General features: G+C 47.4%; 9 protein-coding genes and 1 long non-coding RNA gene across 29 annotated transcripts; 4 read left to right on the top strand and 6 right to left on the bottom strand.

The window, feature by feature from the left end:
• Positions 1–18142: 18142 nt before the first annotated feature.
• Positions 18143–32101, bottom strand: smg7 (SMG7 nonsense mediated mRNA decay factor). The gene is given in 24 exon segments (XM_026313695.2): positions 18143–19757; positions 19848–20008; positions 20183–20291; positions 20293–20354; positions 20444–20594; positions 21075–21161; positions 22379–22528; positions 23426–23782; positions 24265–24689; positions 24946–25087; positions 25174–25594; positions 26199–26318; positions 26403–26463; positions 27310–27380; positions 27462–27621; positions 28175–28337; positions 28443–28578; positions 28724–28874; positions 29008–29079; positions 29224–29395; positions 30014–30146; positions 30313–30430; positions 30994–31025; positions 31871–32101. Coding segments are annotated over 24 exon segments (3594 nt in total). The 5' UTR covers positions 31897–32101; the 3' UTR covers positions 18143–19643.
• On the top strand, positions 30908–42053 carry nmnat2 (nicotinamide nucleotide adenylyltransferase 2). 2 transcript variants are annotated; one of them, XM_026313782.1, is made up of 12 exons: positions 30908–30958; positions 33954–34201; positions 36959–37047; positions 38097–38164; positions 38460–38538; positions 38769–38895; positions 39296–39376; positions 39719–39763; positions 39901–39977; positions 41512–41613; positions 41699–41766; positions 41883–42053. In XM_026313782.1, exons 2-12 carry the CDS (start codon positions 34117–34119, stop codon positions 41983–41985), a joined length of 924 nt encoding a protein of 307 aa, XP_026169567.1. In that variant the 5' UTR covers positions 30908–30958; positions 33954–34116; the 3' UTR covers positions 41986–42053. The 2 variants fall into 2 exon arrangements, with proteins under 2 accessions (XP_026169567.1, XP_026169568.1); XM_026313783.2 differs by lacking the exon at positions 30908–30958 and adding an exon at positions 31874–32016 and having other exon boundaries at positions 34022–34201.
• A 1802-nt stretch (positions 42054–43855) lies between these two features.
• On the bottom strand, positions 43856–54514 carry lamc2 (laminin, gamma 2). Its single transcript, XM_026313699.2, has 21 exons — positions 54343–54514; positions 51762–51938; positions 51533–51650; positions 51234–51355; positions 50988–51119; positions 50403–50592; positions 49880–49992; positions 49202–49594; positions 48571–48804; positions 48276–48412; positions 47970–48126; positions 47681–47886; positions 47337–47416; positions 47109–47246; positions 46466–46610; positions 46186–46335; positions 45689–45803; positions 45411–45607; positions 45058–45216; positions 44869–44968; positions 43856–44740 (listed from the first exon to the last, which is right to left on the bottom strand). Exons 1-21 carry the CDS (start codon positions 54419–54421, stop codon positions 44487–44489), a joined length of 3396 nt encoding a protein of 1131 aa, XP_026169484.1. The 5' UTR covers positions 54422–54514; the 3' UTR covers positions 43856–44486.
• Positions 54515–56477: 1963 nt separating this feature from the next.
• dhx9 (DEAH (Asp-Glu-Ala-His) box helicase 9) lies at positions 56478–66196 on the top strand. Of its 5 annotated transcripts, none has more exons than XM_026313693.1 (28): positions 56478–56569; positions 57264–57412; positions 57489–57629; positions 57832–57940; positions 58065–58192; positions 58388–58536; positions 59949–59995; positions 60117–60253; positions 60354–60443; positions 60537–60698; positions 60959–61036; positions 61128–61319; positions 61696–61837; positions 62064–62146; positions 62229–62385; positions 62523–62620; positions 62826–63039; positions 63186–63280; positions 63498–63571; positions 63646–63798; positions 63881–64041; positions 64266–64377; positions 64466–64627; positions 64784–64911; positions 64992–65221; positions 65421–65536; positions 65636–65830; positions 65905–66196. In XM_026313693.1, exons 2-28 carry the CDS (start codon positions 57302–57304, stop codon positions 66194–66196), a joined length of 3756 nt encoding a protein of 1251 aa, XP_026169478.1. In that variant the 5' UTR covers positions 56478–56569; positions 57264–57301. The 5 variants fall into 5 exon arrangements, with proteins under 5 accessions (XP_026169478.1, XP_026169476.1, XP_026169479.1 ...); XM_026313691.2 differs by having other exon boundaries at positions 56493–56666; XM_026313694.1 differs by lacking the exon at positions 56478–56569 and adding an exon at positions 56765–56995.
• A 3574-nt stretch (positions 66197–69770) lies between these two features.
• lamc1 (laminin, gamma 1) lies at positions 69771–102638 on the top strand. 2 transcript variants are annotated; one of them, XM_026313682.1, is made up of 28 exons: positions 69771–70152; positions 84483–84787; positions 89350–89480; positions 90548–90714; positions 91328–91513; positions 91989–92106; positions 92513–92611; positions 92839–92975; positions 93121–93243; positions 93907–94096; positions 94704–94816; positions 94921–95142; positions 95289–95477; positions 95982–96227; positions 96689–96842; positions 97049–97191; positions 97338–97516; positions 97597–97753; positions 97910–98115; positions 98339–98418; positions 98664–98801; positions 99032–99176; positions 99258–99407; positions 99608–99722; positions 99879–100078; positions 100164–100322; positions 100421–100520; positions 100963–102638. In XM_026313682.1, exons 1-28 carry the CDS (start codon positions 69771–69773, stop codon positions 101217–101219), a joined length of 4791 nt encoding a protein of 1596 aa, XP_026169467.1. In that variant the 3' UTR covers positions 101220–102638. The 2 variants fall into 2 exon arrangements, with proteins under 2 accessions (XP_026169467.1, XP_026169468.1); XM_026313683.2 differs by lacking the exon at positions 69771–70152 and adding an exon at positions 76034–76253.
• Positions 102639–113270: 10632 nt separating this feature from the next.
• On the top strand, positions 113271–156147 carry rasal2 (RAS protein activator like 2). Its single transcript, XM_026313684.2, is given in 19 exon segments — positions 113271–113834; positions 113836–113968; positions 125570–125697; positions 126129–126252; positions 137933–138039; positions 140965–141077; positions 145542–145695; positions 146158–146256; positions 146723–147277; positions 147606–147750; positions 149136–149280; positions 149491–149730; positions 150245–150446; positions 151126–151304; positions 151469–152432; positions 152539–152676; positions 153181–153383; positions 153491–153578; positions 155576–156147. Coding segments are annotated over 19 exon segments (4233 nt in total). The 5' UTR covers positions 113271–113486; the 3' UTR covers positions 155744–156147.
• Positions 156148–160049: 3902 nt separating this feature from the next.
• Positions 160050–224997, bottom strand: dlg1b (discs large MAGUK scaffold protein 1b). Of its 11 annotated transcripts, none has more exons than XM_026313701.1 (27): positions 224312–224997; positions 223043–223174; positions 215737–215900; positions 212995–213066; positions 187938–188102; positions 184157–184306; positions 173794–173889; positions 173101–173154; positions 172448–172498; positions 171535–171659; positions 170876–171045; positions 169916–170052; positions 169427–169571; positions 168885–169014; positions 168344–168500; positions 168023–168125; positions 167776–167890; positions 167390–167566; positions 167222–167288; positions 165172–165271; positions 163411–163452; positions 162502–162552; positions 162285–162386; positions 162006–162178; positions 161506–161615; positions 161292–161383; positions 160050–161203 (listed from the first exon to the last, which is right to left on the bottom strand). In XM_026313701.1, exons 1-27 carry the CDS (start codon positions 224328–224330, stop codon positions 161097–161099), a joined length of 3006 nt encoding a protein of 1001 aa, XP_026169486.1. In that variant the 5' UTR covers positions 224331–224997; the 3' UTR covers positions 160050–161096. The 11 variants fall into 11 exon arrangements, with proteins under 11 accessions (XP_026169486.1, XP_033181541.1, XP_026169487.1 ...); XM_033325650.1 differs by having other exon boundaries at positions 165172–165268; XM_026313702.1 differs by lacking the exon at positions 165172–165271 and adding an exon at positions 164580–164613 and having other exon boundaries at positions 224312–224996.
• A 6477-nt stretch (positions 224998–231474) lies between these two features.
• Positions 231475–235569, bottom strand: LOC113134365 (stonustoxin subunit alpha-like). 3 transcript variants are annotated; one of them, XM_026313722.1, is made up of 3 exons: positions 235154–235569; positions 234306–234412; positions 231475–234065 (listed from the first exon to the last, which is right to left on the bottom strand). In XM_026313722.1, exons 2-3 carry the CDS (start codon positions 234397–234399, stop codon positions 232324–232326), a joined length of 1836 nt encoding a protein of 611 aa, XP_026169507.1. In that variant the 5' UTR covers positions 234400–234412; positions 235154–235569; the 3' UTR covers positions 231475–232323. The 3 variants fall into 3 exon arrangements, with proteins under 3 accessions (XP_026169507.1, XP_026169505.1, XP_026169506.1); XM_026313720.1 differs by having other exon boundaries at positions 234306–234513; positions 235154–235568; XM_026313721.1 differs by having other exon boundaries at positions 234306–234537; positions 235154–235161.
• A 3026-nt stretch (positions 235570–238595) lies between these two features.
• On the bottom strand, positions 238596–240675 carry LOC113134448 (uncharacterized). 2 transcript variants are annotated; one of them, XR_004463281.1, is made up of 4 exons: positions 240539–240675; positions 239908–240038; positions 239541–239721; positions 238596–238700 (listed from the first exon to the last, which is right to left on the bottom strand). It is a non-coding gene; the product is annotated as an uncharacterized LOC113134448 (long non-coding RNA). The 2 variants fall into 2 exon arrangements; XR_003296068.1 differs by having other exon boundaries at positions 239541–240038.
• A 1452-nt stretch (positions 240676–242127) lies between these two features.
• ptmab (prothymosin alpha b) lies at positions 242128–245810 on the bottom strand. The gene is made up of 5 exons (XM_026313811.2): positions 245648–245810; positions 243305–243370; positions 243113–243197; positions 242951–243033; positions 242128–242862 (listed from the first exon to the last, which is right to left on the bottom strand). Exons 1-5 carry the CDS (start codon positions 245690–245692, stop codon positions 242824–242826), a joined length of 318 nt encoding a protein of 105 aa, XP_026169596.1. The 5' UTR covers positions 245693–245810; the 3' UTR covers positions 242128–242823.
• Between the last annotated feature and the right edge of the window lie 8542 nt (positions 245811–254352).

The following is a 254352-nucleotide window of genomic DNA, read 5'->3' as shown; positions in this document are numbered from 1 at the left end:
TTCCACACTTTCTGGGATTTTGACGCAAATCGATCAATTGATCCTAAACATCTGGATTAATCAGACAGAATAATGTTTAGACCTTAATGAAAGCAAGAGCCTGAAAACAGTCCAATATTTAGTCTAATCCTCACCCACTTTATGGCCCAGAGTTTACTTTTAATATAGAAATGTCATTATAATACCAACTAGTACAGGACTTACTGGGTTCAATGGTTAATCTGGTTCCACTTCCAAAGATGAACCTGTTTCCAGTATTCACACAACATGAAGCTCCATGACACAAACTCAACACTGTGACAAACTGAACCAAAGTCCATTTGGAAAATCAGCATTTTTAAATCTGACTGACTGAATTATATTATATTATATTATATTATATTATATTATATTATATTATATTATATTATATTATATTATATTATATTATATTATATTATATTATATTATATTATATTATAGTTACATAAGCTGCTGTTTGGAGATTGTACTTGACATCATAATTAATTGTAATTGTCATTGTCATTGCATGTGTTTAGTTTTGGGGTTTTTGGAATCTCGTTAAATTAAATTAGCGTATTAACTTTGTCTTCCCTCTTCACCTCAGTATGAAAAGAATTTTACCTACTGTCGACAACATGTAGTTTAGTGCCGCTTCCAAAGACCATCTTGTATCCACTTCCAGTCTTCACACAACATGAAGCTTCATAACACAAACCCAGTCTCAGCCTGAACCAAACTCCATGTGGAAAACAGCCTTTTTAAAACCTGCCTGAATGATTATTAGCATGAATTCAAACTTACTGTCCTGAACATGTAGTTTGGTGCCACTTCCAAAGATGAGCTTGTTAACACCGGCGCCGTATGTCACACAGTCTGAGGCCTCAGTACACAAACCTGACTGCCTGCAGCGAGACTGCACAAGGTCCAGATTCCACAGGTTAAGGTTTTTTGTCACCAGTTCTCAAAAGCTTAGAGATAAACGAGGTTTCAGGAGCCTGACAAGCTCGGCCTCAGCAGGTTTTATGTCAGAAATGAAGCAGATGAGTCTTGAACCAGTAACAAAGACGGCGCTGAACAGAAACAACCTCAGACTCAACCTTAAACATGTCCAGAATTAGAGGAACAACTGAGGTTCTATTTTAGTTAAACTGGATTAAATAAACCTGGATTAAACCCGTCAGGTTTACTAATGTTTCCCGAGTCTTTCCAAAAACAGCACTCTGTCGGTCCTGCAGCCAAAACTCAATTTGCTCAGGTTCACACTCACTTTACTTTGAAATGATGTTATTTCCTCTATAAATGATCTGTTAGAACTTACTGGGTTCCACGAGTAACCTGGTTCCATGTCCAAAGATAATCCTGCCATCAGAGCTGTAGGTCACACAGTCTGAGGCGTCAGTGCACAAACACACAGACTCTTACTGTTTCTGCAAAGTCTGGACTTTTCTGTCTGACAGTTTTATGCAGGAACAAAATTGTTCAGTAGAACCAAAACTAGATTTCACCTCAAACACTCTACAGACACATAAGAGTCTGGGACTTTGTTAAAATGCAGCACACATCACATTTAGGTTCTGGATCAGGACTTACTGGGCTCAATGGTTAATCTGGTTCCACTCCCAAAGATCATCTTATCCAAACCTCCAGTCTTCACACAACACGAAGCTCCATCACATAAACTCAGCAGTCACAGCCTGAACCAAACTCCATTTGGAAAACGGCGTTTTTAAAATCTGCCTGAATGATTTTAACATGTAAACCAGTTTGTCAGATTCTCACCACAGAATGAAAAGAATTTAAACTTACTGCCATGAACAAGTAGTTTGGCTTAGTACACAAACCGGACTGGAACAAAAACCAACACCCAGTTTTTGTCTGCAGTGAAGAAAGACAAGTCTTTTAACACGTTTTAACTGGTAAAGAAAACGAGACTTACTGGACTGAACCACTAACACAGACCCAGAACCAAAGACGAGTTTCTCACGTCCACCAGTCACACAACATGAGAGCGATAAACAAAAACTAAACACAAACTCAGCAGCTCACGAACGGAGCATCGAGATGAGCAGAGACTGTAGGTTCACATTAAACTGGACTAAAGAAGACAAGTCAGGTTTTTAATGCACAACCTGTATCAGGACTTACTGGGCTCAATGGTTAATCTGGTTCCACTCCCAAAGAGGAACCTGTTGAATCCAGTCTCCACACAACATGAAGCTCCATCACACAAACTCAGCAGTCACAGCCTGAACCAAACTCCATTTATTGAGCTGCTGCTTAAGTATAATAGTAATAATATATTTGGTTTGGTTGAGTTTTCATGACTCTGGATTTTTTTGTTTAAAATCCAGTGAATTAAAGGAGAAAACGGCTCCTTCCTGACATGGAACCTGTTTGAACCTGGACCTGATTCTTCTGGACATTTAATACACAAACTTTGTCTGGACTGGGTCAGTCTTAGCGAATAGTTCGAACAATAAAAATAATTTAAGTTAAGGCCCAGAAACTAAAGGAACTCACTGGACTCGAGGGTCAGCTTGGTTCCAGAGCCAAACAGGATTTTGCCATAGCCTCCGGTGTTCACACTGTGTCGCGTCTCAGCTCAGAAACTCAGACTTCAGCACTTTCACCACATCAGCTGAAGCAAAACGCAAAATCCTCCGTGTGGTTTTTCCAGAAAACTGGAAACATTCAGGACATGGAGACCAAACCAGACCCTTCAGCCAGAAAGGCTGCATCTTTTAGTTACTGGGTCCACTGGGTTACTGGGTGTGGACTTCATCCACAGCCAAGCCACTCACACCGGATCAACTGACCAGAACCAAACCGGTCACAGCAACAGCTGCTTCCACAAGTTAAAGGTCCCAATCATCCAGAATGAGTTTTTGACAATAAAGTCAGAAACACCTATAGACCAGTCTCTGCAGCAAGAATCCTCCATCATCATCATCATCATTCTTTTAATTTTTACTGTCATTATGTTTGGGTCAGACAGCAAAGTCTTACTTGGTTCAACGATCAGCCGAGTTCCTCGACCAAACAGCAGCTTCCCTCCTGCTCCAGTTTTCACACAGCATGAAACGCTTCAGCAAAAACCACGAGGCCGATGAAAGGACTGACCGGACGCTGCCTCACACTAAAACTAATCTGTTTGTGTCTAACAGCTTCAGATACATTGAACTTTCAATGTGAACTCACGGCTCTGGATGTCCAGTCTGCTGCCGGATCCAAACACCAGTTTACCGTAACCAGCCCCAGTGTTCACACTGTGACACAGCACAGGACGAAAACCAGTTCCACCACATCCAGTCTGCCTGAAGCTGAGTTATTTCTTTTCACAGCACAAATGTGGAGACCAAACACGAACATGGCCGAGTCTGCATGAGACGCATAAAAACACATTTTATCTGGATGGAATCATTGGTCCGATAAACTCACGGCTCTGAACGTTCAGTCTGCTGCCGGATCCAAACACCAGTTTACTGTTGGAACCAGTCTTCACACCGTGACACAGCACAGGACGAAAACAGACCCCGCAGCAGGTCTGTTTAAAAGAGCTGGATCTGTTCGCAGAATAAAGTGACTGCAGACCAGTAAGACGACTGGTGACCATTAAACCAACCAGTGAGCGTCTCTGTGCAGCTCTCAACATTTAAACCTGGACTCAGTTCAGATCTACCTGAATGAATACCTGAACGCAGGAGTCAGACCACTTAAACTGGGGGAAATAAGATTTCAGTTCTTACCTGCTTCAACAGTCACTTTGGTTCCTGAGCCGAAGTAAAGTTTTCCTGCCTGACCCGTCACACTGTGACACACACCAGGACAAAAACTGCTGCTGTTCTTTTGACTGTGGCTTTTGACTCAGTCTTCATTAAGTTTGATGCTGTGGTCTGGATTTTTAAATGAAGATTTTATATCAACCCTCATGTGTCACAGCCAGCGAATGTCAATCAAACAACAACAACAAAAAGGAACAAAATGACCCAAAAAACTCATTTTAAATGTGAAATCTCACCTGCTTCAACAGTCACTTTGGTTCCTGAGCCGAAATAAAGTCTGTCTGCCTGACCCGTCACACTGTGACACACACTGGGACAAAAACTGAAGGACTCACTCTGGAGTGGAACGTTTCTCTTTTCTTTTCTCTGTGGCCTTTGGCTTTTATTGTTTTTGGTTTTTTCATGCCCCGTTTGATTTTTACCTGCACACGTTTGTTGTGATGGTTGATGGGAACATTATTGTTGTCGTCAGTTCTATCTTCACATTTACAAAGTGGTTTTGATCAAGCAACAAAAACCAAAATTGAGATTTTATGTCCAGAACTCTCCAGCTCTTTCACAAAGTGAAGCTTTTTGTCCACAGTTGGATCAGGAGTGTGAACAGAAACTCACCGAGTCCAAATCAGGTCCCGCTTCCGTCACACTTTATCACATCCAGTCCAAACACTGGACATCCAGAGCATCCTCAGTATCCCATAATCCATTTCAGCCTGCTTCCCCATGCCTCCATCACACCACTGTGGGCTGGCAGCTACCAGACAGAAACATAAACACTGGATGTTATTACTCTGCATCAAAGAATGAAAGAATGATTGACAGCTGTCCGTCATTTATGCATCAGGTCAGACTCTTCATGGTCATGGTCTGAATCCCTCCAAAATGGCCTGGGATGCTTGTGATGCTGAGTGGGGCTGCAGTACCTTGGTTGCTGTTCTTGCTGGTTATGGAGTTGATCAGCTTCGTGACTCCTCTCCAGCTTCTCATCCTGTGAGTCAAACCCCAACCAGGAGTCTGTTTATAGTTTGTGTAACGGGCAGGAAAGAGCAGAACTGACGTGACCTGTTTCTGAGCCAAACTTCACCTGTGGCCTAAAAAACAAATCAGTCTGAGAGGAAGCTCCAAGTTTGGCTTTTCTTCATCAAACTGGAAGTGGAACAGCATGGCTGGTCCTTTCATGAGGTTTATTAACAAGAAAAACTTTAAGCTGTACCTGTAAATAAGGAAGTGACTGTATGTGGACCACATGTGGTTTGTGCTGCCAGGCAGCAGGCTAGAGCTACATGGCTGTGTGCAGTTTAAACCCCAGCTCCTTGATTGGGAGTGTCAAAGCTTTAAGCTGCAGAACCAGATCAGTCCATTTCCAGTCCTTTTGTGTAGTTTAGTCTCATTGCAGTTTAGTGTGTTTTGCTCTTCTCATGTAGCACTTCCTGGTCTGGTAATAGGACCCAAGCAGATGGGAAGGTGGTCTAGACATGTGCCTGAATAGGGGCAGGTAAATTTAAAAACACTAATGAGCCTCATCTCTCAGAACTATTTTAGAGCAAAGTAAAGAGGAATGTGTGGACAGCTGCGTGTCTGACAGTCGACCTGCAGCTGAGACTGAACCAGTGGGAAGCTGAACCAGCTAACAGCAGTCCAGTCCTAAATGCTCGGGTCACATGTTCACATGTGCAGATGATGATGTTTCCTTCCTGTGAGTCGACTTCTGCTGTGTCTCCACTGGATGGCAGCCTCTCTCTGATGGTTCCTGAGCACTGGCTTTAAATAAAACTCATTAGTTTAAAGGCAACGTGCAGCTGAAATATTAAAGACCTTAACCCATATTTATTTTCCTCCATGTTTCAGTTTTATACATTTATTTTTCTCTTGTTTATTCTCCTGCTCACACTTTTATTGTCAGGCATTTGGAAACCTTTATTTTGAAAAGTGTGGACATGAACCTTTACTTCCTGGGACTCGTGGCTTTGGGTCCGGGTGCAAACAGCTTTCCTGTTGGTTTGTTGCTTTGTGGTTTCATCACTGAATGAAACATGAGAGTAAAACTAGATGGAGTTTTGTTTTGAGTGAACATCACATAGCAAATCACAGACATGATGTATTTACTGTTTCAGAGAACATGGAGTCCAGAAAAGTCTGATTTTAGAGCTTCCACCCTGAGCTCCGCTTTTGAAAGCTGCTGATACTTTCGACTTTTACTGCAGTAGCATTTGAATAGAGGATTTTTACACTGTGGCTTTTCTTCTGTCACTGTAGGAAACAGGCGTTTCTGCTGCTGCGAAACTGAGCTGCAGTTTGTTTCTCTCTGATCTTTATCAGCAGCTTCAGGTTTAACTGTTCAACTGTGGTTTCAGCTGATCAAACTGCTGCTCGACAGCCAACAGACGAGACACTGCAGCTCCACCCTGAAGCTTCTACTCTGAACAACGTGAACATAGAGCTGCAGAGTCTGTACCTGCAGTAACTCCAGCAAAACTACTGTCGGCACGTTGGCTGAGGAACCTTCACGGTTTTGTGAACTCAGTTTAACCTTCAACAGTTTGGTCACTGGAAAAGTTGTTGTGACCTTAACACTTTTATTTAGGTTTGAATCAACTGAATTAACTGGGCAAATCATTTAAGTGACCAAACGCACATATTAAACGTGGGTCGTACACAGAGTCAGTAGTGACTCAGTAGTGACTCAGTAGTGACTCAGTACTGGCCTCTGACAGATAACAGCTCTCATAAAGTAAAAGCTCTTTTTCAAACCAAGGAAAAATAAATGATGCATCACAAAACAAATTATTATGCAGTTTATTTGTTCAACAGTAAGAAAAGACAAAACGATAAACACTTGATAAATGATAAACACAAAGAGCTCGACTCATAACGGTGAGATGAAGCAGATCAATGAAGACATTTATGTATAACAAACATTTAATAGAAGCACTGACACTCTCACTTTACAGCAAATATTTTCAAACATTCGATTATTGGACTGATGTGAAGCTGCTTCACTGGTAGACACATTTAGCGGCTCAGGGCTGCGATCAATCGGCCGATCGATCGGTGAGCCCGACCTGATGGCGGCGGCCGACGGCCTGCAGGAGTCGTCAGAAGAGCAGGGCTCTGATGGTGAGCACGGTGTTAAAGGCCAGAGCTTTGGTGAACAACACTCTGACTCCGTTCATCAGCACCAGGAAGAAGTTCAGCTTCGCTTTTTCTGGACAGGACAGAAAATCCCACATGTTGAGTCTGTCTGAGTTATCGATCAGTGACTGACTGATTGATCACTGATCACTGATACACAGGCTGCTGACACCCAGGGCCAGTCCTACAGAGGCCCAGTATTCATGTTTAAAAGCAGCAGCAGCTGATTGTGTGTGTGTGTGTGTGTGTGTGTGTGTGTGTGTGTGTGTGTGTGTGTGTGTGTGTGTCCAGATCCCATCTGAGGACTGATGGCACCAATGAATGTGGTGTTGTCAGCGTAATGTGTGTGAATCCAGAACCTGGTTCAGCTTATGGGTCTGTGCCGTAGACCTCCATTGTTGTCCAAAAACTATTAAAAACACAGCAGGGAGCCACACCGCTGACCTGGCTCACATGGTTCTTCCTCACCAACAGTGGGAGGCCCGTCTTTTCCCACAAACCAGCTCCAGACGCTGCTGAGAGCAGAGAGAAGCTGGAGGAGCAGTGGAACCAGAGCAGAGACCAGTCGACTGGTTCTCAGCTACTGGAGCTGGTTTTTGGACAACAAAGGAGGTTTCCTTGTCTTTGCTGACTGAATTTAATGCTTGTGTACCTTGTTCACTGAGGTAGATAAAATGCCCACACCATCAGTCTGTACTTCAGAACTTAGTCCCTCTCTAAGACCTTCCCCACAAACCACCACAGTTTGTTCTGCAGGTGTTCAGGAGTTTGGTGACTCACCTGGATAAATGTCATCACAGATTTCAACCACTGGTCAGAGACAAAAACAAAGGAAACAGTCTGGAGTCAGATGAAAATGCAATGATACAATAAAAAGACTGGAAACTATATATATATATTTCTCATCTCTTCTGTTTCATTACTGGAAACCATTAGCATTTGAAGTAATAGTTCTTAAGGGAAAGTCAGACCTGCCATGTGCACCAGCCTGTATATACACTGAAAATAAAACAAATGACCTTTAAAACTCACTAAATGCACTTTAAAATTCTCATTATTACCCTCAGGAAGACTCGAGTGGGTGGTTTTTTTCTTTTCACATTGGGCTTCAGAATCTTCCTTCTTGGAAAACGTGTTGCCCAGCTCACAGGACCGGATGTTCTTGTCGGAGAATGCAGCATAAAAGAAGGTTTTCTTCTGAAAGGACAGGACGGCGTCCGTGGTCTCCTTTTCAACCAAACCGTCTGTCACGTTCAGAACCATCTGACCACCTTTCGGACGGAAATCAGTGGCCAGACAGACGTCCGGACCTGGTTTGTCCGTCGACCCTTCCACAGAGCCTTTAGGCTGCAGGGGACTCAGGATGAACAGGTTTGGCTCCAACGGGGTCGTATCTACACAATCAATGACATTCACAGACTATTAGACACACAACACTAACACACAACATGGGTCAGTACATTTTCACACGGTTGGAGAGCTACTGACACAACAACACGACACAACACAACAGACCGACACAACACAACACAACAGACCGACACAACAACACGACACAACACAACAGACGACACAACAACACGACACAACACAACCGACACAACAACACGACACAACACAACAGACCAACACAACAACACGACACAACAGACTGACACAACAACACGACACAACAGACCGACACAACAACACGGAACAACAGACCAACTGTCAACAACACGGCACAACAGACTGACACAACACGACACAACAGACCGACACAACACGACACAACACATGGAACAACAGACTGACACAACAACACGACACAACACGACACAACAGACCGACACAACAACACGACACAACAGACCGACACAACAACACGACACAACAGACCGACACAACAACACGACACAACACAACAGACCAACACAACACAACACAACAGACCGACACAACAACACGACACAACAGACCGACACAACAACACGACACAACAGACCGACACAACAACATGGAACAACAGACTGTCTCAACACGGCACAACAGACTGACACAACACGACACAACAACATGGAACAACAGACTGTCTCAACACGCCACAACAGACTGACACAACACGACACAACACGACACAACAGACCGACACAACAGACCGACACAACACGACACAACAACACGACACAACAGACCGACACAACAACACGACACAACACAACAGACCGACTACAACCGACACAACAACATGACACAACAGACCGACAACTTAGCAACAAAACAAACCAACACAATCTTCTGCAGGCCAGGATGAGTTTACCTTCCTCCAGCAACAAAGACGAGGTCCGACATGATGAGTCCACATAAGTTTATGAGCAAAGATCAGCCCAAGATTTTTACATGTTCGACCTGTTCAGTTACTGCCCCATTTATCATCACAAAATCAGCTTCATCTGTTCTGCAATCACCGAGGATCTCGTGGGATATTTACCTCAGAATAATGTTTGTCATTCTTTGTCCAGTCATGGCAAAGCCATCAGCTAATTCAGCTGCAGCAAGATACGTGATCGGTGTAGACCGTCAAAAGAAACTGTGGTGTACCTGTATTAGCAAAACCACCCTCTGACATGACCTCTTACTTTACACTTAAAAACACTCTACACCAATATATCTGGAACTTATCTAACAACTTTTGGTCATGATGTGTGACTGGACTGTATTAATAGCAGAACTGAAGTCACAACACATCCACACTGCCTGGTCCTGCCTAACTCTGCTCAGGTGAGAATAATCCTGGTCCAGTTCGAGCATTACGGCACTGTCCGAGCTCTTTCATATGCAAACTGCCAGACATCCAGATGCCGCTCCATATAGGGCATTAAATATTTTATTTATTTATTTGAAATTAATTGATTGAATATCTTTCATTGTTTTCAAACTTATTTTTTGGATTTTAAAACTCAATGTACTTCATTTGTTTTTAATTATATACATAATTAGCTTAATATCTATCTAAAGACTTTAATACAGTCAATGATCTTTTCATTGTACGAAGACTTTATCAAAGAAGGGGATTTTTCTTCTACCTGCCTAAAGTTCGTTATTATGCAGATGACACTGTTTAATACTGTGCTGCTGATTCAGCCCAGTTAGCCACTGAAAAACAATAAATCTTCTCTATTCTCCTGTTTTTTTGTTTTACGCTGCACAGAAGCTGCATTTTTTTGTGTGTAATATTTTTGGTATTTTTAATATGAAGTATTTTCAGGTGCATTTATTGTGCAATAGGTGCTAAACAAACTTTGTAGTTCTGTCATTTTTCTTACTATTAGTAGTAGAAGTATTACTTTGTGTCTATATAGACAAACAATTGAAGAACAAATATCAACGTTCAGACTCTTTTCAGGACTGATGTGGTTCCTCATTTGGCTTCAATAACTCACTCTTTAAACATTTAAATGTTTTCTCTTTCCTGCTTAATGTCTTTTACCTCCATCGCTCATTGTTCTACATATGAAGGACTTACAACATGTTTTAAGACAGTGGAGACAGAGGTAGCACCTGCTGAATAAACCCTGAGAATTTACAACAATCTTTATTCATAAGTTCAGTTTTAACCGTGATCATTTTAGCTTGTTTTATATTTCTATAAGCCTGAACTGGAGCAGCGTTATCACTGTTTGCTCTATCTGCAGCATTACAACACTAAGAAACTAAATGTAGAAGCTAAAACTTTTCAACTGATTTTATTTTGGACAATTTAAAACTTTTTGAAATTCTCATGTTGGACATTTTCAAACATTTGCTACACTTTTTTTCTTTTATTAAGCTGCTTCACAGCAGCTCATCACCTGCTCACTGATCAACCAATGCATCAAGTTTAAGCTTTAAAACACAAAAACCTTGTCCCAAATGAAACAGAATAAAGACTAAAGTCATGACTTCTCATAATTTCAACAGGTAGAAAGTGTGTTTTCTTACCGCTGGGAGTGACGGTCAGACGGATGGCTTTTCCAAAAGTTAGAGGATCACAGTGTTTCAGCCTCATACAAAAACCTCTGAGCTGCCAATCTTCCCCAGAGCAGCTGAAAAATGTGAAAAATCCACATCCATGGACTCAGATGGAGCTGCAGAGCACAGAGGAGCAAACCCACATAGTCCAGCTGGAGTTTTTATCTGATACATGTAGAAATAAGAAGATTCCAGCAGCACATGCACGGAGACATGAGGCTCAGCAAAGGGCACAAATGTGAGTTTCATGGAGAACAGCAGCAGCTGAGGACTCACCTGAAACACATCCAGTCCCTTCTTGGTGTTTCTGTTGGTTCTGGATGTTTCCTGCTTTAAACAGACACTTCAGAGCAGACTGGAGGTTTTTGTGCAGCTCCATGTGGAGGGTCCCTCACTGTGGTACCCCCAGCCCACCACTGTGAGAAACCCTCATACAAAAACTGCTCATGTCTGTAGGAGGGAACAGGATCACTCTGCTGCAACAAAACTAAAACTAATCTGACAGATTTTCTGTCACAGTAAAAAACATCCTTCATTATTTATACCAAGACACAGTAATTGGGTTTTTACACAGTAACAGTTATTACATCACACAAAGAAAACTACAAAATACACTGTTTGTTCATGTCAATAGAAAAACACATATTAGCTTTGCAGCTCATAAAGTTCTGGAGAAATTCAAATGTTGTGTTTATTTTTCTTTATTGTCAAAACCACAAGAAATGAAGAGACTGAAACAGGTCTACACAGCACAACTGTAAAGATCTAAATAAACGAGGACATTGACCTGATGTTAATTATACGGACTCATCCAATGAGTGTCAGAACTACATTTCATCTGAATCCATCCAACACTCATGGAGCCCTGTCAGTCCGGACCAAAGTGCTGGACGGTGGCGAGCTGAACCATCGTTAGACTAAATAACTAACAACAGCTGTCCAACTGTGGTAAGACCAGTTTGTGCTCAAACCCAGACCAACAGTTTGTGCAGGGGTTTTCTCCAAAAAAGCAGCTCGATCCTTTGAAGATCATGATTGCACAGACCAAACGTCACGGCCGTCCGTCTGACAGGGCCTCAGCTTCAGATACAGCCTGTCTGCTCAATGGGAGCAGGTTTGAATCCTGGCTGTGCAAAGCTCTAGACCATTACCTCTAAATCTTGTCCCTTTCTGACAGTTCTTCTGAAAAGTGACACAAACGTAACTATTTTTATTTATAAATTAATCTTGACCTTTAGAAATGCAGCAAAACTCAAATGTACATAAAAATAAAAGAAAGAAAACACAAAGGCCAGAATCGCTGCTCATCGGTTCAACCTTCACACGATCAATCGGCCGATCGATCGGTGAGCCCGACCTGATGGCGGCGGCCAACGGCCTGCAGGGGGCGTCAGAAGAGCAGAGCTCTGATGGTGAGCACGGCGTTAAAGGCCAGAGCTTTGGTGAACACCACTCTGACTCCGTTCATCAGCACCAGGAAGAAGTTCAGCTTCGCTTTTTCTAGATGGGAGAGAGAATCCCACATGTTGAGTCTGAGTTATCAATCAGTAACTGACTAATTGATCACTGATACACAGGCTGCTGATACCCAGGGCCAGTCTGGTACAGTTGGAGGATTTTTGTTTTTGACTCACCTGGATAAAGGTCCTGGCAGAGGTCAACTGTCGGAGACAGAAACACATCAGTCAGACACAGAGACTCAGTCCATGACGATCAGACTTAGTATTAAATCAATATTAATCATTCAGGGTCACCTCACTATTTATCACATGGTCTTCACACTTTTCTTTGATGTTTGACACGTGTCAAAGTCTAAAATTTCACATGTGACATTAATTTCATTTTAGCTTTTTCCTGACCAGGACACATCTAAGTGTCATCACTGTTGCTTTGAGGAGTTGGGTCGTTTGTTTTCACAGCTCAGTTTTCTGAGTCTAAACACATTTTCCCTGAGAAATCATATTCTCCATCGACCATCGTGTCAAAGGTGCAGACAGAGACAGTAATGACTTAAATCAGTGGAAGCAGCAGAAACTGCCAGATGAAGAGTGTGGATCCGTACGGTTCTCGTTGTTGGCCGAGGAGTTGTGCAGCTCACAGGAGTGGATGGTCCTGTTGGTGAATCCAGGGAAGAAGTAGGATTTTCTCTTCTGGGACAGGACGGCGCTGCTGGTGTCCAGCGTGAGAGGCCCCTTCTTCACGTTCAGAACCATCTCCCCATCCTTTGGACGGAAACCGGTGGCCAGACAGACCTCTGGACCCAGATCGTCCACTGACTCCTCCTGCCAGTCCTTAGGCTGCAGGGGACTCAGGATGAACAGGTCTGGCTCCAGCGGGGATGAGTCTGCACCGCAAGAATCATCCACAGTTAATTAAAGGAACTCAAATAGCAACAGGCCGAGACTCAGTTTGTCTCATGTCGACATGCAGAGTCCAGACCCAGAGCACAGACTCTGGAACAGCCTGACACGCTGTTACTTTCACCTGCATTAACACGCCACTAGAACACAGACTGTGCTCCAATATGGTTTTCACTGCATTTATCCAACAGTGTTAATTACTTTGCAAATTCAAATCTTTCTCTACAAACATGCAAACTACTTTTGTTCTAAATGCCTGAAACTATTTTTTACCAGTTAGGACAAACATTTCACAGTTTCAGCTTCGTAAACGCAACAATTTGCTGCTTTTCCTCTTTATGCCTTTGATGAATTGAATTTATTGTTAAGAATATCTCAGTTTGGGCTCTGGGTCAGAGCAACTCTATTTCCTACATTTCTACAAACCATGACCTCAAACAATCAACAGAATAATCAGCAGATGAATTTGTGGCAAACGTGCTGCATCTCAAATACGCTGACGACTCTATAACGGCGTCTGATTTCATCTTATTACTTTAAGGACATTTTCTGATTAAACTCATACTTTCACTTTAGTAATATTTTCATGCAGCAGTTTTTAACAGAGTATTTTCTAAATGTAGTATTAATAGTTTTTTCTAAAGCACAGTAGTATTTCTATGAATTGTGATCAGACTGGACCAATAAAACAAACAGCCAATATAAAATTCAATCAGAAATATGAACACAGGTAAAAAGGAGCTTAAAGATTATATCACAAACAGCCCATATGTCGTAGTAACGTAGTACTGATGAATAATGTGTTTTATAGTTTTATCCTGGAACTGCTGCCCAGTCCAGTTTTAGAACAAAGGCCAATCATTTATCGTACCTTATTATTTATGAACATGCTTTGATACAGCCTCTGATTTAAAAATATAGTTTTCCTTTATGCAGATGACACAGTTTTCTACTATCACCGCAGCAAAATCATCAGTTCACCACACTTTATTTTTTACTTTTCTTGTGCAGTAACTAAAATTTATTTTTCTAACTGCTGGTTCTAAGGTTTATTTCTAGCAGTTTAATCATTTATAGTATTTTATTTTATTATAAATCAAAAACAATCTAATTCTAATTTTATCAGCCTGTCTTCAGTTGAAAAGCTCTAATCCTGTTTTTTCAGCTTCACATTAAAAACATTCAGTGATTCAGATTTTCTGCTTTTTCTTCCCTGTTTTCATTTTCATTCAGGGGCATTTTGATCAGTATTGGACTCTACTCTTCGTTTATTTCTCACCAGAACCAAACTTTACAGAACTAAAACATTACTGACATAATTTGACTGTGGTTTAAAACTTGTTTTTAATGTCGGCCTGTTAAACTCTTCCTCAGGTTAACCTCATCATCATTCAATGATCTATGATTTAAATGGATTTTCATCAGATTTGCAGCAGAGGAAACACCAAAGGCCAAAGACTCAAACCGAGGTTCAGATCTTTTCATTAAAATTTCATTTCATTTCATTAAAACCACTTTAGCTGTTGCATCCAGGATTTTTCAGGACTTCCAGACTCTTTCCAGCTTCAGTATCTGCATTTCAAGTGTTTCATTGGGTTTTCTGTCTTAACATTAACATTAAATGTGCATAGTTTTTAGTCATGAACTGATCTTCTCTGATCAGACCTTTGAACTGAATTTTGAACCACTTAAATCTGGAAATTCAGAGTTTCCTCTGGACTTAAGTTCTGATCGATAAATCACATTTCTCTGCTCTTTTTAACAATCCCCTTAAAAACATATGAACTGTATGATGGTGAATTACTGTTAATAATGGGCAGTAACTAACTAGTGTAAAACATTGCAGTGGACTATTTTGGACGGTTTGGTCCAGGACCTGTCTGTCAAAGCCCAAAGTAAACACACTCTGCTTTAAAACACAAAAACTTCTTCCCAAATGAAACAGAATAAAGACTAAAGTCATGACTTCTCATAATTTCAACAGGAAGAAAGTGTGTTTTCTTACCGCTGGGAGTGACGGTCAGACGGATGGCTTTTCCAAATATCCAAACACAGTGTTTCAGCCTCATACAAAAACCTCTGAGCTGCCAATCTTCCCCAGAGCAGCTGAAAAATGTGAAAAATCCACATCCATGGACTCAGATGGAGCTGCAGAGCACAGAGGAGCAAACCCATATAGTCCAGCTGGAGTTTGTATCTGTTACATGTAGAAATAAGAAGATTCCAGCAGCACATGCACGGAGACATGAGGCTCAGCAAAGGACACAAATGTGAGTTTCATGGAGAAGAGCAGCAGCTGAGGACTCACCTGAAACACATCCAGTCCCTTCTTGGTGTTTCTGTTGGTTCTGGAAGTTTCCTGCTTTAAACAGACACTTCAGAGCATACTGGAGGTTTTTGTGCAGCTCCATGTGGAGGGTCCCTCACTGTGGTATCCCCAGCCCATCACAGTGAGAAACCCTCATACAAAAACTGCTCAGGTCTGCAGGAGGGAACAGGATCACTCTGCTGCAACAAAACTAAAACTATTCTGACTTTTTGCATCACAGCTTGTCCCAGAGTCCGGTCGGCTGGTTCCTGCTTCCAGTCCAGTTGCAAATTCCACTTGAAACTGAACTTGAGAATGGTATCAGTCCCGTCTTAGCTCCCAGAAGGAAAAACTCCTATTCCCAAAGTATCAAACTGTCCCGTTAAAGCTAAAAGATGTAAGAAATGTAAAGGACAAAGATCCTCATGGAGACCTCCAGTGTGGACGCTACTGAAGCTCTGTGGGATTTGGGAAGATTCTCCCAAAACACGGCCATGTGTTCCAAACATCCTGAGTCGTCTCCGTTCTGACAGCACTCACACACTCACAGATTGACTAGGAACCAGATCTAGGACCAGAGATCTGATCTGAGCATCTGTTTGGTGTGTTCACATCAGGTCTGGGTCAGTGGAGGGAAATCATCAGCTGTGGCATGGACACAGGACTATTTCTCAAAACATACAAAGTGGAAACTAATAAAAGTGGAACCCTGGTGGACTGGTAGACCTGCTGGACTTAGTGCAGAGTTGGGCCGTCCTACCTGAGGGGTCAGGACCCTGGTTGCTCTCTGCGAGGACCTTTCAGTCCTAGAAAGCTGTCTCAGAGGTTTTTGTTGAGGCGTCAGACTGGCAGCTCTCACTGTGGTACGTATCCACGGTGAAAAACATCCGTACAAAAACTGTTCAACTGTTTCTCTATGGCAGACTCTGAGCAGCAGCTGAATGTGGCTTGGGGTTTTTTCCCATCAACCCCCCATGGTTTCTTTGAAGACAGGAGGCGTCTTATCTGATGGGATTCAACACGTCTATAAAAAAAACAAAAAACCCTGAGACAAATCTGACGAGGGTCACATGACCTGCTGTGTTTGAATGAAGACTCAAAGCTGCCACATGAGCCTTCGTGCAAACTCTGAGACCCGACAGCTGCTGGAGTCTCAAATGAGCAGTTCTGTCACTGTAGCAGCTGATTCAGTGTGTGTGTCAGTGAGTCCAGATCCCATCCAGAGACTGGCAGCACCAATGAACGTGTGAATCCAGAACCTGGTTCAGTTTATGGGTCTGAGCCGTAGACCTCTATTGTTGTCCACAAACTATTAAAAACCCAGCAGGGAGCCACACCGCTGACCTGGCTCACATGGTTCTTCCTCACCAACAATGGGAGGCCCGTCTGTTTCCAAAAACCAGCTCCAGAACCTGAGAACGGCCGTCACTGTTTACAGTCTTTGAAGAAACCAAGAGTCCACTGGTCTCTGCCCTGGGTATAGGGGCAGACCTGGAGCAGAGAAGTCTCATTAAGAGCTAGTGACTGTACCAATATCTTTATTTCCTCTGTTCTGAAGAAATGTCAGTTTATAAGACAAAGATCAGCATGTTCCCAAACAGTCAGCAGCTTCTTACCGACTGTTTCTCCAGGGGAAGGTGTGTGTGCTGTGGACAGCTGCTCTACAAACAGACCTCACACTCACACTGACACAGGAAAGACACAGACACAGTGTGAAGGGAGAACATAGTTTACATTTATTTAAAGGCTGATTCCACCACTTCTGAACGTCCACAGACACAGAAACACAAAGCTCAGATCTGAAACTACCGTCAGCTCCGACCACCGAGGCCCCGCCGCCCCCCCAACATCTCACAGAGTGGAATGTCAGACAGACACGAGTCCATTCAGTACAGGACCAGTGCAGCTCGGATCCCGGTGCTGAGCTGCAAACACAAAAACCAACTTTTCCCACTTTTCTGTCGTCCCTGCTTCAGTACTATTTATTAGAATTCAAATAGTTTGTAAATGCAACATGAAAAGCACAAGCACACAGAAACTGAACACATCTCTTCAAAATCTACCTAAAATGTCCTCGTCAGGAAATTAAAACCAGTCTTTGATTTGTTAGGAGACACAGGTCATCACACAGAGCGTCCTGATTGGTCAGCTGCCACGACCAGGACCGACGAGGGTGAAGGAGCACAGAAAGGCTCAGCCGGAGTCGGGACGTGTTGGAAACACAAAGGACTGAAGGGAGTTTTCTGTCCCACTTTGCCTCCTGCCTGTCTCCTTTCAAAGTCCAGTCGATCAATCGATCGATCAACAGAAATCAATCTACAGCTTTTCTGGAAATAATCAATGAATTTACAGTTACTGGCCCATGTTGAGCCGTTTTCTGATCTTCTCAGTCCGACGTCACCGTCTCTTCCATCTGATCGACGGGGTCAAAGGTGATTTATTTCCAATAAAACATTGAACATAATTTAGAGCTGCACGATTTTCATTAAGAGCTTCAGCTTTTCTCTCGTCTGTTTTTCATGGTGGAAAACAACTATTTTAAGATCTTTAAAAGTTTTTTCTGATATTCCATAGACAAACCTCTTAGAGCCGGGACTCCAGCAATAAATAATAAAATTAATCAGCAACACTTTTGGCTGTTAAATGTCTTTTTCAGGCAAAAATTCACAGGCTCCTGCTCCTCACAGGTAAATATTCGTTTCTCGCCTTGACACTTTTTAATCAACCAAACAATGGACTGACTAATGGAGGAACTAATGAGGACATTAATAATTAAAAAGAACTATTACTTGCAGCCACAGCCCAACACGAGGACTCTGTGTTGTTGTTGTTTGGTCTCACCCAGGGGTGGGGGTTAACTAAAAGCTGCAGTGCCTGCAGACACTGTAACTACACCTGATCACCGGTCGGCCTGTGCCCGGCGCCGACAGAGCTGCAGAAAACTAGTAAAAGGCAGAACACGAAGCAAAACAACAGTAAATACAGCTTCAGTTAGCAGGCAGGGTTACACCTTTTGTTTTCTTCATGAAGTCAACAAAGAGGAGGAAGAAGAAACCAGAGAGGAAGAGAAAATATTCAAGCAGGCAGAGACATACCTGTGTTCGCCTCAGAGACGGCGTGAAGCTAAACGGCTACAAACAAATCACAAGATACACTTTTTCATTAATATGTGCAAGCTGTGGAAGCTAAAGGTCAACTAACCCTACGTCTGACAGGCCGTCCTGCTCTCAGCCCCTCCCCTCCCTTCCTCCGGGTGATGTCGCTCCAGGTGTCGTCACCCTCGGCAAACAAACGGCACCCAGGCCTGATCCCCACACCACGGCTAAGAGACAAGGCCTGTTTAAAGTCCAACTATGGCAATATATATTTATTTATATATTTATATAGCTGCAAGTCAAACCGTCCTCCTTTCCCTCCTTCGTTCAGCCAATCAGCTGCAGGCAGCCCTCCTCCTCCACAGTAATGAAAATGAACGGAGAAATCAGAAAATCCAGTCTGATGTTATGACCCCTGGTGCTTCACCTGACCCCCCCTGACCCTGACCACCACACTGTCCTCACTCTGTCACACCAGCCCCGCTTCGGACTGCGGCGGCGGAGACGCTAAAAACAGGCGCTCCGACAGGACCGAGCAGCCGTGCGGGGGTGGAGCCACGTCATGTTTTGAGTTTTTGTTCCAAACAAAGAAGATTTTCCAGATGAGAGGGAGATGTGGCGTCTGTCCGAGCCCAGGGGGCAGGGGTGGTGAGGGGGGGTGTGTTCCTCAAAGTTCAGATTTCCACGGGGTGAAAGAAAGCCAGCGGTGGCGTGACGCGTGGCACCGCGGTTTGAAGAGATCCCGCACCCTCCGATCCAGGAGGGGCATCACCGCTCCTCGACAGCCGAGGGGGGTGGGGTGGTGTTTCAGCCTTGTCGGGAGGTCGTGTCGCCTCCCCAGCCTCCACCGTTTCTCGCCGGTTTAATTTTCCATTTTAGTTGGAGCTGGTTTTCGTCAAACTTCTATTGTTTTTCCTCCCATTTCTCCTGGTGGTTGTTTTGACATCCGCACACAAAGCGCCGCCGCGGTTGCCCTTCAGTGAGGCGGGTTCATGGCGCCGTGACCTCGCTGCTGCTTCTGCTTCTGCTGCAGGAGCAGCTGCTCCAGCGCCGACGGGCCCGGCTGCATCATGGAGCTCGACCAGATCGACTGCAGAGGAAAGAAACCGGTCAGTGTGGGGCTGCGAGCACACGTTTACTACATTTTCATTCATTAAAACAAATCAGAAGCTGTGTGCACCTTGAGGCTGTCGAGCAGCACGGTGGAGGACGACTCCTCCATAGGAGACTCCTGATTGGTCCAGGAGCTGCCGGTCGGCCCGGTCTGGTGCCAGCTGTTGTCTGATGCCGCAGAAGAGGCTCCAGTCGGCAGGTAGTCCAGACCGACCCCGCTCACTGTTCCTACAGACAACATGACAGCACATCAACATGTGGAGGTTGGACAGTTGTGGTTGTTCTGCTGTGGTTCTGTCCAATTTCAGAGTCTCCTGCATCATCACAACATGTTTTCAGGTCCCATTAATCTGAAGTTCTGACTAAAATCTTGTAAAGCATCTGTCTGAACCCAAGCCTCACCTGTCTTGTCGGTCTTCCGGCGGTCCATCAGCCTGCAGTCCCGGCTGTCCGGAGTCCCGATGGGCCCGAAGTTGGAGAAGGGCATGGCTCCATGGTTGTGTGTGGGGGGGGGAGGACGGCAGGCTGCTGGGGTTGGAGGAATGAGGGGACTGGCTGGCTGGGGTGGAGTGGTCTGCCAATCAGAACACAGCTTCCATCAGCCACATGCTAAAGTGCTCGAAGTGATGATGTTTCATATCTGTCTCTACAGGTGTGACCTACCTGAGCTGGCGGGCAGGGACGGGGACCACGGAGTCCTTTCAAACAGGGAGTAGAAAGACAGCTCCTGGTTCACCATGGGCACGTCGGGCTTGGAACTGGGCGGCAGGTTCTTGCCGTAGGCCTGACGGAAGATGCTGTTGGGGTTGTACTCCTGAACACAAACACAAACATCCTGATTACAGCTCTGACTGAGCAGGTAAAGAGTGACAGGTGAGAGAATCAAGTCCGTTATGGTGTCAGGTTTCAGCCAAATCTTTAGGTCAAACTACCTCCTTTAACCTGGTGTCCGAGTCCTCGCGGCTGCTCTACCGTGAGTTTTTAGGGTTTGATGAAAACAGATGTGAAGCATCTGGCTCATGCTTTAAAAGGCTGAAAACATCTTTACATGTTTGTTCTGCCCCCTGCTGGATGAATCACATCACAGCAGTCTAAAGGCAGGACTACCCCATTCACTTTCAAATACAAACAGGTGTATTCGTACACCTATGACCTCGTTCAGGCATCATCATTCTTCCATTACCACACAATGTGCTCAGGTTCTGCGTGGAACGAGAACCAGAATCTCCCGGGCCGGGTCAGCTTGGATTTCTGACCCAGTGTGAGTGTTTGTGGAGACGGGATTCTCTCTGACCTGCGTGGGGAAGCCAGATATGGGCAGCAGAGAAGATGGTTGGCTGACGACCTCAGGGCCGCTCTCCATCCTCGGCTGGTTCGGCATCTGCAGAGACGAAACACACGACTAAAATCTGATTCTCTCCCACGTTTTCACAAACTAATGATCATTTTAAGCGTTTCATGGCTGCCACGGAATAAACTCCCAAATAAAGATACAGGCCTGGGGTTTGTTTCAGTCCCAGCTGCTCCACATGCAGGAACATCTATTTAGATTTATCGGGCTACACACAGACAAACCCAAATCATGAGCATGTGGCATGAACCTGCAGCTCTTTCACAATAAAAGCCTTCCAGCTGGAGGGAATGTGATGGCAGTCATGAAGCTTAAAGTGAGGCAGCTGCACAACACAAGAGGGTCATGAGAATGTCAATTTTAACCCTAACTCCATTAACTCGGTTTTTAGGCTGCACACTGACTCTTTGGTTTCCAAACCTGGGCCTGAGGACCAAAATGGATCCCTGCAGTAACATTAAGGATGATTTTTTTCCTAACAGGAGGATGTCTGACTGATTTCATCTTTCTCCTCTGTTTCTTCCCTTTCTTACTTTCCTGTGTTTCAGACGTTTATTTAAAGCCACAATTTGAATAATCTCTGTCACTCACACTAAACTGAAACACAAACTGTCAGACATTTTGTCTTTCAGGTGCAATAAACCAAAAACTGCCACAATCAAATTTTCCAACTTAAACTTTAAATATCAGAACTCCAATGATCAACAGCCGTGACACAGTCTGAACACAACCTGAACGTTATCACCCCTTCATGAAGGAGGATTCACTGCAGGATGGTTGGTTAGTCCGACACAGGGGTTCCTAATAAACCAACTGGGTCCGACACAAGGGTTGCTAATAAAGTGAGCACTGGGCCCGACACAGGTGTTCCCAATAAACCGACTGGGTCTGACACAGGGGTTCCCAATAAACCAACTGGGTCCGGCACAAGGGTTCCTAATAAACCAACTCAGCCTGACACCCCCTGTGTCTCCCTGTTCCTAATAAATTGAGCACTTCAGATGGCTGTTGGCCTGGTGACATAAACCTGCCTGGGGTCCAGCAGCTGAATAGGTAACAGATACCAAACCCACATCAGTTCGACTCTACAGACCAACTACTGGCACAAGGCAGCAAGTCTACAATGTGATGAGATGGAAACTGATGGGCGGAGTGTGGCTTTACATCTGGATGGTACTAGATGCAGGGGTTTCATGGGTGGAGGCTTTAGGATGGGGGTGGTGGATGAAGAAGACCAGGCTACATACAAATATGTTTGGTCCAGGAGCAGTGCTAAGAGGGCCAGTCAAGGCCTGGAAGAAATCACAAGGCTTAGTAAAGATGAGCTCCTCCTCCTCCTCAAAATCTGCTAGAGTTTTTAACAGGTCTGGAGGTAGAAGAGGCGAGCTCTTGTTGTCCTAGTGAGAGATGAAGCAAGAAGAACAGGGAGGAGGAGAACAGAGGGGGGAAAGAGGAGAAAAAGAAAGAAGTCAAGCCAGTCAGACTGAGGTGAAAGACTTTATGCTGAAAGCTACACACAGGCCTGTGAACTGGAACAGCTCAACATAACACAGCAAAGACACAGCAGTGAGCCACAGGGACCACCAATGACAGGTGGACTTGGTTCTTTCAGAGCCTGGAAACAGTGACGGCATTTCTCAGCATCTGGAGCTGGTTTTTGGAAACAGACGGGCCTCCCATTGTTGGTGAGGAAGAACCATGTGAGCCAGGTCAGCGGTGTGGCTCCCTGCTGTGTTTTTAATAGTTTGTGGACAACAATGGAGGTCTATGGCACAGACCCATAAGCTGAACCAGGTTCTGGATTCACACATATTGCTGCTGTCAAGCTCTGGATGGGGTTTGGACTCAGGAACACACACAGAGTCTGCAGTTGTGTCCTTAAATGATGTGGCAAAACTTCTGCCACCAGAGTGAGACTGTTTCTTTAGGATTCCTAGTCCATAGTTACAAGTCCGTGTACCTCCGTGCAGTCTGTGTGCTCCAGGAGGAACTACAGTTTACCTTCCTCTAACATCAGCAGCTTCTCTTAAACCAGTTCAACTTAGAGCAGGAAGAGTGAGCTGTGATAACATGGACACAATTACGAACAATTATCTTTTGGATGAACCATCTGAAAATAAGCTGCAGCTTAAGTCCAGCAGTGTTGATGGTGACCTGAACATCTGTAACTGCTGACAGCAACTTTTACTTCATGAAAGAGACTATAAGGAACTAAACAGGCCAGGCAGCACGGAGACCACAAGCAGCAGGACAGGACCACCTCCTCCCCCTCATGCACACTGAGAGAAGCTCACCTCAAACGGGGGTCTCCGGGGCCCACTGGGGGCATTCTGGTCTGAGCAATTAGCACTCGGTGAAGGCCTCTTCATCCTGTCTGCCATCACAGCCGGACCGTCCCCCATCCTGTACGAGGACTCCCAGTAGAAGTCCTGCATCTTGACGTCAGGGTACTTGATCTTCTTGTCCATGTTGGAGAGCTGTGACTGGGGGGGCGGCTGCAGCTGGGGCTCGTACAGTTTTAGAGGATCCTGGGCCGGCATGTAGAAGGCCGGCTGCTGCTGCTTCATGGGCATCTGCATGGGAGCCATCTTCTGCAGGGCTGCCTGGGCCTGGTTCCATATCTGGGCCGGCTGATCCTGGACCTGCATATACTGTTGAGACCAGACACACAGGAACAACATTAGCTACTGGAGGCTCACGCACCATGCACACCACTAGAGGGCAGCAGGCGAGGCACTGGAAACATTCATATGCCATCGAACTGGTCATACGGCAAAAACACTTCAGATTAGGTTTTAAAACTACATGTCCACCCAGCGGTCTGGCCCCAATATGTGACAGTCCGGTTCCTGTGCCGAGTCTGAGCCGATCAAACATGTTTTATTAAACCTGCCCCCACTTTACCTGTTTCTGTTCTCTAATGACATGAGTTGTGCTGTGATCAGCTACAGTTCCTGTGGAATAGCTGCTCAGGGAGAAGGCTGAGGTGGGACTGGACTGTGTTCACACTCTGAAATACCAGGTCTGGGTTTGAAGGGACTCCCAAAAGCTTTGAACTCTAACAATATTTGAACCTGGAGGCACTACAGAGACTAAAAATCAGGCAAAAGAGATGAGGAGTATGTGCCCTGACCTGCTGCAGTCCTGGGTGGTGAGGTGGACTTTTCCCCACCCCAACCTGCTGGACCGGTTTGGTGGGAGACTGCTGCTGCTGACTCATCGCCTGCACCTGAAGTTGGACCGACTGCTGCAAGGCCTGCTGGGAAGGCGGCTGGGCCTGGGGCTGCTGTCCCTGTGAGGGACCCTGGGTCATAGTTCCCGGGGCCTGGCCCGAGGACCCTGGTCCCTGACCTGGACAAGGACCAGAGGGTCTCTGCTGACTGTAGGGAATGTGGGACTGCTTTCCGGCCTGGACCTGCGTGCCAGCCTGGGTGTGGACAGCTGACTGGAGGAAAGGTCCGGGGACGGACACTCCGGTGGAGAAAGTGAAGCCCGGATTCACCGGGAGCCCCGGAAATGCCACAGGAGGCGGGATCACATAGGCTGAGGGAGGGAAACCTGCAGAGGGACCAGTCAGGAGCAGAACTTAATCATGTGACCAGATAACATGAACTGGAGCTTTTGTAGTAACCCAATAATTCTGATATGAAGATTGGCCATGGTCCGCTTCAACTCAACATAACTTTACTGGAAACATTTCCTAAGAGTGAGGGTCAAACTAAAGCAATGAACCATGTAACACTGAAACCCACACAGAGATTAAGAGGTGTCTGTGTGTGTGTGTGTGTGTGTGTGTGTGTGTGTGTGTGTGTACCAGGTCTGCTGGGCAGTGGGGGGAAGGCTCCAGGATGATGGATGGGGATGAACTGGGAGGAGCAGGTGGTTTGAGTTTGAGTGACAGGAGTCTTCTTCGCCTCAGACACCGGAGTCTTCCTCAGCTCCACCTGTGACTTCACCTGAGCGAGAGAAAACAAGTCAGACCATCAGCAGCTGCTCCTCATCCCTCCAGCGCTACTCCTCCGAGTCTCAATAAACCCTGCACCTGTTTTCCAGCGTCTGGAGTTTTCTCAGGACCACTTTTCTTCAGCTCACTCTTCCTCTTGCCATCCCTCTTCAGCTCTCCTTTCCCAGCAGCCCCGTTGCCTTTGCTGAAGTCTCTGCGCTCCTTGGCGTCCTTCTGATGTTGATTCCGAGTCGGTTCGCGGCTCTGCTCCCGGGGTTTGATGTTCTCCTTGAAGGTCACGATGGGCCGGTCGCCGCCGTCGGGCCACGAGCTCTGCGACTTCCCCACCGACAGCACTGACTTCAGGCCAGAGTTTCCTCCTTCGCTGGGCGTCTGCTCGCCATTGGATGACTCCTGCAGCACCGGCGCCTCCTTCTCCTGCGGCTCCTCGATGGCCTGCTCCGGAATGTCAGTGATGAAGACGAGCAGGCCGTCCTCACTCACTGTGTACTGGATGAGCCTGCAGAGAGGAGACAGATCAGGTCGTTTCTGACCGCCGACCCTTCCCTCGGCCATGTCGTTCTGTTTTCGTTGGTGAAAGGTCGAGAAAACCCATAAACTGACTCGAAACAGACGAGGTTGTGATGACAAACTATCAGATCAACGGTACAAAAACCCTGGTCACCTTACAGAGACCCAGTGGAAAGGTCAGATGTCATATGTCAGACTTCCAGCGTTAAGTGGTTACACAACATTTTATGACAGAGCAGGGAAATGAAGACGTGAGAGTTTGCGAAGAGAGTTTTTGAATGCACACGCTGCAGAGGTGCATTAACTGCATTAACAAACCTCAGTATGTCTGTGATGCATTAGTTCTGTCAACTGCTTCTCCACCTGCCGGACTGCCTGCTCTGTTCTCACCACGTTTACAGCAAAAACCACATTCAGACATTCAGTAGTGCATCCGCAAAGTTGTGGGGGATTCAACATATTTGGGTTTTAGAGCATCAGCGAGCAGCTGACTGTCAGTCAGGAGCTGTACAGACGCCAACTGCAGCTGCTCATTTCACAAAAACACTAAAACGGAGTTTCAAGGAGGTTTTAGATGAATGACCAACACTCACCCCGGCTGGTTGTCAGCCACCCATTTCCCCAGAATGATGAGTCTCTGGTGTCGAGCGTGGACCGGCAGACCGTCCCTGTCTACCAGGATCCCCTGGTGACCTTTAGTGAAGTCCAGAGACCTGAAACACCAACAGACATGATGAATAACCAACTGGCAGACACAGAGTTTGTCCCAGTGTTGAATGAAGGAGGGGAGTCGGTACCTCAGAGCGGGCCGGAGCGCCAAGAAACCCTGCAGCTCAAACTCCTCAGGCAGGGGTGTCACTGAGGGGAAAACAAACACACCTTCAGCTTTAACAGCCTGAAAACATCTGGCAAACAGCAGTACAGGACTGTACCTCCTATACTCACTGCTGTCACATACACATAGATTGAAAAGCAGTGGCATCTTCAGGGTAGCACTGATTAGAAACAGACTTAAGACTAAACTTCATTGATCCACAAGGGAAATTGCTCAGTCACAGTAGCTCAGTTGGACACAAAACCCTCTCGACAGCAAAATAAGATAAAATAAATAGATAAAAATAAAATAAGAGATATAAGATTTGCATATGTACAAATCTACAAGGGAAACAGAAGTATACATACACTATATACATACATAACATAAATACTGCTCTCAGTTACATTCGTTCTTTTGAGAACCAGAACGTCCTGATATTAAAGCTGAAGCCACAGAATCTGAATTCGCAGCTACAGTAAATACTGTCACTGTATCAGTGTTAAATGATTCTTGTTTTATTTTGCCATATGGTTCTCGTTTGATTTGAAGGATGCCTCATATGTTTGTGAAACGTTCATGTTCTGCTGCTCTGTCAGAAAAGGCCACTGCACCACCATGTTTTCCATCTCAGTGAAAAGATGGTGCTGAGGGTCTAAGCAGACGTGTGCAGACATGAAAATGAGGACATAAACCACCTGAGACACTGACCAGCCAAACACCACACAACCCACAGTGACGTCATTCACACATCATGATGCCCTAAAAATAAACAGCCCCATCGTTTGTCTGAAGTTACTCTTCCATGCGTGTCTGACAGTAACACGAGGAGCTCAAAGTGACCACTGAACCTGAACGTATCTGGGCGTTAACGCCAGCAGACGTCGTACCTGAGGAACAGGACACGTCGTCTTCTTTGGGCTGGAAGCTGTTGAGGATGGAGACCAGCCAGGGCCAAATGCTGAAGAGAGGAAGACGAGTTAAAGCTTCAGTACAGAACAAACCAAACACCGACATGCCCGCCAACACAGCCCAGACTTACTACTGCCTCTGGTCGACGGCGGCATCGTGGAACAGCCTGGGTCTCAGTCTGAGCCAGTCTAGAGACACTTTGATGGCCGGCAGAGGACACTCGCCCATGACCTCGTCCCCCTTGTTCTTGTTGAGCAGAACGCGGCTGCACATGATGCCCAGGAACGACACTACGCAGACAGGAAGTCACATCAGAGCAAACAAACAATCCATCAGTCAGTAGGTTCATGTCTGTGAGCAGCAGTGTGAGAGTAATGTGAAGCACAGCACAGGAACCAGTGTAACCCTGAACCTGCTGCTGGACTCACTCATCAAACATGTGGCCTCTTAACGCACCTAACAACATATGTTCTCCATCACATCACAGGTTCTTCTGAAGTGAACAGAACATTACTGTCCAAGCTCAGATTGACACGGTGATCGGGAAGCCAGACTGAAAACAGTCACCTGGGTCCCGATAACTGCTCTAGAGCCTACAAAGGTCTGTTTGATGGGGGATGCTATTTCAGGTACAGGTGAAAAGATGAAATATGACCCACACAGTCTGAGAAGAACCGTGAGTTTGAGGGTTTGTCAGACTCAGAAGGATTCAGAGGCAGGTGCACTTTTGATGCAGTGCTGCTGTGAGTCTGAACCAAACCTTAGAAGTATCAGCCACAGTATCATATCAACAGCATTATTCATATGAGAGTGAGCAGCGTTATCAGGATCTTTGGTTCTTACTGAAGAGCCCGAGCAGCTGGAACCAGCTGATCTGCTGCTCGCTGCTGTAGCTCTGCTCGCTGCTGTCGGCCGTCAGGTCTCTGAGGTGGTGCAGCTCAAACAGGTTGATGACGGTGATGTGGACCAGCTGCTGGGAGCTGAAGGCTTTCTGCAGGATCAGCCTCTGCACACGCACAACAAACACACACACACGCACATCGGGTCATCACACAGTTACTTGAAAACCCCTTCCATGAAAACCCAGGCAGACCTGACCATGTTGTTGTACCTGAAACTGCTCCTCCAGCTTCTCTCTCAGACCATCCAGTTTGTCCAGACTCTTACTCAGATAGACATGACCATGAAACTTGATGAAGGCCTTAATAAAATCGGACACGCTCCACTTGGTTTTCACCTCATCGCGGCTACAGAAACAAAAGGGTTTTCCACAGAGAAATGAGAAAACAGAGGAACATTAAAATTCTCTGTGTCCTTGATTTCTTCACTGATGGACAGATGTTGGATGATTACCAAGCAACGCCTTTTTCTGTGTATGTGCTGCGTGGTTACCTCTCCAGAGCCTTGGACAGGGCCTTCTGCAGGTTGGTGGAGGCTGCTGGGAAGGGGAACTTGACTGCGATGCTGCGACAGTAGTAGAAGATGGTGGTGAGGTGGTCTCCTTTAGACGAGGCCAGGATGGCCAGCTGGTTGTATGGCTGACCTGCAGAAGACACAGAGGAGGGTCAGGGCAAGTGAACATAATCACTAATCCTAAAGTAAGTGGAACTAGTTCAGATGCAGCTTCATCAAAGGGCACGACGCAGTTTAAGAAAAGTGGTCAGCCTGTCACTCACCGTTTGATGGGACCAGCTGAGCTGCATGTCGGTAGTAAGACTCAGCCTGGCTGGTCTGGTTACGGTAGCGTGCTGAAAGACACAAACATGGAGAAAAATAGGATTCAGCATTTGATTTCCCAAAGGTTTAACGTGATCGATTCACATGATATTAATGATAACTGGAAAAACCTAAACTGTCTTTAAGGAAAATATAGATCTAAGAGACGTGAGGACCTATGTCTCCGAGGTGGACGAGGCAGTGCTGGCAGATGTAGGAGCAGGAGCTGGGCTGTGGGGTGACGATGGCGCTGCTGCTGCTCTGTTTATTGCTGATGATGCCGAGCTGAGACGATTTGACGCGACAGGGCAGGTCCACGTTGAACACGGTGCACAGTTCCTGCAGTAACTGAGACACAGCAGAAAACAACTTTATTGTTCTGATCCACAACCAGTAGTGTCCCCCCTACCATTCACTGGACACACTGTGTGAGTGGTTAGCTATCTGAAGGGCAAGGCCAGGGAATTGTGGGTAGTCCAGTAGCTGTATCTTTTTTGAGTTAGCGAATCAGGTGATCAGGCTAATGTGTGATTGGAGGCTCAGAGTCACCATGAGCCAGAGGAAGTGAAGAGCCAGCCCCGGTTGTCGCTGAGATACCACCTGGTTCCCCTTTGGCCTCCTCCACTTCAACCTGTAACTTCACATGTTTATTTCCACTGCTCTCCCCACTTTAAAGGAAATCCACATGGATGTTGATTAAATCTGTACCGGAAACTGAAATAACATCTGGAGATATCTGTCTCAAAAAACTGGCTTTCTCACAAGACTGATCCAAACAGTGAAGGTCCTGATCGAAAACTATAAAGTTTATCAGTTTAAATTATTGATCTGAACAAAATTAATTGGAGAATGTGAAGCTGACAACCTACAACTAAGCCTTACGAGTCCTTCAAAGTTCTGTTATGGTGAGCCCCAAGGTCCAGGTCATTTTGCTCCTGTAGCAGTAAAAGGCCACCTGAATCTCACCTGTGTGTAGAAGCCACTAGCTGCCTCCAGAAACAGCGACAAGTTGGCCTGGACCTCACTGCGGTTGGGGTTGGCTCGGTTCTTGGCCTGGCTCTGCAGGGTGGTGATCTGGTTCTTAAAAGCATGATTCCACCTGCAGGGAGACAGATAAAGTGCAGGATGAAGATCAGCAGGTGACAGAGAGGCCTGGAGGTCAGAGAGGATCCTTCTCTGCCGTCTGAGGATAAACATCACTGACGAGTTGTGACAGATCTAAGTGATGTATGTTGTGTTGCAGGTCTCCAGGTGGAGCAGCTTACAGGTCTTGCTCCACTTTCTTGTCCAGAGCGTACTCCAGGTCTGTCACCAGCATCTTCTGGTAGAGGTCCTGCAGGGCCTGGCGAGACGTCCACACCTCTGCCGCCCCCAGCTTGGAATCTGCAGGACAGAGTGAAAAGGCCACAGACTCAGCCGGACTGTGGACTAATGTGGATTTTTATAAAACTGTTGATCAACTATTGTCAACAGACAAATATTCTTTTGCATGGGTTTCATCCTCTTTCACAGCACAAAGAAACTGCACCTATAGAATTTGTACTTTTAATTATTTACCTTCTGTAAAGACTAGAGCTGCAACAATTAGTTTAGTCATGCAACTAATTAAAAACGATGTTGCTAATCACTTTTAGTGACTTACAGTCAAATACTGTGGTTTCTAGTTTCTGAAATATGAGGATTTGCTGCTTCACATGACTGTAAATAGAATTTGTTTTTAGCTCTGGACTCAAATTATTTAGGGCAAACAAACTGTGTGCAGGAAAAGAACAAATCAGCCAGGTCTCTATGTGTTTTGGTTCTATTCTGGGCTGATGAAGACAACAGCTCTGCAGCCATGACACAACGTTTGTGTGCATGTGGGTGACAGAGCAGCCTGATGTAATGGCAGGTGTCTGCTGCAGAGCACAGGTAAGTCACAGGTGTGGGGTGCTGTTCAAACCTACCTGTCATGTCAGCCTTCAGGGCCTCTGCCTGCCTGCACGGATGGAGACAGAGAGGAGGGGATTAGACATGACCACCAGACACACACACCTGGGTTTACACAAACACACATACCTGGGCTGATACACAACAGCACATCACTTCCTCATTACTGACAATCCACAGATTAACAAGGCTAACAGCTAACAGAGCTAACAGTGACAGTGATACCGCCATCACCTGCGTGGCCAGGCACCGTGTGAAGTGACTGAAATGTATAACAGCTCATATCAAATGTGGGCCCATGGTGATGCCGGGTTCGGACTACATCCTGGACCCTCATTGTGCCGAACCGTGTCCTAGCTAGCATCAGCATTCACCGCCCATTGACTCCACACGATCATTTAACCCGCGGTGACAAACACCTAAACACGCAGCTCACAATCAAAGTGAACCAGAGGTAGTGTCAGGTGACCCACAGGTGAAGCTAACGTGTAACAGTGACCCACAGGTGAAGGTAGCATGTAACAGCACCTGTTGGCTAATGCTAACCGCACATACGCAGAAAGACGCTAGCAGGCTACGGCTAACTAGCACCGACGCTGTAACGTGTAAACACACGTTTAGCTCGACACTCACACCGACGGCACACCCCGCATGTCGAACCTGTGTGTAGTCACACCTGCCCGAACCACACACTACACACACTGGACCGAATCCGAGCCAGGAGCCGACTCACGGCGGGATCGACTGTTTGTTGATGTGTGACGCTAGCTAGCTTTAGCATTAGCAACCGAACAAAACAATTCACCTGTTGGACTAAAATGCCCGTTTCCGAGCCCACCTGGAGCCCACCTGGAGCCCACGGCGGACGGACAGAGGACACCACACCGAGCTTACCGGAGATACTGGGCGCAGACGTTCATCCTGACGGATCGCCGGTGTCTCAGACAGCGACTAGTCCAGAGGCTAACGCTGCTCCCGGCGCCATATTGTTCCTGTGTGACCCGAGGCCGGAGCGGGGGAGCAATCGGAACCACCCGGAGGTACCGGGGGACGTTTCACGAACCGCAACAAAAAGGCTGTGCTGCATCTAAATAATTTCAGTGATGATTCATCATCATGCGCGAATACGATTAAGTTTCAGGTCCGAACATAACAAACTGGCGACAGGGTCAAATCTGGGCTCATGACCCGATCAGGGTCCCAGGGCAGAACTTTGCTATTGGGCCCCACTAGTTGTGTTATTTCAGCAGAAACTAGCCAGCACTCTGCAGCTGAAATTATTGTGTTGAATAATCGATTAATGGATTGACAGGAAACGACTCTGATAACTGATTAGACATCATTGATTATCAGCCTGGAATCAGGACCAGCAGCTTCATCAATACCAACAACTCAGCTTTTAAGAATTTCTACCAGACCAGGGCCAGACCTGTAGCTGACGTGATTATGCAACCAGCACATCTGTAGGGGCCCCTGGCACCATTCAGCACACAGGAGGAGTTCCTTAGAGCTGGGTGTATTTAAATTCAACATATCAGGGCTGAAAACATTCATTGCCTGATCAATAACATCAGTATTGATGTATCGATCAATACATATATTGTATTGATTCTTTATTCAACTTCAAGTCCCCTTTTCTGGCCTATTTGTTGTTTTTTCTTCATCGATAAGTGATTATCAATCAAACTTCCCCATTAACAAAACAACTTGTACCCAGAAAATAAAACAAAGAAAAACCTTATTCTGCTCACACAGCCCAGTGTCATCATCGTATCCTTTGATAAACGGATTAAAAATAAATAAACATGGATTCATGAAACACAAAACTGTTCAACATCAGCCTCCATCATTTCAACTACGAGATTTAAACTGCAAAAATGGGATGCACATCGGTGTGTTTTCTGGATTGTGTTTTAATCTGCATTTTAACATAGTCTGATTATTAATATGATGTTATTAATCTGATGTGATTAATCCGATGTTATTAATCCGATGTTATTAGTCTGATGTTATTAATCTGATATTATTAGATATTAGTCTGATATTATTAATCTGATGTTATTAGTCTGATGTTATTAGTCCGATGTTATTAATCTGATGTTATTCGTCTGATGTTATTAATCCGATGTTATTAATCTGAAGTTATTAATCCGATGTTATTAATCCGATGTTATAAATCTGATGTTATTAGTCCGATGTTATTAATCCGATATTATTAGTCTGGTGTTATTAATCCGATGTTATTAGTCTGGTGTTATTAATCTCATGTTATTAGTCTGATGTTATTAATCCGATGTTATAAATCTGATGTTATTAATCCGATGTTATTAATCTGATGTTATTAATCTGATGTTATTAGTCTGATGTTATTAATCTGGTGTTATTAATCTGATGTTATTAGTCTGGAGTTATTAATCTGATGTTATTAATCTGATGTTATTAATCTGATGTTATTAGTCTGATGTTATTAATCTGATGTTATTAATCTGATGTTATTAATCTGATGTTATTAATCTGATGTTATTAATCTGATGTTATTAGTCTGATGTTATTAATCTGATGTTATTAATCTGATGTTATTAGTCTGATGTTATTAGTCTGATGTTATTAGTCTGATGTTATTAATCTGATGTTATTAGTCTGATGTTATTAATCTGATGTTATTAGTCTGATGTTATTAATCTGATGTTATTAATCTGATGTTATTAGTCTGATGTTATTAATCTGATGTTATTAGTCTGATGTTATTAATCTGATGTTATTAGTCTGATGTTATTAATCTGATGTTATTAATCTGATGTTATTAGTCTGATGTTATTAATCTGATGTTATTAGTCTGATGTTATTAATCTGGTGTTATTAGTCTGATGTTATTAATCTGATGTTATTAATCTGATGTTATTAGTCTGATGTTATTAATCTGATGTTAAATTATCGTTTCATGGGCTCATTCATGTGGGCACGGTCTCTTTAACAGGCTGACGCTGCTTCCTCCAGCCTCCTGCCGCAGACTCACCCTCTCCTCCCTCTCTTCTGTCTGCGGAGGCTGCCTGCTATAAACACCCGGTACACAGAGGCATTCAGGACCGGCATCGGACCGGACCGGGACACAAGAAACAGCCGGAGACCAGAGACGAACCATGACAGAAACCACCAAAACCCATGTGATCCTGCTGTCCTGCGGCAGCTTCAACCCCATCACCAAGGGACACATCCATATGTTCGGTGAGCATCAGCGCCGAGAGGGGGTGGGGGGGGGCTGGCCTTGTGTTCTTCGGAGATAAACACCACATGAACGCCTCAAACATCATGATAAAGCGGATTGAAGCCAGGGATAAAAATGATAAAAATGTGAATGAGGTTTGGTGGGGCTGTGTCAGGTCGCTGTCCAGGTGGGTGGTGCTGAATTTAGGAACAGACAATACTCACAAAAACAGACTAGGGACACAATAAACACAGCGTGCAACCCGCTCAGCACCGTCTGGACGAGTTCGGACGAACTAAAGACCGAAAGGTTCCGTGTCAAAGCGCCGCAGGCCTCACTTAGCGTGTGGCGCAGCCCAGAAACCTCCCGACACGGATCCTCCGGGATCCGGAACGAAACAGAAACCGCCAGAGACCCGCAGCTGACGGTGCGCACGGTGGCTGTTCCTGCGTCACTAGAGAGCAGGTCACAGGCCTCAGGAGTTCTGATGGTGCGACCAGAACCGAGCTGAAACCTTTATCAGCTGCTTCTCCGTCTAGTCACCACAATCCACTGGTTTCTGATCTCAAAACTAAATCTACTGAGCCATAATTACACTATTGATGACGGGATAAATAATAGATCAGTCCAGGTAGCTGATTGTGTTAAGTTGAGTTTTCCTCTAAGTGTTGGGGCTTTTCAAAAAAGAAAAAAAAACTTTAAAATAAATAATATTTTAATAATAAAATATCATTAATATCTTACTGGACGAAACTGGGACATAACCTTCCATCTGTTTTGTCTTTAAGTTATGGAGCTGAACCAATATCAACACATTAAACCAACTTTAGGGCGTTGTAAAGGTATAATTCTAACATTATAATAAATACTGGTTCAAATGACGAACTCCTGCCCACAGCGCCCACTAGTGGTCAGAGCGGTGGACTTGTTGATCGATGGTCAAACCATCTGAGACAGAAAAATTCTAAACAGTTTAGGTGAGAAGACAAAAACCAGCATGTTTGCAGCGCATCATGTGAGAGACTGTAGATAGGAAACTGGGAGGAGTGGACGTCACAGACGGAACCAAACCTCCATCTGTTCTCACACTTTATCTCTGGTCCTTTCCACGTCTCTACTCTGAGTTAGCGTGTGTATGATCCTGCTATGTTCCATGATGCCGATGGGGAAACTCTGAGCTGCGGCACAGCGGCCATGTTCCCACCGTGACCTATTTTCACCACCAGCTGCTCTGCATCTGTGGGCGATGCCATGTGGGACAGCTCTTCTTTCCGCTGCTGCAGGATCATCGTGCACACACTGACCATCTATGGAAAACTGCTATTCTGTTATATTCAGGAAAATGAAGCTACATTTTCAAATAGTTTGATGCAGCTTTACAGTTGAAGGGAAATACTTTACATTTATCTTGGAACATGGAGCTTTTACATATCAAACATAGAAAAGAGACTTTTGTACTGAAGTGAAAGGGAAAGTGAATATAACCCTCTGAGAGGACACGGACTGCTGTGTAGTAATCACCTTTACTTTTGATTCTACATTCAAATGTTGTTGACACATCTCTCCTGAAGCTAAATGCAGAATTTTACACAGTGGCATTAGTTATACTCCTGAGTAGGGCCGGACCATGGCTGACTAGTGGCCTGGTTAACTGGGGGCCTCAGGGGGCCTCTACACAAAGTGATGGTTAATGTGTCTTCTTGTAAATTCAATGAAACAACTACAATGAGAAGAAAAGAAACAGACACACAGCGACTTGTGTCTGGTCTTATAAAGGAGAGGTGGAGGCCTTTTACATGTGTGTGTCCGAGGGCCCATTGTCTCATAATGTGTCCACAGTCCAGAGTCTGCATCCAGCCTGGACTGAGCTTCTGTGAAGAACTGTCACCAGAGCCTTTAGGCCTCCTTCAGCTCTTTAGGGTTTTGCAGCATGTCTCCTGTCTGGTTCAGTTAGAGACCAAAACCAGAACCAAAGAGTCAGCGGGTGGAAACAAACACCTCTTTAATGAGCATGAGGATGTAGAAAACTAGAAAACAGATGCTTTGCCAGTAAATCCAATTCTCTAATCCTTTTGCTGCATTAAAGTCTCAATGGTCATAATCTTCTTTAAAAACCATCTCAGATTTGACTGTTCCTGTGTTTCTGTCTGAGTCAGAGTCAGAGTCGTGTTGCTCCTTCTGGTATTATTAGCGTCTGACCAGTGACACCAGCACCAGCACTGATGCTCGGTGACCGAGGGCCCGGCAGCAGCCGAGTCTGTCATGTTTTCTCCATCGATCCGTCCACGTTGTTCACCCAGTCGGTGAGTCACCGCCTCAGGCTGAGCTCACTGCAGCAGCACAGCTGGCAGATACACGAGAACCTCAGGTCCAGCGTGGGGTTAAAAACATCAAACAGTCTCTGTCTTCCTTCAGGCAAAGGTCACCTCAATCCAAAGCCTGTCCTTTATTTTCATACCAGGCACCAAAGGCTAAACCTGGTGCTGGTATAAAACCCTGCACAGAACCAGTGGCTCATCGCAGTGACTCAGATATTTGTCCACTTCACGTTACGACGACACATTTTCTGTCAGTGAAGTTCTCTCAGCTGGTCCTTAGGCAGCAGGGAGGCGGATGTTTCTAAGGTCAAGCAGCTTCTCATGATTTGATCCTGTCTCTGTGCTCAGAATGATTTCAGTGACCTGCAGCAGGACCTGCTATGTGAGAGTTCCATCAGCTCTACTTTCATTCTGCATTTGACTCACTCTCCTTTTTTCTGTTTCCCTGTGTGTTTGCAGAGAAAGCCAGAGAACATCTGCACAAAACAGGGCGCTTCATAGTGATTGGAGGGATCATCTCACCGGTGCACGACTCCTATGGAAAACCAGTAAGTACTGAAACAAAAACCTGCTTCAGTCAGTATGAAGCTCCAGATGTCTGTTTACTGAAGCAGCATCACATCATCCAGTCTCTTGTAGGCTGCTGTGTTTTATATTCTACTTCCTGCGGGAGTTAACGAAGGCCTTGTCCTACTTTAGCTCTGCCTCTGTAGAAACACACAACGTGAATAATAGATGCTGCAGAAATTCACTTTCAGCCTCATCAGGAACCTTTGCTGCTCGTTCACGTGTGAATTTCTTCCAGCTGGCGGTGACTGATGGTGGAGATTATTGGGTCGGATGTTGTTGATATCCAAACTGATAACTCATAAGCTGCCAGTCCTCATAAACCACCTACTCAAACTGTGTTCACAGTTCGTGTAATGGATATCCTAATAATGAAGCTGAGTGATCTGCAGCTGCTCGTCACCAGGCTAGCTGTTTCCCTTTGTTTACAGTCATTATGCTAAGCTAAGCTAGCCACCAGAGACACCACCATCCAGCCATCACCACAGTGATGATGCAGCATCATGAAACCGTCCTGCACACACTCCGACACCACTGACGTACAGAGACCCAGACCACGTCTCACCGCCTCAGCAGTGACAACCATATTACCGTGACAACGTCTTTACACCAGTGTGTCCGAGCTGCAATGACAGATCTGCAGGAAACAGCGTTAATGGCTTGAGATCACTGTGTTTGGTTTCCTCTCTCTGGTTTCAAGGTTCAGGCTGGTGATGTTTTAGGCTTTTGTTCTTTGACAACTAGTCAACTGGTCTCTGGTTCCACTGCAGCTTCTCTCTGCTCACAGCAGAGTCTGGAGCTGGTTTTTGGAAAAAGTGGGGCCTCCCATTGTTCATGAGGAAGAACCATGTGAGCCAGTGCAGCGGTGTGGTTTCCTGCTGTGTTTTTAATAGTTTTTATGCTAAGGACACCACCTTCATTGCTGCTGTCGGTCTCCAGATGCGGTTCGGACTCATTAACACACACACTGAATCAGCAGATGCTGCCGTGCTCACTGTGTATGTGACTGTGCTCCTGTGTGTGTCTGCAGGGGCTGGTGTCCAGCAGACATCGTCTCACCATGTGTCAGCTGGCTGTTCAGTCCTCTGACTGGATCAGGTGAGACAGTTTTTGTCCTTACAGGACGTTTATTCTGCATTGACCTCACTTTGACTCGAGTCAGGCATTAATTACAGCCAGCCCATAATTTCCTGCACAGTCTTTATTTCTCAGCCATCTTCTTCTTCATGAGCAGTCAGAGCAGTTTTCTCGTTTAATAGCAACTGAAAAACAAAAGCAGTAAAAAGTCGAAGTGAATGGAATTAAGTAGCAAGTCAGAGCAGTTTGTGTGTCCTTGAATGTTCACCCCTGGGTGCTACCATCTTATTTTGGATGTTTGGTTGGGGTGGGGCAGGGTGGACCCCTGGGAGTGTTACCAGGACACCTGGCAGACGACCTGCAGCGTGCTAGAGCATCATCGCGACCTGATGAAGGTGAGTCTAAACACACCTGGAGAACTCTGACCTGTCATCCTGTCTCACTGTAACAGGAAGCTGTGAGCTAGAAAAAAAACCCCTGATCGAATTACAACATTACAAAAGTTGTTTCAAAGCAAAATAAGCCTTTAATTTCTTTAAAGTTTGGAGGTTTTGACATAACAACATCACTACCTGGTTGTCCTGTATGTGTGTCCATGGTAACCTCACCTGTATTTTCCCCTCAGAGAGTCACTGGCTGCATCCTGTCCAACGTCAACACGCCATCCACCACTCCTGTGATTGGTCAGCCACAGAACCAGACTCCACCCATTTACCAGAACCATAACAACGTGAATCACAAGCCCAACGCCAGTGAGTCGCATGTTCAGTCTGTTTGTCTGACCCTGATTTTACACCCAACACAGAGAAGTGGAACTGTGTTTTTGTTGAGAGCAGACCTTTAATACTGCAATGAAAAAGAAATCGTTGATCAAATGCTCATCAATAACATAATTAACAGAGTAAACATGTTCCTGACACTTTTAGTTCAGTTTTTATTCATATCCAACTGCAGAACATCTGATCAGAGTAAATAGTTTTTCGTTCCAATTATCAGGTTTAGTCTCCATTGATTGATGTTTGGTTTATAAAACAGATTTGTTCTTGCTTGATTTTTTTTTTTGCAGAACTATTCTGTTGCACTGTTGCTGTAATGTTTTATTTTATTTTGAAAAGCTTCTAAATGTTCTCCCTTCTTTCCCATCCTGCTCAGTCAAACTGTGGGGGAAGATCAGTGAGAGTCTGGGGAAAATCTGCTGCGTCCGTCCGCACATCGAGCGCTTCACCTTCGTCGGTACGTAGACACGACCACAACATCTGGAGCGTTTGGCTGTTTGACTGTGTGAGAATCTAGGTGTGATTTACTGACGCTGTTCACACCTGTCCCTGTTCTGTTCTCAAAGTGACGCTTCAGATTCGAAAGGTTTTAAAGTTTGTATTCACTCTCACAGCTTTGCAGTTTGTGTTTCAGGTAAATGTAAAGTTTAAACCACTGGCCAGTGACATGAGCTCTGATTGGCCAGACCACCTGTGTGATTTTCATTAGTTAAATAACATGTAAAGTCTTTTAAAATTGATCCATGAGCATGTCTAACCTGTACACGCTGAACATGTATGAATCTGTGTGTTACTCCAGATGAAAACGCGAACCTGGGCACCGCAATGAGATACGAGGAGATCGGTGAGTCTGTCTCTGATCCTGATCACACTCAGGGTTGTGTCCTCTGGTTTCCTCCCTCTGTTGGTTTGTTTGTTTCCAGTAAACATGTTGTTTACTGAGGACGTGTCTCTTTCCTCCTGCCTGTGTGTCGCCTGTAGAGTTACGCATCTTGCTCCTGTGTGGCAGTGATCTCCTGGAGTCCTTCTGCATCCCTGGCCTGTGGAAGGACAGTGATGTAAGCACACCGTAGCCCCACCCACCATGTAACCCCACCCGCTTATCGTGTAGCCCCACCCCATTCATCATGTAGCCCCGCCCCTCAGTTCTGTCCTTGCCATACTGAGTGATGAGTCGTTTTATGCAGAGAGAGACAAAGTACAGTATCCAGCAGTCGGTCAGTGTGATGGCATTTCGAAGGAGGTGTAGGTGAGAGGAGGCTTAGGCTGGGCCACCCTGGACTGACGCAAACACTTTATCTAATGGGTAAAGAGTAGTGCTGAACAGATCCAAACTTCCATCTGGAAGCTTTTTATAATGAAGCGTCGTTCGCTGTTACTTAGCTTCATCACACAATGATAAATATCCATCCATGCTGCCATGACGGCAAGACGGTGGGGTCAAACCTCATCAAATGATTCATTTGCGATAAAATATTAACGTGTTAAAGTGTTTAGATTAATCACATGCGTTAACGCGTTAACGCTGACAGACCTGATAAAGAGACAAATGTGAGGTGTCACAGAGAGTGTACAGCACATTTTAACAGAATACAGGAAATACTGTGCTAGTGGATAAAATATGCAAGTTAGGCAGAGGTTGGAATCTACAAGGAATACTAGGAAAGGGTGACAACACTAAGGAGTGTAGCAAGGCCATTATGAGGCACCTTAAGGACACAGGGTTAATACGTAGAGTGTAGCTCCCATATTACTGTGTTATCATACATAGACTGTAACCTGAAGTACTCACTTTAAAAGATACACACTCCGTTACAGTAGATGGCGCTATGCACCTTCAAAAAGAAGGAGAAGAAGAACATGGGTCATTTTGATGTTTAGAAAGGAAAATATCTACAGAAACATCTACAGCTTTCAGCGTTATTCTCGGCCACACTGCTGGTGTTCTGCTGCCAGTGCTGGAGGAAGTACTGTTACTTCAGTAAAACTAACTGTAGTACAAGTACTGGCAGCATTGGACTCGGCCGGTATCACCTGATACTGGACCATAGTTCAGGCCCAGAGGTGATTACTGTAGGTGCTCATCAGTCAGTCAGTCAGTCAGACAGACAGACAGACAGTCAGACAGACAGACAGACAGACAGTCAGTCAGACAGTCAAGTCAGACAGACAGACAGTCAGTAAGTCAGAGAGTCATCAATCTGTCAGATGATCAGTAAGTCAGACGGTCAGTAAGTCAGACAGTCTTTCAGACAGTCACTCAATCTGTCAGACTGTAAGTCAGTCAGACAGTCAGTCAGACAATTGTTCGGTCAGTGCTATGTTAGCTAACTGCTAGCATGCTGGTTCATGTTTGTTCAGCAGCAGCTAGCTTACCACCAGTTAGCTAGTTAGCGCTGGTTGCTAGTAAACTGAAATCAATTTGTAATTGAGGTAAACAGGTAGACAGGTAAACAGGTACAACGCAGCACAGTTAGGTGGAGGGTCCCCGACATGAGCCGATGCTGGTGTGATTAGTGCAGTTTGAGAGGACTGTAGCAGACTGTAGCGCCCCCCTGAGGTGACAATGACGTTGTGTTTCCATGGTTTCAGATGGAAGTCATCGTGGGGGACTTTGGGATCGTCGTAGTTCCTCGTGACGGGGCCGACACGGAGAGGATCATGAATCATTCCTCCATTCTCCGCAAGTACAAGGTGAGAGCTCGTGTTACCTGTTCACCTGTTGGACTGTGACTGGACTGTGACTGAACTGTGACCCGGTGCCTGTGCTCTTCCTCAGGACAACATCATCGTGGTGAAGGACGACATGAACCACCCGATGTCCATCGTCAGCTCCACCAAGAGCAGGTGGGGCTTTACCTTTGCTTCTGATGCTGTTGCTATATTTGGCATTTACAGCCAAACCCAACAGTTTTTGTTCAGAAGGTTTAAAAATGAGCAGTACCTGATCTTTGCCCCCCCAGACTGGCCCTGCAGCACGGTGACAGCCATGTTGTGGACTACCTGAGCCAGCCCGTCATCGACTACATCCTGCAGAGTCAGCTGTACATCAACGCCTCGGGATAGAGACCTGGCTGCATGAGAAGGGGTTGGGGGGGACCAACCAATGGCCACCATCATGTATATTATTACACCCCCCCACCCAAAAAAAACAAAAACGTCCTTGTCTGTCTTCTGTGTCAAACATATACTCTTCTTTGAGCTGTTGCTTTCCAACAGGAGCACTAGTGTCCCTCCTGTCCGTGTCATGTGACTTTACCATCAGGTGGGGATTGGGGTTGGGAATGGATATGGGGGGTGGGGGGTGCAGCAGAGGTTTGGGGCTGCTGAGGTGTCGTTGATGTATTTTCCTCTGCGGCAGTCTTTCCTCACGCTCTTTGTTTCTGTCTTTAACGAAGTTCAGGGATGCATAACACGCAGCCGGGCGTGCTCAGTGTGACCACGGCAGATGGCATCATGGGAAAAACAAACTCCTCCTTTGTGTGAGAGTCAATGGGCTTCATGCAAGATGAGGTCAAACATACATTTTGTCAAATTTGTCAGAGAGTTCCCTAAGGAGGTGGTGGAGACCAAACCCAGAGCTCAAACTGAGGGAACACTGGGGTGAGGTTCAGCTGGTGGACTCAGACACTGGTCCACGTGGACCAGCAGGTTGGTCTGGAGCTGATCATAAAAACTTAAAACCAGCTGTTCTTACAGCTTTTGTCAAGTTCCCTCAGACGCACAGAGCACCTGATGATTTAACCCTTAGGAGTCTACCGTTAGGTCGGCATGATCAAATCACAGTTCAATGGCTCAGACTTCTAAGGGTTAAGAGAAAAGGTCTGAAACAGTCCAAGTCTAAGTGAAGGGGAGTCCACTCTAGGGGGAAACAAAAATGTTCTTGCATGAGGCCCATTGGTGGCCCAGAACTGTGCCATCAGCCCCGGTCAGCTGTGGCTGAGCTGTGCTGGGCTGCAGTTTGGTGCACTGTGGTAAAAGCTGCCTCTGTCAGCAGCTGACATTAAACAGGGACGGACTCCACTCGTTTGTTATTGTCTGATTTCCCAGTGAATGGACGATGAAGATGATGATGATGATGATGATCTTTTCTAAAATCCAGTCCTCAGTAGCAGTGTTGCTGTCGTCCTGTTTTCTTTGGCTCCTGTTCGCTCTTCTTAGACTGCATGCGTAGACACTTTGGTTCTGGCATGAACGTTTGTCACTTGGTCGGTTATGATCTGTTGTGAACGTGTTTGCAAAAATCGGTCAATATGTTCTAAATATAAATCGAACTCAGTGGGGATTGATTTTCTATTCTGAAGCTTCGTCCATGAACAAAGTCGCTCCTGTTCTCTGGGAGCGTCTCTGCAGTGACCCGCCTGCTGTGGCTTCAGTCCTTTTACTCTTGAAACCACGTGTCTGATGCTTCAGCTGTATTTATACTGAATGTCCATTTAGCCTGACCCCTGTTGTGTTTCTGAAGCTTTTTGTGTAATTATATTTAAAGTCATTCTACGCATGATTTCTGCTGCTAATGCAACACTTGACTTTTCAGATTTCTGCTCCCGTTCATGTCAAAGCCCTGGCTCTGTGTTGAGATTCTAAAATTAGTTTTGTTATAATGATGACAATAAACTCAAACGTCACAGCTGGATGTGATTTTGTTTCTTGAAATCAAAAGAAAACGATTTATTGGTGTAAAAAACTAAAGTGTCACGTAATAAAACAACAATCATGACCTAGTTTAGGTTACAAAATATGAATTAGAAGGTTTGAGACACTTATTCTTCATTAGCTCATTAATCACATATAACTAACTAGTAGATAAATGGATAAAGAGGTTTTCTGACCTGATTCCACAACAACAGATTTGCTTTGTTCACATTAATACGTATAGTTTTTGTTTGGCAGGAGATTTGGCTTCAACACACAAACAAAGAGAAGCCACAGATCAGATCAGACACATTGGAAAAATATGACGATGATCAATAAACAATCAGGGAAAGGTGCAGCAGCTTTATTTCAAAAAGTTCAGATACATTTCTGTTGTTCTGCAGAAGAACCAGTAACAAAGACATAAAAGTGAAAGTGTATGTACAGTTATAAATAGAATACTTTACATCATTATCAGAAACACTAAATGTACACAGGTAAACAACAGAGAATATTAGTGTGTGTTTTCTACTAAACAACCTGCAGTGCTCATTGTGGGGAGAAGAGGAAAGTCGTCAGTGGCTGTGATGTGCAATAATCAAAACGTTTCAGCTCCTGTTTTTTCTGCAACATACGTTTTTTCTGTTTCAAGACACTAAATCATTTTTCATTGAATACGTCTGCAGATCAATCTTTTCCATTTTCAGGAGACAAAATCAAAGTGTTACTTCAGTTTTTCCTGTAATTACCTTTGGTTTCTTACTCATCAGATCTGTTCTTGAATAAATCCCTTGAAGGAAACAGTTCTGACTCTGAGTTGTTGGCTCCTGACGATGAAACACAGTTGTTTTGCAGCAGCTGTACTTTGATGGGACGGGGGGAGGTGTTGTCTTCTCGTGGTCCTGGACTTTGTTGGCAGCAGGCGACCGTCCTCAGGCCTCCTCAATAGGGGCGTTGTTGTAGCAGCCGCTGGGGATGGACTCCCAGATGTCCTCCAGGTTAGCGATGTCTCCCAGGATGGTGTCGATGTCTCGGTTGATGCCGGTGAGCCGGCGGCGCATGGCGGACTCCTGCAGCTCCATGTCCCTGAGCCGAGGCCCCAGTTGGCCCTGCACCTCCCTCTGAGCGCCGGCCAGAGAGTCCTCCAGCTGCCTCAGGCGGGTTTCATCCACAGCACCTGGCTGGTCTAAGGAGGAGAAGGGACAGGTAAGAAAGTCACCAACACACCTGTCCAGCAGAGCTAAAGCTAAAGGTGCTAAAGGCTAACACACTCCTGTGACCAGTGAACCAGTCGGAGGAAAACCCTGTACTCACTCATGTTGGCCAGCAGACCGTTGATGTCCCGAAGCGTTTTGCCCACAGCGTCTCTGGCCTGTTTGGCATTGTTAAAAGCTGCAGCCGCTCCAACAGCAGCCTGAGGAGAAAACATTTACATCATTTTCCTTTTGTCCACCGGTTTGTCCCTCAGATCCCTGACGGCTTATCTCAGTGGGGACAGTTTACCTGCTCGGCCTCGGACTCCAGCTTTCTGGCCTTGTCCAGTTCGAAGGTCAGGTTAGTAGCTGTATCGGCTGCATTCGACCGCAGAAGCTTCGCCTCCTTGTTCAGTTTGGTGGCATCTTTCACGAGACCAGTGTAAGAAGGCAAAGATCCAATCGTGCCCTGAAGAATGAAGAAACCATCCAGTCAGCACTGAACCAAGGTTCAAGACTCAAATATCGGCCAGACTGGAACAAGTTTAACCTACTTCCTTCTTAGTGAAACAGGAAACTCCATCAATTGTTGAGATGCACCTGACACCCGCTACAGCAGGGTCCAGTCTTAGTGCTAAACCAGGCTAAGCATGTGGTTTTTACCTCCAGTTTGTTGACGGCGTCCTCCAGCAGGGAGACGGTTGCCTGAGTGCTGGTGAAATCTTCGGTCACATCTCCGAGCAGGGACATCGTCTCAGCGTTGTTGCTAACAGCCTGCTGGATGGTGGCACTGATGCCGGGAAGACGCTTGATGGAGGTGTCAGCCAGAGCTCTGCTGCCGTCGATCTGCTGGTCGAACCCTGAGGAGGAGAGCGGGTCATGTTTCCGTCTTTTAATGGCTCCTAGTGATGCCTGGTACACCGACGTGACAGACGGCTTACCTCTCAGGGCGCCCAGGGCGTCGTCCAGCTCTTTGGTGTTGCTGTTGATGCGTTGCAGAGCGCCCTCGGTGTCGGCCTTGGCCACGTTGACTCTGTCCAGCAGCTGGTTGAAACCCTGCAGAGGACAGACATCCTGAAACATCAACAATATGACCTTCCTCCTGGGGATGGGTGCTTCAATAATGCAACAGAACCATGATCAGACCAGTGACGCCTGTTCTCAGCTTTTATTAAACATGTTTGTCTTGACTCCTGGGCTCTGTGTGATGTGATCAGGTAGTTTTTATTTTATTATTTCATCTTTTTGTCTTTGCTTCCATGTTTTTGTCTGATTTAGCTGCTTTGCAGTGAACGGCTGCTGCTCTGACACAGAAAACACTGTTTCAGACACTAAAATCTTTAATTCAAGGGAAGACATCTGAAACATGAAGTCCTGTTTCTGCTCCTGCAGGGTCACATTAGAACACGGCTGTTGCGTTCCCATAATCCTTTGTTACCTGCTGGGCAGCCTTGCCCTTGGCCAGCAGGTCCTCGGTGGAGGCCTTGTTCTGCTGTACGCCGCCCTGTAACGCCTCAAAGCCTGAGACGCTCTGGTCCACTATCCCCTTCAGACCATCCAGCCTGGAAACCATAGCATCCATGGGCCCCTGAGCATCATGGGAGAACACAGGGTTAAAATTGCTCTACAGACAGTTAGCCCCAGAGAGAAAACTGATCAGGTTTCTGAAGCTGCTCTCTGGAGAACGCTGAGTTTTGACCTCTGGCTGCAGCTGTTACCTTCAGGGACCACGGGATGCTTCGCTCCATGTTGCCGATGTTTTTCAACATGCCGTCCGCCATTTTGCTCTCTGCTCTGGCCTCACCGCTCAGCTGGATCGCCTGGTTCTCCAGCCCCTTCACCCGGGCCGAGGTCTGGTCATACCTGAACACACACAAACATCAGCACATGGGTAGAGGGAGGCTGTGCCAGGGGCCATGACCACAGACTAGTGGGTCAAGGCCCCTGAGTTGGCTAATTATATCGATCTAGAAATGAATTTAAGCTAAAATATTCTGTTTTTATTTTCAGATCAGGTTTGTTTACCTGTTTAACAGAAACAAAATGATGTTTTTATAGGAGAAGAAACTAGCAGATTTCCCAGCATGCACTGTCCAGAGATTCTTTAGTAGTTTTTTGTAGTACGAGGCCATTCACAGCAGAAACCTGTTGTGTCTTTAATGCATCATGACTGTTTCTTCATGTTTGTTACGACAGCTGACAAATATCAAATCACCAAGATCCACATTTAGCTTCATCTCCACCTGGAGCTGCTGACTGCAGGTCCTCTTGACCTCTGACCTCTGTCTGTTTTTGGTTAAATGTGACTTTTTCATTAGAGCAGAATGAAAAATGAATCTAAGGACCTCAGCAGTTACTCACATGGTTTTCAGGTCTCCGATCAGCTCTTTGACTTTGTTCTCCTTGTTCATGAGAGTTCGGGCCAGACCCAGACTTTTCTCAGAGTCGCCCAGAGCCTCGTTGGCAGTTTGCTCCACAGTGTTGGCCTTCATATTGTGTCTGCAGGACAAACAAAACCTTAGGACCTTAGTACGACACAAACATCTGAAACAAAGACTCATCGGTTCATCATCCCTGTGACGAACGTACTTATCAGCCAGACTCAACGCCGTCTGCAGCAAAGAAGACATGCGGTTCGGACTCAGTGGGGCATCTCCGAGAGGAATCTCCTGAGGGGCAGAGACACGATCATCACAATCATTTCAGTTTTTAACAAACTGGAAACTCAGATTTAGGCTCCTCATTCATTCTGATCACTCTGCTGATCATTTATCGGCTTTGAACACTTGAGCTCCGACACTGAGACATTTGAGGAGGCCTGAGTGTTTATGGCCACACGTCTCAGTCAGTCCACATTTGTTAATGAAAGGATGCACGGTGAGAACATGACAGGAATCCACTGTAAACGGGTTGGTCTCAGTGTTAGGTCTTACAGCTGATCTGAGGTCAGCCTTGGCCTTGTTCAGTTTGAGTTTCATCTCCTCCACCAGCGCCTGGATCCCCGCCACCTTTGACCGGTATGTTTTCTGCTGTTGTTTGATGTCGTCAGCTTTGTTGGCGATGTCCTGGATGTCCTGTCCCTCCTCCAGCTGTGAACTGCTGATGGACGACAGACGCCTCTGCAGGTTCTTCTCCACTTCTATTGGGCAGAGGAGACGTGACATCATCAGCGTCTGGCTTTATTTTCTCAGTACCACTGATATAAAGGAAGCGGCGTCCTACCTGCGAGCTCCTCGGTGTCGTCCTGCAGGTCGTTCACCTGCTCCTCAATGGCTCTCAGGACGACCTCCATGTCAGCGCTGCTGGCCGGTCTCAGGCCTCCGTCTGGGCCTGAGAACAGGATCTCCAGCTCCTTCAGTTTGGAAGCGTAGGCCTCCACCTGAAAAACGTCGACACATGTTCACTGTGCTCAGTGACAGGCAGGAAATATCTGACTTTGGATTTTTCTCAGCCCTGAAGGACCCAGATTATCGATATAAACCTAATCCTAACTGACTGCAAACACACAGCAGAGTTTCTCAGCTGTACCTTTGTCTTGATGGGGATGAAGCAGGCGGGACAGTTGGACCGTTGACACCTTTGACCCTCGAAGCCCGGTCGGCACCGGCAGCGACCAAAGTCATCACACTGCACAGACTCAGAGCCCTGAACGTCGCAGTTACAAGCTGCTCCACAAAACACAGGGGAAACGACTTTTAGTTCCCAGAACTTCAGGTCTTACAGGTTACTGTATTTCCTGTTTGGCCCTCAGCACAGCTACAGGCAGCTTCAGAGTTTTGACTGATTATTGCTATGATTAACTGGATCCAGCCTGGGGTCTTACGTTTGCAGGCGTCGGTGGCCCGGCTGTGGTAGAAACCCCTCACACAGACCTCGCAGCTCCGTCCCATCGTGTTGTTCACACACTTCACACATTCACCGCTGCTGCGATCGCAGCTTCCTGCCACACTGACATCGATGTGACCGTTACACTGGCAGGGCCGGCAGGGCCTCTGCACACCGGCGCCCCCTGCTGGGTCTCCATAGAAACCCTCCTGACAGACGTCACAGCGAGGACCTGCAGATAGAAGCAACGTGGTTTTATTTGTTCACACAGTATCAATGAGCAGGTCTGACGGACGATTATTGATCCATTACTAAAACCTTGATGCTGAAACAGTTGAAGGGAAAGATATGGTTTATATTTCTGCAGGTTTTTACCAACATCTTCAGTCCAAAGGTTCCAACTTTTAAATTGAAAACAGGTTATTAATTATTTATTTTTCTAACAATAACTGAGAACATATAAATCTTCTCCCACTGTGTTGTCTCGGACTCACAGGAGAAATTAAAGTCTCTGAATGGTCCGGGGTATTTTCGATAAGACCAGGCCCTGCACTGACACAAAGACTCACAGGAAGTTCTGCAAAACAGCTGCAAAACAAACTTGTGACTTTAGTTGAAATCAGACCTACCGGTGGTTCCCAGTGGGCAGCGGTCACATCGGGGCACCAGTGAACCAGCAGCCAGTGAGCAGGACACGCCCTCAGGACAAGGGCACTTCACACAGGTCTGAGGCCGCCAGGGGTCTCGGTAAAACCCCTGAGAGCATATCAGCTCTCCAGGAGTCTCATCAGCAGAGTAGCAGTCCCCGGTCAGCGGGTCACAGCTGCCTCCCCTGCAGTTGCAGGGCTCGCAGGTGCTGAAGGCTCCTTCTGCGGGGGTCCTGCGTCTGAAACCCTCTGAGCACATCTCGCAGAACTGGCCCTCATATCCCTGAGGACAGCTGCAGGTCTGGACCCAGCGGGCCGGGACACCGTCACCACGCTTCGCTGACACCAGCTGCACGTTGTCAAGGTAACCACGTCCTGAGGGCAGATAAAAGGTACTGAGCACAAGACGCCAGATGAGGCCCCACATATCCAGCAGCAAACGGAGGCCTCTGTAAGCTGTCTGCAGCCGGTTTTAAGGAAACTGTGTGCTGAGGGGGAGTGCGGGAGTATGTGAGTAAATATCACTGGAGCTGAGGGCTGAATGGTGCAGTACCATTACCGAGAGTCCTGTAAGGTACGGCCCAGGACTGTCGGGGATCATTGCTATATTACTTCATGGGGTGACAGGAAGGAAAATATAAAAATAAGCTCATTGCTCACCGTTATCACCAAACGTAGCCCGGATCTTGATGGCGGTGAGGTTCTGCAGGAGCGTCTGGAACTGGAAGGCGGAGAGCTGAGGCCTCCACCTGCTGCCGGGCTGCTCGTCCAGTCTGTGCATCATAGAAAACACGGTTTCAGAAAACTGACGGACACACCCGGCTGCTCAGGCAGATGTGAACTGAGCAGATGTGCTAAAGCTGTAGCTGCTCGCAGGCCTGCATGTTTATCTATGTCTGTTTATTTGACTGACAGTAAGTGAGCAGTCAAACGTTACTGTCTGCAGACGCCAGTCAGAGTTTAACGGGTCCAACACATGCAGATTCTTTCTGAATGAGGACTTGGTTTCTACTTGCTCTGATTACAGCAGGATTCCACAGGTGTGGCTGCAGGAATATTCACACTTGAATGAAGTTTTCAAAGTAGGAGTAAGGATGAGACCAAACCCAGGATCCATGACTGACGCCTCAGAAAGACCCATGAGTCATTTCATTTCAGCAGGTGGGTGGTCTGAGTTTCTGACCTGAAGCTGTAGTTGATTTTCTGACCACACGGGACAATGGATCGCAGGTCACCCAGCGAGGCAGAGACCCGCAGACCGGCGCCTTCCAGGATCACATCGTTGGTGGACGGGTGTCGGACACCGCGGTCCAGGCGGAGTGAGAAGGAGAGGTTCTGACCATAACTCAGCAACTGGTTCCCCAGGTAGGGAGCTGTAGGAGAGGAGAGGAAACACCTGGTCAGGAAAGGAAAGGAAGAAAAGAAGATCTACTGAGGACAGGAAGAAAGGATGAGTGGAGAGGAGACAAGGAAAGGAAAGGGGAAGGAGAGAGGATGGGAGGAAACAATAAAGGAAAGGAAGCTGTGGTAAAGCAGGGAGAAGGATAAACAAGGAAGAGAAATGTATGAAGGTGAGCAGGAGGAAAAGAGAAGGAAGGAGGACAGGCAAGAAAAGGAGGTGGGGGAAGGAAATAAGGAAGGAGAGTAAGGAGTGAGGAGGTGAGAGGAGGAGGAAAGGAAGTAATAAGCAAAGCAGATGATGACAACAAAGCTGACATACATTAAAAAGAAGGAAGGAGCAGATAAAGGAGGTGGGGCTTGTTCTCACCTGGGGCGTACAGGTAAATGGGCAGGCTGTTTTTAGAGATCACCTCCAGGTCCTGGTGTGTAGGTGACCAGCGAAAGTGAACGTTGTCAGGGGCAACGCCCTGAGCTGTTGCTACCGTCCAACCGTCCGAACCTGCAGACACCACAACCTCAGGTCACTACACACATCCCTAAAGCTTTTATTCTGAAATGAATGTCAGAGTCACTCAGGGGTCTTTTATTGTGAAGGGGGTAGGTGCATGGGTACCGTCAGTGAAGGTGGAGGTGATGTTGTGGACGGAGTAGCCGGACTGGGCAGAACACCGGCTGCTGTGGCCGTAACAGAAACATGGCAGAGTCAAACTCCCAGAATCCTCTCTGACCTGACGGCTGGAGAGACACAGGGGCGACAGGAAGTTAGACCCAAAACAGACAAAACACCACAGAAGAAGAATATTTTTGGCTAAAGCCTGTGAAAGAGCCAAACAGAGACAAACTAGTGCTAAGGGTTTAGCAAAGGGGACGTGTCGAAAGCGTCTGGGTCAATGTGTCAATGTGCCGCTTCACCTTTGGGCGCAGCCGTTGGCTCCGATTGGTCCGTCGGGGCAGCGGTCGCACTTTTCTCCTGTGACACCTTCTTTACAGCTGCAGCGCCCCCTGTGGTCACACGTGGCACTGACAGCACCTGGAAGGACAGCACAAGGTTGAGACACCACCACCTGCATAGAAACTCGGCCGTTTCCGGTTTTTCGAACCCCGGGTACATCTTAGATAGAGGTGGGCGATGGTTTCTCACCTGTGGGGTTACAGCGGCAGGGCGTGCAGCTCAGCCCCGCCCCCTCCAGGTAGAAGCCGGCCTTGCAGTGTTCGCAGTGGCGTCCCTCGGTGTTTCCCTGACAGTCGACGCAGTACAGACCCCAGGCGTCCGGAAGGCAGTACTGAGATCTCCCATTGCACTCACAACGTGCACTGGCTGCATCAGGAGTAAAAGGTTGTTTATTTAGTAAGACAGTTCCTGCTGCTGCCCCCTAGAGGCTGCACGTTTCATTACAGCCTCAACATCAACATGTTTTTATTGCTCGGTGTTAGTTTGAACCTCCCCTGAACACATGGAGGCAGGGTTCATCCTCTGAATCAGCATGATTCAGGTCAGTATCTGTCTGATGTTGGTGCACATTGATTTTTGCTTTCTCTGCTCTACGGGTTGATTTAAAGTCATGGAAACAGTTTCATCCTGTGGATTTAGCTGCTGGAGGAGTCTCAGCCTGGAGCTGAGTGTTCAACAGGCCCTGAGGCCAGGTCACAGGTGAGCAGCGGGGGTATTAGAGCTGTTGACAGAGCGTGAAGCGCCACGCTTGTTCTGCGGTTTGTTCAGAAATCCCAGAGAGCGCTGAAGGCCTGCAGACAAATCCTCCTCATGCTCGTCCCACCCCAAGCAGCCAACACCTCTTCTGAGGAGACACCACGGGCGTCTGCGCTGAAGCTGCGCTCACTCAGATGTTTTGTGGCGGCGTCCGACAGGCTGCAGCTTGTTCCTGCTCTTAGCGAAGACGGGGATTTCACACCCAGATAGTACCAACAGACCGTGGTGGGACACATGTGTGCTGACAGGCTGCTTCACACTTGACTTGTTGGGTTTTTGTGGCACAGGGGAGCAGATTTCCTGGTTTACGGAGTCAGCTCATGAGCCCTCAGATTATTACTGAAGTAAAAGTATCAGTGCCAAAGTACAGGAGTACTACAGTTTGTCTAAATACTAGTACACACGTTTTAGCATCAGAATGTGTGAGTCAAATAAACAGATATATCATCATTTATTCGTTGATTATATTTTGTATTATCAGCGATGACAAAGTGTTTTTCTCCTGGAAATAATCAAATAACGTGGTTTTCATCAAAGACAAACTTCTAGACACTGACGCTTTGGAGCCGAGCAGCAAAATGTGAAATGACTGCAACGTCTTCTACTCTCCAGTCCCAAATAAAGAGCAAATATTTAGTTTAGCTTTAAAGGTCTGTGTTCGCGACGCTCAGACTCTGACTCAGGGTCCACGCTCTGACTCATTGACAGGAGATAATGTTCACCTGAACGCCGCCGGCAGCGATGAGCTCAGGTGTTGCTGCTCTGACGAGACAGTTTCTGAGGCGTGAGGAGGATTCCTCCCTGAGCACACGACGACCCCGGAGGGAACAGAACTATAACGCCGCGCCCAGAGTCATGTTTTACACCACAAACGCTGAGAAATGACCAAGTTTGACCCGAATGTAACCCTGGAGACCGTCAGAGAACACGTGGTACACAAGGTACACAACCAATCCCTCACCTCTACCTGGTTTTGTGAGAACAAAAGGCTGAACGGCTGCTCACAGCAACATCTGGAGCTTTGGAGAACAGCTGTAATTATGATTTAGTATCTCAAACCTTTGACTTAGTCCTGAAATTGTGCAAATGTTCTGTTACCTGTTAGAACATATGCCATGTTCTGCTGCGGATCATTTTTCCTTTTAAATTAGACTTTTCCTTTGATCAGGCAGCTTCAGTCCTCAGCTTGTTTCTCTGAGGCCTGAGACTTGTTTCCCCGGGGGTTCATGGCACAGTTGTTATCACCGTTAGCCTGATTTATGCTTCATGCTTTCCTGGGCTTGTTTATGATTGAACTGTTGCTGCTAAATTTCCCTCCTGTGGTTTGAAAGAGGTTTTATCTTTTCTTCTCTTATCATAGTGTCAGAAAACAGACTTGAGATCAGTCCAAACCTCAGCCTGTGCTGCAGAGAGATAATGTGACATGTTTATAAGCAGAGATTTCATTCTCTCAACAGGCTTCATGTCTCTACAAGTTCATCATGAGAGAAGCTGCAGCAGGTTCTTCTGCTCTTATCCTCTGGATATTCATCCACTGTGTAAACTGTACTAAACTGTGTTTTACTGGCCTGGGACTCACGTGTGAGGCCTTTTCATCTGGAATATTTTTTATTTTAGAGAATATTTTTACATCAAATATTCATTTCAGCTGAATCTCACATAAAAATGTCTCTTTTTTTTTCAAAAGAAATCAGATGCTTAGAAAACCTACAGTCTGGAGGTTCCCCCCGAAATCAAACCCTTAACTGTTACACTGAGAGGAATCAACTCATTTAATGTGACTGAGATCACTCCTCTCTGCCCCACATGTTCCTGATGAGATAAGTATCGATTAGAGATGCTGCTCCCTGCTCACATCTGAGACTGACACTAAAATGTTCATTTCATTTTTATACACAAACTCAAAGTTCAGTCAAACTGTACATTTCAAAGTAAAACCTGAAGGCGACAGCAGCTGTAAGAATAAAGTGCCAGAGAGGATCCAAAGAGTCAAAGAATAAGCTGAGAGACTTACAATAGTGTGTGAAAGTCGCCTGGACGGCACAGGCTGCAGCCAAAATCCCGCAGAGTGAAATCCAGCTGCTGCTCCTCATGTTGTGTGAAAACCAGATTAGTGTCAAATCTCCTCAGAGCTGGAAGGAGCAGCTTTATACTGTCACCTGCTGCACGTCTGGACAGGCCGCACATGCTGCTGCAACTTACTCACATGTGATTCACAACACACACACACTCAGTCAGAGGATGTGACGCTGCCGTCTGTGTGTGTGTGCGTGTGTGTGTGTGTGTGCCGGGACAGACCAGCCTGTTGTTCCCGACCTTTACTGGCTCATTTACATTTTTATGGCACAAAGACGTTTTACAGGCGATTAAAAATAAAACCCTGTTTCTGTGGAGCTGCTCTGTCCCACAGATGGAAAATATTCAGGACTCAGTGACATAAATTAAAAAGAAGGAAGAGCGTTAATGAAACATCATAACACGTTAACTACAGCAGAACCTCGAAAAGACTCCTGGGTCAGGTAATCTGGACTAACCCCACCCAGGCTCAAAAGTCAGGATCCAAATGATCGGGTGGACTCACAGTAAAGAGCCTCATTAGCAGGAGGCTCAGGCATGAGCTGCTGTATTTGGACCTTTGGTTCTGCCCGGGCCCTGAGCATGTGTTTGCTCATGTGTCCATAAATCCCGGCCCGGGGCTGCGTTCTGCGGCTTGTTTCCGAGTGGAAACTGTGCCCTGAGGCTGCAGGTGTGACGGAGCAGCCAGACACACCCTGCGCCGCAGACACACACTTACTCACACGTACACACATTATGATCCATAACACACACCCTGCCAGCACACAGGAACACTTTCCCCGGTGCTGATGTGCAGAAATACACCGCTGCAGGCTGTAACACACAAAGAGCCGCACCCGCTCTGTTGCCTTATCAACACCACACCCTCAACACACACACACACACACACCTGCTACGTTTCCCAACTCGGTTCACCTTTTCTGCACTCGGTGTCTGCCTCATGTTTACTCACGGCACACACACATATGTGAATGATCAAAACATACCAGAGTGCAGCCATGATCACCTGACCCCACCCTGAGACGCCTGTTTCCAACACCAAACATCAGCTGCTTCTCTAGGAACAAATCTGGTTTGATCTGCAGTGTCTGACTGTCCCTGGCCTGAGATTTTCACTGGTGAGTCAGAAATAAATAAGACCCGAACATGATGCATTAACACTATAGCTTTTATTTTGAAACCGTCATGTAAAATTCAATCTTGTACAACATGTTTAAAATCCCCAGAATCTGGTCCACACATTTTAATTGATTTTATGGTCAGAATAAACCAAACCGTCACAGCCACTAGTAGGAAGTTCAGGGGCCCTGCCAAATTAAAAGACATTTTACTGCATTAAGTGGGTTTATATATAATTTTGACCCTGTGTTATTATTTACAGATGATAATTTTTTGTAATAATTATTGTTTTTTTTCTGTTGTTGTGTTCTGTGTTGTTTTGTTTTCAGTTTTTCATTTCAAACTCGATGCTACACCACAATAATTTTATTCTGATAAAACATATTTGCTTGACGACCCCTCAAATGTATCTGGTGACCCTCTGGAGGGGTTAGAGCCTTAGGCTGGGAACCAGTAAACCTTTAAACAAGTGTTTATAAAGCAGCTGGGATGAAATGAATTATATGAACATATATGAACATCCTTCCTTTGCCCCAAAGAGAACAGATTGAAGCAGCAGGCAAAGATCTCCAGTAAGATTATCAGTGACCATGTGGTAAAACTGACCCCCTGTGCACAGACCCACAAATGGACTTCAGACCTGGGACACTGATGTCAGTAATTTGTATATTATCATATTTCTATTTTTTCATGTGGAAATCACCTGTTTGAGTTTAACTATGTGCTAATGGATGAAAATGCACCGTCTATTTGGACAGACCATCATCTGTACCCCCTTAGTCCTAACCAGGGTCATGGGGGTCTGCTGGAGCCTATCCCAGCTCTCTCTGGGTGAAAGGCAGGGGTCCACCCTGGACAGGTTATCTGGAAGGTCGATAAAGGAAATGACCTTTGCAGCAGCTTCAACCTGGCGGGGCGCAGTTCACCCCCCGGGGCACCAGGCGGCGCTGACACCCCGGTTTGTGAACCGGCAGCAGACAAACACAACACGGAGTCAACCACAGCATCACTGGAGGCTGGAGACTAAATATCTGTCATCGTTTCTGGTCTGTTAGTGGATTTAAAATCTCCACCAGCACTTTCACTCGTGTACCTCTTGGTGTTTTGGGTTGTTGTTGTTCGGTGTCGGCGGCAGAGCTAACGGTAATTAGCGGAAGGCTAAAGTTAGCCTAGCAAAGCTGCAGTCATTGATTCGGCTCACGGTAACTTTTCTCAGCGCAGCTAAAACCGGGTGCAATAAAGGGGGCACCTCAGGCCAGCGGTGGGTCTAAATAAGGTGGCGGCGCTAAGTGTCCATGTTTTGGTCGGGGGCTAACGCTAGCTGCTAAGGATAAGCCGCTATGTATGCTAATGCTAATGCTACAGTGGAAACAAACGGACCAGGAAGTTCAGTTCGAGCCTCTTGTTCGTGTCTCATGCGTCAACACTTGTTCTGGTCAGCGGTGTCAAATAAGGCCGAACATCAGCCGCAGGTACCGAGACATGCGGGCTGTGAGACCAGGGCTCGTTGTTGGAATAACCCGGGCTCCTCGGTCCGTCTTTGTGTGACACATTTTATTTACTGCTGAAATATTTGATCAGCAAAGAAGAGAATGTGCGTGTTTTGCGTGGACTTCAGTTGTTTGTTTGTTTTCTCTCAGGTTTCGTCTGTTGACACAGGCTGGGCAGTGACCCCTGACCTGTCAGGTCAAAGCCTGTAAACTGAGCAGTGACACGAACTGACAGGACTTTGTTTCTCAGGGTCCACAGAGGAGGAGACCCCCGACCGTCCGTCCACCATGGCAGACATCAAGAACTTTCTGTACGCCTGGTGTGGGAAAAAGAAACTGACTCCCAACTACGACATCCGAGCTGCGGGCAACAAGAACAGGCAGAAGTTCATGTGTGAGGTGAGTTTTCTCGTGGACTCTTCGGGTTGAGGTCGTTTGACACGTACTGTGTCTGACTGCCAACCTCTGTGTGCAGGTTCGTGTTGAAAGCTTCAACTACACTGGGATGGGAAACTCCACCAACAAGAAGGACGCCCAGAGCAACGCTGCCAGGGACTTTGTCAACTACCTGGTTCGAGTTGGGGAAATAAACGCAGCGGAGGTCCCGGCTCAAGGGGTCAGCACACCGTCCCTGTTGTTCTGTAAAAACTGATCTGACGATTTTCATATTACCACATGTGAGAATCACCAACAAATGACGTATGCAGGAGTTCAGAGCTTTGACGGGCTCAGAGCTGTTACGGTGCAGCTGGTCTCAGTGGAGGGCACTGAGTAAAGGTCAAGTTCATCAAAGTCTGATCTGACTCTCGTGTCACCAGGTGAGTGCTCCAGCAGATGACCAGCCTGACGGAGGAGAAGGCGGTGGCTTCGGAAACCTGCCGTCCAGCGGCCCCCTGCCCCCCCACCTCGTCGTGAAAATAGAGCAAGGTAGGGTGAGACTCATGCGTCTAATCGGATCCATCATGTTTGTGTCCCTACCAGTCACGTGACGCTTCAGTCAGATCAAACACGTGCAGCCATTTTGTCCATGCATGTTTTTCTTCGTTGTTAGAAGCGGGCAGCAGCAGTGGGCCGGTGCCAGGGGTGACTGGCGTGGGATACTCAGGAGGAGCCCAGTGGGACCGAGGAGCCAACCTGAAGGAGTACTACGCCAAGAGAGACGAACAGGAAGCACAGGCGGTAACGCTTCCTGTAGATTTTACAGTTGATTTTAAAAAAAACAAAAAAAAGAACAGAAAATCTTTTCGGGAGGCGTCTGTGTTGTTGCTGCTCCAGTAACATCTGCAGAAGATGAAATAAAGAAATCCACAGTTGTGTCTGATTAGAATATTATTCAATTTTGTTCTTCTTCTCCCTGTTTGGTGTTTGTCGTAGACTCTGGAGTCAGAGGAGGTGGATCTGAATGCTAATCTCCATGGTAACTGGACGCTGGAGAACGCCAAGGCCCGTCTGAACCAGTTCTTCCAGAAGGAGAAGACCACTGCGGAGTATAAATACAGCCAAGTGGGACCGGACCACAACAGGTCTGAATCAGACGGCGACAGCAGCAAACCTGAAGCTGAGCTGCTCTGTGTGTTGTCATGTTGCTTTAGTCAGTGATCCATTTATAAATAGTTTGATTAGTCTGCTGATCATTTAGTTTACACAAACTCACAGTGAGTTTACACTGACATGGCCTGTCAGAACGTTTAGTCCACACAGGCTGGAATCTGAATCATTTGGACCCAAATGATTAAATATTTACATTTTTATTGATGAACTTCCTGCCAACTAATCAAATGTTATTTAGGCTGGAATCAGGAAGTTCCTTAGGCTGCTTGTTTGTTCATTTCTAGGTCAGAATGAGAGTTAAGTCTTATAAATTCACGGCCGTTGTCAGTACATCGTTAGAGTCCAGGCTTCTTATGTCCTGGAGTGTCACAGTCCTGAAGAGACAGTTGTCTGGTCCGTCTGGATTTGATGTACAGATCAATTGTTTTCAGACCGACTGCTCTTTTTCTGATCAATAGCTGTAGAACAATGAGGAAACATGCAGGGTCAGTGTGTTTTAACTGCTCCTGTTAATGAAGAGTTTTCAACATTAGCTTCAGACAGTAAGAGCAGAGACGGACTTTACAGAGCTCTCTTTAGTTCGGACTTCTCTTAAAGAGCCGCGGAACGTTCCAGTGTTCAGGGTGTTCCTGTATGTTTTTCTGCTGGACTGCTGTAAACCCAGAGACCTCCCGAGTGTGTTGGCTACACCAGAGAGATCTCACAGTTTGAATATTCGACCCAGTTCAGACCAGAGAGAAACCAGGACAGGATGAGAGGTGGACCCAGGCACCAGCTGAATCCTGCTTTACAAAACATTTTAAATGACTCATTGATAAAAGGTTCGTCTGTAATTGTGTGTATGAACTAATTAAGAACTTAATTTTGATTTAGCAGAACCATGAACCAGTCCAAACCGATCAAGGTCTCAATTAAACAGTCACGCTTCCCAGGTGGTCGTGGCACTGTAGTATAAACTGACCTTAGAGAGAAGATGATGCTGGAAGGTAAATAGATGAAGAGTGATGCATGATGGGATGAGGACAGCAGGCTTCAGACGGCGTTTAGCTGGTGGGACACGGAGTTGACACCAGAACTCACAACCTCACTAAAGGAAGACATGGGACAGCGTTTAGGTGCACTAAAGCTGTCCCATGGGTGCAGCCCAGGGCTCTGGTTGTGATTTCTGGTGTCACTGTTCACCGCAGGGCAGAGAGCAGCCGGGAGATACCAGAGTCAGAGCTGGTGATTGGTGTTTTTTAATCCTAAGTCTGGCAGAAAAACATACAGGCTTCCTCCTGAGAGCACCACAGGGTGAGTTCATCACTTCACTTTGAGCTTTGTTCAAGGCTTTAACTTTGAAAAGCACAGGAAGTGAAGCTGTGTTGTTTGTCTGTTTCTGCAGGAGTTTTATAGCAGAGATGCAGCTGTTTGTGAAGCAGCTCGGCAGAAGTAAGAAGCTCAGATATTTCTTCCTAAATGTGGTGGTGGATAAATGTCGTTAGAAATCTCCTCGGTATGAAGCTTTTTAGTGTTTGTCAGCTCAGACCACTTTCTGCTCTTCGTCCTGCAGGGATCACAGCTCGAGAGCACGGCTCCAACAAGAAGCTGGCAGCTCAGTCGTGCGCTCTGTCTCTGGTGCGGCAGCTTTACCACCTGGGGGTCATCGAGGCGTACACCGGAGTCACGAAGAAGAAAGAAGGAGAAACTGTAGGCCAGCGGGGAATCCTCCTTTTACTGGCAGATCTGCAGCATCAAACCGGCTCAGGTTTCAGCTGATGTTTGCGTGTGTCTCTGTTTCTGTGTCCAGTTGGAGGTCTTCGAGGTCCAGGTGTCTCCAGACTTGCAGCAGCAGCTGGCCAGTGTCGTCCAGGAGCTCGCAGTCCACATCCCCCCACCTGTGAGTGACCTGAGCCCCTGACACTGATCTGTCTAATGCTAACCCGGCTCTTTTCCGGGCTCACTTGGTTTAACCTGGTTTTATTTGGTCCAGCCTGCAGACCCCAGCAGCTCGGTGTCTCTGGTTCAGGGAAAGTTGGCCACGTTTGAGCCGTCCCAGCGTCAAAGCGGAGCGGGGGTGGTGCCCTGGTCACCGCCACAGGTCAACTGGAACCCCTGGACCAGCAGCAACATCGACGAGGGACCACTGGCCTTTGTGAGTCGGCTTTGGAACTGGGTTTATTTCATCCACTAACTGCTGGCAGGCGTTCAGCTCACGTGAAGCAAACCTGACAAATACTGACAAACCTGCATGAACGAGGCTGAGTGTGTGTTTGTGCGTGGTTGTGTGTGTGTGATCCAGCTAAGAAACTCATTTTAAAATGGGGTTTCTCCACAGACAGAGAGTCCAGGCTGAGATGGTCGTTCCTGAAGGGAACTGCTGCTATAACTGACTTTTTTTTTTTTTTCCTGCAGTGCACTCCGGAGCAGATCAGTGGTGACCTGCATGATGAGCTGATGTACCAGCTGGAACATGACGACAACCTGCAGAAGGTCAGGCTGGTTTCTTCTCTACAGTGTTTCAGACAGAACAGAAACGAGTTGTATTGGACTTCCTGGCTGTTGATGTGTGTTTGCGGGTCAGGTCCTGGTGGAGCGCGAACAGCTGCCCGTCAAACAGTTTGAGGAGGAGATCATGGCGGCCATCGATAACAGCCCCGTGGTGATCATCAGAGGAGCGACGGGCTGCGGTAAAACCACTCAGGTCCCTCAGTACATCCTGGAACGCTTCATCAAAGGAGGCCGAGCGTCCGACTGCAACATCGTGGTGACGCAGGTAACAGAGGGCCAGAGGAGAGCAGAGCTGAGCTTCCTGTTTGCTTTGAACAGGACTGGCTGCAGACTGATCAGATATAGTTTGACAATTTGGTTTTATTGAAGATGATTTGAAGAATTTTGACAAATTTAAAAACTTTCAGATTTTCTGAGACTCTGTGGACCAGTTTGTCATTAAGACTGGAATTATTCAGGGGAGGATTTGACACGGTGTCTGTGGAGATTCTCAGTCGTCCTGGTGACGTTATCTAGAGGTTGAGTCGTTGCCATGACAACAGTGTGGAAATATGACTGTCATCATTGAGAATGACCGTGCACAGTCTAATAACAGTCTTCCAGGTCCAGTCACTGTTTTCTGGTTCTCTTCCTCTCTGCAGCCCCGCCGGATCAGCGCCGTGTCCGTGGCTGAGAGAGTCGCCTACGAGAGAGGAGAGGATCTTGGGAAAAGCTGCGGCTACAGCGTCCGCTTCGAGTCCGTCCTCCCCCGACCGCACGCCAGCATCCTCTTCTGCACCGTCGGTACGTACGCAGACCGCCTGGGCGTCGCAGCCACCGCGTCGTCTTCTTCACGTCATCACATGACGGTCTGCCACTGCTGACGAGAAGCTTCTGTTTGTGTGCAGCTCTTAGCTTTGTGAAAAGCAGAGGGGAGCAGTTCACTGTCATGGTTTAGTGTTTTGCCTTTGATAGACTGACTGACCGGTCCTGTGTCTTCACGATGTTCAGTGTGTGTCTTGTGTTTCAGGGGTTTTGCTGCGGAAGCTTGAAGCAGGAATCCGAGGCATCAGTCACGTTATCGTAGATGAGATCCACGAGAGAGACATCAACGTGGGTTAGCTTGAGGTGTGTGTGTCATTTTCAGTGGTTCTGGTTAAAAATCCACTGATTTCCTGTTTTGTTTACTGTGCAGACTGACTTCCTGATGGTGGTCCTCAGAGACGTGGTCCAGGCCTACCCAGAGGTCCGTGTCATCCTCATGTCGGCCACCATCGACACCACCATGTTCAGAGACTACTTCTTCGACTGCCCCATCATCGAGGTGTTCGGGCGCACCTTCCCTGTTCAAGGTACCAGTGAGAGCCAGAACCATCCAAGGCCTTTTGCTGCTCCTGCTTCTGTTTTCATCTTGAACATACAGGGATACCCGGTTCTGTTATTTCTGACCGGACCTTTTTACACGGTTAACGTGCGTCTTTGTTTGCAGAGTATTTCCTGGAAGATTGTATCCAGATGACCCACTTCGTCCCTCCACCGATGGACCGGAAGAAGAAAGACAAAGACGAGGATGGAGGCGATGATGATGTAAGACACAGAGACACAGACACGTCGGACTGAAAAAGATTTCTCCCTCAAAATTAGATCACAATCCACATTTAACAAGAATGTTTGTACGTTTTTAGACTTTTAGATTCGGGATTTCATTTCTATATCTGCCAATCAGCGAAAACAGCTCTCGTCCTTGTTCCATCAGGCTGTACTAAAAACAACTTTTGTTTTTGCTCTGCAGACCAACTGCAACATGATCTGTGGGTCCGAGTACACGGCAGAGACGAAGCACGCCATGACTCAGATTAATGAGAAGGAGACGTCCTTCGAGCTGGTCGAAGCTCTGCTGAAATACATCGAGACGCTGCAGGTGGCCGGAGCCGTGCTCATCTTCCTGCCTGGCTGGAACCTCATCTACTCCATGCAGAGACACCTGGAGACCAACCCGCACTTCGGTACGTGTCGCTCACAGCCCCGGCAGAGCTTCATGTCTAATCCCAGCGATGTTTGCAGTGGAGTCAGTGTAAACGCAGTATAAATGTGCACGGGACGTACCGAGCCCGGTCAGACTGGAACATAGGTCTGTTCTCTTTTTCTCTAGGAAGCAACCGGTATCGGATTCTGCCGCTCCACTCTCAGATCCCCCGCGAGGAGCAGAGGAGGGTGTTCGAACCAGTTCCTGACAACATCAGGAAGGTCAGACAAATACCACAATCCTTGTTGTTCAGCTGTCTAGTTTCTGGACCCAGAGCTCGTAAAGCCATGTGTGGTTCTGCAGCGAACAGAGAAGACCCAGAGGATCCGAGGAGCAGAATCATCAAATGTAGAAACTCAGACTAATACACAGCCAGTGTGGAGACTGTGTGTGATGATCATGGGTTGGTGGTAGCTGACGATGTTCAACCTGTTTCAGGTGATTCTGTCCACCAACATCGCAGAGACGAGCATCACCATCAACGACGTCGTCTACGTCATCGACTCGTGCAAGTAAGTTTGTCAGTGAGTCGCCGTTTGCTTTTCAACACCAACCCAAACGGTTCTGAGTGTTGTCTGTGCCGCAGGCAGAAGGTGAAGCTCTTCACCTCCCACAACAACATGACCAACTACGCCACCGTCTGGGCCTCCAAGACCAACCTGGAGCAGAGGAAAGGTCGAGCCGGCAGAGTCCGACCGGGATTCTGCTTCCACCTCTGCAGCCGAGCCCGATTCGAGAGGTACGAATCCTAAACCCCGTCCCCTCCTGACACCTGAGTCTGCCTGTACTCTCTGATGTGTGTGTGTTCGGCGTGTCTGCAGGCTCGAGACTCACATGACTCCGGAGATCTTCAGGACGCCGCTGCATGAAATTGCTCTGAGCATCAAGCTGCTGAGACTCGGGGCCATCGGACACTTCCTGTCCAAAGCCATCGAGCCGCCGCCGCTGGACGCCGTCATTGAGGCGGAACACACTCTGAAGGGTACAAAACAGACACACACACATACACAGATGAGTCAATAAAACCACGACTTTACTGTCGTCTCTGGGATTCAGTCAGTTCATCTTGTGTTTTTGTTCTTTAGTTTTTTTGGTGCCATGATATTTTCTGCAGCTCTTCTGTCAGGCCACATTCTCCCCCCAACAGCCAGAGCACTCAGGAATAATCCCACTGACTGTGTGTGTGTGTGTGTGTGTGTGTTTCAGAGCTGGATGCTCTGGACACCAACGACGAGCTGACTCCTCTGGGGCGGATCCTGGCTCGGCTGCCCATCGAACCTCGTCTGGGGAAGATGATGATCATGGGCTGCATCTTCCAGTCGGTGTCTCTGTTTGTGTCCTGATGAATCAGCTGACCGCCCGCTTCCTTCACGACCTTAAGAAACCGTGTCTCTGTCTCCCCGTAGCGTCGGCGATGCCATGTGCACCATCTCTTCCGCCTCCTGTTTCCCGGAGCCTTTCATCAACGAGGGCAAGCGGCTCGGCTTCGTCCACAGAAACTTTGCCGGCAGTCGTTTCTCCGATCACGTGGCTCTGCTGTCTGTCTTCCAGGCCTGGGACGACGTCAGGTCGGTCACAGTTACCGTTAGCTCTGACAAGTCAGAGGCACCTTTGTGTTATCGGTGGTCAACCAACATACACAGGCACATGCAGAGACGTCAGCGTTAGCATGACCCTGAAGGTAAACGTTCGTTAACCCTGTGCTGTTCCTGCTGCTCTCACAGGATCAGCGGAGAGGAAGCAGAAATTCGCTTCTGTGAACACAAACGTCTCAACATGTCGACTCTGAGGATGACCTGGGAGGCCAAAGTCCAGCTGAAGGAGATCCTGGTCAACTCTGGATTCCCCGAAGGTACCGGAACGCACCATTAATTCCCTCAGAAACGTTAACCCAGCACAGTCAGTGACCACCTCTGTCCCCGTCGTCCTCAGAGAGTTTGATGACTCAGATGTTCAACACGGTCGGACCGGACAACAACCTGGATGTGGTGGTTTCTCTGCTGACCTTCGGCTCGTACCCCAATGTGTGCTACCACAAGGAGAAGAGGAAGATCCTGACGACCGAGGGACGCAATGCCCTCATCCACAAATCCTCCGTCAACTGCCCCTTCAGCAGCCACGACATGACCTACCCCTCCCCGTTCTTCGTCTTCAGCGAGAAGGTAGCTGATCAGGAAATCACAGGTCTTCAGTTCCCTTACTGAAACTGAAGGGGAATAACAATCGTTTATTTCTTAAGGCTCAGCTTAAAATGACATAAGGTCTCCTGAAAAACAGAAAACGTCCCAAAGACGAACTGAACTTAAAGTTCCATGTCTGAAAACACAGAGAAAAGAGCGGACCTGTTTGTTTGTGTTTCAGATTCGAACCCGAGCGATCTCAGCTAAAGGCATGACTCTGGTCAGTCCTCTGCAGCTGCTGCTCTTCGCCTGCAAGAAGATCAGCTCCAACGGGGACGTCGTGGAGCTGGACGACTGGTGAGAATCCGCTTATTCTTTATTCAGCGGTTTCCCTCTGCACGTCCTCAGCGCTGATATCAGGTGTGTGGTCTGACGCCTTTAATGTCACATGTGCAGGATCAAGCTGAGGGTTCCTCACGAGGTGGCGGGTGGAATCGCCGCTGTGCGCGCCGCTCTGGAGGCTCTGGTGGTGGAAGTGACCAAAGACCCAGAATACGTCAGGCAGATGGACCAGACCAACCAGCACCTGCTCAACGTCATCAGACACGTGTCCAAACCGTCGGCGGCCGGACTCAACATGATGGCCCCCAGGTAACCTCACGTCACTTCGCTGCTGTTGCTGTTCCTGTGTAGTCGGTTTCAGTGACACGTTGTTCTGTGCACAGGATGGGAGACGGGCCTCGGCCTCCAAAGATGGCCCGCTTCGACGGAGGAGCAGAAGGAGGCTACAGAGGAGGAGGCTACCAAGGAGGAGGGGGAGGTTACAGGGGGAGAGGAGGCTACCAGGGAGGAGGGGGAGGTTACAGGGGGGGAGGATATAGAGGAGGTGGGGGCTACAGAGGAGGAGGAGGAGGAGGATATGGAGGAGGAGGAGGTTATAGAGGAGGTGGGGGCTACAGAGGAGGTGGAGGAGGATACCGAGGAGGAGGACGGGGGGGATACAGAGGAGGTTATTAAATTCCTGCTAAAGTCCAGCCTGACTTCCTCTTTGCATGTTGTGTTGTACTGGTCAGTGTCAGCAGCTACAGTCAGCTGTTCTTCTTCCTGTCACCTCCACAATAAAAGTCTTTATTTCCAGCTGGGCTGTGTTCTCGTGTTGTTTGGCTCCGCCCACCAGGATCCTGAAGATCTTCTCGGTTGGACTGGGGGAGGTGGCTGACGTGTATTTCATGTTGTTGAAAGGATGGTGATCCTGGGGAGCCCTGGGGTTCATGTTTAAGGAAAAATGATTTTTGGAAAAAAGTAGTAACTACACAATCAGCAGGCTGTAAGTCTGACCGGCTTAGTGATGGGATGGAGTCAGTAAAAGATTAAGTTAAGGAGTTTCTTTAAACAGGAAACTCAACAACGGTTGTGCAAGACGGCAGGAAACGTCAACATCGCCTGGTCCAAAGCACAAACCACCTCAACCGCATCCTGCCAACTGGCAGATGGGCCTAGTCTCCAAGCCTGCACAGCCTAACGGTCACTACAGAACAGAGCGCAGACGTTTAACAGTTCCAACCAACAGGGGGGATGTGGTCTGACCTTTTTGGACCTGTTGGTTAGCGTCTTAAGGAGGGTCAGTACCTGCCCGGCTTGTTATTCTTAAATATCAGCTGTGCGTTTGTTGAAATAGGAGGACCAGCGGAGCACAGCATGTTCTTCAGAAAGGGCTCAGTGAAGCTGGAACAAAAACCTGATGAGAACTGGCCTTTTTAGAGCTCGAGGTCTGTGTCTCCCCCCTGGTGCTTCAGTCTCCTGAAGATTCTCCCAGAAGATGGATCGACTGGTAGGAGCTCGTAAGATTTTAAACTACAGATTCTCACAAACCTCCGTTATAATGCAGCAAAGGATTTAATTTCAAAAGTTAAGTTTCTCAGTTATATGGTTGAACTTTCAGTTTATGAATCTATTGTTGATTTTCATTTGAATTTCATCGTAATATCCTGGTTGGTTTTGCACTTTCCGGGGCCGGTACCGGCGGAGTGTGACCCAAACAGGAGAAAGGCAAACGCCATGTGTCTGTGGGCCCTCGGTGCCCTCCCTGTGCCGTAACACTCACCAGCCTCAGGCAGGAGCACGGGACAGTTTCACTCCTGGCAGTTACGGAGACTTGGCTCAAAACCTACAATAACTCTTTGCACATAGACGGTTTCAGGACCCCCCTGAGACCCGACCGTGAGAGCGAGCTGACAGGGAAACAACATGCCGGTGGAGACTATGCACCTACGACCTTCCCAGGGAACCTCCACAGCTTTTCCTTCTGGTTTATACCCACGACCCCAGAGCTAATCCAGACACAGCCCGTGTTACAACTGGACAGATGTGAAACTACGTCTCCTGACTCCCAAATTCTGGGAGACTTCAGTCACTGCTCAGTCGCTGAAATGCTGCAGCTCAGTACATTTACATTTTTATTATATTTCCTTTTTTAAGATTGAAAGTGTCTGACTCTCAAGTCGATCGTTTCTTATTGTTTCATATTTCATTATTCCCACATTAAGATTTTCTGCTCATGTTTTAGATGTTTGGACTTTTTAGATGTTTGGACTCATTAAAGGTTTTAATAGTAGACTTGAATCATTTGCTGAGTCACATTTAATTAGTTGGTAAATTTGTTGGTTGCAAAAATCTAAAGTTTGAATTTTTAGCTGAACATTGGACTTGGACCATTTGGACTTTGGACTTTGTTCCCAAATCTTTTCCTGTTTTGACCAGTGTCTTTGTGGCTAATTTTATGGTTTAAGAATGAACTGACTTTATTTTGTAAATGTTCTAAATGTTAACGTCATCTTCAAATAGCTTCTTCCTAAATGCTGAATTAAGGCTCATGTGAAACTCTGATCTATTTAGACCTTAAATAGATTCAATTCTCATGCCTCAATTCAGATTTAACGACGTCGGTCATTAAACTTTCAGGAATTTATTGTCCCCTTAGTTTGGGACCAACCGGTCACATCTGGAAACTGACAAAACCCCTAAAAGTGTCACAGACACTAAATGTTTGCATCAACAACAGTTTCCCTTTTTACCGGAAGGATCTGATCTGTTTGACAGCAGTTTGTTGGTGCTGCAGCAGGGGGTGCCACAGGTCAGACCTCAGACTACAGGACTCTGGGCCTGCCAGACACCCTCACCTGGGCGACCCCCGTGGATCCGCCCTCTTTGACCCACAAATTTAAACCACTGCAGCAGGAGCATCAGTGACCTGAAACACTGACGGGGTTTGGTGGATTTGCATTTTCACCTTTGTTTACTGATGTGAGGTCACATGACGCCGCTGAAGATCTAATCAGAGCTGGACTGTGTGTTAATGGACCACACTGCACTCACCGTCTGTCCCTGACCAGGTCTGAGGTCAAAGGTCCAGAGGAAAGAAGCCTCAGAAAATCTGGGCCCAGCAGGGACAGTGACCCCAGACTCTTCCTGTACTGGGCTGGAGGAATCACCTGCCAGTTACCCAGAATGCCAAAGTGAAAACATGTTTTATGTTTGGACTGAATTTGATTCGTTCAGAGACAAAACCTGAGGTTTCCTGGTCTTCAGTCTTTTCCTGTGGCTCCAGACTGTTTTTAAGGGCCCACGGTTCAGTCTGCAGGTCAGGACAGAAACCAGGACCAGGGCTCGTATTCACAATCCTCTCAGAGAGCTCCTGTCTCAGCCTAAAAAGTCCCAGCTGGGAGTCCTGGAGTAAGGAAAGTACAAAAACCTTTATCTGAGTGAGGAGGTACAGTTGGTCCAAGACTACCTGTAAAGGTCTTAAGGTGGAATAGAATAAATGTGAGTAAAAACCCGTGAAAGTCCAACCTGTAGCCTTTAATTCACCCAGGATCCTTCAGTGTTTTTTTCTTCTTTCTGCTAAAGAAACTTCAGCCTCTTAAAAGTCCAGCTCTCTGCTCTTAACGGTCTTTGCCTTAGGATCCGTTTTTAGGACTAACTTCAGGCTCAGGAGGCTTTGTGGGCCCTGGACTCCATCAGCACTTGGAAACACGGTAATAATCAGACTTTGGTTTAGCTTTTATTTAATGAATTATTGATTAAGTCACATCTGATTTTTGTTTATTTGAGTTTCCAGGTTGAAAGAAAAAGTAATTAAGTCATTTAGGTCCAACTGTGGACTCTCTTCATGTTTTCTACGTTAACTGATTGGTTTATATGTTAATTAGGAGGATTAGGAGGATTCTGTGGAGTTTGGAGTCGGGTGGACTCGGAAGTCCATGTAACCTCTGCGCCGGGGACCTGCGCAGTAGCGGACTGGGTGTAGTCGAGTCGCGTCTTTTCCTGCTGGATTTGCTGCATGGCGGCGGACACAAAGAGTTGAGGCCCGAGCGCAGACCGTGTCAGAGCAGGACAGCCGGGACTCGAACTGTGGACGCGGCCTGGAGCGAGCACTCGGCGCCGCTGCGGAAACGTCCCGCGGGTTCTGACTTGGTGCGTTTAGTTTTGTGCTCGGAAAGAGTCGCAGCAAACTTTGGACGAGTTCAGGGAGACTTCGTGTCGGAGCCGCGCAGAGATTTTCTGGCCGAGAAGGACGCGGAGGAGGGAGAAAATGCCGAGTGTGATCCGGGCTCTGGTCGTCTGGACCTGGGTTGCGCTGTGCGTCCGCGCCGCTATGGACGAGTGCTCGGACGACCAGGGCAGACCGCAGCGCTGCATGCCCGAGTTCGTGAACGCGGCTTTCAACGTGACGGTGGTGGCGACCAACACCTGCGGGTCCCCGCCCGAGGAGTACTGCGTGCAGACCGGCGCCACCGGGGTCACCAAGTCGTGCCACATCTGCGACGCCCGGGAACCCCTGAACCCCCGGAACCACCACAGCGCCGTGTACCTGACCGACTACAACAACCAGCAAGACACCACCTGGTGGCAGAGCCAGACCATGCTGGCGGGCATCCAGTACCCGAACTCCATCAACCTCACCCTGCACCTCGGTAAGAGCCCGTGTCTGCGCGGAGTCCGCTTCTAAAAACCTACATTTTCCTGTTGCCTTCCTCACTGATAAAAAGACCCAAACGGAACCAAACCAACACACACATTTCCTAGACCGCAGGGACCCAGTCTCTTATTCGGCACAGGCCTGATACACTTAAACCATAGTTTCTGTAGAATAATCCAACTTTGTAGAGCAGCTAAACACACGTCAGGGAACATGTTGAAAAAGGCTCGTACAAAGTTGTGAAACGAGAAGTTAGAAAGAAAGAAACTTTCATTGGTGAAGTTTTTGTCTGATTCACAAAATCTAAAGTTACAGTTGAAAGAAGTTTGTGTCTTATCATGTCCCCGCTCTCACCGGAGAGGAAAACCTTAAATTGGTGAAGTTTCCTAAGGAGTTTGGTGTGAGCCTCGATGTGTAGGCGGTGGGTTCTGTAAGCCGGACCCAAACAGCGGATCTTTGTTCGGACTGATGGTCTGAGCACAAAGTCGCTGCTGGCGGGAGGAAACTCCGGGACGGGAAGATTTTTCCTGGTGCCCCGGAGCCCAGAACCAGGGTCGGGGTTCCCAGGGTGGGGGTGGAGTGTGTGTGGCCGAAGGCCTGGTTCTGGCTGTGGTGCTGGGGACCTGGGGACCTGGTTCTGGCTGTGGTAATGTGGTGCTGGAAACAGCAGCTTTCTCTTCTGCAGTTTTTAAGGTTCTGCTGGTCCCTGTCTGAATGTTCTGATTCTGAATGTTCTGATTCTGAATGTTCTGCAGGAAAATGTCCCTGAGAAAATTTAGAGACAAACAACATTAAAAAATAAATTAATGCAAATGAAAAATGTTTGTGGCTGTGAAACAAACACAGGCAGGAAGATGAAACCCGGTTTTGAAACTGTTGGAACAGTTTGGTCGGTCGGACCAAAGCTTTGAATCTCTGGCTGAGCTGTTGACACAGAAACGAGGGAAGTGGGTCTTGAGTGTTTTTCGTTGGTGCCGTCGGCTCGGTCCAGATGGACTGAGACAAAATGAGACGCTTGAAGAGAAAAGTTCTGGGAAACTGTAACTTCCTGGTGTTTCAGGGTCGAGACTCCTGATGGAGGGAAAGACTGGACGTGGTTGTTTTTAGACTTTGGCTGGTGAGTCCCTGTGACCCGAGTGCTCAAGGTAAAAATACCAAAAAACTCAGCTCAGTCTGTTTGTGCCCAGTGAAGTGCAGATGTTTGACCTTGGACCCTGGCCCGGTTTTTCAGACTCCACCTCGGTGGAACCGGCCGCTCTCGTCTTAGTTTTCCCGGAGCTCTGACTCGACCTTTTTAAAAATACCTGTCTATTTCTGCAGCCTGCCAGCAGCTCTGCTGTTTTTAACAGGCTCCACATTCCTGAGTGGCTCAGTCACGCTGCAGTCTCTGTAGCCTCAGGTGCTGGTCTCTGATCAGGGCCGAGCGGCCTCACGCCCCGTTTTCAAATGGAAATGCGTTTAATTAGACGCCGTGTCCCGGGGCCGTGCCGCTTTGTTCCGACTCAGGGCTCGGCCTTTGTTGTGCGGCAGGTGACGCCGTGCGCTCACACCTGTGATCAGCAGGAATGTGTGAAGTCACAGCGCCGGGCGCTCCGATTTTCCTGAAGTCCAAATCAGTTATGACTGACAGGAAATTAAACCTGCAGCTTTATTTTGAAAGGTCCAGCTGCTGTTTCCTCTGGTGTCACAGGCCGTTGGTTTGTCGTCGGGTCAAACTGCACAATCACCTGTGCCCCCTGGAGGTGTGTTCTGTAGCCGGACTCTGCTTCAGGCCCGAACCTCCTCCTGCCCTGAGGGACACTCACCTTAGTTCTCACTGTCACTTCATACAGAGGCCCGGACCAGGGGCCCAGGGAGGCAGGCAGATGTTTAACATAAGCAGCTGCTCAGTAGCAGATACAGCTGTGGAAGAACCAACCCAATGTAAAGTCTGGAGTCAGTCCAGAGCTTTGACACCGAGCTGAGGCCGACACACAGAAACACCTCTGAGCCGTCTGTGGTCTCGGCAGCGTGGTGGCCGCTGGTTCCTGAGACCGTGTGGCCTCCATCAAAGTCCTAATCCTAGGAAAGACCAAGAGTTTGAGGCGCTCAGGTGTGGAAGTGGCTCTTTGATGTGCTGCAGGAAGCAGACCTGTCCCGACTGGTCCCAGCTCAGGCTGCACAGAGGAGGCCCAGCGTGACATGAAAGGGCCACAGAAAGAAAAGGTGCCTCTTCACTTTTAATGTCAAGTCATGTGCAGGACGTTTCTCTCTCCTTAGCAACACAAACAGAAGAAAGTGGAACAACAAAATAGGAACCAGAGTAGAAAAATAACAAGTAATATTAGAATATAAGTCATGTACAGACTAAGAGACCAGACTGCACTGGTCTGGTCCTGCTGCTTCTGTTTATTCCACTGATGCTGTTTGGACACGGGCCCACTGAGGCTCTGGGCTCTGGGCTCTGGGCTCTGGGCCCCTGGGGGTGGGGTTGTTACCTGAGCGGCTCTTTGAAGCCTGAACATGGAGCAAAAACTGCTTGAAAGAGAGAAAATCCTCTCTGAGCTTCCACAGATGTCGACATGACGAGCTGAGTCCGGACTCTGGATCTGGCTCTGGAATGAGGCACGACAGGAATTTGAAAGGAAATTTCAGGGTTTTCTGTTGGAGCCTTCATCAGCTGCAGAGGTTTGCACTGGTCCAGCTGTGCAGCTCAACTCAAGCCAGTTTCCCACGCTGGGACCAACAATGACTCCACACACACACACACACACACACACACACACACACATACTGACCCACACACACACACACATACTGACCCACACACACACTCACACTCAGCCTGGTGTAATCTGCTGCAGCAGCTGCTGTGTGTGTGTGCAGAGGACCAACACTGACTTTAGTGTAATGGCAGGCTGGGATGAGCAGCAGTTTTCCCACAGTGCACTGCTGTGATGGTTTGATTTTAGATGCAGAAGAAGAAGAGACACCTGAAGTTAAATCAGATCCTGTTGTATTTGCTGTGGGACCAGAGCAGAAGTTGATCGTTGGTCTGATCTTCTGATCTTTGGACACGGGGTCCTCAGTCCGCCGGGGTTGTTGAAACTCCTGCTGTCGTTGATTCAGGTGCCACGTCACCTTTTTCTTCCTGTGTGTTTGTCGCAGTGTGTCGGGATCTTAGTCATGCTGGTCCTGGTCAGGTGCGCACACACCTGCAGGGCTCCATCTGAGCCACGCTCTGCTGCCGCAAGTAGAGATGGTCCGGGAACAACTGCATCACTGTGACACTGAAGGAAACAGCAGGATTCTGAATGAGGTTCTGCTGGTTTCTCAGTGGGTTTATGGAACTTTATTGTGGAGGGACACCAGAGCTAATGAGATCCTTAGGAAGTGGAAGTCAGCCTGGATCACGTCAAACATGTGTTTCCTGTCTGCGTTAGGACTCTGACAGGGAGCAGACTTGTCCTCTGATGTGCAGCCAGTTCAAAGAGAGACTGTTTGGCTTTAGATGGTCTTGATGATCAGTTCATCCATCAGAGCCTGTTCGTGTTTAAACAGCGAGCAGCTTTTTCCGTCTTTGTTTTCATGGACAAATGAAGCAGGTTTTAAAGGACAGAGCTAAAGAGGCGTTCAGGGCCCCTCAGAGATCTCTGTAGCGTTGCACCTCACAGGCATGTGACTCCAGCCGGCGCCTCAGGTGTGAAGGTGACACGTCTGCTCAGGTTTGTACTTGTCAGATAAGAGGGGAGGTCTGAGCAGAGCAGGAGCCCAAAGAGGTTTCACCTGGAACAATAGTCCATAAAAGAAAAAGTCCAGGTGGCTGTGAGGTCAGGAAGCTTCAGGTGCAGCTGAGTGTTCAGCCGTCGCCTGTGTGACCTTGTTGATGAAGTTACCTGTAAATCACCTGGTCTGCAGCTGACGTGACGACGAATAAAGCCCGAGGTGACGTCTCACTCTGTCTGAAAGCCAAACACCAAGAATAAACCTGCAGCCTCAGGCCATTTGTGCCCAGAGGAGACAGAAATAAAGTGAAGAGAGTAAAAACATGTTGGGTCCAAGTGACATTAGAGACGTTTTTAGAGACGAGTCACTTTTATTCGGAAGTTGAGGTCGAACTGTGAGTGAGAAAGTGAAGTTGTGAGATGAGAAGACGTCTGAGCTGTGGACATTTCTGGAGACCTCAGGTTTCCAGGTCAGGGTGCAGCTGCTGCCCCCCCCCCCCCCCCCCCACACACACACACACACTAACACAAACACACACTCCCTCCCCCTACAAACAGCGTCCCTTCTTCTCTGTTGAGTCCCCCCATGTTTGTTCACTCGTCACACTCCACATTCCTGCGGCTGGGTGCTAATTAAAAGCCCGGTGCTGCGTTCAGGGTCACTGCTGTCGTTGGAGCTCCGTCTTGTCCTCTGCGTCCTTTATTCGTCAGCAGGAAGCAGTCGGTCCTGGTTCTGTGGTTAGTGTCACATCTTCACGATTTACATCATCGAGTTTAATGAAAGACCAGAAGACTCTGCTCTGTCTGCGTCTGGTTTCTCTTTTAGTTTTTTTTTGCTTTGTGCTGAAACTGTTTCCAGCTGTTTCCTCAGCTGCAGAACGAATAAGTCAAACAGGTTTTTTTTCCTTCACCGTGTGAAAAAGTGTTTGTGAGCTGAGCGTTCGGTCATGTGCGAGCTCGTCCGCTTCCTTTGTGTTGACAGTTTCCACACGTCGTGTCGCGTTCTTTATGTTCCCTCTGAAACAGAATCGGGCCTTCAACAGGCTGTTATTAAACGCTGCTTGTTCCTGCTGACATCTGGATCAGACCTGTACAACCAGGCCTGTGTTTACATCTGCTCTGCAGGACACTTCACGCTTTTGATGTTTTTAAGTAGCTCAGGACAAAACATTTCTGTAGCAGCTTCTTGTTTTTGCCGCAGTAAAAACTGAACTCATTAAAGGACCAGTCCGCTGATTTTCCAGCTGCACGTTTCTGTGTGGAGACGCAGTTTAAAGTGGGTGGTGCATTTGAGGACCCTCCAGCATTTTGAGAGTGTTGAGAGGTTTGAGTGTCAGCTGAATTTCCCACATTCACAGTTTTCCAAAGACATTCCTGTTTTCTAGACCTGTTGATTGTTGGAAATCATCGTCCTCCAACGGTCTGTTCAGATGTTTTGTCAGTAAATGCACCATCAAACAGACCTCGCACAGGAGCACGGTCAGTGGAACTGAGCATGTTGGAAACTGCTAATTGCTGCCTTCAAAGACACTTTGACACCCAGGCACCAAGTTTGTAAAGGAGGGAAGTCTTTCATTTCTCCTCAGCCTTTGTCATGAGTGCGGTTCAGTTTACAGCCAGCTGTGTGTACTGTCAGTAAATGCATCACTAAGCTCTTTGTTTTTTGATGGTGCATTTAATGGCACCCTGTGAGCCGAGAATTGACAGATGACGTTAAAGCTGTGAGGTCTCTTCTCCGGGGGTCCTTGAAGGCAGCGATTGATGGTTATTGATACGGTCACTGCCTCCACCGGTGAAGTAACTTTAAACACGATTAAATCACGATTAACTGAATATTTTACCTCCGTTACAGTTGATGCCTGATTTCTTTTTATTTGCTCGTTGTTTTGTTCTGTTCGTCTTCACTGAAGTTCAAATGTGTCTCAGGCGGCAGAGGATCCCTGCTCTGTCAGTGTGGGAATGTGGGACGTTCAGCTGACACTCAAACCCCTCTCAAAACTCTCAAAATGTTGGAGGGTCCTTGAATGCACCGGCCACTTGAAACAGCACAGGCGTGCAGAGTCAGGTGACTCCACAAGACTGAAATAACCCACATAGTGAGACTACATCAGAGGTTCTTAACGCCGGTTTGATTAGTTAATATTTTCTAACATGGTGGCGGGGCCTCGTGGAGCCTGGCTCGTCCCTGCGTCAGGTTAAAAATGAGGGAGATGTGTGGGCTCATGTCGGCTCAGCCTAAACACGTGGAGATAAAATCTGCTCACTGAAGTCGGCGTGGGGGTAAAGAAGAGATGTCGGCCTGTTATCGGCTTCCAGAGTCTGGGTGCACGTCGGCTCCTTTAAAGGACCAGAGGACTGACACATGGAGCTATGGTCAGACCTGGACCGTCAGGTTAGGGTCCCCCAGGTCTTTGGCTGAACTCATTAAAGGACCAGTCTGCTGGTTTTCCAGCTGCACGTTTCTATGTGGAGGTGCAGTTTAAAGTGGGTGGTACATTCAAGGATCCTCCAACATTTTGAGGGTGTTGAAAGGGATTTGAGTGTCAGCTAAACTTCCCACATTCCCACAGTCACAGACCCGGGATCCCCAGATTCTTTTCATTGCCGATTGATCTGCTCGTCCACCCAAACATTCTCTGTTCAGGTGTGTTCAGGTGTGTCATCATCCATCCACAACCCAGTCAGGTCCATTTGACTGTGACATATCACAGCAAACAGCTGCAGGTCCTCTGTCTGAGAATATTCAACATCTGGACGGCCTGTCCATCAGTTCAGTGGCCACGTGTCTTGTCACGGAGCTGCAGGTCGTCACATCTGAGGATCTGTGTCCAAACCGGAACAGGTTCTGTGGAGTTCTGTGTTTGCTGGGTTACAGACATGAGTCAGGGACGTTGTTCGTTACGTGCTGAGTCATTAGTGAACTGGGAGAAGTGCTGACTCAAAGCTTTCTGTAGCCTAGTCTTGAAACATGTGTAGTCTGTATGGGCTCTGGTCCACGGCCTCAGTCATAACGTAGAGCTTCTGACTGGCTGAGACCTTTGACCCCTGATCCCATCGTGAACTAACGTGAAGTCTTTCCTCTCCTGTGGGAAGAACGGCACTGTGGGAATTCAGCTGGACGGGGACGGCCGAGGAAACAGAAGCAGCGTGGGGGGTTTAGGGGGTTTCTGCTCAGACTCTGTGGTTTTTTTTTGCCAAGGAAGTGATTCAGCGCCTCAGGGAGAGTGGGGGGGGGTTCTATTATTATAACCAGCACAGAGCTTGTGAACAGAGATGCATTACAGGCACAAGCTGAGGCATGCAGGGTAATTTTAGCCCTGCTCCCTGGAGGAGGAAGAGACGGAGCGAAAGGTTTTCAAAGCGCAGTGCGGGGAAACGGATAATTATGGCGAGTGCAGCAGACGTGAGGACTGATCAGGCCTTTGTTCATCTTTTCCACCTGAGCGGGATAATTGCACAGTAGATGGAGAAGGCGAACGCTCTTTAACTCTGCGATTAAAATGACTCGCAGCTTTTTCTTCCTGACTGAACACGGAGTTAAAGTCCGACAGTGGATCACATGTTGAAACCACGTTTGACGCCTGGCCACACCCATTTGTGACATCACTGATGGGGGTGTGGCCAGGCGTCAAACGTGAGTTAGTTTACATTTAGGATAAACGCGATGATGATGTACAACTCAGTTTTGTTGTTACACCTGAGAACTTATCAGGATTATAACACGTTTTATTTCACAGCTCAATGTTCAGCTTCATTCTTGGTTTATAAGAACCAAGAACCTTTGCTTCATAACTTTAATTTGACCCTTGGAGCCTTGTGACCTCATTTACATCTTATGTTCCTTTACGTTCTTTTATGTTCCTAATTTTCCATCTCACTGTGCAACTTAAACAGACAAATGATGCTAAATGTGTCCGAACATCTTCTAGTTCTTCTAGGAACCAAATGTTCTTCATTTGACGTGTCCGTGCTCAGGTGGTTTCAGTGATGGTCCTCTGTAGACCTGAAACCCAAACCTGGCAGCAGTACTTCAGAAAGTCGAGGTCGATTAGTGTTTAGTCGTCAGACATGCGGGGCCAGAGTTTCTAAGGTGGTGCAGATAAAACTGAAGTGAATCTAGAATCAGCTCCCAGTCCCACAGAGGCAGGACCTTCCTTTTGTTTCAGATGCTGGGAGCAGATAGTAGCCGGGCCTCCTCAGTCGCTCCAGACTTTCATTCATTGTTCAGGCTGTTTATGTCTCAGAGGCTGAGACATCTAACGCTCCACTGATGTGGCCTTTTGTTAAAGAGCTGATTTCCAGATGTTTTCTGTTCTTCGCTGTCCTTTCTTGGAGAACACAATGTTCCAGAACGCTACCGTTTAATCCAAAGACAACACACGTTTTGGCTCTTATTTCCTGAGATTTCAGCACTTTGAAGGACAGTTTATTGCTGCCCCCCCCCCCATGGCAGCAATAAACTAAAGCTGCCTGGATCATGGGCCAGTGAGGAGCTGGAGACACTGGTCTGAGACATGTACCAAACATCCCTCTGAGGAAACTGAGGTTGTGGATTAGTCACAGCTCAGTGTAAAGTACGTTTGGTCAGTTTCTGTACGTTCAGGTTGAGTGAGGTGGTTCCAGTGAATGTTCTGTGGGTCGGTGTGACCACTGGACCAGTTTAATCTCTGTAGGCTGCGCCTGGCTCTTTGGCACCTTGTACCTGTTGGTGGCTCTGGATGTGACGTGTCTCCACAAACCTGTGGAGGTGTTTTCGTGTCTGAGGCTGGATCTGCTCCACAGCTGTTTCCGCTGAGCTGTTGTCACTTCAAATGTAAAAACCCTCACTTTGTCAGACTGTCCCAGCAGCTGTGGGCTTTGTTGGGGGGGGGCACTCTGCATCCTGCTGGGGCTCTTTGTCTCTGATAACGAGGCCCCTGTTCGTTCCTGACGTCCTGCTGAGGTGACACCTCTGGGTGGAGCAGCTGCTTCTCTGGTGGTCTCTGCTGGGAGGGGGGTCCGGGTCCACTGAGAATCTGGACCGGGGTTATTTTGGTTTTAAGGTGGACTCCTGCAGGGGGTAAAGTCTGTGCTCAGGAGCTGAAGTTTGAAGCGTCCAGACCGGTGGATGTGGGAAAAGAGGCCGACAGAGAAGAACTGGTGTTAAATAACAGCTTGGAGTCATGTTTCCTGGTTTTCTTCCTTCGTTTGTCTTCACAGGTTTCTCACATTTTCTAAACCAGTGATGGGGGGAAATGCAGCTGAGATGTTAATGTTAATAAATGATCAAACCTGAGGTGGCGTGAATTAACTACGTGTCTCGGACGGTTTGAGACTTTTATGTTTTAACAGACGTTTTTACTGATTTCAGACAAATGGGACATGAAGTCTCTGCTTATTTGGAATAAAAGGAATAAATGAATGACAGAGCAGCTGTCGGACATGAAAACTATCACTGCCTCCCTCCCCCGTCTGCCTCCTGCCTGTCCTCCCCCACACACACTTAATTGGAACCACCCCCACCCAGCACACACACACACACACACAGTGTTGAACCGAGAGCTGACTGAGTCCACATCACAACTGCACTGACTCAGACCAAACCAGATGTTCTCAGATCTGATCTGGTCCACCTGAACATGCGGTCCTAGATCTGATTCCTCTCCGATGTGTGAGTGTGCGTCAGAACGGTCAGATCAGAATCCATCAGCATGGAGGAGGGGGGGAGAGACCAGGACGCTTCAGTTCAGTCTGTGCATGGTGGCAGTTTAGGAGCTCGGGGTGTTCACACCGAGTGAAACAGCAGGTCACGGCTTGTGTTGTTGTGTGTCTGCTGACAGACCTGAAGCAGCTCTTATCCATCCAGACCTGCAGCCGACTCCGGCCTGCCTCTTTAATCCCCTCTCGTCCAGTCAGAGGGCTCGGACGAGAGGCCACCGTGTTTATCAAACAGAAGAAGAGATGGGGGTGATATGAGCGGCACTCTGCAGGCTGTTTGTTCCAGCTCAGAGTTCACCCTGAGACTCAACAGTCTTACTGATCCAGGTCCTGCTGGTAAGAGTCTGAGCTGATATGCAAACGCACCTTATGGCTCAGTGCATTCCCGCCATAGGAGCAGGTTACTCATTAACTGGTGTAGCAGCTTCCAGGCTCAAGTTCATCCACAGCAACAGGAGAGGGAGATTAAAATTCCTCTGTGGATTTGTAAGAACAGGACTCCATCTCTGCACCTGAAATGACTGAAAACAATAAGGTCAAAGGTTGTTGGGAGGGTGCAGGTTTTACTGTTTCACTGTGTGAAGTTTCGGAGACTCTCAAAGAGCCTCTTGACCCTTTAGTCCGTCTAATGGGGAACAAAAGAACCTTCAAGAATCTGGCAACTCGGTTTCTCCTCATTCAGGGGAAGAAACAGATTTTCATGTTTCCTGTGTTCTGGTGTTTCCACCATGAAAATGTTGAACAGCAGCGTAGAGTTCTTTAACCTGAGGCTGTCTGTGTCTCAGTGATCCGGCTTGTGCAGCAGCACTCGCACGTGCTCAGGGCTGCGTGCTCGCTGTGACCTTTGACCTTTCCTGTACTGTTACTGAGCGACTGTGGAGGCTCAGCCCACATGTTCACGAGTCAAAGCGACCATTGTTCGGTCCTCCTCAGAAAAATGCGATGAGGTCATGGGAGGAGATTTAATTGGACCGTGCTCCGAGCCGAGGCGTTCCCATCCTCCTCCCCCCACCCACAACAACTGTACCCCCCTGCCCCCTTCCCTCCTCCCAGCCCTCGGGCCGACCCCGAGGATCCACAGGAATGCACTGGAGAAAAAAAACATCCGCACTAACTGAGTCAGAGCAGCTTCTGCAGTGACAGAACTCAACTTGAGTTCTCAGTGAACTGAGCTTTGGAGCAGTTCTCTGTTTCCATGTGCTCAGCCTGCATCTTTAATCCAGGTCTGCAGATGTGTGTCCAGCAGGACTCGTTACTTCCTGTCAGGAGCCGTTTGTCTTCACTGAGCTGACTGTGGCGTCCTCCCCCGTCAGAATCCGGAGGCCCCCCCACAAAGACAAACAACAACAAATGGTCTTTCTCAGACTGTACGTTTCTGACACATGGTTCCAACAGAGGAACCTGGACCTGTGAGAGACCTGTGTCCCTGTTATCTGAAGAATAAACACGTTATGTGTTTGCAGAAACAGGCCTGCAGTGTCATCTCCCAGGAGTCTTGTTGGAATGTTTTTTTTTTGGTTACTGGATTTTATCTCTGTCATGTTCTCAGGAAATCTCAACTGTTTTCTTTCTTTCTAACAATGAGGAAGTTGAATTGTAGAAAAAAAACTTTCAAATGGTTTAAAGAGTATTTTTAACTTTTTCTGTGTATCTCAGTGAAACATGATGAAAATCCTCATCTGAAGAAAGTTTCCTTCTTTCCAAAACATAGTGTTGATGTTACTTTATACGTGGCACGGTGGAACCACCTTTTTGGGTTCTCTGTCATAACAGATGAGACTCATTCGAACTTTGTTTTGAAGATAATCAAATGTTTTCTCTGAAACTTCTTTTGTTTCTTGTTGAACTTTAGATTTAAAAAGTTTTTCCTTATTTCACCAGCTGACGTTCATCTTTTTACCCTGCGGTGCGTTCAGAGGTCAGAGGTCACACCCCCCCCCCCCCAGCCACTCCTGCTCAGTCACTCGTCACGTCTTCCATATGTGGGCAGGAAAAAACTCCCAGCAGCCCCCTCTCTCTCTCTGACATGAACAGCCTGTGGTGCTTCTCTGTGGTTTCTTTCTTCCTTCGTCCGGCGTCGCTCTGCCCGGCGGAAACACATTCCAGCCGGTTCATTCCTGCGTCACCGTGTCCCCCTAACTCCCACTCAGTCTTAAGAAGAAAAGCTCCCTCCCCTGAAGGATGTGCCCCCATTCATGCTCAGACCGGACTCCCCCCTGTGGAGAGCCCCCAGGGTCAGCGTCTCTTAAAGCAGCACCAGTTAATTGGTGATGTTGGCGTTTGTTTCCCTGCCTGGGTTTTGGTTCAGGACGGAGGCTTCAGGCCTCGACGCCGCAGGAAAGAGAGGGACTGTTCAGTGCTTGGGTCTGTGGCTTTAAAGGACGAGTCCACGGTTTTTAAACCAGGCCTCAGTAAAGAATCATTTGCTGTTTCTGGTCCAACAATAGTGAAACAGCTGGTTCAAAAACAGGAACAAAATGTCCTCTGTAGTTTTCAGCTGACAGAACTACAGCTAACAGAAAGGCCCATTTGGTTGTCGGGCAGAGTCTGTTCAACACTGTAAACCCTAAAACCTCATGTGAACAGGATCGTCAGTGAACGTGTTAAATAATTTCATCATAATTTTGTCTGTATTTGGATTTGTACTGTATTTTCTCAGAAGCAAATGAAGTAAACTGTGTGTACATGTAGTAAAACTGCATGAGAATGGACACATGAGAACAGGTGTCAACAACAACATTAACAACAGAAGAAGAAGAATGGCTGTGCCTGTTACACTGAGGGATGATGCACCTTTTCCTCCTTTAGGTCCCAGCAGCTTTTGATAGTTCTGATCTGGGTCTGAAAAACGTGGTTTTATATTAATTAATTAATTTTTTTCCTGCCTGACAAAATGATTCTTCTTAAGGTTTTATTTCCTCCATGTTTCCATTTCAGTGTGGATCCTTTCAGCTGCTGAGCCGCTCTGGTCCAGTCACAGCTGTGACCCTTAACAAACCCACTACTCTGATTTGGAGGTAGAAAAAGAACCGGTCACTTTTACGTCACAGTGTTGGGGCCGGACTGTGAACGACACTGAATCTGTTGAACTGACGGGTCCAGACTCCAGTCAGACGTAGTGAGTATGAAAAGCAGGGAGGTGCAAAAAGCTGCTTATCATCGCAGGCATCTGTGTCGGGCTCTGCCTGATAGTGAGGAGACACAGGGTGTTTGTTGTTTCCTCTGTCCCAGCAGCCACCTGGCCTCACATCCGAGTCCTCTTTGTCTCCTCGCTGTCCGTCCTCCGCCTGTTGTTTGCTGCGCCAACAGAAGCTTTTGTCCTGTTGTCTCAGAAGGTTCCTGCCTCCACACACTTTGATCTGACGCTCACGTCACAGATGTTCAGTCAAACTGGAAGAAAACTGGCGTGTATTCAGAAAGGCCACGAGCTGCAGACCCATCATCACACCCTGTATGTATCAAAGCTGGTGGGTCTGTGGTTCGTCACACAGCCGTGAAGGTCGAGGATGAAGATGCAGAGTTGATGCTCAGGGAGACAGAAAGTGATGCAGAAGTAATTTGGCTGGAACCTGAGTGGAGACTTTCTCAGGTCCTCGTTGCTGTTTGTGTGACGTGTCCACTAAGACCCCACTTTGACTGTGCTGCCCAGTTGATTCCAGTCCTCTCAGTCATTGTTTGGACTGTGAACACACCAGGCTCCACCCTGCAGAGAAAACCCTTTAGCTGCTCATTAACTTTGACCCAGAGGTTCATGGCGTCCACGGAGGTGCAGTGGGTGGAGGAAGTCGTGGTGTTTGCAGTTGCCTCATCGTTTCCTGTAATAAACTGCAGCCTTTTGTCAGCGCCCTATCAGCTGCTTCACCTTTATTTGCTGTCGACACAATGGGGCCCCCCGGGGCCCCTGTCAGCGCACTGTTTACAAAGCGGATTCTTTGGCTGAGCAAACAGCCGTGCCCCCACCCCCCCGCCGCCCGGCTCAAACACGGTGGCGTTCCTTCACGTGCTGACTGACGACTCCTGGAGCGTAGAGGCGTCTGAGCCTCGACTTGCTCAGACTCGCCAAGAATGTCGAGAGCAGCAGGCGTAGCGGCCCCGGGTGGCGGGACTTAAAGGACCCCTGCTTCCCGCTCTGTCCGGGTCCCCGTGTTTGTGTGTGGAGCTCAGATTCATCATCTGCCATCGAATAAATAAACTGTCAGAAACAGCCGACGCTCTCAGGCTGCAGCATCTGCAGGGTTTACGAGTGAAGTGTCTCGTCCGTAGAATCAGTTCGGACTGTTTAGACTGTTCAGAGCTGCAGACGTGGAGAAACTGCTCTCAGCCTGTTTGTACAAACAACAAGCTTCTAAACATTTTTTTACACTAACATTTTATTTTTCTTATATTGATCATAAATGTAGGTCGATCCCTAAATATCTGTGCCTGAAATCAGGACACGTCCAGACTCTTCTGTATTTTGTGTTGGTCCTTGTGTGGAGAGACTTAGACGGTGTTCAGGGTCGTCCACTGTGGGGAGGGTTTTTCAAAGCTGTGGACGGTTCTGGGTTTTGTTGGTGGAAGGACACAAGAGTTTTGGTTTAATGTGATGTGGCTTCTGTCTTTGTACAAACAGTTTCCAGCTGTTTATGTCCAGTCCGTCACTCAGAAGGTAAATAATATTTCCTGACACTGGGACAGAGACCAGTGAGTTTACGAGCTCAGTGTGTGTGAAAAGACGTTTTTGGCAATGATGAGAAGCTGCATAAATAATGTCAGAGCTTTAGAGTTCTGTGGGAAAAAAAAAAAGAACGTCACAGGGGAACTTTATGGACTTTATGGACACAGAGAACTTTGTGTTCTGCATGTTAAAAGAACCGGTGCAGTCAAACAGTGTCAGAGTCTAACGGAGCATTAACGGTCACTTCTCACTTCCTTCTCTCTGCAGGAAAGGCCTTTGACATCACCTACGTGCGGCTCAAGTTCCATACCAGCCGTCCCGAAAGCTTCACAATCTACAAGCGGACCAGAGAGGGGGGCCCCTGGGTGCCGTACCAGTACTACAGCGGCTCCTGTGAGAAGACGTACCAGAAGCCCAGCCGAGGCTTCATCCGCACTGGAGAGGATGAGCAGCAGGCGCTCTGCACCGACGACTTCAGCGACATCTCGCCGCTCACCGGGGGTAACGTGGCCTTCTCCACACTGGAGGGACGACCCAGCGCCTACAACTTCGACCACAGCCCCGTCCTGCAGGTAAGAGCAGGGTTCTGTTAATCCTCGTAGGACTGAACTCGTGCAGTGGTACCTGCAGAACAGCAGCAGCAGTAAGAGGAACGTTTAAACAAATGAGGACTTTGAGCAGCAGAAACGTGTGTGTTCTGGTTCTCTTCTTGTACCCCCTCAGATTGGACCTGGGGGGTGAGGGGTGGGGGGGACTATTCAGTCACATCCAGGCTCAGTGTAACAGAGACCTGGGATGGATCCTTAGGGTACACACCAGGTGAAGACAGTCCTGTTTGTGGATCAGGATTTGAAGCAGTTTAAAGCAGATCAGTGGATTCTGCAGACCTCTGTGGTCCAGATCTTAAACCACCAGAACTGCAGAGTCACTTGGAGCCTACTGCCATGTCTCATGTAGCTCTGAATTATTATCATCAGTCCTGCACTAACATTAAACAATTTCCTGGTAAATAACAACGTCCAGGCTGATGTTTGGGTCAGGTCAGTCCACTTCCTGTTTCGGATACGTGGAGCCGCTCTGTTTGCCTCTGACTGATAGCTTGTGTGTGTGTGTGTGTGTGTGTGTGTGTGTGTGTGTGTGTGTGTGTGTGTGTGTGTGTGTGTGTGTGTGTGTGTGTGTGTGTGTGTGTGTGTGTGTGTGTGTGTGTGTGTGTGTGGGGGGGCGGGGGGTTATTTCCCAGCAGGCTGTTCTGCAGGTCAGGTTGCAGGTGGAGGCTGCCAAGTGTTGCAGCCTGTTGCTAGGCGACGCCCCCGGATTTCCCATGCAGCAGCAGCTCGGTTTGGCTCGGCCGGCCTGCAGCTGGACTCCGTCCCTCCTCCCCCTCGCTGTGTTTGTGTTTCCATGTTTCTTCACGCTCTGAAGCTGCTTCACAACTGCGAGGCCTGTTTTTATTCTCAGATTCAGAGGAAATAAGTTTTTAAGTCTTTTCTGTCGGTGACGCTGAGTCTGCGTCACGTCAGTTTGCCCTTCGTGCTTTTGTTTGCTCTGAAACACAACCAGGCAGATGAATCCAGTGGAAACAGACTGAACTCTGTGCAGAGTAAGAAGGTTCTTCCACAGCACAGGAGGAGGAAGTTATGATGGAGGGACAATAATGTGCAGCTGGTTTTTTGAGGCCCTGTTTATCTGAGCTGCAGACAGTAGGCTGCTGCTCTGACGGTGGGAGTGACCTGGCTGATGTCAGACTGTTTATTCCTGCACAGGCCAAAATAGACGGGAGCAGGGTCTGGGTGGAGCCTCTGAGAGGGACCGATACTGATGTTCAGTGACAAGGATGTGCATTTTATATATACACTCATACATAACTGAACGTGAGTAAATAGCTGTTAGACTCCAGCCAAGTGATGAGCGGATCAGTAACAGCTGCTGTTGTCGCTGCTTCTCCTCCTCTCTCTGCAGCTCAGCTCCAAACTTCCTTATTTGACCTGTTGGCATGAAGCTATTTATACTGAAGCTGGCGACTCTTTTAGGCGTCAGTCGGCCGTTTGTTGCTCCCTGACATTCCTGCTGTCTGTCATCTCTGAGCTCAGAGGGGAAAACCAGCAGCTGAGGCGGTCCACCTTAACTGACCAGCCTTCCCGAGTTGTGACCCCTTAAAATAAAGCGGTGTCTGTGTGACCACTGCCTCCGGTGTCGGGTTCCTGAGTCGTCACCTCTGAGCTCAGACTGTGGTGTTTGATGTCCGACAAGAAAAAACGATCTTTATCTGCTGGATGGTCCCACAGAGCTCCAGGATAACAGCTTTCACTCACAGTGATGAGGTCAAAGGTCACAGCAGACACTTAATTTACTGTTAATCTTCGAACTCAACTGGTAGGAACCTGCAGCGATTTACACAAAGCATCTCTAGTCCTGAGGGGCCAGTCGACTCTTTTCAAAGGTCTCGACATTTCTAACTTTATATTTCAAATATTTCTCGAGGACACAGAAAATCTTTGCTGTTCTTATTTCAGGGGTTAAATCCACGTACAGATGGAAACAGTAGATACTGTTCAGATACTGTTTCAAATAAGTGTGTGAGAACTGGATTTGTTAGATCCTCTTAGTCTCTGGCAGACCGAGTGTTCCCAGGCTGCTGCAGCTCAGCCGGATGTTTGTGATTCCCAGAGGAGTCGCCCAGCGTCCCTCTTCCGAGAAAACAGTGCCCAGCTGTGGCGATCCACTCTGGCACACAGCTGCACACGACTGATGCCAAACAAATGTTCTGCACAGTTTAAACACCGTCGACTGAGACGAGAACCCGCAGCAGCTTCCTGGACCTGGAGCTGAAGAACGTCAGGCCCAGGAAGCCCAGACTCTTTCTGAGTCCAGACTGGACTGTGCCTAATTAATCGCTGCTGCAGGACTCACGGGTTCTTGCTCATTTGCAAAGTGAACCATGACAAAAGGAGCAGAGACCTCACGGCCTCTGGATACGCAGCCTGGCAGAGTGGGTCACGTGGTAACATTCAGGAGACAATAGAGTCCATGTTTGCACAGCTGGAAGGGTCCAGGAGGATCCATGTGACCTAACATTTGTCCATGTCCAATAGGTCGTTCTGTGGTTCAGAACCACAGGATACTGGAACTTTCTGTTCAGATCCATGGACTGTGTGGTTCTGTACGATCACGCACAGCAGAGCCAGAGATTGTTCACACCAAAAAGAGACACATGAGACACTTCAGCATCTGGTCAGGATGTTGAGCAGGGAGGAGGCCATGAGGCAGTCCCAGAACACTGGAGGGGTTCTGAATCCACCTGGCCAGTGAACGCCCTGTTCCTCCACCAGCTGCCCCCACAGCCTGGACCTGTGGTCACGTGATCATGAGAAAATGTTCAGTCGGTACGTGCAGACAGAGCTGGTGTTAACACTTCTGACTTAGATCCTTGATCCTGGTTTCAAGCATCCTGAACTGAGCCGTGTGGACTGGGCAGGGACTGGACAGGGACTCTGACAGTTCACACTGACCCTGATTACAGTTGGTCTGTGAGTTGCAGTGTGCAGCTCATTTATCAGTCCTCAGACGGATGTACAGCTCTGTGGAAGTCTGTCCATCTCGTTCCTGTTCAGCATCGCATGCTGTGCACTGACTCCCCCACCCACTGATCCATTAGCTTTTCTAAATGGGCTGAAGGAGTGGGCCTGGTAGAAACCACAGGGTGTTCCTCATGTTTACGACATGTGGGAGCAATTCATCAAGTGTAGTAAATAACTCAGTCAGAAAAATGTTGGACTCAACTATGAAAAGATTGTGAAACTGAAAAATGATGTTTGTTGCCTGAGCTGGGAGCAGAGTCCTGGTCCCCGGCCCCCAGCCCTGCCCCCTGGCAGAGTTTAACTTCAGTGTGTTAAGTCCCAGGAGGGGGTGGATAAATATTCAGCACATCTTACATGAACAGGATTTAAATCCCGACCTGGGAGAACCAGAATGTTGTACTGGTTCCTCTGTGGCGCTTGGCGCAGGTTTGGCAACGGTTGAGCGGCAGAAACAGAATTGGCGTCAGTTTCCTCTGTGGGTTGAAGTCAGAACATTTTTGGGGAGAAACACGTGAAAAGCCAAAATGCTGATGAGTCACTGACTCTGTATTTCACGTTTCCTGGCTGCACCGCTCTCACACTGGTCCACAGCGTTTCTCACTCTGGGCCTGATAAGGGTCTGGCTGATAGTGAACAAAACTATCGCTGGCCTTCACTCCGAGTCTCCCATGGGCCTTTCCAAACAGGAACGTTGAGTAACTTTGTTTATCCTCCGAAACCAAACAGGTGTCCTTCAGTAATTCTCTCCATCTGGGGCTTGTATCTCAACACCAGCAACATAAATTCCACTGCAGCAAAGAGCCTGTTTCTCGTGTTGCGTCACTGTTTCCAGTTTTCCCACAGCCTGAGACCTCACCCTGTCCCCGCGCTGCACGTCCACATTCGGACCCAAGTCTTCACAAAATCGGGGAGAAGCACCAACATGAAACACAGAAAACTCACTTCTGATCAGCCAGTCTGTCAGCCAGCCAGTCTGTCAGCCAGCCAGTCTGTCAGCCAGTCTGTCAGCCAGTCTGTCAGCCAGTCAGTCTGTCAGTCAGTCAGTCAGTGAGTCAGTCAGTCAGCCAGTCTGTCAGTCAGTCAGTCAGTCAGATACAGTTAGCCAGCCAGTGAGTCTCAGTCAGTCAGCCTGTCAGTCAGCCTGTCAGTCAGCCTGTCAGTCAGCCTGTCAGTCAGCCTGTCAGCCAGTCAGTCAGTCAGCCAGCCAGCCAGTCTGTCAGTCAGTCAGTCAGTCAGTCAGTCAGTGAGTCAGTCAGTCAGTCAGTGAGTCAGTCAGTCAGTCAGATACAGTTAGCCAGCCAGTGAGTCTCAGTCAGTCAGCCTGTCAGTCAGTCAGTCTGTCAGTTTTTAATAAACGTCAGATAAAAACGAGTCGAGGGAATAAAACGAACAGGAAGTTTGAAGTTTTTGTTCCAGCAGCTCAGAGCAGGAAATCTGACGCTGTGTGTTCTGCTACAACAGCTTGGTGTGTGTGTGCGTGTGTGTGTGTGTGCGTGTGTGTGTGTGTGCGCGTGTGTTGCTGTGTCTGACGCTGTGCTGTGTTGTCTCCTCTGCAGGACTGGGTGACGGCCACCGACATCAGAGTGACCCTGAACAGGCTCAACACGTTCGGAGACGAGGTTTTCAACGACCCCAAGGTCCTGAAGTCCTACTACTACGCCATCTCCGACTTCGCTGTGGGCGGCAGGTAAAGGCCGAGTCAGGTTGACGGAGCAGTATTCGTGTTTTCACAGTGTGCAGGAAAAAGTCAAATTGAAGAGACACGAGACAAAGCAACAGAGGAGGAGGGCACAGGGGACAGAATAAACCCACATAACAGATTCCGTGTGTGGACTGACACCAGAAGTTATTGTGAGGGTATATGAGCAGGTTTAATCGGTTGGTTCGGCACTGACCAGGTTCAGTCCATACTGTGATCCAGATTGCAGCTACAGTGACAGAAAGCTGCTGCTGCTCAGCCTCCACAGCCATAATCTGTTTGAAATGTGGAGCAGATTTCATTCCACGGCCAACATTCCTAGCATTCCTGACCGGCAGGGCTGGATTACAGGGACATCGGAATTGGGCGGACCGCCCACCATGAGGGGTGGAAGAAAAGGGGAGAGTCCTGAGCTGGAGCACCTGCAAAATGTGAAAGCTTTATTTATCCAAGGATGAGTTTCTGAGGAGTCTCACCTGGACGTGTTCGCCTGGGAGCTGAGCGGCAACACCGGCAGGCGCTCAGGGTCCCGCTTCCCAATCCACTCCAGTTTTCTAGCAGTTTCTAACTCCCATCCCTGTCCCAGCTGAATCACCAGTGCAAACAGGCGCTGAGCCCGAAGGCTTCATCTGACTTTGGTGTGTAAAACAAACTGAAGTGTGAATTCACTTCGGACTCAGTGACCTGTTGACCTGGTGCATCAGTGCAGAAGAGTTTCAGAGCAGAGCGAAACCTCTGAGGTGGTGCTGGACGTGTTACAGCTCAGCTCTGAGCAAACAGCCTCTGTAAACCTCACGCAGTTTTTCCACAGCTGTCTGCCAACCAACACCTGAGACAGTAACCAAAGGTGGCTGCTGAGCAGGTCCTGGCCTGTCCCACCCCCCTTCTCTGAGAGTCACTGAGGGGAAACAGCTCCTCAGAGTCCTGATAAATGTGGGTCAGGCCCAGGTTGTCAGGTGGAGCCGTGACGGGGATGTGATGGCAGTGCTGCTCGTTTCTGTGGTTGTGGGATGCGGGAGGTGTGTCGTCGTCACAGTGTGTTTCTCTGCCATCAGGTGTAAGTGTAACGGCCACGCCAGCGAGTGTGTGAAGAGCAGCAGAGGGCGGCCGGTGTGCAACTGCAAACACGACACGGAGGGCGACGACTGCGAAGTCTGCAAACCGTTCTACAACGACCGGCCGTGGAGGAGAGCGACGGCCGACAACGCCAACGAGTGTCAGCGTAAGTCTGCCGTCCTGCGGAATAACTTCCTGTTTCAGCTTCAGCCGCGTTTTTCCTGCCGTCCAATAGAATAGCTGCTAATATTAAGTATCAGTGTACTACAGTTACTGAAACCTATTCTGTGCTGCTGTCATGACGATAATAATGAGATCACAACAGTAAGAAACTGCAAATCACGGACAGAGGGGACAGTCCAGTCCGCAGGATGTGGTCTGTGGTCTGCAGATGGCTGTGAGGCTGTTTACGTTGCAGTGACTGATCCCAGGTTACCCACAGGTTGGAAGGAAGCCGTAACATTAGACATGGCAGTCTCTGGGGGATTCTGGGAGCTGTAGTTCCTGTCAGCTATAAGATATATATCAGTGCAGATGCATGACTAACTGGCTCAGGGAATTTTACTGCATTTCTTCTCCCACAGTCGAGCCAATTCCAGCTGCCGCCCCACATCAGCGCAGGAAACCTTCAGCCGACGTGGAAGCACCTGATCTAACCCTGTTTTAACTGTTTCATGCATACATCCTGTTCTGTGCTGTACCTGAGGTACTCCTGAATCCAGCTGTAGTTGGTGCGTTCAGATTCAGTCTGCTCATGTGAAACTCTCTCTCTCTCGCAGCCTGTAACTGTAACGGGAAAAGTGTGGAATGTTATTTCGATGCGGAGCTGTACCGGGCCACAGGTCACGGAGGTCACTGCAGATACTGTGCCGACAACACCGACGGCCCCAACTGTGAGCGCTGCCTGGACAACTACTACAGGGACCAGAGCGGCCGCTGCCTCCCCTGCAGCTGCAGCACCGTGGGTGAGTCGCGCTTCTCACGTGACTGTTGTTGTTGTTGCGAATAGCGAAGCGAGAACAGGCTGCTGAAACAGAAAAGTTAAACACAGTTTCCTTTTTCCTGTTTTCGTACAAGATCATTTAAAAAGGTTGAGCTGATTAATAGAAATGTCCCACAAACACCTGAACACACCAGGGGAGTTCAGTGTCTACTCACATGAAGCCGACTTCACTTTGACAGACGCTGATACAGGCACGTTCATTTCTTTTTTATTTAATTTATCTGAGTGAAGAAAGTGGCGTGATGAGTGTGAACGCCAAGTGTAGAAAGGTGAAACCACTGGAACCCGCTCGTGGTGCTGGTGGCCTGTGAAAGAACGCAGCAGCAAACCGCCGGCTAACGTGGACCAGCTGCTGCAGCTCGACCGCACCGAGTCTCAGTAATGGTTTGTTACTGGGAGCTGATTGGCTGACGGTCGGTGTCTGTGTGTGTTTTCAGGCTCGGAGTCTCCTCAGTGTGACAACAGAGGAGTGTGTGCATGTAAACCCGGAGTGACGGGAGAGAAGTGTGACCGCTGCCAGCCGGGATTCCACAGTCTGACAGAGGCCGGCTGCAGGTACAGACCCCCCCTGTCTCTGAGCAGCAGCAGAGACACATTTGTTCAGAGCACATGGCCCAAACTCATTGTGAAAATCCTCTTGTCAGTCAGTGAGGAGGTGATACCCTCGTATTTATTGTTGCTAACATGCATCCAATGTAAACGTCAGACAGTCTCATCCTGACTCTGGCTTCACGTTGGGCTCAGAAAGGACTTGGTTTAAAGGGAAGGTTTGTGTTGTGGGGATTGAGGACGAGGAGCTGCACTGCACAGTCTGGTCCAGGTTCAGTCCTGTAAAGACAGCCTGATGGCAGGACATGGTCTGAGGCCTGTTCCTGGTCCACTGTTTGAGCTGTAGCTGCTCTGTGAGCGCCCCCTGCTGGTCAGCGTCTCATCACGTAACCGCTGGTCTCTGTCCCTGCAGGCCGTGCTCCTGCTCGCCCTCCGGCAGCACTCAGGAGTGTGACGTGAACACGGGGCAGTGTCGCTGTAAGGACAACGTGGAGGGCTTCAGCTGCGACAGGTGACACACACGCACTCAGTACACACCTGAGACCACCATGCACACTGTGTATTACTACAGAGTAATTAAAGAGCTGCATTTGGTTCACATGGTTCTTCCTCAACGACAATGGGAGGCCCGTCTGTAGAAGAAGTAAATACAATTAGCATGAAGTTTGGCAGGTGGAGCTCAGCATGAAGAAGATGAAGCAGCGTTCGTTCTAACATCCTGCTGTTTGTGTCCGTCAGGTGTAAACCAGGATACTTCAACCTGGACCCCAACAACCCTCAGGGCTGCACCCCCTGCTTCTGCTTCCAGCACTCGTCTGTGTGCGTCAGCGCCGAGGGCTTCAGCGTCCACACCATCAGCTCCGTCTTTTACAGAGGTAACGCCACCTGCAGGCAAAACCCAGGGCCACTGCAGCGTGTGTCGATGACGGTTCATAACAGCTGTGTGTGTGTGTGTGTGTGTGTGTGTGTGTGTGTGTGTGTGTGTGTGTGTGTGTGTGTGTGTGTGTGTGTGTGTGTCAGATGACGAGCAGTGGAGCGGTCAGCAGCGTGATGGATCCAGAGTCTCTGTCCAGTGGTCTGTCAGCGAACAGGAAATCTCCCTCATCTCTGACGACTACTTGCCCATGTACTTTATAGCCCCAGGTACAGACACACACACACACAAAGGAATTAAACTTTCACACACACGTAAAAACTGCATCAGACTCAAAGGCACAGCTGCACTGACTCGGACCAAACCAGATGTTCTCAGACCAGATCTGGTCCACCTCCATATGTGGTCCTAGATCCGATTCCTCTCCGATGTGTGAGTGAGCACCAGAACGGTCAGATCAGAATCCATCAACATGGAGGAGGGGGGGCAGTGGAGAGACCAGGACGCTTCAGTTCAGTCTGTGCATGGTGGCAGTTTAGGAGCTCAGGGTGTTCACACCAGAGCCCGGTCCATGTCCCTGACAGACATGGATGAGACATGGATCATGTTAACGTGGACTGACCTTCAGAGTCTGGTGCTGCAGCTCCAGTCTCAGGTTCACAGGCTCTGACCCTGAATGTATTTGTGTGTGAAGCTGTGGGAGAAGGATCCAGCTCTTTTACTGTGTTCCACACGTCACTGAAGTATTCTCAGTAAAATGTACTTAATGTACTAAATGCACTTGAGGTGAAAGTCCGACTCTACGACTCACATGATTCCCTATTATTGGACTAATAGAACTGATACTTGATACGAGACAGTTGTTCCAGTGTCAATACGTGTTTGAGCAGGTCGACCGTGGCGAAGCATCAACCTGTGTGTTTCTGTCACAGACAAGTTTCTGGGCAACCAGATGCTGAGCTACGGACAGAACCTGAGCTTCAGCTTCCACGTGGACCGGCGCGACACTCGTCTGTCGGCCGAGGATCTGATTCTGGAAGGAGCGAACCTGAGGGTGGCCGTCCCCCTCATCGCCCAGGGCAACGCCTACCCCAAAGAGGAGTCGCAGACATACGTGTTCAGGTGAGACCACAGAGACAGGTACTGCAGTAACAGTGGAAATACCACAGTAAAGGTCCCGCATTCCTGCAGTAAAAGCCCAAAAGTACCATCATCCAAATGTACTTGAAGTATCCAAAGTAAAAGTACTCATTGTGCAGAATGGCCCATTTCACATGAATGGATCTGATATTAATGATGAATTGTGTTGGACTGATAATCTGTTGTTCTGGTTTTAATTTGGATTTGTGTTCATTAATCTTTAATTTGGATCAAATTGCAGAGATTAAAATCATAAAGTAGAGATCTGAATTAGATTTTCTGCTTATTATTCATCCGTGCAGTAAAAACCTGCCAAATGTGCCAAAATTTAGACCTAATCTGGATTTAATCTTGGTTTCTGCTTGTAATGTAAACCCGTGTTTCACTCTCTCTATCTGGTTTAAAGGAGACAGGTTTCTGTAGAAAGTTCAGTTCTTCAGTTGTCTGTAATTTGGGATGAGATGGGATTGTTGTCGAATCTGTCTGTTCATCTGGCTCATGTGCACTTAATCTGGTAATCTGGATTCTATAAAAGCGGCACTTTAAATACAGATGAGATTCTGTTAATCTGGTGTTCGTCCTGGTCCAGGCTCCACGACAGCACCGACTACCCCTGGAGACCGACCATCAGCCACTCCGACTTCCAGAAGCTGCTCCACAACCTGACGGCCATCAGGATCCGCGGCACCTATAGCGAGAAGAGTACGCAGCAACACACACACACACACACACACACAGACACACACACACACACACACAGAAACTTTTCTGTTTGGTGTCATTTGCTGACGAATCCGTCTGTCCAGGTGCTGGTTACCTTGACAATGTCTCCTTGGTGACGGCGAGGCGGGGTCCAGGCGTTCCGGCCCGCTGGGTGGAGCAGTGCACCTGTCCTCAGGGCTACCATGGTCAGCACTGTGAGCAGTGCACTCTGGGATACCGCCGCACCCAACCAGCACTCGGAGCCTTCAGCGACTGTAAGCCCTGTAACTGTCACGGCCACAGCGAGACCTGCAACCCCGTCACAGGTCAGTGCTGAGCGGTTTCAATGGTTATTGACTGCAGTGACGTGTCTGCACCACCTGACACAGGTGTCGCTGGTTTACCGGCTGGTTTCCTCCATTAGAAAGCCCAATAGCACAGGTTGTAAGTGACTGACTGTCTGTCCGTGCAGGATCGTGCGACTGTCAGCACAACACGGCTGGTTTGAGCTGTGAGCGCTGTAAGGACGGTTTCTACGGCGATGCCACGCAGGGGACGTCAGGCGACTGTAGACCGTGTCCATGTCCAGCTGGAGCCACCTGCGCCGTCGTCCCCAAAACCCAAGAGGTGGTCTGCACCAACTGTCCCACTGGAACCACAGGTACTGCCTCTTCACCTGCTCAGGTCACTGAGCGCACGCACACACGCACACACACACACACACGCGCACACGCACACACACACACACACACCCTGAAAATGATTCTTCCTCACCCAAAATGGAAGGCGTGTCTTTTTTCAACCAGCTCCAGCAGCTGAGGAGAAAGACTGTGTGGGTCCAGTCTCTGGGTGGGGTTTTTGGAAAGAGAAATAAAACCATAAATAAATGTTATGAAACAGCAGTTTCCTCACTGACGCTGGTCCAGGAGTCGTTCTTCTGTCTTTATCGGTGCATTTGTCACCAAACTGTGAATTTGTGGTTTGAAAACTGAAGAGATGTGAGATTATCTGAGCAGAGACTCAAACAAAATCAACCTAAACATTTTCTGACGTACAAACTAAAAATTCAGGATGTTTGTCAGTTTGTCTCAGAAGATCAGGTGCAGGTGAGCAGAACAGCAACAGGTCACATGTACGTCATCACTGCATCACTTCCTGTCTGCAGGTAAACGCTGTGAGCTCTGTGATGACGGTTTCTTCGGGGACCCTCTGGGTCAGGGCGGCCCGGTCCGAACCTGCCGGGCCTGCAAGTGCAGCGACAACATCGACGCCAACGCCGTCGGAAACTGCAACCGCGAGACCGGAGAGTGCCTCAAGTGCATCTACAACACCGCCGGCTTCTTCTGCGACCGCTGCAAAGAGGGTTTCTACGGCAACGCCCTGGCCACCAACCCCGCCGACAAGTGCAAACGTAAGAGGAAGTCGTGAACTGGTTCTGAGGGTGACGGACACGTTATCCCATCACACTGTGATACAGTAAACACGTTTTGATGGTTCACATAACTGTTTACAACACCTTATTTATTATTTATTACTGAGGTGTGTTGAAGCTGCTCAGGTGTTTTAAAGTAAAGGTCAGAGTTTTAGTTTCATCAGCTACATCCCAAATTCCCAATCAATGCCCACGCAAAGTTGTTCCGGTCATCCATCTGGAGTCTGTCCCAGAGTTCTGATGCTCTAAGGACATGCCCCTTTAAACTAATAAAAGCTGCCGACACATCTTTGGTTCTTACACGTCTGTAACAGTCGTTCGGCTCAGTGCTGATCGGATCAGGATCTGTAGACTCTGCAGCTGTTTTCTGTTCAGGAGTTGATTGTTCCCGCTGTGATCTGAAGTCAGACTGAGCTGGTAGTCCTGTGTGTCGTCCTCAGCCTGCTCCTGTTCTCCGTTCGGCACCGTGGGCCGACAGACCAGCTGCTCTCAGGTCACCGGTCAGTGCCAGTGTCTGCCCAACGTCTCTGAGCGGGACTGCAGCGCCTGCCAGCCCGGCTTCTTCAACCTGCACAGCGGCAACGGCTGCGAACGGTCAGATTCTCTCTGCTCCACCTGGTCACAGCCATATCATGTGGTTCCTGTGCCCAGGGAGCTTGTCAGTCTCCACAGGCTGATGTGAACATTGTAATAACTCAGCTACACCTGCTACAAACCATCAGCTGTGACAGAATCTGATGTTTCAGTGCTTCGTATGTTTCACCTCCACCCCGACCACGTTTGTCCGTGTGTTTCCACAGATGTAACTGCAATCCGATTGGCTCCACCAATGGCCAGTGTGACATCAATACGGGTCAGTGCGAGTGTCAGCCCGGCGTCAGCGGCCGCCACTGCGATCGCTGCGAGGTCAACTTCTTCGGCTTCAGCTCGTCCGGCTGCAAACGTAAGACCCCCCACCTCTAGCGATGCTGCTGTGAAGCACAGTTTCACACCGTTTGTCTGTCTGGTGCCTGTGATGAGCTGTGGACACACTAGAGAACAGACCAGTTCCTTCCCTGTGGTTATTGTTGTCGTCTGTGTGACCTCCAGCCTGTGACTGCAACCCGGAGGGCTCTCAGTCGGGTCAGTGTAAGGAGGACGGTCGCTGCGAGTGTCGGCCCGGCTTCGTCGGAGCTCGCTGCGACATGTGTGAGGAGAACTACTTCTACAACCGCTCGGTACCCGGCTGCCAGCAGTGTCCTTCCTGCTACAGTCTGGTCAGAAACAAGGTGAGGCTGTGTGACGCTGGTTTCTGCAGAGCTTTTCCACCTGTGTCAGGTAACTTCACGCCGTGTCGGTGCCTTTGCAGGTGAACCAGCAGAGGCAGAAGCTTCATGACCTGCAGACTCTGATCGACAACCTGGGCTCGGGCCAGGAGACCGTCAGCGACAAGGCCTTCGAGGATCGACTGAAGGAGGCAGAGAGAGCCATCATGGAGCTGCTGGAAGAGGCTCAGGCCAGCAAAGGTAACAAAGCACTGTAACCGCACCAGGGTGTGCTCCCCCAGCTGCCTACGGCGTCTCAGCTCTCTGCTGCCCAGTCCCCTGGAACACATGCCTGTATTCCCTGGATGTGTAGTTCGAAAAGTAGTTTCTTCTAATAAGCTTTTGTTTCCCCTGCAGATGTAGACAGAGGCCTGCTGGAACGACTGAACAACATCAACAGCAGTCTGACCACCCAGTGGAACCGTCTGCAGAACATTCGATCCACGGTGGACGTCACCGGCACTCAGGCCGACCGTGCCCGCAACAGAGTCCGAGACGCAGAGAACCTGATCGAGCGAGCCCGGCAGGAGCTGGACAAGGCCAAGGACGCCATCAGCAAAGTGGTGAGTGGTTTGTGTTGCTCCACTGGTTACAGCATCCTGGTTCATTTGGGGCACTGGTGAAAACAGTGTGGACGGGTCTTCTCTCAGAAAAGGACAGAAAAAGAAGTAACTGGTGCTGAAGCTTTGCACAGATAGAACACGTGGAACATGTGTCTATAAACTGAGTAGACCAGTACCGAGCAGAGGCCTGATGTAGTAACAGAGCTGATGTTGTGTTGTGCAGGACATCAAACCCCCCAGCGGCACCGGAGAGCCCAACAACATGACGCTGCTGGCTGAGGAGGCTCGCATTCTGGCTGAGAAGTAAGAACACAAACACGATTAGTTTTTCCATGTACTATTAGGAACAACCACAGAGGCTCCTGTTCCCTCGGGTTTAAATGGTTTTTACTGCAGTGTGAATGTGCTTCTTAAAATCGATGAGGGAAATGAGCAGCTGTCCAGTGGCAGGGCCTCAGGTCTCTGGTTGAACTGTTTAGACATTTGACAACTTCAGAAAGTCCTGTTTGTGGTTCTGAAATAATTTTCTCCCTGTGATGCTTCCGCAGGCACAAGATGGACGCCGACCAGATCGAGAAGATCGCCAAAGACGCTAACGACACATCGACCAAAGCGTACAATTTGCTGATGAAGACTCTGGACGGAGAGGCCAAGACGACCCAGGAGATTGACGAGCTCAACAAGAAGTACGTGGCCTCCTGCGCCCCCGTTACAAATCTGTATATGCCGCCGTTTAAAACACGGTTTTGGTTTCAAAGCCACGATAATGTCAGGAAGTTTTCTTGCATCACTGTGATTCTCTGAGCAGGTCTCGGGATCCTGCTGTTCCTCTGTGTGTGGACCTTAATGGGATTATGTCCAATTTAGATGGTTTTGTGTGGGTTGTGTTTATTCCACCTGTAACTGTCCTGCTCAGGTACAACGAAGCCAAGGAGTTGGCCAAGAACCTGGAGAAACAGGCCAACAAGGTCCAGGCTGAGGCGGAAGAGGCCGGAAACAAAGCGCTGAAGATCTTCGCCAACCTGACCAGCCTCCCACCGTTCGACACCAAGGCCCTGGAGGTGACGGCTGCAGACAGAAAAGGTCTTTCTTCCTACTTCCTCTCTCAGCACACGTCGTTGACCGGTTGTTTCTGGTTGTAGGATGAAGCCAATAAGATCAAAAAGGAAGCGTCAGACCTGGACAAGCTGATCGATAAAACAGAGAAGGAGTACAACGACCTCCGAGACGACCTGAAGGCCAAAGAGCTGGAAGTCCGCAAACTGCTGGAGAAAGGGAAAAGTGAGCAGCAGGTACGTTCTCCAGAAAACAGCAGGGGGAGATGTCCAGGTGCTGCCTGATCCAGTCACTCTCGTGGAACAGTTCTGACCTGACAGGTCACGGTCAGACGCGCGTTAATCTGTGTTTTTGTGCACAGCTGTTCATCAGCAGCTGGAGATTCTCTTAGTTCAGGTTTGGACTGTGAGTCAGCGTCAGTGTTTCTGTTCCACAGACCGCCGATCAGCTACTGGCTCGAGCCGACGCTGCCAAAGCTCTGGCTGAGGAGGCGGCGAAGAAGGGTCAGTCGACCTTTAGAGAAGCCGAGAGCATCCTGAATGACCTCAGAGGTACCTGTCTGTCTGTCTGTTTACCTGCCTGTTCACCTGTTCATCATATTTTTGGATGTATAAACAAAAGGATCTTGTGCTTGAAAGCTTGTTGGTTCACTGGGCTCTGTTCCCTGATGCAAATTCCCGGATCCTCATGTTCTTCTTCACCTGCAGACTTCGACAGGAGGGTCAACGACAACAAGACCGCAGCTGAGGAGGCCTTGAAAAAGATTCCGGCCATCAACGCCACCATCGTGGCTGCCAACGAGAAGACCAAGCAGGCGGAGGCGGCGCTCGGCAACGCTGCGGCTGACGCCCGAGAGGCCAAGAACAAGGCGGAAGAGGCCGAGAGGATCGCCACCAACGTACAGAAGGTAAACTGGGACCAGCCTGGACCAGCTGCTATGTGCAGCTCTATCCTCGCTGTAAATAATCGTTGTGTACTATTGGTCCGTACAGGGCTCAGCCAAGACCAAGGAGGACGCAGAGAAGGCCTTCCAGGACACCAGCAAGCTGGACAACGAGGTCGGTGACATGATGGACCAGCTCAGTGCTGCCGAAAAGGAGCTGGCCAGGAAGAAGGCAGAGGCTGACCAGGACATGATGATGGCTGGAATGGTACGGTCTAGAGAATCCTGTAAACAATAATGTCTAACTGTAGCTCAGAGTCTGAAAACAGGTTCAGGAGGTTCAGGAGGCTGTTTATTGTCCTGCAGGCCTCAGATAACGCTAAGGAGGCGGAGGGCAACGCCCGCAAGGCCAAGAGCGACGTCAAGACAGTCCTGAACACCATCACGGCCCTGCTGGACCAGCTGGGTAAGAACAGATCCTCACTGTTTATTCTACAAAACCAATCCTGAACAGCATAAGTCAGTCAGGTTCTAGTCTAACACCAGGAATTCACAGTCTGGTGACCAACCGGAATCAGCAGCAAGATCATATGGTGGTTCTTTCTGTTTAACTAGTTTTTTTTTCTGTTTCTGCTGTTGCACAAATGATCCAGTTTGATTAAAGTCAGTCAGAATTTAACGCCAGGCTCCACAGTCGTATGTGTGGACGGTTTCCTTTCAGTAAAAAGAAATAAACCGAAGTTGAAGGAAAACATTTATTGGAAGAATTTTAATTTGAGGTCATAAAAACATGAGAAAACAGGTAATTAACTCACTTCCTGACTCCGTCTGATTGGGTCTGGTGGGTTAGGGTCGTGTCAGGACTCTCTGAAGTCCAAACAGACCAGTTCATTCTGTCTTCTCTGCAGGAAACATCGACAAGGTGGACCTGAGCAAACTGAACGAGATTGACGAGTCACTGAAGAAGGCCAAGGGCAAGATGGCCGACAGCGACCTGGACAGGAAGTTGATGGAGCTGAACGACGTGGCGCGGACCCAGGGGGAGATGATCAACGACTATGACCGGCAGATCCGCGAGATCCGCGCCGATATCGCCAACCTCAACGACATCAAGAACACATTACCCATTGGCTGCTTCACCATGCCGCCTCTGGAGAGGCCTTAACCCCGCCCACTTCCTGCAACACTCCTCACTTCACATCTAACACGCTGGCAGACATGCCGACTTTTACCAAAACCGTTTTTTAAACTTTCTGTCTTCAGATTCTTGTCTTTGTTTTCTTTTACGAAAGAGAAGCCAATATTTGCGCCACGTTCACGGTTGTTAACGAAAGAGAAGCAGCTGTTTTTGTGTTTGTCTTTAGCAGTAACGTGGTTACAGCAGAATGAACTCAGCGGCGAAGAGAAGCCGTGCAGAGGTGGGAGAACCTCCGAGATAAACCAGAACCACAAACCCGACGTGACTGCACCCGTCTGCTCCACCAGAGGAAGTTTCACTAACGCAGGAACCACACAGGAAGTTCCTCCCACCTCGAGGAACGTCCACTCCAATTTTTTTTTTTTATGTCTTGTCTCACCGGCCATTACCCATAATGCCCGGGGACAAGCCATTTGTTTTCAGCTGACCGTGTGGCTGCACGTGGTAAAACAGCAGCCATCGTGTCAGAGTCCACACAGTGAAGGAATCCCCTCGTGTCTTCACCCACAGCTACGTGTCTGACACAAACCGCAGAGAAGTATTCCACTTTTCTTCGACAGTATTTTCAGCCCACACCCTCTGCCGGTGTTTATGAAGCTTCCTACAACGTGTTTTTTTTGTTTTTGTGCAGAGATATGTTCAGGGCCCAAAATCCTGTTCTCAGACGACCCATAACGTGTGTGCAGACGTTCTGATCTTGTGTCGGGGTTAGGGGGGGACGTGGATCTTGTGTGATATTATATAAGATTGACATCTGGTGGCACAGGTGATAACTGTGTGTGTGTGCCAGGTATCATCTTCATCATATCGAGACAAAGAACTTAGATCCATGATCCGTGTTCCACCTGTGGTTCGTGTCGCCAGGTGAACACAACGTTCTCGGCACTAAGAGCCATAATGTGACGGAGCAGGATCAGATCCTCTGCACACAGTTGATGTGGTTCCCAAAGATACGATCTCACCGCAACACACGACAATTAGAGAACATGCACAGGATAGAACCACCTGTCAGCACCTCAGGGTGTCTGCAGGCGCGTCTTTGAACCAGCTCTGACATTTCTCACCGTGTCGTGTACTGGCGCGTTAACTCTGCCGTCGTTTGGTTTTTAGTGTCTTGTCGTGCCAGAAGTTGCTGCTTGTCACTGGTGTTTTTACCGATCACTAACATTTTCCTCCCGGCTAAACCAACACTATGCAACTTTGTACATTTTGCGTAGCGAGAATTTTATCTGATACACTGGTGCTAATAATTATTTCAAATGTTATATTTTTGTGTGAATGTTTTTTATTAAGACATAGTTAGGAATTGTTATTTGTGTAAATATATGCATAAATGATTCAGGACTGGCTGATTTTAAGAAAATCAAACTCCACCGTGCAAACAGCCGCGTTCACGTCTATCACAATCAATCAACTGAAACCTCCAGGTTAAATATATAGAACTATCTATGATAAAGTCTGTGGTATGTTATTATTACAGTGTGCTTGCTTGTATACAAGGCTCAGTGTTGCTGCCTCATATGATGCCAATATTTCACTGTGTTTTATTGATTCTCTGCATTTGTCTCGAGTTAATTCAACCTAACTGAATATTTTCTTTTAGTTTCTTTGACTCTGACCAGTCAGGACGTGTTTTAGAGCCGGAGCCTGTCATGAGTCCTTTCAATGAGTTTAATCACTTGACTTCATGGAGAGAGAAGCTCGGTCACATGTCGCTACACTAGTTAACTCTTTGAATTAATGCTTTGTTGGCTTGGAATCACAGGCCCAACGAGGGCGTCCACGTTTCAGTTCAAAACCTTCCCTGTCCTCCTTTACGCCGCCTCCTCGTGTCGGTACTGAAGCGGGGTTCTTTTAAAACCAGGTCCTCAACACAGAGCCCAGAATCAGAAATGAAACCAGTCAGTAACAGCCTGTTAGCTCTGCGGGCTGTGCAGCACACACTCGTGATGTATAAACAGTATTTTAAGTTATAATGTACCAGTTATTTGTATTGTAATCCTGTTGTCTTAGAGGCTGCTGTGTGTGCGGCACAGCCTGCACAACTCCTGGACTTCCGCCGTGTTTCCGGCCCTGTGACGACCTGAGTGACCCTGTTTGTCCCCATGTGCCTGTAAATCCAAACGTAACATTTGAATAATAAAAGTTACTACAGAACCTGTCGTCAGTGTGTGCTGTGTCCCCTGGAAGCTGTTTGTAAAAGTGCTAATACCACAGTGCAAAGATATTTCACTCATGCAACTACATTGTTCAAAAAATAAACAATATATTATTATCATTCATGAACTATGGATGTAAGTAACTTCTCTGGTGTAGTTTGACCTTAAAACAAAGGTCATTTAGAGTCCAGGCTGTCAGGGGTCCTCCCCAAAAACCACCAGAGAAGAAGAAATCCACCCTGACAGCACAGGAGCAGCAGGACCCCTTTAATTATAGTATCACTGTCACTGTCAAGAGGGATCCAGCCTGTGGTTGGAGCTTTGACTGACAGGTCTGCGAGCCTATCCGATTCAGCTGTGGTGAGTCAGCTCCACCCCCATTGGACTGGGCAGGTGTCCTCAGGTGTGACCCGCCATCTTGTCTGCAGCCAGGTGTGGTCTTTCACTCAGCTGATTCATGTCTAATCTGATCTAATATCTAATTTAGGGTTTTTCTGTCAAACTGCAGGACGAAAAGTGAAAATTCACGTAAAAACTGGCTCAACTGAGCACACGTCTGTTTTTCTGAGCTCAGGTATCAGAGAATTGGCCTTTAACTGTTACACATTTTGATGAAGTTATTATCTAATTTGATGTTGATGCGTAATATTTTTTCATAAATTAAATCTTATTAATGCGAATGTGTTTACATGTACAGGCACAGGCCCCTGTCATTCCCCGCAGAGACCAGCAGGTGGAGCCAGAGCCAGGTTTTTGTGCATCAGGTCATTAACAGACTGAGGATTGTACCAACAATTATTATGCTCACCAGTTATTGTCATTAGCTCTTTTCTTTAATACTCATTGATCGGTCCACAATATATTCACTTTGTTTAACAGCCTCAAACTGTTTTATTATCAAAGAAACTGAGAAAACCATAAAATATTTATGTTTTAGAAGGTGATACCAGCGACTTCCTGCTTTAGAAACTTAAACTTAAATATTTAATCGATTATGAGTGACAAAGTGACAATTACATTTTTACATTTGTCTCATTGATTATTCTCCTGATCAGTTCAGCTGTGGAGTACTGCTTGGTTTCTGGGGGAAACAATGAAGGCAGAGCAGAGGTCAGCAGGAGCCCAACAGCTGGTGACCCCCCAAGGACGTTAATCTGGTCATGAATTGATAAGAAGCCTGGGGGTCAGGGGCCCCCTGGGGTCTTATCTGGTCCCTTTAGTTCCTTTTCAGAATCAGATGAATCCAACAAAATACAGTCTGATCATCAAACTTTATTGATCCCTGGTGGGAAATTCCCAAGATACCCAGCGGTATATGAAGTACTTCAAATTAGAAGTACATAAGGTAGTTAACGTCAGCTACCCAGCGGTATATAAAGTACTTCAGATCAGAAGTATATAAGGTAGTTAACGTCAGCTACCCAGCAGGTATATAAAGTACTTCAAATTAGAAGTACATAAGGTAGTTAACGTCAGCTACCCAGCGGTACATAAAGTACTTGAAATTAGAAGTATATAAGGTAGTTAACGTCAGCTACCCAGCGGTATATGAAGTACTTCAAATTAGAAGTATATAAGGTAGTTAACGTCAGCTACCCAGCGGTATATGAAGTACTTCAAATTAGAAGTATATAAGGTAGTTAACGTCAGCTACCCAGCGGTATATGAAGTACTTCAATTAGAAGTATATAAGGTAGTTAACGTCAGCTACCCAGCGGTATATGAAAGTACTTCAAATTAGAAGTATATAGGTAGTTAACGTCAGATACCCAGCGGTATATGAAGAGTACTTCAAATTAGAAGTATAAAGGTAGTTAACGTCAGCTACCCAGCGGTATATAAGTACTTCAAATTAGAAGTATTAAGGTAGTTAACGTCAGCTACCCAGCGGTATAAAGTACTTCAAATTAGAAGTATAAGGTAGTTAACGTCAGCTACCCAGCGGTATATGAAGTACTTCAAATCAGAAGTACATAAGGTAGTTAACGTCAGCTACCCAGCGGTATATAGTTCAAATCAGAAGTATATAAGGTAGTTAACGTCAGCTACCCAGCGGTATATAAAGTACTTCAATTAGAAGTATATAGGTAGTTAACGTCAGCTACCCGCGGTATATAAAGTACTTCAAATTAGAAGTATATAAGGTAGTTAACGTCAGCTACCCAGCGGTATATAAAGTACTTCAATAGAAGTATATAAGGTAGTTAACGTCAGCTACCCAGCGGTATATAAAGTACTTCAAATTAGAAGTATATAAGGTAGTAACGTCAGCTACCAGCGGTACATAAAGTACTTTCAAATAAAGTATATAAGGTAGTTAACGTCAACTACCCAGCGGTACATAAAGTACTTCAAATTAGAAGTATATAAGGTAGTTAACATCAGCTACCCAGCGGTATATGAAGTACTTCAAATTAGAAGTATATAAGGTAGTTAACGTCAGCTACCCAGCGGTATATGAAGTACTTCAAATTAGAAGTATATAAGGTAGGACGTGTACTGTCAGCAGAGTACTATTACTCTGTGGTACTTCTACTGTCACTGTGTGTTTATGGTTCGGTGCTTCCTTCTTCACCTCAGTGCTCGCTCTCGCCTACTCTTCCCGCGGGAGCGCTCCCGGTGTCAGGCTCGTGCGCGGCCCCGCGGAGCGGACACAGCGGCGGCAGCGCGTGCAGCCCGCCGGAGACACGGTGACCGCGGGAGTCCAGCGGACCCAACAGCGGCTTCTCGGTGGACCCGACGGCGGCTTCGAGACGAACAGAGTCCCCGCTCCTCCCGGTCTGTCGGGAGCTCGCAGTCCGGTAGGCGAAGCTGGGAGGAACAATGGGGGGGAGCGAGCCGGGCTGCCGGACCGCCGCCGGCTAACGTTAGCTAGGAGCAGCTGGACGCCACGAAAGTGTCCCATGACGGACTAAACACCGACTTTTACCGCTCCCCCGCCGCATAAACACTTGGACCCACACTTCCCGGCTGGACGGCCGCTTTCGGAGCTTCTCTTAACGGAAGTTTTCCGTTTGGATATGGAGACGGACTCGGTGGCAGGCGACGTGGAGTCTCTACAGGGCGGACTGAGCCTCCTGGACCCCCTGGTGGACCGGATCCTGGGGGACGCCGTGTCCCAGCAGCAAGGCTGGCTGCGAGTTTACGGTAAGAAAACACACCGAAGTGGGGCTGGGGGGGCGAGACTGAGGACCGAGCCGGTTTCATTACAGGAGTCCAGGTAGTGTGGAGAGCCGAGTACCAGCCCGGGGCAGGGCGGCCACCGGGCGGCCCCGAGCCGCTGACTGTTCTTTATTTTAACCTTTACTCATACCGGCTTTCAGTTTTTAATCCAGGCCCCCCTAGACAGGTCAGAGGTCAGCTGCAGACCAGCAGCACCCCCCTACGGCTGGGTCTGGACCTCTGAAGCCCCTTAAAGTCTAGTTTTAATCCAGAAATCAGGAGGTTCGGTGGAAGGAGCCCCTCATTTCCCCTCAGAAACCTCAGAATCTGAAAAGACCTTAAGGAGAATCTGGTCTCTGGTCTCTGGATGTGCCTATTTTCAGGCTTAAAACAAACACTTTTTAAAACACAGGTGAAAGGTCATTTAAACTCAGGGGATTTAAGATAGTTTATAGTCCAGTTTTATTTTTAAGGTTTGTACGTGTTTGTCTTTAATAAACTGTCGTCGGTTCAGCCCAGTCTGTCCAGTGTGAATGTGTTTTAAAGTTTCACAGCAGGTGCCCTTAGATTTAAGGAAGAATTATTTAGGAAGCCGCAACTCTCATTGTCACAGCGTGACCTTTAAAAAATCTGCTTTTCTTCTTAAAGTTGGCGACGGGAGAGTCAAAGTCGTTCCTGCTGTTAAATCACTGCATGTTGATGTTTCTGGGAGACGACAGGTTTTCTGAGATAAGTGTCTTTCCCTCGATGTTTTTATTATTAACATTTATTCACACTCGGCATCAAGAAACCAAAAAGGCACCAGAAGCCCCGTGTAAGTCTCATGGAGCACCACGACTGGGTGACTGGACCTGAAGTGACTCAGGTTCCTCGCCCTCAGCGGAGGATGTTGCAGCTGCTGGATGTGTTTGAGCCCCCGGCTGAAGCGGGTTTCCGTGACAGCAGCTCGGCACGCGGTGACGACGTCGCCGTGCGTCGCCGTTCGTTTGGCTATGCAGGAAATGAATGAGCTCCTGGCAGCTTGTTGCGGGTGTTGCTCACAGTCTGAGAGCGCCGTGAGTCACGGCTGGTGGCTTCAAGGCTGTCCATGCCCCAAACTGGTCTCAAGGTAAACTTTATTAATCCCTGACTGAAACTCTGATTGTGTCGCAGTAAGAAACAAGCTGCCTGAATAGTCTTTCACTTTGAAATATCAGCTGACTTGTCAGAAGCAGTTCAGCATATGTCACCTGAGGGTCATAACAACCCAGATGATGTCATTGGGATGTCATGCTGATGTCATAGTGATGTCATAGGTCATTCAGTTTGGGCTCAGACACTACAGATGTCAAACGTGTGTGTGTGTGTTACAAACTGAAGGTGTGGAGTAGAAATGATCTGTGTGTGTGTGTGTGTGTGTTTATCAGGCAGGGAGGCTTCAGTGAAGGACAACAGCCAATTGCATTATGGGAAATGTAGGAGTTGTTTATTCAGGTTTGAGCCATACTGAGGAGCAAATGTCAACGTCTCCAGTTGTCCTGCACAGACTAAAATGTGAAGCCAGGGCTGTAATGAAAGTGTCCTGTCTGTTGTCTAATGTGTGTGCGGTTGTTTCAGACCTGCACGCCCTGAGAGCTGTGCTGGTGTCTGGAAGTCGGGCTGTGTCAGGATGTTTGCTCTGCCTCCCCCTCCCGTCTCCTCCCTCCTCCCCAGTGTTGGCAGGGTGTGATGTCAGCAGCCGGTTTGTGCCGGTGATCTCACCGGGCTGGACTCCAGCTCTGGCATCAGATCCTCGCTGCCATCCCCAGCTCGCATACCTCGGATAGATTCAACAATGGCTGCTGCCGCCGTCAGAGCCGTAGTGTCTGAGCCCAGGAGCTTCGTGTTGTGTGTGGAGTTCAGTGACGTTAACGTGTAGATTTGTCTGCTTAGCTCAGAGGCTGAGGTCAGTCTTCCTGCAGGCTTGGAAATGAGCTCAGAGCTTCAGGAAGGTTCCAGCCTGAAAACAGCAGTCAGGACTTTGTAACGTGGACTTTAACCTGTAATCTCTGCTGCTTTTACTGTTTTATTGTTGGTGCTTGTTGTTTGTGTGAAGTCACCTTGATCAGGGCTACGGAAACCAGCTTGAATGTACTCACTAATATGTATTTTACAGACATGGGTAGACTGAAGTGTTCTTTCTGTTTTCTGTGAAGATTTTCCTGATATATTCAGTATCAACATGTATGTAAAGGAACATTTCTGATGACTATAAACCCAGTCCTGATTCAGGGCTTCAGTCTATGGAGGTACCTGATGGTTTTGCTGACAAATGTACAGGCACAGATGTGAAGGAATAAACACACTAACAGCAGGTCTGACTCCATCAGCAGAGGAGCTGATACTGACCCTCCACTCATCTTTGGTTAAAACAGAAATGTGTTTCTGATCATCTCTGGGTTTAATAATAAACATGATGATCTTCCTTCCTCCTCAGGCCACTGTACAGCGTGAGTCTAAACCTGTAATCCGTCTCTGCGTGGGCTCGGTGTGTTATCCAGAGAAAGGCTGCTGTGTGTAAGCCTATTAAAGACAGACCTGAATCCCCTGACTCACAGCATATGTTGTCATTTCATCTTCTGACTGAACATATGAAGCACAACATGATTTCACAGCCTTGTGTTTGATTTGGTAGCAGCTTTCAGTTTTAGCCAGCTGGAAATATTCAGACTAAAGTCTGGGCCTGAAGCTGAACCCCGGTGGCCGCAGATTCTCTCTGCAGGGTCAGAGGTCAGGAGGGTTTCTGTACTCTGAACTGATGGAGGCTGAGATGTACAGACAGGGACCATAGGAGTTTGTTGTCTCCAGGCCAGTTCCCAGCTGAAGTTCCTGCCTCAGCCAGAGTGACGTCTGTTTGGTGGTTCTTCTGAAGCTGCATGTGTGAAACAAGCAGATTTTCACACTGTCACACGATAATCTTTCCTCGAGATCCACTTACCCTTAATGCACGTAGTTTCTGAACTGATCCCCTTTAAAAGGCTTATGATCTGCTCGTGATTTGTTATGACAAATGGCTTTTTAGGTTTTTGGTCTTTGGACTGACTGGATTGGAAACAGCACCAAACAACTTGTTTCTGTCATGTAGAAACCAATTTAGAATCAGTGTGACTTAGAGACATTCATCTGCTCCAGTCAGTGACACTTTACTCTTATTTATCTTTGAAAGAGTTTTGCTGACCTGAAGAACACAAACACACCTGGCAACCCAGTCAGGTTCTACTGTAGTCAGGTTCTACTTATGAAGCCTTTTCAGCAGGTGGCATCAGAGTTTGAGGATATTTCGTGTTTGTGCCATTTGTATCATCTTTGTTCACAGTGGAGAGGTTTGTAGGAAAGTCAGATTATTTGTTCACACAGTGTCCATGTTCAGTCCTGCTCAGACTGAAACCCGGCTGACCATGAACACAGTGAGGTTTCTTTAGCCAACATCAGGAGGCAGATTTCATGGACAATGGCCCACGTTCCACCTGGGACTAAGTCCTTCTGACAGCAGCAGAGACAGAATGTTTGTGAACGTTTCTGACTGTGAGGCGGTTTCTGCTCCATGGAGCTGGTGCTGTCAAGAGGGTCTTCAGGACAATGGAGGCTGATCAGAGGAGGAAATGGAACGTTCCACGCAGGCCTGGATGTTATCAGGACGGGGGGCGTTGGGACAGGATTTCCCCTCTGAAACAAAACAAGAGTCCAGCTAAAATAAGCTGCTGTCTATTTGAGGACACGGAGCGGAAAAACACAAGAGGACGGTTTGTTACAGGGGTCCACTGAGACAGAGCAGAGCTCCACAGGTTTTAGTGCTGATTGATGAGCATATTGATTATTGACAGCCGCTGTGATTTCTCAAGTGCTGACCTCCCTGCAGAGTGAGGTGCAGACAGCTGGCCAGACTGAAAGACCTGATGAACATGATGGGGAAACATATATACGTGTGTCCAGTGAAGAGCTGCAGACCTCAGCTGTGTTGAGCCGGTTGTGCGTCAGTGAAGGCCGGTCACAGGCTTGTCAGATCTACCCAGGATTCCTGAGGGCCCGTCCCTCCCTCTGCTGGCATCCAGCAGCTGATTTGTTGATCTCTATGGTTATTTTTAGCTGGAGGCTCCTGCTGCTGGTTTCCGGCAGGATGGACATGAGAAGTGGACAAAGTGGCGTCTGGTGAAGCAGCAGCATCCCCCCCATCCCCCGAGAGATTTTGTTCTCATGCACGAGACACTGAAACTTGGTGTCGGCCCCCGGGCTGCCACCTGAGAGACTTCCTCCCGCAGTCGCTGCTTGTGTCGAATGTTTTTTACATGTCCTGTCCTGGAAATGAACGAGATTCCTGATTTCAGATTTAGCATTTTTAGTCCTGAAGTGACCTGGTAAGACCATGTCCAGTCTGTGCTGGGCATCAACTGTTGGTCATTGGTGTAGCAGAAGAAATAATGTGGACAGGTGCTGTAGTCTGCTATTCAAATTAGAGCCTGCATCATCATCATCATCATCATCATCACCTTTGTCTTCTTCACCCTCTTTTTCATCCAAATGAAAACAACAGAAGAAGAGGTCTAAATGTTTTATGTTGGTATGGTGTTTACCTGTGGACCTGTGTTGTACAGGTGAGACGTCACAGTGTCGTCTCAGACCAGGTGGACACAGACTGAGGCCTTTCGTTAGCAGAGCCTGCTGAGAAGTTTAATGATGATTATATCAGGTGTTTGTCCAGACAGTGTGAGAGAAAAAATGGAAAAGAACAAACTCATAATGATTTATGAGGCTTCCCAACTCTTTCCTCTGTTTTTGATGCCAGCCTCATGTCAAAAGGAGGTCTCTGGCAGATCTGGATTCTCTGTCCTTGTTTTCTGGAGTGCTGGCCCCATCAGCTTAGTCTCCCCAGGTCTTAACTGTGACCTACATGCCGTGTCGTCCTGGACACCAGCCTTTCGTTATCCAATCACTGCTGATATGTGGGTCACTCAGGGTAGTGTGTCGCCTTGGTCCAGCCCGACAGGAAGGAGGAGGAGGAGGAGGAGGAGGAGGTTTACTGAGACGCTCTGGGAGTTAAACGTGGGAAGTGGCTGACTGAAGCTGTGATTTTACATTTTCTCAGTTTGACACATCATTCTATCTTACTTCCTAGTCACAAGTAGAAAATTAAATTGTGATGGATGGTAGTTCAAGTCACAAAACCTGTTGAGTAATGTCCGAGTGTTGAATTTTCTGTGCACGTAGAAGTGTGGGGTTTTGTTTCACCGGATGAACGGGATAGGCTAGATTTTTTTTTTTTTTTTTCCCTGTTCAGGTGATGCTCTGTCTGAGCACATACCTGTTCTCCTCAGGTTTGTCTGTGCTGTCAGTTTGGGTGGCTCAGTTCACCCTGCTGTCCCTGGGGTCCTGCTGCTACCCCTGTCAGGGAGGAGCTTCAGATCCTGACCAGGTGCTGCTCATTAACAGCTGCTCACTGTCTCTTAAAGAAAGACTAAATTCTGCTAACTGCGATCAAATGACCACAACAGTACTCGGCAGGCAGCCAATCAAATAACAGTGAGGGTGCTGGTAGTCAGCACCTGGTACCAGTAGTTTGGTCTCTGTGAAATCTTTGAGTAATGCGATTTGAACGTGTGGCCTCTAAAAACAACAGGCATCTCAGTCTGTTTATTTATTCTGCTGCTCATGAGCAGCTGCTGTTTTCTGTCTGCTTCCACAAATGTCTTTAAGGCTTGTGATGTTAACCGTCTGTGTGAACTGCGAACACGAATGGCTTCTGTGACTCAGTGTGGATGTAAAGTGAACAAACCTCCTGGTTTCCATATGAATCAGCGTGCGGAGCGAGTCTCTGCAGAGACCTTTGCATCCATTAGCAGAGTGCAGTCGACCTAAGCATTCGTCCTCCCCGTGGCTCATGAGGATGAGCTTTCACCGTGTCCCCTCCCCGTGGGACTCTGACCCTGTATCCGGTCTGAACACAGTGGTCTTGGGCCCTGCGCTGGGAGGGGGAACGTTCTTTAACATGTATGAATATTTATAAGCTGCTGGCTGGGGCGGAGGCCTGAGAGATTTCAGTGTATTATCATAAAAGACAAAACCAGCACCTTCCACATTCTCGAGTCTTCAGGCAGTGATTTTTTTTTTTTTTTTTTTTTTTTTTTTTATTGAGGAAGTGGCTGAAATGATCAGATTATCAAACTATCAGCTGATCACACAGTTTTTGGCAGTGAGGTAGCACGCGAAGAGCTTCAGTTTGCTGAACGACAAAGCAGATCAAATTGGCTTCATTAGTGAATGAAAACAGTGAATGAAAGGTTTTTATACATGTTTAATTTAAAGAATGAACACAAGCATTTGTTTTAGATGGAAAAGCTTTCGGGTTCCTGTAGTGAATCTTACTGAGGACTTGGTTAAGGTGGTCAAAGAGTTATAACTAAACTGAGATGATCAGACTGCAGAGCTCTGAGCTCTCGAAAACCAAGGACTGGGGTTTCCTGAGATCAGGGACCCTGACCACCAGCTTCAGCTGTGCAGACACTGTTCAGTAAAATAAGTTTCAGGAAGTGAAGATTAAAAACAAGAAGGCTGACACACTAAACTCTGGGTGCAGTTTCAGTTCAGAGCCTGCTCATACGGAAACCACAGTCTGCTGCTTTGCTGTTTGGTGAAAGCTGATTGGCCGTGCTCTGAAGAGACCCGGTCTTCTTCTGACGTTCAACTTCCTCCCAGGAAGACAGTCAGCAGCCTGTTGAGAAAGACGAGGCAGAAGCAGCAACTCGCCATTAACATGAAGACACCGCGGTCACACACAGCGGCCCTGGGGTAGTATGGTCGTGTTGGACCACAGCTGTCGGCACACCAGCTGTTTCGGCCTTTTTGGAGGCCTCCATCTGCTCCCTTCTGCTGCCTGGAGGAGGCCTGTGCTTATTGGACCATGAGTGGAAGTAGGACCCCCCCAAGGGGCTCCGAGGGTCCTGTCCAGCCTCCCTGTCAGACTTCGTACCACTGGCACCGTTACAGAAAACCTTGGCAGAGATTTGAATCGTACCCGACTCCTGAGCAGCCACTGGACAGATACAGGTGGAGGACATCTGCCCATCTGGCACCGGCCAAGAGGCAAAGCACGGAGCCTCGTCACCGGGGGGTGCTCAGCCTACCGAGGTTCAGCACAGTCTCACATGACAGGAGCAAAGAACAATCCCACGAAGGCCAAACGGGGGCCGGCTCTCGCCATAGGATCTTCCCCTACCTCCGGTCCATGTCTGAACCCGGTACAGGTAACTGTCCCTGATAGGACGGTGCTCAGGAAGGTGGAATCAGACGCAGAGCGAAGAGCTCCCTTTGTCAGCAGCCTCATCACCTCATTTTCTCGCCGGATCAGCAGAGTCTTCAGGGACGAACCTGAACAAGAGTCTGGTAGGAGAGATTTCTGTCATGTTCGTGTCTGGTAGATGGGGCAGAGCCAAAAACTCAGCATAGTTGTTTCCTGGCTGGAGTGGTGAGTTTAGGAGCATAGCAGCATATTGGTTAGATTACTGTTTGAACCTGGAACATCAGCGACCACAGGCCTGACGTGCTGTTAGCAAACAGGTGCTTATTTCCATGTCCAGCTGGTGCAGAGCTCTTTAGTCCAGCAGCCAGTGTCTGTTACTGACCCCCCCATCCAACGCTGGGAAGGTGTGGGGTTCACCTTGAAAGCCTTTTTTGAGAAGAGTCAGTGTTCAGAGCTTTATTCTGCTTTCAGTGATCAGTGGCTTTCCTGGGGGAAAGACAGAGGCTTCCTCCTCCTCCTACTCCTCTTCCTCCTCCTCCTCCTCCTCTTCCTCCTCCTCCTCCTCCTCCTCCTCCTACTCCTCCTCCTCCTACTCCTCGCCTTCCTCTGCTGGGTGAGAGTATGAAATGTAGCTGCAGCTGCTCCACAGAACATTTCCATTCATTCAGAGTGGGCAGTGCTCAGCCGAGCAGCCGCTTCGAAGGTTACCTTATGCTAATTGCATTTGCTACAACATGGTGTCCAGATGTAATATTTGGAGCCAGACAATAATGAATGTGTGCGGCTCTAATAAAGATTCAGGTACTGGGCAGAAAACCTGGTTCATTTTCACACAGCAGGATTAACCCAGTGCCACCTTCTTCCTCCACTGGCCTGTTTCTGTGAACACCAGGTTTCATTTCCCTTCATTGGATTTATTTGAAGAAGGGACTGTACGTATTGATCATTACAAACAGTAAAACAGACCAAACTCCAGTGTTTACAATAAAAAACAGTTACATGGCAGAAAGTCCTGCAGAACAGAGCAGCCCTGCATACTCTCACATTCATGCCCCAGAGAACAGGACACTGGAAACCACCAAAACACACCAAGAGCAGCACAAAACATATCAAGTGTCATGTTGGTGCTCCATGAAAAATTCCCTGTGGTTGTTTTCCAGCCACGAGACGCTCGGTCTGATCGGCCTCTGTCTGCAGCTCCTGTTCAGTGAGGATTAAAAGGAGTGACACCTTCCAGTGACTTAGATACTAGTTCATCATGTGCGTGTTGGATTGTCATGTCCCAGCTGGTAAAATATGACAGTGATGTTGGCGACTGCTGTTAGTTTAGTTTGTCAACATGTGCTTGTCCCGATAAATGAGTTTAGAGTCGAACTCAACTCAGGTAAATCTATTGAATATAAATTGTAGAGAGAAGTCTTGTGCTCCTGTGGCTTGTGGCTTCACGCTGCGGTCTCCGTCCGACCATATGACACGTAGCTTCCCGTGTATCTGTGCTCATCCATCATCCTGAAACACTGATGATCCGTGTTGTCGTCGCCCGCCGACAGCCGAGGCGTCCGTGGTCACCGGGGCGTTCATCCCTGGCCGTAAATTTAAAGGCAGCAGCGAGGATGGTAGAGGAAGATTTAATTTCATCTTTCATAGCTCGTGGTTTGTGGGAAATGTGGCCGTAAGAGGAGGAAGAGGAGGAAGTGATCAGAGCTGTGACAGAGCTTGAGGCAAACCCTGATGCTGTAGGGATTTTTGTCCTAATAAAGTCTGTGGAACAATTGTATAGTGGTTCTGCTTTTAAAGCAGTCAGTGCGAGGTGGGGAATTCTCAGTCTAGAGTCAGAACATACTAGTCTTTCTCCATATTTTGGGAACTGCAGTTCTTGTAGGCCTTGTGTAAGGCCCATCAGTTTGGAAAGTACAGAGACTGTGTCAATGTGCGTCACATTCTGAAGAACAGAGCTGCTCCACAAACACAGGGAAATGAATCAGATATAGTTCGTCTGTTGTGATTTTGTAGTTCCTCCAGTCTCACAGTCTTTGACTTTTAAATCTCTTAGCAAAGAAAAATACTGAATATGGTTTGATGAATTCTGTTTTTTAGCTTTCAGTTTCAGTCCTGCTAAGACTTTACGGTCAACAGCACTAATGCACATAAATGATTTGTGTTGAATGTGCATCTGCGGCTCTTTCAAACACTTTCATTCAGTTTCTCTAAGAAAAGGCCTTAGAAGCTTAGAAGAAATTAAATCTGCTCTCATGTTCTACTGAAGATGTTTGCCAGTTATTGTTTTATTAATAATAATAATAATAATAATACTTGTCTTTCTTCTCTTGGTGGATTAAATTGTGTGTGTTGCTGTGTTTTAAAGTGAACCCAGTGAAAATGTGAGCAGGAAGTGCAGTGAACAGAGGCCTAGTATGAAAGTTTCCAGCAGCCCAGAGCATGCTGGGTAATAAAAACCACAGAGTTCTCACTTCTCTACCCACAGACAAACAGAGGCCTGTTCCCTCCTGCTCTTACTCAGTTTCCATGTGAAAGTGAACGGCTTCAGCTAATCACAGGCTAATTACCCCACTCTGTATGGATGTAAATTGTCCCTCCACAATAAGAGCCCACAGGGTAACAAAAGGAGCCTGCAGCAGTTCCTCTGAGCTCATTAACCTTTCAGGCCGGCGGCGGTGGGAAAGTGGAGTCCAGCACATTAATGCAGATTTGTGTGAAACACATTGTGTGTCTGATGCGCTCGCTCTGTTCCCCTCAGGCTTTGTCTGACCGGTTGAGAGGTGACTTCATATCTGCAGTCAGAAATTAAACCCAGAACTTAAAAACTGTGGCAAAAGTTCTTTTCTATTGCAGTTTTTTGATTATTAAAATAAAAGTCTGACAGTTTGATTAGAACCCAGCAGCTTTGGAGGAAACTGTGCACAAATGACGTTGTTGTTGTTCTTCACATTTCAGTTCAGTCTGGGCATGGTGGCAGTTTAGGATCTCAGGGTGTTCTCACCTGATACATGTCCCTAACAGACAACAAACCAGCTGATCTGAGGGGAACAGCAGGACAGTAAGTTCTGGGATATGGACTCATTGTTAGTGGAGCCATCGTTTTTCGATCCGTTCGAACTGTCTGCAGTGAAAATGTGCGTGTTCTTGTGAAACAAGAAGGTTTGCTGCTGTATACCTGAGAACACAGATGCGTCAGTCCTGCTGTGTTGTCTGCTCTCGTCAGTCTGTCGGGGGCTGACACCACTGTCACCTTTGACCCCCTGATCAGGCCCCTGCTCCCCCCCTCTGTGACTGACACCTCAGTGAGAGAATCTGCTTTGTAGATGCAAATGCAGGCGAGTCCTGCTGACGTCAGCATGTTTAACCAGTAAACAGCTGCACAACAAAGAGGCTCCATGATGGAAGACACTGTCCACTGGGTCCATGCGACAGCAGAGGCCTCATTAGATTGTCCAGGAGTCCTCACTCGCTCTGTCAGAGCTTTAAGTGATACCGTCAGTACAGACTTCAGTTGGGGCAGTCCTTGGATCTGTAGGCTGTGCTGCACTCTTTACGCTGTGAACTGGAGACTCAGCTTGGACAAACTGCATAGATGGTTTTCACTGAGACGTGACGCACACAGAAATGTTTGCTACCTTATGGTCTAATAGAAGCTGGTCTGGATTTATATTTGCACACTGTTGGTTGGAAACATTTCTGGGCAGGAGTTGATGTTGGTGTGCTTTTAAAAACCAGAGCTCTGTAAAATGTAAGCCAGCGGCCAAAATTAGACTCCAATTTAAATATCGGTACAGAGCTTTTCAAAAACACGTGAACAGTAGGTTTTAGTCTTGACCTGCTCAGAGTGCATGTAGACTACATATACTATGTTGTTTTAAGGTTGTGAAAACACTATTTCGAGATGATGCACTTGGATCCAAAGTGTCAGAAGGAAGCGACCCATTCCACAGTCCTCTGGTTTCCCAGTGGTTTTATCAGCTGTGGTTTTTATTTTTGAATTAGCATCAGTAAAGAAAACACAGAACAGGCCTCTCTGCTCTGTACTGTCTGTTTTAGTTTAACCTTGACCTCAGTCAGCATCTTAACAGCTCAGTTTCAGCAGCTTCTCACTGGGTGTAAAACGTCAGGGTTTCCAAATTGGCAGGAAACATTTCAGACGGTAAATTGAGTTTAAGTGACTTTTTCCTGCACAAACAGCAGCCAAGAGGAATAAAATCAATAGAAGCTGAGAGGAAGTCTGGGCTGGGAACTGCACTTACCAGAAAAGGTATTAAGAAAAGTCTGAAACGACTGCACTGTACCAGCAGCTTTCTGTTCGGACGTCCTCCGTCAGACTGTGTAAAGCCAGCGAGGAGCTGATGATAACCAGCTCTCCCTCATAACGTCAGGAAAATGACCTTGTGAGCAGATTTGATCTGTCCTGAAGTGTCGCTGTAAGTGCTGTGAGCTGCTGTTACAGGAATAGTGTTGAAGTTAGTGTGACTGGGCTGAGTGCTGTTCCTGTCCCGTCCAGAGAGCTCCGCTTATCAGAGCTGCAGCCTTCACTCACCGATTTCCCCCAGTGCTGCAGTCGGACGCCACAGCTCCTGAAGAAGAGGCCGATGCTCAGCTTTTGATTGGCAGAGGAGGATTGTTAGACATGAGCTTTGACGCCTTCATAAACAGACACTCAGTCTGAGATAATGAAGGTGTTGACGCTTTCCCAGCAGAGGCTGAGCAGAAGTGTTAATTGCAGTCATTTCCTCCGTCAGATAAAAGCCTGTTTAACACCACAGGCAGAGCTGCCCCCCACTCCCCTGGGATTCTTTCATTAAAATACTTCCCTCCTCAAAGCTTTGTTAGCGTTACAGTTTGAAATGAATGGATTTGCATTAGCCTTTAGCTCCTCACATACAACCTCTTATTTTCAGACGGTGAGTAAACCCACTGATCTGTCCACAGGTCAGCCTCAGGTTTCGGATGTGTCAGACATTATCAGGTTTTCGTTCTGTCCTGAGCTGCGTTCTCCTTCTTTAGTCCAGCCTGTGACACGGCGTGAGCTGAGGGGACGAGGACCGTAACCTGGGTGAAAATGTGGCTTTGCTGATCTGCAGAGGTTTGATGTCTCAGTGATGTCGAGACTTTCAGGGGTTGTGGTCAGTGGCTGATGGAGGCTCTGAAAACTGTCTCCACCTCTTACGTTGGAGGTTTCTGAGCGTAAACGCTGGGTGCAGGAGCTGAGTGTGCTTGTTTAGGATGCTGTGGATTAGAGCTGATAAAGCTCCTGATGTTAGCTCGACGTGCAGCAGGGTTTTCCCCACGCGAGCCATAATTTTGAGTTATCTGGACTTCATCTTGTGCTGAGGGCTGTGTGGGAAAATGCAAAAACAGTTAGGCCCTTTCAGAAAGTTTCTTTACGTAGTGTGTTCATGACCAACATGATGATGAGCTGGTGTTTTCACTGGTTAATAGTCAGCCAGGCTGTTTTATTTAAGATGAGCTCATTATGAATCGATTAGTCCTTACACACACACACACACACATTAACAAACACAAACCAGGTGATTAACAGTGACCAACTGTTGAAAACTGATGCCTGAGAAACTTTTTGCTCCAAAGTCCAAAATATTTAAAAGTCATTTAACTTATTCACCATGAGTCTGAGTTGAGAGCAGGCCTGGTGCTGACCAATCTCCAGCTCAGGAAACCAAAAGGCAGTCCACTACATTTTCATTTCTAAAACCCAGGAATGCAAATGAAGCCTAGAGCTGTGCCTCGAGAAAAGCTTTTAGGGGGCGGACGTGCAGCAGGTGTTGGTCGTAGTTTGTAGTGAATGTTTTGATGCCTCAGGGAGACTCAGACTCATTATCTGTCCTTTGATGTTTGGGACAGAAAACCTGCTGCAGATCAGTTTTGGTGCTCTGTCTGTGCGTCGGAAAGTTTTCTCGGTAATGTGCCGTATGTTTTCAGCCTGGGCCAGTCTCAGCGACACTCCCCTCTGTTCTCGCTGTGCTCTCACCCCCACACCTTCCTGTTCAATGGTCCCATCTTGATAAAGCAGTGATGTGATGTTACTGCGCCGTGATTGGACGAGACCTGCTCTATTTACTGGTTGCTGTGGAGACCAGACCTGCCTGCTGCAGAGGGGAATATACAGGTCGGCAGACAAAGCAGCCTCTGTTGGCCTGTGTGGATGTGTGAGAACCTGTTGCAGCGTTAACCCTTGGGAGGAAAGACGTCTTTGTTTGTGGTTTTTAGTTGAATGTGGTTTGGAGTGTTCGTAGAAGTCTGGAGACACGTGGTGTCGAAGGTGTGAGGCAAATCTCTGTTGCTGTTCACCAGCTGTTTCATGGTCTGCTGCAGCACAAAACCAGAACTCCCACGTATGGTTTGGGGATGTGACCAAATAATAATTATTATTATTTTATTTCAGTCCTAATGAATTTGTTGCTGTCTCCATGAACCATGTGGCCGGACCCTGCTGTCCTGACACTGTTCCTGCATCTCTTCTTCTTCTTTAGTTTTGTTGGTACTTCATTTAACCAGCAGCTAAAAGACGCTGAAGCGCTCCACAGAGGCGACCGCTGGGTTGATTGATGAATTTGTCACCATTAACACCTCAGCTTGGTTATTTAGAGCTCTGATTGGATCAGCCTCAGCTGTCTGCTTATGTGATGACCTGCAGCAGGTGTGTCGTGTGTGCTGCAGCTTGTTGACCAACAGCCAGAAAGCAGAAATAAAAATGAACATCGTCTCTGAGTCTGGACGGTGATTAAAGAAACGCCACTGACGTGCACGGAAACACAACGTGCAGCCCGAACACTGTGCAGCTTCAAAGCATGAGAAGCGTTTAGTGGAGCTGCTGTGAGGACAGGTGCTGGACTCTCCCAGCTCTCACACATTCCCAGTGGAGGTTTGGCCGGACTCGAGTTTCTCTCCACACACACACACACACACACACAGATACACAACACCTGAGACGCACTCTGTCTTCATTTCTATAACTTGAATTAACTGGTGGAAAACATGTCTGTCCGTCCTCTGCTGACAGTGGCTCGCTCATGGCCGTCAAATTTATTAACAATAAAAAGCAGTGAAGTGGATGAGAGTTAGTGGGTCGACCATCTCTCGCAGGTCTTTGGATGCACAGCAGTGAAAGCTTTAATGGCTCAGATGGAGGTGGGATTGGTGTCGTGTTGTGGCGTGCGTCTGTATTTTGTTGTTTCCATTTCCACAGTCGTGCTGTGGTTCACCAGACGTTCTCCTCGTAATCAGACGTGCCTCGACACTGATACCATTGAGTGTGGCAGGTGGAGAGTCAGATGTAACTGGACCATGACACACAGAGCAACACGACATGAAGGAGCCTGTAGCTGCAGGAGGATCAGAGGGTGGGCAGGGGAAAAGTGCAGCCATGATGATAATCACTTCACCGTGTTAGTGATTTTTTTTTTTTCAAGCCAAACCGACAGTTTAATGTTCTCAGATGTGTGATCTTATTTGTCTTACATTAGAATAACAACAGTTTTTATGGTCGATGTCTAAACTCTTCCAGAAATATAATATATTGTTTGTATATACTGTTTGATGCAATATGAAAAGTTCTAGGAGGACTCCAACCTGGACACCATGTGCCTGGACGCTGCCACATTAGCAGCACAGTGTTGATGTAAGAGACAGTTATTAATTTGGCCTTTGACGTAGGTCGAGGGTCCATACGTCTGTTTTAAAGCCTGGAGTCTGAGGCAGAGGTCTGTGTGTATGGAAGCTGTCGTCCAGCAGCAGACAAATCATTTTCACGCCCCCCCAACCCCCGACAGGCGGCTCTGACCTTTAACAGGCTGGGATCATCCAGCGCCTCGGACAAATATAGAAGCTTAATCCAGCCATCCGTCACTGCAGGCTGGGAGGCAGCAGAGAGGACTTCCTGTGGGCCGCCGCCCCGCTTTGATTCTCCCAGACAATCAGACTGCAGGTAGTTTAGAAAGGACAGAGAGAGTCAGCAGCCAGCAGTGGAAACATGGAGTTTAGTGCTGGAGGCCTGGACCTGAAGGATTTCTCATACTGTGACTATGGAAGTGGTCTCTGTGTCAGTGTGAGAAGCTGTGACATCTGGGTCCAGAGGTTGTTTCAGAGGAGTTTCAGCTTGTCGGCCTGATGGTGGCGCTAGATTCAGCCTCAAAGGATCATCAAGACATGAGGGTTCAGTGTGTCAGAACCTTAAACATCTGCACAAACTTTTCTGCACTTTATCCAATATTTAGAAACCATGTCAGGGAGCTACTCCCGTCTTACTTTAGTGGTTTTCTATTTTCTAAAGAATAAAACTGAAAACCTGGACTTTATTAAATGTTAGTGTGGGTTCTGCTCTGGGGTTTTTGTCCCTTCGGCCTGGTCACATTGTTCTGGGCTCCAGGCTGAGTCAGTCACCATGAGTGAATATCCTCAGCATCTCAGTTCTGATGTCTGTGGGGGTTTGCGTGATGTTGGGCTGAAGCAGGACTGGGTTCAGGCAGGTACACAGTGTTATGTAAGGCCAGCAGCCGGCGGCCTGCCCCCGCTGTCTCAGCAGATCATCTGGCAGCAGCCTGCCTTTGTGTGCCTGTTGGCTCGGAGGCGTCCACATGCCTCACGTTTGCTAATTAGCTGAGCCGGGGTCCCTCTGCGCCGCTCAGAGACCGACAGAAAAGCCGGGCAATTAGTTTCCTTCTCTTCCTCTTTGGTCGCTGCTCGTTCACTCAGCAGCTCTGAACCGTAGCAGGTGTGGCTCCTTCCACATGTCTCTGGGGCTCCTGGGCCGAGCTCTGACGAGAGTGATTTAGTATGCAGCCAGAAATAGCTGCTGAAAATGGAGCTCCTCAGCTGCTTCGTGCACCAAGCCCCTGTCCTGCTGCTCCAGGCTGCTGTGCTCACATTCGTCTCCACGCCTGCACGTTGTTCTTGGGCTCCTGCTGCTGCAGCGCCCGACGGCCACAAAACTAGTTCACGTTAATGTAGAGGTGATGTAGGTCACAACCATAACCTCTCATCTGTGGTCTCTGCTCATTCAGCCTCCAGGTACATGTTGCTTTGTGACACCTTAGCTTGGAATAGTGTTATAGATGGATGGATACTTCATTATTTACTTTTATTTATTTATTGTTATCGTCCTTTCGGCCAGAGAGTGAGTGAGCCTGGACACTGCAGGTGACAAACTCACCATGTGGTCTGTTTAGTTGCTGGTCTGGAGCTTTTGACCGTACCACAGATCTTCCCCGGTGGACGGACTGAAGGTGTAGAACTTAAAATTGATCTTCAAACAGCATTTATACAGTCTTGTGGTTTATGTTGGGACAGCATGTGAAAAACTTGACTTCCTTTTCGTCATAGCCGTCTTGTGACCCTGCATAACAACCTGAACTTTTAAAAACCTTTTGTGATGAAGTTCCTCTTTGGGTTTCCACTGTATTTAACACGCATCACTTCCTGCAGTGTGAGCTGACAGCTTCAGTGTAAACCCAATGTTTCATTTCCACTAATATAGGAACAACTGTTTTACAATGTGGAAGTGCTTGAAGCTTCCCTGTTCCCTGTGGCTCTGATATGGGTCCAACTTCAGAAGCTGCTAGTTACAGTGACATGTGTAGACTGAGTGTACAAAGGCTGTATGGACACAGCTTTACATTTCGTCTTTGTGTCCAGTTGATCACAAATGTCCGATAATGAAAACTGAGGGTCAGCTGGTGTTAATCACTCAGACCAACAGGAAACTCACTTCAGGGACTTTTCGTACTTTATTTCTTAAATCAACTTATGAAACTGGAAACGTGAAAGTTAGTCCACTCACTGTTAAAACTGCAGATTCCCAATGGAGGTTCTGCACAGTCTGGTTATAGACTTAGAATTTGTAGATTCAGCCTTTATGTGTGGACCACATTAGTAAAACTGGAGCCTCTGGCGCTGCTCAATATTGATTCAAATCACTTAGTGTGAGAAACATCCACTAATGGTGTAAATAAGGACAGAGGATCTTAAATCACGTGTGAATTAGCATTTCCAGGGACAGACTGCTTCCTGCTGCTGTGGTTGGATTCATGTCGCACTCAAATGCCCATCAAATCCAATCAGTCGTGTGTGTGTGTGGAGTGTTTATCCAGCCAGACTAGCTCTTAATGATCCCGGGACAGTCGGGCACAGCGAAGGCATCGTGTGTTTCCTCGTCCCAGGGGACACGACGCCTTGCACAAACAGACGCTGCTTTGTTTAGCGCTCAGCTCTGATGCACGGACACGCGGAGAGCTGTGTCTGAAAACGCTCACACTATCACGTCTTTTTTCAGCCCTGGATTCACATTCGTGTTCACCCCGTTCACGTGTTCATACCCTGGTGCCTGAGTCTCAGTATCCACATGTTGTGTGTTACCATCGTCCCTGTTGTTGCCATGTGGCTCTCGACCAATCACAGGGCACCGCCCTGCCACCAACACCTGACATTACCTGAACCTGGATTCACTTCCAGGAACTGGTCCTCGGTGTGGAAACAGAGGAACGTGACGCTTCGTCCGGTCCCTGCAGTGCTGACCTTTGTGGGGGTGCTGGTTGGTAGCACCTCGTGGGTGAACATTTCAACACTGGTCAGGAAATCACTCCAAGTAAATTAGTGCTCCACATGAAAATATATGTTGTTCCTGCCACAGATGCAGAATCTAAACATCTTGTATGCACAATAAAAGCAAATACTATGAATTAATAAGCAAAACGTGCTCTTTAACCTTTGTAATCACAAATCAGGTGGAAGATGTTTTACATTTGCATTTAAAGATAAAAACACTTTCAGAACCAGCAGAGAACCACCCTAATCTAACGGTCACAGGATTTCCACGATTCTGCTTTTGACTGAAACAGAGGAGTGACGTGACCTCTGACCTCCGTGGCTTTCGTGTGTAATCCTGCTGCTCAGCTCTGTAGAGACAGGCAGCCGCTCAGGGGGGTGTGTGGAACCACGCCGCCCTCTGCAGGCGCTGCTGCTGCAACTGCAGCCAAGACTGCCAACAGTCGGACTCAGCAGGAAGTTGGGTTAGGGTTCAGGTATTCAGGTCATAACTGGACCGGTTCTGGTTCAGGCCTCTGGGGTATATGGTGTCTGATCTGTCAACCGACATCCTCCCATATGTCCTTCCATTTCAGGTCTCAGCATTAAACAGTGTTTTCTGACTTTATTATTTATCTTGGAATCTTCCTTTAAGATAATTGTTTAGCTGGTCTCCCACAGATTGAGGCCTCTACGTCACCAAATAAACCCTTTTTTAATGCAGTTCCCCTTTGGTGAGTCCTGAACGTGTCATTGTTTGTGCGATTGAAAAATTCCCCTTCTTCCTGGGTTGGGTGTCGTCAGCAGCTCGGCTGAACCTTCAGCATAAACCAGCATCAGCTAACACTAAGCTCAGCATGACTCCTGTCTGAGGTCGCTCAGACCTGAATCCTGTCTGGATTCTTTATCTCCAAGTCAACGAGACGATGTGTAAACACACCTGATCCTTATCTGTCGGACACGTCTCGATTGGAGTTGTTGTTTGTGACACCTACTTCCTCCCAGTCACACCTGCCAACAGGAGAATAAGGCAGGGAAAAACTTGTGGTTTTGGACTTGTAGCTTCAGATGTGTTTACTTCTGACCTGTGCTGCTTTTTGAGGTACAAATCAGCTTCATGTTAACTTGCTGTTGAAAACTGTTTCTGTTTCAACACTGTGTTGCCAGAGCTGTTCACGTTACATGTCTGGTTTCAGATGTTAAAGGACCCCCGGCTCACCGTTTCTCCTGCGGCCAGAGTCCCTACACCGACAGCAGCGCCTGGGAGAGGAAGTTCTGCATCCTGACGGACAGCCAGCTCATCCTGCTCAACAAGGATGAGGAGGTGAGAGCCACCTGTTTTTATGTCTTTGTTAAGGACACAAACCCACAAATGTGAGGCATCATCCATGGTTTTGAATATACGGCCTTAACGGGATGCGGTCAGAAAAAAGTTATGAAACACTTAGACCTGAAAATTATCATTGTTGTTCAGTTGTCACATCGAGCCTCCCTCAGCTCAGAGCTGTGGCCAGAGTTTAACCCTGTGATTCAAGCCTTAATTTCATCCCAGGTACTACGTTATCCAGAGGAGTCAGCCAGGCTTCACTCCCTCTGCTGTAAACATGACCACATCTCCCTGTACGTCTCCGCCCTGGCTCCTGGTTCTCTGCAGGATTGGTTTTTCAGAGCTAACTGTTTGTGTTTAGGTCACTCAATCACACCTGACATCAGGATTCTGATATTTAAAGCCTAACCTCCCCCTCCTCTCCCCAGGCTGCAGCTGAGGCTCAGGAGACTCCTACAGACTCGGCGAAGGGCCGGAGTCTCCGCAGGACCGTCAGTGTCCCCTCAGAGGGGCAGTTTCCAGAGTTTCAGGCAGAGGGCGCCACCATACTAGGTAAGAGCCACAGGAAGGTGCGGTTATGTAACACACTGCAGATTAGCTCTCTGTGCGTGTGTGTGTGCGTGCGTGTGTGTGTGTGTGTGTGTGTGTGTGTATGTGTGTGTGCGTGCGCACGCACGCACCAGGACCCTCTGACTGTTTGATGCTGGGTTCTCGCTGTCAGTGTGCTGCAGAGCCAAATACTCTCATCAGAGTACAAATATATAATATCTGTTATAGTAAAAGTTACTTACCTAAAAGTGCAGAAGTAGTAGCATCAAAATACTTCAAGTACCAAAGTAAAAATACTCCAATTATGCAGGACGGCCCTTTCAGAATAATGTTGTTGTATTATAATTATTATTTTGACGTCAGTCCGTTGTTGCAGCTGGTGGAGGGACTGCTGGGTAAAATATCACCATAATGTCTTTGTGTAGTAATATTAATGCTGAACTAAATCTGTAAAGTAACTTTAAATACATGTAGTGCGGTAAACAGTACTACCCTCTGAACTGTGGTGGAGTAGTAGTATGAAGTACAAATACCTGTAAGTTGTGTTATTACTTTCTGCCACTGTAGTAAAAGCAGAAACATGTAGAGTTTTACAGTAACTCACATTTAGTTCCACTACATGGAATTCCTGGAATATCCTGGAGTGTGGGAGCAGTGTATTCCAGGAATACTGGAATAAACAGCAGACGTGTCTAATCCGTCATGAGCTGGTTGGACTGTCTTTGAGATCCTCTGGGAGACCCTGAGAGCCCAGCGTGTTAGCGTGTGCAGGCACTGGGGTAGAGCTGTGATGTTGGACACAGACTCGCCGTCAGAGATTCAGGTGAATGTTTCCCTGTGCTGCCAGAATGAGGCGTTCGGGTGCAGCCTGTGATTTTCGCTCTGTGTGGGAACGGGTGAGGATAAAGAGTCCAGTGTCCATCTGACCCCACTGCCCCCAGACCTGCAGGGCTCCAGACCCGGTTTTAGGACCAGATCACACCGGCAGGAAACCACATCCAGGAAGTTTGAATACTTGAGCTGAGGCTGATCAGTTTATTGATCTGTTTATTGATTGATAGAAGCCTCTCCCTCCCTGCGGGTGCTGCTCATTCAGTTACAGAGCAGCTCTTTCATTCCCTGACCCTCTTAACCCCCCACCCCCCACCAGCAGAGGGCGGAGGAGGGTATTTATATGTTAATCTACCCAGTCTGCCCACACAAACAGGCCTCTGAGATCCAGTTTAAACTGGGTTTATCTGGGGATTAAATCCGTCATTGCTGACTCTACAGTGAGTTCACTATCTGAGTTTTACTGGGTCAAAAAGTTCATTTATACTGGTTAGTACTGGACTTACCTTTGGTTTGATACTGGATTATACTGGTGTTAATGCTCTTCATCTAAATGTGAATTTACACTGGATTTAATACTGGATCTTTATGGGTTTAAATCTGGTTTCATTCTTAATTGAATTGTCTATTTAGACTTGAACTAATGCTGATTATACTGGTTTTCATGCTGCATCTATACTGGTTTCAAGCTTTATCCTGTAGATGAATAATGTTTCATATTTGGCTGGCTGTGGTTTTTAAGTGTCCAGACTCATCATTCTGTTGGACGGGTTGAACCTACATGAAGTCAAAGGAAAACCAGACTGAGAAGTAAAATAATGAAACAGGAAGTCTGAACCACTTTTACTGCCCACTTCTTCTGCTTCCTGTTGCTGTTCTGCTTCCACTTGTTTCTCACAGTGAAGCAGCGGTGACCTGTAATTTTAGTCCGGTGTTGCTGTACGGTCTAATTACAGTGTCGACCGGCTGCTCGCTCAAGAGTCTCAGCTCTGATTCTCCTGCAGCTCTGCAGCCCGTCGTCGTCCTGGTCTCCTCTCGCTGTCAGGAAGGAAATTATCTGACACAGGCCAGTGAGGGGGCCCTGGTTCAGAGCTGTGTTTGCAGAAAGGGTCCTGGTGTGGACAGAAAACCACAATGTGTGTTCTGGCTTCTCTGCCTTACAGGACTTCAGTGGGTCCACATTACCAGTTTGTTTACAGGTAGAAAGAGTGAATCCAGCCTGGTGTTTGTGTGTTAGCTTCATAGACTGATGAGTAAAGTCAAATTAATGCTAGCTGTGTTTTCAGGTTGTGATTTCTGGTCAATAAAACTTTGTTTTTCCCGACACGTCCTGCTTAATAGAAAACTGGGTCAAACTCTATAAACGCCCTTATTTTCTCGTGGTGCCCTCAGCCATGTGGTTGAGGTGAAGCTCCAAACAACTTCAGCTCTGGATCTCCTGCATTCCTCTGTCCCTTCTCTGCTGCCAGCCCCTCCACAATAGAACCACACATCCTCACACTGCACCTTCAGTATAAGAGCCTGTAAATCCAGAGGTTCCACAGTAAAAGTGTTGAAGCTGTAAATGGTAGCCTGACCTTCATATGAAGACATCACACTGGTATTGACCTCAGAACTGAGGATTATGAAGTTTTAGTCGTTAAACTGATAATGAAGTAATACTTTATTTCAATGGCTGCTCAGTGACAAATGAAGTTTCTGTCACTTTTTGTTTTTGCTTCTAAGACTAAATGATTTTACCGGATCATAAAATTCATATTTGAATGAAGCAGCCAGAGTTTATACTTGATGATGCCAATACATAATTTAAATAAAAATATATGGCAACTTTAAAACAATGTTATGTACTTACAGTATCTCAGGGCATATATAAACTTTTTTTTACAATTGTTTAATTTATATAATTTAGTTCAATATGTAATTTAAAATAAATAAATAAAGTTAAAATATATTTGAAGGTTTCTGTCATGTTGCTGCTTCTGTGCATTAAACCAATCATTTATTTATATTTACTGTATATTAAATGACCAGCGAAGCTCATACCTGCTGTGTTTCACGGTGATGGGAGTTTGCAGGGAAACGGCAGCCCGGTAAATTCGCCGTAGTTTAATTTTGAGGCCGAGACGTTTCTGCGACTTTTATTGTGAAGGTCTGGGTGGGGAGAGAGTGTGTGTGTGCGTGTTGACAGTGAAACTCGGGCTGAATGAGTGTTTACTGACACTGGGCATGAGGTGATCTGCTTCTCCCATGGACTTTCTGGGTGAGTCTCTTTTAATTTACGCACTTTAAGAATCGCACATCCGGGCATTTTTCACCTGAGGCAGGTGAGCGTGCGGACCGACGCTCGGTGCGGTCTCTGCGGGGTTATTCACGCTTTCACGCGTGTAGCCGTGAGCAGCGTCCGCCTGCACAAACCCGCAGCTGCTCCGTGCACCGAAAACAAACGGAAACGTTTCCGGAATATAACGGACGGGACATTATCGATCAGATATGGGTCAGGTATCTATCAGTGATCAGTTTGAGATACAGAAGAGTAAAAGTTTTTTGTTTTTTTGTGTGTGTGTGTGTGTGTCAAAATCACTTCCACGATCTGATGTCAGGACCTGCAGTACTCTGTTATTATGCTACTGCAGTACTTCCACAGCAGAACTTCATCTGTAGTTGTGGTTCTGCTCAGTACTCCCACACACTGAGATGCTACAGGTACTGACAGCTGTTTGCATTTTAAAACACTGGTTCCTCCCGTGGTTTCTGATTGTTTTATTAATAGTCTTTTCTTTAAGACATTTGACACAGGCCACTCTAAAAGCTTTATATGTGTTATAGTATGTGACACGCAGAGTATAAACCCACGAGAAAGATTTTGTTGTGTTATTTTGTTTTATTGTATGTACAAGTATGAATTTCACATTTTAGATCAATCTTAGAAGAAAATAGATTTCAAAATAAGAGCACCATCCACAGTCTCAGTGAACCACTGAGTCTTGATCAATACTACACATTAGTAGTAAAAGTATACACATTCTTTACTTCACAGTATTACACTGAGTAGTACACTGAAAATACTCCGCTACAAGTCCAAAAACTCCTGAAGCCAGAAAAACGTCCCTGTCAGGGTTTTTCAGCTGGTCCAGGTTTCTTCAGCTGGGGGAGAAACTCGTGCTGTGTTTACCTGGAGAATTCATCAGACCTGGAGAGACATGGTTTTCACTGGCTGATTGAATGTAGCGCAGTAAAAGTACGATACTTCCCTCTTCAGTGTTGTGGAAGTATTTCAGCATTGTACTGAAGTACTCGATAGCACAGAGCTTGTATTTGTGATGGAGTGTCTCAGCCTGCCCTCAGTAAAACCCTGGAGCTCCTCCTGTGACAGGTCCAGGCTGCGGCAGCCTTGAAGTTTGATTACACAGCAGCTGACCTCTGACCCGTGGCGATGATGTAAGGCCACACGGCCTGAATACGACGTGCAGGAAGTGGACCGTGGTGTTAGTGCTCGTGCAGTCTCAGTCGGCAGTGATGCTGGTTAGAACAGGTTCTGGTGCCTGAATGAGACGTTCTCCAAGAGTAATGAAGAGCAAAGGGAGCTCATAGAAGGAACTTAGACCTGGACTGATCAGTCATGTAGCTGGTTATGACCGGAGATGCTTTTCTGCTTTGTGTGACTCCAGGTTACTTTATTTGCTAAATTATTTTCTCATTCTGCTGGAAGAACTGAGAATATAATAATCACTGACCATATGATTCCTGATGAAAAAGGTTCCACACTGGCCCAGTAAACTGTGTATGAGTTTCTTCCAGCTCTGTGCACTCGCTGCTCTTCTTTGCTAACAGGTTCAGTGGCAGTGACACTCGAGCTGCTCCCAGTTCAGCTATAATTAGGATGCACAGTTCAGGCACTGGATACCACCGTTTCCTACAGGAATTAGCCTTGTTGATAAAGTTCCAACAGTTCAGACCTTATAGGAAGCAGTGAATCAGAAATCAGTCTGCACTGAGCTGCTGCAGAGATGATCCATCACAGTGTGTCTGCAGCTTTACACCAGGGAACACGTCTCTCCTCAGGCTGCTCGCCCTCTTTGTCTTTCTGTCTAATTGAGGCTGTAAATGTGATTTCTCTCTGTGCATCTGGAGTTTAATGAGAACAGTGTCCTTGTCATGATGCGTTGACCTGACTTGCTCTGCAGGATGAAAAGGCTGACCCTGGATCAGGCACATCAGCTGATTTGTCCTAAAGGATTTAGCTGGTGATTTCCTGTTTTTGTTATTTTCCACAAATCCCATCCAGAGTCTAAAAGCAGCAATGACTGTAGTCACTGAAGTCAGTCATCTGTGTGTGAACTCTGCTCTCAGCAGAGTCGGGAGCTGGTTTTTGGAAACAGACGGGCCTCCCATTGTTGGTGAGAAAGAACCATGTGAGCCAGGTCAGCAGTGTGGCTCCCTGCTGGGTTTTTAATAGTTTTTGGACAACAATGGAGGTCTATGGCACAGACCCATAAGCTAAACCAGGTTCTGGATTCAGTACACCACACCCCTCTCATTCAGATTGAAAATTCCTTCAGATCTGGGAGATCAGACCAGTCTGTCCCGATCCCGGTGTTTAGGTGATGCATTTTTATTGGGACTGGACTTTTGTTCTGATTATTAATGGAATACACACATGTGCTGTTGTGGCTGCTGATCCCAGTTCAGTTAAGTATGGAGCTGGAGGACTGAAGCTGCTTCTCTCTAATAATTTGAATCAACTTGAGGAGGCGACGGCAGCTGTGGCAGAACTGGTTTCATTGTGGGAAAAGAAATTCTTAGAATATTTGCTGTGAAAGCTGGTGTGTGTGAACTGAGACGTGGAGGAGGACTGGTACCATCGCTGTTTCTGTGGATTAGATCACACAAAGGTAGTTGGTTGTTTACTCTGCAAACAGCAACATTAGGGAAGCAACAGGCACCAATACTGTGCAGGCCCAGTTTAAACTGGTGTCATTTGAAGCCAGTGTGGATTATAGCGACATTTAATTAAAAACTGCACTTAATTTCAGCAGCCGGTTTGTTCCCAGAGCGCGTCCTTCAGGCAGAGCTGCTCCCTGGGGTCGAGCAGGTTCAACAGGGTTCTTGTGTTTCCTGAAGTCGGGGGAGAGAATGGCTGTTTGCAGTGAACGCCACAGATTGCCCAACCTGTCTGCCTGTAGCCATTTTACATACACACACCTGCGTCTACAGACGAGGGTTCAGGTCAGTGGGTATCGGTCCGTATACCTGTGGATCTGCAGAGTTTCACCTCAACACAAACTGATCCATCAGAGACATGAGAGATGGTTTCTGTCAAATGCCCAGTGCTCACTTTTATTCATACACGTTGTATCTGTTACTAGAACAAGATTTAAGACGGCAGAAAATCAGGTCTCCTCAGTGCCTGGTGTGGTGGTTTTGTTTATTAGCCTTTGTTTGCAGCAGGATTGACATGGATGCACAGACACCTGTCACTGGTTCACTGATACTGAAGGAAACTTAAAAACAGCAGGATTCTAAGTGGATTTATGGACGTTTATTCTGGAGGCACATGAGAGATAACGAGATCCTCATGACGTCACGTTGAGTTTCAAATATGTGCATCATGTCTGTGTGTTCAGAGCTCCACCCTGTCCTGCCAACAGACTGATACAAAGGTTTCTTTGAGCGGCGGATTATCTGTGCTGTATCTGTTTCCAGTGTGTCAGGTGTGTCCGCTCATGAACCGGAATTCAAGTGTCGGTCTCAGGCATTCCCAGCATTCCTCACGCTGCTTTCTGATGACATCACACCCTCCCCTTCATCCTCCCTTGGCCGGTGGAGTCACGCTGTTCGCAGACAGAGCGGTCGGCGTTAGAGCGCCGCCCACGTTCAGCCGGCTTACCGTGGTCAGGGTCAAAGCTCAGAGGCAGCCCACTGCAGGTGCACAGAGACAGGTGGCAGGCATGGTGAAATATAAATTACAAAATCAGAGGTAAATGGTGTAGTGTGAGAGCAAAACTACTTCTTAGTTTTATTTTGGTGGGGTATAGGGGCCACGCAGAACCCTTATTGTGAAGAGCTGCTATTCTCAGTGTTTACTGTGGCTCATGTCTTTAAAGTGGCTGAAAGACTAGTAGAACAGCTGAGAACAGACCGATGGACGAGTTTATCCACCTCGTGTTGTCGTAGTCGAAATGTGACCCTGAGAAAAACTCATGAGCTTCTTCTCTGAGCTTTGCCTGTTTCTGTATTTTTAGCACTGCGTTCCCACGAGTCTTTCTGTAAAACCTGGTAACTACAAACCAACATGACTCACATGAAGTCCTGGCAGTCGGGGACGCTCGGCTCCCGGGTGAAAATGCATCCAGAAAAACACACAGAGTCCAGGAATTAGCCTGAGCACATATGACTCAGTACACTGTACGATTAGGACACATGGCTGGGAGTTTAAAAAAATCTAATTTGTACCTAAACACATCACCTGAATAAGCCCACAGTGGCTTCAGGAATCATTCAGACCCCTTCACTTGGTCACAGAGGCTTCCTGGGCTCCATGTGTTGGTTTTTGTCCTGACATCAGTGTTGACGGATGGAAAAATGTTGATTTGATCCATTTCCAAGTGAATCAACACAATATACAGTCAGTACTGTTTGTGCAGCTGAGTGAACATGTAACAGCGTGAAAGCTCCTCCTCACTGCCCTCTGCTGGATCAGCTCTGTACTGCAGTTTCTCAGACGTGTGTCTGACGTTCCCCTGCAAGAAACACTGGTAAAATGTGGTTCTAGTAATATTAATGACATGAGAGGTGAAGGGTGTGTCCGGTGTTGTTCTCTATTTCCTGGTGGTTTATCTGCACCTGTGGTTGTTGACAGTAATGTAGGATATCACCTTCACTTGTCTGCCTGTTAATTAATTATGCTGAAGGAACAGTTGACCTAAAGAAAAGGCTGCTGTCTGAGACTTCAGCTTTGCAGCTGTGAGCGGTGATGGGCGCTGGTGTTTGACTGTGTCCCAGTTTATCAAGGTCACGGTGTCTCCGTCAGTGGAGACTGTGGCGAATGGCCCGAAACGATTGACTGAGCTGAGCCGTGACCGAGGCTCCTCTCGTCAATATGTCGTTAGCAGCAGCAGCAGCAGGAAGAGGAGGAAGATGGCTGCCAATCACAGAGCAGACAGTTGTGGGTTTGATTCCCAGTGTGTCTCAGCAGGTTGGCAGGTAACAAATCTCACAGTGTCTTTGTCCACGTCGCCATGTCGGTTTGATGTGATGTAGGTTTGGACTGGTGGTACTTCCATGTCAATTCTTAAAGCTGCACACCCAGTCTGGTCCCTGCAGGTACCCAGATCCAGGCCCTGATGTCTCTCAGATATCCATGGCTTTGGCTTTTTCACATGGAGAGCGTTCAAAGCAGCCAAAGGACTCACACCGGATCCACATGATAACATGATTATATTATAGCATGATTATATAACATGATATTTTCAGTCATTTCAGTTTTGTGAACATCTGTCACCTCGTAGACAGAACAAGTGTGATAAACTGATTTTAATCCCAGCATCCTGCTCAATAAGAAGCTCCAGACATCACAGAGTCCCACAGCACACAAACACCTCTTCAGCTCCAGTGTTGTCAGAAAACTAAAAGACTGCAGTGTTGGCTGTTGGCAGATCAGCTGTGATAGAGGATATAACACTGATGGAAACATTAATAATTGATCCCAGGTTCTACTGCAACTCAACAAGCTGCTGCTCTGATTGGAGGAAGTGATGTCAGCAGTGGTTTCTGGGTTGTAATGTTTCAGTGCAGGTAGAGCTTTGACTGTATGTTCAGTCTGTTCGGACACTGGTCTCTGTGCATCCACGACCTTTAGCCCATAGCGTCAACATTACCCCGTTTTATGTTCAGGAGCTTTTCACCTGTTGAATGTAGAAATTTAAGTTCCAGGATAAACCCAGAGAGGAGCTTGTTTATCCCACTTAACTGAAACATCAGGAACCAAATCCAATTTGGACTTTGTGAATTGAATCAGGAGGTCAGTGCCTTCATTGTGATGAATGTAATAGAAGCAGTTTGCAGTTCTCTCTCCAGTAACACCAGTGTATATAATAAAACTGGTATACTGGCACATCTTTAACGAGGCTGTGTTGCAGCAGAGCCTCAGGCTGGTTTCATGAGCGGTTTGAAAAATGGATTAGTGCTTTGCTGGACATTTATTATTGATGCTTGACATGTTGTCAGCTGATAACTGATAAGATAACTAGCTCTAATCAAAGTTGCACATGCTCGTTTGTGATTTGGCTGATGAGAACACACACACACACACACACACACACACACACACACACACACCCTGCTAATGGCCAAAGCCCCCAGAGTTGTGTCCTACATCAGTCAGCTGAGGGGAAACTTATTTAGTAATTATCCTCCAAGCGCAGCGATAAATGCAGCTCTGGAGGAAGAGAAGAAGAAGAGCAGGAGAGAGAGAGAGAGAGCGAGCCTGCAACTGAGCTGCTGAGGGAGGGGGGGGGTGTCTGTAGAGAGAAAGGAGGAAGATGTGAGAAAGGAGGGAAAGCATAACAGTGCAGCTGATTGATCGAATAAATGCAGTAAAAGCCGGCGCTCAGAGAGAGAGAGAGGGGGGGCGATAGAGTGAGGGTTAGAATTACTGCTGAGTGCAGAGAGAGGGAGAAGGAAGAGATGGGAGAGGAGGGACCGTGAGGAGGAAGAGGAAGGAGGATGCGGTGCTGAGGAGAGAGAGGCAGGTCGGGCGAACACAAAGTCGAGGATGTTCATGGGACGAAGACGAACGATTGCAGGTTAACCTCATTGGCTGACAGGTGGAGGCTGCTTCGGCCAATCCCGTCTCACTGTGTGTGTCCTCTCCTCAGATGATGGGGAACAGCTGCGATCGAGGTACCGTCTCCTCCTCTCTCTCTGTGTTTCTGTCCATGTCATGTGACCGACCTGTCATACCCGGCTTCCTGCGGCATGTTGCCTCAACTTTGTCTCGGGGTGGGTGGGACGGGGAACGTGCATGAAAGTTTGTCCCCGGCCGCCTCGCAGCGCTGCTTGCATGCAGCGTGCATCCTCCTGCAGCTGGAACTTGATCCAGCACTTTGCAGAAAGCTGATGAATGTTGGCCGCTGCTGCATGCTGCGTTGACTGTGGCTCCGAAACGGCTGAACGGGTTCCTGCTGCAGAAGGCTGCACGTTTGTCTGTGTTCCATACCATGTACACGTCATGTGAAGTCTACACGGTGCTGAAGGTGGTGTCCCACATCCTGAGCCATCCTGTCGATGTCGCCTTAGAGTCCAGAGCTGTTGCCTCTGTAGACTGGGTGCTAAAACCGATACCGGCCGCTGCTGTGCTGGTACTGAGCAGCCAGAATTGGATTTGAAGAAATCGTTACCTGTGATTCAGTCACTGATGAACTTCAGTGTAAACACAGTGGACTCAGGATCTTTGGCTGCTGTTTGTTTGTTCCTGCTTCCAAAGACGAGTTTAGGTCAAAGAGAAATGTTAAAATGTCACAGATATTAATCTTGTTTACGGCAGAATTAAAATGAAAACCGTAAAGTCCCCCAGGACCAAGACACTGGAGAAACTTGTACAGTGACGGGGGTTTGGATCATATCCTCAGGACGTCTTAGACTGACTTAACCCTCCGTGACCTGTGCTGCTTCAGGGATTCGTTGGATTTCTTTGGATTAGCACCTCAACTGATGATTCTTTTTATCATCGATTAGTCTGCAGATTATTTTGTCATAATTCCCAAAGCGACGTGTTCAGTTGGTGAGTTTTGTCCAACCAACAGGTCAGTTTTCTCTCAGGTTTATGAAGCTCGAACCAGAAAATGTTTGATCGTCAAATTGATTGGTTCCCTGTTAGTCGACTGTTTTTGTCCAATTACTGCAGCTCTAAATTAGCAGTGTGTTGATTGGAACTGACCTTGGTTTGCCAGTATTTTTAAATCCTGGGAAAGGGGATTTTATCTATATGATCTGATTCTAGGCCCCATCTGTTCCATCACACTGACTCTGCCCTCCATTACCGACCGGACTGTCCTCTGAAGCAGCTGTGCTGTTAGCAGCTCCTGTCTGCTTCCACTGGGCTGGGGTCCAAGTCATCTTCAGTCTAATCCAGTTGGGAAGGGTCCGGTTGTTGTCGGGGGGGGGGGTCCCCTCTGGTCTTCTGATTCCTGTGAGAGGGTTTTCTTTGTCTCTCAGTGAACTGGATCCTTCTGGGGTTTGGACTGTGGGTCGGACCGAACATTGGAAGATGTTTTCTGACATTATGAGATTAATGAGCTAATAAAATCAGCAGATTAAATGTTACTGTTGGTCTGAGCTGCTGGGACTGGCTCTGTCCTTGGCCTCCCCTGGACCCACATGCAGCACTGTGGCTGTAGTCTCTGGCTGGGGGTGGTGGCTCAGTAAGGTCAGATGTCTTAGTCTGTGTCAGCTGACTGCAGCCTGCTCTCGCCACAGAGGGTCACTGTGAGGCGGAGCTGGAAGTTGGGAGACGTAGTGACGAAGACATCGGCTGAAACAACCATGTTAGTCTGTAGAGCTTTGAAACCTGCTGCTCTGATCCTCAACCAGTGAGTCCCAGTCTCGGCTCACTGGGACAGGTCCGATCTGGAAATATTAAGTGTTAGAGTGGGAACCGTCCTGGTCTCATGCTGTGTGTGTGGCGTTGCTTTGTTGTTGACATTAAACAAACACACCGGCTGTCCTCCGTCCAGACGTCCTTCATGTGTGCCGTCATGTCCCCGTCCATCTGGTCCAGGCCACTGAGCTGGTGGTGATGAGGAGGACGAGGCTGTTTTGGTGTAACCCGCTGTGTCTCTGTGTCTCTCTGCAGAAGTGTCTTCGGAGCGCTCTCCGAGGAGGAGGAGTATCTCTGGCCTGGGGAGCTCAGAGAAGAGCGTCGCTGTGGACAATCCAAACTCGTCGCCTTTCAAAGTGCCGGTGAGTAACACGTCCCTGAGTCTGGAAGGACGTTTGTGCTAAATAACGCAAAGGCAGCGAATCTCCAGCGGCTTCTGTTTTAACGGTGTGGAGAAAGTTCTGGTGTGGGGAAGCGTTCATGGCAGCGCTCTTTAGCTGGAAGTGACGGGAGTTTATCTGAAGCTGATATGAAATTCCCTGCACAGAGAAAACACAGACCGTGGCAGTAAAAAGCCTCTGGCTGTGTGATGGCTGCTGATACAGGCCAGTTAATGCAGCTGCTCAGTCACTGTGGTCAAAGTCATTTCATCAACATGTCACATATTCAGCTCATTTTCAGGCCGCGACCAATAAAAACAGCAGCCGACAGAAGCCGAAGGGACATCAGTTCAGATCAGCGGCTGTGATCAGGCTGCAGTCTGGGTTATACAGGTCATATATTTATGAGCCCATGTAAGATTATTGATCATCACCAGCCTCTGACAGAGACCTGATCAGATCTGGACTGTGCAGTACCTGTCTGCAGTTTTACTTTGATACTGTGGACAGTAGTTGTGAAATCATCCTGTCGGTGATGGATGATACTGTATATTTCATGTTACAGACAAACACAGATTCTAACACAATTAAAGCAACAGTATCTGTATAATTCATCAGAGTCGTAATGGACATAACCCGATTAACACGTGATTGGATTATCAGCTCAGGGCACATGGAGCTGCAGGTAGTCAGAGGGCGGCTGCATGTTCCATCATGACTTTATGTGAAGCTCGTCTGTTTTCAGCAGCTTCCAAACACGACTTCACATCACGTGCAGTGCTGGATATTTAACAGCTTTCACAGGTCGGCAGCAACATCTGCTGCTCGATGATGAAGCAATAAGGAGAAATAAGGAGAAAGGGAAATGCAGTTTGGTTGAATTACTGTTTTAGTTTTATTTACACATAATTTCAGCACCAACACACCTGTTGGCATCTGAAAACAAAATGTTTGGTCTTTGAACCTTTTTGAGGACCTGCCTTTATTTAAAAGACTTGATCCTCACTGTGCTTCTTAATTCAACTCGTCGTTCTGTATGAGATTAATTTATTCACATAACCTTTTAGTCCAGCCTGCTCTCTCTCTAACACACATCAGAAACACACAGTCTCCCTACTGGGGCTGACTCAGAGTCTAAAGTCCTCCTCCTCCCTGTCAGAGTCCTAACTCAGTGAAATGTGAACACACAGACAGGACACACATGTTGCTGTGATCCACTGTGACTTCCACTTCCTGAGGGTCTCATTGGCTCTGGTGTCCCTCCACAATAAAGCTCCATAAACCCACTGAGAAACCAGCAGAACTTCATTCAGAATCCTGCTGTTTTTAAGTTTCCTTCAGTGTCACAGTGATTCAGGGGCAGGTGTCTGTGCACCCACGGGTCCACTGCCAGCAGCAGCTGATCGCAGTCGGTTCTGCTGCTTTACCGAGACATCACATGTGAGCAGAAACACAAAATCAGGGAGAAAAGCTGTAGTTACCTGTAGCTGATAATACCTCACACTGATAAGGTTTTTCCAGGTCCACCCACTCCTCGTGAGGTTATGGTGGCTGTAATTGTTACTGCTGTGGGCTTGAAGAATGACTCCCTGGTCAGGACTAAAATCAGTGAGCAGAGCAGGTACTGCTGAAACCACCTCCTAATGCTGATGTGTAGCTCCTGCTTTGAATCAGAACTGTAACTTCGTGACTGTGTCTCAGCTTCACAGGCAGCTCAGGTCGCAGTCTGAGTATTTTTAGTTTCAGACATCACACACTTTCCTACGACTGATCCTTCTACAGCAAATACAAGCAGAGAGCATGCTGGGAATTCGTGCAGCAGTCCAACCCCCAGTCAGTGATCGATTTGCTCACTAATCCAGCCTGATAATCCTGATCAGGGGCTGTGATGGGGCTTGTGCCGAGCCGTGCACCTTCCTGTGCCACCGGCTCAGGATGGATCTCTGTTCTGGTGCGTTAATGGGAGCCAGTGAGTCTGGAGGGAGCTGGTGGAGGAGGGTGAGATGTGTTTGAGGATATTAATATCTCAGGAAATGAGGCCGCTCACTTCCTCTCTCAGAGGATGTGACAGGTGAGCACGAGCTGAAGGTTTGATCAGTCTGATCAGAACACACGTCTGTGCACACTGTCTGCTGCTTTATTGATCAGCTGATCAGACATGACTCATCACGGACTGATCGGGCCTCTCGACTTTCATCGACAGCCTTATTCACTGCACACTCGAGCCAGACAACGTGACCTGAATGCATCAATACTATATCCACACTTTAAGCTAATGTTTCGATAACTTCACATCTTACGTTCACATCAGAGCAACTGGAACTACTTAACAGTGTGAGTCCAGAACCTGGATCAGCTTATCGGTCTGTGCCATAGACCTCCATCGTAGCAGCCTTATGTCTGAGCTGCTGCGTTTTTAAAAAGAGCTTTGAACGTTGGTCTGCTGCCTTTTTATTTATGTTTCCACACTCACTGTTTTCAGTCATTATCCCCAGAAGATGAATTTCCTGTCATCAGAGTTTCCACAGCAGAAATGCTGCAGTGTAACAAGCAGCTTTCCATTTAATGTGCTCACTTTTTATCACCACAGTAAAAGGCTGAGCCTGTGGAAGGACGTAATGTAATCCCAGTGAATGTTGGTTAGCGGCCTCAGTGCAGCAGTTATTTCTTCCTCCTCCTCCTCCTCCTCCTCCTCCTCCTCCTCAGACTGATGCATGTCTGGCTGCTGCCATGACCCTCCTGAGGACGGGAGGAGGAGTCAGCCTCTTCTCCCTCACCTTTTCCTCCACATCAAGGTGAAGCAGACGTGCTGTTTCTGGCCCTACCCGCTTCTATCGCCCTGTGCTGTGAACGTCATCTGTCTCCTCAGTGACACGTTCTGTTTTCTGTCCTTGTTTTGTCTCTCAGGGCTTTTTCAGCAAACGTCTCAAAGGCTCCATCAAGAGGACGAAGAGTCAGACCAAACTGGACAGAAACACCAGCTTCAGACTGCCCTCTCTCCGGCCCGCTGAGCCCGACAGGTAGTTCTGTTTCTGTGTGTGAGACGAGGCGGGTTTGGTCTGTGGTGGAATAAGCACAGAACTCGGGTTCCATTAGCTCTTTGTTTGTTTTGTCGTCTGTCGGCCTGAAAATTTGAAGCTATTTCTCAACAGAGTGTGAATCTTCACGTTTCCTACCTCACAGCAGTGAACGTTTTAAAGTTGTACGTAACATAAAATACAAATATTAACTGATTGTTGCAGCTCTAAAAAGATTAATTTCAGAGCCCAGGCCTTAATCACATCGTTACTGATTATTGTTCCATACGTCTGGAAAAGACCAGAAATGTGATGTAATTAATAGCTGCAGTGTTTCTGTCTGCAGTGCTTCATGAAACAGGCGTTAAATCATATTTGATGTTAATAAGTTGTTGAAAGTCTTAAATTGAACCTGATGAACTCCTCAGAGGATCAAAGGTTGAATAATGATGTCCGACCCGATTCTGGTTTGAACCAGGAGAACTTAGTGAGGAGATCAGTGACTGGAGTTGTTTGACGGTTCTGGCCCAGGTGGGAAATGTTTGTTATGATCAGTAGCTCTGATTTAAGCCTGTACTGACTCAGTGTGTCAGGACTGAAGCTGTTCATGCTGCACTCAGCTCCAGCAGAATCTGCCAGAGAGCCGGTTTCATACGTGCTGATGTTTCCAGAATCCAAAGCAGGACCAGCATTAGTTGGTGACCCTGTTCCTGGACACACTCGGGTCGTTTCTGTCCACCTGTGGAGCTAACGCTGCAGGTAGCCTCAGTTAGCATTAGCACGCTGCTAGCTGAGGTTTTTACCTAGAAAGTGTCATGTCACATGTGAAGCTGAAGCTGAAGCTGAGCAGCTCTGGGACAGTGTTTTATTATTTATGTTAAAGCTTCGTGTCCTGCTCCTGGTCACTCTGTGTTTCTGTGTCTGTCAGACACCAGGTGGGACTGAACCTGCAGCAGGTTCATTTTGCAGGTTACCCAGCTCCCCCTCCTCTGCTGGGTTCCACCCCTCTTCTCCCTCCTCCTTCCATTAGCCGGCCCAGACTTCCCAGCACTGGCTGGACATGGTTTTACTGGAAGACCATCTCTCCTCTCGTGCTGCAGTTTTCACTGCGCACAGTCTGGTGCTGCTGGGGCTTTGTAAAACGTCCAGGTTTCCGTGTCCTGGAACAGTGACTGATCCCCGTCGGAAACAAAAGGAGCCTCAGAGTCAGTACTTAGCTCCTCGACTGATGTATAAGTACTACCACAAGTACAAAGTACCTATAATATGTTAAATATATTAAAAAGTATGAGTATAGTCAAAAAGATGCAGTGTTACTGTTACTAATGTATTTATATATTGATTATCATTACAGATTCATTAATCAGCATTTTCCTGCTGTTGAACCATTTACTCTGAGGTATTTTAAGTCTGACTGCAGTAACAGCAGACTGATTTGTACTGCAGTCAGTACTTCTTCCAGCACTGTATCAGTTGACAAATCGACAACTTATTGTTTCAGCTACAGTCAATAAATACAGTGTTTACTGTAGTCAGGTTAATCAATATGTAGGTCTTTATGTTTTCTCATGAGCAGGTCAGGCCATTTCCACCTGTGTGTTGATAGAAACATGATTTTACCTGTTAGTTTATAGCAGGCACCACACAGGTAAACGTTACCCAGCAGGTGTAAGGTGTCCAGGGCGTCTCTGGGTAAATCAGGGTTAAAGCAACGAGCAGAAAACAGAACCAGGATCAAACCAGCTGTGTCTCATCTGGAACATGTGACTGGACAACAAGAGGCTTTCAGGAAGTGTAGTTTCTGTTCGCACACAGACCTCAGCACGCCATCTGTTAGCCTGCGCGTGTGCGTGTGTGTGCGTGTGTGTGTGCGTGCTGCACTCAGACTGAGTGTGTGCAGCTTCAGCTGGACAGCAGGATAATGCTTTGCACACACAGCCGCTCCCTGTCAGTCAGCTCTGAGCTGGAGCTCCTGATGGACGGCTCGTCGTCTCTGCTCCGCAGGGCTCGAAAGGCTCCGCTCTCCAGCACCCTGAGGTTCAGGTAGGACTGTCCAGTCTGCTTTGGGCTCTGCTGCTGTACAAATGCTAGAAATCGTTACGCGAGGAAAGTAGCTAAAGACCGATTTTTATGTCAGATACTTCGTAAGGTAACTGCTGTATTTTCATATGTCAACACAAACTGCTGCTCTGGCTCCTTCAGGAGCTTCTCCATAAACGTCCAACCAATGTGAAGCGTCCTGGTCTCTCCATTGCCCCCCATCCTCCATGTTGATGGATTCTGATTCTGACGGCGCTCACACATCGAATAGGAATCGGATGTAGGACCACGTATGCAGGTGGCCCAGATCTGGTCTGAGAACAGCTGGTTTGGTCCGTTCACATCAGTTTCAGCTGTGATTGAAGCTTCAGTCGTCTCCAACGTCCTTTAGGTGGATGTGAAAACCAACAGTGAAGTAATGTCACGTTTACAAATGTTTGATGCTCGTTTTCCTCAAAATGTATGAAACTTTTATCCCTTTTGGGAAATCAGATTTTAGGATAACCCTGGAGGGAGGAGCTGACACTGATGAAACTAACGAGCCATTACAGTGTTTTCATTTGCATCCAGTGGTTTTCAGAGAGACTGGACTGAAGTTCCTGTTCACATCATCTCTGTGTGTGGTCAGAGATCAGTAAGTGCTTCCTCCTCCTCTGGATCAGGTTTCCATGCTAATGCAGGAGACCAGCCCTTCCTGAAACACTGTTTCTGCGTAAATGTTGGTCCACACCATCCTTCCTCTCAGACGAAGTAGAGCTGTCACGAGCAGTTTAATCCAGGACTTTAGACTTTTGATTGATGGAGGACCTGGTCTGTCTTCGCCATAAACAGAAACATTTGAGGTTTTGAGCATGTTTGCTGGATTTACAGCCGCCAGTGAAACGAGCCTGATGTTGCGGCATCAGTGTCGATCCCGACCTGCTAATCCAGGTTTACGTAATTCATCTGACACAGCAGGAGGATTAAAGAGCTCCCCCCTGAAAAGCTGCAGCTCCTCATTCAGCGTTTTGAACAGTGCGAAGGAAAAACCCACGTTAGGTGGCAGCTGCGTTTTGCTGCTCATTGTAGTTTAACGTGTTTTTGTTGCTGCACAGAGAAAAGTGACAGATCCAGACGGGATGAAATGGCAGCAACAGTTTCCAGGTCAAAATTATCCTCAAGACTGAGGCCGCAGTCGAATAAACCCAGAGATTCCTGTGGTGGAAGAACCAGGTTTTTCTGTGTCTTCAGGGTTAGCACAATAAAGGATTTCAGATGTTGTAGGATTAATATTAAAAAAACAATAGCCATAATTTTTTAATGACTTCTCTGCAGTTTGAACAGATTTGAAAGGAACCAACTACTGTGATTTGTTATTATGAGACAATGGACCAGTCACAGACCCAGTCACAGACCCAGTCACAGACCCAGTCACAGACCCAGTCACAGACCCAGTCACAGACCCAGTCACAGACCCAGTCACAGACCCAGTCACAGACCCAGTCACTCATGTTCATTGTCCAGATTAGTTTTGCATCTCTGGTCTTCTCTTGGTTTTCCTCTAGTTGTTTTGTGTCTGTGCGTATCATCACTTTCACTCATTGTGTCACTTGTTTCTGGTCACACTTGTTTTGCATCAGTCTTTATTTGTCTTTTATCTTTGTAGTTGTTCCATTGACTTTCCAACAAGTTATTAACAACCACCTCATACAGGGGCCCCCTGGGGCCCCCTGACCACTGGGGCCCCTGAACCTGTGCCCAGTAGACCTGTTTCCATCCAGTGCCGACAGACCTATTTGGTTTTATGGCCAAATAAATGTGCAGCATATTCAGACATTATTCAGGAGTTTGATGTTGATGAAAAACCAGTTTGTCACTTTATTTTGAAAATGCTCCGGCAGAACTTTCTTCTTCTGCTGCTGAAAAGCTGCAGCCTGCTCTGTGTCCCTCCTGAGACCAGTCTGTAGTTGAACACCTGCCTTGCTCCTCGCTGCATCACGCTCAGCTACCTAGCGCCGGCTCTCCCTGCGGAGGCTGTTACCATGGAGACGCTCCCACAGGCCCCGTGCGATTGGTCGTCCCAGGACCTTGTTTACCGCCTGCCAGGCTGCAGGGAAGCTCGATAAAGGTGACGCTGTGCTCGGCGGCGGCTGTGGTGAACGGATCTCCTGCCGTCTGCTGGAGGGTCGCGGTGGGAGGACGGGGGGAGCAGGGGGGATGCTCTGGGGGACCCCCCTCGCTTGGCTCTGTGGTTGTTTTTCGTAGGTATTAGTGCTCTCCTGTGCTGCGGCGCTCAGAGGAAGTTTGGTGAATCTCGCCGTGTTGTCTTGGTGTCTAAAAGCTTGTGCTGTGCTCAGCGGCGCCCCCCGGCTGCTCTCTCTTTTATTTTATAGTATTTGATTTACTCATTCAAGTCTGTTTTCATGTTCCCTCCCTCCCGTCTTCTAGATCCCGCGGACTTCCTAAGCTGAAGGAGTCGACCTCCCATGAGTCTTTGCTGAGCCCGGGCAGTGCGGTGGAGGCTCTGGACCTGAGCATGGAGGAGGACGTGTTCATCAAACCTCTGCACAGCAGCATCCTGGGACAGGAGTTCTGCTTCGAGGTGAGTGTGCAGCCAGGCCCCCAGCTGTGGACGGGTTCAGTAAAAATATGAAGATGGGTCCTGGTGTCGGTCGTGTTCTTTGCTGGTTACTGGGACGTTAATGGTCTAACAACAGCTGTACTTTTCCTACTGCAACAAATCAGTCTGCTGGGACGAAGCCTGTTTACTGTGTCCTGATGTCGACACAGCTCCTGCACTGCTCGGTGTCTGTTATCTTCAGTTTTACTGGCAGAAGATGAATTCTCATCAAAGATTAGATTCAGCAGGACAAATGAGTTAACATGAGGCGACACGATCACAGAAATATTCACCTTCTGTCGTTGGTCAGTTGTGTTTTCAGGTGCACACATACGTAGGTGCTTTTTGTTTGGGTTTGTGGTTGTGGGGGGAGAAAACCTCCTGTGGTCGCTGTGGATGCAGCGATTGGTCGGATGTCACGGCCTCTTCTCTCTCACCTGTCAGGTGACGTACTCGGGCGGCAGCAAGTGTTTCAGCTGCACCTCAGCCTCCGAGAGAGACAAGTGGATGGAAAACCTGAGGAGGACCATCCAGCCCAACAAGGTGAGTTCACGCTCTCCAGTTTAAAGTGGAGCTTCAGATTCATCTGGTCCGGTGCTCTGTAGGGTAAAGATGGATCCAGAGTTTGATGTTATTACTGCAATATTTGTGACTTTATGGGGCAGTTCTGATGGCGTCAGTTGTTGTCAGCTGCTGTCTGAGTGAAAACCGTCATTAAACGCGGCAGCATCTGAAGGTAAATCTGCACACAGGCGTCGTACGTGAAAGGAAATTTGATTCATTGAGTTTTTGCTGTGATGCAGCATCTTTAATACATTTTTATCGGCTTTATTCATCATCTCTGATGTCACTTAAGTGAGTGACTGCAGGTCGTGTTGGTCCAGTTATATCACAGCACAGAGCTGATAAACTTTCTTTACCTGTCCTATACATATTGAAAATAGCATCAGGATCCCCTTCTGACCTCAGACCTACCTTGTCTTTGACCCGAGTGCGTTTGTGTTTCCAGGACAACTGTCGGCGGGCGGAGAACCTGCTGCGACTGTGGATCATCGAAGCCAAAGACCTGCCGCCCAAGAAGAAATATTTCTGCGAGCTGTGTCTGGACGACATCCTGTACGCCCGCACCACCAGTAAGACGCGCCACGACAGCCTGTTCTGGGGCGAGTACTTCGACTTCTCCAGCCTGCCCGCCGTGCACAGCATCACCGTGCACATCTACCGCGACATGGACAAGAAGAAGAAGAAGGACAAGAACAACTACGTGGGCCTGGTCAACATCCCGGTGTCGGGCGTGACGGGCCGGCAGTTCGTGGAGAAGTGGTACCCGGTCAGCACGCCCACCACCAGTAAGGCCAAAGGGGGCGGGCCGTCGATCCGCATCAAGTCCCGTTTCCAGACCATCTCCATCCTGCCCATGGAGCAGTACAAGGAGTTCGCAGAGTTCGTCACCAACAACTACACCATGCTGTGCTCGGTGCTGGAGCCCGTCATCAGTGTTAAGAACAAGGAGGAGATGGCCTGCGCCCTGGTCCACATCCTGCAGAGCACCGGCAGGGCCAAGGTGAGGTCCATCAGCCGGCAGGGTCTGGTATCTGGTTTAAGGCTTTAGCTTGTGTTTGTGTGCAGAAGAGAAAACCAACAGGCAGCAGAGCCACAGAGGTTTTGTAAAGTTTGTTTTTAGAACCAGCACTTCCCCTGATGTTTAACCCTTTAAGACAAATACTAATCATGTTGTTTAATTCACTGAAATACAGTTTTACGTGTTATTGTGTCGATTGTTCATCAGGACATGTCACTGTGTCGCTCTAGGACGTGTAGTCAGGGCTGATTGATGTTTTTCCTGCGACCCTCATGTCACATTATTAGTAAAAATGCCTCCTCCTCTTCAGGACTTCCTGACAGACCTGGTGATGTCAGAGGTGGACCGCTGTGCCGATCATGACGTCCTGATCTTCAGGGAGAACACGTTGGCCACCAAGGCCATCGAGGAGTATCTGAAGCTGGTGGGACAGAAATACCTGCACGACGCCCTCGGTGAGTCTCAGCTGCTGCTTTCTAAACTACTGCACTTGTGTCTTTGTTTTGAGGAGCAGCTGGAAAACAAGAGGCTAAACAATAAGAAATGGGACTGGGCCTAAATGGCTGATCCAGCCTGGACATCCAGGAGGAGCTGGGGCATCTGGACCGAACCAGCAGCCGCTGCAACTTTTTTTTTTGACACAGTTGTAACATGAGCATGAGGTCATGAACCTGCCGTTCATCTCTGAACGCTGCAGGAAAATGCAGAGAGAGGAGTAACGGCTTGATCCTGAAGTAGATTAAAAAGTGCAGGAAGTCTTTGTCAGCGGTCTGTGTGATGTTTTATGGACTGCTTAATGCTAAACTTAGTGGTGTGATGTCTTCACTCTGCTGCGTCATCTTCCTCATCCTCCTCAAAACGATTCTGCTCCGTTCACATCCTGAAACATTTCAGACGCAATCAAAAGCGTGAGCAGCTTAAAATAGTCCAGAGTCTGCACTGAGTGTGACAGCCCAGTGACAGCCAGAGTCCCAAGGGACATCTGAGACTCATCAACTGCTACTGACAGGACAGACTCTATATTCATAGACTCGTGTGTGAAAATAGAGAATAACCTGTGATGTGTTGGGTAACAGCTTTCCCTAAATGACAGCAGGTTATTAACACGTTCACCACAACTGTGATTCATGTCGTCAGCTTCAGCCTCCTGTGAAATCCGGAGCTGTAAAATCCTGCGTCTCTGCTGGGAGTGAACGCCTCGTTGTTCACGAACGTGTGTTTGTTCAGAGGTCGTGTTTGATTTGAGTCACGCGTGATGCTGGTTCACTCTTCGCTCAGGGTGTCGAGCTCTCAGCCACATTCACAGAGGATCTTTGATTTTCTCTGGATTCAGCCACATCAGAGCGACTTTGACCTCAGGATGTTTTATTTTAGTAGAAAAGCTAAAAATAAATACATCAATAACACGATAAGGCCGACTCCTGCTGGGAGGTTCCAGCTGGATCAGATGAATCTACAGGGAAACGGCTCCTGCTTTGCTGCCTCAGGATGTTTTGTGAAGGTGTTCCCAGGTGCCTGCCCTGCCACCGACTCTCCAATGCACGGAACAAATTAATGAGTGCACGTGCAAGAACTGAGCTGAAGCACGTCCTGTCAGAAATGTGGTTCTGTCAAATGTATGTTCTACCAGTAAATATCGAAATGACTAGAAATATGTTGGTCGTCAGTTTTATTTTCACTTCACTTCGTCGTCGTTTCTCGCCGTGAAGGAGGTTCTGCTAAAACTACTTTCTTTATTTTAGATAAAGAAATAAAAGCTGGACTTGTGGCAGGAAAGCAGCTGATGTGTGTTTGTACGTGAAGAGATGTGTGCAGGTGACAGGTGTGTCTGTGTGTCCAGGTGAGTTCATCAAGGCCCTGTACGAGTCGGACGAGAACTGCGAGGTCGATCCCAGTCGTTGTCCCAGCAGCGACCTGGCTGAACACCAGAGTAACCTGAAGATGTGCTGTGAGTTGGCGTTCTGCAAGATCATCAACTCCTACTGGTACGGCTGCACCGCACAGCTGGAACACATCCAAAAATCCCACAATGCAATGCAAACGTTTATGAAAAGTATGTTTAACTTGACGTTCAGATAGTTGTACAGTTATTAATGACGTAGTTAAGGTATTTGAAATGGATTTTGGGGAAATACAGGAGTCGGTGTGTGTCCTGTGAAGCAGCAGAAACCTGATCCTTCTTCTTGACTCCTCAGTGTGTTTCCTCGGGAGCTGAAGGAAGTGTTTGCGTCGTGGAAGCAGCAGTGCGTCGCTCGCGGCCACCCGCAGGACATCAGCAAACGTCTGATCAGCGCCTCGCTGTTCCTGCGTTTCCTCTGCCCCGCCATCATGTCGCCGTCACTCTTTAACCTGATGCAGGAATATCCCGACGACAGGACGTCACGAACACTCACACTTATCGCCAAAGTCATCCAGAACCTCGCCAACTTCGCCAAGTGAGTATCTGTGTGTCCAGATCCCATCCAGAGACTGGCAGCGCCAATGAATGTGTGTGAATCCAGAACCTGGTTCAGCTTATGGGTCTGAGCCGTAGACCTCCATTGTTGTCCAAAAACTATTAAAACCACAGCAGGGAGCCACACCGCTGACCTGGCTCACATGGTTCTTCCTCACCAACAATGGGAGGCCCGTCTGTTTCCAAAAACCAGCTCCAGACTCTGAGAACGGCCGTCACTGTTTACAGGCTCTGAAGGAACAAAGAGTCCACTGGTCTCTGGTTCCGCTGCTCCACCAGGTTCAATGTGAAATAAGTACAAACACAGAAACAGCTGCTTCCTTTAAACGGCAGAGACAACAGTCTGGCAGAAAGCTCATTTTAGTACCAGAGCTGGTCCCACGTTTGTGTCTTAGACCCTCAGGTAGTGACTGTTACCTGTCAGACCAGTGTTCTGACTGGATTCTTTAATGTTGTGGCCCAGTTAGACATGAGTGTCCGTGTGTCCTCTGCAGGTTTGGCAACAAGGAGGAGTACATGGCCTTTATGAACGACTTCCTGGAGCACGAGTGGGCGGGGATGATGCGTTTCCTGTTGGAGATCTCCAACCCGGAGACTCTGTCCAACACGCCGGGCTTCGAGGGTTACATCGACCTGGGCCGCGAGCTGTCGGTGCTGCACGCTCTGCTGTGGGAGGTGGTCTCACAGCTCGACAAGGTACCGGCCCCGACCAGGCTCTGTGTGTGTGTGTGTGTGTGTGTGTGTGTGTGTGTGTGTGTGTGTGTGTGTGTGTGTGTGTGTGTGTGTGTGTGTGTGTGTGTGTGTGTGTGTCACTGAGGAGAGCAGACTTCCTGAGAGAAATCAGTTTGCTGATGTGTTTAGTCAGTGATTGATCGTTGATAATTATTGTTTAATTATCGGTGAACGGTTGGTGTGTGGGATGGAAACGTTTGATGATGTAACACGAATGAACATCAGGAGCAGAGGTCACTTCAGTTCATTTAACCATTTAACCACATTAACCCTCCGTGGCTGAACATCACAGCATGGCCTGACCTGTCCCAGCCCCTCCCCCCTGCCTGGCCCCTCCCCCTCCCCGCAGCGTGCTCACCTGTCTCACCTGTCGAGCTCAGCCTCAGCACGTCTCTGCTGTTTTTGATTGTGTCCGGTAGAAGCATGTTGTTCTAGTTGGTTTGATTTTGGTTTCCATTAAGTTTCCCTCATGTTTTGTTCCTCCTCTCCCCCCCCCTCCCCCTTCACTTCCTGTCTGGTTGACTTTCTCTGTTGCCGCCATATTGGTTTCGCTCTCCAACCATCACCACTGCATCCTGGTGCTTCCATTCAAACCACACACGCACACACACGACAACCCCAGGGTGAAAATTCCTTCCTGCAGGCCACCGTAGCGAAGCTGGGCCCACTGCCGAGGATTCTGGGAGACATCTCTCGCTGCCTGGCCGCTCCGACGCCGGTCCAGCAACAGCTGCGACGTTACCAGGACCAAAGCTCCACCCACAACATCAGCGGCAGCCTGTCGTCAGGCTTACAGCGAATCTTTGAGGACCCCACTGACAGGTAACCAATCAGCTGACAGGTCTGACTCTGGACCGTGTCATTAAAAAAGGTTAAGGTGCAAGTTCTGAGCTCAGGTTTAAATCAGCCAGACCTGCAGGCTGTTTGATTAAAAAAACAACTCGTCAGCATTTTGACTGGTCCTGTGTTTGTGTCACTTCCTGCAGCCACAGCGAGGTGCGCAGTCTGCAGTCTCCGGTGGCCGAGCTGGCGGAGGGTTGCGTTCGAGGTCAGCGCCCCCTGCTGGCTCAGCAGCACCCCTCCATCCACACCAACTTCATGGACCAGGAGGAGCGAGACAGCCTTCTTCCCAACGGTCGCAGCATCTCTCTAGTCGACCTGCAGGACGCCCAGAGCCTACAGGGTCCCATGGGGCCCCCGCCGCATCACGAAGCCCCGCCCCGCCTCAGCAGGGTGGGCTCCCAGGCCTCCATTGGACATGGTCCTCCTCCACTCCCTTACCCCCACTCCAACCCTCTGACCCCCCAGCCGGCGCCGCACCAAATCAAAGCCCCTGCGAGAGACGGGCAGCCGCAGAGCGCGCCGCAGGTGAGGAGGCCGCTGCCCCCGTCCCTCAGCCAGCAGCGCAGCCTGCAGCCCCTCTGCTTCCAGAACCCCGTTTACCACCTGAGTAACCCTGCCCACAGTCTGTCCACACGCTCCGCCCACTCGCTGCGGCAGGACTCCAGCTCGGAGAACCTGAGCACCGAAAGCTCCCACAACAGCCACAGCAACTCCGATGACTTCGGCAGCCAGGTGGGGGTCAAAGGTCGCGTGCCGTCCAACAGCAGCCTGGACGATCTGGGCAGCAGGCGGAGCGCACACAGCGAGGAGTGTTCGACACCGCGACGCCACCCGCCGCCCGACCTCCCGCCCGGCACCGCCACAGCGGTAGCCATCCCCCGTCAGAGCACGACAACGGGCACCGCCCACATTGTCAAGGTGGAGCAACAGAGCAGGGGCGGAGCCAGGACGCCACGTTCCCAACCACACAGCGCCTCGCTACGCAGCAGCAGCAGCGCCAATACCGAGCCCACGCCCACGACCGGCCACATCCCCCGCCAGCAGTCCACCTGCTCTGTGGAGAACGCGGCTCCGACCCCCAGGAGCACCGCCAAACAGCCACAGCAGGTGAGGCTGAAATACACCTGGACAGGAAGTGAAATATTTAGGGTTCACTGTCAGACCAAAGTTTCAGTATGAAGCTGATGGTTCCGGGTCGCTGTGCTGTGTCCAGGTGGCGTCTCCGGTGGAAGCGGTGGCGATGTCCCCGGTGGAGAGGACAGCAGCCTGGGTGCTCAACAACGGCCAGTACGAGGACAAGGAGGAGGAGGGAGCAGAGAGGAGCAGAGAGGAGGGCAGGAACACTGAGAAGGTACAGAACACACTCACCTGGACAGGTGTCATTCTCGCCACACACTCAGCCGCCGGTATCAGGGTTCTGTTGATCAGAACCATGTGGTTCAGTCTGTGGTCCGACCACCTTAATGATCCGATCAAAGAAAAAAGCAGTCGACTGCACTGATTTTAATCAGATTAAAAAAAACTTTATTAATCTCTGAAGGGAAACTAGTAACTAACATGGCAACAGCAGTGTGTGTGTGTGTGTGTGTGTGTGTGTGGGGGGGGGGTTTAACTTCAGTTACTTTCACCTCATTCAGGGTTCAAACCTGTGTATGTTCTGATTATCTCCACATTCCCTGTAAGACCTAGAACATACACAGAACATCAACAGGGACCAAGTGCTTGTGATATTGAAAAACCTTTAATGGTTTAACTGTGCAGTACCAGTCCCATACCACATGGTGGCAGTATAAAGTAAATGACAGGGTCAGCAGGTGTCTCTGTGCTGTCTAACGCCTCCGTCTTGGTCCTGCAGTACGAGCTGGAGATCTCCCGGCTGAAGGAGCGCCTGCGGGTGTCGGGGCGGCGCCTGGAGGAGTACGAGCGGCGGCTGCTGGCTCAGGAGCAGCAGATGCAGAAGCTGCTGCTGGAGTACAAACACCGGTTGGAGGACAGCGAGGAGCGGCTGAGGAGGCAGCAGGAGGACAAGGACAGCCAGATGAAGAACATCATGTGCAGGTACAGACCAACACGGGCCTGCTAGGAATACTAGTAATACTGCAGTACTGGTAGTACTTAATGCTGCAGAGCTCCACCTAAAACATCAGTGGTTTGTGTGGGCGCAGGCTGATGGCGGTGGAGGAGGAGTTGAAGCGGGACCACGCCGAGATGCAGGCGGTGATCGAAGCCAAGCAGAAGGTCATCGACGCTCAGGTACAGATGCATCATCACACCTGTAACACAGACATGAGCGGCCCCGCCCACAGCTGCCACTCAAACCTTTCAAGCTGTCTAATGTGATGATGAGTGAGAAAACCTCTCATCGTCTCTTCACTGATTTCAGGTCAGTAACGGATGTGACATAAACCCAGGCAAGTAACTCTAGCCCCGCCCCTTCCTCCACCCCCCCACCACGCTGATATGGTGCACACCTGTTCAACCAGCCAATCACAGAGCAGCTTTCAGGAGTCTGAGTCTGACACTGAAGTTTACAGACTGACTTGTATTTAGTTTCAGAACTGGGAGAGAGGTAGAGAGAGGGAGAGGTAGAGTTGGAGAGGGAGGGAGAGAGAGGTAGAGTTGGAGAGAGGGAGAGGTAGAGAGAGACTTAGAGAAAGGTAGAGTTAGTTGGAGAGGTAGAGAGAGGAGAGGTATAGTTGGAGAGGGAGGGGAGAGGAGAGAGTAGAGGTGGAGGTTGGATAGGGAGAGAAGAGGTTTAGAGGGGAGGGGAGAAGTTAGCGAAGAGACTTAGAGAAAGGTTTAGGTTAGTTGGAGAGGTAGAGGGAGAGAGAGGTAGAGTTGGAGAGAGGTAGAGGGAGAGAGGGAGAGAGGTAGAGAGAGACTTAGAGAAAGGTAGAGTTAGTTGGAGAGGTAGAGGTAGAGGTAGAGAGGGAGAGGGAGAGAGGTAGAGTTGGAGAGAGGGAGAGAGAGGGAGAGGTAGAGGGGGAGAGAGGTAGAGAGAGACTTAGAGAAAGGTAGTTAGTTGGAGAGGGAGAGGGAGAGAGAGGGAGAGGGAGAGAGGTAGAGTTGGAGAGAGGTAGAGGGAGAGAGAGGTAGAGTTGGAGAGGTAGAGGGAGAGAGAGAGGGAGAGTTGGAGAGGGAGGGAGAGAGGTAGAGTTGGAGAGGGAGGGAGAGAGAGGTAGAGTTGGAGAGGGAGAGAGAGGTAGAGGGAGGGAGAGGTAGAGGGGGAGAGAGAGAGAGAGGTAGAGTTGGAGAGGGAGAGAGAGGGAGAGTTGGAGAGGGAGAGAGAGAGAGAGAGAGGGAGAGGGAGAGAGAGGTAGAGTTGGAGAGGTAGAGTTTCCTCTACCTCTCCAACTCTACCTCTCTCTACCTCCTATTCTACATGACAGAGTCCGGGTCGTTCAGGGATCACCAGGGTCCGACCGTAGACTGTCTCACTCTGAGCTGGTTGTATTTCTGTTTGGCTGCTGCCCCCCCCTCCTTCCCTCCACCAAAACCAGCAGAGCTTCCGGTTCACGCTCTTTCAAAATAAAGAGGTTTAGCGTGAGAGGAGACGACGTGGGCCTGTCCAGGTGTCAGTTCTCCAGCAGGTGAACCAGCCCCTGCTGGAGAACTGCAGCACCTTGGCCTTTTTATTTTCACAGGCTGCTGTTTTTTACTTTTGGCTGCTGCCCTCAAACCGTTTCCTGCTGTCGGGTCAGAAGCACAGCAGACTTTTCCTTCTCAGTGACGGACCAGTCCGGATCGTTAATGGGCTGTAACCGATTGTTTGAAGAGTTTAAGGGAGAACATCGGTGACACCCACTGGGTGACACAGCTGTTAACTCAGCAGTTCGTCTTAACTGTTTATACGAGGCTTTAAGGGATTCACTGGATTGATGGATTATCTGACCTAAGAGCTTTTTAAGTGGCACATGTTCTTAAAATTGACCAAGTAACACAGAGATTGTCTCTTAATTTGAAAGTCATTTTATATGTTCCAGTTAATATTTACAGGAATAAACCGATTAATGTCCAAATGACGAATAATCCATCAGTTTCAATGGTTAAAGGGTCTTTTAAGGTTTAAGTCGTTTATCATCGACATTGTGTCTCAATTCTGAAATTATTTTTAAGGGATTCAGGTGAACGTTTCTTTGTCTTCTGTGCTCTGATGTGCTTTTAACCCGACAACCAAACCCCTCACCAATAACTTCATACCTGTCAGTCTGACTTCCTGTCCCGCCCCCGTCTTGTCTCTGTCCAATCAGGAGAAGCGGATCGGCTCCCTGGACGCGGCGAACTCTCGGCTGATGGCGGCGCTGACGCAGGTGAAGGAGCGCTACAGCGCGGCCAACCTCCGCAACGGCCTGTCGCCCACCAACCCCACGAAGCTGTCCATCACTGAGAACGGAGAGTTCAAGAACAGCAGCTGCTGATTGGTCGAGCTGGACCCCGCCCACCTCACCGCCGTCAGCTTCGGTCCTGTGGACGATGGATCAGAGAGAAGGGATTTAAAACCTATAAATACGAGTGTAAATACTGGAGGTTCAGTGTACAGCGCGTGTGTGCGTGCGTGTGTGTGTGTGTGTGCGCGTGTGCACAGCGTCACAGAAGCACAGAAGAAGAAACAAACCAAAAACTTTTTTTAACCAAATTTTTTATCGTTTTTATTTGAAGCTTCTGGTTTTGTTGGATGAGGTTTATGTTCGAGTGGAGCCTTTTATTGTTTTGGCTTTTAATTTATTCCTCCACGATCTACTGAACGACTCCTGGACCACCAGGGTCAAAGGTCACACCTGTCTGCTGTCCCGTGTTGAGAATAAAAACTGCCTGATTAAAACCGGATTCAGTTTTATTGTGCTCAGTTAGAAAGGAAGAAGTACTCAGTTACTGCAGTAACAAGAAATACCACGATGTAAGTGATCAACACAATAATCATCAATAATTAGAATCCAATAATATCAGATCCATTCAGTCTGCACAATGAGTACTTTTACTTTGGATACTTCAAGTACATTTGGATGATGGTACTTTTGGACTTTTACTGCAGCAACATTTGGAATACTTCAAATTAGAAGTATATAAGGTAGTTAGCGTCAGCTACCCGGCGGTACATAAAGTACTTCGAATTAGAAGTACATAAGGTAGTTAACGTCAGCTACCCAGCGGTATATAAAGTACTTCATATTAGAAGTATATAAGGTAGTTAACGTCAGCTACCCAGCGGTATATAAAGTACTTCGAATTAGAAGTATATAAGGTAGTTAACGTCAGCTACCCGGCGGTATATAAAGTACTTCAAATTAGAAGTATATAAGGTAGTTAACGTCAGCTACCCGGCGGTACATAAAGTACTTCGAATTAGAAGTACGTAAGGTAGTTAACGTCAGCTACCCGGCGGTACATAAAGTACTTCGAATTAGAAGTACGTAAGGTAGTTAACGTCAGCTACCCGGCGGTACATAAAGTACTTCGAATTAGAAGTACATAAGGTAGTTAACGTCAGCTACCCAGCGGTATATAAAGTACTTCGAATTAGAAGTACGTAAGGTAGTTAACGTCAGCTACCCGGCGGTACATAAAGTACTTCGAATTAGAAGTATATAAGGTAGTTAACATCAGCTCCAACAAAGTGATCAACATAATAATCAATAATTAGAATCCAATAATATCAGATCCATTCAGTCTGCACAATGAGTACTTTTACTTTGGATACTTCAAGACATTTGGATGATGGTACTTTTGGACTTTTACTGCAGCAACATTTGGAATACTTCAAATTAGAAGTATATAAGGTAGTTAACGTCAGCTACCCGGCGGTATATAAAGTACTTTGAATTAGAAGTATATAAGGTAGTTAACGTCAGCTCCAACATTAAAGTGATCAACACAATAATCAATAATTAGAATCCAATAATATCAGATCCATACATGTGAAATGGGCCATTCTGCACAATGAGTAATACTTTTACTTTGGATACTTCAAGTACATTTGGATCATGTATTTTTACACTGCTAGTTATATGTCCTGTTACTGCAGTAAAGGATCTGAGTACTTGCTCCAGCACAGGACAAAACAACTCTTCACTTTAAGGTAAAGAAACTGGGAGGTGACCTAAAGTACACTCATAAGGTACTTGTACTTCAAGTATTATAAGTATTACTGGTCACAATTCAGTTGTACATCTGAAATCTGACTAGTCTGTAATTTAATATTTAAGACACATCTCAAATATCTTCTTGGATCCAAAACTACTATTACTACTAATATTACTAGTCACAACAACTCTATACTCAGGTGAGATCTGATGATCAATAATTACCGACTTGTCTTAGGGGTCAGACCTGTGGAGGTGTAGTATGTATCCATGGCAACGTCAAACTTCCGGTTTAATGTGAAATTCACCAAAACAAACTGATGTTTAGGTCACGTGTCATTTGAATTGTAAGAGTCACATGACCTGGAAGGCACTGAGCGAAAATATAAATTATTAAATATAAAAATGAATGAAATGATATAATTGAACTTTTATTTAATGATTTCAGTGACCGACCTGTTCTTACCGTTTTCTTATAACATGAACACATGTTCGCTCTTCCTGTTGTTCCTTCTCTGTCATTTATTGAGTGACGGTCCCTAAAGTCTCCTGAGGAACAAACCGCCTCATCTCAAGTTTCTCCAACGGGCTAAAACCTGAAGTTACAGGCGCTGGTTCTTATGGATCAGTCACGTGATCACCGTGCAGGAAAAGAAAAAATGACGACCTCCGCTTGAACGTCACACACATTACACGACGAGACCGGGTCCAGATCCAGGTAAAACCACCTGAACCGCTAAAGCGCCTAAGGCACCAGCCCGTTTACCAGGAGCTCAGTGACGTAAGTACAGGAGCTGTTGCACCTGAGCCACCTCAAGCCAATCAATCAATCAATCAATCAATCAAATGTTACTGCAGTAAAAGTCCAAAAGTACCATCATCCAAATGTACTTGAAGTATCCAAAGTAAAAGTACTCATTGTGCAGAATGGCCCATTTCACATGAATGGATCTGATATTATTGGATTCTAATTATTGATTATTGTGTTGATCACTTTAATGTTGGAGCTGACGTTGACTACCTTATATACTTCTAATTTGAAGTACTTTATATACCGCTGGGTAGCTGACGTTAACTACCTTATGTACTTCTAATTTGAAGTACTTTATATACCGCCGGGTAGCTGACGTTAACTACCTTATGTACTTCTAATTTGAAGTACTTTATATACCGCCGGGTAGCTGACGTTAACTACCTTATATACTTCTAATTTGAAGTACTTTATATACCGCCGGGTAGCTGACGTTAACTACCTTATATACTTCTAATTTGAAGTACTTTATATACCGCCGGGTAGCTGACGTTAACTACCTTATATACTTCTGATTTGAAGTACTTTATATACTGCTGGGTATCTGACGTTAACTACCTTATATACTTCTAATTTGAAGTACTTTATATACCGCTGGGTAGCTGACGTTAACTACCTTATGTACTTCTAATTTGAAGTACTTTATATACCGCCGGGTAGCCGACGTTAACTACCTTATGTACTTCTAATTTGAAGTACTTTATATACCGCTGGGTAGGTGACGTTAACTACCTTATATACTTCTAATTTGAAGTACTTTATATACCGCTGGGTAACTGACGTTAACTACCTTATATACTTCTAATTTGAAGTACTTTATATACCGCTTGGTATCTTGGGAATTTCCTACCAGGGATCAATAAAGTTTGATGATCAGTTTTTTGTTCATCTAATTCTGAAGTTATTACATAAATGTACTGCAGTAAAAAGTACAAGTACCTCTAAGCTGTACTCGAGTATCCTACACCAACAAACAGTATAAACTTCTCTAATTGTACTATTTGTCAGTGTAACTGTGGTTTTGTTCCACGTGATGAGGAAAACTCACCTGTCGCCGCAGTCCCGACAGTAAATCCATCACGGGTCCAGTCCGGTCCGTGTCCGGTGCAGCTCAAATTGACTCTGGAGACTAAAATCCAACTTCGGCATCGTCTCCGGTGAAAAACACGAAGTTTCTCCGGTTCACAGGCGGGAACGTCGCTTCATGTGGCAGCAGGTCAGACTGACGAGCCACAGGTGTGCTGGACGGACCGGTGTCACCTCAGGTAGGAACCGACACAGCCACGACACGGGCAGTCGGTTCCGCACTACACCTGTAGTTTTACTGCTGCTTCAAATACTTTTAGATGTACTTTAACAAATACACACGATACTAACAAACTAAATATTTTTAAAATAAACACGAACATCTCAGACATGAATGTTTCATAAGTTACCAACATAAAGTGCAAAGAGCTGATGGGATGAGAAGCTTCTTTAAAAACTAAACATTAAATATTTTCTCTTTTTATTAAACATGATGGTGAAAATTTATGTCTTTTTAATTTGAACCTGTGTATTTAAAAGTTAAAATAAACTGAACAGGTGTGTCAGGTGAGACGAACCCCGGACCAGAGTCCAAACCTGGAGGAAGGAGGAGGAGGAGGAGGATGGCACCACTTCCTGTTTTCTTGTTAAGTTTTTATTATGATTAAAAAAGAAAATTAAAAGACAGAGGAGGTGGTGATCAAAGAAAAGAAAAAATATATATTCATATTCAAATATCTTCATACTTTCTATTCATATATGATTAACAATGCAGAGAAAATAATTCCTGTAGTAGTAGTGCTTACGTAAAGTTCAATATAGACTTTTATTATAACAAAATAGGCAGTTTACCGAGGGTTAAATATCTGTCCAGTCTCATTGTACAGTCGGTGTCTGCGACCCCTGCACACACCTGGAGCGGCAGCTCGACTCCAGGGTCACCGACGCGAATGATGGACGTCGTTTCCGTGGTAACACGCCGACGCCGCCGACGGAAGTCACACGGACGACTGATGGGGGCGGAGCTGGCGTCGCAGAGGGCGCCGCTCCGCACGAGACGACCCGCAACACCCGGACAGGAAGTCGCTCAGACTCAGGATGAAACGAACATGGACTGAAATGTCTCGACGTCTGATGTCTGAGATCAGTCTGACGTCAGACAAACTGGTCTCAGACATCAGACGTTTAATGATTCAACTCAGACTGAAAACAGAAAAATCACCTGTGACCTTTGACCTCCTCACGGTCGGCCCGAATGTTCGGTGAAGTCCGACCCATTCGGTGCCACCAGCTGGTTTTGCGTCATTAATTAAAAGGTGCGCCCTCCAGCGGAAAAAAGAAAAAGGCTGAAATGAGCACAGGAGAAAAGCTGAGGTGAAGGGGCTGATGGGAAATTAACGGGTATTAACTGACATGCTGTTAAAGCTCGAACGTGCAAAGTTTTGCTTTTTGTGTCTCCGCCTTCCTGCGGGCCGACGGACGCTGCCTGAGACTGAAACTCCGTCCGTTACCTTACACGACAAAAACGGGAAAAAAACCCCACAAACAAAAACCGAAAGATAAAATCTGCTTCGTACGCTGCTTCTCGCCGCGCTCCTGGACTCAGTCCTCCTCGAAGCTTCCCTCCCAAAACCATCGGGAGCTGTACCGTGTCGTAACCTGCTGTGTGCTTTGCTCTGCTGGCCAGGAAACCTGACAAAAGTCTCATTCAGGCGACTAAACCAAACCAGGTTCTGCTGAGCCGTGAGTCTTCAGGAGGGGCCAGGGTCGGATGGGGGGAGGGGTCGACTTTTCAAAATAAAACCAAGTGAATCTAAAAAGAGGAGGAGGAGGAGGAGCGGCGGACTCGGAGCTTCATAACTTCTCCTTGGACTGAACCCAGATGAACGGACCCGACTGGTCCTCGATGATCTGCTTCACCTGCTCGTAGATTTCCTCCAGAGTGTCGCCCTGCACGATGGCTGGAAGCACAGAAACAGGATTTTAAAGGTCACCAGAGAAAACACAATGACGCCAGTGTTGTTCCTGTTCGTCTGAGCCGCATCTCACCTGTGAAGTGCTCGGTGAACTCCTGCTCCAGCTTGGTGGCTCTGTCGAAGGTTTTCCTGCCCTGCTCCTCCGTCAGACGCTTGTTCATCTCCCTGCAGCAAAGAACAGCACGGTCACAACCAGAGGACAACCAGACCCCGGTTCACTGTCCCGGACTTTTCCCCGGTACAAAGTAATGAAAGTATGGAACGGTTCCCTCCTGGTTCTGACTCACATGATGTTCTCCACAGATTTGGGCTTGATGAAGATGGCGATGGGGTGAAGCTGAGCCAACTGGAGTCTCTTGATGGCGTTCCCCGACACGTCCAGGATACAGTGTTTACCCTGAGGAAGAACACAAGTCAGTGATCCCACCCAGCACCTCTCTATGGACTGACTTTATTAGGAACCCCTGTCAGACTGAGGTAAAGGAACCAGTTCCTGCGACCTCATGGCTGGTTTCAGTCTAGTTTACCACAGGTGGACTCCCATCAAGGGGTAGAAACAGCAAAGATCAAGAGAAATGGGAGGAGCCTGATGTAAATGTGATATTTCAGTTTTTCCTTGTTAATAAATTTACAAACTTTGTCATGATGCGGATCTGAGTGTAGATTAATGGATTTAAACAGTTGTAGTATCAGGCTGAAAAAGTGAAGGGGGGTCTGAAGACTCTGTTTATGAATTAGATTTTTTAAACAAAGTTTAATGATGAACCAGAAAAAAACGGGCTGGTACCTTCTCTGCCACCTCTCGGACCGACTGAACGCTGGTTCCGTACAGGTGGTTGTTGTACTGTCCTGCCTCGATGAACTTGTGGTCCTGGATGTCTTTCTCCATCTGCTCTCTGGACACCACAAAGTGATAATCCCTCCCGTCCACCTCGTAGTCCCGCTTCGGCCGGGTCGTGTCTGAGAGTCACGTCCAGGGAAAAGATAAAGAAATTTAACGTTTGGTTTGGACTTGAGTTTCTCCACCAGTTGTGGTTCGACATAAACCTGCAGATCTCAGACTTACGTGGGACACAGGATCCAAATTTGTCGGGGAACTCTGAGATCAGGTCGTCGTTGATGCGGTCCTTCATGGGGCCGAGGACGATGACGGGACGAGTGTAGTTCACTGTCAGGAAGGACCCAAACACGTCACACATTGATTCTATGGATCGAACCGACTGTATCTGTTCTGTTGACGGCTCAGTGTGAACTTCAAATAGACTTTACATCCTGAATCTCACCTTCCTGCTGAACGACGGGTTCATACGACAGAACGTACTCCTCCTGTCCACCTGCAGACACACACACACACACACACACAGGTTAGTATGAGCAGTCAGTGTAGAGTAGGCTGGACGGAGTTAGTCTGAGGTTAGAGGTCACGTCGGTGCGACAGGTTCTGATGCAGAAACATACAAATCAACTCTACACTCGTATAAACGTGCTGCAGAGACAGGCTGGACATCAAAGGGTTAACGCAAACGTGACTGACAGTCAATAATTAATCAATAACCAATAATTAGAATCCAATAAAATCAGACCCATCCATTCTGCACAATGAGTACTTTTACTTTGGATACTTCAAGTACATTTGGATGATGGTACTTTTGGACTTTTCCTGCAGTAACACTTGAGGTGCAGGACTTGTACTGTGGTATTTCTACTGATACTGCAGTAAAAGCCATCAGTACTTCTACCACTGGTCAGAAGGTTCTATGGGACATGATGACAGAACAGTGTTAGGGTGGTGAGTGATGGGCTCTGAACAAACTTCATCAATCCAGTCTGCAGACGGATTTTCAGAAACGAAGAGGCTGCTGGGTGGAACTCTGGGTGGAACTCTGGGTGGAACTCTGGGTGGAACTCTGGGTGGAACTCTGGGTGGAACTCTGGGTGGAACTCTGGGGAGCTGTCTCATCCAGAGTCCATGCAGCAGGTCAGAGCCTCAGTGCAAACAGCCGGACAGACGTTCATGCTGTCAGGCAGCGTTAGCAGGGACACGCTGTGTGTGTGTGTGTGTGTGTGTGTGTGCGAGTGTGAGGTCATGCTGTTACTGGCCAATCAGCAGCTTGTGCTCATGAACATGATCAGTGGGGGGGTTAGCGGTTAGCAGGTTTCCTGTGGAGCAGGCAGCGGCGACGGTCACTTACGGTAGCTACTCTCACTATCGCTGGCGTTAGACGTCACGTGTTCTGCAATCACAACAAAACACAGGACACGCCGGGTCAGCGCTTTCCCACAATGCTTTGCCCGGAGCCGGGACCAAACACAGGAATCAAGTCCAGCAGCAGCAGATCACACATTCAGTCTGATTTTCAGTTTAAAGGGGAAAGAAGACAAACTGGGACAAAAACAAAGCCCAGCTCAGACGGGACGCAGCTACAGACAGAATCATGACAGTCAGATACGAGGCCTGCACTTGAATCTGTCCCACTGCAAACACTTTGTTTTTCCACTGAAAACCAGTAAATGGGACCGTCCTGCAAACTGGTTTCATCTTTCCTGGAGTTCAGCTTCTTCGTCGTCGTTAACACACCGTGTCTGGACATGTTTATTTGGACTTAACTCAGAGCTTAAATTTACTCAGCATGTGAAGTTTTACCCTGCAAAGCCAAAAAACAGAATCATTCATGTGCACAAACCGATTTTTACAACAGACCACAAAGGCATCGTGGTTCACTGAGACCAGACCCAGGGCGAGCTGGATTTCATTAGTTCCATTTCAACCTGAGAGTCAGTGTTTGTGCAGGAGGAAGAAGAGGATGTTTATTGTCCAGCTGAGCACTGAGCTGACCGACGACTGCACAGGAAGAAAACCAGGGCTGGACCGTGGAAACTGGGGGATGTGGGATTTTTCTGTGCACCAGGCCCCAAATTCAGTTTCTACCACGGTTTGGTTTCCAGAAAACAACCACAGCCTCTTTCCCCTTTGAGAAGATGCAGCTGCATATTCTGTGACTTTATGGTTTTACCTCCTTCACTTTTAACCTTATTTTGAAAGCAGCCACAGAACAGCTGACTTCCTGTTTGACCCTTTCACAGTTACAGCACAGAAAGTTAAGAGAGTTCAGTTTGGAGAAAATTCAGCTAATAAACGTCCAAGACGCCGATTCTCCAAACACGAGATCAGATCTTTCCATGTAAAACACTGAAGAACAATCACATGAACGATAAAAAAAACAGCAACTCGCAGCTTTTACTGTAAAATGAAGGTTGTGATTTCAACGTGATCTTCTGAAACAGGCTTTGGCAGAAAGTGGATCCTGATGGGACTTTCTGTGTGTGTGAGTGTGTGTGTGTGTGTCGGGGACACACTTACTGTGGCCTTTGGAAAGCAGGTCGTCACTGTTGTCCTGATGTCAGTGCAGCCGAGTGAACAAGAAGAAGAAACAACCACAAAAACACAAAGTTACTGAGTCCCAGCGACAGAACGAGAGCACAGCTGGAACACAGCTGGTCCGCAGGGCGGCCATGTTTTACTCAGCGAGGACGGGGAGGGGGGACTCCGACCGTCCAGCTGTTTTCAAATAAATGAGGCCAAATATTCTGCCCCCACAGCTGGAAACCAGGGGTTCTGCAGGTCTCATCAACTTCACTTTGACTTTTTTTTATTTTTTATTGTGTGTGTCACCGAGTCCAGATCCCATCCAGAGACTGACTGTGGTGTCCTCAGCGAACCTGGTCTGTACTGTGGACCTCCATTTGTTGACTGTAAAAATAAAACTCCTTGCTGCTCCCTGGATGGGATTTTTGGACGATCACACCACACTGAACCAATGAGCCAGGCCCCGTTGCCATGACAACCAGGGTGTTCGCAGCACACCGCCGCCAGCTGACCTCTCTTCCTGTCGCCGACCAATCGCCTTTCAGACAGACCGCCCACCCCGCCTCCCCGTCACGCTGGTACTTACGGTCGGCATCGCTGGTCTCCTGCTCGCTCGCCTCTTTGCTCTTGTAGAACGGAAACTTTCGGGAAAAGAGGTTCTTTTTACGCTTGTCATTGACAGACTGCTGAGGAGAGGAGGAGGGTGATGGAGTAAAAACAGAGGAGGGAGAAGGGCAGATGAGGGAGTCTGACTGGTCTGTCTGTGGCTAGCTGGCTATCAGTGCTGGCGGCCAAATCAAAACGGATTTCAACTCAAACAGCAGCAAAAAAAAAAAAAGACATTTAGGGGTTTAAGCAAAAGATAAAAATCCTAGTCAGCAGGAAATCCACTGCAGCTTTAAACCACCAGAGTGTTCAGGGTCTGCACTTATAAACCCCCAGCTGATGTGAGGTGGACTTGGACTGTTCACTGAAGCCAGTCTGAGCCACAGAACCCAACCAGTGTTTTTCTTTTAACCAGTACTTTGTGACATGTGCACATAAACGGTGGTGTTTCAGAGCTGAAGCAGGGACAGTGAAGGCAGCACGCAGCAGCAGGAGGACAGAAAGACGACATGCGGTTTTAGATCAGCTGGTTTCCTCTGGTGTCGGACCCCTCCTGTCCGGACAGAGCTCCGTTAGGTGGACACTGGTTATTCACCTTAAGGAAGCGCTGCCCTGGTACTGTTTACTAATCAGCTGCTGATCAGAAAAACCCTCCTGTCCTGACCCTGATTCGGCTGCTGGACCTGTTAATAAGAACCAGCTTCCATTCAGTCACAGTCTCTGTCTCTAACGTTAGAGCTTCTTGGAGGAACCGGTTTCTGAACTAAAGTCACTGAGACTCAGTCAGGACCCGAACAAACTGGACATCTGCCTCCATTAACTTCTGCTGAACCCGGTCAGCAGGGTCCGAGTCCGTGTGGGACTCAGCCTGTACCCATGGTAATCATAAACAACCGTAACCTCGGCAACTGCACTGGACAGACAAAGATGGCGGTAACCATGGTAACTGTACACAAAAACAAAGATGGAGGCTGTAACCATCAAAATGCTGATGGATTTAAACATTAAAAACCGAAAATTAAAACTGGACTAAAATGTCAGACACTTTTGTGAGAAGACTAAAACCAAATCAAAGTCAGGTCCCGACATAAACCCTGATCTGGTGTCACAGGAGGGAGGGGGTCTGGGCCATCACTGGGTCACATGCTGCACAGAGTTAATCAGCACACAAGAGGGGGGGGGGGGTGAGAGGTGAGTAGTGAGGAGGAGGAGGAGGAGGAAGGTTTCTGTGAGCACAGTCAGACATCAATGTCAAGCGTTTCTCTCTGTATGAGCAGGGGGGAGGGACTGGGGGAGGGACTGGGGGAGGTCATGCATGTAGTTTCCCGCCCTCCCCCATGTCAGACTGGCGTGTTAGCGGGCTGCTATGTGGGCGGCGCTGGGCGGGGCGTTCTGGCGACGCGTGTTAAAGTGACACTCGGTGTAAAAGGTGCTGGGGAGGCGCTGCTGCGGTTTGGCTGCTGAGACGTTCGAGTGGTGAAGAAGATCAACGACAACATGCTGTTAACGGGCGAGCTGCTTTCAAACATTAGTCAGTCGCTCATTAGTAGGTGGAGGTCAGGTGGCCGCGGCTCAAACATACAGTCTGACTACAGTCCAACTAGAACCATGCAAATATGAACTCAGTCCTTACACGACAGAAACCAGTTATTCAGAGACCTTCACTCTGAGAACAGCTCTGGTACTTAAAATAAACTGGTCCAAAATGTAAACGCACATAAGACGGGTCCAAAGCTGCAGGCCCTTTTATTTTTCTTTACACGAGTGAAGACGTGTCGTCTGCCAAAACATTAGTCCGTTAAAGCTCAGATTCATCTACGGGACAGACGACTCAATCGGAGGTTTCCACTAAACCAGTTACAGCCAGACGTCTGGAGCAGGCGGTCTCCATCTGATCTGGGGCTTTCCTGTAATCGCACCATCGCTGTGCTGTCTCAGAATCAAGGTCTGCTCGTGAAACTGCAGACGCCGCTAACGGCACATGTTCTCAAGGTGTCTGCAGCAAACTGCTCACACAGCTGCAAACTCACCCCTCTGTCCCGAGACTTAGCGTTGAACTTCACCGTCTTTAATCTCGCTCTCTCCTTCTTCTCAACCCTGTGGTCAGACGGGACAGGAGGTCAAAGGTCAGTGGCCGTCACACAGAAGACCAGTCAAATGTAAATGTTATTTCTAAAAAACGTGGAGTCGTCACCGACCGTCTCTTGCTGGGGATGACTCCCACCTCCTCCACCTCCCCCTGCGCCGTCAGCTGCCGTGCCTGCCACCACTCGTCGTCCGAGGCGTTCACCACGTGGAGGATGTCTCCGAACTTGAAGTTGAGTCCCTGACTGGGCAGACCCGAGTCTCTGGTCTTATCGTAGTCAAACAGAGCTCTGCACCACAAACACACAGATATTTTACAAGCTGATCCAAAAGTTCAGTTCATGTTCAAATGGACAGAGAAAACGTTTTCCAGAGCTCTCAAATGTTCACTATAGTCACTCAAGTCAACTTTGACTAAACGGAGAAATTACAGCTTGTGCATAATAAACACAAATAACAATAAAAGACAGGTGAGAGTTCAGGTGAGCTGCCGTCTCACCTGACGTAGAGCGACCTCTTCTGGCTCGTGCGCAGGGATCCAGACCCAGAACTGATGCTGCTGTTCATCATCTGCTCTCTCAGGTCGTGGATCTTCGCCTCAAAGCGGCTGTACTCTGAACAGGAACAGTTCACCCACGTCATTTCAAAACATCTGCAGCAAAACGCCGCCTGCAGTTTTGGAGTCTCAGCTGAAATAACATCTTAGACAATTAAAACTACTTCTCAGGTGTGTCCAGGTGACTCACCCTCTGGCCTGTAGTGGGCGATGATGGTCACCGTCTGCCCGGCGTTCTTCAGGGCGGCGGCGGCTTGTTCGTGAGTGGCGTTACGAAGGTCCACGCCGTTCACCTGAAAACAGCAGCAGACACCACAGCCCAGTTAGTTCAAGGTGATTCTGTACCTGAGTGTTTCCAGGTGTTTAATGCTACACTGACTTTTATGATACTGAAGTTTATCTACTGATTTCAATTGTGCTTCAGTCTCTTGTTTACATTTGTTTTTCTTCTGCTGTACAAATAAAGTTTTGACTGTTGCATTGTGGGTAATGTAGGTGAGTGTGTACGCACAGAGACCAGCCTGTCTCCTTTCCTCAGCTCTCCACACAGGTCAGCCGGTCCTCCGGCCAGGATGAAGGAGATGAAGATGCCCTCTCCGTCCTCCCCGCCCACGATGTTGAAGCCCAGCCCCGTCGCTCCTCTGTGCAGCACCACCTTCCTGGGCTCCCTGTGGGGGCACACGGCAGCTGTCAGTCACCCTGACATCATGTGACACAGAGGACAAGCTCGACCTGATCGGACCGTCGGTGAAGTTTAAGTTGTCCCCACAGCTGTGGGCTGATGTTCAGGTGAGGGGACCAAAACATCAGAAAACATCTACATCTTAATTTCTGTAGGTGTTAGCCGACTCTGGAGGTTCTGGTTTCACTGCCTTCACAATAAAAGGCCTCTACAGGGAAACACATGCATTAAATATGGTCTGTGACGACCATCAGGACTGACGGCCGTGTGCAGCTGCAGGTTTTCACCAGCAGAGGGCGACGTCAACACCCGGACTGTGAAGACCTGAGAATTTCATTCAGAGCGTGTAGAGATACGTTTCTGTTCTCACCGGGTGACGTTGTCGTCTCCCAGCATGCTCTTCGGGGTCGGGGAGTAGCGTCCTGAGGAGGCTGGAGGGGGGAGGGCCTGGCCCAGGAAGTTGGGGGGGCTGATATGGTTCTCCATTTGCTGGGAGTAGGCTGAAACAGACACAGAGGGCATGTCAGTAAAATATCAACAGCATAAAATAACGTACACAGCTGGTCCCTGCCCAGTTCAGCTGTAGGTTAGAGACGTTAGAGCGAGGAGAAGATGGAAAGGGGGGGTCTCTGAGAACTGGATAGGCTGAAGCTGGGGGGGCAGGTAGTTTGGATCTACAGGAAAATAGGGACAAAGTCTGGTTTCAAGCTGGAAAAAAGGGACCGATTTGAACCTGAGTATCTCTTGCTCATTAACTTATGATATTTACTGAGGTGTGTGTACGTCTGCATGTGCAGCTCACCTGTCACCTGTGACTGAAAGGCTCAGGTCTGTGTTCGCTCAGCCTGTAGGAAGGACTGTACCTGTTCCTGATCAGTCTGTGTGTGTTCAGTGTACAAAGTCAGGACTCACAGTTGGTGAGGTCGGGCGGGGCGAAGCTGTCGTTCATGAAGACACTGTTGGGTTTCGCCACTTTCAGGTAAACCACGTCAGGTGTGTTTTTCAAGGCAGTGACGGCATGTTCGTGGCTCACCTCCTCCAGGCATGTGCTGTTCACCTGGACACCACATCAACAGTCAGAACCAAATCTCACCAGAACAACACTCAGTTTATTAGGAACCCTGTGTCGGACTGATCTTCATGAAGGTGATAATGTTCAGTTTGTGTTCAGGCTGTTTCATGGCTGCTCATCACTGTTAAGGCTGCAGTCTGTGCTGCTGTTGGACTGGACTCTGTTACACTGACACATGGTAAATCTCCTCCTGTCTGTGCAGACTCTCTGCATCACTGCAGGATCCTGATGTGTCACCTGATGATTCCAGTTAATTGTGTTTTACTCATCTTAAATGAATGAACGTTGTGGCTAAAAGACGTGAAGAGGTGAGGAACGCCAGGACTTACAGCCATCAGTTTGTCTCCGATCTGCAGTCTCCCGTCTTTGTGTGCAGCTCCTCCCTCAATGATCTTTGTCACATAGATGCTGTTGTCGCCTGGGATGTGCTGGTTCCCCACTCCGCCTGCTATACTGAAGCCCAGACCTGCAACACACCGGGACCGGTTTAACACGGGCACAGATCAGGACACACACGCAGAAAAAGCATGTTTCAGGATGTTTCTGTGGACACTGAGGTTCAGGGGTCTGGATTCTGGTCTGGATAATCATGAGACCCTGAAGGATTTCACTGAGCAGAGACAGTCCAGCAGCACATCCAGACCATCTGGAGGCTCCAGTGGGTGCACGAGGAACCGCAGGAGGCTCAACAGGACGCCACGAGACAGACGGGACCAGTGCACTTCCCACAGTACCACAGGGACGCTACTTCAGTAACTTTAGTACTACTAGGACTTTATGAAGTAACACATTACTCAGCGGCAATATTGTGACTTTTACACATATTAGTACCTAATGTGAATTAATGTTCTCTTGAGGAAGGTGAGGGGACTGTAGCTGAGGACAGGAATCAGCAGTTCATCCCTCTGCAGGGAGCTCAGGAGGTTCTGACCAGGTAGAAGCTGGGGCAGGTGAGTTGTGAGCTAGTTAAGCTAAGCTACAATGCAAAGGCTGTGAAAAGAGGAGCCAGCTTTGTTTGTAAAGTTGTTTTAGCTGAAGGCTTCATGAGGACACATGAATCTATGAGCAGCCTGTGTGGGTGAGACCTGGAGCGGACTACGCTTTGGTCCAGATGTCAAAACTGATGTTTCAGCCACCAGGACATAATAACTTTACTCAGGTCACAGGTAACGGCCTCAGACAGTCCACTAAGGTACCACTCTGAGTATATGTCACTACCACAACACCGGCCTCCAGTTTCACATGTTGGGTTCAGATTCTGGTTCTGCTGACTGGATACTTCCTGTTACCTTTGGGTCCTTTCACCAGTTTGATCTCCATCACTTTCTCAGCGACGGGTTTCCTCCTGCGGACGTAGAGTCGGACCAGAGATCCGGCCTCCTTCAGAGCCTCCACGGCTCGGCTGTGAGTCACGTCCCGGACGTCGACTTCGTTGACTCTCAGGATGACGTCATTAACCCTGAAAGTCAGAACCACAGCGTCAACAGAAGGTGTGTCATGTTTACAGAATCGCACAGGTTCTGTTTTTATTTTCCACACAGGCCAAGTCACTTTTTTTAGTGTCTGAAGGAACAAAGAGTCGACTGGTCTCTGGTTCCACTGCTCCAGCAGCGTCTGGAGTTGACCAATAAGCACCTGACCCTGTTTGTCTGTAACTGACCTGAGCTTTCAGACTGACACATGAGCTTCACCGATGACACACACGGTCCATGCTAGAAGCAACCTGAGACTGGACCGGCTGTTTGCCTGCTGCTCTTCATCCTGCACCACCACCTGGATCAGGTGTGTCGGACTGTCACTGTTACATTATGAATAAGCAGTGAAAGGACACTGCAGGGGATTCTGGGTAACTGACACCGGCTTTTTCTGCAGACAGCTGGTTCTGAGCCGTCACACATATCTTATGTGTGAAGTATGAATAAGATCTGCGTCTGCTGAGCTGTCTCACCTGAGCCGTCCGTCCTGGGCCGCGGCTCCTCCAGGTATGACTTTGGTGATGAAGATACTGGGGTCTTCGCCGATGTGGGGGTTGTCTGTCCCGCCTGCGATGCTGAAGCCCAGCCCCGAGTTCCCCTGGATACCAAAGACAATCACAGTGTAGGTGTCAAAGGGTCAGTCCAGTGTTTTCCACTGAGATCAGATCCAAACCAACCATGTGTCAGCGTGTCAACATTTAATTCTGGTCTGTGGCTGAGGACGGAAATCTTTACAAACTGCTCCCAAATATTTCATTTCATTTTAACCAAACCAGACATGCAGGTAGGTCAACACACATTTTTCATTTTAAAAACATCCGAGGGAAATCAGCTGCAGAACATATCTGCACACGAGGTCTGTTGACGACGACGCTGAACCAAATATTAACAGGAGGAAAAATAGTTTTTGCAACGCAGTGACCAAACATTGAAGAAACGCCGAAGCCTTCAGACAGAATAACTGGGCAGCTCCTCGGGGACTCAGCTGGCAGAGGATTTTCGTTCTAATTACGCTGCACTGATAATATTCTGCAGAGCAGAATTAGGGCGAGAATAAAAGAAGGAGAGACGAGAACAATAAAGATTTCACCACAGTCACGGATTAAAACTGCTGCAGGATGTAGTGTTTGTGAGAGCACATCACAAACAGTCCACGTTTCACATTCAGAAACTTTGGGCTCTGCAAGTGTTAGGGCTGTGGTAAAAGTACTCAAGTCAAAGTACATAAATGAAGTACTGTACGTAAAGTCAAAGTAACAGTGTCTGCTGCCAGGAGGCGAGCAGGTGAATCCTTATGGACTGAGGCTGGTTTACGTAAAGCCGAGTCACGACAACATGGCCGAGTTTCAGCCAGACAGAGACGGGGGCGGCTCGCCGTGGTCTTACCCTCTCCAGTGTGATCTCCTCGTACTCATAATCCGCCTCCGTCCCGTTCACCTGCACACACACAAGATCCATCAGTCAGAAATCAACAGGTGAGTCTCAGCTGATCATGTTTGATTTCTACAAGGTTGAAGCTGAAACTGCTAAAACTGAAAATGTTTAGCATGAATAAATAATTTAATCTCACTATTTCTTCACATTTCTAATCAATACTGTATATGTACTGATCAATGAAACTATCAGCTGATTAATCCCTATTAAAAATACATCCAGCCCTATACGCGCTAACACTAGAGTTAAAGGATGTTTAAACACCGATGATGACTGTAGTACTGTAAGTACATTTCCCAGTACTTTCATATTTTTAGTGTTTAGACTTTAGCAAAGGCCCTGAACACTTCCTGCACCACTGGACCAGCAGGTGTCTGAGAAATGGAAGGAGATTAAAAAGCTGTGAGTGAATCCAGAAGCTGCTGCAGTTTCCATGAACTGCTGTGACCGTTGAGGTTAAGGTGGTGAGAAAACCTCCAGGTTGTAAAGGGGCGACGTTCATCCACTCCTGTTCAAACACTGATGTTCTTGACAAAAACCATCTCACCAACTGTTTTTTGTTTTGAACATACGTCAGCCAGAGACAGAACGTGAAGCGGACTCACATATGGAGGCGTGTCCAGGCTGTCTGTGTTGACCACCACGGGGGGAGGATTCGCCTGAGCAGAGCAGAGACATCACAGCATTAAAGGGAATAACACACCCCCTCCCCAACAAACAAACAAACAAACAAAAACAAGCACAGCACCTGAGTGACCCCCCCCCCCCCAAAAACACTGTCCGCCGTGCAGCAGATAAAAGGCAGCGCTGCCATTACTGACTTCCTCTCTACAGGATCTCTACAGACCTACAGGATAAAACCTGGACAGCGGTGGATTTGAGCAGAGATTAGTGAGGACACAGCGGTACGTACGTGGTGGCATTTCACACCACAGAAGATGCAATGCTGCAGCATGAAGCCTACAATCAGATCTAGCCCTGCAGGACGGAGACTCTTCCGGCTTTACGCTCTGCCTCGCACGTCCTCTGAGCGTCTGACTCGATCCCTCGCTCAGTTTCTGCCTGGGAGGAGCCAGATGGGCTCTTAAAAGTCAAATGGGGGGAAGTGTGGCATTTCTCCCTCTGTTTCTATCTCTAATCTGCTCATTTCATCAGAGCCACAGCTGGACTGCAGACACGGACCCAAAGTCTGCACAGCGGACGACAGACGAGCAGCCAGACAACATAAAAAGACAAATCTGGAGATGGATGGAGCAGAGAGAAAAAAGGAGGAAAATAAAAACATAAAAATAAAAAACCTGTGACGTTGGCGGGATGACGGTGGTCTCGGCTGGGATTGGCGAGATTGGGATCACAGGGATTATGGGAGAGGAAGGCGGGGCGGCCTCGGCCTGCTGAACAATAGCATGGTGAGGGGGTCAGAGGTTAGACAAACACAGTGCAGCACAGATGAACAGCAGGAGCAGAGAGGAGGGTGGAGGAGGATGTATGCTATGTCCTGTACCTGTCAGACAGCGTCACAGCGGTCGGCCAATCAGAGGAAGACATTCTGTGATTGACAGATCACCTGACACTGATGCTTTTTGGTCAATTGTGATACGACTCGTCTCTTTCGTGCTCTGAGGAGCTTAAAGGCACAGAGTGTGTGTGTGTGTGTGTGTGTGTGTGTGTGTGAGAGAGACCACTGTCCCTGGTATCAGGTGGACTGTGCACCTGGAGTCTCCTCCCACAGACCATGATGGGTCTGGGAACAGGTTTTAAAGAGGATCAGTGCTGGACATGAGGTTTGATTGTATCATGGTTTGCTGTGGATTGTTTTTGTTTGTGTGTGGTTCTGTTGGTGTGTGTACCCAGCCAGCATCACCTTTCCTGCACAATATAACCATATCACCATATCACTGTGAGGCCTGAACCAGGTTTCACACCAGTCCAGTCCATCTTTCAGAACCCTGCCTTCCACATAAAACCACCACCAACAGAGGCTGAGGCCCCTTCAACACCGTGACCTCCATTATACAACGTGAAGCTGCTGGCAGGAAGCGCCGCTCTGTCACCAACTGGCTTACTGTACTTGTGCTGCTGCAGCGGAACCAGGAACCCATGGAAAACCAACAGCCGCTATAATTAGCCCGGCACATCGACCACATTGATCCGGCAGCCCTACTTCTGGAACGCCGCTGACAATGGGGCTTAATTGCTCCCAAAGAGAACAAACGGATGTGACAGACGCTGCAACACACAGGACAGCCTGCGGTTTAATGTAACAATGGTCGGAGTGAGCGCTCCCGTACAGACAGGATCTTTGACGACACCAACACCAGGACCACTGAGCCCTACCCAGCCCCAAAACAGTTACAGTCAATCAAGACTCAGAACCAATCAGCAGATCAATCAGCCTGAATTCTGATAACTACGTTATTTATTGAGAAAAACATGACTGGAGCTGCAGGGACACACACATGGACCCCTGTATTGATTCTCCATAGACAGACACACTGTAGTAACTCAGGCTGACTGACAGTGACACTGACACACACACACACACACACACACGCACACAGCTCTGAAAACCTTTTTTATTTATCATTAAAGCACCTGCTCACTCAGACCGCAGAGAGACCCTCAGCTCCTCAACCACTGACACCATGATCAGTTCAAGGGTCAGAGGTCATGACATCTGCATCACAGTTAGTCTGGATGCTAGGCCTGGTTTCCAGCACCTTTTCAGTCCGGCAGCAGAACAAACCCTTTCAGGCTGTACCAAAACATACAGGGATCAATACCCAGACCTGTCAGGCTCAGCAATCGACCTACGGTGGCAGCTTCGCTCTCCCAGCTTCAAACAAAGCCCTGGCACATGTGGTCAGCAGTACCTTACTGAAAGCAAAGGGCACCCAGCTGGCTGCATAGCTGCTGTTGATGACTTTAGCCGTACTCTTAGTTGGGCTTTTCTTGACACTGTCCCGTAGGTTGAGGAATCGGCTACGAGCTCGGCAGGACGCCGGCACGGTGCAGGCGGTGAATGTCGACAGAGACGCCTGGACCTGTGGTCGACTGGTCTGCTGCTGCTGCTGCTGGTGGAGTTGGTGGAGCTCAATGGCGTGCTGCCTCTGGAGCGGGTGCAGGTGGGCGATGGACTCCTGCAGGTTGATGCTGACCCGCGGCAGCTTCTTCTCTGTGCCGTTCATAGCCTTGGAGGAGAACTCCTGCCGGGGGTAATGTGTGGTCATCTCTGGAGGAGAGTCTGGGCGGAGGAGGTGATGGGTAAATAATAAATGACGGATGGTATCCTCAGATCTGGACGGGACTGCTCAGTGGGAAAGCTCAGTCCCGTTACTCAGACTCCAGCTCGACAGCACAAAAACACTCACTGTTGTCTTTCTCCCCTCGCCCGTCCCTCACTTGTTCTTTCTCTGTGACACCCTCCCTCTCGTCTTCTCTCGTTCTGCTGCCAATTAATCGGCTTCAGCGAGCGAGGCACATGTCAGCACGGGGGGTGGGGGGCTCCACTCGCAGCATGAATAATCGATGCCGCCCCCGCATTCACACACAGAGACGTGCACGCCAGCATCAGCAGCGGGGGGGAAGCAGCGAGGACTCCTGGTTAGTGGCAGCTTTGACTGGATCCTCTCTGCAGCAGCTTTAAGCTGATGACAAAGCCAGAGTCAGGCCTGAACCACAAGCTGCTGCTTTCTCCGTTTCCCCCTGCAGCACCCAGGGGCTGGTTCAGCAGCTCCACAAGGGAACACGAGTCAAAACCGCCATGACAACATGACCGTCGAGACACCAACAGTAAAATACACTGGATTAAGTTCAGTCATTCAGGGTCCTGACTGATCTGCATTCACTCAGAGCTCCATGTTTCCTCAGCCCAAAGGCCATTACACCACATGTTACACAACAGGATAAATAAAACACACGACTTCACTGATCTGAGACCCAGAGTGGAAAAACCATTTTAAATGTGCTCAGGAGACAAGATCACCAGGTCATCACAACAAAAAGGGCTCAGGCCGAGATAAAGGGCTTCTCCGTGTCAATAAAACACCTAAAGTTTGGAACCGAGTCCAGAACCAAACTCTCTGGACGCTGCAGTTTAAAGAACAGAAACACGTCCTGTCTCCCTTTGACAAGCATCAGGTAAACTGTCATCAGCACATTGTGACACGACGCTGCTCAAATGTTCAAAACATATTTAATCAAACAGAAATAAAGCAAATGTATATTCAGGTCAAAGGTGAAGCAGGTTTGTCAGTTGTCACCTTAAAAACAAGTGATGCTGTGACACTTCTCTCAGATACCGGCCGTAGAAACATTAGTATGACACTACATACCGGTATACGCTAAATTAGTGTTGGTACCAAAACTCGTCCTGACACCAGAGAAACATGAAAAGACCTGCAGCTCTGACCGAGGCCCAAGGTTTCCTGTTGTGACAGATGTATGGACCGATTAAGGATTTACTGTTCCAGCATTTACGCTGGCTAAATTATGAATGGACAAATTATTCATCCAACATGTAAGATGCCCCAGAAAAACCCACATACGAGTGTTGACATGACAACAGGCGCTGGAATGGACTGATTTCATAAGTGGATTTAAAATCCGGGTTTTGGTGGGCAGATTCCATATCTTTCCCTCCCTCTTACATTCACAGCTGGAAAAACCAACAGAGCCATCAGCACTTCATCTGGATATGTGGCGGAGCTTTAACGTCACAAAATCACCAGCAGACCAGCCTGGGCTGTCTGTCTACGGTCCTTGAACGCCTCATTTAGAAGATGGAGGACAGAGGACAGCAGAATGTATTGATCTGCATCGGTGTTCTGCCGTGAATATTGATTTGGCTGCATTGTTTCTGATGTATTACACCGAACAGACGAAGCTGTAGCATTAAATCTCCAGGAGTCTGGACTCAGAGCCACATCATTCTTTACAGCAGGAACACAAACACAGCACTCAGATCAGAAAACTATACCACAGAGTGACCTGAGCGTACAGTACAAAGCCAGACTGGGCCTGGGTCCTGGTCAGAGCCCACCTCTGCTCTGTGGTTTTACCAACACATCCACTGTGATGCTGCCAAGGATCCAGTGTAGATTAGGATTAGTGTCTGAACTGCTGCTGTGTGTCTGCAGCTCCACCTACAGGCCATACAGACCAACACACAGCTGCCATTTACAAACTAAAGGTAACAGTCAGTAATTAGGTTTTAGATGTTTAGATAGTACCTTAAAACAGAAGAGCTGCGTGGATTAACAACATCCATGTGGAAATTAATGCAGCAGCAGCTTTAAAATCCGACGTTCTAACGTGTGGAGGGAATAAAGCTTCTCCTGGACTCTGTGTCCAACCTGTGTGCTCAGCTTGACTCTTCTGACTGAACGTTCACTGACGAACGCGATGGACAAATAATCAGCAGCAGGTTTATTCCTCGACTTGCTGATGGTTCTCACTGTATCACCATGATGACCAGCAGGAATCCACAGCAGCCCCATTCACATCGAATCAGGTGCAGCAAATTTCAACTCCTGAGTTAACTTGATTACTCCCCACAACCACAGGTTTGCCCACAACAGCATCATTAATATTTAATTCACTGTGTTTCTAACAATCCAGATCTTCTTTTGTTGATTCTGTGTCTGTGGCAGGTGGACTTCACTGTATGGAAACCCAGACCTTCTCGTTCGTTTGAATCGGAGATTTGTGTTTATGCAGGAGAACAAGAACAAGTTGGAGCTGGTTCAGTTTTCTCCGCATCACCTTGTGATGGCATCCTGCATGACCCAACATAAAACAGCAGAACTTCCCAGAGCTATAGAGCCCTGTCAGTGAGGATTACAGACCCCTGTGCCGACTTCTGCACCCTAAAACACTATACACACAAATCAGTTCCACCAACTGGACTTCCTGGGGAGTACTTTGTTGTGCCGCTGGTACAGGATTGTGATCTGCACTGATCTATCAGTCTATTCCTGTAACACTGTCAGACTCTCAGTGGACAGTTCTTAGCAGCAGAGCCAGAGATATCACCAGGCTCATGGAGACTGGAGCACTGAGACCCATTCACCAAAAAGATGGATAAAATCTGGTCTCCAGAAACCCTGACAGGTGCTACCTACGGCTGTTCATGGTATAAGCATCATGGGCCGAGTTTAATCCTGAACATTTCTGGATTCTTTAATTAGATACCTGGACTCCACCAGTTCCACAGCCAACAACTGCAGCTCGAATCCTACAGCACCTAAATAAAAACCTGTGTGAAAAACGATCAGACCTGTTGGTGTTTACACGTGTAACCCTGCAGCTCACGGTGTCCGGGCTGATGGCGAGCAGTTTCAGGCTTCAGTGACATGAGGAAGAGGAAGCAAAATTAAGGTACAAGCTTAGGAGCATGATGACATTAAACCCTCAGTTCTCCAGGTGACACTAAATGAAATGAAGAACTGAGGGGGGTACAGGGGTCCAGTAATCTGGAAACAAAGGTCCAGTTCAGCAAACTCTGAAAATATGTTTTTTTTTTTGTTTGTTTTAATACATTTTTTAAAAAGCCTAAAAACTGGAGTAGTCAGAGCAGTCAGCTACAACTCCCAAAATGCATTTCATTAACGAGCGTCCAAACACTGAGCTTGTCTCTGGAGGGTTAGGGTTCAATATACGCAGACACAAACTTCAGCTTCAGCTTCGAGGACTCCTGTGTTTCCTATTTTCCAGTCTTAAACCAACAGACCTGCCTGTACCAGCATGTTCCTTGCTCTAACTGAGCAGACTTCAGAAAAATAAAACTTTGACATGATGGAAAATGCATCTAGGTCCTCACGTCAACACTTTAAAACTCTAAATGCTTTAGTTTCTCCACATGCATCTGATGAGCGTGACCATGTGCACGTATGTAAACGCCGCGTTCGAGGCAGTAAACAGGGAGGCGGGGGTAGCGCTGCGTGTCAGGAGCCTGGAGGTTGCTAGGCAACGCCGGGGAAGGCATGTGCTACTGCAGGGGTCCCTCACATCTGCCCAGAACATGATGCTGCTGTTTATGCAGGTAAACCTCTTCACATGTTCCACCTACAGGCCGCCTCCATCACACAGGCTTTTAGGAAAAGATGCTCAGGTGCGACAGGAGCCCAAAGCACAGCTGACATCAACAGAAACACCTCCACCGTGTGACGGGAGGGAGATTCCAGCTCCTCGCTCTTATTATCTGATACGAGCCGCAGCTGCTGAAAGCTCTGGAACATTCAGCAGCTGAGTGTGTGTGTGTGAGTGTGTGTGACCGACACACACTGAGCTCACATTTAGGTGACGAGCGCAACACATTTAGCTCCATTATAATAACCTGCCCACCGCTGCTGCAGCCTTATCAACACATCACCTCAGATCCCCAAAGACACACACACACACACACACACACACACACACACACACACACACACACACACACACACACACACACACACACACACACACACACACACACACACACACACGTCCTTCACAGAATTATCTGCTGACAATGATGCTGCCAAATGGGACTCGGGCTGAGGGTGTTTCTAGACCTGCGATGAAGAATTTCTGCATGAATCCTGATCCGGCACATGACGCAGCAGCAGCAGATCTCCTGTTGCAACCGTGCCACATCCACAAGACGGACCGATCAACAACACACACACACACACCTATGTACACACATGTAGAAAATGAGTCACGCGACATGGTGTAGCGGTGCAGCACCTCCCCCTACCGCCTCATTTATTTTCTTATGGGTGAGGAGGTGGGGTGGGGTGGGGGGGTGGGGGTGGAGACCTACCAGTAGGCGCCGGTGGAGCCGCTTAGTTCTCCTCAGGGTGCCCATGATGCGGCGACCCATCTTTTTGGCGTACCACACAGAGTTGAGCATGCTGCTTGTTGCTGCTGCAGCTGTGGTGAGGGTGGAGGTGTGACACCTCCTCTGCGCCTCCTCTTGCTCCTGCTACAGGCTGCAGGGTGGCGGAGGTGGTGCTGGCTGGAGAGCAGACAACAGGCGGGGGGCTTCGCACCACCTCGTGTCCCCCCCTACCCTTCCTCACAGACACAAACAGGGAAGCTGCAGAGGAGCTGACGGAGGAGGTGATGGAGGTGAGCAGATGCTGCTTCCCGGAGAGGAGCTGAGCCACACCGAGGTCGTGCTCCTCCTGTCAGTTATGAGCAGCAGTGGAAGACGTTAGCTGGCGGCCAGGACTCGACAGGAAAGAGACAGAGGAAGCCTCGGGGGGCGGATTAACCTGCCGGGGTGAGAGAGCATCTCTGAGCAGGCGGAGAGAGAGCAGCCTCCGTCTGTCTGAAGCAGACAGCACCAACAGACTGCAGGGCTGAGGACGGACAGACGATGTTTAAAGAGAGCGCAGGCAGGAGGGAAGTTAGTCCTCTGATCTCTTCTCTGCAGTCTGGAAATCTCATGCAGCTCCTTCCTCCTCCTCCTCCTCCCTCCTGGTCTTCAGTCTGGGCTGGGTTTTTTCTTCCAGCTGACCTCTGTCCTACTTCAGTCCGCAGACTCCGAGTCCCCTTCCAAAAATGAGTCAGCAGGGGAAACTGGCTGAGCTCTGAAGACTGACGGACAGCGTGGTGATCCGTAGAGCGAGCGTCACAACCGCTGATTGAATTTGGTCGCAAGGATTAGAGTTTACTGTCTGTGAAAAGTGACTTACTAGTTAGGAAAAAAACAGCTGAACTGACTTAACCCAGGGAGAAGCCACTGAAACCCAAACTGTAACAAAAAAGAAAAATCTGATCTAATCTAAAATTAAAACCTCTATTTAAAAATACATTTACTTTAAAATTAATGTTAAAATTATTTTTGTAAAACAAGTATACTTTTTTTTTTTTTTTTTAAATCAGTATATAAAAATTATAGAACTAATCTTCAGCTTGATTTAAAATTGGCTTGTTTACGTTATGTATATTATTATTTATCGTATTATTACAACAGTATATATTTTATCAGTTTTTTGCTGTAGCAGTAGTTTCTGCTACCTACTGTTTCAGAAGTCATACCTTTATTCATCAGTATGTTCATTAGTTCTCCTTTCTGTCCTACATTATACTGGGTACAGTGTTTATATCTGACCACTAGGGCCCACGGTCCCAAAGAAGAGTACTGATATATCTTTCTATGCAGATGACACTCAGGTATAAGTGGTTGTTGATCCTGATGACCTGAGCTCGCATCTCTGGGATCAATTTATGAAAGAACCCAAACTGAACCACCTGTGGTGTAACTTTCCGGGCACTGGGAAGCAGCAGTGTATTGTTCACAGCTGTCCTCAGACGGATTGTAATCACTGCTGCCTGAAACAAATACGACGACTCAAAAGTAACTGGGTTCCAATTACCCCAGGTCCGTCTCTATAAATATGAACTTCTTGTTTTCAGTTGTTATGCTCAAAATAAATCTTTTTAGAAATTATAATTACAGCACAGCCGCACATGAAACAAATAGAATTTACCTGATAAGTTTTTAAAGGTGTGGGGTTAGATCGTGTTTGAAGACTAAACGCTAATCTCATGTAAATAGTATAAGAACGATACGAACAAGCTACATAATGTGTCTATTAAAAGGTTCACCTTTACAAATGAAAAGATCTTATCCTTTGACATCCCTGTATCTTCAGGGAAAATTTTTCATCAGTCTGATTGTAAAAATTCAGGCGTAGGGTAAAGGGGGATTTTGGGTCCTGTTATCACCTGAGTTAGAAGTTTCTGGAAATTTTTGTAAAAAAGTGACATTTCAGTAATTATTGAAAATTGAATTTTTTTTCTGGAAATGTGCTTTAGTAACAATTCAGGTCATGTATCAGGCTGAAAACTGCCAATAAATTAATGTAAAAAAAAAAAAAAACCAATATACCTCCTCCTGCTGTTTTCCTGATATTCCCTGACTTTTCCTGGCTGGAACTCACCCCCCCCAAAACATCCCATGATTTCCCTGAAACTCCATGACCAGTTGGCACACTGTTGGCTATAAATAGAGCTGGGCTGTCATCCCAGCATCCTTTGCTACAGTTGGGAATGAAGTGTAACGGAGATGAGACGATGGAGAAGCATTAGTGACAAGTCATTTCATGGCCTCTGAGTCCTGTGTCTTGGTGATAAATATACACGAGAGCTGCTGTAAATCTGTTGGGGACGAACAGCAAGATGGCTATTCTGCATTTTACTACCCCCCCCTACGCCCCCCTCCAACCAACCCTTCCACCCTGTTCCTGAAACCCTCTCTGAATCTGTCCTTGTCCTTTTCTGCAGGTTCAACCCCCTCCTCCATTTTCCTGCTGTCAGGATTTTCTTTGTCGACATTCATCTCCTGTGTTGCCATGGTGCTGCTGAGAAGAGCGAGCAAGAGGCGGAGGAAGAGATTAAAAATGAAAGGAACAATAAAAAAGGAGTGTACAGTATGTCCTCCCAGCCTTCAGTGTCTTTGTGGGAAGTGACGATCCATTCATTGCGTTATCACGGCGGAGGTGTTGGAGATAGCTGCCTGCTGACGTCAGGCTGGGGACGAGCGGCTGCTGCAGATCAAACGAGGAGGAGACAACGGAGAGCACGAGCCTCACCGCCGGACTGCCAAGCAGACCACATCACTGCACTGCCCAGAGTTGTTCTACTTTACAGCTACAGGCATTTCACAGCATGTTGGGGACCCCCCTCCTCACGGCCTGTAGTCCGCTTCAGTCTGCTGCTTCTTAACGGTCAAAGAACTCGGCCTGTCCATTAATCCTTTCATGAGAAGTAAAGGATATAACCCGGGACAGAGTCTACAGCCATGTCACATTCCTTGTGAGGCTGTACTTAGATACAGGCATACTCTGGGCTAAATGCTAAAGTCAGCATGCTAATACACTGTGTTAGATTAGCCTGCTGATGTTTCTAATTAGCACTAAACACATACAGATGGGGCTGCTGATGCAGAATGGCTAAAGCTGCCCAGGATTTAGTGCATCTGCACATACAGCAGCTCCAGCCACCAACAACAGACTGACTTACATGACTTGGTTCAATTTAACCATTTCTATAAACTGTTCGCATTTAACGAGACAAAACTGATTGGAAAATAGAGAAAGATCTAACCTATCAAGTCAGATCTTTTTTTTCTTGCCACATTACTGACAAGAAGATCAATTTTGTGTCTGCAGGGTAAGTATGAAGCTAGAGCTGATGCAGAGAGGAGGCTATCTTAGCTCAGCATACCTTAGCATGTAACTCCCACCAAGAACATGAAGTGTGGTTAAAGAAATGAGACTGTCAATCAGCTTCAGAGGTGTGTTACTTTAGAGACAGACTGAGCCAGACTAGCTGTGTCCTCTGCCTCCATCCAGACCTGCTGCACAGCTACACCCAGCACACAGCGTATTGTGGCATTTTAAGATGGGGTCAGATGAGTCTTTGTAAACTTATTATTGCAGACTGAAATCAAGACTTTTGTAAAGTGTACTTTCTTTTTCTACCTGTCACTTTACGTTCATGCCGTTGTCGCTTCTGTTGTTGGATCGTTCTGCCTGTTTAACCCGGTTAAATGAAGTAAAAGTGGTTGAAAACTGGATGAAAAGATGATGGAAATGTGACGAACATGGCTCTAAATGGTGAGCTTTTTTCCAGCGAAGCAGCATGGAGGATGGGGGGCGGCTTTACCTGGATCGGGGGGTAGGGGTTGGAGGAGCAGGAGGGAAGGGGGCTGTCCTCTCCATGGGGGTACAGGGTGGAGGGCGTAGGGGAGGGGAGCTCCGGGTGATGCTGTCCTAACACTGAAGAACCGTCAAAGATGCACTCCAGAGATGCTACCTACAGGATACAGGAGGGGGGAGGAAAGACGGCGTCTCGGAGAGGTCAAAATAGAGGGAAGGAAAGGCAGGAGAGAGGCAGTTCATCTTTACAGAGCGAGAGACAGAGTGAGAGACAGGAAAGACAGAGCAGACGAGGGGAGCAAGACATGTTCTACATGAGACTTGGAAGCTGATGTTAAAGAAACAACGAGACCAGGTCTGGAAAAGTGATTCAGTGGTTTGCTCAGAATTGTTGGGAAGACTAAAAAAGTGCAGTACCTCTACAGTCAGAAGGCGTTTGAACAAAACACAGTAAACACTGTGAGGACTAACCAGTAGTATATCTTCCATTACAGCTACTGGGATGTTTTTTTTTTGTTTGTTTTTTTTTTAAAATCAGTACTATCATTTAATTTATCAAGCACCATGCAGTTAATTTACTAAACTCACTTTCCAGACTGGAGACATCAAACGTATGTCGAGAAAGACCTTTCTCTGATCTGCTGATGGAAACTAATGCAAACCTCTGCACTAGCTGACCCACTATAATGTACAGCCTGCTGCTGGGATCACTGCAGGTGTTAGGTGAAGCCAGATGATAAAGGACTTAATAAAGGACTGAAACATCAGACATCAAATCTCTGAGCCCCTCAGGGTGCAGAAAGACAAAGGGAAGACAACAGGAAACAAAAGCAGGGGGAGACGAAGTGGACGCACATGGAGGATGGAGGTTTTGTTAAAGAGACAGAGCTGGAGCTTAAAGGGATAAAACAGCTAATTGAGCCCAATCACTGATCAATACTTGATCAATAACCCTCTGCTGCAGAGTGACAGGTGGAGCGGAGTTAATCTGCAGGTATCACAGTAAAATGACGAGATGTTGGTTTCTTCCTATTAGATCAGCTGGAGTGTCCTCAGTGTGTGTGTGTCAGCACCAGCCTGGTGTGTGTGTGATGGAAATTACTGGTCAGGATCTTTATGGCCGGAGAAGTTTCATTTATGAAACGGGGTATTTGAGATTCCTCTATCAGACACAAAGGTTTCTCCACACACAACACCACATGTGAACACAACAAGGTGGAAACATCAACTACACTCCAGCTGGAGAGACTGAAAACTCCAGATAAATGTATTATCTGATGGTAAATACTACTGGTACTTCATAAAGTATCAGACTCATTTCGTCTGTCACTTTTCTTTAAATACTGCAATTTAATAAAATATCAGCACTGGAAAAAGTCCTGCATTCCAAATGTTACTGCAGTAAAAGTCCAAAAGTACCATCATCCAAATGTACTTGAAGTATCCAAAGTATGTACTTCTAATTTGAAGTACTTTATGTACCGCTGGGTTGCTGACGTTAACTACATTATATACTTCTAATTTGAAGTACTTTATATACCGCTGGGTAGCTGATGTTAACTACCTTAAGATACTTCTAATTTGAAGTAACTTTAGATACTACGCTGGGTAACCTGACGTTAACTACCTTATTACGTCTAATTTGAAGTACTTTATATAGCCGCTGGGTAAGCTGACGTTAACTACCTTATATACTTCTAATTTGAATAAATGTAGATACCGCTGGGTAGCTGACCGTTAACTACCTATATACTTTTAATTGAAGTTACTTCATATAACCGCTGGGTAGCCTGACGTAACTACCTTATATACTTCTAATTTGAAGTACTTTATATACCGCTGGGTAGCTGACGTTAACTACCTTATATACTTCTAATTTGAAGTACTTCATATACCGCTGGGTAGCTGACGTTAACTACCTTATATACTTCTAATTTGAAGTACTTCATATACTGCTGGGTATCTTGGGAATTTTCCACCAGGGATCAATAAAGTTTGATGATCAGACTGGATTTTGTTGGATTCTATGCAGGCCTTGTAAGAGGGTATTTGTACTTGTACTGAAGTAAAGGACCTGAGCTGTTCTTCCAGTGCTGCTGCTGATGCTCCCCTTAGGTTCGTCCTGCACCACCAAGCTGAACCTCAGAGGCTGAAGGTCTTTTCTTTAGTCACCACACGATGGCGGCAGAGCTGCACCGTGCAGCCTCAGCACATCGGTCCTGTTCTCCCAGTGTTAATCTGATCACAGACTGTTTCCACGACCACAGCAGCGTGAAACATCAGATCTCAGCTCATCTGCACATTGGATTAATCAACGCTGAGCACAGAAACTGGCTATGAACAGTGATATTTGATTTATTGTTGTGCCACAGTGACACACGTCACAATCTACTGGAACTAACGTGCTTTGTGAGCGGAGGCTGCAGAAAGAACAGTTTGTCTCTGTTCACCTGAAATTATGGACTTTTCTGAATCTAAAATAAATTATTTTATATTAATATTTACAGACCACCCTATATTTTAATATTGAGACATGTTTGAATATTTCCACTTAGAATTAGACCATCTCCCATGATGCATTTCACCAGTGTTTCTGTCAGAGGTTCCCTCAACAAGAACCAGCCACATTTTTCCAACTTCAGCCTCCAGTTTGTAACACAGACTGATGGGACCACCACAGGCTGAGGATGGATCAGGACCAGCAAACTGATGCAGATCAGTAAACAGGTCCAACACGTGGAGAAGACACAGTGAGCACAGACACAGCAGCAGCTGACAGAACGAGCATGGAGGCTCCGTTGGGGTTTTATAAAGACACTGAGAACCTGCAGCAGCTTCACAGGATGCGATGGGAGCGGAAGGACGGGTTTATGGTGGAGTTTGTTTTGAAGCTTATTACGGACAAAGAAAAAGGGTAAATACATTTAATAGCAATTAATCCATTAGCAGTTAATTCATTGTCTATTAATTACACAGCTGCATATGACATGACCTGTCTGGGCTTCAAGCTGAAACTGAACCTGATAAAGAAACTGTCACATTCAGTTTGTGCTGGATGAAAGTCTGGGCGGAGCCTCAACGATCACCTCTGCCTGTGGAAAATGACACCTGACTGGGAGCAGAGCTCACCTGGAGCCTACCTGACTGGCTGGATTGGACTGTGTTAATGTGCGTGATGGCATCATGACAGGAGACAGGTATGAGCAGCAACAGGTACAGGTGAGTATGAGCTTCAGAGCAGCTTCAGTGTTTTAATGAAACAAATGTAGGCACCACAGACAAGCACCAACCCTCGTCCTCCACCTGCGTTTGCTTCAGGATATAACACGTCGACCAGGGAAATAACGTGGGAGCAGATGGAATCAATCTGAAGCTGTCAATGTGTAGTGATGCGTTAAACAAGCTGCACATAGAAAGGTCGGACTTTACTGGCTTCTGAAGGGTTCAACAGAAACGTGAACAGAGACAGATCAAATTCATCAGAACCCCGTGGTTCCCCCCATGTTGGACTTCATCCCTCTGTCAAGTCTAAATTTACAGACTGATCAGCCGAGACTCAGCAGCATTTATCTGATTCGTGTTGGTCATTTCAGACTGATGAGGGGAGAGAGTGACGGTGTTATAGCGAAGATGCTGCAAATAGATGTGTGTAACTGCTGAGTTTGTTTAACGTCAGCTTTGGAGATAAAGAGGCCAGTAAAGTCTCGGACTACCAACAGAAAAATGGACAAAAAGGACAGAGAGGAAGAGCAAAGGTCAGAGACGTTAATGAGAACGAAGTCTCCTACCTTCATGGGTGAGATGTGAGCGTGGGTGACGTATCCGTGAACATTCTCGATCTGGGAAAGGTTCTTCTCTGCTACCTGGACCAGCTCTGGGCCCCCGGTCTCCTCCGTCAGCTGGGGGGAGCTCTGGTCCTGGGGCGACGAGTCCTCATCGTGGTGGCGGTATTTCTGGAACAGGAGAAGCACCAAAGAATCTGATTGCACAGCTTCCTTTAATCTGCTCAGTTTCACTTGATTTTTACCGTACTGGATTTGTTGATACGACACCAGTAGATTCCATCCCTGTAACATTTCACCGTATTTCACCTTCAGTGTTCGTCTTCCTTCAAATCAAACCGGCACAGAACACACTGTGTAAGAAGATTTACAACACAACTCCCAACTTAAGCTTTTCTTTCCCCCCACAGCCTGGAACAAGAAGCTGTTCATCAAACATGGACCTGAAGCAGTGACCCACATCCCATGACCCAGAACCAGATCGCTGGAGGCTTTAAGAGCCGTTTGACAGATCAATCATATTTAAGACTTAAGGTCTAAATGCAATCCAGGGGACTTTGGCCTTTAAGCAGCTGTGGGGACCCTGTACAAGGACAGAAAAGCAGAAGAATCAGCAGAGATCTGAGCTGCTGATCCAGACACAGGCCTTCACGTCTTCATGAGTCAGCGCTCGGACTCTTACTCATCTGTTTTCTGGCTTCAGGAGGAGGCAGGTTCACGCTGAGAGCCGAGTGATTCAACTGTCCTAGACCTCTGTGGTTATGTAACGAGCCTGAGTGATAGACATGGGTTCAACCAGACACCGGGGCAGGAACGGAGGTTTCAGTTAGCAGGTGTACAGGGATTAGTCGGATGAGTTTACTGAGCCACAGGGAGTTAATCCCTAAAAGTATATGTCACAGTCTAGAGATGCACCACAACTTCACTGCTGCTGTTTAAGCAACAATGTCAAAGATAAAGACAAAGACACCAGAGAAGCTTCTCACGTTGGAGGTAAAAACTGAATGTTTGTTGAAACAACATGAACAGAGCAGCTGCTGATTACTTTTCTGATGTTCACCGATTGTTTCAGTCAGATTGACACCTCCTGAGCATCTCACCATCTCCAGCGTTCACTGTGCATAAACAATTAATGATTGTAGCTGCAGTCTCCCTCAGCTGATCACTGTCAGTTCTGCTGCTGCTAATGAGACACTGACAGAATGTCAGTGAAAAACAAAGGCTAAAAGAAGGAGGCGTTATCTTACACCAGTGTTCATTAAATTCTTCAGATACATGGAGATGATGGTGTCAGCTCTAATGCTGCTATGGACCGACATTTTGAAAGGGTGTTGTGATTTCTAAACTTTTCCCAGTGACCACAATAAACACAGGGACAGATTTACTGCTGACTGACACGTCCATGACAAAACCTCAGACTGATGTTAGCTTCCCTGGGTGTTACTGATCCTGCTTTCCTTTCAGCAGGAGAGAGATGGACACGTCAGGGAAGCTCCGCTCTAAAGTTTCTGCAGACGCTTCAAACGGCTGTTAATCTGCGTCTGAGCCGGATTATCCTGCGTCTGATTGGCTGCAGGGAGGAGGCTGAGCCGCTACGCTCCTGCGACGGGCAGGTCGACGCGGAGGAGAGCCGTCACCTAGCAACCGCCGGCTGAAGTATCCCTGGGTGCCGCACAACAACACACGTACAAGCTGTACAGCCGCCTACGTCTGAACTACAACTGTGCTCAGAGTCTCCCACCTACAGAAACCAACTCATCGCACACAGCTCACAGTGGAACCGGCCCCTCACAGCGCATTTCCACCGTCTCTTCAGAAAACTATTTCACTTAGAGTCAGGCCTTGACTCAACAACATCGGTGAGAGTTTCATAGACATGTTCAGACCTTCCTCACCAACAATGGGAGGCCCGTCTTTTTCCAAAAACCAGCTCCAGACACTGAAACAGACGGGCCTCCCATTGTTGGTGAGGAAGAACCATGTGAGCCAGGTCAGCGGTGTGGCTCCCTGCTGTGCTTTTAATAGTTTCTGGACAACAATGGAGGTCTACGGCACAGACCCATAAGCTGGACCAGGTTCTGGATTCACACAAATTCATTCAAGCTTCATTTCCAGTTGTTGTACAGATGTACTGGCTGCAGTCTCTGGACTACCGTGCCCTCCAGACCACTCTCCATTCATCAGAGCCCGTGAGACGACTGACAGAACATTTGGTTAATTCATGAAGGAACAGACGCTGTCAGGGAGGACGTGGAGAACGCCCACAGATTCGGAGCTGTGAATGTGACCAAACACTCCACATTTTACAAATTATTCAAGATCTGGAGGAAAAGGAACGATTCTCACTGTTATGTAAACTCAGTGGGTTTTTTTTCTTCTTCTTCTTTTTTCAACAAAATCGTTTAGAAGTTGAACAGAAGACAAAACAGTTCAGGTCAAAAGCAGCAGTCTTTAAACTTTAGACTGACTTATTTCAGGAACCATCTGGACAAAGAGGATAGAGGGACCTAATTTTCTGCTTTTTGGAAGTTTTTTACGTGTCTTTCTACAGTTGATCCTACAGTTTGTACTGTTGGATAAAGTGAATTGACTGTGTTGACGTACACAGCTCAGGGTCAGTGCAAATGTTCCTGCTCATGTACGAGGAACATACAGAAAATACAAACTACAATATGTGAAGTACATAAAAAACTGTTTTGTGATAATTAATATGTGATTATGCATCAGGAGGGAAACGTCTGCCACCACCTGAGAAATTTGTGCAGCATGATTGTTTCTGTGTCACTTCCACAGAACACACTTCATAAAAGAGTTTCTGTAATTATGACAGACTGTCCTAAATGATGGAGGCTTCACTGATCTCTGTGAACAACAGTGACCTTTCCTCTGTGTGACCTCTGACCTCTGTGTGACCTGTGAGCAGAGCTCTTTGGAAAAAACTCCAACCTGAACACCATGAGGACTAAAACCTTCCTCAAGGATCAGCAGAAAATCCAAAGCTCGTCCATCACAGCTCGTCTCGTCAAGAGGAAGTTGGCGTTAAACTGATGTGACACTGGGATGCACTGGGCGCAATGCATCCTGGGTGTTGTAGGATTTTTTGCATCCTTTTTTCACTGTGTTCTCTGGTCACATAAAAGGCTGAGCTGGATTAAATGGCCGTCTATGGAGCAGTGAAATGCTCCTTTAAATAAACAGCAGTCAGAAAACCTGTAAGAACTGAAAGAAGCGTCCTCAGCGTGCCACCACCAGCAGCTGATTGCTGTGAAGTGAGTCTCGCATGGTTTCACAGCTGAAGCAGCAGTGTGGGAATGTGTGAGATGGCAGCTTGTTAACAACAACATGGAAGGAGAAACCACACATTTCCATTAAACACCTTCTAACCGGCTCCAGAAACTCCTAACTACTCTAAGAGTAAGGAACAAAGAGACGTGGCTCAGGTCCGGACACGTTCGATCTCCTGCAGCAGAAGAGCAGGAACAGACAGAGGCTGAAAACATCACTGGATCATCACCGTCGGACAGGGGGGAGCAGGAAACCCCCGTTCGTACACTTTAACTTTTGTTCCAAGTTTATTCGCTGTTAAAACATCATTATGTGCCATTGATTCATTGACTTATTGATCCTAACACTGTTTGTGTGTATCAATAGGCTTTAACTGATGAAGCAGAAATAAAAAAATCAGCACATTCTAAACTTTATCTACTTTTATAATATTAAACTTACTTTAATTTACTGACAGAGCTCTTCTTCTGTCAGTTCTTACTATTTCGTTCAGATATATTTGTACTTTCATCCATCATTGGCCCTATGATTTCAAACAAAAGGATCTATGTAAGCACCGTCTCACCACAAGGCCCATTGAGCAGCTGGTCCGGAGCTTTTGGCCATATCACATGGTTTTCTCAGACCACGTTTAAGACCCACATTTGAAGCCAGAGGTCGTATTTCTACTGTTACTCAGTGGTAATCCTTCATCCTCCATACTGGGCACGCTGCAGACAGCTGACTGTGGGGGGTGTAAACGTGACATTTACAGTTTGGGGCAGTGTCCCAGGTTACGTCACAGAGGGTCAAGAGGACAGAAGGGCTGGATTTTCTCTGGAAAAAGGGAAATAAAACTCTACAAAATAATATCAGGGTCAGCAGGTAATACTGTAAAAAGCACCTTCAGTAAAGTGGATTAACTTATTTATTTTAAGAGTTTTCTTTCTGGGCATTAGACTAAAAATAAATACATAACTGACTCTCTTATGTGTCTTGGACTTTGGTCATGTGACAATGTTTTTAACTTGTACAGTTTTGGTGAAGCCGATGTTCTCGAGGTTGCAGGTGCATTTAGTGGCTCCTGTTTTCAGTGCAGCGGAAACAAGGTTTTCCAAAAAGCTCCAGTCCCGTTGATACTGTACTACTGAAAAGCTACTTAGTGGTCCAGGAGGGAAGACTGTTTCTTAGGCCAGGAACAAATCTCATCTTCTTCAAACAGGGAAAACTCCACCAGCTGATGAAGATCATGTGACATGACTGAAAGCTCAGCAGCAGCCGTCACTAATCAGACCTGTACCTGTCCTGTGTCCTCCTGACTCACTGACCTGAGGAAACTTCAGTATACTCTGCATCACTAAAAAGGGGAAAACATCAGCTGCACATTTTTCAGACTTGCATGTGAAACCTGAGGTGTGTGTGCAGAGGTGATCCGCGATGACAGTCCTGGTTTCATTACTGATTTAATGACTGGGGAACTCCAGTCGCACAGATTAACACAGGAAACCAGATTATACTGCAGGAGCGGAGCTGACCTCCAGCCGGGGACTGTACGATATTAACAGGGGTAACACTGGCTGGTAATTCAATATTCATCATCATATAGTGACCCAGTGCTCTGTTACTGGACTCAAACAGGACCAGGACTGCTGGGAAGGGGCTGGATGCAGGGGCAGTCATGTGACGGGGCTCCGGTGGGAGGTCGGGCTGACCCAGGGCTGTCGGTGCACATGAACAGCAAATTAAAGGGAAGCCAGCAGCAGCAGCATGAGAAGTGAGTAGGCAGCGACACTGGTTACACAAACACTCCAGCTCCCTTTGCTGGGCTGATTATTCCTGATGCTGTTTCTTACTGAACACTGCTGGATCCTGGGACGGTTTCAGCATCTGTCTCTTCATATATTAAACAACATCATTACCCAGCCTGTTCCCATTCCCGAGGAGTCAAATCCTGACGCCTTGTCCGGTAAGTCTGGTGTCGAATACAGATGCTAAACGGTACCTTTGGCGCCTGCTCTGGCCATCAATTATCACATACTCACTGTGACGGAGGATGTAGAGCGAGAAAGTCTGCATTAGGAAGAGGCCGGGGTGGAGGGTTGACTCATAAATCTTCTGACGTTCTGACAGTACAGAGGTGTGTGTGAAAATAATCAGTCTCCTCCTAACCCAGACCAGGTAACTAAACTGCAGCTGGTCACAGGTCAGTTTAATTACGTTCAGACCCGTTTGGTTGTTGAAAAGCAAGATGAGGAAACCGATCAGTGAGACTTGTTATATGATTATCCCTGAGGCAGCTCAAAGTATTGTTAGGTACAGAAATAATAAAATAAATGCAAATAAAAGCTTTTTCCCTGACCCCAGCTAACCAAAGCCACTGATTTGCCACAGGCCAACCGCAGGTTCAAAAAACTGCTCAGGATCATCTGCTCCCTCCAGCTGCTCCTTCAAATCTGAAGCTGAAGTCGTTCCCGGCGTCTCCTTTCTACAGAGACACCGACAGCAGCTCTGGATGAATTTTGCATGACCACAGAGCAGCAGATGGCGGAGCATCAGGAGGCTGCAGGTGAACCGAGCCATCACGACACTCACAGGAACAACACCCACCAACTCGAGAAGCCCAGGACGACTGAGTGAGAGCAGAGTGAAGCAGCGAGGGCACAAGTTCAGCTCCCAGTCTGAGCCCACTCAGCCTAAATCTGTCCACAGCTGTGGAGCCAAACACGAGCGCTCCGTGGTAAAACTCTAACAAGCCGCACTCCCCCTCCTGTGCGTTCTGTGGAACTGGTGAACGCTGACATTAAAATTTAAACACAGAGGAAAAGGCCGTGTTGTGCTTAGATTTATAGCATCCTGTAAACAGAGCACAGGCTCAGTCATCGAGCGAGACCCTGAGCCCCCTCGCTGTGGATAAGAGCAGCACAAATGGAAATGTGGATGTGGGAGGTAGCGAGGAGGTTTCCAGGGATGGCACTGTCCTTCTCGACAGCTCTCTCAGAGACGAGGAGGAGGAGGAGGATGTGGAGGAGGAGGAGGAGGAACAGCACTGACTCCTGCCTGCCAAAAGCTGCTATAAATAGGAGCGTCAGCACAGAGTGGATGTAGCAGGAAGATGAGGAGGAGGAGGGTGTGTGGATGTGATGAGGAGGAAGCAGGAAGATGAGAAAACTAGAAACTAACTGCAGACTTCAGGTCTAATGAAGTCCAGGTTTGACTTCACTCTCCCTGTTAATCCTCTATGTGTCTGTCGATCGACTTTTCTGCTGGTCTCAGGTCATCAATACTAAAACCACAAGCTGCCTGTTTCCCACATCATCATTAAATCATTAAATCATCATTACCCCGCAGTGAAATCACAGCACCCTCTGTTTCAACCGCAGCCCGAGCAGACGACAGTTGGTTACATGTCGACCACCTGGTTCACCTGGTTTCCTGACCTCGCTACAAAGCAAAACATCTTCACACCACCTGAGTAAAACATATAGACTCAAAAACAGAAGGGACACCGAGCTGACAGCAAGGAGGAAACAGCAACACAGGTCGACTGCTGGGTCTGTGAACGTCACCTTCATCTGGAAGCGTCCCTTGAACAGAGACTCCAGCTGACGACCAATCAGCTTGTACATTCTGCGCCTAGAGACAGGAAATACCTCTCCACACCAGCAGGGGGCAGTAGTTTGTAGTGGTCATTCAAAAAGGGCGAGTGGAAGACCTATAGTGCAGGTACACAAAGATCCCACAAGAGTCCAAAGTCTTTCACGTACAATATATGGTGATCAGTGTGGGTTTAAAAATGACAGCAGCTGCCTGATAACTATTGAGTGTGTGGTAGTGAAACCAGTCGATGGCGGCTGATCAATGGGACTTAATTAAGACCGACTGCGCTCAAACGTCACAGGGCAGACCGCTGACCATCTAACCTCCAGTCTGAGCTGCCCAATCCTGCAGATTAACAACAGATAACAATCAAACCCCGATTCACGCAGGCCAGAAAACAGTAATCTGAGCACTTCCTGTGCCCGAGGGTTCAAAGGTCAGTACTCCACGCGACGATGCCCCCCCAGGCATCATCCTAAAGTATTCTTTTGGACCTGGTCTGGATGGAGATGGAGATTACCCTGTTTCCATCACACTCTTAACAGCTCTGACGTGCTTTGATCACCTGAGAGCTAATAATAACCTGAGAGCAAGTCTGTGCAAGCATCACATCAGCCACTAGCCCCCAGCCTCAAAGACCAGTACAGAGACTTTATAAGACCTCTGACACCTGCAGGTACCCGACAATCAGAGCACAGGACTGGAGGGCTGTGGTTAATGTCAGCGAACACTGAGAAGTCTGAGAGTCTCTGCAAAGCAAAACATGCTCAGTCAAACACAACAAGCAGCTGTGACCAACACTGGACACACACTGCGCAGATAAAGTCACATTTTCACCCTGAAACAAATTTGTGCCAGGTCTGAGGTTTCTGTCCGTGATCAGATTTCCAACAAGCGTGAACTGCGGCTGAGCTTTTCCCTTTATCGTACCTGGCACCTGCCGCTCTGTACTTTCACTAAAACAACGCTCGGAGCAGCTGACATGTGCCCTGGATTCTGCAGACCGAGCTTCCTTCTCTCAGCTGACAGCAGATCGCATGAGTGTTTTTGGTTCGTTGGTGTTTCTCTGCAGAGCACATGTTGACCACACATGCACGTGCCTGCCATCGACGCTCCCCTCCAGCCAATCACGCCTCAGCACTGGTGCAAACACAGCCTCCGATTTGTCGGTTTACTGAAACAGAGACGACAGGCGGCCCAGGCGGCCTATCGTGTCAGAAACCCACCCGCTCAGTGACGTCGAGCGCACGGGGTCTTTTCCCCTCAGCCGTTGTCTGACAGGCAGCGACCACAAGAAGCAACTAGAGCAGAGCCTGTTTTAAAGGGTTTGGATTAAATGTCAGAAAACATTGGTGGCTGAGTTTAAGGACAAAACACCTTTAGCAAAACTCCACCAACAACAAACTGACATGAAGGAGCAGCATCATGGGAAATGAAGTGGAGCAAAATGTTCACAAGATCAGTGACAGCTGCTGCAAAGAACACAACTGACTTTATCTGTGGTTTGGACAAAATAAGCAATTTAAGATCTCACTTTGGACAATTCTTCAAATATTTGTGACTTTTAATGAACCTGGATATTTGGGACCATCATCATCAACAAACCCTGGTAGTGATTAACAGTGATCTCATCTATAGAAGGTAGTTACTGCGACCAGTCTGGCTAAGATCAAAGTTTCCTTAACTAAAGGAATGAATCTGTGAGCCCAGGACCTCCTTCCGCTGGCTCCCTAACCTCCTGGGGACGTCCGGATGTTTCCACCCACCTTGCAGCCGAACATGAGGGAGATGGTGCTGTTGGTGCAGGCCACCTTGCAGTGGCACAGCATGGGTGAGAAACACTCCACCTTCTTCGTGCCAGGGGACATCTTGTCGGAGCCGGGGCAGTTGGCCGACAGCCGTCTCCTCCGGGAGCGCTGCCGGCTCCTGCCGCGCCGCCCGGCTCCTGTCGCGGCTCCCCCCGCACCTCCTCCTCCGCCTCCAGCCTCTCCACCTCCTCCTCCACTGCTGCTGCTGCTCCCTGCTCTCACCATCCGCCCTCATTCCTCGCGTCGCTCCATCACTGCGGGGAGGAAACGACTCCCAGAGCTTTTCCTTCATTCAGGGAGAACCTCCCCCGCCTCCTCTCCACTGACCCCTCCTCCTCCTACTCCTACTCCTCCTTCTTCTTCTTGTACAAAATATTCCTCTTGACCTCCTCTCTGGGGCTCGACTCCTGTCTGCCTCGCTCTCCGGCTTCTATTGCTCCTCTCTCTCCCTCACTCACTGACCGAGCGCCGATGATGAGGAGCGTCTCTGTGTGTGTGCTACGCTTCCCTCTGTGGGGGTGTGATTGGTCTCTGGGGGGGGGGGGGGGGGGGGGGTGGTCACATGACTCATCGGAAACGAGGAGGGTTTGCACGAGAGAGAGAGAGAGAGAGAGAGAGAGAGAGAGAGAGTGGGGGTGTATCCTCAGGGAAGGTAGAGTGATGGAGGACAGAGTCAGTGATGTGGACGAGAGGAAGAGGAGGAGGGAGAGGACGAAGAGGAGAAAAGGAAGAGTAGAACAGAGGTGGAGGAGGAACAGAGGACGAGCAGGAAGAGGAAGAGAGGAAAAAGAGGAGAAAATGAAGAGTAGAACAGAAGGGGAGGAGGAGAGGCATAAGAGGAGGAGGAAGAAAAGGAGGAGGAACAGAAGAGCAGAGGAAGAAGAGGAGGAGGAACAGGAGCAGAGGAAGAGAGGAAAAAGGGGAGAAAAGGAAGAGTAGAACAGAAAGGGAGGAGGAGAGGCATAAGAGGAGGAGGAAGAAAAGGAGGAGGAACAGAAGAGCAGAGGAAGAAGAAGAGGAAGAAGAGCAGGAGGAACAGAAGAGCAGAGGAAGAAGAAGAGGAAGAAGAGCAGGAGGAACAGAAGAGCAGAAGAGGAAAAAGAGGAGGAACAGAGGAGCAGATGAAGAAGCATTAGCATCAAGTCTGTTCTGCACTGTGTGTGTGTCTTGTCTAAACTGTCCTGCGTCAGTCCGTCCCTCAGAGGAAACACTCGGACACGACGCCACAGACTTTCTGAACCGACTGAATCCGTACGACGGCGTCAGTCTGAGGCTCTGGTCATGTTCTGCCCCGAGCAGCTGGACGATCCGATGGTTTGAAAGTCTCTTTATGTCGCCTGCACTTCAGAGGATTCCCAGTCACATCACTTGTGTTCGATTTAAAGAAAGTTTGTCTCTTGTCCTTTTTTACTGCGTGTTATTTTACATGACGCTGAGCTGTGGGGAAGCTGCTGTCCAAGAGACAAAGCTTTGATTGATTTTGGACCATTTGTGTTGTGATAACATCACATGGTCTGATCGGAGCCATTTGACTTGGGTCTATGCGTCACACAGACATACACGTTTATCGAGACACTCGGGCTCAAAAATCTGTCAAAACTGTCAATGAAACTAAATGAATCAGGAATTTTTCACCCAGCCCTGCTGCCAGACCACAGGCTGCGGCTGACCTGGACCAGACCTGTTCTCGCATCAGCATTAATGATGACAGAAACCACGGTGACTCCAGCCTTCAGTCTTATCTGTTGGCCCGCTGGTTTCTAACAGGACCGTTTCACGTCCGCCCACCGTCTGACTCTCCTCCTCGATGTGTTAGTCAGTCCGGGTGAAGACGAGGTGAGAAAAGAAGTGAGAAGCGAGGAGGAGAGAGAGAAGGAGCATGCTCTGCATCTTTATGTCGGACTGTGGTGACGTGTTTTAACAACAACAACAACAGCTGATGTTCAAATATTCTCCAACAACCTGGACTGTTGCTCATCGAGCCACATTCAGCATCCAATGACACAGCACACGGGACAAAAGGAAACTATCACTGTCCACTAACAAACACCTGGAAAACCTACATAAACCTTTTCCTGATGGTGAACCTGAAACTGACAGCTGAGGATCATGGGTACTGTAGTGTCCAGAGCTGTGCAGAACTCCCCGATATAAAGTGCCAGAAAAACAACAAACTTGGAAAAAATAAGGAAAAAATCTTATGATTATTTTTATCACATCAGTCGATATAAACCAAAGCGCTCAAACTCCTACGTGACATGTAAAGAAATAAGGTTCATTTTCATTTAAATTCTCTTCTAACTGAACATGGCAAACATAGTACATTATACAACTGTATTACTAATAATATTTATATATAATAAACTAAAATCTGTATTCTGAACAGCCAAGTGTCGCAGGAGATCAACTCCAAATAAAACCTTAAAATCTTAATTCATTCATCTTGAATCTCCAACTAAAATATTAAAGCTTTCACATTTTACACAAGAACAGAAACTAAAATCTTCAGTCATTTCCAAATAAATGAACTAGGTCTGTTGTGTCCCTCTTGTTTTAAGGGACCACCAACACTTGCTTGGGTCTGGGACTGGAAGGTCCTGCGTTTTATGTGCTCTAGAGGACGGCACTGCTTCAGCTGTGACTCAACCTGACATGCTCCGACTCTTCCAGCCACATAATCGGTTCAGCTCAGCACTATTTTCATTATCACTGGCTGTTTCTGGTTTCTGTCAAAACGACATCGGCCCTAATCATAAACAAGGCTGCAGTACATAATCACATTTATCCTTACTCCCCTTCTGCACATAATAAATACTCCATAATGAAACTATTAGCCTGACCTGGAACCAGCTATGGATTACTAAACAGGTGTACGGGGTGTGGGTCATAGCCCGAGGAGTCCAGAGGGCCCTGGTCCAGAGTCACAGTGTGAAGTGACTCTTGATGTTCCCTGTTTAAAGGTTAGAGCTCAGTGGAACCACTGCACGAACACACAAGAGTCCAAGAGGCAAAATAACCACAAAGATGCAAATAAAAACACCAAAATGACACTAAATAAAAAGCCAAAACTTACTGTCCACAGAAAGGACGCAAACATATTCAGGATTTTTTTAGGACCGTTTGATCCTTTCTGAATTTAATGGTTTTTGCAGATGCCCCCAAAGACCAGGACAATGATCTGTCTTTAAGAATCATTGTAGAATTTACAGCTGGAAGAGAGATTTGAAGAATCAGCAGCTGCTCCCACGTCACTCGACCACTGAAGATCAGAAAACCAACAGGAACCAAACTGCAAGTGACTTTTATTATGGACAGTTTGCACCAATTAGCTTCCATCTGTGTGCTGCTGTCTGAGCGCCTCATAATCAAAGCCTGAGTCAGGCTGCACACACAGTCTGCAGACTCCCACACACACCAACACACGTGGAGACAACACACTGGCTCGGTGCAGGCTGAGTGTTTGCAGTGACAGTGATGGCGGCTGACAGGTTCAGAAGTGACGGCCTCCTTCTAAATTTACACATCGCTCAGCACACTCCAAACACCAGGCCTCTCTGTCTGTAGTTTCTGTGTGGCTGGACCTCACATGACCTGGTCTCGAGGACTTGGTTTGCTCTTGCTATGTGTTCTTGTAAACCACAACAAATGTCACAGTCGGCCAGAGCCGAGGAAACAGGGCGACCACTGTGCTAAAGCAAATAAAGTAGGTCCAGCTGTCCTGGATTAAATCTCAGGTGAACTGGGTCTGATCACTGTCGGCCTGTTCTCTTACAGGCCAAAAGCTGTGCAGGTGGCGCCCCCTGTTGGACTCTGCTCCACACACCTGCTGTGCCATGTACAATGCAGGAAAATACTGTTTCTTAAGTACAGGCTTTTCAGGGTGATCTCAGGGACAGACCCCGTGTGGTCAGGACTACATTAACACGCCACACAAAGCAATAGAGCCGGTCCTTCTGAGGCCCAATCACATGCAGACGTCTTCAGAGACACATTCTAATCATGACAATGGCCTGAAGCCCAGGACTGAAGCCACGAGAGGGAAGCACCAGCACAGACCAGCAGAGGGAGCAACAGACTATCAGACACCCGTCAGTCTGCCGCACCAAACTCCACTCATCTTTCCATGACTTTCTGTTTTCCAGCAGCCTAAAATATCCTTCCTTCCCGGTTTCTCCGTGTTTTTTTTCCACTGGAGTTTGGCAGTTTCGCTACTGTCTTCATGTATATTCAATCTGCTGACAGTACAGTCTCCATACAAATGTCAGAATGAAGAGAGAAGACGTCCAGTCTTTGTCTATGAAGTGGCACCTCAGGGCTCCCATGTCTACAGCTGTGGGTTACAGGCTGCTTAACCCTGTTCCTAGTTTTTATCAAATATTTGTAATACCTGTTCCTATAGACTAAACGGGGCTGAGGCCTCGGGGTGTTTCTGCCTGTATGAAGCTTCTCCAGCATCTGTTCCCAGCTGGTTCCACTCTGATGTTAAATGTCACTGCACAAACCACTTTTCTAAAATTCTTTTCAAATGTCAGTGTGAGTCGAAAATGATTCCAAGGTATTTAAATCCAGGCATGATTAGTATTTTTCACCTTTACCCCAAATGTCAGTTTAGACTTTCCTTTGGAACGTGGAGAACATGTATGCAGCTTTCTGAGCGTTTGGCTGAGCCCCTCCCAGATCTCAGTGACACTTTAATGCCGTATGTGGTGACGAGCCGCGCAATAAAGCCGCCCTGCCCGGAGGGGAACAGTTCTTCCCACTGGGCTGCTCATAATTTTGGGTTGAATGATATAATGTGACTGTGGAAACACTGTGCAGCCCAGTCCTTCCTGCTTTAATGCACTGGTGCTGCCAACATACTGGACTTCAGCAAATAAAGCAATGCAGGTAAACGTGCAAAGGAGTATTTCTGCTGCTTTCCTGCTCATGTCAAAGGTCAAATTAATCATATTGATATTACACTTCCAGAGTTTACAATAAACTGAATGTTCTGGTGTCTGGGAAACTCTTAAAGGCAAAGACTTACTATATCTGTCAGACCTGGATTACAACATGCCCCCAGTGACGCAGCACCGTGAGCTGCTGGGTCTGAAACACGGTGGCCTGTGTGGTTTTGTCCCAAAAGGCTGTTTTGGCAGTGACTTCTCATCTCTGTCGACCCAGATGGCGAGGCGGTGCCCTGAGGTGGGGGAGGGGGCGGAGGGGGGGGTCACTTGATGTCATATCTAAGCTTCGCCATCGTATCTGCAGCATTTCATTGCCACTCCCTACCCAGAATCCTCTGTGCTCACAGGCTCCACTTCAGAGGAAGATAATTTGGAGCAAATTAAACAGGAAGACCAATCCGATAACATGCGACTCTACAGAACCAGTGCAAATAAATGTTTGGGACAGTACGAACGTGATGGTAGCTGACGGTAAGGTGGTTAAAGTACTTCAAATTAGAAGTATATAAGGTAGTTAACGTCAGCTACCCAGCAGTATATAAAGTACTTCAAATTAGAAGTATATAAGGTAGTTAACATCAGCTACCCAGCGGTATATAAAGTACTTCAAATTAGAAGTATATAAGGTAGTTAACGTCAGCTACCCAGCAGTATATAAAGTACTTCAAATTAGAAGTACATAAGGTAGTTAACGTCAGCTACCCAGCGGTATATAAAGTACTTCAAATTAGAAGTATATAAGGTAGTTAACATTAGAATCCAATAATATCAGATCCATTCATGTGAAATGGGCCATTCTGCACAATGAGTACTTTTACTTTGGATACTTCAAGTACATTTGGATGATGGTACTTTTGGACTTTTACTGCAGTAACACTTGGAATGCAGGACTTTTACCAGGAACAGAGGATTTTTACACTGTGGTATTTCTACTGTTACTGCAGTAAAGGATCTGTGGACAGAAACAGGTTTCAGATCAGACCAGACTGGAGGTTTCAGGGGAAAGTGGCACATGGAAAAGCTCTTAGCGGAGCGCAGGGAGAGGAAGCCGACGCTTTGTGATCTGGTCTCTGTGGGAAAGCAGTGAAGTCAATCGAAACGTCAAGCACTTCCTGTCCCAACAACGACCACCACAAACACAAAGAGCCGAGTACGTCACAGCCCAGACCGACACAAAGCTGCTGGCAGACTGCGAGTAAAAGCCACGAAGTAAAAGTGCTCAGACACACCGTCAGTCTGCAGCACAAACACAGACCCAAGGATTTAAGTCCAACATCGTTTCTACAGAACTGCAGCCTCCAGGCTCTGTAAACTCTTAACTTCATTTATCTGACTTGGCCAGTAGCAGCAACTTTTCCTTCTTGGTGTGCAGACTTCTTCATCATCATCATCATCATCATCATCATCATCATGGATACAATGGGAGAGACTGTGGGGCAAACAGCACATAGCTCAACTGCTCAGATGCTGCAGCTCAAACATACGACGTCAGAACACGAGGAAAAAGGTTAAGATGCTGATCAGATCTACGGGATGACGCTGAATCACCTCACTGCACATGACTCACTATCTGCTCCGTACGGGTCGGCGCCGAACTGTCCTCCATTCTGCCTTTGTCTGATGTCCTGTCTGCAACGCTCATCCACTTTATGTAGCTTAGTCCGAGTCTGATTATTGGATATGTGCAGCGTTTTATGGAGGAGGAACAGGTACTTCGCTGGAGGAGTCACTGAGACGACAGTAGATCAGCACATCCCTGTAATAAGACACATGATTGGTCTCACTTTCATGCCCATCTGCAGGGTTAGGACACAGGGGATGGATTTACTGCTGATCAAACTCTAAAACTGATCCAACACAGAACTTCCACTGAAAACCTGCCAATTCAACTTCCACCTCATCCTACAGGTCAAAGGTCACAGCATCCAGACAGTACAATAAACAAAGAGACTGTTTTACTCCTCTCCTCCTTCCTTGCTGTTTTCATCTGAACACCCCACCCACGCCTTCCCAGCATCCTCTCTGTTCCTCCTCCTCTCTAACCTCTCCTTCTGTTGTCCTCACCTCTCTGCAGTCTGCTGGCAGCCTGCAATGTGTGTGTCTGTGTGTGTGTGTGTGTGTGAGATGAATGTGTGTGTGCATCAGTTTTTTTTAGTGTGTCTGTTGCTTTTAACACGCATGGCTGCTCGTCTTGGCACGTGTGCTCCTCCAGGGAACCTCAGCCTCATACAACACGCTTTCCTCAACTGAGAGACCCTTTGAATCCTCCTGATCTCAGAGACAGAAACCCTCTGAATCCTCCTGAACTCAGAGACCGAAACCCTCTGAATCCTCCTGAAACTCAGAGACCGACACCCTCTGAATCCTCCTGAACTCAGAGACCGACACCCTCTGAATCCTCCTGAACTCAGAGACCGACACCCTCTGAATCCTCCTGAACTCAGAGACCGACACCCTCTGAATCCTCCTGAACTCAGAGACCGAAAACCTCTGAATCCTCCTGATCTCAGAGACCGACACCCTCTGAATCCTCCTGAACTCAGAGACCGAAACTCTCTGAATCCTCCTGATCTCAGAGACCGAAAACCTCTGAATCCTCCTGAACTCAGAGACCGACACCCTCTGAATCCTCCTGAACTCAGAGACCGAAACCCTCTGAATCCTCCTGAACTCAGAGACAGAAAACCTCTGAATCCTCCTGAACTCAGAGACAGAAACCCTCTGAATCCTCCTGAACTCAGAGACCGACACCCTCTGAATCCTCCTGAACTCAGAGACCGAAACCCTCTGAATCCTCCTGAACTCAGAGACCGAAACCCTCTGAATCCTCCTGAACTCAGAGACCGAAACCCTCTGAATCCTCCTGAACTCAGAGACCGAAACCCTCTGAATCCTCCTGAACTCAGAGACCGAAACCCTCTGAATCCTCCTGAACTCAGAGACCGAAACCCTCTGAATCCTCCTGATCTCAGAGACCGAAACCCTCTGAATCCTCCAGATCTCAGAGACCGAAAACCTCTGAATCCTCCAGATCTCAGAGACCGAAACCCTCTGAATCCTCCAGATCTCAGAGACCGAAAACCTCTGAATCCTCCTGATCTCAGAGACCGAAAACCTCTGAATCCTCCTGAACTCAGAGACCGAAACCCTCTGAATCCTCCTGATCTCAGAGACAGAAAACCTCTGAATCCTCCTGAACTCAGAGACAGAAACCCTCTGAATCCTCCTGAACTCAAAGACCGAAACCCTCTGAATCCTCCTGAACTCAGAGACCGAAACCCTCTGAATCCTCCTGAACTCAGAGACCGAAACCCTCTGAACCCTCCTGATCTCAGAGACCGAAACCCTCTGAATCCTCCTGATCTCAGAGACAGAAACCCTCTGAATCCTCCTGGTGTAGCTGCACATCACTCAGACCAGGTTTAGAATCACAGTGACCCATCCTGGTCAGATAACCTGAAAGGAAAAGACGCAAGAAAAAAAAAAGGAAAAGAAGCAGAGGACTCGAGGAAACATGGGACACCCTTTCCTCAGATCCTTAATGTGCAGCATCCAATCACAAACTAATTTCTGACAGAGGGGCGTCTGTGACAGACGTATCCTCAGTTATAGCTCCTCGCTCCTCACAGCAGAAATAAGAACTTTGGGACGCCCTCGGTGGCCCGGAACAACCTCAGCTCAGCAGAGCAATAAAATCAGAGAACTGAGACTCAGCCACAATGTCTGAAAAGTCTGAGAAATGACAACTTCAGCAATTTGCAAATTCATACAACACTGCATAAGCAGGGTCTGAAATTAGCTCCACTGACGGGTGAACGTTCGTACATCACAGGGGCAATGAGATCAGCACCATCGGTTTTCAAAAGCTCCAACTGTTAATCTTGAGTTCAGCAAATATCAGTGTCAAACCCGACTGAGCTACAAACAACAGACATCAGGGTTAGAAAAGCAGCTCAGGTCGGTCTGATCAAATCCTGCTCAGACCAGCGCTGCAGCAGGAGCTGTTATTATACCAAAATGATGGTTCTGGGTTGGATTTAAGCCGGACACAAACACACAACAGGGTCAGGGCCTGTAATACTTCGTGCAGCAAAGTTATTAACTGACCTCTGACCTGCAGCCTTCAGCTCATTTGTTTCTGATCCAATCTGTTTGTCAGAGCTCATGATGACTGTAAACTGCTCACACTCGTGGTTCAGGACTGGAACTGGCACAGGTCACGTTCTGTCTTCTGACCCCAAAGAGCCTAAATCCACCAACAATCCTCCAACTGACAAATCTGCAGATTTAATCTATTTCTCATGAAGAACCTGGTGATCTAGAGAACTTCTACATTTACTTGGTTTCATTTTCCAGCACCTCCCCCTGTTATTGGTTTTCCTCTTTTTCAGGATGTAACATAATATAATTAAATGAAAAACATTAATATGAATGCTAAAATAAAAACCTCAATTAAATTGTGATAAAACTTTTTATAAGTGGTTAAAATAAATTACAAAATATAAATATGAGACAAAAGCGTAATAATTAGCTACTAAAATAAAATTCTAACACTAAGAAAACAGTCTGTGTTTGCAGCCTCCGTGTTGTGATCAGAGTCTTTTTGAAGCACATTTGAGAACCTGCAGCAGCGAGTAACAATAGAACCGCAGCACGACGCTCACTGGCACCTGACAACAGCTTGTTAATTTTAAGAGCTGAAAAGAAACCTGACCAACATTCCCATCAGCCCCTGCTTCTTTGTTTTTGGTCATTTTCTGGACAAACTACGGATTATCCCTTTAACTCCCAGCTGCTGCAGACGGGGTCGGCTGGTACTGCTGCCTCTGTGAGGACCCGCTTTAACCCAGCAGAGCGAGCACATTTCTGCACATGAGGACGGGCCGGCCGGTCCCCGTTATCACATGAGAGTTTAAAAAAACCCAGTGACGACACACTGAGGGACATTATTTCCATATATAGAGCCCCCAGCAACGTCACACTCAAAACGTATCCTCAGCATTTCTGTACTTCCTGTAATTTATCACCAACACACCTGTGATGCGCCGATATCGGCCGTGTTACCTGTCGGTGTGAAGGTTAAGACTTGGTGCTAAGGTAGAGTCAGGTTTAGGTTTCACAGGTTCTCCACCCAGGCTCAAGTCCTGGACTCAAAATGACGTCTAGTGAGGTGACTTGTTGACCTTCAATAATGTGTGTGGCTCTAAGAAGCACAGATGTAGCTAATCTGTGTTTGAGAGACAACCCCCTGCTGTGTGGGACATGAGCTGAGCCACGGAGCTGCAGCGTCACAGCGTCAGCAGGTGTAGGTGTGAACGTTAGCGTGAGTCCTGGGAAATACAGGTGTGGTCACTACAAAGAGAGACAAACACGTGTCACGGCTGTAATAGCTGCTCTGGTATTTGCTCATGGGTGTGTGTCTGTGGTCGGCTCAACGGAAGCCCAGCATTTCAGCCAGCGGGCCTTTCTTCACTGTATCTCTGAGACAGACACGCTACGACACTGAACCTGTAAACTGCACTGCACGACCGGCCCAAACACACCATGACTGTCTGACAGCAGGAAAACCGGAGGCCACGCTGATGAAAGAGGGAACAAAACAGTCAAACTCTCCCAGACATGAAAGATCAACGAAACATTTTTCAGTCTGGGTTCAGATGGATTTGATCTGTGTTACTGTATTGTTTTCAGAAAATGAGTGTAGCTCAAATCCACAGTGGAATAATCTCATGATTCTGTCACATGCTGTAACAAATTAAAGTTAACTGACTGAAATCCAGCATCATTAATGGGAATAATCACCTCCAGCAGGTGGGAGAGCTGGTTCTCTGATGTCTGTGCTGAGCGTCGTGACCAGCAGCAGCAGCAGCAGCAGCTGTATTTAGCTGCTGAGCTGACTGTCTGGTCCTGCTGAGTTAATAAGGAGCTGAAAATAGTCCCAGTGCTGAGGCACTGCCCTGCAAACACACGGTCTGCACCTGAGGCTCTAACACCTTGTCTGGGGGCAGGGGGGTATTAGCGCTGCAGGGAAAAGACAGACGCACCACAGAGGTCCCTGGTTCAAAACCCCAGAGGCGTCAACATCTGTCTGCTGAGTGAGTTTCTGACCGAAGTCTAAACTAACTGAAGTGTGATCATTAAACCACCACAGAAGAAGATGGGATGATGGAAAACCACACAGAAATCACGATGTGACATTTGTGTTAACTTGAGGAAGGTCACATCCTCCTCATCACTGCACACGCACAGCTGTTTCAGTCATCTCTTTCAATATCAGAACCCAATCACTGGGGTCAAAGGTCAGAGCCCTCAGAGCAGATCAGGGTGAGCAGGTCACTGACAGGGGACAGTCAGTCAATGTTAATGCAGCTGATAAATGAACAGACAGCGAACTGTTCTATTTTAGGCTTGGTTCTATTTTCTGTTTGTTCTGTTTTTATATTTTTAAACTAATTTGGGTTTAACTGTTGATGTTTCTGTGATTTTGTGGCAGCAAAAATAATTTCCCTTTTCAACTGAAGGTGAGACTTCAGAAGATAATGGGACAAGCAGGTATTTCTTCCAGGTGTTTATCCAACAGAAGATGTTCCACAATCTGAGCTACAGAATTAACTTGTGTACTAAGAGCAAAAGGTGTTAAAGGTGTTAGATCGTGAAGATCCCGTTCTCTCCATCACGTCCTGTGCTGGTAAAACGCTCTAATGAAACTAAGCTGGTGCTGTTTCAGGACACTCCTGCTCACACACCACAGAGAGCAGTGTGGTGTGAGGAGGAAATCACAGCTCAACACGCTGACACATTTTATCGCTTAACGCTGAGTAAAAAAGGTCACGTCATCGTTCTGCCGTCTCACAGTGCAGCTCCCGACCCGTTTGAAACATCACCGTCCAAGACACGGTTCTTTTTCTGGTTCAGAGCAGCTGTGTGATGACAGAACCCGCACACAGAACAAACAATTACAGTCTGTATGACACATACTGAGAACATTTGTTAATCGACTTACCAACGTGTCCTCCTGAACATTTACCACGTTTTCTTTTCTACCAAGCCAATATTTTCCAGACCTGAGAAAGCCGGCCACAGTTTGAGGTTTTCCAGGACTGCACTAAGCAGCAGCCTGGATCATACAAAGGCATAAGGTCATAGGTTCATATCCCCCAATGGGCCTGAACCTCAGTAACCTCAGTGAAGACACAAAGACGAGATGCAATCATAAGGAACATTTCCAGCTTTTTCTGGATGAACCAAGTGTCAGTGTGATGTTAGAAAAGGGGGAAGCTAAAGGGCAAAGTTCAAGACTCATTAACATCAAGCCGTTAATTTAGAGAACACAATCAGAAGGTAACCACAGTCTTATTACAAACACATACAGGTCTGAGGAGCTTCACAAACTACAGACAATTATCTGATCATTTATCTGATCAGCCACTATTGGTAATCAATACAAGCACTGACTGTAAACCACGGATCAAACTAAATAATTGGCGTCAGTCAAACAAACAAACGTTGGTTAATGTTGGTTAAGTCATATTTCTGTGACAAAAGGCTAAAAATGAGATAAATTAAGACTTTAATAAACTGACTATAGAGAAAACGCTCCACCAAACCCCCTTTAATAAATGTCCGATCTTAACTATTCATTCCTGTCTACAAAAACACACAAACTACAGAAGACAAGACAACATTTTTCACAACTGGACAGGTCTTTGTTTTAATTCGGCGCTGGTGAAAAAACCTTTATCTCCACATAAACTTCACCGCTTTAGTTCTTTCCACCAGCCTCCGCTGGCTAACCGCGCTATTTTAGCTGGAAACGACCACAGGAATGTGGCGCGAACCGCTACAAAAAGTAGGTTTTCTTCCTATACGAGCCCTTTTCTGTGGATCAGACCGACGCCGAATACAACAGCGAGTCAGAATTGATTAAGTCGATCATTTCTAGTCCTGGTGCAGGTAAATGTTAAAGACTTTTTCATCGGGCGTTACCTTTGTGGTGACAATGCAGATGCAGTCCATCGCTCCGAGCCGAGAGTGAAGCCCGCGAATATCAGCATCTCATCTCGCGCCGTCGCTCCGAAACCGCGGGTTTTCTTCATCAATAAACACGTTACATCCGCGCGCACACGCACCGACACTCACCGGTTAGCGGCGAGAGACCGCGTGCTCACCGGGGAGCCTCCTCCTCCTCCTCCTCCTCCGGTACCGGGGCTGAGCGGACCACCGAACCCCGCACCGAGGCTGCGTTCAGACGCTGTGGGAAATCTCAGAGCTCTGTGACTAATGGCCCTGTTATTTTAAAAAACAGTTTCATGTTTTAAGCTAAAAGCATTCTGCGATTTACTTCTTTTTTAAATTATGTCACAGCACTTCAGCTGTAAGTAGTTCAATTCTTATTTATCCAGTCTTGTTACTATTTAATGTACTTTTTCCACAGACATACAACCTAAAAACTAGATTTTCTATAGGCACTTGAAGGCAACACTTACAGGGGTGCCACACTCCAGGCCCTGGGGCCCTGGGGCCCCTGACTATTCCTGTCCTGATTGGCTGAACACACCTGACCCAGGTAATCAGGATGGAAAACAGTGGATGACTGGAGTTTGACGCCTGCTCTCTGCATGTAGCGCTGTGCAGTCCTACTGAACATCAGACCTCAAACTCATCACGGACACCAGTGAACATGTTCTGTTCCGGACTCAAACACTGCACCTTTAAAACACGCTAACTCCTCGTTATTACATGTGTGACTCAACGCCACATGGCTGAGGAGGAGGAGGAGGAGGAAGGAGGAGCGTGTGTGGCAGCCAGAGATAAAAGGTGTGTGGGCGACTGATAATCACAAGTATGAGTCTCTCACAGATCCATGAATGTCATGTTCGCAGTCGTGTGTCATGCCTGCATCTCGCCCAGGAAGTGATGTCAGCAGCGTTTCATGCAGAAAGAGTTAAATTTACAACCTTTAAAAAAATCACACTGAGCGTAATTTAAAGCCTGTGTCACTATACAGCGTCCCAGAGATGACGCAGACCACAATGACTACACATCATCACCTGTCAGTGACAGCTCCTACTGATGGTATTACATTGACCCGAAAGACGCAGGACAAAAGGATTAACCAACTGAAGGTTGGTTACACCTCACTGTTCCTGTCATTGTCCAGTAGATACCAAAGATTCAAAGATTCAAAGAATGAATGTGGCGTTAAACTGACGGGGCACTGGGCTGTACCGGGAGCAATGCATCCTGGGTGTTGTAGGATTATTTCACGTCCTTTTCACCGATTACTCCGGTCACAGGGCATTAAGAACATTTTTCCTGTTTGACACATGAAGAGTTGTATTATAGCGGGCCATGAACACAGCATATAAACATCTGCTCTAACTTTCTGAGTGAGTGCGTAAAGATAAAAACCCTCCTATTCACATGTGAGTGTAACTATGGCAGAGCAACGCCTGCATCTCTTACCATGAAGATAATCACTGGACTTAAACTGTGTTTACTGCAAACACAGGCAGAAAACATCATCTGTTACGATGGGACTTTGGCAGCCACAGACGTCCAGCCCATACAATCAGATGTGTGAGGTGTCGTTAACGTGGCACTGGGCTGTGCAGCTTTGTGCAGCATAAATAAATAAAAGGCCATTGCAGAAATATCTGTGTGTCACTTTATTTCGATTTCAGCCTGCAGGTACCACACGGATGATGTTTGTTTAAAAGAATTTGCATAAATGGGTCACGGACATGTAAAGTAATATGGTGCCAAAAAACCTGCAGGTACAAGCTGTAGCTGGTACAAATACTTCGAACTCTGACACCTGAGCATCAGAATATCTGTGTAACATTCAGGGGCCTCAGCTGAGGAACTGAAAACATGTAGAGGATTGTGAAGATGCAGGTCGACATGAGAACACATGAGAACAGGAACCTAAAGAGTCAAAGTATGACTGGAACCTGCACATAAACCAGAACTGAAATCCACATGAACCACCACCATGAAGGTCCTGAACACCAGTACAGCTCCAGCCTCTCTGAGTCACACTCTTCGTAATAAACCCTGCTGCAGACTAATGTATTTTCTGTTCTCTCATTGGTTCCTATTCCAGTCACTTCTGCTCATCTTACTACACAAAAGTCCTAGAAACACAAATAAAGGCACATATGACTGAAGGTGTCTCACGCTGCACAAACTTCCCACTGTTATTTTTAAAAGGTGGAGATGTTGAACTGACTGAACGTTACGGCTCGGGGAAGGTGAGGACTGACATATTTTATTATTAGTTTTATTGGAACTAGATGAGTCTAAATAAACGACTGGATCAATGTGGAAAAACTATTACTCATGTTGTGGCGTTTCTAAATCTGTAACTGAGCTTCAAGTGTTATCTCAGATCTGTTGTTCCTGGATCTGTCGGAGTTGATGGAGGCATTAGGTGTATTTCCTGTCTGTCTTTTAGAGAATTAAAACTACTATACAGCAGAAAAAAGACAATTGTCAACATAATTAATGTAATTTCACATCTATAACATTTAAAATCATAAACTTCTGTTATTAAAAATCAATCAATCAATATTTGCGGCCTTCTTTTGGGTTCTGCGATGATTCTTCCTGCAGTGACGTGATGTGGAACAAACTGTGGCTCTGCTCGGAGGACAGGAGCTGTACTGTGCAGACCCGACAACATCAACCAAAATGAATGAAACAATGAGCCATGAGCCCTGACCCCTGACCCCAACAGCAAACGGCCCCAACGTGTCGCTGAGTTTCTTCCGTTTGGCAGCAAACAAACACACGTCGTAGAACCAGAGGACGTCGTGCTGAGCAGCCAGAGCTGGACATAAACAGCCTGATCCGACTCTGCCCACGAGTTCTACACAACCGATCACACACCTTGTTTTCATTGGAATCAGACTCGATGCACAGTGGCAGACCTGGCAGACAGGTGAGAAGAGACCAATGTTTCTGCACACACACACTGAGAATTACAAAATGTAAATAATATTACGATCATGTTCGTCTCACATCATCATGTATCATCTGTTATTAAAAATCTGTGGTTCTACAGAGAAACCCGGAGTTCACAAACGCCTATTTATGAGCTAAAATTAAATTATCTATGAACCAGAATAAACTATTTCTGATTAATTATTCATTTGTTTGAAGAAGTTACTGTTAATTATCAGCGTCTTTCAGTTTTGAGTGTTAACGCACATCAAATATTCTCTGTTGCTGCTCAGACACAAATGATCTCGACTTCTTCTCTGGTTTCACCTCAGCCACACTGACGCTCCACATTTACACTGGAGCAAACTGCAGCGACACCTTGAGGCCGTCTGGGCAAACCTGAGCCCTGAGCCCGAACCCCCACCCCTCCGATGGATGGGACATGCGGCGAAGGTGGACGACACCGACACCCCCTCCCACCAACAGCAGGCGTCGAGTACTTACTTGTCCGTCATGGCCGGGCGAGCGTTTGGCCTGCGCCAACGTGTGCAGGATTTCGTTTAGGAGGGGGCAGTCCTACGAGTGACCGTGTGCGGTTACAACCAGGAAGAGAGGAAAGAGAGAGAAGGCGTTCAATGCAGGCGACACACCTGGCTCAAGCTGCTTCTGCTTTACATTCTGTGGTTTGATGGGAAATAGAGATTCACAGTTGGACATGCACCTTATTAAAAACTCTTACTGTTCTTACTGTGTGCTCCACATGTCCTCTTCCCAGGGCAGCGTGTTTTACTGCTCACAGTGAACGCACCACATTCACTGCTGCTTTAGTCTGGATTCTCTCTACAATCCAATGTTCGAATGACCTGTCGGTCTGTTGGTCTGTCAGTCGGTCAGTCTGGCCCCACAAGCAGCACAAACAAACAGAAAAGCAGCACACGTGTCCCGTGGTGACGACAAAAACCTGCTCACAGCAACAAGCTCTTCCTCAAGCAAAAAGCACAATGACGGGATCAGAAGACGTGAAATAAAAAGGTGCTTTAATGGGCAGTGCTTCTCCAGCATGTGTTCTCAAACAGCCACTTGGAAAGTCTCACTTCTTTTCCTCAGTGTCATCTCTGAGCATCCACAACATGTTTATCTTAGCAGGAGGAAACTGCTGGTCTGGCTCCATTACAGGAGGAAAATCACATCAGATAACTCTAAATTTAGGGTCTCAGTCAGACTCGGTGCTCACAGGAACACTTCAGGCTGGGCTATGATGCAGGACTCCTGGTTTCAACTTTAAAATATGAGTCAAATTTTAAAGTTGCACCTCCAGTCAAAGCATGTGATCAAACACAGCTAAATGCTGCTTTCATTAAACATCCCATAAGCTCCTGTCTTTAGGTTTTGGTAATGACTGAAATCAATAATCAATATTAGCAGAAGGTGGTTCTTTCAATTTGTACTGTCATCAGATATTAATAATGACAAAAAGACTGGATGCATGTTTGTTCTCCGACTGAGCTGTTTGGCAGCAAGGGCTGGTTTGTCATACGCCAAAGAAGGAAGCAGAGACTTTTGTTTTGAAGGAGTGCAGGAAGTTGAAACACGATGAGGAGCGAGTGCTGTGGTTGCACGTGGTTCTATGAGCTCTACAGTCCCTCTGAGCGTAATGAGTGAAACTTCACTGAGCAAACTGCAAAATATCATTTTCCAGCCTCTGTCCGACTGCTCATGAATAATCCTGCACATATTCTACGTGGCTGTAAACCCTCCAGGAGACTCAGGTTCATTCTTACTGAGACCACCTCACTGAACTCACATTAACAGCAGCTGATGGACGACAGCAGCAGACGACTCTAACCCTCAGCAACACGTTGAACTCTCTCTGTGAGCAGGGCGTTTATTTCTAAACTCCTGTCCTTTCCTCTTGTTCCTCACTGTTTTGTGAAGCACAGAGATGAAATTAATATCACAACAATTAATATCCTTCTCAGGCCTCAGATGTGGAGCAGAGCGAAGCGATGAGCCAGAGAAAGCAGCAGCAGCAGCTCAGCTGGGACAGGTAACTGAAGGGACAGGTAACTGATGGGACAGGTAACTGAAGGGACAGGTAACTGAAGGGACAGGCAACTGAAGGGACAGGTAACTGAAGGGACAGGCAACTGAAGGGACAGGCAACTGAAGGGACAGGCAACTGAAGGGACAGGTAACTGAAGGGACAGGTAACTGAAGGGACAGGTAACTGAAGGGACAGGTAACTGAAGGGACAGGTAACTGAAGGGACAGGCAACTGAAGGGACAGGCAACTGAAGGGACAGGCAACTGAAGGGACAGGCAACTGAAGGGACAGGCAACTGAAGGGACAGGCAACTGAAGGGACAGGTAACTGAAGGGACAGGTAACTGAAGGGACAGGCAACTGAAGGGACAGGTAACTGAAGGGACAGGTAACTGAAGGGACAGGCAACTGAAGGGACAGGTAACTGAAGGGACAGGTAACTGAAGGGACAGGTAACTGAAGGGACAGGCAACTGAAGGGACAGGCAACTGAAGGGACAGGCAACTGAAGGGACAGGTAACTGAAGGGACAGGTAACTGAAGGGACAGGTAACTGATGGGACAGGTAACTGAAGGGACAGGCAACTGAAGGGACAGGTAACTGAAGGGACAGGTAACTGAAGGGACAGGTAACTGAAGGGACAGGTAACTGATGGGACAGGTAACTGAAGGGACAGGTAACTGAAGGGACAGGCAACTGAAGGGACAGGTAACTGAAGGGACAGGTAACTGAAGGGACAGGTAACTGATGGGACAGGTAACTGAAGGGACAGGCAACTGAAGGGACAGGTAACTGAAGGGACAGGTAACTGAAGGGACAGGTAACTGATGGGACAGGTGTGGGTGACGGACAGTGGCTTCCTGAACTCATGTTCGTTTTTCCTCTTCACTGTTTGTCCGGACTCAGACTGGACTTGTGTCCAAAATCGTGACGGACAGGCAGAACCGGGCCAGTACGACCCAGACAGGTCTTATAACTTCACAACAATAATTTGATTTAGGTTTCCGCTGTGATAAATCAGGCGATGTTCGAGCTGTGTTGTTTGACTTTTCAGAATAAAAGCACCACATCATCCCTGAGCCTGACAGCTGGTCCGACTGACCCACAAAGCAGCTGTAAACATCTGGCTGTCACCTCGACACATTCTTAACCGTGTTTTGATCCATCTGAGCAGAGCGGCTCCAGACCCCGCTCTGGTCTTACCTCGATGCTGGTGCTAAGGCTGGGCAGGGTGTCCGAGGTCACCGTGGTGCTCTGAAGGCTGGAAAAGTCCCACAGGTTGACGGGCGCCGCGGGGTCCGTGCCCCTGGGAGACTCTGACCACCTCTGACTGTCCAATAAGGTCACTTCGTAGAATTCCTGGATGTCTGAGGCGCCAGAGGACAGAAACAGAGACACAGCGTTTATTAATGTATGTATCACAGATTTCTGACCACCTGCACAATAAACCACAGTACTGAGAATCAACAGTAGCTTGTAGTAGTCCTGGTACACACTGTATGTGGCAGTCCTGGTACACACTGTATGTGGCAGTCCTGGTACACACTGTATGTGGCAGTCCTGGTACACACTGTATGTGGCAGTCCTGGTACACACTGTATGTGGCAGTCCTGGTACACACTGCATGTGGCAGTCCTGGTACACACTGTATGTGGCAGTCCTGGTACACACTGTATGTGGCAGTCCTGGTACACACTGTATGTGGCAGTCCTGGTACACACTGTATGTGGCAGTCCTGGTACACACTGAAATGTTAGGGACTAAATAAAAGCAGCCGCTGTTGAAACCTGCTCAGGCCCAAGTTGTTTCTGAGCCTTTGGCCTCACAAAGGCCCCTGAAGCTCTGCCATCCACCTGAACCTTTGGAGAAGACGAGCGAGCTGAACAAACGTTAGAACATAAAACAGAAGCGTTTGATCATTTAACGATATATTTGTGATCAGTTCTGACACTGACACTGAATTGATCCACTTCAAGCTGAATTTGGAGGTTTCACACAGTTTGGTAAGAGATATTTATTATGTTTCTGATTTTTTCATCAGCTACTAAAGTACAATTATGAGAAACAACCTGCACTGGTTTATTAACCTCCACTCAGCAACAGCAGCAGGGTCACATGATCAAAGCGAAGAACGACTGACGACTCATAAATATCACGAACGTGTCCCGGCCTGAGTCGGTTCACATGAGGCCGACATTATAAAAAGCCTCCAGCAGCACATCCAGCAGGCTGCTTTATTTTTGGAGGGGAGCTTACGGAGAGCGCCGATCTAAAATAACCGAGGCTTTCTTTGGCCGCCGCCCGCCACAGATGTTTCCCCATAACCATCAGGTCACCACAACAGCCCCCCTTCATAGACCTGGCAGAGGAAAAACGTTAGAACCATTGAGGAACGATCACCGTGTTCCCGTCTGGATATCTGCTGTAGATTTGCTGTGTTAGCTCTAGGTCCTGGAGCACACCTGTACATCAGCTCAGCAGGCTTGATTCCTTCAGAATAAAAGCATGGAGCCACAGATCTAACCTTAAAAACTGTCTTTATGCCAACAAAACAAGGCACACACAAGTATTTTCAAACATTAACACTATATGTGCATGTTACTGAGAAAATGAATGCAAAGATCCATCTGTGGATTGTAAGAACCAATACTCAAAAACCTGCACTGGTCAACATTCACTGGGAGACACGTTGTGATTCTCAGCAGGTCTGAAGGAGAAAACTGTCGGAAATATTTAGTGGTACTGCAGAGGTTTCCTGCAGCTCGCCTCTTTCAAAGTAAAAGCCTGGGTGACAGCACAGCAGTGCCACGTGGAGCTGCTGCAGTAACTCCACTCTAACCTCTGTGCAGATCCAGCCCGGCTCGGTCCGGACTCCAGTCCTGCCACACACGAGTTAAAGCGTCGCATTTGCATCATGTATTTTCACTGCGCACTGGACCATAAGTGACTGGCACCAGCTGCTGAAAAACCACTTTACTAAGACTTTATCAGCAAAGCTCAAATCAGGAGTCAGTCATTACTATGTGAAAGTGTTTGATGGCTGAAAATAGCTCCAAATATCCACAGGAACTGATGTAAGTCCTAAAAATAAAGTCCCCCCTTTGTTTCCTTCTCATAATAACTGTTCAAATTCAGTTTTAGTCCCAGCAGTTTTGGTTCAGAGTGAACTACTAAAGAACTGTCCACAAACCTGGCTCCTCTCAGGATGAACTAATCACCAGCACAGACATTTAACTTGCACAATTAAAGACCAGAGTCTGCGGCATTGTCCGCCTGCAGAGGCAGGAAGCCACACAGAGCAGACACACAGTCCACACGGCTCTGGGTCTCCCACAGTCTGACTGAACTAAAGATCTGTCCTGTGGATGGCGCTACAGAGTCAATAAAATCATAAAAAAGGCTTTATCCTCTGGAGAACAAGAAAGAAATCAGGAAGTGCTCTGACCTTTTATTGTGAAAGGGAAAATTCTGGTGTAAATGTCACAAGATCATCAGGATCCACCTTCTGGAAACCAAACCAGCGACCCAGATTTTTACTTTGTTATTCCACCGACATAAAGAGATGATTCTGGAGGAGAATAAACTACAGTCGAGCAGCGTTTGTGGGACAGAGCAGAGTGAAGGCAGGTTTTTGTGTCCACTCATGTCTGAACAAAAGATTTTCTCAGTTTCTTTCTCTCACGACACAAACTCCTGAACACGTCCATGTTCTGACCCGCTCCAGCTGCACCTGCCGGGGCTAACACCACCATAATGACTAGGAATGATTAGATTTGGGAAGGTCCGGCAGAGAGCGGGCCAGTTGGCTCGTCCCCTGATTTACTGAAGCAGGTGCAAACCAGGTCGATTCAATGAAAACAGGCTCACTGGGCACAGGGAGAAACTAAAATACTCAGAACAAACCAGCAGCAGCCGGTTAAACAAAACGCTAAAGAGTCTGCAGGTCTGAGTGTCCTCAGGGGACGACCTTAAACACAGCACCGCATTGATGTCCAATAAAGACGGACCTCGGTGGAATTGTGGGAGCCTGTTAGAGATCGTTTTACAGTGAAAGCAGCGAGCTGTTTCCCAACTTAGAGTATGTTTGACAGCAGCCGCGCTGTTAACACTGAGGCTGAGTTACAGGCTGAGGGAGGCAGATCCAGCACTGAAGCTGGTTCCTCAGTACAAAAACAACTCTGCTCTGTTGGAAAGGACCAAATTTGGTTTTTTAGAAAGGCTCAGATTTTACAGCTGAAGTTTAATAATCAGCTTCATTAAGCACAAGTGTCAAACAGTATCAGACTGACCTGGACCTCTGGGTGCTGAGACTAAATGTAATTATACAAACTACATAGTCTTTCACACAGAAGGAGGTTTCTATCTGACACACAGGGACTGTCAGTGGCTGCTGGATGTGATGACACCAACACAACTAAAAAGGTGTTTCTGACTGAGGATCATCAGACCAGGAGACAACAGGAGACCTGGGAGACAGGAACCAGCCTCCTGAACAGAGAGACAGTCTGTGGCGTTAAACTGGTTCTGTTATTTCTCCACTTCAGCTTCAGACGGTGACGATGTAGTGATGCTGTTTCAGATCACTAACAGGCACTGGACTACAGCTGTGGCGTCCGTGTGTTCAGAAGGTGAAGCAGGTCTCGGTGCACACTGATCAGTTTATAATCAACCACGTCTTAGACCTCCACTACTGGCAAAACTAATGTGCCAACACTGGTCAAACTGGAACATTTACAGCTCAGACTGATCACTGAGTCACTAACAGCCGTGACACTGTCCCTGATCAAAACAGCCGGTAAAATGACCAGGCTGCAAATCAAACCCTAAAGGAAGCCTGGAGACTGAGAGGAAGAGGAGGGCACAGGGTCCAAGGCAGAGTTGTTTAAAAGCAACAAACAGCTGCAGCCTGTGGGCACCAGAGGCAAAACACAACACAACCTGTGTATTAATACACACACAGTGTGGGGTCATACAGCACATGCTCATTTGCTGCTTTTACCAAAACACACAGAACAAAGAAGCAGCAAACAAATGAAGGAGTGGTTGAGATTAGAGCCAGGACTCGGACCTAGGACCCCCCCTGAGGTCAGGAGAGGATACACAGTCAACAGACAGCTGCAGTACTGACTGCAGCTGAAACTACCTGGTCTCTTCACCAGTTCTGTTCCTCTACAAGATTAAACATGTAAATCCTGGCAAGTGTTGGAACGTGGATGTTTTCGCTTTTGATGGCGCTAAAGTGAAACCCGGTCCTGAAAGGAGACCCGGGCATGACGGCACAAGTTAAATGTGCAGCTGTTTGAAAAGCCGATGCAGAGGTAAAGCCTGGAGACTTTAATGACTGTGGGTATTCCCACCCAGAGGCCAAAGACAGAGCTGCACGTCCCACTGAACAATCAAAGACCAGTCGGATTCAGGAGAATGAAGCAAAGGGCCGGTTATTTACTGGCTGTCTACAAACACTTAGTCCCTGATTCCTGTCAGGCGCACAGTGGCCTTTGGAAGTTCAGGAATTGTCCTGGTCTCAGCTCACGAGGTCAGACACAACACAGCCTGTGCAGACTATCAGGACGCCATGCGAGGTGCTGTGGGGTTCGGCTGTTTACGCCGAGAGAAAGAGGAAACTCCAGGACTGATGAGTCAGAGGAGGAGTGTTAGAAAAGGGAGAGGTTTTTCCTCCTGACGCTGAAAACTGTGCACAAACATCTGATTTATTGAAGCAGCAGCTCCCGGGGATGATGAGGAAAGTAGTGACACACTTCTATAAATACAGAAACTCAACCTGCTTCTGTTTTATTCGCCGCCCTAGTTTTGACCCTCGACCTTTGATGTGCGGAGTCCAGACACGCAGCAATTAGCAGAAGAACAGAAATTGAATCTTTATGGCTCCAAACTAGATGCTGATTTATGAAATTGAAAAGAATCAACGTCCACCATCTGTTTCTGAGGAATCAGGCCAGTGCCGACTGAAAGAGCAAGAAGAAAAACATAAAGTGAAGCACACAGCTCTCTGTAAATCAGCGGCGGTGGGGGGGTGGGATTATGGACTGGGGGTAATCGTCGTGTCCACAGAGGGATTACACTGTGCTGGGCCTGCTGCAGACATCTCTTTTTGGGGGCTTGGCAGAATCTATTTTTCATCAGCGACACTCAGACACTGGGACGTCAGGGTGAGCGTTACAAACACACCGAGACAGAGACGCAGTGTGTTCACGCTGAAGTAGCTCGATAACAACCTTACAGAACCTTACAGAACCATACAGAACCATACAGAACCTTACCAGCCTGCTGTGAAAACATCAACATTTAACATGCACAACAGAACACGTTCAAATGTGCTGCCTCTAAATCCACCTGCTCGTCCAACAGTCTTCAAACGAAAGAAACAGGCTGCAAAGCTAAACCTGCTGCCAACAGGGTGTGTCAGAGCAAACCGGATGATGAAGACCTGATGAAACGTGTTAATGTGAGGAAGGTCTCAGCCTCCTCATCGCTGCTCAGGACGTTGACGTCACGTCTGTTCCTGCTGCGCAAACTGAAAACGCACTCGGGCTTTTTTTTTTTTTTTTGGATGGAAATGTGATTATTTAATCAGTGGATTCATGGATTCACATCGGTCGGACGGGGCAGCAGAGCAAACAGACGTGGAAATTTGACCCCGATGTCCACAAACCGATGCTGGTTCATAGAAACTGGTCTAAGGATTTTATTAGCCCTGGTCAAACGTCAGTAGAAACTCAGATGGAACAACTTAAAAAGTGAGTCTGGGAAGTCAAACTCTGTTTAGCAGACATCACTGTGAAGACACTGAGCTTCACTGCTGGCAAACTCCAACACATCGGACCACATTCCTGCTGCAGAGCATCCGTTAACCCTGCAGCGGCGTCTCTGGTCCCGTTAGCTGGCAGGAAGCCACAACAGCACAATCACAAAAACGCCACCCACACACTGAGCGCTGGAAACCTGCACGGCCACTTCTGCTGTATCAGGAGCAGCTGTAAAGTAAAAGCAGCGGAACCAGAGCAGAGACCAGTGGACTCTTGGTTCCTTCAGAGCCTGTAAACAGTGACGGCCGTTCTCAGGTTCTGGAGCTGGTTTTTGGAAACAGACGGGCCTCCCATTGTTGGTGAGGAAGAACCATGTGAGCCAGGTCAGCGGTGTGGCTCCCTGCTGGGTTTTTAATAGTTTTTGGACAACAATGGAGGTCTACGGCTCAGACCCATAAGCTGAACCAGGTTCTGGATTCACACACATTCATTGGTGCTGTCAGTCTCTGGATGGGATCTGGACTCTCTGACACACACACACTCTGAATCTCTGGCTGTGTCCTGCCATGAACTGACTTATCTCAGAAGTGACGTGGAGTCTGTATCAGAGGAAACTACATCCATTTGTCCACATCAATACCAGAAGCTGGAGTCCAGTCCTGACCTCTGGCCTCTCCAGCCCTATCAGCCACTTTACGAGCTGCAGTTTTCTCATCTTCTCAGACCTCGAGCACATTCAGCAGATTCCCTTCAACTCGTTCTCGGCCAGATGCTTCTGCTGCTGTTTTCTCTGGCCGTGTGCTCAGCTCTCAGCCCCCGGACGGTCACGCCAACGCAACGACTAACTTTATGACCTCTCGCCTCACTGTGACGGCCCACGCAGCAGAAACAAAGAGGTCACTGGGAGCTGTCACAACGTTATCAGTTTACTGGCATTTCTCAAGTGTATTTAACTGAACCAGTAGTTTACCCTCAGACTGGGAGGGAAAGACTAGACAAAGTAGAAAACTACACAAGAGTCTGGTTCAGCTGCTCAGAGACACAAAGTCCAGGTAACTGGTCCCCCGGTGTCTCCGTTACTGACTGGCCCACAGTGAGAACAGCCACATTAGCATCAGAACAAGGTTTATGTCAGGGGTTAAGACGCTGTATAAGCAGCTCCAGCCTCAGTGCACACAAACCGGACTGATCCCATCACTCAGAGACACAGGCCCAGCTGCCGCCTGCCTCTGCTGTCGACACGGCAACCCAACCCTCAGCCACAGCCCTGGGTCAGACAGCAGAAACGGGACAGAACCATAAGGTGTCGCTACACGCAGACGACCTCCGACTGTACATTTCATCCTCACGCAGACTGAACATCCTACTACACCGGAGGCTGTCGGGCCTTTTTAATTCTGGTCCTTTGTTAAACCTTAAACACAGATCACTCAAAGTGGATCAAACATCCCAATACGCAGGAATCAGACCCGGACGCCTCATAAGGATTTCAACCGTCACCCCTCAGCTGCATGAGTCTGCAAAATGCCCAGCTCCGTCAGGACACATGCTCACGCTGCACTGCTGAGTTTTACGTTCCCACCTGTTTGTCTAAGGACCTGGTCTAACTTTGGTTTTCACTCTCCTTCCTGATCATTCCCGGATTTCCACGACTGGAAAGTGACTGTGGAGCTCCAGGTGTTTCCTGGATGTGTGGTGACCCTGTGTGCCGTGTTTCTGGGTTCAGAAGGAGGCGGTCTTACCTATGAGAGCCTGGAAGAGGTTGCTCTGGAAGATGTCGATGACCCTCTGGATGGAGTGTCGGAGCTGCCGGTCCTCGGTGTGGTTCAGCTTGGCCCGGTACTCCTCCAGCAGGCGCAGGGCTCGCTGTGCGTCTGGACCACGGGAAGAGGAAGCGGCAGAGGTGAGTCGGGGAAACGACAGAGCGGAGAGATTCATTCTGGGCCTAACGAAAACTGATCTGAGACATCATGACAGCTCTGCACACAAGCACTGCTGCTTTCCTGCAGCAATAATCCCTCGGTGCTGAGACCTGCTGGCCCTGTGCATGTGTCAGAGGTAAACAATACTCCCATAGTCCAGATCCGAAAGATTTAAGACTGGCTTATTTAAAACGGGCCTATCCTGCAGATAAAAGAAGAGGTCAGTGTATCAGGATCAGGGAAGATCAGGAAACAAACAAAACCCAAAGTACAAGGCTGAAGTTAGTTCAGGACATTTAGTGTCTGATGTTTGAACAGTGTAAAACTCTTCACAGGAACAGGAGAGTGAGTTTAGACTGACGGCTGCAGATTCAGCTTCATTACAACGGACGAGCTGATCGTTTCATGCGTCACACAAAGTTTCACATCTAAAGACCAAAACCAGCCAAAAGCTGTGAACCGTCACGTTTCAGAGGCTGGAGGCAGAAAACAGGCACCACTTTTCTGATTAATCAAAGTTATTGATTGATCAGATCAGTTTAGTTCAGATCTGATTTATTTTAATCTGAATTAGTTTCTGCAGTGACAGAATAAACAAACCCAACCTGACCCCCGTTTGTTCTCTGTACTTATACTCAGAGGTAAAACTACAGGTATTACTGCAGTAAAGACTGTTCTACTGCAGTACTTTTACAGTTACACATGTACTTAGAGTGTAATTACTGCTAATGAGCAGTATAATGGGACAGTATTTCACAATAAAAGTCTTCTTCAGGAATGTGCTGCTGTAAATATTTTATTAATATTAGTTTATTTTTAGTCTCCACACAAGGTGCCCCACATACAACTTGGTTAGCAGCGGCTAACCGGCTAGCCCGACTTTAACTCACTTTACCGGACTGGCTCGGCTCGGCTCGGCTCGGAAAGGCCGAAACGGGCCGTGTGCGGTGCGTTTCGCCGTAGTTGTGCGTGTGTCCGTGCGTTAGTTTCGGGGTTGTTCCTCCACCCGAGGCTGCGGTCGGACTTTCCCCCCGGGCTCGGCTAGCCCCGCTAGCTTGCTAGTTGCTGCGCGAAGTGAAAGCGGCTTACCTTTCTTCCTCACGGGCATGGTCCGGCTCGGCTCGGCTCGGCTCTGGTTGTGTGCCAGCCACGCACCCGCCCCGCACACAGGACGGCTCTTTTATTGATTATTCCGCCGGTTACAGCCGCTGTCTCCGGTCCAGGTCTGGGCTGGAGAAACCCCGTCCACGACACCAAGTTCCGCCCGAACAAACGTCCAAACTCCCGTAAGCGAAACTGACCCGACGGGGACAGAGCCGGGTCTCCGGCCGGTCCCGGCTCACACTGGTACCGCCGAAAGCGAGCGAGAGCCAGGAAGGAGCTCCGTGTAGTGACCGAGTCTCTGAGCCGCAGTTCCCCGCCTGAGAGGCTCCTTGCCCCGGCGTGCACCGCGCAGGCTGCCCGCAGCGGCGGAAAAAGTACAGACCCGCAACTGCTCCGCGCAAAACCCGCAGCCTCCGCAGGCGCCGCATGCACGGGTCCCCGCTGATGCAGCTGCGGCGGAGGGAGACGAGGAGCCCCGGACTTTGACGGTTTGTCCCGAAATAGAAAAACTTCCAGGCTGGCTGACTTATCCCGCACTGGCCCGCACACTTTGAGCCTGGTCCCAGCCTGCGTTCGTGTCAAACTTCACTGAGTGGAAATCCCTCCTCTTTTCTCTTCTTCCTCTTTTCCCTCCTGCTCCTCCTCCTTATCTTCCTCCTCCTCCTCCTCACTCATTCCCCAAACTTTCCTCCAAAATGGCGTCTCCCCAGATGGAAATGTGAGCCACGTGATTCCCAAAACCTGCTCACCTGGACCAGGAGGACCAGGTCTGGACCAGGTCTGGACCTGGAGAAAGGGTGAGAGCGGAAGAGGAAGAGGAAGTGGTAAAGAAAAGGACATAAAAAACGGTGCACTTATATACAGGTCTGAGGTATTTGTACTTTACCTGAGTTTTTCCATGTAGTACTACTTCATCCTTGGACTTTACTACATGTCAGAGTCAAACCTTGGACTTTTTCCTGCTCTACATTTATCTGATAACTTTAGTTCCTTTTTAGGATCAGATGGATCCAACAAAATACAGACTGATCATCAAACTTTATTGATCCCTGGGGGGAAATTCCCAAGATACCCAGCAGTATATAAAGTACTTCAAATTAGAAGTATATAAGGTAGTTAACGTCAGATACCCAGCAGTATGGAAAGTACTTCAAATTAGAAGTATATAAGGTAGTTAACGTCAGCTACCCAGCGGTATATAAAGTACTTCAAATTAGAAGTATATAAGGTAGTTAACGTCAGCTACCCAGCGGTATATGAAGTACTTCAAATTAGAAGTACATAAGGTAGTTAACGTCAGCTACCCAGCGGTATATAAAGTACTTCAAATTAGAAGTACATAAGGTAGTTAACGTCAGCTACCCAGCGGTATATAAAGTACTTCAAATTAGAAGTATATAAGGTAGTTAACGTCAGCTACCCAGCGGTATATAAAGTACTTCAAATTAGAAGTATATAAGGTAGTTAACATCAGCTACCCAGCGGTACATAAAGTACTTCAAATTAGAAGTATATAAGGTAGTTAACGTCAGCTACCCGGCGGTATATAAAGTACTTCAAATTAGAAGTATATAAGGTAGTTAACGTCAGCTACCCGGCGGTATATAAAGTACTTCAAATTAGAAGTATATAAGGTAGTTAACGTCAGCTACCCGGCGGTACATAAAGTACTTCAAATTAGAAGTATATAAGGTAGTTAACGTCAGCTACCCGGCGGTATATAAAGTACTTCAAATTAGAAGTATATAAGGTAGTTAACGTCAGCTACCCGGCGGTATATAAAGTACTTCAAATTAGAAGTATATAAGGTGGTTAACGTCAGCTACCCAGCGGTATATAAAGTACTTCAAATTAGAAGTATATAAGGTAGTTAACGTCAGCTACCCAGCGGTATATAAAGTACTTCAAATTAGAAGTATATAAGGTAGTTAACGTCAGCTACCCAGCGGTATATAAAGTACTTCAAATTAGAAGTATATAAGGTAGTTAACGTCAGCTACCCAGCGGTATATAAAGTACTTCAAATTAGAAGTATATAAGGTAGTTAACGTCAGCTACCCAGCGGTATATAAAGTACTTCAAATTAGAAGTATAGTACTTCTCAGTACACCTGCTGATATATAAGACGTTGACTCCTCAGTGGCCACAAACACTGAGCCATCATCTCCTTTATTGTTGTTTAATAAACAATTTATTTTGAAATATCTTCGTCTGTGTTTTCTTTGCAGTAATAGTACATGAGTCCTCTTGGACTGTCAAAATAAAATAAAATATGATGAAAATAACGTTTTGCTGGTTTTAGACCTTGTGATATTTTTTGTGAACCAACTTAAAGAGTAATTGATCCTGATTGAACACAGACCTGCTGCACAACTGATAAAACAAGGTGTAACACCCTGCAGGTCAGAGGTCAGGCAGTGCGTCCTCCTGAAGTACAAATCCAGCCTTTGGTCGTGATGAAGATGAAACATCCTCCTCCTCTTCGTCCCTCTTTGTTTCTCTTTGTCTCTCATGCTGATGCGAAGCACTCGACGCTCTGGCCCAGATTAAAGGGAGCAGTTGCGGTGAAAGGAGGAGGCCTTTATTTTTAGACGGTCATGTTTAATGAATGACCTTGAGTCTCGTTCCCGTCGTGTTAAAGAAGAGGAGAGTCTTCGTTCCGCTCACGCCATCTGTCATCAGAGCGGGTTCCCCTCAGATACGACAGGACAGAAAGAATATTTGCTCCTGTCATCAAGAAAGATTCATGTTCTTACACTCACAAAGGGAAAATTCAGTTCAGTTGTATTTGCAGCACTAAATCACAATAAAACTGACAGTGGTCCGGAAGAAAAACCATCTGGCCCGACCGACTGGGGAGAGTGGGAACCTCACGTTATTCCGATTTGGAAGTGTTGGCACATTATTCCCAGATGGTTCCCAGTCGGGCCGACCTCACGGTTACAGCCGGTAAATGGAGGAGCTGAGATATTTCTGTCATATTAGGAACTGTAGTTATTTGTTAATGAGTGAAATCATTGGTCAGATCATGAGACACTGGCAGGTAAAGGTCTCCCACCTGGTCTACATCGGACCCCCACACTGGTTGGTTTATGTCTGTTTTTGTGGACTTACCGTCTGTTTGTGATATTTCTTCTCTGTGGGATTGTTTTGTCTCTTTTCTGTTTTTTGACTGAACTCTGTGACTTGGAAACCAGCAGACCCCTGGTCCTTCTGCTCCTTCTGACCCTTCTGGTCTTGCTCCTGCAGCAGCAAGAAGCTGTGAGGCCGACACTTGGATTGGCGTCTATTTAAACAACGTTGTGCTGTAAAGTCTGTTCGCACGTGTCGGTCGTAGACGCGAATAAACGTATGAATACATGAATAAACAAAGATGTCAGGCCGTGTGGATTTCCTTCTGGCTGCAGCCTCGTCATCATCACACAGACATGAGGTCTGAAAACTCAAACTCCACGTGATGCCTTGTTGAGCACAGTGAAATATGACCAGGAAACACCTCGGAGCCGGACTCTCTGCTGAGCACATTTTACATTTGAAAGGTGGAATCAGGATTCAGCTCCTTTCTGATGCTAATGGAGCCGTTCTGTCTTTACACAACATAGTTTTTACTTCTATGTTGTGTTTTATTTGAGCATCAACAGCTTTGAATGTTTTCAGTGAATGTGATGTCGGGTGATGTAAGTAGGAGTCAGACTGGCCCCATTACTGACGACTGTGTGTGTGTCTAAGCCTTGTATTTGTGTATTTACAGTGAGGCTGTGTGTATGTGTGTGTTTGAATATCTATCCGTGTGTGTGTGTGTGTGTGTGTGTGTGTGTGTCACATGCTCAGGCTGCCAAAGTCCAGACTTATGCCAAGATTAATGATGAGCGTGTTGTCCAGCTCAGGATGAAAACTGACATGACATGTGCAGTAATCACATTACAGTGTCACACAGCAGCGCTCAGGCTGGTTCGGGCTCCGCAGGCTGTGATGCAGATGGATGGATAAATCCTGCACCCATGTCTGACACGCTCCAGGTCTGAAGGCTCAGTTTTGGTTATATCCAAGTGTGGTGGTGGTCACACTCAGGACCTTCACAACCACCAGGTGTGGAGAGAAATGAAAGGAATTTTTGGGAACATGTGTCTGAGCCTTCACACCACCAGAGGTTGGTGGTCTCTGAGTGTTCAGGGCAGATTCAGATTCCAGCACCCTGCACTGACTGACCCTTGATTGACCCGGAAGTTGTTATGGTGCACCATCTTGAAAAATGTCCCAAGTTATAGCAAAACATGCCCCTTTATCAGAAATCAGCTGGTGATTGGACGCTTCAGATAAACCATCAAAGAAAAGTCAAATTTTTCTAAAATGTGGTAAAAAAAAAGAAACAAGGACAGATCAGGTGGGAACCATGAGACCTTCATTCTGATCCTTAAAGTTCAACTCTCTTCTCTTTGGATGGATGGATGGATGGATGGATGGATGGATGGATGGATGGATGGATGGATGGATGGATGGATGGATGATAGATGAAGGATAGATGATGATGGATGGATGGATGGATGGATGGATGGATGGATGGATGGATGGATGGATGGATGATAGATGAAGGATAGATGATGATGGATGGATGGATGGATGGATGGATGGATGGATGGATGGATGAATAGATGGATGTATGGATGGTGGATGATGGATGGATAGATGGATAGATGGATGGATGGATGGATGGATGATAGATGAAGGATAGATGATGATGGATGGATGGATGGATGGATGGAGGATAGATGAAGGATAGATGATGATGGATGGATGGATGAAGGATAGATGATGATGGATGGATGGATGGATGGATGGATGGATGGATGGAGGATAGATGATAAATGGATGAACGATAAATGGATGGATGTTGGATGGATAAAGAAACCAGCTCCAGTCGTTGCTGTGAGCAGAGAGAACCTGGTGGAGCAGTGGAACCAAACACCAGTTGGGTCTTTGTTCCTTCAGGGACTGTAGAAAGCAACGGCTGTTCTCAGCCTCTGGAGCTGGTTTTACTTTGAGCTTTAGTCCCTGATCTCCACCAACCTGATGATCTCCAGAGGTCACATGCTGCCACAGCAGGAGGATGAGGAGCCATCAGAGGAGATACTGTTTTTGTGCTGCAGGGAAAACCTCTGGCAGCTGCTGGTCTGCAGGATCCTTGGACGTCTCATTTAACTTGGCACCTCTCAGCCGACACCGAGCCAATGAGAACCAAGAAATGTGTGTGGTGGTAAATCACTTGTCAGGCCAGTCTGCGCACACACACACACACACACACACACACAAAAATAATCAGTTGCATAACAGCCCAGTGTTGGTTTACAACACCCCACAGCGCACACACACACACACACACACAGTGGACACAGTCTGTGCATTGTCTCATCTGAGCCACAATGGTCCAACAGTGCGTCCTGACATAAACTGCTCCACGCTGTGTGTGTTACAGAGCACCCTGTTGGGCCGGAGTGTGTGCTGTTGAACAAGCGCTCCCTCTGTCAGCTGAGCGGTGAATCAGCGTGTTGGAGCTGCAACAACAGAGCTTTTGTCGCCGCTGACGCCACAAAGCGAGAGGCCAGAATCGCCCTGTTGTTCCTCTCCCACCCCGTCACCCTGCGGCTCAGCAGGGAGCAGCGTCCGTTTATCCCACTGTCACCTGAATGCCACTAATCCGCATCACATGCAGCTGTTTGAAACAACAGGGGGATAATTAGCAGCTGTGGGTGGCATCGGTGGATTAGCACTGAGGAGGGGCCTGTTTCTGGAGGTCAGAGGTCACTACAGCAGGTCCACACACTGCAACGCACATCTGACACAATCACCATGTTATTTAAATACAACGCATTAAAGTACTGAAGTACTGTCACCAACATGTGCTGTATATGTCCGACTTACTGCAGTAAAAGTACCATCGTCCAAATGTACTTGAAGTATCCAAAGTAAAAGTAGTCATTGTGCAGAACGGCCCATTTCACACTGACGTCAATTTATTTCTGGTTATATTTTGTAATTTTAAAGACATTTGGTTAAAACCAAAACTATGGCCATTATTCAAATTGCAGCCTCCCATGTACCGACTGTCTGTGGCTGCTCAGGTGAGAACAGGTGTTCGCCCAGAGACACCCGCTCTTTAACACAGGGCCAGGAGGAGGGCAGGCTCTGGGCCCTGTGTAAGAATATTAACATCAATGAGTCATGGTTGAAATTGAGGGTGATTTTGTGTTTTTGTCTGAAATGAGCAGAAAAGAGACAGCATCGTGGTTTCATGATGTTTTCAATCCAAACACAGACAGGAAGTGCCTGTTTTACTGCACACAATAATAAATATTCACACACAACATGTAACTCCAGCCTCAGGTGCATGAAGTGGAATAAAATCAGAACATTTCATCGTTTTCCACAGAGAAACAATTCAACAACCAACATGAGTGTTAACATCAGCATCAGTCTGCTGATGTTAGCATATAGCTCAGAGCGTCAGAGACCAGGAAACCTGGTGGAAGAGTCCCAGGTGTCAGGTGTTTATAGGGGCCAGTAGGGTAGAAGGAACCAGCTGCACACATGGAGGTGAGTGCAGTCAGCTGGTTTTAATAAAAGCGGAGGGGAAGAGGCTCAGCCAGGCCTGGAAACAAATCCAGAAAGTCAAGGACCCGACAGGAGAAACAGTCTGGGAGCAAGTAACCAGGGGAGGTCACCTGGAGCATGTGTGTCAGTGGGTGGAGACAGGAGTCACAGGGAAATGAAGGAGTCATTACTTTCAGTAAAAGTACTGAAAATACTTTTTCTACTACTAGTAAAAAAATACTTCAACATCAAAGTATCATCAGCAAAATGTCAGCAGGTCACTGAGCTGTAACGTCGCCCTCTGCTGGACCACAGGGCGAACTACTTCATCTGCTCAGTCCAGCCCATGGACCCACCGACTCTGAACAACCAGAATATTTTGGTGTTTCCCAGGTTTTAAATAAAAAACAGGTAACACTGCAGGTCAGTGGGTCACTCAGACTGAACCTGTAGAAATGTGGCGGCTCAAACACCAAAACCTGCCGGTGGACCAGTGTGGACCCGGACCTGAAAGGATGGAGGATGAAACTCATCCGCAAAGACAAAGACAGCACATCTGAGACAGAGTGACAGATTTTATTATCATTTAATCATCAAACCACCTCACAGGACCATAAAATGTTCAGGCTTCATGTTTTCAGCTAAAAAGGCTGAACTCAGAGAGAAGCTGCTAACCAGTGGAACAGACCAGAACTACACGGACTGGGTGCAATGGGATTAGACGTGAAAAATAAAAATGCTTTTATTCTGATCAGGTTTGTTGTTCAGGTGTGTTGTATATATATTGTTACAGATTAGATGATGTTTTGGTGCCGTGTCTGTTTCCTCCTAAATGTCACATGGACCAAACAAAAGTCACATTTATTCTGCAGCTTTTCCTGAGCAGCAGTTTTTAATCTGTTGTCATTGTCAGGTGCTTCTGTTGGAAACGCAGCTGTGGGGCAGCATCTGCCTGGTCCTGGGGCAGGACGTTTTGTTGGAACGGCATCATTAGCGAAGGGACAGTTTTTGTGACATGACACTTGAACAGTTTTCCCGATGGTGCTGATCTCTGCCTCGTGCTCTTTGAGCTGTTCCCTCAGTCCTCAGGCTCAGCCAACCCAGTATCAGCAGATTAGTGAAGTTCTGTGAGACGTGTGAACTTTGTTGTGCAGACGTGAACAGTGATGCTTTCTTTGCTTTGACCGTCGTCACCACAGTCACATCTGACCCTCACTGCATATTCGGTGTCTGACTGAAGTCCTGAAATCAGCACCTTTTCAGACGTCGACACCATCTGCTTCCATTTTAGATCCTTCCTCATCACGCTGTCTGTTTCTGCGTACTCCATGACGTAGCTCACAATGTGGACGTCTGGTCCAAGCTCGGCAGGCTTGTCCCAGCTAACTGATATCTCACTGGAGTTTGGTTCAACTTGAGGTTTTCCAGGGGGACTGCAGGGTAAAGGTTTTAATGGAACCACTGACCACATTCACTGGCCCGACCCCTGCTAAGGTCACTGCTCTGCATACGATCATATACTCAGTGTTCAGCATCAGGTCGCTGACTGTGACCTCTTCAGCTTTTGAGACTGTGCTTTGCTGCCATCCATCCTCTCCGCTGACACAGTACTCGACAGAGTAGGAGGTGATGTTCTCTGCTCCAAACCTGGGTGGAGAAATCTTCAGCGTCACACTGTTGTGGTTTATGTCACTGACAGTCACAGCTTCAGGCTTCGAAGGCGGCTCAAAGTTCTCATTGGCAGAGAAGCCTTCATAAAAGTAGATGCTTGAACCTTTCTGCGTCTCATTAGTTAAACCCACTGTCAGGAACACAACGTTCTTGTTCTCTTTGTTGGCTTCTGCAAAATCATTGAACAGTTTTGCCTTTTTCCTCATGTCATCTGCCACCTCTTTGGAGGCGCACCACTGTTGCTTCTCTATGTCTGCAGCTGCTGGATCCTGGGGGTCGTCTGATTCAGGTGTTCCTTTCAAATAGTCTGACAAAGCTGAGAGAAACGGTTCATCACTTCCCAGGGAGGTAAAAGTAAAACACACAGCGTTCTCTGCACTGAGAATTTCCTCATTAAGCCCATTTTCAGAAGGGACGACTTTGGCATTTTTCATGATGTTGATGAAGGTTTTCAAAATGCAGATTTCTTTCTCTTTACAGTCCATCCACTTGTTCAGGTTATTGCCGTTGAAAGCAGAAGAATGTCTCTTCTTCAGGATCTCTGCGAGCACAGCCTCCTCTTCGCCTCCTCCTCGGATTGAAGGGAGTTTCTTTGCCAGGATCTGCTGGAATTCCAGCTTGATCCCAGAGCACATTTCTTTAAAATCTTTCAGCTTTTTACCAATCTGAGGGAACTGCTGTGCAGTGGTCTTCCTCAGTGCATCATTGCACCTCATCTCCAGCTCACTGAAGTCCTCCAGGATCCTTTGTGCTTCTTGAACTAATCTCACACTGATCTGACGTACGAGTTTAGCAGCAGAAGAATCTAAATTGTTCAGTGGGAACAGCCAGACCTTCACTGGTACCGTGTTTTCCCCATTGGGTCCCAGCAGTTTCGGCAGGCTTTGGTAGACTTCTACAGCTTCCTGAAAAGATGTCGGGGTTTTCTTAAGAGAAAAGTCTCCATAGAATCTGCAGGAGAATTTTTCAACATTGTTTCTGTCTTTGTTTTCCAATTTTAAGGTTCCTTCACCATCTATAGCAAGTTGGGGGATTTTCTTTATCATCGCTTTCAAGTTGCCTTCAATGTCTCGATGATTTTCCTCATTAGACACCTCACGGTCAAAGACAAAGAAGGCCTGCGCTCCATACAGAATAGCTGTGACCACATGTGTTGCTAACCCTTTCTCAAAGACATACTGATGCTTCATGTTGCCTCTTCCCAGGTGGTTCATCGACAGCTCCTCGAACTTTGTGGTAGCCTTGTACTTCAGAGTTACTCTGGCCTGATTTCTGAAGGTCTTACTATCATTTAGGTATTTGGCTGATCCGTCAACCTGAACCAGTCCAGATAAGAAACTAGCTTTTAGTGATGCTTCAACATTCAGAGCTGAAGATTTGCCTTCAATTGATTCAGATGCAACTATCTCAAAATCATTAGAGTTCTGAGGCCTTTCTCGTAAATGCTCCATCAGGTCATCGCGGTCCCACAGTGTCAGTCCTGCAAAAACAAAGGGAAAGGGGTTTTTATGCCAAAGAAGATGCTCATACAAAGTAGATTCAGCGACTTCAGTCCTAAAGAAGCATGTATAATAACAAGGCTTACTAGACAAAACAGGTGGGTCACTATTATGGTTTTTGTAGCAGCACAGTGGCTCAGATTGTACTAGAGTGAATAAGAGACATGTCAACCACAGAGCTTGGTACTAGTCTGTCCAGATCTCTACATGTGAATCCTTACCGGGTATGAGTAAGTCTCTGCGGCAGTCATACAGCATCCCGAGGCTGAACGGTCGGCCGAGCGCCACCACCTCCATTGCCCCACCATCGTCCATCTCTGCGTCTGAACTGGACCAAATGGACAAGTTTGACTCTTCTGCTGTGCACCCTGTTTGCTTCTTTGTGTGTTGTCCACCCCAGATTTTTTTAAACAGTGTCCTCACTGTCAACTGTTTGACTGAGGTTTTAAAAACCTGCAATAAAACTGGTTATTTATTATCATGTTCTTCCTTCCGTCTTTGCTCTTAGTCCGTACGGTGTAACAACCTTTAATAAGTAACTAGAAAAGCAATCCTGTCTGCAGGGTAAGAACAGAGAGTAGATAAGGCGGGTGTGGAGATTATACAACACATACAGGCACTGATACTTTCTGAACCTTTTCCTCATCTTTTCCCTTAACACAAAGTTTTGTTCAGTTTCTATGCAGATGATGCACAGTTTTACCTTCTTCTTTGGTTTCCAACTTGGTTGGTCATGAAGATAAACCTGACATCATCAACCCTGTGTAGTCTGACAACACAGTTTAACGTAGGTTTTGGCTTCATGCCGACAAACAAACTACTGACTATCACTGAGCCATTTCAACTAATATCTGAATGTTGAAAACCAAACACCATTTACTCACAAGACACTTTACTCCAGTTGCACCACCTGTTCATTTGCTTCCGATGTATATCATTCCAAAAGTTACAAGAAGTGAGTAACTGAGTAGCTCAAAGTGATACCTGACCTGATTGGCCCATACATACAGGCTCCTGGATCTTACTGATCTTTTTTATAAGAACAACAAAACAGCATGAGTGTACTTACAGTAGTGAGGAGTGTGGTCTTCTGAGACCAACCTGTGGTTTCTGTCTTTATATTTTCTGAGGAACAAACTCCACCCAGTGTGTATTCATTGACAGATTGAGACAGAGGAGAATCAGATTGATTTCCCAGAAATGAAATGAGCTGTAAAATGAATTGCATACTAGATAAAACCAGACTAAAGGCCAGTTATGGTCTGTCAGACTAGATTCAAGGGACGTGGCATCTGACACCATCAGGGTTCTAAACTGTTCATGGTTTGATCAGGATTTTTGCACTGGAACAACAAAAGGACACATTTTCAGATGCTATATGAAAACATGAATGTAAATATGAAAACATGAATGTAATAAATAAACAATATAAAGATGATCATAAAATACTCAAATCTATTTACATAATATAAACATTCATAATAAAATATAAATAATGTTTTAAAATAAATCCAACTGAGATAAATAAATTGGCCTTAATATGTTTTGATTCTGTCAAAAGGTGAAAAAAGAACAAACAAACTTTCGTCTGGCTGCAGGATTAACATCTGTGCACTGCTGCCCTCCGGTGGCTGCTCCGTCACATCAACTCCACCTGCTGCTTAGCAACAACACACCACAACAGACTGATCAGAAAACCACCACACTGGCACAGTGGTGAGGGAGGATCCACACACACACACACACACACACACACACACACACACACACACACACACACACACACACACACACACACACACAGAACAACAACAACAAAAACCAAATTTTACAGAGAGGCTGGTACAGGTGAGTGAGACAGGAACAGGAGCAAAGATATACGTCAAAGATAGACGTCAAAAAACCACCACAAAGAGACAAAAACCACCACAAAGAAACAAAAACAACCACAAAGAAACAAAAACAACCACAAAGAAACAAAAACAACCACAAAGAAACAAAAACAACCACAAAGAGACAAAAACAACCACAAAGGCATAAAAAACAACCACAAAGGCATAAAAAACACCACAAAGGCACAAATACAACCACAGAGACAAAAACCACCACAAAGAGACAACAAACAACCACAAAGAGACAACAAACAACCACAAAGAGACAAAAAACAACCACAAACAGACAAAAAACAACCACAAAGAGACAAAAACAACCACAAAGAGACAAAAACAACCACAAAGAAACAAAAACAACCACAAAGAAACAAAAACAACCACAAAGAGACAAAAAACAACCACAGAGACAAAAAACACCACAAAGAGACAAAAACAACCACAAAGAGACAAAAACAACCACAAAGGCATAAAAAACAACCACAAAGGCATAAAAAACACCACAAAGGCACAAATACAACCACAGAGACAAAAACCACCACAAAGAGACAACAAACAACCACAAAGAGACAACAAACAACCACAAACAGACAAAAAACAACCACAAACAGACAAAAAACAACCACAAAGAGACAAAAACATCATAAAAAACAACCACAAAGGCATAAAAAAACACCACAAAGGCACAAATACAACAACCCAGAGACAAAAACCCCCACAAAAGATACACAAAAACCACAAAAGAGACATAAAACAACCACAAACAGACAAAAAACAACTACAAAGAGACAAAAACCACCACAGAGAGACACAGAAACCAACATGAACATGAACATGTTCATAACAACCATAAGAAACTACAAACTGAAATGGATCATCCAGTGTGAAATGAGCTCTACACATAATGTTGATTGACTGATTGATGAATGTTGTTGTTCTGTATCGGACTCTGTATTGGATTTTTAAATGTCGGTGTCCAGGGGCCTTTTGACTGCGGGTTTTTATGGCTGAGGATATTAAACGTGGTTTATTGGTCACTAGTACCAGGATTTTAATGTTAATGGAATCTGTTTTTTAGAAACTGCGCCAGTGTCTGTTTCTAAACCCTCCTCCTGTTTCAAAGTCCATGTAAACCCAAAGTCCAGCAGAAGAATCAGAGCACTTTCTCATGCGTTACGTCCTAAAACCTGTGCACATAAGGGACTCAGGTGATAATGGTGGAGATATTTTCTCCGATACTTGATGCATGTGAGGTCAGATGCTCCGGGACACGTTCTATTGTGCATGTTTTTTGTGTGTAGTTCTAGTTTTCATCCAGTGGTGCGATGGAGCCACATGGTGCCTCTGTAAAACAGCCTTCCTGAGGGGGCGGGGGGTCGTGCAGCGTTTGCAGCCTGTTAACGTGCCAGCTGTTGCTAGGCGAGCCCCTGGTTCCCGGGGTGATGTATAGACCCCTGACGGTGTGGGGGGGCTCAGGGGACTGGGTTGTATTTCCATAGGGACTGGGTGTGAAAGTCAGACAATGAAAGTGGGTGGGGGGGAGGAGACAGCGTGTGTGTGTGTGTGTGTGTGTGTGTGTGTGTGGAGGGGGGGGGGTCTCCATCTGCATGTGTTGTTTTTCAAATTAAAGGTAATGTGATATATTTCTGGTCTTTTCTTCTTCTTTCCTCCAAACCCTGCAGACCCTACAGACCCTGCAGACCCTACAGACCCTGCAGACCCTCCAAAGGAAAAGAAACAAATGAGCAGAAAATAAAATGTAAACCTGAACATTTTCACTCTAATGATAAAAACCAAGTACATTTACTCCAACGCTCCAACACTAGAGTATAATTTGATGTATTTCTTTCTACTTCTGCTCTGCCGCGTTTTAAATACTGCAGGTTTTCGGCTGTTGCAGTTCTGCACATGTTACAAACTAAACTTCTAAAATACTAAACATGTGATGGTCGACTGTATAAACTGTCAGACATTATGAAAATCTTTCACTTCAATGAATCAATAAGTCATTTGAGGTTATTGCTGTAATTAACAAATGGACCATATTTATTTATTTATTTATTTATGTGCTTGTTTACTTTTCTGTCGTGGCAACAAGCAGATCACAAACAGAAAAGTGAACTCAGTCACAGCAAAGCTCTACACATCAACACTTCAGTAAAAACCATATGGGGATTTAAGAGGAGTTCATTAAATGTCACAGGTGTGGCAGCATCTCACCTGTTTACTCTGTTGCCCTGCAGGATCCTGGTGGGCGGAGTCAGTGGTCAACAGGTCGTCTTCTCTGATTGGCTGCAAAACTGAACGAGCTGAAACAGAGAAAATATTCTGCTCTGATTGTTTTTGTGTTGCAGAATATGTGAAGAGACAGCACTGGGCCCTGTGGGGACCAGGACCCACACAAACCTTTGAGTAGAATCTATTATTATTTTTTTAAACATGCAAATACAACACTGAGCATCATAAAGTACCAGGTAAAAGGGTGACTGCATTAAACTACAGAGGTTTAGATGATTAGCTTTCGGCAGATTACTGTGAACCAGCAGGAATCAGGAGCTTTTCATTTGTTCTGACTGATAAAAAATGTGCATGAAGGCTTTGTCAACCTCAGGTGTATTTAGGGTCCACTGAAGCACGGGGAGGGAAGGAGCTGCAGCTCAGAGGGCGGACACACGGGGGCAGTGCAGGTCCAGGCAGAAGCACAGTCTCATAGTCTGCGATACTTCACTGATGAATGGAGACAATTTAATGTTGGAATAAAGAAACAAAAAGATTCAGCAGGTGAAGAAATGAAGCTGAAGCTCAAACAATCTGAAGTCAAACTGGGAATAATGGACCTAATGTGGTTCAATCAGCTGCCATGACCCCAGGCTGGGACTACTACTATTACTACTACTACTACTACTACTACTACTACTACTACTATTACTAGGACTACTACTACAGATGGTAACTTGGTAACTCCAGGTCCATTTCTTTTCATATCTTTCTGTACATAAACATGAAAATTAATTATTATAACTAAACCTACAGCCATTCATGTCATTGCTGTTAATATAATATTATTATCACTATATATTTTCTTTCTCCCTTTGTTCCTGCTCAGTGTTTTTGCTGTGATAAGTGTTTACAGGAGGTTTTATGTGGCGTCACTTTATTTATTGATGGCGTGTGATTGCTCACTTCACTGAAAAAGCAGTAAAACATAAAGTTTTAGGTCAAAGACTAAAGTCACATATAAACACTGATGGAACAGTGCAAAAATATTTATTGTACATTTCATTTGAAATGAATGAAAGTTAGAACATGTTCCTGCAAATGTTCAGTGATTTTCCAAAAACACCTGAAAAATGTGGAACTTTCAGATGTTACATGAAGGCTGTGTGTGTGTGTGTGTGTGTGTGTGTGTGTGTGTGTGTGTGTGTGTGTGTGTGTGTGTGTGTGTGTGTGTGTGTGTGTGTGTGTGTGTGTGTGTGTGTGTGACAGTGCTAATAAAGATGCTGCCCTGTTGACTCAATTAAACACATTAGTGATAATAACAACCATGAAACCAATCGTTTATTTTACCTGTTTATCCTGTTCAGGTATGCAGGGGGCGGAGCCTTTCCAGTTTGGTAACAGTTACAGAATATCAGCAGGAAGTGGAGCAGATACTAATACTGCTGCTGTTGCTCGTTCCTGTTCGTACTAATGGGCTGACCAGGACCAGGCACCGGGGCCAAAGGGGACAGGGGCCCCTGCCGCTCACCTGCACAAAGAAGAGACAGAGAGAGACAGAAACAACCACACAGAGGCAGCCTGTAAAGACCCCCCCAGCCTTGAAGACATTTTGGTGCAGGCCCTTAGTTGAGTGCAAACGGAGAATGAACAACCTGCTGTAGATTCCAACAACAGAAAAACTGATGTGATAATAACTGCACCTTCTAGGACTTACAGGACTGCGAGGCAGCCTCACCAGCACCCCCTCCCCCCTCCATGCAGCAGAAGTGGAGCGGTCCGTGGGCTTTGCTCACTGGTCTGGGATGAACCATGTGAGAGCTGCGGGGAGCTGCTGCTGCAAACCTCCTGCTGAGATAAGACGGATTTTAGGCTTTTAGCTCACAGATCTGATCAGGTCTTAAAGCTGCAGTGGAAACACACCACACTGGGTCTGTGGTCCTCATGTCTGCTGGTTTTACTGGTATTTATTTTCTTTTAGTCTCATTTATACTAAAACATGAGAAATCATTGAAATATTAATGATTTAACTTTGAAAATTCATTGAAAATGAGATAAATGTCCTGCAGCTTTCAAAGTCCGACCAATGGTCAGTGAGATTTTAGTGTCACAACAAAAACATAATAATAATAAACCAATATAACACATATTAAAATGTTTCCAATTTAAAAAATTACATTAAACAAATATATATATAGTTTTACTAATATAATACCATATATACTGTATATGATTAAATACAGTAAATATTATATAATTTTCAATAAATTTTTTTAACAAGACTGAAGATGTCGATCAATAACCAAAACAAACAGGATTAAGTGAATAGCTGAAGCGAATGTGCCGACCTCTTCCTCTGTGCCTCCAACATTCCTGTGTGGACTTCCTCTCTGGGCCCCGCAGGCTGAAGCTGACAAGACCGAACAGGGGCCGGACCCCCCCACGCCCCCTGCACCCGTTCAGTCATGTTGGTCCTGAACAGAGAGCAGACGCACCACAGCCTCGTTTCTTCACCCGTCTGCAGATACACAGGACAAGTACCTGAGTGTACAGAAACGCAGTACAAGTACAGTCCTGAATTTACTCCAACCACCCCGAAGAACATGAACAGATGAATAACCTAATACTGCTATTATGATAGTACCACCTATACCACTTTCTAGGTAGTATAGATAGCTACTGTAACTTGTACTTTACACTTTAGCAGTTTTTATTGATTGTACTTTAATCTTGTATTATTCTGTGGCCGCTCAGATTAATGGTGTGACCCTCAGGGGGTCTCAACCCACACATTGGGAAACTAAAGCTTGTGTCATGTTTTATACACTGATCACATGACTTGGACCTGCACAGTGACATCAGGAAATACTGGAGTAGAAAGTAAAATATTTCCTGCTGCGAAGTAGAAAGTATAGTACAGTGTCAATACTGCAGTATTTTTAACGCTTCCTGTAAACCTCAGGGAGTAAACTCTAATAAGATGCTGTGATGATAGCAGTAAAAGTACCTGTACAGCAGCGTAAACATACTGTTACTGCCCATTACTGCGTTCAGAATCTTACTTCAGTATAAAACACAGAAGTACCATCAGCTAAATGTACCTAAAATATCAAAAGTACAAAGTACTGTCAGCTTAATTAATTAGTATAGTAAAAATTACAGTAACAAATAGTAACACTCAGGTAACTTACCTGTAATTTGTGCAGTACTTGAGTAAAGCCACCTATTATATTTCACCATTTGTATACAAATACCGGTACAGCTACTACAAAAACGACAACTTCTATTACTGTAGTAAATGTAATATTGGAAGGTTTTAACAACAATACTGCAAATGGTGGAAAAATACTCTTATGTGCTACAGTAAACAATTTAACTTCCTCCAGGAGAAATTAGACATAAACAGTAAAACTGAAGTAAAAGTACTCACTGTGCAGTACAAAGGTATCGTCCTCAGCACTGGTATGTTATTAGAAATAATGTGAATTGATTATTGATTACTGTTTGATTCTCTGGCTTACGACACTGAGGAGCTTTAAAACCTTCACCTCCTCCTCTCATTGATCTCAGACTTTGTTTTTCTGGACCTTCAGATTCAGAACCGCTGCATCTTGTGTTTAATATGGAATAAAGGTCTGTACTGCTGGGGGGGGGGTGTAACAGTAATACCTGAGTAAATGTACTTATTAGCCTAAATACCTTGTGTACTCAACAGGAAATCTTGTGAGCCTGCATGGGGCCCCGGCCCACAGGTTGGGGACCGTTCATTTAATCTGCGACATGTTAAGTGCTTGTGTTCTGGACTCAGCAGCTGTGAGTAAATGTGCACGTGGATACTTTCACCTGAAGTACTGCAGCTGCCGACCTCTGACCCCTGTGCCGAAGCTGGACCGCCACATTAAAAGAAACCAAAAACATAACGAGCTGGGAAACAAAGTACAACTCACAAAATAAAAGTCCGGTTTATTGTCAAACAACAAACTTCGCACATACATCAAAACAGGCCGTCATAAAACAAAAAGTCGCTGACAAAAACAAAATAAAAGAAAAAGAAAAGAGGCTCTTTTCTTTGGCCTTACCCTCCCATACAAACAAACTAGTTATGGTACAGCTAAAGTACATACATTAAATTTACTGGAATGCTCTGAGTTCAACGGCTTAAGAGGTTCTTTCATTTTTTTTTAACTTTTTTACAGGTTTTTCTAGTATCTGTTGAGATATCGTAACATGGTCAACCAAGTAAAATCTTTTGTTAAAGAAGCACCGATTTGGTCTGACGAGATCGCTGCCAAGAGAGAATCGGACCCCCTCCTAACAATATGTACAAAAATATAAAATGTAAATAAAAATACAAACAAATTCTCCTTTCGTGTTGTTGAAGAGAAGCCGGATTTCTGCGTCGATGTCGTGGCGGGTTCCTCTAGAAAATTTGTTTTGCAGCTTTGAGGGGAGATCGAGAGTGTGGCCGTGGTGGGTGTTTGTTGAACTCTACTTGCTAATGACCATGTTGGATTTTTTTATTATTTTTTTCCTTTAGATCAGTCCTCCAGCCCCTCCACCTGTGACTCAGAAAAACGGTCAGAGGTGAAGAATCAGGAAGTGGTTCAGCAGGACGGTGCGGGGGGAAAACGCATCAATCGTCGTCGGTTTTCGGCTTCTTGGCAGTGACTTCCTGGAAGCAGAGAAGAAGAAGATGCGGTTAGTTATGGAGCCGGCGAGCTCACGTCCTGATCGGTCGCCCTCTGGCGTCACTGTCTCACCTCGTCATCTTCCTCGTCGTCCGGTCCCCGTTTTGTGCCTCCCTCGGTCTCCTCTTCGTCTTCCTCCTCATCTTCCTCTTCGGCTGCAGGACAGATGATGTGCAGGATGAAGCTTTTGTGAAAAAACAGCGTGAACACAAAAAGCAAAAACCTTCTAACTACCTCCATCATCATCTTCCTCCTCCTCTTCCTCCTCGTCCACGTCGTCGTCGTCATCTATCTCGGGCTCCCCGTTCTCCTCGTTCTCCTGCAAACCACAGAACACCTTCAAAAGGCTGCCTCTGCACAGATAAGCGGACTACAACACTGACGGGGTCTGAGCTGAGCCCTGGATGGACAGGTGGTGGGGGGTACCTTTCCGTTGGTGGCAGCATCTTTGCCGTTCTCCTTCTCCTCCACCAGCTTCTTCTCCTTCAGGTCCTGGTGGAAACACAAACATTAGAAATAAAACATTAGAAAATTATTCATGGAGCAGTTTCAGATGCAGCTGATGTGTTACAGCGTCTCCAGGCTGCTGCTACCTGCCCTTCCACTGAATGGCCTACTTACAGCCCCAGTGGCTGCTGGGAGATGCAGTTTCCATCCTCTCCCCGTCACAATGGAGCCTTCCTATTTAAACACCATATTGGTCTCTGCAGATCCTCCCCCCTCCCTCCTCCTTCCACTCCATCCCCTTTAATGTGTTGTAATCTGATACTTTGATGTGATCCCCAGGGCACTCTGGGTATTGCAGTCTTCCGCGGGCTGCCGTCACCGCCATATGTCACGAGACACGCCCGGGAGAGACACTGCAATACCCAGGATGCACCGCTCCATTTAAAATAACACAGGAGGGCAGGAGCGGAGGGGGGGCGGGGGGTGATGGAGGAGGAGGAGGAGGCGGCGAGCGCGACGCACGCTGCTGCTGCTGGCCGCTCGTTGTAACGGAGGCTGCTCAGGACAATAGAAGACGACACATGGCAGGCGAGGAGCGCGGCACGAGACGCGAAAGAAAAGCCGCGCGGCGGGACCGGAGCCCGCAAACACACCGTCACGCACACATCCACGGCTTCTGCCCCCACTCACACCGGAAAACCGACCGGCCAACCTATTAATAGCGCTCGGTTTCCTCGTTTTGTTGGCCGCGCACAGCCCCCCACCCCCCTCGCTGGACGCATCCAACACATACACTGTTATTGATTAATTGCTTTACATAATCGTATCGGTTCAAATCCATTAAGCTGGTTAGGAGCATCGGCGGCTCCTTGGCAGGAGGCGACCGAGGCTGCTGGAGCGCGGAGGCTCCGCGCACTCACTCAGCAACTGTGCGTAAAAAGGCGCTTGTGCGTAAAAATGCTCCACGACTATAAATAGAGGCTGAACGGGCACCCCGGATTATCAGCGTTAATACCAGGCCCCAACTTTCCCCTCCCCACCTCCTCCATATGTTCATTTGTTACAATCACTCAGAATTATTCAGCTCCGCGGCTCTTATTATCTAAAGACCGGAGCCTGGTCTCGCGGACTGCTGCCGCGGAGACCAGGCTCCCCCCGCGGGAGCTATTAAAGTTTTACCCAATCTGATCCAAAGTCCAACTGGACGGAAATAAACAGTAAAAAAGCGGAGAGACAGTCAGAGGGAAAGACGGGGCGCACACGGCGAAGGACCACAAAGAGGGGAAAACCAGCACCGTCACATCACACCTCCACAGCCCGGACACACACACACGCACACACACACACGCACATGCGGAGAGAGAAGTGGGCTGCGTTACCAGAAAAGAAAGAAAAACTTTCCCCTGAGACAGAAACGCGCCCTGCAAACAGGCTCCAAAAATACTGACAAAAAGCGGAAGCCGCCGCGCTCCGTGTGCGAGTCTCTCCGTTAAACGGAGGCTGAACAGGCACAGTCCGTCCAAGTAGCAGCTGCCGCCGACCTTCCGGAGTCGGTAAACAAACCGGGTCTCACGGTGCACACAGGAAGGCCCGCCGGTGCCTTTTAAAAACGGGACCACGCGCAAATAAACAACAATAAGAGAAGCTGGAAGCGCAGCGCCGAAAGTTGACATCGGTGAGTTACGCACCGCCCGCCTGCCTCCGTTCTCCATTCAAACGGACCAACTCAGTCCACAACCCCGGCGGAGAGCCGCAGAAACCTCATCCACCCCGCTACGCAGCCCAGCAGCTCCGTCCCGCTCCACTAATAAAAACAACCGGGACCAGAGCGGTTCTGCTGAGCTGGAGCGGGATTTGCCCTCGAATTAATTCGCATTAAGCAGCTCGCTGGATGTGGAATAAATGTGCGAATAGACGCGTCAACTCCGCGAACAGAGTCCTGGAAAACCGCTGCTCGGTGCGTGCTGGAGCGCCCGGTACTCACTGGTGTGTTTCGGTGAGGAGAACCGAGCCGCTTGTATAAACAAAGAACCCGCGCAGACTCTGCTCTCCGGACAATGAGACACGGCGCTGGAAACGCAGTCTCTTTTCATGATGCGGTGCCGAGACCCTCCGGTTTATTCTATGGAGATTCTCCACAAAAAAACACACCAACACCTGCTTTTTTCTCTCCCCCGGTTCGTCCATCAGGCTCCGGCTTCTCCGAGTCCGAACGAGCGCGAAGCGACGACGGCAAGGTTCTTTAAAAATCTAGGTTACAGCCTGGAGACGCGTTATTCCGCCGAGGGCGCAGCGAGGAGCGGAAGGTGCGAGGAGGCTTACCTTGGCAGAGATGTCCGAGCCGGAGTCCACTTGTGTGTCTGCCATTGTTTGGGCTGAATAAAATAAAGGACGGCTGAAATGAAAGGTTGAATAAAGTAAATCCTCTCCTCGCTTTGCGGATCAATCAGTATTATATTGTGCCAGTGGCCAATGCTGCTGACGGCCGAGCCTTTAATATAGGCTTGTGGGCGGCGCCTAGAGGCGGTCTGCGGCCGCTGATTGGCTGGCGGCTCCACAGAGGTGTTCTCTTCGCGCGTCGGAGTGGAACAATGGATAGAATTTCTAAACCCCGAGGCCACGCCCCCTCCCGTTCCGCCGCTGCAACCGTCCTTTCTCCGTTAAAACAATAATCTGACCCGAGAAAACCAACAAAACCGGCACGACCTCCAACCCTCCCGCCTGCCCCGCACCGCCGCACCGAGAAAAGCCGCTTTGCACCGAGTTACGCACCAAATACACCGAAATGACAGCGCTTCGTTTGACGTAGTGTCAGTTTGATTGATTGATGGGCATCTGGTCGAGTCAGACGGCGACGACGGCGCTTCTCCCGCCCACCGCGCGACCAGGGAATAGAGGCGACGTGTTGATGGGGGAAAAGGCTCAAAAGTCGACGGCGCGGACTGTGTTTGTGGATTAAAAGGGGGTTTATAGCGGCCCTGTCGCCTTTCCAGCCGCCGTGTGAGCGCCATCACCGATTAATGCACACACGGTGGAAATGTGGAGCCCCGCCCCCTCACGGCGTCCATGTTTGAAGCGCCCTCACTCATGTCGATGTGCGCACTTGACACTTTTTTATGTAACAGCCCGTAAACTGGTGGCCCAAGGTCGACTCACAAATAAACACACACTGCTCGTCGAACACAACGGACACACGACACTTTGGGGCCGAGACCAGGAGGGTGCAGGCCGGTTTGGTGCGCGGTGCCGTGCGCTGGCCTCATTTCCTCCGCCGCCATTGTTAGAAGCGCCAGGTCGTGGAGGAGGGAAAAGCAGTGCGACATAACATGCGATGAGACAAGTGCCAAAACCACTAAGGTGCTCAGGAAGTGACGCGCATTCTTAGGAAACACAAGGGCAAACACGTATGGTTCCTTACCCAGTGTTCTACTCTTTTACAAGCCGAGCATGAGAAGGACAAAGCGGCAAAAAGCGGCCGCCATTGCTCGCTGGGGTTGGGGGATGGGAGCGGGGAACAGGCAGCCCACACTCACATTCTGCTCTCATGACGCACTCGGCCGCCGAGCTCCGCTCTGATTGGTCGGTCCGGTGGGATAAACACAGCTTTGGCGCACGGCGGGCGCTGATTGGCTGCGGGGCACGTCCGTCACTTTAAACTGGGCTCCGTCGGTGCGCTGGAAACCGCGGGTCCGGATCCCGGATCTGGACTAGGCCGCATCAGTGTAGAGTTTCACTTCAGTCTTTCACTTACATTCTGTGCCGAGGAAAAGCGGCTTTTACCGCCATGATACCGGGAGCCTCGTTCAATACGTGCAGCAGTTTGAAGCCGAGGTCTTTGTGTTTCCTTCAGCTCTATGATAAAATATTTACGCAGGTATCAGCGCGAGCAGGGCCCGGAGAAAGTGATCCCTCAAAAACCAAAGCCTGAACCCCTCTGACCATGTTTTGACTGTGGAACATTCACACTGGAAAATGAACCAAATCCAGCACATAATGCAAACAGTATCAACACTTGAGACACAACTGGCCCCTGGGCCCCAATATGTAAAAGCCCCCCCCCTACATATAAAAGTCCCCCAGACTAAAAGAGGCAAGTTTGTTCATGTTTCTGACTTTTGGTAGCTTGGTGTGGTCCTTTGGGATCTCCTGGCAGTCGTTTGGCGTCTCTCTCAGGTCGTTTCTCTGACTCTGTCTCTTCCTGCTGATAAGCTCCAGGGGCCCGTTCAGTGATCCACCCATGCATGAAAGCTCCTCACACCTGGAACATGTTTGAAGGACTGAGTGAAGGTTTCAAAATTAAAACTATCATCCTGAGGTCACTTGGACATTAGTTTCTACTGACCTAATGTCACAGGTTTCTACTGGTCTCTGGCTGTTCTGAGAACAAGATCCTGGACTGAATTTGGGCACTGTTCAGGAGGTGACACTCAGGGTTCATGGTCTCTCAGAAGCAGTTCTTGGGACGTGCTGTCTGAGTATGTTGGAGACGTTTCTGTCTGATGTGAACAGCCACAGTGGAAGCTGGAGATCTTTAACAACAGGGATTAAAAATGTGATGGAAGTAAATGTGTAAATAATGAAAAGTTCATTCTTACTTAAAAATCTGAAATCTGATCTGAAAAGCAGATCAGGTAACACGGGTCTAAACCCTGGTCCTGGCCCTGGAACACGGTTTGATGTGAGTGCGTCGATCTGGATTGTTCATTCCAAGGTGCTGAACATCTGGCAGGAGAAGGAAAAATCATGAAACAAGATTCTTAAACAAATGCAGGATCACAATGAGGCTCGAACCGGGAGGCTACGAGGTGGTTGCAGGTGTGGGTGGAGTTTTGTGGCGCTGCTGGTTTGGGCTAATCCTCGATCACACATAAACATGAAAGAGTCTCAGCCCAACAGCAGCTGGACCAGAACCAGCCTGAGTGCATGGGTCCCAACACACATCTCTCAGCCTTATATGGAGCAGCGCCAGCTGCCCCTGGGGCCTCAGACCCAGAGGGGCCACTAAGGCTGCAGGTTGATGCATGTCAATTGGTTGTACATAATTTGATTAACTGCAGATTTGTTTAGGAACCAAGTACAACATCAACCAAGACACGTGCTGGGACTCATGACCACATACTTCATGTGGTGCCTCAGGCCTGTAGGGTCTTTGGTTCTGACAGCAGAGAACCACAGTTCTAACCCATCACAGGTAAATCTGCTCAAACACCTTTAACAGTAACAAATCCAGGATGAGAATCAGCTGGAAACATAAAACACTTGAAAAGAAACGCCAATAAATAATTTAATTTATTTAAATGTCTTGTTTTAGTCTGTTTTTCATATTTTATTTTGTAATGAAGCTTTTATTTCCTGTGTAAAGGCCCTGCAGTAGACAGACAATAGAAAACAACTTAAATCAGATACTGAGGTTCCACTAATCATGAAACAAGCAGCAGCACCTGGATCCAGCTGACTACAAATGGAAGTCAAAGGATTCTCTCCACAAACTCTCAGTTTCATTTTGTATTTTCTGCTTAAAAACCTTAAAAGCTGCAGGGTTTATTCTCGTTTTACATTCTCGGCCTCAGAAATTCAGGCACTTTGAATGTTAAACCATCTCAACTCAGTTTTGAATTCAGCAGTGCAGAGTGTTTAAATTGGAGTTGAAATATTTGGAGCCTGAGCTCTGACACTAATCCAGGTTTAGAGGTAATCCAGCCTGGTGCAGCTCACCCTGTAGGGGAATCGTTGGGTCTACATGACTAGACGCTGCTCAAACAGGAAAACACACATGTCAAATCGGTTTGTTTCTGGTGTTTCTGCTCTCTTCCACCGACTGACACCCGGCTCCTCACAAGTGAGAGCTCACCAGAAGAAAAACCAGTGAGAGATGAATAAGAGAGAAGCAGCAGATAAAGGTTTGTGGTGACCAGCCACGCAGAGCTGTGCATCAGCCATCCAGCCTGTCACCGACATGTTGGGACCTGCCAGGAGTTCAGTTCAGAGCGTCTGCCCAACACAAAGAAACATTTAAACACAGAGTTTAAGACAAAAGGCCCAGAAGGTTTCAGTTGAGACCAGGATGGTTTTTATGAAGAAGCTAATATTTGTTGGGACCAGGAGCTTCTGTTGATCAGGTTCTAAATCACTGACATTAATGCTGTCAGACATTAGAGCAGTTCCCTAACCTTCAGCCTGGACCAAGAGCGACACAGTCCTGAGGAACCACATCATCATCTGTGCACAGTTTCCTCCAAAGCTGCTTGTTCCTTCCAGTTTGGCTCCATCAGAAGCTTCTCCATAAAAGACAGGTGGCCCAGATCTGACCTGAGACCAGTTGGTCTGGTCTGAATCAGTGCAGCTGTGATGTGAACGCAGCTTTAAAGGTGAGTGAACCTTCAAGCGGAGGACGTCCCACATAAAAACTACAGATGTGCACGTTCAAACAGCATCAACCATGTGCATGAGGAAGAAGACAAATAATTGGGTGGAAGAAATAAACGACCAAAGTGAGTTTATGGTCCTCGTTGACTCGGCCTCCCCCCAAACATCAGCATTAAACCGTACTTTGCATGTGACCAGATAACAGCAGCAGGTTCATGTCGTGTTCAGGGTTCCAGGAGATCAGAGCGTCTGGATGTGCTGCAGAACAAATCAAATAATTCTGACCAATTCGAGAAATAAGATCAGGTCTAACACAGACGCTTCGTCTCAGATGTTTTAGAGATGAAACAAAAAGAATCTGCCTCAAACCCTCTGACTCTTGGCTGCTTTCACTTTAGAGGGAACCAGAGATGGTAGATTTATTACAGAGTCAAACAACATCAGCACTTTGTTTGGCCCTTTTTCAAAGACAGACAGTAGAGAGTTGATAGGAAGTGAGGGGACAGAGTTGGGGGTGGGGGACCTGCAACAAAGGTCCCCAGCTGGGAACTGAATTGGGGACATGCTGATTCTCAGTATACGGTCTTAAGTCCTGAGCTCAAGACCACCACAATAGCCCAGAACCAGTTCTTTAAGGTGCAGGCTTTGTGCACGAGGCCCCTGTCAGGATGAAACAAGAAAGAGACAAAGTGTCGACAGAACGCCGTCGACTAAAGTCTGAACTGTGGTTTCCAGATTTCCCTCCAGGAGAAACCAGGAAACAAAGAGCTGCAGGCAAATGAGCGTCCACATACTTTTGGCAGCACAGAATTCTTGCAGGTACAGACGGAGACAGAATCTTCCAGCACCTAATTTAAACTGATGCAATATCCAGTCATGTTTCTGAGCTGGTTCTGAAAGTTGGTTTGTCCTCTAGTGACCAAAAATCGTGTAATGCATCTTTAATATTTCATGAGGTGTAAAACATAACAGCAACATGAAGTGGTGTGTGCGGTCTGTGAAAGTGTGTATGTGTGTGTGATACGTTATCGGGCACAAGAGGAAGTGCAGAGGGCTCGTCTGCCCGTGACTTCCTCTGGTCTGAAGCAACATTCATGTTCACTAGAGCAGAAGTGCAGGTTCACACTGGAGCAGCTCAAAAGTCCTAAAGGGCCCCAAGTTCAGCTGTTTACGACTGTAGTCAGAACACTAATAGCTAATACTCCCTGAGGGGCCTGGGTACTTAGATCCACCCCCCAACTACTGCATCCTGCAGGTCTATATAGGACTAAGTACATACACTCAAGTACTGCACTTATTCAGGTTCTATGTATTTGCATTTTACTGTAGGATTTCCATTTTACAGTTCACTGCAGTACAAAAGCAAATATTGTACTTTTACTGCAGTACCCGTCGCTCTGCATCGGTACCTGTACTTGTACCTGTACCCGTCGTTCTGCATCAGTACCGGTACCTGTCAGGCAGGATGCAGCCTCATCACTCTAAACCTCAGCTGCTGGTACCTACAGCAGGACTCCAGCCGCACCTGTAACCACACACCTGGACTGAGTTTCCTCCTTGCCCACCCTCCTACATAGAAGACCCCCCAGACTGAAAGAGACACAGGTTTGGTTTCTTTCTTTCACTGATGATGTGTCAGAGAACAAATCCCTGGAGCTGGTCCAACATCTGGTGAAAGAGGAGGCTGTAGCAGCAGCAGGTAAATGCTGTCAGTCATGTCACATGGTCACACGTGGAGGGAGTTTTACTTCTTTTAACGTTGGTTTTCTGCATCTGTTTATCGTCGTCAATAACCGGCAGCCAATCAGAGCCTTCCCCTCTCTGGTGTCTTCCTCCACAGGGTCACATGACGCTGCCTTCCTGCTCGCTCGCCCACAGCTTGATTTCACTGTCAATTCACCATCACCTCTCTCTCCCCCTCCTTCATCTGTTCTCACTTCCTCACTTATAATTAACCTCTCTCTGTCTCTCTCTCTCTCTCTGTATCGATTAACCCGACAAGGACATGATGTTGATGTACGACATCACTTGGAGGAGAGAGAGTTCACCGATTATCACCTCCAGGTGTTTGTTTGTGTGAGGATGCTCCTGCAGCAGCAGATACGATTTGTAGGAAACATAACCAGATTATTCTGAGGTCCAAAGTTCACTGACGATTCACAAATATGTTGCTACTGAAACACCTGGTCCAGAAACTCTCTGACAGTCCGACGTCCCCCTGCACTGACTCCTGTTAATGAACCAGCTTCTGGTTCTGTTCAGAGAAACACGTTGGTCTGGTTTCATACAGAACCATTCACATTCTATCCATCCATCTGCTCGTGCACGTACGGGCTCGTTTTTACAGACTACAGCTTTCTGAAAGTCTTTAAAATACACAGTAAAACAACGAGTCACCACAGCAACAAATAAAACTGTTTTTGACATGCAAACCAGCCTGCAAGAAGTCAGTCAGTCAGTCAGTCAGTCTGTCAGTCAGTCAGTCAGTCAGTCAGTCATTCAGCTGAAAAGGAAGGCAATCAGTAAATCAATTCAGTAAGTAAACCAGTCAGGCAGAAAACAGTCAATAAATAAATCCAGTCATAAAAAACCAAAAGCAGAACCTGATGCTTTAAATGAAACTGGGAGGACCCTGATCCAGGTTTCTATTGTTCTCTGTGGGCCCAAACCTGAAGTTTATTTACACTTTCCACATACCTGTATAATCCTGGTCCCGACTCCAGCTCGTCTGTTATTCTGCTGTTCCTTTAGTCTCAGACTGTGGTTCCAGGAGAGGAGCTGTCTTCTGAAGGATCTGCTGTGAAGGCGTCTCTGCAGCTGGAGCCTGTAGCCTGAGGCTCCACATTGGACTGCTTCTCCCCTTCATCGCCCAGACCTCCTCCCTGTCCACCTCTAACCTCTGCAGGCTTTATCATGTTCACCATCTTTAAGTGCACCGCACCGCTAACATTTGCTAATTAGCACTAAACAGCGTACAGCTGAGGCTGATGGGAATGTAGTTCTGCAGGTATTTGGTCATAACCCGTGTTAAGATGTCGACCTGATGGTGGTGCTGCAGGAAAGGGATCAGTGTTATCAGAGCTCATCCTGACGGGAACACGAAGATCAGAGTCCATCAGACAGCAGTGAGCCCAGGAGCTGTCTTTAAGAAAAGCGAATTACTAACAAGAGCACATTTATCCAGACACATCCCAAGTTCACCATAGGAGTCAAGACCATGACGATATTTAGACACTGAGGAGCCTGCAGCTCAGTCCTGAGACCAGTATCCACATACCTGAGTCCTGTATCCACATATCTGAGACCAGTATCCACATACCTGAGACCAGTATCCACATATCTGAGACCAGTATCCACATACCTGAGACCAGTATCCACATATCTGAGACCAGTATCCACATACCTGAGACCAGTATTCACATACCTGAGACCAGTATCCACATATCTGAGACCAGTATCCACATACCTGAGACCAGTATCCACATATCTGAGACCAGTATCCACATACCTGAGACCAGTATCCACATACCTGAGACCAGTATCCACATACCTGAGTCCTGTATCCACATATCTGAGACCAGTATCCACATACCTGAGACCAGCATTCACATACCTGAGTCCTGTATCCACATATCTGAGACCAGTATCCACATACCTGAGACCAGTATCCACATACCTGAGACCAGCATCCACATACCTGAGTCCTGTATCCACATACCTGAGACCAGTATCCACATACCTGAGACCAGTATCCACATACCTGAGACCAGTATCCACATACCTGAGACCAGTATCCACATACCTGAGACCAGCATCCACATACCTGAGACCAGTATCCACATACAGCTGCAATCCAAGTGATCCTCAGCGACATGACGTTCATCAGCAGACGTGCATCCATGGAATTCCCCCCAAAAAACATCTCAGCTCCAGGTGCATTTGGTGTAAAATCCAGACTGAAAGGTTTCAGGAAAAACAAAGATCAGAACAAACAAACAAACACAGGAGTCCAAACTACGGCAAAGATTTTCTTCTTCAAGTTGTAGAAAAGAACCTGAAGTGATGTGAAGCCATGAAAACAATCCATGAAGGATACGATGATGTAATAGGACAAACCGCTGGTTAAAGGCTGAAATAATCATCAATAATTAGAATCCAATAATATCAGGTCCATTCTGCACAATCAGTACTTTTACTTTGGATACTTCAAGTACATTTGGATAATGGTACTTTTACTGCAGTAACATTTGGAATGCAGGACTTTTACACTATGGTACTACTACTGTTACTGCAGTACAGGAGCCTGGTACTTGTTCCAGCACAGTAGATTTCCTTCAGTGATTCCCTAAACATCAGACTGTTCCTTTAAAGTTTGGAGTTGTAGTATTTTATGCACAAATCAGTTTCCCCTGCAGACCCTCACAGTGTGAGCCCTGCTGAGGCGGTACCTGCCTTTGTGCTGGATGCATTAGCATGAAAAGAGAAGGGGGGGGGGGGGGACTTTCAGACGGCCGTAACAGCGGGGGGGGGGGGTGTACAGGATCCAGTGGTTGTATTGAGATGACTCCCCCCGGGGGTCCTGGTGTCCAGGCACATAAAGGCCTGTAAACACACACAGGTAGAAACTGTGAAGTTGCCCTGAGGGGATTTAAAGGTGCTGC

This window comes from Mastacembelus armatus, chromosome 17 (assembly GCF_900324485.2).
Source record: "Mastacembelus armatus chromosome 17, fMasArm1.2, whole genome shotgun sequence".
Classification (NCBI taxonomy): Eukaryota; Metazoa; Chordata; class Actinopteri; order Synbranchiformes; family Mastacembelidae; genus Mastacembelus; species Mastacembelus armatus.
Note: the sequence above shows the minus strand (reverse complement) of the source record. Positions and strands in the feature narration are given on the sequence as shown.

Bases quoted from the DNA above. Each gene is read 5' to 3' on its own strand.
- nmnat2 (XM_026313782.1), top strand. From the start codon at position 34,117: ATGACAGAAACCACCAAAACCCATGTGATCCTGCTGTCCTGCGGCAGC. The intron at 34,202-36,958 runs GTGAGCATCAGC...GTGTGTTTGCAG, and splicing joins GGGACACATCCATATGTTCG to AGAAAGCCAGAGAACATCTG. The intron at 38,165-38,459 runs GTGAGACAGTTT...GGGGTGGGGCAG, and splicing joins CAGTCCTCTGACTGGATCAG to GGTGGACCCCTGGGAGTGTT.
- ptmab (XM_026313811.2), bottom strand. From the start codon at position 245,692: ATGGCAGACACACAAGTGGACTCCGGCTCGGACATCTCTGCCAAG. The intron at 243,198-243,304 runs GTACCCCCCACC...TGTGGTTTGCAG, and splicing joins ATGCTGCCACCAACGGAAAG to GAGAACGAGGAGAACGGGGA. The intron at 242,863-242,950 runs GTGAGACAGTGA...CTCTGCTTCCAG, and splicing joins ACGACGAGGAAGATGACGAG to GAAGTCACTGCCAAGAAGCC.
- LOC113134365 (XM_026313720.1), bottom strand. From the start codon at position 235,312: ATGCAATTCATTTTACAGCTCATTTCATTTCTGGGAAATCAATCTGAT. The intron at 234,514-235,153 runs GTAAGTACACTC...TCAGTCAAACAG, and splicing joins AGACCACACTCCTCACTACT to TTGACAGTGAGGACACTGTT. The intron at 234,066-234,305 runs GTAAGGATTCAC...TTGTTTTTGCAG, and splicing joins CAGAGACTTACTCATACCCG to GACTGACACTGTGGGACCGC.
- lamc2 (XM_026313699.2), bottom strand. From the start codon at position 54,421: ATGAGGAGCAGCAGCTGGATTTCACTCTGCGGGATTTTGGCTGCAGCC. The intron at 46,611-47,108 runs GTGAGTAACTGC...GTGTGTGTTCAG, and splicing joins ATCGGAGACCTGAAAACCAT to GTATGACCAGACCTCGGCCC. The intron at 45,804-46,185 runs GTAACAAAGGAT...TGTCCTCTGCAG, and splicing joins AGGGCAAGGCTGCCCAGCAG to GGTTTCAACCAGCTGCTGGA.
- dlg1b (XM_026313701.1), bottom strand. The intron at 168,501-168,884 runs GTGAGAACAGAA...GTGCCCCCACAG, and splicing joins GGAGACGACAACGTCACCCG to GGAGCCCAGGAAGGTGGTGC. The intron at 165,272-167,221 runs GTGAGTTTGCAG...TCCTCTCCTCAG, and splicing joins CTAAGTCTCGGGACAGAGGG to CAGTCTGTCAATGACAAGCG.
- dhx9 (XM_026313693.1), top strand. From the start codon at position 57,302: ATGGCAGACATCAAGAACTTTCTGTACGCCTGGTGTGGGAAAAAGAAA. The intron at 61,037-61,127 runs GTCAGGCTGGTT...TTTGCGGGTCAG, and splicing joins ATGACGACAACCTGCAGAAG to GTCCTGGTGGAGCGCGAACA. The intron at 63,281-63,497 runs GTCAGACAAATA...AACCTGTTTCAG, and splicing joins TTCCTGACAACATCAGGAAG to GTGATTCTGTCCACCAACAT.
- lamc1 (XM_026313682.1), top strand. From the start codon at position 69,771: ATGCCGAGTGTGATCCGGGCTCTGGTCGTCTGGACCTGGGTTGCGCTG. The intron at 97,517-97,596 runs GTGAGGCTGTGT...GTGCCTTTGCAG, and splicing joins ACAGTCTGGTCAGAAACAAG to GTGAACCAGCAGAGGCAGAA. The intron at 98,802-99,031 runs GTACGTGGCCTC...TGTCCTGCTCAG, and splicing joins ATTGACGAGCTCAACAAGAA to GTACAACGAAGCCAAGGAGT.